We start from the raw sequence: 286,735 nt of genomic DNA, 5'->3' as shown, positions 1-286,735 counted from the left end.
TCATTCTGTCATCATTACAGTCCTATAGGGCAGATACTCCAGAGGTTGAGCAAGTGGTTCAGGTCACATGGCCAGCAAATGACAGAGACTATGATTGAAGTCTAAGCAGTCTGGCTCCCGAGGCTCCTGACTACTCTGCTATACTGCTTCCCATTTTCTCAAAGAGGGTTCTCCACATAATGTCACCAGCCCACAGATACCATTACAAATCAATGGGGTGTGAGCCAGATGAGGCCTGGCTCAGCCTCACAGGTTCCTGAGGCGCTGAAGGACAGACCACACTGATTGATTTCTCAGCTGGGTCTTTAAATGTCAGCGTGTGCGTGACCACCTCAGACCTTGGGCACAGAAATAAAATGCAGAAGGAAAGGGCATTCTAAAGCATGGATGAAAGGGAGGCAGGGCAGCAGAAGAGCAACAGCCCAGAGCACGTACGCATGCTTCCTGGGCAGCAGGGAGGGGCTCCCTGTTGGTAGTGGAGGATAGGAGTGGGTGAAAGTTGCACCCTTGACCTTGGGCTGCTGGGAAGCCATTTATGGCATGACACCAACCGGGGAGAGCTGGATCTTAACCTGATTTAGCTCCTCTATCAGTATTGATTGGTCACTGCTAGGAACTGCTCATTTAGGTCAGCCTGGCCACTTGAGCACAGCTCATCACCACATATGCAGTGTGGAAGAGCAAAGACAGCTCGCCCTTCCTCCCACCCCCAGGATTCACCAGGACCCACTCCGGTCACCAGGCCCTGCTGCATGACCCTCAGGACCTGCCCCATTCGGTCACTCATTGATCTGGGAACTCAGGGGACACACATACATGGCAGAGATGAACCTACCTGCTCCCATGCAGCCTAGAAGGGGAGACTGACAGGATAGGAAGGAAAGAGAAATAGACCTAAGATGAATTTCAAATATGTTCTGCGCGATAAAGAAAATAAAATGAGGGACTGCGAGAGAGAATAGTGGAGAGGGAAAGGAGGAGGAGGAAGGTGGCCCAGGAGGGCCTCTCCCAGGAAGTGGTGTTTGAGCTGAATTCTGAGCGATGGGGAAAAGGGAGCCATCTGAGATCTGAGAAAAGAGTTCTCAAGGCAGGGGGAACAGCAGAGACAAAGCCTTGGAGCAGGCGCAGACTTAGCCTTTGGGCCAAGAGAAGCTCATGCTGTGAGCAGCAGAGAGGTGGGTGGTGATGGGGGAGGCCACCAACCCCTGGCACTTTGTCCTTGTGGGATGGCTCTCCTTCAATAAGCTGCCCAGGTTCACCATCAGGACTTGACATCAGTGGACCTCTTTCTGCCCTTTCCACCCGTGTCCGGTGATATGACTTTGGGTTGGCCCCTTGCCTCACAGTCTGGGTAAAAGATTACAGAGAGGAGAAGATCCTTGCCCTGCCATGCCTTAAAAAGAGATCCATCGTGGGAGGCTAAGGAAGGACGTGGGAGACAAGGAACTTCCTGATCTCCAGGGGCCGGCTCAGCCTACCGTCCACCTCCTCTAGCCCTCAGCTCACGTCACATCCCCGCTGACCACTCACTCATCCAAATCTGCCCTGGACTCTGTCCCTGGGCCTCTGCTCTTGCTGGTCCAACATGGGCAATGACCTTGCCCCACATCTCCAGGCGGGAAATCCCTCTCACCTGGCATAACCAATTCCAACTCATGCAGCCGTTCCTCACTCCCCATTACATTTAGTCGCAGGGCTGGGTTGTTGGGGATTTTTGTTGTTGTTATTTCTTTGTGTTTTAAAATGTTCCCTAGCCTTTGTTTGAAGATCTATTTGACCTTTCATTTCTCTTTGTCTTCTATTATAGTTTTCTGAATACCTGTTCCTTCCATCGTACCACAAAGTCTATGGAGAACAGGACTTCACATGTTGGCTCTGCCGAGTCCTGGCTGTGGGGTTTTTGGCAAGATGCTTAATCTTTCCAGATCTCAGCTTCCTTTGATTCCCACAGAAGCAGACTCTAAAACCAGGAATCAATATCAAAATGTTTTGGGAGGTGACCCCAGAAAGTTTTGGGAGGCAAATGGGGAAGTGAGACAGGGAAAGGAAGGAACCCCGAGTAGGGGGCATTATCAAGCAAGTTACCACACCGGGTCACTAGAGTCCAATCCTTCTGGGAGGCTCTGGTCGTCGATGTAGACTGTAGGTTCACAACTTGGTTGAAAATTGCAATTACCTGAGAGCTTTAAGATTCAGATTTAATTGGCCTGGGATGTGCCTGGGTATAAAAAAAATTTTTTTATATTTCCCAGGTGACCTTATATGTAACAAAGTTTGAATCATTGGTGTAGCATACATCTCAGAGCTAACTAATCCCAGCCAAGAGGTGTGAAAACTGGGGTGCTTATCCACCAACTCTCCATCCATCATTGGTTGAAGATGTTTGCAGTTTATTCTGTGAGTGGTTGCCTCCTGCATGCGCCCTGGCCGGTGTGGTTCAGTTGGTTGGAGCATCACCCCATACACCAGAAGGTGACAGGTTCGATTCCCAGTCAGGGCATTTACACGGCACAGGCAGGAGGCAACCAACCCGATGCCTCTCTCTCTCTCTCTCTCTCTCTCTCTCTCTCTCTCTCTCTCTCCCTCCCTTTCATCAATTTAAAAAGAAAAAAAAAAGCTCAGGTCCCTTGACCAGAAAAAAATCCCAAACTCACAGATGTGTGTAATAAGCAGTCTTGGGCGTATGAGGGTGAAATGGAGCAGGGTGGTGATAGCATCGCTAATCCTTCATCTCTAAAATGGGGGCAAACAATTTGTGGATTTTTGTGAGGGTTAGCAAATGTCTGTTAAGTGCCAGACACACAATAGGCACGTCATAAATGTTGTTATTATGGTCTTTGCTGTGGGTTATTGGCATATTCCCTTCAACACCCAGCCAGGGGCTTTGTGGTAGAGGATACCCAGTAAACATCAGTAACTCCCTGCAACCCCCTCTAAGACAGCAATGCTGGAAACCTGGATTGATGGGCTACTGAGACACATCATTCAATCCTGCAGTTCCTGAGACTCTGAAACAGTGTCTTTCCTTAGCCGATCTGATATTTTTAACCTTGGTGACACACTGAGGATTTGACAAGAAAATATGTACGCCTGGGTCCATCCCCAGGGAGTTCAGATTTAATTGGTCTGGGATGAGGCCCGGGCATTCCATGTTTGTAACAGCTCCTCTGGAGATTTTAATGTTGCAGATTTGGTGATTAACTAAGGGTGGGGGATTGGGTGGAGGGTTGGAAGATGAGCAGGGACAGGGGGATAGTTGCATAATTTCCTTCTCTGTTCCATCCCAATTCTTTCCTCTGCATGTCCTAAGGATTTTGGGAGAATCTAGTGTCTCAGAAATAGGCAGGCCTGGGCCCTCAATGGCCATGAGCCCTGCTGCTCCCAGCTCATAGGGCAGCCATTCACCAACACAGGCACCTTCTCGCTCATCTGGACATATGTCCTCCCCCACATCCGGATAACATGGCCCTCGCGCCCACCCTGCAGACCCTCCCTGTGTGTCTCCCAAGGCCCAGGTGCTAGGAGAGGTGTGGAGACACAAGAATGCCTCCGTCCTCACAGTCCCCACTCGCGAGAAGAAAATAACCGCCAATGCTCACGAGTTCAAGTGTCGTATGGAAGTCTACATCCTTGTAGTGGTGCTCAAGGGGCAGTTCATTTCCTCCTGGGGTGGGGATGGGATACACATCAGAGTCTTCATGATGTTTGTTCCAAGCAGGGTGCTGGGCACTCTACACACATCACTAATAAAAGTGATCAGAGTTTACATGCGCTGTGCACCTCCTGTGTGCCAGCACTCTCCTCCTCCTCTTCCTCCTCCTCTTCCTCCTCCACCTCCCCCTCCTCCTTTTTCAGTTTATTGATTTTTTAGAGAGAGAGAAAGGGAGAGGGAGAGAGAGAGAGAAACATCGATCTGCCTCCTGAATGCCCCCTACTGAGGATCGGCCTGCAATCCCAACATGTGCCTTTTCCAGAAATCGGACCAGCAACCTCCCGGTGCACTGGACAACACCCAACCAACTGAGCCACACTGGCCAGGGCTCTTCTACTAGTAAGTGCTCATTTAATCCTCGCAACACTCCTATGAGGCAGATACTATAGTTACCCCCATGTCGCAACTGAGGACACTGAAGCTTGAACCGAGAGATGAAGTGACTTGCCCAAGGTGGCACAGGGGTGGAGCAAGGACTGTAACCCAGGCTGTCTGGTTCCATAATATTGGAGACCTCCTGACATCCCATTTTGTTCTCACAATCCAAAGAAGGAGGTATTGTTATCTTGCTCTTCACCAAAGACAATAAAGCTCAAGGAAGCCACAGTCACAGCAGGGATAAGGCATGGCTCTGAGTCCAGTCCCCGCTGTCCAATTCTGAAATTCTTCCTAGTCCTTTGCCCCGTGGCCCAGCACTCCTTCATGAGCGAACCCTATTTGGGCAGGTCCTGGCTCTCTTAAGCGTTTCTTCTCCACTGAAAACCAAGCTCTTTATAAAGTGGACCCCACCATCTGCCCTGCTGGGTCTTGGCCACAGCTAGAGCCTTCCTTTCCCCCAAGCCCCTGCAGGAACTCGCACAGTCATCAAGATGGGCCCACTTGCAGTGGCTGGTGTGGCTCAGTTGGTTGGGCATCATCATTCCATGCACCAAAAGGTTGCTGGTTCAATTCCCAGTCAGGGCACGTGCCCGGATTGTGGGCTTGATCTCCAGTAGGAGGCGTGCAGGAGGCGGCTGTTCAAATGTGTCTCTCTCACATAGATGTTTCTTTCTCTCTTTCTCTCTCTCTCCCTTCCTTCTACCCTCTCTAAAAATAAATGGAAAAAATATCCTTGGGTGAGGATTAACAACAACAACAACAAATCAATAAATAATAACAAAAAATGGGCCCACTGGGCACAGAACTGACATCGCTAGCCCCACAAGGACGGCGCCTATTGGTAGGCCCCGAGGGTGGCCCGATGTTCCTGCTGGGGTGTCTTGCCACGTCCCGTTGCCATCATATTTTTAACTAGGACTGTGGGGGCACCAGGAAAGATGGGTTTTGCTGGAGTGAGCACAGCCCAGCCTGTCTCAAGCACTCACCAGCTCCTTGGTACCCAACTGGGCAGATAAGCAGGATTCTGCCCTCTCTCCCCCCTTTACACTCAGAGCCTTGTCCCTTTGAGGAAATTCAGGAAGGCTGCTCTGCACTCCGAGAAAACCCTGTTCCAGTCTAAGGGCTTATAATGAACCAAATTATCCCGAATTAATTGGATGTCGTTAGCAGCATCAGGGAGGGGGTTGGGGAGCAGCAGCATCCACCAAGCCTGGGAAAGGGAAAGCGGAGGCAGGACAGCCCACAATACAAAATGCACAGCTTGTGCGAGAGAAGCAGTCCTTACTGTCAGCTCTCGCCGAAATAGCCAAGGCACCCACTCTCGCCTCTGAGAGCACCTCTAGCCTGAAACTCGACTCTCAGCCTTCAGCTTTGAACAGTGTGCCTCCAGGTGCATCTGCCCTGGTTCACAGAAGCGATAACACAGCCTTGATGATAAGAATGAGCCGGTAGCAGCCCCCCACTGCCCCACTGAGCTCCAGGGTCAAATTACAAAGGAATCGGGAGGCCCCATCTCTTGGCCGTACATCCTACTTCCTGTCCCGATGGGACAGGCGAGGGAGGAGTCTCCAAGCTGAGAATCACTTCTGGCTAAGTAATTGCAGGAAACAGAAGACTGAGGCTCAGAATAGTGTGTGTGGTCTTCAGCCAGCGCAGAACAGAGGTGGTGCCAGACAGGAGCACCTGCTAGCGGGATCTGAGCCCAGTGTCTTATCCTGGATGTTACAGACCGGCTCTCTGACCCTGGACAAGACACTCCCCTCTCTGAGCTTCAGTGTCTTCAACTGAAGGTGCTGGAATGAAGAGTTCATCTCAACGGTGGGTCACAGGCATTGGGAAGAGGCAGGGGTCTTGCAGGCATTGCTAAGGTTTAAGAATCTTTGAACGTACCGTAAGCAGTCTGTTTGTTGGGAAAAGAGTAGCTCTCATGCTCACATGAACCATATGTTTTCCAAATGAACATAGAATCTATTAATAAAATAAAACTTTACTCTAAAGCAGTCACTGACTTCACAGGAATTTTTGTTATTATTTTCTTTTTGTTAAGTGACACTTTATCTTTTTTCATTTTTGGTGGTAAATAGGCATAACATAAAATGTACCATGAAATTGACATCCACATTCACTTTTTCACCTTCCCAAACTGGAACCCTGTGCCCATTAAACACTAATTCCCCATTACTTCCCCCTCTACCCAGTCCTGGGAACCACTGGTCATTAATTCCTTAATCAAAAGACGCTAAGAAGGAGCAAGTCTTTTCTAGGGTCTGTGGAATAAATCGATGATGAAAAGAAGTCCTACCTCCTGAAAAGGAAGATCTAGATGGGCAAAACCCCAGCCTGAGCTGACATTTAGTGATTCTATGTTTTCTAAGGTTGGGAGGAATAAAATCAATCTGTTAAATTTTTCTTATGCTCTAGTTGGTTTGGCTCAGTGGATAGAGTATCAGCCTGCGGACTGAAGGTTCCCGGGTTCTATTCCGCTCAAGGGCACATGCCCAGGTTGCAGGCTCGATCCCCAGTAGGGTGTGCAGGAGGCACCCAATCAATGATTTTCTCTCATCATTGATGTTTCTCTCTCTCTCTCTCTCTCTCTTCCTCTCTGAAATCAATAAAAATATTTTTTACTAAAATAAAGATGAATTTACCTTTGAAAACTTTTCACACATATGGGAAGGTGGAGGTAGACTCTACAGACAGTGTTTGCAGAGCCATCAGAGCAGTGGTTTCCCCTGCAGGGCTGCAAAGGGCACGCGGAGGAGCCTGGCCTGGAGCAGGTAATGTTCTAGATCTTGACCTGCTGATGGTTACATGGGTGTGGACATATGGAAAAATTCACTGGGATGTTTGACTAAGATTTATGGACTTTGCTGCATGTATATTCTACCCTGAATAGCATTGTTTTAAAAAGGAAGTGAGCCATCAGTTCAAAAGGATACAAGTAACAGCATCAGACCGGGAAGGGCCATATCTTTCCCTGCACCAGGTTGTTAGGTGAGTGTGCGCCTTGCTTGTACAAACAGGGCAGGGTCCGTTCGATCCTGAAATAACGCCAGGCAATGGAGCATTTCTTTATTTGTTTGTTAAAGAAAACTATAGAGAGCACCTTCTTTGATTCAGGCCCCCTGCAAGGTCCTGGAGGTAACAGGGGAAGTCTCTGAGCTCAGGAGCTGCATCGACCATCGACCATCGCTGTCTCACTGGTCCACCTACAACATACATGGTCGGGTTCTGTTTTGTCTCACCTAAGTAGCTCTGGCTGCAACCTAAGCTTCTTTCCTCTTCTACTCTTTCAGCAGAGGTCATCTTAAAGACTCTCAGAGGACACATTGGCCAGATGATCTTTAGTGGGAGTAATCCTCTTTGTCAGGCAACACAATCTTTATTCCTTTATAAACCTGTTCCTCTACAAACCCTGTGATCACAGCACCTTGGTTTAGCACTAACAAGGTGGTATTGCAAGCTATCTGTTTATGTATCTTTGATCTGGAATTTCTTGAAAACAGGGAACTGCTATATTCATCTTTGTACTAATTATATCTAGTGAACACCAAATATGTGTGTAGCATAGTGTCTGGCACACAGTATCACAAAGTTAATTGAACGGATAGGTGAATTTATAAGTGGCTAGATGAATGGAAGAGCAGTAAGCCCATAGTGGTTAAATGAGAGAGTCACACAGGAATGGCTGGACTGCAAGTGACACTTGTCCCAGACTTAGACCCACCCTCTCCCCTTGGCAGATAACAGCCCACATCATCAAACTTCCTGTCTATCCCTTTGAAGAGATGGGTTTGATTTACATCTGGCATCAGGCAGCAAAAATAGGGGCCTTCAAACTTTTATTGCCTTTTTATTATTCCTGGTGACGCACAGAAATCTCATCCAAAACATTAGCAATTACTTTGAAGGTGCATGTTCCAAAGGTTTGGGAATGGGGTGTTTTCTAATTTGATAAGTCAGGTTGTTTCTGCCAGGCAGGCCCAGGGGCACGAGCAGGACTGGAGCTGATTTAAAAGCAGAATTGATCTTTCAAGCCTCATTTTCATTTCCATCAGCACACTATCAGACACCTTATGCCCGGGCCAGTTCCTGTCCATGTATAATTTATACATTTGACTTCAATAGATTAATCTCTGTCTCATTCACACGGGGTGGAACAGGAAGAACTCCCTCTTTTATTTTCCATGGGGAATGATTGTGTAGCGCTCCATATATTTTATTCTGTCTCTGCGCAGAGAATTCTTTTTTTAAATACTAATTCCAAACTCACTCTCATATTTATTAAGTCTTTAGGAACAGGTTGAGTGGTAGACATGTGTGGTGATTTCTGTTTATACCGGACATGGGCTTATCCCAGGCATATCAGAGAAGAGTCCAGCCTATCATCTCTTGATAGAAATGCCCATCCACTTTGGGGTGGAATTTGGATGTTGGGGAAAAGGCTGAAGCTACCCCACCTGATGCCAGTGTCAGTGCCACCAACCTCTGACCCCAGTGTAGCTCCCCATCCTTTGCGTTCCCAGGATCCTCCTCAAGGAGCGTAAGTAGGTCTCCTGCAAGAAGTGGAGAACACCAGACAAAGACTAGTTGCTCTTTCCTAAACCTAATAAATTCCCACAGCACTAGGCTATGTTGTTCTTCCCATTCTCCATGTTTCTGCCCTATTGCCTTCTGGGATAATCTGATCCAATTCTGGAATCCCAAAGTTTCAAGAACTATCTTGGCAGTGTCTGAATCCTTCCCCCACCCCCAACCTCACACCCAAAGCCTGTTATCAAGGAACCTAGTCTTCTCCGTGCATTAGCCATTTCAGCCCTGGGAGTCAAGCCACAAGCCTTCCTTTGGGAAGTTATTCCTAGCTGGGCGGTGGGGCAGATTGTATTTTCTAAGGTGGCTGCACAAGATCCCTCATCCCACGTGTTCTGAATGTGACACTGGTGATTTTCCCATTAAGAGATACAGTCTACATCTCCTCCACTTGAAACTAGGCAGACTTGTGACTATAGCAGAAGTAATATTTTTGCTTCCACCTGGCTCTCTGGGAACTCTCATTCTTGGAACAGCTGCCATGCTGTGAGGAATCCCAGACCACATGGAGAGGCAACATGTAGGTGCCTGGGTGACAGCCCCTGCAGGGATCCCAGACAAAGGCCAGCATCAATGCCAGTCCTGCAAGTGAGGAAGCCTTTGAAATGACTCTAACTCCAGCTACCATCTGACTGCAATTGCCCAAGGGATCCTTAGTGAGACCCACCTACCCATCCAATTAATCTGCAAAACCATCAGAGTTAACAATAAAATGATCATTGTTAGTTTTCAGCCACTATTTTGGGGAACAATTCATTATACAGCAATAGATAACCGAAACAGGCATGATTAGCAGAGCAAGTGAAGACAAAATTGGGCCTCTGGCAGCTTTTCACCTCCCCAGCTTAAAAGACACTCCACATTTACATAAAATCACATGCAAATGAGTGCTGGCAGCCTCCAATCCTCCTTCTCTCAGCAAACATTTGGAAAGGAGGACAAGGTAGGGAAGAAAGAGAAACAATATTCATTGAATGCCTGCTGTAGGCCAGGTAGGTAACTTCTTATCTATTATACAAGAAAATGATGTCCGGAGAAGTTAAGTGACTTGACTAGGGTCACACTGCTAGTAAGTGTGCTGTTTGTAAAACGAGACCTGGCTCTAGCCTGTTTGGCTCAGTGGATAGAGCATCAGCCTGTGGACCGAAGGGTCCTGGGTTTGATCCTGGTCAAGGGCACATACCTCAGTTGCAGGTTCCTCCCTGGCCCAGGCCCTCGTCGGGCTCATGCAGAAGGCAACCAATCCATGTGTTTCTCTTACATTGATATTTCTCTCTGTCTTTCCCTTTCTCTTCTACTCTCTCTAAAAATCAATGGAAAAAAATATCCTTAGATGAGAATTAAATAATAAATAAATAAATAAATAAATAAATAAATAAAGTGAGGCCTGCATAAGTAGCCTATGGCCTGGGAAACATGGAGGAAATACATGCTCAATAGAGATTAGTTGAATGAATGAATGAATGAATGCACTCCACTTGCCTTCTATCTCTAGCCATTTTCTTTTTTTTTTTTTTTTTTTTTTTTTTTTTTTTTATTTATTTATTTATTTATTTTAAATTAAATCTTTATTGTTCAGATTATTACATTTGTTCCTCTTTTTTCCCCCCATAACTCCCCTCCTTCCAGCTCCCACCCCACCCTCCACCCTCACTCCCCACCCACTGTGTTCATCCATAGGTGCATGATTTTTGTCCAGTCACTTCCCGCATCTCCCACACCCCTTTTTCCCCCAAGAATAGTCAGTCTATTCCCTTTCTATGTCCCTGATTCTATTATAATCACCAGTTCATTCTGTACATCAGGTTATTTATTCACTTGATTCTTAGATTCATTTGTTGATAGATGCATGTTTGTTGTTCATAATTTGTATCTTTACCTTTTTCTTCTTCTTCCTCTTCTTAAAGGATACCTTTCAGCATTTCATATAATACTGGTTTGGCGGTGATGAACTCCTTTAGCTTTTCCTTATCTGTGAAGCTCTTTATCTGACCTTCAATTCTGAATGATAGCTTTGCTGGATAAAGTAATCTTGGTTGTAGGTTCTTGGTATTCAGCACTTTGAATATTTCTTGCCATTCCCTTCTGGCCTGCAAAGTTTCTGTTGAGAAATCAGCTGACAGTCGTATGGGTATTCCCTTGTAGGTAATTGAGCCTCTTTCTCTTGCTGCTTTTAAGATTTTCTCTTTGTCTTTTGCTCTTGGCATTTTAATGATGATGTGTCTTGGTGTGGTCCTCTTTGGATTCCTTTTGTTTGGGGTTCTCTGCGCTTCTTGGACCTGTAAGTCCATTTCTTTCACCAGGTGGGGGAAGTTTTCTGCCATTATTTCTTGAAATAGGTTTTCAATATCTTGCTGTCTCTCATCTTCTGGCACTCCAATGACTCTGATATTAGACCGCTTAAAGCTGTCCCAGAGGCTCCTTACACTATCTTCACACTTTCGGATTCTTTTTTCATTTTGCTTTTCCAATTGGGTGTTTTTTGTCGAATCTTTGGTTTGATTATTGTACTCCTCTGGTCTGCTATTGGGTATAATATTCTTTATTTCAGTCCGTGTATGCTTACTTTCTAATTTCTTTATCGTAGCATCGAGGGTCTCATTAGTTTTCGTGAGGCTCTGCACAAATTTATGGCAAGCCCTCAAAATTGCGATTCTTAGCTCCATATCCTCCATTTCTGTCATGTTTTTTTGTCTCCGCATCTTTTATGCTTTCTTGGTGCACCCCCTTGTGGTCTCTGTGCGCAGTCTTGTTCTAGCCAAGCCTTAATTGTTGTAGTTAACACTAGAGGGGTTTGACCACCAGGCCGGCTGGCTGTGGAAATCAGCTGTGTGGAAAACGTCTGCTTTCTGGGGAGGCGCTAATCCAGCCTTTGCCTGAGGCGATCGGCAAATGGCTGTGCGCAGGTTTTGGGCGGGGCGGGATCAACAGGGCGGGCGGAGGGAGCAGTTATGGCCACGCTCGGTCCCGTTCCCAGAGGCTCTGCTTCTCAGAACCCCGGCAGCCGCTGCAAACCTCGGAGAGAAAGCTGCCCTCAGGTCCCAACTGATGCCGGATAATCCCGCTTCTCCCGTTTGAGTCTGGGTCCCTAGAGACTCGCCCGGATCTGGAGCCCAGAGTCTGAGACTCACTCCCGGCAGAAAACGACAACCGAGCCCTCAGCCACCAGCCCGCTTTGCGAGCGCACCTCGGTACCTTTGTATTTTCCACACTGCGCCGCCTCTGAGCCTCGATTTGCTGTTCTCTTTCCTTCTAGTTGTAGAGTCTCTCTTCAGCCAGCCTTCCTGTGGTTCTGGGTGATGTCCGTTCAGTCTTTTAGTTGTATTTTTGAAATGGTTGTTTGCGGCAGCGGTCTCCGGTGTTTACCTACGCCGCCATCTTGGTCTCTCCCTCTAGCCATTTTCTTTCCCGGTGGCTAAGAGGGCAGGTTGAACAGCCAATGGGGCAACTCACCTGGTTTGCTTTTCCCAGGAAGAGCAAGAGAAGGGAGAGAGTGTCTGTGAGCTGAACCTAGGATCCCACTGTGGTTGTCTCCTGAGATAGACTGGCCTTCCTGGCAGGTGGGAGTCACCATCCTACCCTCCCTCTCAGTCATGGCCTTAGGGCTACCTCCTCCTCTGGTCTCAAACCTCTCAAAGGTGCAGCTCCCAGCCCAGATTCCCAGATGTCCCTTCGAGCCCACCACAGCACCATCCTGTTTGTGTGTGCAGTCTCAGGTCAGAATCGGTGTAATGGTGATTATGACCCCTGAGAAGCAGCCAGGCAGGGCCACAGGGCTTCTCTTTGCACCCTTGTTGTCTCTAAGCACAACTAAAGGGTGTCCCAAAATTCACACAAGAAGTAATTTTGATAGAAAACACAGGTTTATAATTAAAAATTGTAAATTTTTTATTGATTCATAAAGTATAGAGTATAGAATTATGTATGGAATAGCACATCGGGTAAATGGCCTCCATGGCTTTGCTGGCACATACGCAAAGCCGTGGTCTTCATTGGTCTTCATTGTCCCTGCTCCTGGGCCATAATTTGTACTTGGTAATGCTTATCAAATTGAAGGGATTGAAATCAAAGGGCAACAGATATTAGAATCTGATTCAATAAACCAAGTAAAATTAGGCTTTTATTTTTTGTTGTTGTTGTTAATGCTCACGCAAAATTCAAATCTTGCGTGAATTTTGGGACACCCTTTAGAATCAGAAATAGCTTTCTCCTTTGCTACGGGCATTTGAGGAGGGCTGTGGGCCCTACAGCTGTATACCTTTCCCTTGCTCTTTTTTTATTCACTCTAGAAAATCATACATTCTTCCAGGAAAGAGGGAGACGAAGGCAAGCCTGCCAATGAACCTACACTGACCAGGCAGGCACCTACCATGCCCCAAGCACTGTATGATGTACAGTGATCATCTCATTGAATCCTCATAACAAGGCTATGGAGGTACATATTATTACCCCTATTTGACAGATCATGAAACAGAGGCTCAGAGAGGTTAAATAACTTCCCCAAAGTCACACGGTTACTGCGATTTGGGACTGGATTTCAAGCCCTGTCAAGCCTATAGAGCTCTAAAGCCTGTGTTCTTTTTCCTTCTTCCCAGGAATCAGAATCCTCTTGCCCCTGAAGCATGTGGGACCATCGCAGGACCAGGAGATAAGCCCACCTCCACCACCCGGATATCACACGTGGAGCTGGGGCAGTAAACCCTGCAAAGATCACAAGCAACTTGCTCAGTAAAACAGATCTGAGCTGCCACTGTGGTGCTTTGCTTTTGTCTGCAAAACATTTGTACTTCCGATATTTGATTCTGGTATGAACTTGTTCCTGAGCCAGCCACCTATCCAGCCCTGCCTCCCAGAGCTCAGAGGAGCTCATACTTCTTCCTATGTATCTCACCTAGCCCACGACTGAATCCATTTCTGCTAAATCCCGTGATGACACAGTAGTTCAGCACCTACATTCAGGGTTCAAATACTGCCTGGGTTCAAATGCTGGTTCTTACTACTAATAGGACCTCTAGCAAGCTATTCAACCTGTCCTTGGCTCAGTTTCCCCGTTTGCAAAATAGGGCTAATGAGAAAACTTACCACCTGATGAGGACACAGCGAGTTAGCATGTGGAAAGGCTCATAACATAGTAAGTTGGCTATTGGTGCTATTTCCATCCGGTGTGAGTTAAACACCACCCAAGTGCACATCCTCCACACCCAAAAAGAGCCCTATTCAGGGTCTGCAGCACAGGCCATTCTGAAGACCATACTAAACAGCCTGCCAGGATCCTCACCTCACCTACCACCCCTCTCAGAACCAGGCAGGGACTGGCCGGGAAGCCTTTGCTCATCAAGGAGGATGTTCTTTGAAACTGGCCAGGTGTAGCCTTAATAACTCACAAGCCAGCTGCACCCCATTTCCCTTCATGTGGTACAAACTACTTCACCACATTCAAGACTCACCTTAACCCTAAGATCATTTCCTCAAATTTCCTGTGCGTGGCCTGGAGGCAGCACCATATGCAGAGAGCAGGAGAAGCAGCTGCTCATTATTTTGGCTCCTCCTTCCCACTAGGATATGAATCACCTCTTGAGATGGGACTCCACAGCCAGAGGGTGAATTGGTGACCTCATTGCTTGGTTCACTGGGTTCCAGCCATCCCAAATGCCAGTGACCTTTTCTTTCCCTTTGATGAGCTGATGCCAGGCTTCCAGTGGCAGAGATCCCTTCCCCAGCCTGCACCTGCAGCCCCACTGAATGTCAAGGGATTCTAGACTCTAATTGGCACAGGTTAGAGCCTACTGTGCATGTCAGTGGTTCGCGCGCGCGCCCCCCGCGCCCCCCTCCCCCCCCACAGGTACACTGACTGCGGTTGAAGCCAAGTTGGTCCAAGTTGCAGAAAACTAATTCTATGTTATGCCTCTTTTCTTCTCTCAACTCAGCCATCCTGAAGGCACCAAGGTAACTCCATCCATCCATTCACGCCCCCTGCCCCTGTCTACCTGCCTTCTGTGTACATTCATTCCCTGGTCCCTTCTGTCAGCTGACATATATTTGTTCCTGCATCAGAATTTTTCAGAAAGACACTCATTGAGCTCCTGATTTTGGCAGGTCATGTGCTAAGTGATTGACAGGCATTGTCTCATGTATTCCTCACAAATACCCTGAGAGGTAGGTACTATTATTGACCCCATTTTACATATGTGAAAACTAAGGCTCAGAATGGTTAAGAAACTTGCCTGGGTTACACATCCAATGAATAGATGAGCCAGGATTTGAATGAGGTCTATCCAAATCTAGAACCCAATCTGTTACTACCACAGCGTATTGCTCCCTCTCGCTCAGCCCTGCGATGTTACCTCACACTCCTTGCAGATGATTCTTCTCACTGATCCTGCCCTCTCTGTTGTTCAAGTCTAAGGTCATTTACCATTGGCATTCCCCACTACTACAGGCAGCCATCTACCTCTTAGCTACTTCTCCTACTTCATTACCTTAAGTCATTTGCACAATTTTGAGTGAAGCAGCTTAAAATCCTTAGTCTAGTTTTAATATCAAGAGTTCTGTGTTCATTGACCAGTATTGTAAGAAGTACCATCAAGTAGCCCCACCAATAGCTGGATTCAAATCCATCATCCTGGAACCAGGATCCAAACACCCAGCCTGGTCACATAAACTCAGTATGCAAGGAAAGCATAGGCAGTGTTTCCCAAAGTATGTTCTATGGGGCCCTTACCCCAAGAGATGCTACACCCCAAAACAGTCCCATAGTCAAACAGGTTAGGGAAACATTATCTACTCTAATCCCTGCCTACAGGTTTACTACACTCCTTGGCAAATTGTAAGCTTGAGAAGTTTTTCAGTGAAGAGACCCATTTCTCTTTCTGTAACTCAGTGTTTCTTTAATTTATATAATCCCAGAACCCTATCATCCTTTTTAGGTTCCATGGAATCGAGGTTCAGTGGAACAAGACTTTGGGAAATGCTGTTCTGGTGTCTCCACCCTTGCCGGAATCAGACCAGGCTCGCCTGCAGCTCACCAGCCTGCCCGCAATCACCACCCACCCCACAGACAGTGTCAACAAGGCCAGCAGCACATGGTCGGGGCCCTGGAGCAGAGTTCACACTCTCACTCCTAGTGGGGCCTTCTGACCCACCTCTGTGATGACCCCTGGACTCTGGAGCCAGCTGCCAGCCCAGCCCACAGCTGACCAACCTTGACTCAATCCCTCACCTTCAGGCACCTCCTGCCTCCCCAGCTACTGGTGCCAGTCCCGTCAAAACAGCCCTTGCAATGTGCACACCTGCTCCCTGGCAGAGAGGGCATGCTGGAGGGAGTCTGGATGACGAGTCTGTCTGCAAAGGAAACATTCCCCAAGGCAGCACTTGAACAGAGCCTTGGGCTGGGGAATTGGCCTCTGTTTGCGCAGAGGCATCCAACAGCTTGCAAGGTGCAGACACAAACAGCTCCCAAGCACAAAACGCCTTCACAAATGTATGGCGTGTGAAAGAACCCACCTGTCTCTCCGCCACCCCACCCACCAGGTAACACCCACAGCAGCCACCACTGCCTCCACCCCCAGCTGCCAAAGTCATGTGAATGCTCCCAGCCTTTGTCTGTCAGCTCCTAAGAACGGGGCCAGCATAACTGGTACATTCTGTCCAGTCAAAGCCCAGGACAAGATTTCAAGAAACAGTAACAACAGCAAGACTCCCAGGGCAGGGTCGGGTGGGGATGTGGGGGATGTGAAATCAATATAGTCATCTATACTTTCTCATGAAATTTGTTTGTTCAAGCCAGGCATCATCTTTTTAAAGGACCTGGATTGCTAATGCAAATGACTATGAACCCTGCATCTAAATCAAAGACCAGCCCAAAGCTTTGTTGAATGGGTCCACACATGTGTCTGCTTTGATGATGGGTACACAGGGGAACATGTGACTGGGGGAAGGGAGTAGAAAACACAGGAAGAAGCCAAAATGATAGGGTTCTGTTAGACAGCACTGCCTAAAAGGATCTATATTTCCCATGATTGATAATTAACCTCAGCATCAATAACTGCTGGCCCACCTCCACCCCACCCCGCCATAGGTCCCCCCTGCCATGAAATGTATAGCCCCTCTCTTGGAATGCTACACACTACCATAAGCACAGGGCCAACGCAATACCTAGAGGGCAAAGCAATTAACCATTTCCCCGGGCGGAAGTTCCAGCCTCTTATTACCTTGATAATTTACTCTGTGAAGTGGCAGGCACCTTGGCTCAGAGACACTTTCCAAATCTATTTAAAAGTCCCCAAATTCTGCTGAGTCTGATATCACGTTATGAACAGGGATTTTAAAAAAAAAACACAATAAGATCTTCAACACCTCATTGTTTGGTGCTAAATATCACCCATGGTACTTATTTAAAAGCCTATCATTATAACACAAGTCGGTTTTCCCTTCAAGCTTCCATTTCCTGGTGTAAGGAGGCAGAATTAGTGCTTTTATTGTGTTAGTGAGTCTTTGGCGCAATGGACCAAAAATCGTATCACTTGGTGTCATCCTTCTCTACCATGTCTTCCTATTTCTGCAGAGATCTTGGAGCCCTCAGACCTAGCCTCATGGTTCTCATTGAAAAGTTGTGGAGGTTCCGAGCTTTCAGGGAAAATACAAGAAATGAGAATGCCAAGGCCAAAAGGAGCCAAAATTATATCACAGTCTATCCAATTATGAATCTATGATCTCATCGTCTTCTCTGACCTCTCCTCCTCCCTCTCACCCACACTTCCTCCTGTTTCCTATGCAGCGAATGGTTCCACCATCCTCCACCAGCTGAAGTCACAAGTATGGGGGTCACCCATTCTCTCACCACTACCCTCAAGCCTTATCCAACCAGTCCCCTAAGTTCTGTCAGGGCCATTCTTTCTTCTCCAGCCCCACCTCTGCCACCTTTCTTTAGAGCACCACCCCTCCTCTGGTTTAAAAACAGGCTCCTACAGATGCAGCTCAATGTCATTGTGGTATATTTATGCTGTTTGTGAAGTACTGTAGTATTAAGTGTACAAAAAGATTTAGGAAAAAATAAAAAAAATTTACATGCTAAAAAATTAAATTAAATTAAAACAGGCTCCTAAGTGGCCATGTCTTTCTTCCTTCTAGCTATACTCCAGACTACAGCCAGAATGATTTTTCAGAAAAACAAAATAGGATCATGTCACTGACCTGCTTAAAACCCCTCAGAAACTGTGTTCATCAGGATCGAATTCTAAGCCCAACCTTAGTATTTAATGCCCTTCATGTTGGCACCTCAGGCCAGTTTTCCAGCTTTTCTCACCACTCCCTCTCTTACCAAATATTAAACTACTTGTATCTGAACCCCCCCCCCCCCATCCCCCCGCTGCCCTTTTATGTCTCTAGCTTCTGCATGTCCACATCCTGGAATAATTTTCCGTCTTTCTCCTGGCTAAGACCTATTCATTGCCCAAGACTCGACTTATGTATACCTTCCTCTGGAAAATTTTCTGGAAAGGTAAGAAGCCCTCCCTACACTCCCCAAGTGTTCAGATAAAAACATGCTGTTCTCTTTATCTCAGCTTTATCCTTCTGGTATGTGACAGAAAGTGATACAGACCCTTGAGCAACTCCTGACCCAGAGCACCTGCCCAGCATCCATTCTCCCTTTTCTCCTTCCTAACAGAGTCCCAATTTGTTCTGATATCCACTCTGCTACAAGCAGCTCCACACCTCAGGGAAAGTTACCACAGCCCCTGACCAGGAATGCACCTGATTGGTTCAAGGATAATTCAACTTCCCTCCACAATGATTTGCTCAAGAAAGTCATGTGATCCTGTTCTGGCCAATGAGATATGATGTTTCTTAAGAGAAATACCAGAGAGATAGATGGTGGGAGGAGATGGCCTCACTTCTTCCACATCAGGAATTATAACTATTTATTTATTTATTTATTTATATGTGTGTGTGTGTGTGTGTGTGTGTGTGTGAGGATGTCTTTGGCAGTCAGGTGAATTCTATGGAAAACTTCTTAGAATAATATTTTTACATACATAAAATAAATTATATACAAATAATGATCATGTAACAGGTATTATAATATTAAAACATATTTATGCCCTAGCGAGTTTGGCTCAGCGGATAGAGTGTCTGCCTGCAGAATGAAGGGTCCCAGGTTCGACTCCAGTCAAGGGCATATGCCTGGGTTTCAGGTTTGGTCCCCAGTAGGGGGCGTGCAGGAGGCAGCCAATCAATGATTCTCTCATCATTGATGTTTCTATCTCTCTCTCCCTCTCTCTTCCTCTTTGAAATCAATAAAAAATATTTTTTAAAAAAACAAACACATTTATGCTATAATGTACGTAAAACTTTATTAACACATTCAGTATCAAGATCTAGTGGCAGTTCTAAAATGACTATAATTTAAAAGTGGGTTAAGCATCAATGGTATTTCACAATATAGTCACAATTATAATGTTATGTGAATATACTTGTGATATCCATTGGTGGCAAAACAGCACACTACTGCTTTAGTTTTTGCCTACATCCATAACTGGAGAAAATACCAAATTTCAGTGAGAGGTTAGTGATGTAATTATTTTTCCCATTCAGGTTCATGGCTCTGAATGTGTCCTTGGAACCAGTTAAGAACCCCTATGCTGGCTATGCTGTTTGGAGCAACTGCAGCCATCTTTGCTGTCAATGTAAGGGTTGGCATCACAAAGAAATGAAAAAGAAACCAGGAACCTTGATGCTGATGCTGAGCCTCAGTCTAAACCAACCAATCCCATCGCCCAGGGACTTTAGTTATGAAAAATAATAAAATCACTTATTGTTTGAGCCCATTTGACCCAGGATGTCTGTCACTTCAGCTAATTTACAGTGAAGGAAGAATGTTTAACTTTATGTCAGAGTCAACACTACAGGATAGCACAAATAGGGCATCTACATTGAGCCCCTCTCCTGACTAAAGGCAATTTAAACTGCCCCTGCTGGGCTCCCAGTGCAGGAGAATACTGATTCCATGAGCATGGATGCACTGAGCCCTGGGACAGAGAGGCCAGAGGAGCACCTGGCCCATAGCACTGTTTTGCAAAGCAAATTGGATGGAGGTGAAGCCTTGCCCAGGGACCAATGGATGAGAACTCTTTTCCTAACCACTATGCTTTGAGTGCACCTAGAAGAAACAAGGACTCTGAATTTCAAAGCTGACACTCCATCACCCACAGCATGCTCCATCTCCCACAGCATGCTCCATCTCCCACAGCACGCTCCATCGCCCACAGCACGCTCCATCGCCCACAGCGTGCTCCATTGCCCACAGAACGCTCCATCGCCCACAGCACGCTCCATCGCCCACAGCATGCTCCATCACCCACGCTCCATCGCCCACAGCACGCTCCATCGCCCACAGCACGCTCCATCACCCACAGCATGCTCCATCGCCCACAGCATGGGGAAAGACACCGGGGCACATCAAAGAGCAGTTCTACTCAGACTGTACTCCTCAGGAAAGAAATGAGACTTGAGGGTGCATCTGAAATACCTTGAACATGCATCCAAAACATTGGAAACAAACTGCAGAGCCCTATACCCTGAAGTTCTGATTCATTAGGTTGCCAATAGGCCCTAAAATTTGCATTTCTAAAACGTTTGGTATTATGCTGAGGCTGCTGATCGTGGGACCACACTTTGAGAAGCACTGGCCTAGAGGATCCACAGCAGCCTGGACTTACAGTGGAGCCTTGACTTACGAGTGTCCCGACTAACGAGTTTTTTGAGATACCAGCTGTTTCTCAGCTGATTTTTTGCATTGAGTTGATAGAGTAATTTGAGTTAACGAGCTCCTTAACAAGCTCCGTCTCAGAACGAAATAAACTCGTAAGTCAAGGCCCCACTGTACTCCCTCAGCCACATGACTATTGATATCACATGGGAAAGCAGAATCGGCCTAAAATTTTGTCAGGTATTAATTAGTATGCTGAGCAATTGATTTAGTTCTCTCTCTCTCTCTCTTTTTTTTAATCTTTACTGTTGAAAGTATTACATATGTTCCCCCCTTCCCCCCAATTGACCTTTTCTAGCCTGCCCCCACTCCCCTCCACAGGCCTTCACCACCCTATTGTCTGTGTCCATGGGTTATTCTCTTTACCTGATGTGGTTTGAGCTGGGAGTGTGGTTTGTCACTATCTCTGTCAGTAGAGTATTAGAGCCAGCTTGTACTGAGAGCAAATTGTTAAATTTTCAGGAATTTTGCAAGTTGGTTATTAAATACAGTCATTAATAAAAATTAAATTATATATACTTATCCTATATAATAAAAGGCTAATATGCAAATTGTCCCCTCCACTGGGAGTCCAACAGGGGGTTCAACCGGGAGTTCGACCAGGGGGCAGGGCTAGCTAAACAACTCCCCATGGCCCCTCTCCCCAGCCAGCCAGCCCCAATTGGCCCCAATTGGGGCTGGCCGGCCGGACCCCACCCATGCATGAATTCGTGCACTGGACCTCTAGTAGTGAAATCAATTACATTAAAAACAAAGGTAGTAAACACACAAAACTCATCACTTTCTAATTCTTTTACTACATTTTATCATCTCCTATGCTCTTGAAGTTATTTATGTCGATGTGTCTGCATGGCAGAAATACCATTTGCAATGTTGTATTATTATTCATCTCCTTCCAGTTCCACATTCAGTGACTTAACATTGGTAAACTAAAATCAGTCTTGGTGGAAGTATTTACACCAATATTTCCATGGAAAAATGTTAATTATGCAGATTCAATTTAAACCTATGTTGTGTTTACAACTATTACCAGCAAAAATTAAGGAAATATTCTTTCAGCAGTCAAACACTACTACCCGATTCAGCAAAGAAGTCACCACGTCACTGATGAACAGATAACGTTCGAATATATATCTTTGTTGTTTCACTTTGTCTTACTCCTTAATGTAAATAAAAATATCAACTGACATTCACATTTGGAATTATACTCATTCATTTAGTGACAAGAATGCCTTCTTTGATGAATGGGATAATCATCAAGCATTTATTCATAGTCTGATCCTGTCAAATCACGGTTGAATTGCAACTGTAGTTTGGCTATGGACATAAGAGTTCAACAAAGGTCAATGAGAGCATTGTGAGAATCAATTGGCTATATGAAATTTACAATGAAGCATTGTGTCTTTTATTATTTGTAAATTGTGTACTACATACTCTTTCTACAGATAAAATTTTATAATAAATATATAAATTACATTCAATTTATAATAAACACTTTTTTCTGGAGAGGTCATTTTTAAACATTTACCAACACCATCTTTATACCCTGAATGGGGTGATTATCAGTGTTATGATCCTATGACCCAGAGTGAGCAAAACAGGGCGAGCAGCTCCCTTGCAGAATTCTGTCCTACCAGGCTTATTTTCTCTGAATGTGCTGCCTATAACATGAGTATCTTTAACTCTTGCTGAAATTGTCCCTGGGTGGGGACACTGGCTCTTTTTTTTTTTTTTTTTTTAATATTTTATTGATTTCTTACAGAGAGGAAGGGAGAGAGATAGAGAGCTAGAAACATCGATGAGAGAGAAACATCGATCAGCTGCCTCCTGCACATCTCCTACTGGGGATGTGCCCACAACCCAGGTATATATGCCCTTGACCGGAATCGAACCTGGGACCTTTCAGTCCGCAGGCCGACGCTCTATCCACTGAGCCAAACCGGTTTTGGCGACACTGGCTCTTTCATCCTCCTATGTGTAGCCTAGGCAGGGAGATGCTGTGGGGAAGCACGGGACTTGTTTGGAATGTCTGTGAGGAGGATTCCCTGAAAGGTCGGGGCCTCTGAGGGGGCCTTGCCGAAGGCAGCAGCCCCTACCTTGACTCTTCCAAACAAGTCCGACCCCCCGGCCCCCCCCCCCCTCCTGGTGTTTTGCTAGAATCTCCATGTTTAGTCGTTAAAGACCTGACCTTGTAGAAGCATATACTTTCTCAAGGATACTTGCCCTGCTGATTATATCTAGAGGTTAATTTAAGTTCAAGCTGTTGTTACAATAAAAAGCCAAAGAGGCAGGCGAACAGGACTGCTTTTATCACTGAAGTAAAAGAGTCCCTCAGCCCTCTCTTTCACAGAAACCTGTGTGGGAGTCATCTGTCCATCCGTCGCTCAGGGTCTGCTGGTCAGCCCCGGCAAGATACCCTGAAAGTGGCAAAACTTGCCGAACCAGGGCCACACCCAGCCTCCCACTCTCTTTTCCTACAAGTTTACCATGACACAAAAGGCAGAAAGCTCCCTGGAGAGTTTCTCCATAAGAAGAGGACCAGGGAAGGGACCTCCCTTCCTCATCAGAGGCCCAGGGCAGTGGGGCAGCATGCTAAGGGGCAGTCCAGAGGCAGGCTGCAACACAGACAGAGGGCATTAGGGGCAGGGATGACTGTGTGGGCAACACAAAGCCTTGAGCTGCGGGGAGAGGGGGCAGAAGATCTTTCGAGAGCAGTGGAGACGATGTAAGACTGGACTTATTCACAGACACCCTCGAGGACTCCCAAATAGGAGAGGCCTGGGCCTGCAGTTCCTCAGGTGGGGCTACCCAGAAGCCACCTTTCGGTTTAACAGCTTACAACATCTCATTTGTACCTCATTTGTCAGGCTTCGTTCTGCAGATGAGAAAGCCCATCTCAGTTGGGAGATGACGCAACCAACGAGGTCACAGGATGAGTCGGAGTCCAGTGCTGTAAAAGTGACCCTGACTGTTTCCTCCAGCCTCTGCTCTAGCAAGATTGCTCCTTTAAATAGGCGGGGGGAGCATCAGCTCCTCACATGGAAACCACAGAGGCAGCTGGCATGTCTGTGAATCAGCATTTGAGCATCTCCCAGACCAGAGCCTGGGGAGGAGCGTACAGGGTGAGGGTGTTCCAGAAGCACTACGCCCCCAGCTTTTCCACAATGGTCAGGTGGTCCTCACTTTGGCTCATCATCCACCAGTTTTATTTGTCTCCATCTGACACCGCAACTACAGTTCAAGGTCAAGTTCAAAGCAGGGAACATGACATAATGGGCTTTAGGGCCAAAGCGGGTTCAAAAATTGATGCTGCCCCCTACTAGCCATGACAAAAATTTGTCGAGTGCCTTATATATATAAATTAGGATCTTTTTAAGAGTAAGTGACTGAAACCAACTCAAACAGAATTAGCCATAAAGAGAATTTATTGGCTCAGCAACTGAACTATCATGGAACAGATCTTGTTGGCTTCAGGTGTGACTTGACCCAGAAAAATGATGCACTCAGGACCCATGTTCACTCTTTCCATCTCTAGCCTCCACATTCTCTTGTTGGCTTCATTAGCAAATGGACTCTCTACTCGAAGGAAGAGGCTAGCTGCTCAAACTCCAGTCACCTGTGTGGTCAGCTCTGACTTAGCAGTCAAGAGAACAAGTCCCTTCTTCTTCTTCTTCTTCTTCTTCTTCTTCTTCTTCTTCTTCTTCTTCTTCTTCTTCTTCTCCTTCTTCTTCTTCTTCTAGTCTCTTCTTACTAGTAATTATACTCACACGAATCCTAGGATGCACTTTGGTTGGACAAATCGGGTCACATGGTGTACCTTTGAACCAATTCTTGTGGTTAGGCAAACACAGAGCACTGATTGGCCATGCTTGAGTCACATGCTCCTCCTCTAGAATGGGGGATGAAGCCTGGCCTGGAGCACATGAACCACACATTCTGTAGGGTGTAGAGGTTTCCAAGGAGAAATAAAGGGACAGTTCCTGAAAGGGCATTGAAATCGGTAGCCAAAAAGAAATCAAATGCCTGCTACACCTACTATCTGCTGGTCACTGGTTCATGATTTTCATCAAATTCTCACAACTTAACCTTTCAGAACGGCAGTTTCTTCCTTTTAAAATGAGAATAATGATCCTTAATAAGAAGAATAGCTACCACTTATTTAGTACTTATTGTGCCAGGCCCTGGGCTAAGTGCTTTATGTCTTCCAACTCATTTAATATTTATATCATAAGATTGTTGTTGGACATAAATTAAAATAAATGACATAAAAGGTCCTAGGCATAGTATCTGCTATATAATAGGTGATAAATGTTAAAGTATATTTTTTTGATCAGTCATTCATCTACTTCAGTATTAAGCATATAACAGGTACTTATTTTAAAAGTTGAATTAATGAATGAAAGTGTGAATTATTTCTGCATTTAGTATTTATACTCCACGTAATTTTACAAATGATTTGATATAACATACAGGATATACATTCAGGAATATAGTGCAATATACAGTAAATAAAAAACATAATCATTCCTGGTCAGGTGGCTCAGTTGGTTGGAGTGTTATCCCATACACCAAAAGGCACCATTCCTGGTCAAAGCACATACCTAGTTTCAGGTTGTTACCTGGTTGAGGCATGTACGGGAGGCAACCAATCGATGTTTCTCTCTCACATGGAAGTTTCTCTCCCTTTCTCTCTCCCTTTCTCTTTCTCTCTTTAAAAAGCAATAAACAATATTCCACTATCAAATGATATCCTATTAATAAAATGCTATCCTATTAATAAAAACCTATGTGGCCCTAACCGGTTTGGCTCAGTGGATAGAGTGTCAGCCTGCGGACTGAAAGGTCCCAGGTTCGATTCTGGTCAAGGACATGTACCTTGGTTGCGGGCACATCCCCAGTAGGAGGTGTGCAGGAGACAGCTGATTGATGTTTCTCTCTCATCGATGTTTCTAACGCTCTATCCCTCTCCCTTCCTCTCTGTAAAAAATCAATAAAATATATATTTTTTAAATTATTAAAAAATAAAAAGCAATAAACATATTCTCAGGTGAGGATAAAAATACTAACAATAATAAAATCAGAATATATAAATTAGAATAGAATAACAAGGTAGGTGAAAAAAATAAAATGCATTCATAGAGACCATGGAATTAGTTTGTGAATTTGGCTCTGAGCTTCCTGGCAACCAAAGAGAAAAGGGAAACCCCTTTCAATGCAATTCTACAGTTCAAGCGTGCAGGGGAAAAATATCATTCCTCAGGGAAAAGAATTTAACACATTGGCTTTTGAGAATTATCTGGGGGGCATGGAGCTGGTCACAGGGACAGCTACTGATAGGCCCTGTCTGGGGACAAACTGCAGCATCTCTAGCACCGAAGGTAATTGTCAAGACAGCACTTCGTCTTGGTGGGGAAAATACCTGAGGTACTTTTGATAACAGAAGGAGGTGCCACTTTCAGCCTCTGATCAGAACTCAACCCCCGGAAGCACAATGCCTCCCTTTGGAGGGACTTTCCTCTGACGGAGTCCCCATGCAAAAGAGGGTAAGAGCCTTCTCTCCAGCAAGAGGCCTGAGCTCCCTCCTCAAGAAGAGGCTCAAGAGATGCTCTCTCTGAGGCTCAAGGAGGAGAAACCAAGGGGTTCTCACCTAGTCTCTCCCCTAAGCAGGACACCTCTTCTTGGCGCCCAGGGTCCAGCCTGCAGCCGGGAAAGAGTTAATTGCAGTGACCCAAATCTGCCGTCCCGGTTTCAGCAGGCTGAAAATTACTTTTTAATCCTGGCTTTCGAGGCTTGCCTGGGGAACCATCTGCCGCACCCTCCCCCACCTCGGGCAATGGGATTACCCCCACCTGCCCCGCCTAACTTGCTTTTGTGGGGCCTAATTCTGTCCCTGTCCATCCAGATAATAATAATTTGGAGGATGACAATTTCATGTGTGTTGGGGGAGGGGGGGGGGGGGGGAGAAAGCCTCAATTTTAAAACGACAAAAAATCAAGGCCTTCCAGCCCAGATTAAATAGAAAGCAATTTGAAAGGCCAGAATCCACAAACCATTTGCAGGTCTAAGATAATCGGACCTCCCAGCCTCAGTGATGCGATGCCATCTGCTGCAGGCTTCTGGGGCTGAGCAATGTGGGGCTTGGGTTTTGTCTGGGCTCCAATACCTGGGTGCCAGGGGGTTACAAAAGTGGGTGATGCACCCAGGATTCTCAGTAGCCAATGGAGGACAGAGATGAATCAACAAAGAGGATCCAATATGAAGTATGATGTTTGCTGTGAAAAGGGTTCTCTGGGAGCATTGAGAGAGCACCAATCCTAAACCCAGGTTGGGTAGGGGGGTTGAGCTTAGCCTTAAAGAACAGGAGTCCAGCCCTAGCCAGCTTGGCTCAGTGGAGAGCGTCAGCCTGCGGACTGAAGGGTCCCAGGTTCGATTCCAGCCAAGGACACATGCCTGGGTTGCGGGCTCGTTCCCCAGTGGGGGGGTGTGCAGAAGGCAGCCAATCAATGATTCTCATCATTGATGTTTCTATCTCTCTCTCCTTCTCCCTTCCTCTCTGAAATCAATAAAGAAATATATTTTTTTAAAAAAAGAATAGGAGTCCACCAGAGGGACAAGGTGCTACAGGACATTCCCAAAAAAGGGAAATTTCACAGACAGAAGTCTGAGAGGGGATATTGCTTCTGAGGAGGGTACAGGGAAGGTGGTTCACACCCACCTGGCTGGTGGAAGTGCCAATGGCTTGGGTAGCACCTCTGAGAAGGACAATCTGCAATAATTTTTGAAATTACAAACACACATACCCTTTCATCCAGAAATTCCACTTCCAAGAATTTATCTTACAAATATACCCCCACGTGTGCAAAGAGGCGTACTTACAAAGTTATTCAACACAGCATGGTTTGTAATAGTAAAAGGTTCAGAATGGCCTATATGTCCACCAGCAGGAGCCTGGTTGAATGAACGATAGAACATCCATACGAAGAGTACTCTGCAGTGGAAACAGAATAAAGTCATTCTAGTTCTTTATGTTCTGGTATGAAATGATCTGCAAGAGTATTGTTAGGTGATAAAAAAGGATCAACCAAATTCAATGTGTGGACCCTGCTTGAATTTTGATTTGAACAAAGTAGCATCTGTTAAGAGAGAGACAGGCAGAGACCATACTATCAGGGAATATGAATGCAGATTAGACATTTTATTATTTTTTTTACATGTGATAGATATTGCGGTTATGTTTTTTAAAGCCATTTTTTTATAGAGATATTCTGAAGTACTTATAGAAGAAATTATATGATGTCTGGGTTTACTTTAAAATTATCAGGGGAAGGGGCAGGACTGGGGTGTAGAAAAAAATAAGACTGACCCTGTGTAGCTGATTGTTGAAGGGGGCTGATGGCTATATGAGAGTTCATACTACGTTCCCTCCTTTTGCATGTGTGTGAAATTTCTCCTATAATGAAAAGTTTTTAGAAAGCAAGAGGCAGAATAGTGTATTTCATACGCTGCCCCTTAAAGTAAAAAAGAGCAGAACCTCACCAAAAATATGTATTTGTTGAATGAATGCATGCCCTCCTGGGATTTATCGTGGTAATGTTGTGGAGTTAAGTGATAAAATGTATTAAGTAATATATTTTTTAATAAAATTTTAAATTAAAAGATGTAATAGATTAAGTTCCACACAAAGGGCATTCTTATGAACATGCGCTGACACTAATGGCAAAGCCAGGGCTCAACCCATGACTATTGGATCCACAGTCCATGTTCATTCCACTCTTAAAGTTAAATACCAAGTCAAGCTGAAGAGGGACTGGCCATAGAGGAAATGGTCCCCAGGTTGAATATAGGAATAAAGTCAGTGGGGTCTTTCTAAAGCTGAGAAGTTATGACCTCATGGGCCTTTATTCCGGGTGATCTGCTCTGCTAAGAAAAGCACGGATGCTGTTCACCAGTTCTCAGATATTTTCACTGGCCTTATCTCCCCCATGAAGGGTCACTGAAAGTCAAATGGATGAAAGATGTAGTCTTGTTTGTATGACCAGGACCAAGTCTTCCTCTCGGCAAGAAGAGATTCTTCCCAGAGCTGCTCACAGACATCTGGGTCAGCAAAGAACCTTGGCCTGGAAGTCAGGAGGTTTGAGACCCAGGGCTGGGAATCAAGAGGTCTTGGACACTATTAACAAATCATGGAGCCTAAATTATATATATATATATATATATATATATATATATATATATACCTTTACCTCACTGGGCCTCAGTTTCCTCATCTGTAAAATGGGAATAAAAACGCTTGCCCTACCCTAGCCAGTTTGGCTCAGTGGATAGAGCGTTGGCCTGTGGACCAAAGGGTCCCAGGTTTGATTCTGGTCAAGGGCACGTACGTACCTTAGTTGCAGGCTTCTCCCCGGCCAGGCTTGTGCGGGAGGCAACCAACCAATGCGTTTCTCTCTGTCTTTCCCTCTCCCTTCTACTCTCCCTAAAATTCAGTGGAAAAAATATCCTCTGGTGAGGATTAACAAACAAACAAAAAACAAAACAAAAAATTGCTTGCCCTAGCTGCCTCTCCAGGTTGATGTGAATAGTTAATGAAAAGCGATATATGAAATGACATCTTCTAACTCAGACTCTAGATATCAGGATCTTTTACAATCCACCTTTCTTCTATAGGAAATATATTTGGCTTAATTTTCTCCAACTATATGATGGCTTCCTAGACATGTATTTCCTATATAAGTTAAACACTGTGATCAAAGGGAAGTTGAAAATGCCAACCCTGCATTAGCAAGCCAGAGTTGTCACTTTGAAGTTTCCTCAACTGTCCTTTCCTCTGTCAAAGAGATCACAACACACCCACAGGTGGGGGGTAGGATCATACGCCCCATAAATACACGAAAGCAATATCCATCTATTTCAAAAGTTTGTCCTTGGCAAGAGCTGCAGCTGTCTTAATGTGGCTAAATGAAGTGGAGGAAAATCAGAAAAATGCAAATGAGATTCTTATTTTAGGCAAATCAATCTCGGCAATGCTCATATCTGATCAAGCTTATCTTTAGGAGGATAATTAGGATAATGGATTAATGCAAAGCTTATTTTTGCCTTGTCTGCTCTCAACCCTTGAGATCCTTCAAATAAAAAATTTAAAAAAAATCTTTCAAATCACATCTTGACTCTGCCAGACACCCCCAAGCCCCTTTAAAGTCCATTTGGGGACGGTACCCCCAGCATTAGCACCGAGAGGACCCTGGTAACCCAGCTCACCGCAAGGTCGCCAGCACCACACCTCTCATCACAGCACAGGAGCGGAGCCAGCGGCAGCCATCCTCACACTGCAGGGGGTTCCCTTAGGAAGCCCCAGAAAGGGTTGAGGAAGACTTTTGGGACTTCCTGAGAGATGATGCAGTGAGGAGGTTAAGAGCATGAGCTTCCAAGACAGGCAGTCCTGGTTGAATCCTCGCTCTCTTCCTTCCTTGCCATATCACCCTAACTTCCAAAAGCCTCATTTTCCCCATCTGTAACTTGGAGATAATGATAACATCTATTTCATAGGGTTGTTGTGTAAAGCACTCCGTGAAGTGTCTGACATGCAGCTCTTACCCTCAGCATCACCCCACATACTATGTGTGTATGAGTTAATTTAAAACCAGCAACAGACTTAGAACCCAGGTGTTATCAGCCCCTTCTTATTTAAAAAAAAAATGTTTAAAAGAGGAGGAAACTAAAGACCCTGAGAGGCTCAGCGACACAGCAAAGTGGCAGACCCCAAATTTGAACCCATCACTCTTAGAGCCCAAGCTCTTCCTCCTACACTTGACTGTTCACTGCCAGCTCACTCTCTGAACTGGCAAAGACAGAAAAGGGGCCTCCCTGCCTGGCACAGAAGCTGGACTTCTAGAATCTGTATAATGAGAAAAGGAGGCATCAGGTCTGCATGGAAGAGACAGGTAAAGGAGAGGACACAGGGGGCCGTGCTTTTGCAATGCAGTATGGAGAGAGGAGGGCAGTAGCGTTTCATCCGCAGGCCATCACCAGGCGGAGCCCCCGGTACCCCTGTCCTGAGCCTGAGGACTTAGCTAAGGCTCTCCCTCCTCTGAATGTTGGGGAGATTGCTGGAGAAATATCCCAGGCCTCTGTGGAGATGGAAGTCACAGCACATTCCCAGAGCTTTCCTCACTTCCAGCATTAGGTCACTGAACCAGAGCCACAGTGGCACTAGAAGGTGGGAGTTAGCTCAAAGATAATGGTATTTGGAAAAATTCTCCCTATGAGTCCAAAAATGTCTGGTTATGGAAAAGCCCAGGTTCCTAGAAAGCGCATAATGACTGAGACTAAAGACTCAGAATACCGCCCTATTTCAAGTTCCAGTTCTAAAACTTACTAGGTCCATGACCTGGGGAGTTGGGAGATTGTCTTAACCTGGGGGCCTCAGTTTTCTCATCTGTGAAATGGGGCTAATAATATCTAGGACTTTGAGAATTAAATAAAAGAATATGTACAGAACCTAATCTGGCATAGAGCAAGTGGTTAATCAGTAGTAACTAGTTATTATTATACATGGTAGTTCCAAATTTCTAAAAGACAAAAATAAACATTTAGTTGATTGTAAGTGAAGTTGGGGATGTGTGCATACATACATATAAACATGCATTTACACATTTCCCCAGACATGTCACTGAGAAACCAGCACATTCTTAAGTCAAAATTGGACGCATTCCACATACTCCTCAGTCCAGCAAAATGCCCAGGACAGTGATTATTATCTCCATTTTAGGAACTGAAGGGACTTAGCAACATCTAGCTTATTCAAGGATTCCAGCTAATCCAATGTCCAGCCTACCCTTATTTTTAGCCTTCCTGACAATGTGTGTCCATTCTCCCCGTCCTATACAAATTCTCTGTCAAGCTAAGGAATTATGGGTTCCCCTCCCCGTTCCCCACCTCCCATCCCCCAAACACAGCCTGATCATGGGAAGGAGATGCCTGAGAAGAGGTGAGAGGAAAAAGAAAGACGAAGAAGATGGAGGAGGGTGAGATAAAAAGGCCTGTGCTGTCTTCGTCACTGAGATGGAGTGTTCTCAAGGCCATGAGAGGGCACCCACCCACTCTGCCCCACCCCCCAGCCATGTGTCTGCCCATGCTCCCCTGCCCTGTTCTCCCAAGGGCTGCAGGGCCCCAAGCGTGCCCTCCACAGCGGGGTCCCTGTGCAGGCTCTGGGCTCTGAGGACCTTGAAGTGCCTGTGGGGCCTCTCTGCCACCCTAATGCTGGCTCCACGCATGGCCTGCCTGCCTCCGGGCTGTGACGAGGCATCAGTGCCCATGCAATTCCAGGAGGGAGCCAGCCTCCAGAGAGCTACCCTCGGCTGGCGCCTGCAGTATTTTCTCTTTGGGCACCTGCAGCGCCTTTGGATGGGTCGTATGTTCACCAAGGTGCCACTGATGGGGTTGGTTTTCTCCCTGAGGGAGTGCAGAAGCTGTCAATGAAAGCAAAAGGGAAGGTGCTGGAGAGGATGATCAGTATGAGAATTACATGCAACAGGGTGTGCAAAGCACCCATCACAGCCTGGCACACAGTAGGACTAAGCAAGCAGGAGGGCCATCCTCCCTCCCCGACAGGACCCCCGCCTGCCAAAGCTGCATTTCACTTCCTCTCGTACATTCAGGCTGCACTCCATCACACATGGAAATTTGGCTTCATTGATATGAAGGGGCTAATTACTACAAGAGACATAATTACAAGACAGGAAATGGATTTATAGATGCTGTCAGTGGGAGGGGAAGCCACCAGGGCTGCGCAGGCTGCTCTGCGCCCCTCGGAGAGAGCAGCCTGGGCTTCTTGCCCTGGGAGCTCTGGTTTTCCAGAGGAAAGTGCTCCTAGCGAGGTCCATGTACGGCAGATTACTGGAAAGCAAACCTGGTTTTCCCTCCGCATTTGTTCCACAATTGCTGATGTTCCCACAGGATTCCTCGACATAATAAAAACCATACTCTTAAAGGAAGCATTTAAAGAGGAAAATGACAGGAAATGATAGCACTTAAAGCTAACAAAAGGCAGAGATGCTGTGTAGCACAGGACACTGCTGCCTGCTTTCCTCTGGGGTGAGATGAACCCTGAGAAAGAGCTCTGTGTCCAGTGGGTTGCCTGATAAATATTTTGTTTTAGAGCCCCTTATTGTGTAGGTTTTTTCCAGTCTAAAATAATGTCTTAATTCACACACACACACTCACACACACACACACACACACACACATAACAGACAATAAGCGTTAATGGGAAGGTCCATCCTTGCTGATAATCAAAGATAGACAAACGAATTGTGACTAGTATTTATGTAGCACACTCTACGCTAAGCACTGCACTTTGCATATATTACTTGCTCTACTTCACAGCATCCCCATCCCTAACTTATAGCTAAGGAACTGAGCCTTAGAAAGGTCAACCAAGGCACCCAAATTCATACAGCTTAATGCCAGAGCAAGAGTTTGCATTCAGCCTGTTTGAGTCCAGAGCCTGAATTCTCAAGAACAGTGATAAATTCCCATAAATCAGCAATTTCCTCTGGGATCCAGCATTCAACTTCTGATATCCTATTTTTAGGAAAGAATCTCCAATATAGAATAATTTTAATGCACATACATCTTTGCAGAATTACTTGGTTATAAAAGGGAAAAATTGGAAACTAAATGAGCAACAATAGGGGAATGGTTAAATAAAGTATGGCACATCAATAGAATGGAGTATTATTCAACCACTAAAACTGATAGTCATAAAGACTTTATTATAACATAGAAAATGTCTATGTTTTGTGGAATAAAGAATAGCAAGATGCAAAACATTTATATGCATCACAATCGCTACGAAAAAGACATATGCAAAGAAAGACAACTGGAAGAAAACATACCAAGTCCTACCTGGTTGGGCTCAGTGGAAAGAGCATCAGCCTGTGGACTTAAGGGTCCTGGATTCGATTCCAGTCAAAGTACATGCCTGGGTTGCGGGCTCAGTCAGTGTGGGAGGAGGTTGATCGATGGTTCTCTCTCATCATTGATGTTTCTATCTCTTTCTCCCTCTCCCTTCCTCTCTGAAATCAATAAAAATATATTTTTTAAAAATTGCAACACTTAAAAATAAAGCATACCAAAATTTTAGTTTGTTTTTTTTAAGCATAAATGTGACTGTAAGAAATAATTTTCTGTCTTTTGTGACAATCCTTTATTGTTTGTATTCTTAAGAACCTTTCCCAGGCTATGCCCACAATTGTAAGATCTTTTTGGTGAGGTCTTGCTTATCTTTCCTCACAGATGTCTGTTTAAAAGAACCACCATCATCATAATTTATTATTCCCATAACTCTACATTTCCACACAATAGGCTTCCCTTAAGCAGAAGATATTGGTGCCAAAGCTGTCACCTTTGTCCTGGCTGATGACATCAGTTGCAGAGCAAGGGACCTTTTTAAGACCAGAGAGGGGGATACCTAAGTGGGCAGAGCTGCAGGTATCTATGAGTCTCCTCCAAACTCAAACGGATCATTGGTTTATCCATTCATGCAGTCAATACATTTTTGCTGGATGCCTGCTATGTGTCAGGCACCATGCTAGGATCTAGGAATGTGGAAATAAAAAAACATGTCAAATAGTTTAAGTTACACTGGCTCAGGGAGCACCTCTGCTGATCTCATAAGAAAATGGGAGGAAGCTGAGGCCAAAACAAGTAACTGAGACTGTAGCAAATCATTGGCTGGATGAACAACTAAAAACCAACTCACCCAGCCCTAGCTGGTTTGGCTCAGTGGATAGAGCATCATCCTTCGGACTGAAAGGTCCCAGGTTTGATTCTGGTCAAGGGCACATGCCCAGGTTGTGGGCTGGATCCCCAGTTGGGGGTGTGAAGGAGGCAGCTGATCAATAATTCTCATCATTGATGTTTATCTCTCTCTCTTCCTCACTGAAATCAATAAAAATATATATATATATAAAAACCTAAGTGACCGTTTGACCGTTAGACTGGTAGCTATGGTGCGCACTGACCACCAAGGGGCAGATGCTTGATGCACAGGCATGGAAACATGGAACAGACTGATGAATCTCAGAGGGAAGGGGGAAGAAGGGAGAGGGGAAGGGGGGAGAGGGGGGAGGGTGGGAAGAGATTAACCAAAGATCTTATATGTATACTAGAGGCCCGGTGCACAGATTCATGCACCAGGCCTCTGGTGTATATATAAAAAAAGTCACCCAGCACTTTATATTTACTCCTTTCTTGAGGAGAGCTGGGGAATATAAATTCTCCTTGATGATCTGGGATGGCAGGCTATTTGTAATAACAACCAGTTCTGTCAGTAGTTTCTGCTGCCTACAAGGACACTAGCATGAATGGTTTGTCTTCCATGGGCCAGGCTTGTGTCTAGGTACTCACAAACTGGGACAACTTATGCCCTGGTCTTCCTAAGACAGATGCCTATGGCCCACCCAAGGTGATTGATAGGCACGGTCTTTCTGGAAGCACCATGATGCTTCTGCATTTGTAATCCATATCCCTCACTTCATATGGGTTTTCTACCCCTACTCCACCACCTACTAGCCATGTTACCTTGGGCAAGTTGCCTTTTCTGTAATTCAGAGTCCTCAGGATTGGAGCTGTGGGATAATGAAGGAAAAGCCTGAAGCCACAGCTTCATTTGAGGAAAGCTTAATCTGCTTATGGGTCCCACAGCTTTTCCCCAGGCCTCTGAATAGGATCTCCAGGGAGGGGCTCACAATCTGTACATTTAATGAGCATCCCAAATGGTTCTTATGACCTCATGGTAAATGTTCAGTAAGTATTGAGTTATAACTTATATTATCAATATTTACAGTCAGTTTAACAATGATGTCACCATTTCTTTCAAGAACATGAGAACAATGTTTTACATCTGGATAATTAAAAAGCCATTCTGAGATTTTTTCATAAAGCAGCAGTCTTCCCCAAACATGAATTAAGGTTTCTAAATCAAGATGCAGAAAATGATGATCCATAAATTGTAAATGAGCACTTTTTATGCTTCAATCTACTAATATTTCAAAAACTTTAGGGCCTGGTCATATACAGGCAACCTTATCATGTCATTTACTCTGTAGGGACTTGTATATAATATTCTGTCTTCAGAATTATGTTAAATTCTCATATGCATCTTCAATACATGTTTAATTTTCTAAATGGAGCAGACTCAGAAACATGACCCTTGCAAACCTTGGGAAGTAGTCAGATATGTTCTTATTACTTGCTTATTCATACTTTTAAATCTTTACACCCAAATGTGATCAATCGCTTCTATCCTTTATAATTATATTTTCTGTAATCTTTTCTACAAATATGTTGGTATTATTTCTGAAGCATCACTTCTTTTCTATTATTACTATGGAATTTCATTGTTAGACTGATCCTTTCTTCTCAGTGTAAAATTACTGACATCAATCTCGGGTTTTGTTCCCATGTGAATTCTCTGGAGAACCATGAGTCATAACTTCTAGATAAGAACCTTTGCCCATTTTTGCTCATTTACTCCTTGGAATAAGTTATCTCTAAGAGTTTCTTTATGTCAAAGTTTTCAACTCTGTCTGAACACTTATCCCATATTCAGTAAAATACAGGGCTTTTTCATATGAATTCTCTGATGTGTCGACTTCCTTTTGAGGTGGCCTTTTATTCCTACTTTTATTTTTTAAATATATTTTTATTGATTTCAGAGAGGAAGAGAGAGATAGAAACATCAGTGATGAGAGGGAATCATTGATTGGCTGCACGTTGGACTGAGCCTGCAACCCAGGCACGTGCCCTTGACCGGAATCAAACCTGAGACGCTTCGGTCCGCAGGCCGATGCTCTATCCACTGAGCCAAACCAGTTAGGGCTTCCTACATTTATTTTTTAGGGAGAGGCTCACCTCACTGCCTCCACAACACTGCTTTAAGGCACTGCTTGTTCCTACCATCCATCCAGACCCCAGCCGACCTTCAACCTGGGCCCCTAACAGGAATAATAACAATATCAACTATTCGCCTGCATTCTGCTAAAAGCTTTCCCTGCAATATCCCATTTCCTCTTAAAAATAATCCTTCAAAGTGACTATTATTATAATATTATTTAAAATGTTTGGTTCAGAGATTTTAAATAACTTGTTCAAAGTCACACAGGTAGTAAGTAGCAGAGCCTAATCCTTGGGACTCTAATGACAGTTCTTCCGATCTTTATGCTGCTGCCCCAAATTCCTCTCACTTTTTACCCCATCCCTTGTGCCCTGCTGTGAGCCCCAACTTCGCCCTATGAGAATTCCATCACCTTTAACACTTTTAGCCCAAGCTTGGCACCAGGGCTGAGCTAGCCCAGCTGGATTTGCATCCACAGAGAAGCCTTGTTCTCCAGCCTCTATGTTCCTCCCCAACCGTTCTCTGAGAGATGAGATCATCATGGAATTACTTCCTGCTGCTCAGGGCACTCTCCTGCAATGCCAGTGCCCTCCACACATTCCAGTCTCCCATTTATAAACCATCACCAGGTTGAATGGGTCCCTGGAGAAGCCCCAAGGAAGAAGGAAACTAAATTAAAAGCCCAGATAGTAAAGATGTATTATCTTTCTATATAACGAATTGCCCCACAGTTTAGCAGTTTAAAACAAAAACACTTATTATCTCACAGTTTCTAGGGATCAGTAATCTGAATGTGGCTTCAGTGGGTGAGTCTGGTCCAAGTTCTCTCATGAGGTTTTTGTCACACTTTTGGCCGCGGATGTGGTCTCATCTGAAAGCTCAACTGGAGCTGAAGGATCCAATTTCAAGCTCATTCACATGGTTGTTGGTAGGCTTCAGTTCTTCATGAGCTGTTGGACTAAGAACCTTAGTTATATACCATGACACATGGGCCTCTCCATAGGGCTGCTCACATGGCAGCTTGCTTCCCCCAGCACAAGTGATCTGAGAGAGAGAGAGAGAGAGAGAGAGAGTACACTCAAGGTATAAGCCACAATGACTTTTTTTAAAATATATTTTTATTGATTTCAGAGAGGAAGAGAAAGGGAGAGAGAGATAGAAACATCATCAATGATGAGAGACAATCATCGATCAGCTGCCTCCTGCACACCCCACACTGGGGATTGAGCCTGAAACCTGGCATATGCCCTAACCAAGAATTGAACCATGATCTCCTGGTTCATAGGTCAATACTCAACCACTGAGCCACACTGGCTGGGCTGAGCCACAATGTCTTTACAACCTAATTTTAGAAGTGCTAGTCTACCATTTGTGCTGTATTCTATTTTTCATAAGTGAGTCACTAATCACTCAAAGAGCGGATTACACAAGGGCATGAATACCAGGAGATGGTGATCATTGAAGCCACCTTAGAGATATACTGGACAGACTTAGTGGGATTCATTCTTTCCCACCAGTAACCCCTGTAAAACCATACACATGTTGTTCCTCTCTTCATGAAGCTTAATTTTTTTCTCAGACAATAGCTTTTACCACCTCTCCGGCTTGACTTTTGGAGTCCTCTATCAACAAGATAGTATAATACTTGACATCTATCATTTGCTTAGCTCCTTCTAAATGCTGGGTCAGACACATCACAAAACCTGAAAGATACAGAAGCTGAGGCTTAGAGAGGTGAAGAAACTTGCCCAAGATCACATAGCTCATAAGAAGCAGAAGCATGATCCACTGCCAAAGCCATCTGACTCCAGAACAGGGGTCCTCAAACTACAGCCCGCAGGCCACATGCAAATACAAATATTGTATTTGTTCCCGTTTTGTTTTTTTACTTCAAAATAAGATATGTGCAGTGTGCATAGGAATTTGTTCATAGTTTTTTTTTTAAACTATAGTCAGGCCCTCCAACAGTCTGAGGGACAGTGAACTGTTTAAAAAGTTTGAGGACCCCTGCTCCAGAACCTTGCTCATGAAGCAGTGAAGCAGTGTGTCTGAATGCAGGATCCACAGACCACCAGCACCAGGTCAGCCCAGCCCTATGAACTAGAATCTTTGGGGATGAGGAGGGAATAAGAGTAGGAAAGCTGTGCAGTGCTCCATTGGTGGGAAGGTGGCAAAAGGGTCAGAAAAGACCTGTGCATGATCAGGCTCCAGCCAGGTAGGGTATTATCCGAAGCAGACTGACTGGAGATGCAGGCCTGCCCTTGAGACTACGAAAGGTCAAAGTAAAGATGCTGACGGCCATCTTTAAATTCCAACAAAAGAGCAGGGCTGAAAGCAAGAGACAAAACCAATGGGCCAGGAACTCAAAAGATTCTTCATTAGTCAAAAGCAGAACCAGGTAGGAGGCCTAGACGAACACTGATAGCAGAAAGGGCCTTCTTGTTTGCCATGCTGGTGTGGTCCACGAGTGGGTCAGCCTAGTCCAGTGGTCGGCAAACTCATTAGTCAACAGAGCCAAATATCAACAGTACAACGATTGACATTTCTTCTGAGAGCCAAATTTTTTAAACTTAAACTATATAGGTAGGTACATTGTTATTAACTTCATTAGGGTACTCCTAAGGCTTAGGAAGAGCCACACTCAAGGGGCCAAAGAGCCGCATGTGGCTCGCGAGCCGCAGTTTGCCGACCACGGGCCTAGCCTAAAGGTTTTTTGTTTGTTGTTGCACACCCAAGAGGAATGCTGTTCTGGCCATCATTTCCCCTCTGTCACCCTCCATGACTCTAACTCAGAGTTGCTGAGATTGACAGAGCGGCCAGAGGGGCTAGCCCAGCTGTCTGGTATGTGTAGTGAAAAATAATCTTTAGAGTGTTCTAAGCTGGCTTTTGAATATCTGTGGCTCTAACTGATGGGTTATCTTCATGCTTCAATACAACAGTGCATTGTTGCCCTGGCTGCTATCTGCCGTGTTTCACCATACTCTCCCTATCACCTGCTGGCCCCCGCCCAACCAACCTGTCACCTCCACTGGCTACAACCTGTGCTTTGAACTATTGGGTTCTGAGTCTTCACCTGTTTACCAAAAGATACCCTTAAAAATAGCTTGAAATTAGACAATAACAGGGGGACTCCATCACAGCTTCTTATTTTATATATTCTTTTTTTTTTCCTCAGGGATTCTCTGCTTCAGCTGCCTCAGGGGGCAGGTACAACAAAGTGACAGAAATGAAAACACTGAACCACATTAAAATGCTCTACCAGCAACTGCAAAATCCTGAGCCTGTGGAGAATGAGCTAATGGAAAGTACAGCTGTCCCTCTGCCAGTGACAGGGAGTGTAGGCTCCGACTGGTGGCTTTGGGCTTAAGCCCAAGAGTCTAATAATATGATAATGATAATGATGGTAACTATTATAATAATAACTAACTTTTATTGAGTGCTCTCTATGTGCCATACACAGTGCTATGCATTGTGTATATCTATATCTCTATGGATAAAACCTCATTTAATACTTACAACAGTCCTGTGAGGTAGGTAATACTATTACCCCCATTTTACAGAGGAGAAAACTGAGGCACAGAGTTTCAATAACTTGAACAGAAACCCAACTCAAACCAGCTCTTTGATTAGGTAGGAATTCTGCTCCTGGTTTGGCTCCTCCCCTTAACATCACCCACTTCACACAGACCACAATCAAGAGAGCCTACTCCATGGATTGAACCATGACCTTCAGGGTAACTTGTGGGTCTTCAGGGCCCTGCAATAGTGGGGAGAATGAGCAAGTGATGTGGCCAGGATAATAATTATAATAACCGTGATAAGGACCACCAAACCTGTGGTTCTGAATTCCCACAGTAAAATCCTGGGTTGCCCCCACCTTCTTCCTCCTGCTGAAGCCTTCCTCTTCCTTCCTTCCCCATCCTACTCCTGCCCCAGCCCCAGCCCCAGCCTAGGAGAGTTCCTAAAGGGCTCACTGGCTTCTTCACCTCAGAGATGTGAGGGCTTCTGCAGAGAACGCGCCTGAGAGGCCAGGGTCAGAGACTGAGCTTCAAGAGCAGGAACTGGGGCAAGCAGCTCAAGTCGGTCATTCTTTTTCTTTCACTGAATTGATCAGTATTTTGCGCACCATCTAATAATAATAATAATAATAATAATAATAATAATTTTTTGCATTTCCAAAGTGATTTTGCACTCATTATTCCAAGAGGTAGGTAGGATATGTCCATTTTACAGATGAAGAAGCTGTGTCTCAAGAGGGTAAAGGATTGCCTGAAGGCACCCAACCAATTGTGAAGAGTCCAGGATCAGAAGCTGGTCTCCCCCTCTTGGACCTGGCACCCCTGTCAGCTGCTATCACTGATGGCTCCCCAGTAAGACTGATCCCCAGTCTCTCCGTGGAAGGCAGGGAAGCTCAGATTCAGAATATAGAGAGTTTCCCAAATGTCAACATTTTAGCCTTAACAAATCTATTTGAAAACACATTTCTTCAAAATAATTTATTCCTAAACAGTTAAAGCAAGGGGGGGAAGGCAGTTGTCAAAAAAATGAATTGAACAGACTGGATAACAGACAGGTTAAAGGGAATAATTAGAGGCTTTTTTTTCTTTGTTATTCAACAGCTTCTTTTTCAGGCCTGTCAATCACTGTTTATCACACTTGAACCAAAACAATGATTTTTTTCCCCCTCTCTGAGGCCAGAAGGACCTGGTGGGGAGATAGTCACTAATACCAGCGTGACATGCAGCCTGAGCTAAGGCAGCTTAAAAGTGTTCACAGCAGCACAGAAACCAGGAGGCCTGTGCCAAGGAGAAGTCCCATGCCAGTTGCTAATAATACACCTGGCCCAGCCAGTGTGGCTCAGTGATTGAGCATCGACCTATGAATGAGGAGGTCAGTGTTTGATTCCCTGTCAGGGCATATGCCTGGGTTACGGGCTAGCTCCCCAGTGTGGGGCGTGAAAGAGGCAGCCAATCAATGATTGTCTCTCATCATTGATATTTCTATTTCTCTCTCTCTCTCTCTCCCTTCCTCTCTGAAATCAATAAAAGAAATATTTTAGCCCTAACCGGTTTGGCTCAGTGGATAGAGCATCGGTCTGCGGACTCAAGGGTCCCAGGTTCGATTCTGGTCAAGGGCATGCACCTTGGTTGAGAGCATATCCCCAGTAGGGAGTGTGCAGGAGGCAGCTGATTGATGTTTCTCTCGCATCAATGTTTCTAACTCTTTATCCCTCTCCCTTCCTCTCTTTAAAAATTCAATAAAATATATTTTTTTAAAAAGTTATTTTTAAAAAAAGAATACACTTGGCAGAAGGGAGAGTATTTTCCAAGCTCCTGCTATGGGCTGGCATTCTTTATTTAATCTTCTCAACAACCCTGCAGGTAGACACTCATCCCCATTTCACAGATGAGAATGCTGAGGCTCAGATATGTTAAACAGTATGCACAGAAAAATAAAATGCACAAGGCTAAAAGCAAGGCAATGCAATGCTAAATAGAACTGCATCCTGGCTCCAGAAGCAATGTTTGTTTACACCACTAAGATGAGTATCAAGATCCCAATAGCAGGCTATAGTTCGGGCAAGTCCTTGTCCTACTGGAACCCTGGGGACTAAGGCAAAACCTGGCTCTAGATAAAGGATGAGGCAGAGGAAGAGCAACTACTCAACTCAGGGACTAGAGGGCTATATAAGTAACTACACTGGTCAGTGGTACAGACACATTCCAAATCCCACCAAATGAAGTCCTGGGCCTTTGGATGGAGCTCAGTCATGACCCACCTTGGAAAAACTGGACCTGATAAATGAAGAGGATGGAGTTAACAGAGGGGACAATTTGACTCAGGAGGAACAAAGACTTCCTAGAGCAGGGGATATTGAGTTGAGTGGTGGCCATGTAAGTACAAGTGGAGGAGAGAAGAGAATTCCCTGCAGAGAAGATAAGCAAAGACACACGTGCTAGCAACGTCATAACGTGGAGAGAAAACACAGTCGAATGTAACTTGAGTGTTAAATTTGAAAGAAGAGGAGGTCATCAATAAGACAATAGATGATAATAGCTAGCTTTTATTGAATGCTTACCACATGCCAGATACTTCTAAGAGCTTTACATATAATATTCATTCCTTGCACAAGTATTTATTGAGCATTGCAAGGCTGGCTCCAGAACGTGCAGGGCTCAATACAGTGTGAAAATGGGAGAGCCCCTGTTCAAAAGCAAGAAAAAGCTTCTTATCTTTCTCTGCATTCTCTCTGTCCATCAGTTTTCATATGTTTTATTTGCTATTTAATGCTTCATTTCTGGAGCACAGAGATTCTAGCAGGCAAGTATAGTTAAAGGTGTCCAATGCCCCATCCCGCACCTTGGACTATGGGCATACATACCCTTGCTGTGACCCTCCCCATGCCTATGTGGAAGGCTCCTCTGGGGCATAGGTTGGCAGTGGCTGCTGGGTAGGGGAAGAGGAGCAGGTAGACAAGAAACCATCCCAGAGAGGTGGGGCATGGCAGAGGCAGAATCACATGTGAACTGGGGCTCCAAACCCCCAGAGAAAGCTCCATTGTTCCATTAGACTACACTTAGGAAACACAAATTCAAAAATAAAAGTATTAAGAATTTCAGGATGGTGACCACAGAGCATTAAACTCCAAGTAAGGGCCCCCCCTTCTAAGAGTGGGCCCTGTGCAACTACACTAGTTGCACACTCATGAAACCGTGAGTACCACCATGTTAAGTTCTATTTTTTTCCTAAGTATATTTTTATTGATTTCAGAAAGGAAGGAAGAGGGACAGATAAATAGAAACATCAATGATGAGAGAGAATAATTGATCGGCTGCCTCCTGCACACTCTACACTAGGACCAAGCCTGCAACCTGGGCATGTGTCCTGCCTAGGAATCAAACCATGACCTCATGGTTAATAGGTCAACACTCAACCACTGAGCCATGCCACCAGGGCATAGGTTCTATTCTTGACTATAGGATAAGGTAGTGAACAAAACAAAAGAGATAAAAATTCTGCTGTCTTCCAGCTTACATGCAAGTTGTGGGGGACTAAATACATGAGGTAAATATATGGTATGTTCAGTGGTGATAAGTACAATGGAGAAAAATGATTCAGGAAGAAGGCATAATGGTGGTAGGGAAGGTGCCATTTGTAAAAAAGAAGGTCAGGAATAAGCTCATTGAGAAGATGATTTTTGAGCAAAGATTTGAAGGATGTAAAAGAGTAAGCCAAAAGCATAGGAAGGAGAATACTGTTCCAAGCAGATAAAACAGCAAATTCAAAGGCCTTAAAGCAAGAGTGCTTTTGGCTTGTTCAAGGAGGTCAGTGTGGTTAGAATGGGGCAAGTGAGAGGAGGCTGGTAGAAAATGAGGTCAGAGAAGAAGCAAGGGGTGCAGACTAAGCAGGGCCTTGTAGAGCCTTGTAAGGACTTTGGCTTTGGCTCTGTGTATGATGGAAATCTTTGGAGGATTTTGAAGAAAGAAGTGATATGATCTGATATATTTTTAAAGGATCACTCAGTCTGCTGTGTGAAGAAGGATGACTGAGTTGAGTCTCAAATTCTGAGTGGTAGCAACGCAAGTGAAAGTGGAGGATAAGAACAGGGAAGACAGCATGAACTGGAGGCTATATAGTAATCCAGGTGTGTGATGGTGTCCTGGACCAGAATAGTAGCAGTAGAGGGTATAAGAAATGATCTGATTCTGTATATATTTTGAAAGGAGAATCAACACATTTCCTCACACACTAGATATGGAATATGAGAGAAAATGAGGACTCAAAATTACTCTAGGAATTTTGGCTAGAGCAATTGGAAAGATGTTGCCATTAATGAAAATGGGGAAATATGTGGGTGAAGCTGGTTTTAGGAGAAAATTGGGAGTTAGACTTTAGACAGGTTAAGTTAGAGATGTCTATTAAACTTCTAAGTAAAGTTATCAAGTAGACAGTTGTATGTGAGTCTGGAGTTTGAGAATGATGAATGGACTGGAGATATAAACATGGGATAAGTTAGCATATAAATGGCATTTTAAAATTATAAGATTAGATGAGATCTCTAAGGGACTTGAGTATATAAAGAGAGACAAGCTCAAAGGTATTCCAATATAAGAGTTTAGGGAGATAAGAATGAACCAGCAAAGGAGATTGAAAAAGGGCAGCCAATGGAATAAGAAGAAAACCAGGACAGTGCCATGTTCTCAAAGCCAAGTGAAAAAAAGTCTTTCCAGAAGGAGAGTTTGATCCTCAATGTTAAATGGAGGTGATCAGTTATGAGGAATGAGAACTGACCTTTGAACTTATCAACATAGAGTTAATTGGTGACCTCAACAATAGTAGATTCAATGGTGTAGTTGGGGAGTGGGTGTAAAATCCTGATTAGAGTGAGTTTAGAAGAAAATGGAAATTAACCAATTCCTTTTTTGAAAATCAGTAAATAAAAGAGAAAAATCATATATTTGTCCCCTAATTCCTTGCAGGGGTGGGGAACATCTGGCCTGTGGACCGTATAAGGCCTGTGAAATTATTTGACCTGGCCCTGCCAAGGCATTAAGGGTGAGTTAATTAAATGTTTGACCAAATATAGCAGTTAATTTTTTAAAATATATTTTATTGATTTTTTTACAGAGAGGAAGGGAGAGGGATAGAGAGCCAGAAACATCGATGAGAGAGAAACATCAACCAGCTGCCTCCTGCACACTCCCCACTGGGGATGTGCCTGCAACCAAGGCACATGCCCTTGACCAGAATCGAACCTGGGACCTTTCAGTCCGCAGGCCGACGCTCTATCCACTGAGCCAAACCGGTTAGGGCTAGCAGCTAATTTTTAAGATGATCATTTTGTATGGCCCTCAAATGATGTTATAAATATCCAAATGGCCCTTGGCAGAAAAAAGGTTCCCCACCTCTGTGGGCTTTCAGTAACCAAATAGTTAATGAGGAGCTAGTACATAAGAAAGAAATTATGGAATATTGTCATTTTACAGCCTTGATGAATGAATGAATCCTGATAATGTTCACCACTGGCATTACGAAAAGACATGTACTCCTGAATAAAAAAGCATCTGAATATGATTAAGCCTCTAGATATATCAATTTACAAGAACCACAGGAAGAGAGAAACCCACTTAGCAACACCACAAGGAGGCAATCAGGAAAATCTAGTCTATGGAAAACTGTATAAGAAAAATGGCTGGTTTCCTCAACAAAAACATTGCAAAAATTTTAAAAAGAGGTGAAGGGAACTAACTGGTGTGGCTCAGTGGTTGAGCATCAACTTATGAACTAGGTTCAATTCCTGGTCAGGGTACTTGCCTGGGTTTCGGTCCCCAATTGGGGCGAGGCAGTTGATCAATGATTCAGGTGCATCCACCCTGATCTAGGAATACCCTCACCCCACCCCCTTTTGGGGTGCATAAATTCACTAGGTAGGACTTTAAGATGGTCTCATACACTGCTCCTGCCTATAGCTTCTCGGTGTAAACTTGCTGGGGGTGTCAGCACCAAGTGCATGGACAGCTCCTTCCCCAACCCGACTCTCATCCCAGAACCTGGCTTTAGCCCATGGTTCCCATTAGGATTTTCCTGCTTTTCTTGCCACAACTTTAAGCACTCAAGTTAGAGTCCATAGGTTCGGTGTTCAGTAATACCAGAAATCGTGCTACTTCCAAAACAAACGAGATTAAATAACATTTTTTTAAAATCTCCTCAGATAAACTTTCCAAACCTGAATGATTGTCTTCACTTTTTAGGGAATGTTGCATTGTTATCTATTGAAGTTGATTCTGACATAAAGTTGATGTTTTGCAAACAGTATAACTTTTTAAAGTTTTTAAATGAGCTCCTACTGGGTTGAAATGGATGTCTTTTATAGCTGCGTTCTCTCTTGCTTTGTTTTCAATGTTTTGGGAGAATGCCTGTGTAGCTGCTTCAACTTCTCACAAATTATTGAGGGATTAAGGGCACATTTCAAGAGACTTCATCTTTTAAAATTATATTAAAAGTATATAGCTTAAATTATTTTTCCCTGTCTTCTTCTCCCAGAGACATTCAGGAGGAGAATAATAATTGTCGCCAAAGGGAATAGTTTTTGTTTGGTTTAAGGGAACTGAATCATACATACATTAACAAGGAGAGTAGGTTCTGAAGTTTTACTACATAAAGCCAAAATGTCAAAAGCTGCATATTCTCTTCAGATTTCCTTCAGTTGAGGTCTTTCACCTCTTCACTTGAGTCCTGGGCTGACATCAGCAGGCTGGTCTTAGGGTGTCCGGTGGAAGAGTCCTGATGAAAACTTCCTAAGAGTACTCAGCTGATCCCACTTCCGGAAAGTGAGCCAGTATTTACTACATAATGGCCATCCACCCACGTCTTAGTCAGATGCTTTACACATGCTCTCTCAACAAGTCCTTACAGCAACCCTAGGTATTAATATTCCCATTTCACAGATGTGGAAGCTAAGGCTTGAGGAGAGATCAAAATGTACTCAAGACCAATCAATACAAATGGCAGAGATAAGATTCAAACTCAGGTTAACATGAATACCAGACTGTGCTGACTACCTGTGACTTTGGGGACCCCAATAAGGGAAGAAGTATAATAGGGACTGACTGTTGAGTACAGGGTTGCTGGTTACAGGATGAATGCGAGAGATTCGGGGACATCCTCCATATCTGTGACCCAATGCCTTTCCAAAGTCCATCTTAGAAGCACTGGTGTGCTGACATAGCTGCATCAGAATTGCCTGGTGGGTATATTAACAATGTAAATAGTTGGACCCTATTCCCAAAGATTCTAATTCAGTAGGTGTGGAATATAGCTCAGGAACCTGATTTTTTAAAGATTTCTAGGGAATTTGGGCACACAAATTTGGGGAGCACAGCTCTTGGCAACTTTCATAAGCCTCAGGCTTCCTCCCTCTGCCTTTAGTCGTGAAACATTCCTCAGGGATTCAGAGATAAGGCACAGTTCTATAGGAAGAACAATAGTCCCCATGGGAGCGATCACATAGCTCACAGAGACTGGCTGGGATAGCGGTTTTCAACCAGAAGGCATGCGCCAACACCAGGGACACTTTCTCAGCCCCAACACACTCTCTTCAGTTGTGAGCTACTGCATAGCCAATGAGCCTAGAAATGAACTAATTGGGAGTAAGAGATAACTGTTTCCCTGGGATTAATGCTAACTTCTTCTGCATTATTACAGAGCAGCCACTACATTCTCCACCACCTGGTTTACCTTCCAGGAGGACTTCTAATTTATCTCCCAGGGACTCCCCCCATTGCAACTTGAGGGGGGTTGCACTTGAAAGTTCTCTTTGGACTTTTCTGGTGAGGGGTCTGATGTTTCCCCCTTTCGGTGCTGAGTGTTCTGGGACACGTTGGCTGCTGCCTGCACACTGAAGGAGGTGTGAGCTCAAATGACCTTGAATATAAAAGCACATCACGTGCTGTGTGAGTAGTGAAGACTATGACAAACTGTTTAAAGGAAGATGCTGCTTTTCAGTTCCAGCCACTCCTCGCCATATAGAAATGCAGGCTCAATATTACCAGAACTTCTGGCTTAAAAAAAAAAAAAAAAGGCCAGAAATCAGGTTTCCTAAATGTTGGTCCAGATTAAAATGTAGCCCTAGCTAGTTTTGCTCAATGAATAGAGCGTCGGCTTGTGGACTGAAGGGTCCCGAGTACGATTCCGGTCAAGGGCACATGCCTGGGTTGTGGGCTTGACCCCAAGTAGGGGATGTGCAGGAGGCAGCCAATCAATGATTCTCATCATTGATGTTTCTACCTCTCTCTCTCTCTCTCTCTCTCTCTCTCTCTCTCTCTTCCTTCCTCTCTGAAATCAATAAAAGATATATATATTTTTTAAAAATGTAAAAACACTATGTGGGTCAAACAATAAATTTCTGTGGGTCACCTCTAGCCAGTTTACAAACCAAACTCAGCGGAAAACAATGCCTTCTTTGGTTGGCTTGAGAACAAGCTGCCACACCTGGCCGTGTCTACCAAAGGAACTCGTTCCATTTGGAAGCTGCAATTCTAAAGCACTAGTCGCCCCCATGCTGTGTTGATGTGGTCACCTGTCAGGACAAAGCTCCTAGTGTGACCTTTGGTTTTAGGGAGATAAAATGAGGGAGAAGGCCTGGGACAGAGCCAGTTCTTACTATCACCAAACATGCTCTGGCAAAATGTTCTAATCTAAAGCATCTTACTGACATGCTGACAGACTTAAAATTCCACTGCTAAAAACCACTCATATCTTAACTGGTGTATGATATGGCCAACTCAATACTGCTAGAATCTCAACAGAAATACTGCTTCCTTTTCCTCTTGTATATATCCCAAACCTCCCACGGAAAAGCATCACCGCCATTGACAAGCACTAACTTATGCAATTGGAACAACTTGAAGTTGGCATCACTCTCTGCTTATCTTGCCAACCCATATTTCCAAGTAAGCATGGGGTATTTGACCATTTCTAAAGAGATTTAAACTACATCTTTACTCTCTACCACCACAAAAGTGATGGTAAAATCATTCACTTTCCTTCACTTTACAAAACCCATTAGTCATTTTTTCCTGTTACAACGTAGTGAATTGGGGGTGGGCTCAGTCGTTGCCTTGTGACTCCCACTTCCACCAGTGCTCTTCTTGCCCACTCTCTGGTGGGTGAGAACTCTGGCGGATAAATGCCTTTCCTGATAAAGAAAGCCTCAACTAGGTGGGTGGTTCTGAACAGAAATAGTGGCAAACACCTGGCTAAGGGAGAAGTATCCAAGGAAGTCTTGTGGAATCTTCCTGTCTTTTCAAATCAGCTAGACTCGGGATTCACAGAGGAAAGGCAGAGTTCCTTTGGTACAAGGGTCTGTGTGTCTCAAGTGCCCAGCCACAATCAGTGGCTCCCTTGAAGTATATGAGAGTTCTCACAAGAATGGGGGAGGAGGAAAAAGATTTTCAGAATGTAAATCTGAAACCTGTAAAGCTTATCCAAAACATTCATGCTTATCCTCGCCACCTACCCTAACCCTCTGGTCTATCAGAGTTGGCAGTGAGGTTGGGTGACAACCATGTTAAGTTCAGAAAACCTTCCCAGATTATTTTGATTTTTATTCATTGCCCTATGCACTTCCACAATATCCTTGCATCTGTCCTAACTGAGATCCATGAACTGAGAATTACCCAGCCACTTGAGTTACTTTGGGAGTATCGTGGCCACAAGGAGTCTATATATCAGATGCCCATTAAAACACACACATACAACTTGCACCTTAAATAAGATAATGGATGGGATTAGAAATACATACAATCACCTAAAGGAGATGGGGGTAGCTTCTCTGTATAATTAAAGATATTAACAGGCCTAAAGAATGTGTCAAATTGAATGGGAAGAAAATACAGATAAAAAAGAAAGTTGGTCAGTCAGGAAAACAGACAAAAGAAAGTTGCTGAAGCAAAGACGTGATAGTCCCCATCCCCAAGGGAGCCTCAACAATCAGATCTGGAATGTCATAGACCAGCGGTTCTCAACCTGTGGGTTGAGACCCTTTCACAAGAGTCGCCTAAGACCATGGGAAAACACATATATAATTACATATTGTTTTTGTGATTAATCACTATGCTTTAATTATGTTCAATTTGTAACAATGAAAATACATCCTGCATATCAGATATTTACATTATGATTCATAACAGTAGCAAAATTACAGTTATGAAGTAGCAATGAAAATAATTTTATGGTTGGGGGTCACCACAGCATGAGGAACTGTATTAAAGGGTCGCGGCATTAGGAAGGTTGAGAACCACTGTCATAGACCATTAATAAACCATCCCTATCAACAGAAGGATTAGTCAGGCCACCCGAGACTTTTTCAATATTGTGTTAGCTATTCAGAGCCCTTTTCAATTCCATCTGAATTTGAGGATTGGCTTTTCATTTCTGCATAAAAGGTCATTGGAATTATGATAAGAATTGCATTGAATGTGTAGATCACTTTGGGTAGTATTGCCATTTTAACAAAATTAAGGCTCTAATCTATGAACATAGGATATCTTTCCATTTATCTAAGTCTTCCTTAATTTTTTTTTCCAGCTGTGTTCTATAGTTTTCAGTGTGTAAGTCTTTCATCTCCTTGGCTACACTTATTCCTGGGTATTATATTTGGGGGGAGAGGCTAAAGTGACCACTTTAAGTCATAAGTAAGATGACTTTTCTTGCTGCTCTGTGTATAATAGACCTCATAGAAGAAAGGGTAGAAACAGGAAGATGTATTGGATAATCCTAATGAGAGATTATGGTGGCTTTGACAATGGGGTAGTCTTGGGAATGGCAAGAAGAGGTTGGATTCAGGATACATTTTGAAAGTAAAGCCAAAAGATGGGATTGGCTGGAGTATAAAAAAGAGCTGAGCTCTAGCTGGTTTGGCTCAGTGGATAGAGCATTGGCCTGTGGACTGAAGGGTCCCGAGTTCGATTCTGGCCAAGAGCACATGCCCAGGTTGTGGGTTTGATCTCCAGTGGGGGGCTGCAGGAGGCAGCCGATCAATGATTCTCTCTCATCATGAATGTTTCTATCTCTCTCTGTCCCTCTCCCTTCCTCTCTGAAATCAATAAAAATATATTTTTTAAAAAGAGCTGAGTCAAAGATCACTTCAAGATTTTTTTACCTAAGTAACTGGTGAATAGTGGTGCCATTTACAGAGATAAAGAATGCTGAACAGGGTACCAAGAAACACCAAAGAGTTCTATGTGGAAAAGTTGAGTTTGAGTTATCTATTAGACAGAAGTAACATTCAATACAAGTTGTAGTTACATATTCATTTGTTTACTTCTTTATTAACTGCTGTCACAGTTAACAGTAGATAGTAAACTATGTGAGGGCAAGAACCAAATCTTTCTCATTCACTGTTGCATCTCCAACAGCTAACACAATGCTTGGCACTTGGGAGGCTATCATTAAATATTTTACAATAAATAAATCCAAATACAATTTAGGTCTAGTTAGTCTTTCCTATACACTTGGCTTATAGCACTACTTTCAGATGCACATTCTTATACTTTACTCATTGCTGCATTTCTAGCACTCTTTCTATTTTTATAAGATGTGAGGTTCTTCTACTTATCATTTAATAAATCATGAAATGCCTATCACCCCATCTTTTTACTCTCTCTTTACCTTTCTATCCGTGCAATATCTGGCACAGTGGCATCGCTTTAATAAATGCTAAGAAAAAAAAAAAATAAAGATCTGGTACTTCTCAATAACAATGGCTAATATTTATTGAGTGCAAGCTATGTGCCAGGTACCATGTAAAATGCTTTATATCCTCTCATCTCATGCTCACAACAAATGTATCAGCATAAAGCCTGAATCACCTTTTTTTTTTCTTTTAGTATTAGGGTCACACGCTTTGGACTATGAGCTGGTCCACATAGCCAAGAGAACAGTTGTGATGGGTACATTAATTTACTTAAGTGAATGTATATCAATGTCATTAGAAAAAAAAGATGCTGACTTGTGCCGGCATAAATAAAGCCTTGGAGAATTGCAATTGGGCAAATGAGTACCTTCAGGTTTAAAAAAAATCTGTCAGTTAATAAATATTTACTGAGCCCTGCTATATATAGTTATTGGTGGGGGTGAAACACAAGAGAGCGGATATGGACTTGGCTGGGAGAGTTGGATGGCCCTCTACATCTGAGTATGATTTGTGAAGACTTTTAAATAGCACCCTCCTAAAAATTTCTAATAGCCAACCCGCAGAGCAGAGGCTCCAAAAGCGGTTGCTATTCTGAGGTGACGGTGCCTTGCTAAGGAATGCAGGAAGCTATGTCCAAAGGGCACAGACAATTCCCTTACACCCTGAGTGTGGGCTATGCTTGGTGACTTAGTCTCAAAAAGTACAGTTGGCAGGAAGGGGCGTGGGGAGTAACTTTACAGTGGAGAAGTCTGGCAAATGCTGCTTCACGTGACCAAAGTCAACGTCAATATTGATATGTCATCTTGATAGCATGTGCCCCTGATACGATATCATGAGAATGGAGCTTCACCTCTCTGGCCTTTTACCAAAAACCCATAGCCCCCGTCTAACTATGAGAAAAATGTCAGGCAAACATAAATTGAGGGACATTCTTAAAGTTCCTTACCAAAACCTCAAAACCTCAAGAACAAGAGAAGAGAAACTGTCATCAAGAGCAGGAGAAGTCTGAGAAACTGTCCAGAGGAGGCTAAGGGAACATGACACGTAAATATTTTCTTTCAGTGGTAATTCTTCTGTGGCTCAAGTGTTTAAACTCTTTCCTGAGAGGTGCTATAGTGTAGCATTTAAGAGTAAGAGGTATAGCCCTAGCTGGTTTGGCTCAGGGGATAGAGCGTTGGCCTGTGGACTGAAGGGTCCTGGGTTCAATTCCGGTCAAGGGCACATGCCAGGGTTGCAGGCTCGATCCCCAGTGAGGGGGGGGCATGCAGGAGGCAACCAGTCGATGTGTTTCTCTCTGTCTTTCCCTCTCTCTTCCACTCTCTCTAAAAATCAATGGAAAAATATCCTGTGATGAAGATTTAAAAAAAAAAAAAAGTAAAATAAAGCTAGAAGCAGCATACATACTACCATGATATATTTATGGTTGTTTTTTTTTGTTTGTTTGTTTTTAAATATATTTTATTGATTTTTTACAGAGAGGAAGGGAGAGAGATAGAGAGCCAGAAACATCGATGAGAGAGAAACATCGATCAGCTGCCTCCTGCACATCTCCCACTGGGGACGTGCCCGCAACCCAGGTACATGCCCTTGACCGGAATCGAACCTGGGACCCTTCGGTCCGCAGGCCGACGCTCTATCCACTGAGCCAAACCGGTTTCGGCATTTATGGTTGTTTTTATTCAAAATATGGAACAACTTCTATATGGATCATTTTATAAGTTTAGTAAAAGGGATACTGGAATTAGAAGACATGAGCCTCTGCAATGAAATGTGTGTGTATGTGTGTGTGTGTGTGTGTGTGTGTGTGTAAAGAAAGAAAGGATGACTGATTTTTCCATTAGACATTCAAAAATATTTCACGAGGCATTCAAAAACATTCTCATGCTAGGCATAGTGTTTCCTTCTGGAAATACAGGCTGAAGAAGACATGGACTTGGCTCTCAAGAGGCCTTCGACGTAGAGCCAGAAACAAGACCGTGATTCCATATGGAATAATTGTAGAGAATGCTATGGGTACAAGAAGTGGGTCATCTCAGTGAGGAAGTGACAACTGATATGAGTTTTGAAGGATAAAACTGAGGTGGTAAGGAACAAGAAAGGTGAGGGTAGGCGGGGCTCAGTGGGAAGGCCCTCTAGGAAAGAGAACAGAATGTGTGAAGGTATATCAATTTGAGGAAAAGGCCAACCTGCACAATATGGCTGAAGGGTATGAGGGAGGTAGGGGATGGACTGGATGGAATGTACATGAACATACACATAAAATAACTCCAGAACATTTTTTTAATATATTTTATTGAATTTTTACAGAGAGAAAGGGAGAGGGAGAGTTAGAAACATCGATGAGAGAGAAACATCCATCAGCTGCCTCCTGCACACCCCCCACTGGGGATGTGCCCACAACCAAGGTACATGCCCTTGACCAGAATCAAACCCGGGACCTTTCAGTCCGCAGGCCGACGCTCTATCCACTGAGCCAAACCGGTTAAGGCAAACTCCAGAATATTTAAAGGGCAACTTCACTGCCTAAGTTCTAGCTGATGTCCTTTCTTCTCCCTGAAGCTTTCAGCACACTCCAATCCACAAAGATCTTATCAGTCCAGTTTACTGAGGAAGAATCATGTGATATTTTGTGACATCTCTTGTTCATTTTCATCTCATTTCCATTCCTTTGCCTTGAAGGCAGCTTCTAAATATATTTACTTGCCCAGCTGGCATGGCTCAGTGGTTGAGCGTCGCCTTATGAACCAGGAGGTCACAATTTGATTCCCGGTCAGGGCACATTACTGGGTTTCAGGCTTGGTCCCCAATGTGGGGCCTGCAGGAGGCAGCTGATCAATGATTCTCTCTTATCATTGATGTTTCTATCTCTCTCTACCTCTCACTTCTTCTCTGAAATCAATAAAAATATATTTTAAAAATAAGTAATAAATAAATGTATTTACTTGCCAGGACCTCCTTTAGATACTGGGATATAAAATAGACAAAATGAAAATCCTACCCTCACAGAGTTTACTGTTTCAGTAGAGGGAGACAGATAGTAAATAAGTAAGTAAATGTGTAGTTTGTTAGATGGGACTAGGAATGCTTTGGAGGAAAATAAATCAAGGTGAGAGGATAAGTATGTCTATTGTAGTACTTACTAAGTTGTGTTATAATTACCTGTGCCTAGATTGCTTTGCTTTTTTTTTTTTTACAGAGCTTTTTAAAAAATATATATTTCTTTATTGATTTCAGAGAGGAAGGGAGAAGGAGAAAGAGACAGAAACATCAATGATGAGAGAGAATCATTGATTGGCTGCCTCCTGCACACCCCCTTCTGGGGATCGAGCTGCAACCCAGGCATGTGTCCTTGGCGGGAATTGAACGTGGGACCCTTCAGTCCACAGGCCGACGCTCTATCCACTGAGCCAAGCCAGCTAGGGCCCTAGATTGTTTTTCAAGGCCATAATTTGATTTTATTAATTCCTATAGCTTACTAGTCCTATGCCTAGAACTGAGTATATATATGTATATATATAACCTTTACAACCAAACGACCGGAACGACAGGTCGACCAGTCACTATGATGCACACTGACACTGCCAACCTCCCACAGCCCCTCCCCTTGGCAGCCAACCTCCTGCAGCCCCTCCCCCCAGCTGGCCAGCCCCCCAATAGGCCTCGATCGCGGGCCAGACCAAGGGACTTCACCTGTGCATGAATTCATGCACTGGGCCTCTAGTGTATTTAATAAATACAGAAGAGCAGTATTAGTTGACCCTGAGATGAGCTTCCTTGTTTAAATCCAATTTCTGCTATTTATCAGCATGACCTTGGATAAGGTACTTAGTTCTCTGTGTGTGGCTTTCCTCATCTTAAAAAAAAAAAAGACAAAGACGGTACCTTCCTCATAGGGTTGTTGGGATGATTAAATGAGATAACATACTAAAGCACTTAAAATAATACCCCTGCATAGGTAGCACTTAATAATTGATATTGTTATTATTAAAAAATTGTCTGTGATCTGAATATGTTCTAACAGTATGAACTTTAGGGCAATTAAAATAATGTATTGTCATTTGAAAAATCTGTTTATGCTAAGCAAGGTCTTCAGATGAACCATCCTCTAAATTTATACCAGCATATCAGTGCAGCACAAATGTAGTCTGAGAGGTTTACCCAGAATATGCAGACGTGAGCAGCTGACACAGGCCCCGGCTATCCTTTTGTGAACCTCAGACCCCACCTTGCATCCAGCACTCCCCAGAGCTGCCTAGTTGCTAGATTTGGGAACATGGTGTTAAAAATACAATTGTCCGGTTTATTTGATGATAATGTGTTCTGACAGTATTTAGCCTACAGGCCATGTACATTTCCATCATCTCTTCTCAGTAAAGAGATTGCCTGGAGCTATGTCAGTGTCTAGAAATATTGTCTTCTCAATTGTCAACAAAGTAAAAAAGAGTCATTTCTTAAATTTGTCTGGGATACTGTAGTTGGCAGAGCACTCTCCTATCCATTATCATTCAATCCACAAGCAAACACTCCATAGAGACAAGAAAGGGTGATCATTTCCACTTAGCAGCTATGGAAACAGAGGCTTATAAAGTTAAGCCTCAGCCAAGTTGGCTGAGCTTCTTCTAGCTCATGATTCTGTCTCTATGCCCTACCCCAGGCTTCCCACAAATCCTCGGATCCTCCCAAGCATTCAACATGTTGACATGGGCCCTTTCCCTTGGTGTTTACCCATAACTATATCTTTTTTTTTAATTTGTCCAATACCTACTCCTGTTTAGAGCCACAAAATTCACAACTATACTTTTTTCAGGTCAGGAGAGCCTCACCTCAGTCCACTAGAGCATCATAGGCCTTCTGCCTCCAGTCTCCTGTGGTTCTATCACTGGGGCCGACACTCCATGGTTGGAGGATGGAAGTTGAAATTCTGAAGTGACTCCAAAAAAGGTGCATAGTTGCCATAAATATAATAGTGATAGACAATCTGTTACCGTGGCACAGATCTAGGCAAACTGAGGTTCTCCTGGAAAATATACTCTCCTATTTCTCAGGCCAGTAACATTTTTTTAAAATTAGTAGTATGTGGTAGATTTAGATAATTTTGCTAACTTGTTTTACCAAATAAGAGTAATAAATAGTAATCATCATAAAATAATAATATAGGAACATTTTCACACCGAAAAGGTAGGAGAGGTAGAGTCTCAAAATAAGAAACAATACATTTAGCTTTATGAAGAACTCAGAAATCATTTTTTATTTTTTTTTTTAGAAATCATTCTTATGTTTCTTATTCTATAGAGGTCTGTGTAAAAAACTTCACAGGCACTTGCTCTGGAGCTGGCATTTGGAATCACTGCTCTGGGACCTATAACATTATTTTGCCCTAATATCATTGACTCCTGCTGTGTTCAGAACTAGAGAATTCCAGGCCTAAGAAAGCATGGGTGTGGACTAACAATAAAATTTGTCTGTACCTCTGAATTGGAGCCAAGACTTGTGAATTGTTCTTTCTGGATATACTATTAAAAGCAGTGAACATGATATAATTAGGCATCATTTGGAACAGTGCATTTGTTTTGTAGTGGTTAGGACAACATGTTAATCCTAGGAATAATTATGGAATCTGCAGTCAGCAGAGGGAAGCACCTGATTGGATGTCACATGTTACTGCAACATAATATGTTCAAGACCTGTACACTAAAAAGTACAAAACATTGCTCAGGGAAATTAATGAAAGCCTAAATAAATGGAGAGGTATATGTACTGTGTTCATGGGTTGAAGACTCAATGTTAGTAAGGTTGACCCTTGAATAACGTGGTTTGAACTGCACAGATACTTATGCCTGGATTTTTTTCAATAAATACAGTCAGCCCTTTCATATCACACGTTTCACAACCCCAGATCAACCAACCACAGATCAAAAATATTTTTTGCATTCTCAACTGCAGTTTCCCAACCATGAATCAAAAATGCTGTTTTCAATCTGTGGTTAGTTGAAACTGCTGATGCGAAGGGCCAACTGTAGTTAAGTTTTGGGGGAGTCAAAAGTTATAAGCAGATTTTCAATTGCATGGGTGTTGGCCCATTTAAGTCCAACGATGTTCATGAGTCAACTGTAGCTATCTACACAAAAACCTGTACACATATATTTATAGCAGCTTCATTTATAATTGCCAAAATCTGGAAATACCCCAATGTCCATCAACTGGTAAACAGATACATAAATTGTGATTCATCTCTACAATGAGATACTCAGCAGTAAAAAGAAAATATCTATTGATACATGAAACACCATGGGTGAATCTCAAACACATTTTGAGTGAAAGAAACCTTACATATGAGTACATACTGTATAACTCCATTGATATGAAATTTTAAAACGGGCAAAACTAATCTATAGTGATGGGAAGCAAATAAGTGGTGCCTTGCCTCGAGACTGGGAAGGATTGATTAGAAAGAGACAAAGATAGAAACATTCTCTATCTCAATTGGAGTAGTGATTACATGGGTGTAGATGTTTGTCAAAACTCAATAAACTTAAAATATTTGTTGGCTGTAAAGTACAGTTCAATCCAGATTATTTTGAAAGTAAAAATAAATTTTTGAATTGATTTTTTTTGAATTAAAATTTTTTATCAATTCCTAACTGTGTCCTTGTGCTAGCTACCATGCATATAAAGGATTGCACAGATGCAGTCTCAGGTTGTTGCAGATATGAGCTCTTCCTTTGGAAATAATGGCGTGCCTAGATAGGTATATAGAGGTGAAGTACCTAACCAAATAGAAGCAGGCCAATGCTCTAAAATGTGATTTTTTATTATTAGAGTACTACTTACAATGTGAATATATAAGCAGCAACAGGATTTGCAGGCAGAAGACAAAGGTAAAGTCATAGGGGTGGCTTGTGGAGAAAGAAAAAAGAAAAGGCTATGTGACTTCCTTACAGGCCAGTGGGAAAGTCATTAGATGCTCTCAGCTCTTCAATCTTGGAAGAAATTCCTGAATCAGTAATACTGAGGATTAAGGAAGAAAGGATGTCCACACTCCAGCGGCCTGGAGTTCTGAGTGGATCACAGTAGGCATCCCTCAGCCAAAGTGAAATGAGAGAGAAACATCGTGTAATGGATGGGCCCACTTATAGGCACATGTGCAGAAGGAGGCATGGATGGGAACACGTGGAAGCCTTATTTGTAAAAGCTAGAACATGTAAGCAACTTAAATGGGAAATGATTTAATAAATAAGACACATCAGGCCCTACCGGCGTGGCTCAGTGGTTGAGCATCAACCCATGAACCAGGAGGTCATGGTTCGATTCCTGGTCAGGGCTTCAACGTGTTCCCATCCATACCTCCTTCTGCACAGGTTTTATTTGAAGGGTCATGACATCCCCGGAGCAGTGTCCTGGAGCAGGAATTTATCAATGTTTCCAGAACCACCACGAATTTCCAGTCAGACAGTTACATGGACGCAATGATTCTGGCTCTTTAGATCTCCCACCAGCCTCTTCTCCACCCCACTCCCACAAGCCCCATGCCCTGAGACCATGCCCACCCAGCAACCTTCTGCTGATGATTTAGTTTCCCATGGAGGCTTGCCTAGTGGGAGAAAGTGTGCGGAGGGGAGGAGGCAAGTATAACAATGTAGGTGTTGGTTGTATTTGTCACTGAAAGGCAATCAAGTGGCCTGCTTCTTGCTTCCAGGCCTTTATTATGAGGCCCCTTATCCTAGTGTTCCAAGTTTTTTGTGTGCACGGGAAGCTTTTACAAATCCTAATGTCCAAGTCATACCTGCTACCAATCAAATGGTGTAGAGCACCAGGCAGTTGTCAGCTGCCACCGGCTTGTGAGACCCTATTGTGTCTCTCTTTCCAACTCCATCTTCAGTGAAATCATGCTTGAAATCAACAATGGTGGAAGTTTTTGTACCACTGAATTCCCGTGGTCGGCAAACTGCGGCTCGCAAGCCACATGCGGCTCTTTGGCCCCTTGAGTGTGGCTCTTCCACAAAATACCACAAAATACCATGTGCGGGCGTGCATGTACAGTGCGATTGAAACTTCGTGGCCCATGCGCAGAAGTCGGTATTTTGTGGAAGAGCCACACTCAAGGGGCCAAAGAGCCGCATGTGGCTCTGGAGCCGCAATTTGCCGAGCCGCAGTTTGCCGAGCCGCAGTTTGCCGACCACTGAATCAGACCATAAGTCAGGTGTGTGTGTGTTTTTCTTTCTAACGAGCCAATTATTAAGCACTTACCAGCACACCACTGAAGCCAGGAATATAGGGTTTTTAAAGATCCCCAGGTGATTCCCATGTACAGCAAGATGTGGGAACCAGTCTCCGTTTCCACCTACATAGTGTGCTCAGTGCGGTCTTGGAGAACTTGATGTCCCCTGCTAACTCTAGGAATGGGTATTTGAGCCTGCAGCTTTCTTTCTAACCTGGGGCCACTGTCTCTGAAAACTTTCCGAGAGGGCAACCTTCATTCTGTTCGGTTCGCTGAACTCTGTCCTTTGATGTGTTGGGGGTGGATCGCTGGAAGTTTTGTACGAGGCTTGTTATGGCCCTTTTAGTGAAGGGTGTCTTGTCACATTTGGAGGTCAAGCTGAAAATGGCTCCACAGGACATTTCCCATATGACATTATGAAATGTCCCTTATTTTATTGTACGTTCAATTGCATGTGTTATACTTCCATTTATTGACTTAAGAAGTCAAAGTAATAAAGGGCATCTGCAAATGTTAAGAATAATGCTTTTGTTATATTTTTAAAAACATTTTAAAAAATTAACTTTAAGATAAAATGTTTATCACTGATTCACCTGGGAAGAGGGAAAAGTGTTGGACATTGCCTGACTCTCATGGCCAAGGACGTGAGTCAGGGCTAAGATTTAACCCCGGGGTTTGGAGCTGAAAGGCAGAGAGGGGTTAGGCGAGGCCAAAGTCCTCAGATAGTACTGCAAAGGGAACACTCAGGCTGTGTTATTGAGTTGGATGGAGGCCCAGCTGTGAGGGGTAAAAGACCCAGGACCTCAGTGGAGGGCCTGGACAACATGTGAACTTGGATTCGCCTGGCCTTACCCAGTCCCCAGCTTTTTATCATATTCCATCTCTATCTTAGTTCTCTTGACTCCTGACATTGTATTGCCCCCAAACTGATTCTTCCACCGTCCTGTCTGACTTCCCTTATTATGCATCCCTGTAGCTGAGCACAGACATGTCCTTTGTCCCACAATACTGCCAAATGCTCAAAGGTTTGCAGCCTTACACTGCTTTGTTTTGTTTTTAATATATTTTTTATCGGTTTCAGAGAGGAAGGGAGAGGGAGAAAGAGATAGAAACATCAATGATGAGAGAGAGTCATTGATCGGCTGCCTCCTGCAAGCCCCCTATTAGAAATCGAGCCCACAACCTGGGCATGTGCCCTTAGCCAGAATCAAACCGGGAACCCTTCAGTCCACGCTCTATCCACTGAGCCAAACCGCCTAGGGCCTTACTCACACTGTTTGATCAAGCTTCCAGCTTTACTTTGGCACTGACTGCTATATTATGTCCTGTCACAAGGCTGATATAGGGCCTGAAGGGGCACTAGAAAATAAATGAGGAAAAATAGGAGAAGCAATTTACAATTTATTAAGATTTAAGTGTCACATTTCATTCCCCGCCCACCCCCCGCCCACCCCCAGCTCCCCACTCTCCAAACAGAAGGGCACTGGAAATGGAGACACCAGGAAAAAAATTGATCAGAGAACTACCAATAGAAGACACTATCTGTATTAACTGGCTACTCTGTATCAGGCACTATGCCCGGTATTTCATATATTAATCTGTGACCTTATTTAATCCTGTCAATATCCCTTCAATGTAGATATTACTTTCTACTTCAAAACAGGATTACTATCCCATTTCACAGATGGAGAAACTAAAGCTCAAAAGTGTTAAGTACACAAAATCATGTCTTAGAAAATTTTTCATAGCATCGCATTTCAGTTGAAGACATTGAATGTCTAAGTTCTTCAGGGGAGGGAGACAGCCAGAGGGCTAGTATCAGAGGAAGGCTTCATGAAAGAACTGAGGTTCTAGGAGCAGAGCCTTGAAAAGTGAGCAGAACTTGGGGAGAAGAAGAGGTAGAAGGAATTCCAGGTCTGCAGAAAGGAGGCAGAGGACGGAGGAAGCATGATTCAGAAGGGTGTCTGATGAAAGGCCGGAGGTGGTCCTACCTGCTTGGCACCGAGGATTTGGTTTAAAAATGTTGAAAAAGGGAGACTTATGTAATACTTTAAACAATTAAAATTTTAAATTAAAAAAAAAATGTTGAGAAGGTATCATAGACCCAGTGAGGGAGGCCCCTTGGCTGTGAAGATTGAAAGTGGGAGAATTTCCTGTCTACTCTCCCCTGTACTCCATAGCATCACTTCCTAGGCCATGCCCTGCAGCTGTGCGATGCCGTGGGAAGACCATACAGTCTGAAGCTGGCCGCTCCATAGCTAGGTGAGGTTCAAGTTACTTTGCCTTCCTGAGTCTGTTGCTTCACATGCAAAATGGAATGTAGTGATGATTTCTCACATAAGATAACATTCATTGAGTACCCAGCACCGTTGAGTAGGTTGCCCCTTTGGTTGTCCTTTAATGCTCATGGTCTGGCTCAAGTTTTACAAAGTCTCTACAGGCACCTCAAGATGGAGCCAGTTCTTGGAAAAAAGGCAAGATCACCCCCGCTTCCTGCACATTCTATTCCTGCTTATGCATTCTGATGTCCTGCTTGCTTTTTTAGACTCTAAGTGCTATCCTGCTGACTCACTTCCGACTTCTCCTTCATCATGCTCAGCTCCTGAAAATGGAACAGAGTGGAAAGGGCCGGATACTGTGCTGTCTGGCAATGTGGTTAAGAGGAATTGGGTGGCTATCAGGCCAGCCCAAGGGGATGGAATGCTGGGGACATGAACTGAGCAATGCCCAGAGTGTTTTTCTCATCTGACACAGAGGACACTCTGCCTGGCCTGTAATACTAATAATAACCACTCCACTCACTGCCACTGATGAGGAGCCAGGCAGGCCCTGGGTTGTGTGCTTTCCATGACTGTCTATTTGAATCATCACAATAACTGGAAACGTCAGGGATTCTCTCTATTTTATGGACAAGGAAATTCAGACTATGACAGGTGAAGGAACTTTCCCAAGATCACAGAGCTCAAAAGGGGCAGAGCAGGGATTCAAACCTATGATCTAGATCGACACTGTCTAATATGGTAGCCACGAGCCACATGAGGCTAATGAGCACTTGAAATATGACTAGTGCGACTGAGGAAATTGAATTTTTAACTCAATTGAGATGTGTTGTAAATGCAAATATATGTCAGATTTCAAAGACCTAGTATCAAAATATATATAATTTTTTTATATTGATTACATGTTTAAGATGACAATATTTTGGATATATTGAGTTATATAAAATATATTAAAATAACTATATATCTGTTTCTTTTCATTTTTAATGTGACTACTAGAATATTTAAAATTTCATAGTGGCTCTCATTATATTTCTATCACATAAAGAATGTCCCAAAAAATGTATACACACTTTAACAGCTGTAGATTCTATTACATTTTGAAAATGAAATGTATTTTCATAAACACTCCCTTCAAAGTGTGTATACATTTTTGGGGGACATCCTATATATATTTAGACAGAGCTGATCTGAACCATGAACATTAAGTGGTCATTGGGCCAGTGATTTATCAATTGATAATTTGATAAATTACATTTTGATAATTTGGGGGGGCATGAATCCCCAATTTATGTATTTTTTACTTATTTATAAATTATATACATGTACATTACTCTGCACATTATGTATATTATAAAACACTGACAAAATGGACATTTTAAAAAGATGAAATTAAAAATAAGCAGAATTAGTTGTATTCATTTCCTCTTAGAGCCTAATAGCTTACTTTGTCAACTTGGAGTATGTTCACACCATTTTGGAAACTCCTGCACTACACTTAGAGCTCTTAGAGGGCGGAGATTTTAATTCATGTATCCCCTCCCACATTATTGAACGTAGCACCAAACCTACATACACTTCATGCTCAAAAAACGTTTGTGTCAGGAATCAATAGCTCTTAATATGCAATAATTTTTTGGTGGATTGGATTATTTCTTTATTTCACATGTATTGAGCACTTTCTAGGTGCTAGGTACTATAACAGGTGCTGAAAAGTAAGTTTAAGAAGACCTGGCTGCCATGGCCGGTTTGGCTCAGTGGATAGAGCGTCGGCCTGCGGACTCAAGGGTCCCAGGTTCGATTCCGGTCAAGGGCATGTGCCTTGGTTGCGGGCACATCCCCAGTGGGGGGTGTGCAGGAGGCGGCTGATCGATGTTTCTCTCTCTCATCGATGTTTCTGACTCTCTATCTCTCTCCCTTCCTCTCTGTAAAAAATCAATAAAATATATTTGGAAAAAAAAAAGAAGACCTGGCTCATGTTGATCAATGGTTATAGCATCGGCCCACACACCAAAGGGTGTCAGGTTTGATTCCCAGTCAACGGCAGGTATCTGGGTTTCAGTTCTCGCCCCGCCCCTGGTTGAGGAGCATGCGGGAGGTAACTAGTCAATGTGTATCTCTCACATCGATGTTTCTCTCTCTCTCTCTCTCCTTCCTCCCATCCTTCCCTTCCACTCTCTCTGAAAAAGCAATAGAAAAAATATCCTCAGGTGAGGATTAACAAAACAAAAAAAACCAGATCAAACAAAAAGTTTAAGAAAATTCAGCCCCTTCTAGGCCAGTGCTTCTCAAACTTGAGCATGTGTAAGAATCACCTGGAGGGCTTGTCAGACAGATTCCTGCCCACACCCCCAAAAGATTCTGATTCAGAAGGCCTGGGATAGAACCTGAGACTGCATTTCTAAGAAGCTTCTAGGAAACTACCCTTTGGACGAGACTGATATGCACTGGGAAATTGGAAACGCATCCCAAATATTATGTGAGGATGGGGCTAGGGAAAGAGAATGAACATATATTAAACTTCCACTGTTTGCAAAGAACTTTCAAAATATATAACCTCATTTAACTCTCACCACAACTTGGTGAGGCATATATTATCTTCATGTTCAGTTGAGGCAACTGAGATGCAAGTTAGTTAAATTACCTAAGTCATAGAGCTAATAAACAGCAGAGCTTAGATTGGTACCTACTTCTCTTCACTGAAGAACTCATGCAAATATTTAGTGTGTCTTCATCTTTTAGACACTGCCCTGGGAACCTGAGTGGGACAGACAAGCTCTCTGTCTTGGTCAAACTCAGTGGGACAGACAAGCTCTCTGTCTTGCTCAAACTCAGTAAACAATTAAAATACAGAGTTTTCAGCGCTATGAGGGAGGCAGTGCAATGGAGCTTTATGACAGAGACACAACTCTGCAACAGGGTTGGGAAAGCTTTCCAGGAAAAAAAAAAAAAAGTAAAATTTACAGGAAGAATTGCATGATAAGTTAGAAAGTGGAGGGTGTGTGAGGAATGTTTTGAACTGAAGATATGCATGAAGGCTTGGAGAGACTGAAAGAAGTTTAGAATGTCTGAAGAGGGTGGATATGAGAGATAAGGCCCCGAGGAAGGCGGGAACCAGCTAGTGCTGGGTCATTTAGACTTCCTGATGTTAATCAAGGGTAGGAGCATGGTCAGACTTGAATTTTTAAAAGATTGCTATCCTCTCAGTGGAGGATGGATTAGAGAAGAGCTAGCTTGTAAGCAGGAAGATGCACTAAAGATGCCAGTAGTGAAAATTTTAGTAATACTGTGGCAACTGGGAATGGGAAGGAGGTTAGAAGTGTTCCAAAGTGTTGAAAACTTTATGCTTGATTGGAATGGAAGGAGTGGGTAGGCAAAAGAGAAATCAAAGATGATCTCCAGGGTTCTCAGTGCACATTTTTTGTAAAAGAAGGTTCTGTAAGCTTATTATTTCATTTTTTAAAAGTAATTCAGATAAGTGAAGTTATGTGAAAGTGAAAGAAAGATGATGCTTTAGTAAGATTTCAATGACTAGAATTTATTGGCTTAGAGAATATGGGAGAAAATTACGATCTTTATGGTTAACTTTATTATTTTATTGTTTTAATGTGCATTTGTATGATAGGCTTACTGTCCATTGAGAGTTGAGTTGTGAATGCTGGACGTAACGCCTCTTTTTGCCAAGATCAAGATTGGCCACGAAGGACCAGCCATAGATATGAACTGCCAGTATACTGAGTTTCTTCTGCGACAGTTTGTTGAGTAACCTTGAACCTTTAATTTCTGGAGCTCCACTTGCCTTTTTGCTCCCCCTAGCTTTTCACACCTTATGCCTTTAAAAGGGATAGTAGAGGGCTCCTATCAATGGACCAGGGAAGACTTGGACTCCGCCTTCTTCTTCTGGGCCCCGCCCCCTTTCCCTTAAACCACACCCCCTTCACTGATCCCGCCTCCTAAAAAAAAGTCGTCGCTGATATGACAGCGAATTCTCCACAATCCTGACCTATAGAAAATCTGAAAGGTGGGACCGAGATCAATCTTTTTGTCCATTTGTTAAACCAAGTGTCTATCTGGCACCAGTCCCAGCCCACTTCATCTTCAAACCAAGGATTGGTTGCTCTGTTCTTGGTCCCCGGCTCATGATTGGTTCTTTCATTCCACCCTCTCTTCCAGCTTTGCAGGCGGGATTAGCACGCAGCTTCCTGCTCCTGCCAAAAAAAATAAAAGAAGAAAAAGAAAAGAGGAGAGAGGCGAAAGAAAATGTCACAGAGATCTTTGGGTTTTAATTCGCTGCTAGCCTTGTCGGTCAGGCCAAACTCTGCCTTTTGATTGGTTTCTCTATCTGCCTATCTCAGATAGGGGCGGGATTTCCCCAGGAGACCCACATCTTGTTGCCACTGGCCGAACAGTGCGCCTGTCTGAAGCTCCGGTCCCAGGATTGGGAGCGGATGCGGACAGGTGGGCGTGGATTGGCTAGGGAAGCCGGTCAGTGTGAGACGGGGGCGGGGCCTCGGCGGCTGGTTGCGCGTGTCCGCCGCTGGCTCCGCTCTATCCGGCTTTGCTAGGGGAGGTGAGTCTGGCCGCGGCTGCACCGGCGGCTGAGGAGGCGGCGGCTGAGGAGAAGACGGCCGCAGCGACTGAGGAGGAGAAAGCGGCCGCGGGGACTGAAGCCGGGTGGGGGGGGAGGGGGGGAGACGGAGCAGCCTTGAGCCCTGCGGGGGCCGTCGTGCGGGGGGATCCACCCGCTCTCCCCCCCAACCCTCCTAGCAGCAGCAGCAGCCGGCGGCGGCGGGGGTAGGAATCTGCCCGCTTCCGACTGCACCCCGCCCGCCTCTCCCGGGGCTGCTATTCTTTGGCCCCGGGACCCTCACCTCCTCCCGGGGCGGTTCCCTCTGTCTGGGCGTCCGAGTGCTCCCCGCCTCTCTTTCATTCCTGCCCGCACCTCCTCGCCTTCACTTTGCCCTGCTCCTCTTTCTCCTCGCGGTCCTGCCCGTCGCCTCCTCGGCTCGCGCTCTCTCTCCTGCCTCCTTCCTGGCTCTTCTCTGTTCGGGAAAGTTTAGTACCACCCCCGCCCCCCGCAACCGGGTCAGCCTGCGGAAGAGTAGGGGGAGATGTAGGGAGGCCTGCGAGTGCGAGGGGGGGGAAGCCGGGCTCCCTGGAAATTGCCCCCCATCTTCTTCTTTCGGGGTGACTGGAACCTTTTTTAATCGTGTTTTCGAGGAGGCGGTAGGTGTTTAGAAAAGGATGTGGGGATGGAAGGGGTAGATGAGTCAACCCTCTTAGGAGATTCCCAGGGTGGTGCGCTGCCCGGTCCTTCTCGCGTGCGGAGTTCAGGGGGTCAGGAGGCTGGGCCTTTATTCCCACATTCGAAGTTGGAGCCTCCCCCGAAGTAAGGATGGCGTTTTAGTACCCACTTGTGGCAGGAAACCTGGGGGGCACGGGGGGGTTCCTTTTCCCTTTTTCTTTTCTTTTTCCTTTTTTATTTTTATTTTTGGCAATCCACACCCTTCCACACACACACACACACACACACCCCACAATCCAACACCAAGATCCTCCAACTCGTTCGGATTGACTGACGAAGACGGAAAGCCAGTTGCGCCCCATGGTTTTTGAGGTGGCGTGAGTGGTTTTTCTTCATTTTTTTTTTTTTTTAAATGGCCAAATGACAGCTTTGACCTAGTTTGCTTTCCAATCAGAGGGCATATTTTATTTTATTTTTTTGGATGTCTCTTTGTGGCGCGAGAGCCAACGCAAAAATGATGGCGGCTTACAATGGCGGTACATCTGCGGCAGCAGCAGGTCACCACCACCACCATCACCACCACCTCCCACACCTCCCTCCTCCTCACCTGCACCACCACCACCACCCTCAGCACCATCTCCACCCGGGGTCGGCGGCCGCCGTCCACCCCGTCCAGCAGCATACCTCTTCGGCCGCGGCCGCCGCCGCTGCAGCGGCTGCCGCTGCTGCCATGCTAAACCCCGGGCAACAGCAGCCATACTTCCCATCACCGGCCCCTGGCCAGGCCCCTGGACCAGCTGCAGCAGCCCCGGCTCAGGTACAGGCTGCCGCAGCTGCCACGGTGAAGGCGCACCATCATCAGCACTCGCATCACCCGCAACAGCAGCTGGACATTGAGCCGGATAGACCGATCGGATACGGAGCCTTCGGTGTTGTCTGGTGAGTGTCAAAGGGAAGACACAACTACTCAGGGTGTCTTCTTGTGATGGTGATGGGGCGAGTCACCGCCTACGGTGGTCTCCACGTGGACCACAGTGGAGCAGGACACACTCGCTGCACGTGGTAAAGAGGAAGACACCCTCTGTAGGAAGACACACCCTCACTTGCGTGGTCAAGAGGCCTAATGCATGGGCTGTCTAAGCTTATACCTTTTTTTTTTTTTAATTGTTAATCCCCACCTGAGGATATTTTCCAGTCGATCTTTTAGAGACAGTGGAAGAGAGAGGGAAAGACAGAAACATGGATGTGAGAGAAACACATCCATGGGTTGCCTCCTGCAAGCTCCCGACCAGGGCCTGGGCCGGGGAGGACCCTGCAGCCAAGGTACGTGCCCTTGACTGGAATCGAACCCGGGATCCTTTGGTCCACAGGCCAACGCTCTAGCCACTGAGCCACACCGGCTAGGGCTAAGCTTATGCTTTTGAGTCATGTCACATTTTCATGGAGAAACCTGTTTGCTGTCTTACCAAACTTTTTGTTTAGAACCTAACCAAGCCTGTAAGTGTGGGATCCATAGATGAATGTGTGAAACTGTTTTTCCTGCAAAAACCTTGGGCATCTCTCCTGTTTGATTTAGAGTGAACCAGTTGCCCGATTGCAGCAAATGTCACAACAGACCCAAACTTGATTCCTTTTCATCATTTTACCATTGGGATGTACCTTGCAAAACTACTTTGCTATCCCTCCCGTCTTTTCAGTCCTTAATTTGAGATCTTGATCCCCAGGAAGAAGATAGGGTTCATATTTGAACCAGTTAAGTCACTTCTTGCGTGGTTTATTTTAAACCGTAAGGCTACAGTTGGGAAGTATTTCACTTCAGCCTTTTGATAAGGATGCATTAAATATAGCATCACACATGAGTACCACAAATGAGGTCAGTAGATGGTAGCTATACAGTGGCCCACATTTGGTGTAATGTTTTAGTGTCATTTAGAGCCTCTTAATTTGCTCTTATCCCTTGGTTGGTTGCTGTAGTAGGAAGTATGCTTTTTAAACATACTTAAAACATACTTTAAAAGTATGCTCTACTTTTGCTGGTGCTAAGATATTTCTCAAAGTCCAAGGGTTTCTTAAACGCAACATTGTGTCTGTTCTTAGGAAGATTGGTAGTTTATAATAAAATGTACTTATCATTGTAGGGTTCTATTTGTGTCCAAACTAGAGTGAACCGAGTTTTTCCACCAAGGATTCAGTACGGTGGTGTGGATAGATGAATTGATGTCTTGAGTGCATTCAAAAATAGATTCTTGTTAATGTCTAGAAAAGCCCCCATCACCACAGGAAAATGAACAAACTCTTTGGAACTAGCCTCGTAAATGTCTCCTTTCGTCATTGTTTTTCAGGCTATACTTGATGAATATCATTTTTGCATTGTATCTGGCCATCTTTACATATATTTAAGATTTCATAATGTAGGCTACTAAGTGATGGGATCTGTTTGTGTGTTTTTTTGTTTGTTTGTTTTTGTTTTAAACTAGTAGTGTTTTCCCAGCTAAATCTCCCAGGAGATTGCTGCTGTAGTGCTCTCTTCTCTAAGGTGTGTGGGATTCCTGGTGGCAAAGAGTAATGGTGCCTCTTTGATCGTTCTGCTCAGGGACCTGCCTGTTCCTGCCTTCCTCTCTTCTCTTCCATATCCTATCCTCAGGGATTGCACTGTGAACTTCCTTCCATTTCTTGCCTGACCCTTGAGGATTTCAAAGCTTGATTGGGGGGGTGGGGGGGGCGGGCAGGAAAAAAGATGTTCCTTGCTTTAAATTTTGTCATTGATTTACTGAGAATTTATGTGGATTTTCTTAGCCATGGATACTCTTTCATTGTAGTGCTTTGCATACAGTGCTAAGAACTAGAGATACTGAAAGGGAAATGGGTTGTATTTCCTATACTATAAAGGTGTTACCTACATTTCTATCAAATGGTGATGTTACCTGTAGAAATTTTAACTTCAAATTGGTGCTAAGGGAAAAGTTTTTATTTTTAAAGGCGAGGGAGGTGAGGAATTGGGAGTGCTGAAACATCACCCACAGTGAACATTCTGATAATAGGTATTCTGAACTACTGATATATTAAAATCCCAATATGTTTGATTTGAATTCATTCTACATTCTTTCATTGATTGACTCCTTCTACCACTCTATGGAGTTTGTTCCATATACTTCAAGTGCCTCCTGTGTACCATCTTCTGTTGTAGTACATCGGTTGTTTTGTATTTGCCTGTCTCACTGACTACATTTGTAAGCCCCTTAGGGGTAAGGACTGTGGTCTACAAAAATACATTTTTTTGTCCTAGCCGGTTTGGCTCAGTGGTAAGAGCATAGGCCTGTGGACCGAAGGGTCACGGGTTCAATTCCAGGTCAAGGGCACGAACCTTGGCTGCAGGCTCAATGCCGAGGGCAGAGCATGTGTTGGAGGCAACCAGTAAATGTGTCTCTCTCATATCTATGTTCCTCTCTCCTCCCTCTCTCCCACTCTCTCTAAAATCAATAGAAAAATATCCTCTGGTGAGGATTTAAAAAAAAAAAAGATACACTTTTTCTCCCTAGCACTTAGCACAGTGCTGAGGCATCTTTGCTGCTTGGTTACTTGATCTGCTCAAGTCCCTTCTTTGTTCTTTAGCCAAGTTTTTCTAGTTATTGTATTGTATTGAGTGTTACAGGTGACATTTTTGGTATGAAAAAAAGAGTTCCAGGTGTGCGTTTTAGTATGCAAATAATTTTCTATTTTTATATTTCCATATTATTGACTTGCTGTCTGAATTGCTTATTATATTTGGAATTTAACTGCCATGTGACCTAAGATTGTTAAAACCAGAGATCTGAACACCAAACTAGAGTGAAGTGCACTCATATTTTGAAACCCAAGTTAAAGATATTGATAAGGTGTTATACTTTTCAACTAACTGAACCAGAATTTTTCTTTTTAATTTAGAAAGGACCCAATAGAAACAACTATTTTTTAGAAAGGACCCAATAGAAACAACTATTTTCTAAAATAATTGCAATGTAACATAAAAATATTCTCCTGCCCTAGCTGGTTTGGCTCAGTGGATAGAGCGTCAGCCTGCAGACTGAAGGGTCCCGGGTTCGATTCCAGTCAAGGACATGTACCTTGGTTGCGGGCACATCCCCAGTAGGGAGTGTGCAGGAGGCAGCTGATGGATGTTTCTCTCTCATCGATGTTTCTAACTCTCTATCCCTCTTCCTTCCTCTCTGTAAAAATCAATAAATATATTAAAAAAATATTCTCCCAATGATATGTCATTTGATTCAAAGCACCATATACCTACTTGGGTATTATAAGATTCATATATTTTAATGCATTTTTCAAGTATTTTTTTCTGGCATGGCGTAGGAAAGGAAACTATATCTGCTTTCATGTGTGTGTTTTTTCTGGACATGCACCCAGTGGTACTAACTGGTGGCTAAAAATGCTGCATGTAATTTTTTTTTCCAATTCTTAATCAAGGGCACATTCTTCATTGATTCTAGAGACAGAGAGGAAGGGGGAGAGAGGGGGAGAGAGAGAGAGAGAGAGAGAGAGAGAGAGATCAATGTGTGAGAGAGAAACATTGATCAGTTGCCTCCCGTATGTGCCCCAGCCAGGGGTTGAACTCCCAGCCTGGTTATGTGTCCTGACCAGTGATCGAACCTGTGACCCTTGGGTTCACGGGATGACGCTGAGCCACACCAGCCGGGGAAACTGCTGTATGTAATATTGAGGGATATTGTTGTTCCTCCATGTAGGCAAGGAGAGATTTTTACAGAAGTGATGTAGCATTTTACCATTCAGATTTATCACTGAACAGTTTAGTCTGCAGGCTTGATTTCTCTTTCTGCTGAATTTAACTAGTGGAATAACTTATCGGTATTGGACAGTTGTGTAAAGGTAGAGAATTACCTATTAGCTTGCTGGTTAAGATGGTGCTTTGACAGTTCAATTAAGGTTTCATTAACAACTGTCTGCTGTGTTTTATCTCTAAGTAGGGGTTCCAGTTTACCTGGCAATATGATCATGGGGTAGCATGAGGTACATTCATTGTCTATGATAGAATATTGCTCATGGGTCATCAAAGCATCATATATAATTTGACCTTTATCAGATGTCAAGGCTTCCATATATATGGTCATTTTCATAATGCAAAATCAAAACACAAAACAGTGCACAAAAAGAAACCTGAGCCATATGGTGAGGCTATCATAAATAGTTTTTTTGTCTGTAATTCATTGTTGCCAGGAGAAAGTATGTTGTGCTTAGAGATATGACAACTCTGGAACGAAGAGTATTGCATTATAGGTTTCAGGGTCTTAGGAGGTGTATACTTTTGACAGTTGGAGGAGGTTGACTACATGAGAGAGGTTTGAGGACTGCTAAACCCATGCAGTTTTGATCTTGGCCACCTGAACTATTACATTACAGATTGAACTTATGGCACAAATTGCCATTTTGATAAAAGTGAGTCTGGGAAAAGTTGTTGTTTTTGTTTGCTTGTTTTGTTTTTTTACTTATATGATTAATTGAAAGGTAAAGACCCTGGAATTTATTTGGTCTGGTGCCTTTGTATTCCAAGTAAAGTTGGAGAACTTTGAATTTTATTCTAATACCTTCTGCAGGTTACTATTATTTAAATCTTTCAAAACTTAAGCATCACTGTATTGATATTTAGTTATTAACTATGTGATATTGATAAATTATTTAACTTCTCTATGCCTCATCCACAGAGTGAGGGTAATAATTGCATCTATCTCATAGGATTGGTGTAAGGATTAAATGAAGTAATCCTTGTAAACCAATGAATACATTGTCTAGCATACAGTAAGCACTCAAAAAATATTAGCTTTTTAAAGTGATAGTTATTGTTGGTAGAAAAATCAAACTGTTATATTAATATGCATATAAGTGGTTTCATATATAGTCAGATTTACCAGGTGAAATCAACATGCAGGCTATTTTTGAAGGCATGACTTTAAATAACATAGAGTGTCCACTTAGTTGTGCTATATGCTAACAAACACATAAAAATGTACATACATGTTTGTATGGACTTGTTAGTGTTCTAGTCAGATTATCTCTACTGTTTTAGAAAGTATTATTGCTTACATCCTGGGAAGGAAATTAATTTTTCTTTTCAGAATGTAACATGAAGAACATTGTTATCGTCGTCAAAGTTCAGCTTTACTGGAAATTCATTTTACTTGTGTTTGGATGAAAAAGCGTGAATTGCTAAATAAAATCCCAGTGAGGTGGGGAAATATGTGTGATTTAATGAAAAATTATTCAGTGTAAATCCTTATGCAATGCAAAGATAGTCTAGCTTGCTCATCTTGTGAAAATTAGAGGCATCATTTTTTTTCTGATGTTTTCTCTGGTCCTCTTATTCCTCAAATAGCAAACTATAATTTGGAAAAATAGGAAATACTTTTGGGATATGTTTGAGGGAAAACCCTGGAGTTAGTTGCATCAGAAAGATGTATACTGAAGTATAGTAAAGTGTATTTTATTATTAACTGTGTTTTACAGGTTAAGAATCTGTAGTATTGAAGTTTCTCTATTAGCCAAGATTAACAGCCACAGCTGGATTCTTGGGGTGTGGGGACAGGGAAGGTCTGCTTTGTGAAAAGAGCTTTGAAGAAGCAGAGCTTGCACCATAAAAGGAAATGGTTGCTCTTCTAGACATAACAAAGCAGTTGTGTGAAACTAGAAATGTGGAAATCTATATTGTTAATTTTAACTACAAAGAATGTACTTTTAGAAATGCAGGTTCATGGTCATAAAGTAAAGAAAGCAAAGAGAGTGAGAGAATAAAAGTAACAAAATCTGATACTGAGTTGGTTTCTTGGTGATAGAAACTCCATAGCCTGTAACATTGGAAGTTGTTTTGTACTTAGGATGTACTTTTAGAAACTGTAGGTTCATGGCCATAAAGTAGAGAAAGCAGAGTTAGAGAATAAATAAAAGTAACACAATCTAATGATACTGAGCTGATTTCTTGGCGATGGAAACTCCATAGCCTGTAACATTGGAAGTCATTTTGTACTTAGGCTCTTGACAAGATTATCCAAATTATATTAGAAAAACAAAAGAAACTTGTTTTATTCTTGGGGAGAAATTTTATGTTATACTATTGAATATCATCTTAGGAGAAAAGAGATAAATATTTTTATTTTAAAAAGACATTTCAGAAAGAATTGCCTTTTCAGACAAGCTAAAGCAACAATAGCCCTCAATTACATGCAACTTTTTTTTTTAACATGCAACTCTTTAAGCCATCAATTAGTACCACTGGTGCATGTCCTGGGGGGGGGAGGGGGGAGGAATGAGGGCAGATAGAGTTCCCTTTCATATGCTATGCTAGAAGAAGAATATATGTAAAATGCATTAATATATGTTTAAATCTAAGTTTTGAGGTTTTATCCTGAAAATAGACAACTGTAGAAATGTTGTTCCTTGATATAAAAAGCCATTCTCTAATGGAGTACTGAAATATTTCATTATATTCATAATTTGAAGCATTATATTGTAGAATTGTGTGGCTATTCTTGGTTTTATTAGATTTGTTGATGTCCTAGCAGTTCAAGAATCTGCTGTTTATATACTGTATGTTTCCTTAATATGCTGATTTGACTTCTTTGATGGAAATTGCCAAGACCTAAGAAACCTTTCCATTTGTTATCCAACCAAACAGAAAGAAGCCATGGCGTAGAAGCTCTTTCATTTTAAGATTATATTTGAGTTTTACTTATAATTGCTTGTACATCCAGAGTACATCAGTGAATTATTTGTTGATTGGGTCTTCTCAGGTGGATCAACAATGATTTCCTAAATAATATAATATAGCTTGTCAGTTTGATACTGTTGTTGCTTGGGGGTAACACAGAGAATGCCTGAGGCAACAGTTGTAATACTGTCAATAAGCATGTGACAAGTCATCATAGACCTAGTCTGTGGTTCTAAGGTACCCTAGTCAAGAGACATTAGAAAAAATTCTGGCACTCTGGCATTATGAAAAGATGGCTTCTAAGGAAACTATATTGAGTTAAGCTTTAACAGTTCATTGTAATGGAGTGAGTAGAGGGATGTCTGCCATTGATCCTGATTGGTGCTCTTTACCTAAAGCCAGTTTCACATCTGGGCTCTGAATTAGTTTGGCTAATTGAATCGTATCTACTGTCAGACAAGGTCTGACATTGTTGGAACTCACTAATCAATGTATTTTTATTGTCAACCTGCTATGGGCCAGTACTATTGTAGGCACTAATGAGGATATTTAGTTCTGTAAAGAATTTTGCAAACCTCTAGCAAGCTTCTCTGTTGTCTGTGTTTTGGTACTGGGATATAGAGATGTTTAGGTCATGAAGTTGCCCTGAAGGAGCTAACAGTTAAGTAAACAGTATGAAAAATAATACATCCCTGCTTTCAGGGTGTCTTGGTGGAGAGTTGAAACTCAACTTGAAGCCATTAAATAAAAACTTAAAGATATATGTTATTTTCACTTGTTCTTACAATACTCATTTATTATGTGTTGACTTTCTCAGGCTGGATGATAGGGATTTAAAGGAGACTATACATTTGGGGAGAAAGATTTGTAAATGGAGAATTATATTTCATTGCCATTATTGCAGTAATAGATGGAGCTGAGGTGTGAGCCTTAGGGAATGTACTCAGTTGTAAATGGAAGAAATTATTGGAGGCAAAATTAAAGGACGGGCAGATAGGAAAATGTGTTCACGGTGATTGACAACATACGCTTGACAGAAGACAGTTATGAAGATGGGAGTGATCTTTGGTGCAAATAAGAAAGTCAGAAAATGAAGGTGGAGAAAAGGCCATTGAATTTAGCAAATGGATCATTGATGCCCAAATCCCAAGTTTTTTTTAAATATATTTTTATTGATTTCAGAGAGGGAGAGAGAGATAGAAACATCAATGTTGAGAGAGAATCATTGATTGGCTGCCTCCTGCATGCCCCACACTGGGGATCAAGTCTGCAACCCAGGCATGGAACTGTGACCTCCTGGTTCATAGGTGGATGCTCAACCACTGAGCCACGCCGGCCGGGCCAAATCCCAAGTTTTTATTTCTAGTTTAATAGACCAGAGAACTTGATGTTTATCATGTTCAAGTTGTCATTTCCTTGGAAATAATTATTTCTTTTTTAATGACAGGGCAATAAAGTACTAAACTAAACTTGTTAGGAGACATGGTTCTGGTCCCCACCTTGCTGCCAACAACCCCATGACCTTGATAAAGTTATTTAAATTTTCTGAGTCTTAGTTTCCTCATTTATAAAATCCTGTGTTTCCTAAGTTTCTATAATGAAAATGCATTAATATTTGTAAAGCATCGTGGCATTATTTGTGGGCAAATAGAGTCTGCTAGTGACCACAAGACAACTTCAAGACTACCGATGTTGAATACCTTCTGAAATTATTTAAAGGAACAAAGAGATAAATGTAACCATGTTCCCAGTGTGACCAGCACAGTTCTAGAGTCTCTTTGGCCTTTGTTGGGTTGTAGACTCATTTCTGAACCAGTTACTGTCACTGGAGATAAGATTACTTTTGGAGCAGTCAGGTTCACTCCTGGACCTGGAGATAGAGTACATTATAAGTGGGAGGGATGAAGTCCAGCAATGGATGTTGGGAAGACGGTCATTACTGACCAAGAACGCATTCATCTTCAGTGGTTCTCAACCTTCTGGCCCTTTAAATATAGCTCCTCATGTTGTGACCCAACCATAAAATTATTTTTGTTGCTACTTCATAACTGTAATGTTGCTACTGTTATGAATCGTAATGTAAATATTTGATATGCAGGATGGTCTTAGGTGACCCCTGTGAAAGGGTCGTTCCACCGCCAAAGGGGTGGCGAGCCACAGGTTGAGAACCGCTGATTCTAACTTATGTGAGACTTAGAAGAACCTGATCAGGTGCATTTACAAAGCAAAGTGTAAGGCATACAGTATTCTCCGTGGAGAATTTTGTCTTGTTTGTCCTGAATAATTTGGAGTATTTTCCTTTTCTAAAGACTCGTTTACCTAAAGTAATAGAGGGTAAAATTGGTACCTGATCCTTGCCATGTTTGCTTTCCTTCCCAGTTAGATCAGATATCCTCCATTGATTTATTTTCTTTCCTCTCTCAGTGTTGTGGTTTTGTTATCTAGATGAAGTTCTCAGTCTTGTTTTCAATTTAAGTAGTATAGAGCTCAGTAGTGTCAGACAGCAAACTCCTTACAGGAGAGTGGACAACACAGAAACTTTTTGTTTATCTGTTCCTTGACCTGAAATTCTTTCTCTGAGCCACAGAGAAAAGGTGAAGAGAGACATTTGAACAAAAAGATAAAATTAGTCATTTGACCCAGATTGCAGCTTTTTTCCTCCTGTCTGTTTGGATAAAAACCATCCTCAATTTACATAAGCAGGTGATTTTTCTTACATGCTAATTTTCTTAACGTACCATGGCAGAGAGCTGCAGATTTGCAAATTGTGTAAGTAAATTGAAATAAACCAGGTGACTTTATTTCACATTATTATCTTACCAGGACTGAAGTACCCAAAGGGTGCAATTATCGGGTGATCGTCTCATTGCACATTTAAGTTAACAGGCAGCCTAGTGCAAAGTTTTAACCCCCACCTTCTTCCTCACTTCCTTGTCTTTTAAATGTTTTAAAAAGGAAAATATTGATTTCTATATTTACTTCAATAGGCTAGAAATTTAGTAATGCAGATGTGGGGAAATTTGAGCTTTATTAAAAGTAATCCAGAAGCCATAAAAGTTGGCAAATAATGTGGGTACTGTGCAGAAAAAGGGAAATAATGCATACTTGGCTTGAGTTTGAATTGCCTAAGAATTCAGTGAGGACCTTCAGCTGTATTTAATTGGTTGGCGTCCTCTGCGTTCCTTTTCCCAGGTTCTGCATGTTATAGTAATTGGGGTATTATAAAGTTAACTGGTGTGTCCTAAAGCCAGTGTTCAAAATAAATATTGATGCATACTCTTTTAAATACCAAATGAGCCCAGCTGGTGTTGCTCAATGATTGAGCATTTACCTATGATCCTGGTCAGGGCACATGCCGGGGTGGGCTGGATCCCTGTGGTGGATGTGCAGGAGGCAGCCAATCAATGATTCTCTCTTATCATTGATGTTTTGATCTCTCCCTCGTTCTTCCTCTCTGAAATCAATAAAAATATATATTAAAAAAAGAAACTATCTTTTAAAATAAATAAATAAATAAATACCAAATAAATTAATTGCAACATAGCTTAAAATATCATTTCAATAAAATAGAAATTTTAGAAAGGTACAACAGTTGGTTTTTAGTGGCCTTTTCCCCAGATTCATGAATACAAATAATGTCAATCAGTAAAGTACGTCTTATTAAAACATTCCAATATTAAACAGTAATTAATGCTATTTAGTTTCTCATGTTATATTATTTACCTATTGGTATGTATGGAGATTAAATTATACCCCCTGTAGCTTTGAGGTAATGACTTAGAAATGAATCGTAAATTTTAAAGTTAAAAGTTTGGCCAGTCTTTTTATCCTAGTATTTATTTTTAGTTTCAAGAGAAGTAGTTTAGAAGATAGTTCAAAAATGACCCGAGGAAGATGATATTTTAAGTACAAAAGACAGTATGGTTTAGTAGATTAGAGCCTGTATTCTGATAACAGATTGCCTGGATTTAAATGTTGCCTCTGCCACTTATTAGCTATTGTAGGCTAATTATTTAATCTGTGTGTCTCATAGGGATAGTAACAGTGTATCTGTCTCCTAGGGTTGTTGTGAAGATTAAATGAATCAATACAGTCTATGTAAAGCCTTAGAACTATGTCTGGCACTATGTTAAAGTTAGCTTTCAAAATTATTATTACCAGTTTCAGTACAGGTAAAAAAAATATAGTGCCTCCTTAAAGCTTACTGATATAGGGCAAATAAACAACAGCTTTTGTATGACAGGTATCAGGTATGTGACTGTGTCCGAGCTTTTTTTTTTTTTTCGATTAACTCAACGTTTAAAAGTTCATTCAAATTCTAGAATGCTTTCCAAATGTAAAATTTCTTTTAGAACATCAAAGGAGATTTTTTTTCTTCTTTAACTCCCTCCTCCCATCTCATTATCAAACTAATAATATGTTTAGTGTAGGAAACTTGAAAAATACAGAAAAGCTGTTTGTTGTTTGTATCCTAAAACTCAGCCACTGGTAATATTTGCTTCCAGTATTTTCTTCCAATATTTTTTACCTGGAATCTGTGTGTTTATGTGTGTGTGTGTGTGTGTGTGTAATATTATTAGAGTTGTGATCATGATTACATTGTACATATACAGTTTAGTATCCTATGTGTTTCACTAAAATGACAAAGGTAGATTTTGGCCTCTCTTTTTTTTTTTTTTTTTTTTTTTTTTAGGGCTATTTTTTCATTTTCACAAGCCTAGATCTTTATCTGAAAGGAATTAGAGAGTTGGAAGATACTTTAGAATGCATCTAGTATAACTGCCTCTTTTTATAAATGGGAAAATTGAGACCCAGAGGAGCTAAGAGATTTGTTCAAGGTCACACAGCTGGTTAGAAGCTGAGCCAGAACCTTTGCTTGTTATGCTGCTTTACCAGTATTACCTGTCCAACTAATACCGTTGAAAATGCAGGAAGTATTTTTATAAAAGCAAAACAAAACAAAAACTCTATAAATGAAACCAGGAACAGTGCTAGAATATTTAAATAGAATATTTAAAATACTCTGTTGTTTGCTTTTTGTGTGACAGTGACTAAGGTTTCTGAGAAAAGTTTCATGTCATGAGTTACAAGGCTTTTGGTGGAAAACAACTCAAACTTGAACAACAAATACACACCTATCATCAGCAAGTGAATCTAAAAATCAAGTGAATAAAAAATCTGATGAACAGAATAAACTGGTGAATATAATAGAATCGGGCATAGAAAGGGAGTGGACTGACAATTCTCAGGTGGAAAGGGGTGTGGGGGGTGCGGGAAGAGACTGGACAAAAATCGTACACCTATGGATGAGGACAGTGGGAGGGGGGCGGGTAAGGGCAGAGGGTGGGGTGGGAACCGGGTGGAGCGGAGCTATGGGGGGGGGGGGGGGGGGAGAGGAACAACTGTAATAATCTGAACAATAAAGATTTTAAAAAACTAAAAAAAAAAAAAAAACACAACTCAATCTTTTAACATTACAAATAATTGTGCATCTGCTTTGAGGATGTTGTACCCTTTCCCCTTTTATTGTTTGAAAATTTTTAAAACCTCAGAAAATTTGAAAGGTACATGATATATGCATAAACCATTCTTTTAGATTAATAGTTTGTGACTTTTGCTTTATCTACTTTGAGGCTATTTCTACAGAACTTGCTGAAGTTACTTTCGATTAAATTTAGATTTACAGTGTTAAGAAATTATGGTCACTGCATCAACTCAGTGTTCCATGTAATAAGTTTTGTAAGCTCTCCAACTAGAGAAGGAACTGGAAGTTTTCAAGCTTGTGACTTTTGGAATGCTATTTATTCTCTTAATACTTAAAATAAAATTCAGTGTGAATCATGAGTGTAACTGAAACATATACGAGTCAAAACTAGGCTTTAAGCGTAACTGAAATATTTCATTCTGCAAATTTTTTTTTCTTGTATTTATTTTAGGTTGGGAGTTAAAGGGTCATTTTCAAAATAAGAACCTAAGATCTGTTTTCATAATTTTGTGATATTCATTGTTGAGGCTAAATTTTAAGTTACTTAGTGTGTTGTTGTTGTTTTAAATAAATTACCCTAATACAGCCACATGAGCTGATGATGCTGTATTTGTGTCACCCAATTCACTGCTCTGTATTTTTCAGTACCAAATAATTCCTTTGTTAAGCTCATTTTTAGTCAATGAACCATTGTTTCCCAAAGAGTAATGATTATTTCTATACATAGCACAAATCCCTAAGAAATAGATTTTAAAGTCTAAAATATCAGTGTTTGGAAGTGATTGAAATTGTCACTCTGTATATCAAGCCACAACTGTATGTGTGAAAAGGGCAGCTGCTGTATTTGCTCCCTAGTCTACAATATGAGATATTATGCTTATTACATACCAACCGACAGCAGGTCTTTAAATGTGAAGTCTTTTGGTTTACTTGAAAAAACTGATTGTTTTATTGAGTCCACTCAGCGATTACATTACATAGTTTCATAACCAAAACCTAGAATGGGTAACTGGAGTTCAAATTTCAATGGCTTGTGACAAGTAAGGAAATATTTAGGCAGCAGATATTGTTTACTTCATTCAGTTGGTAATAAGTATCTGCAAATAAATCACTGACTTCATAAAGTACCTCAGCAGGAAAGACATTAATATAGGGACACTGATATTTAACTGGTGTAGATGCTGGAAATCTAGTGACTAACACATAGCAGCTTATCTCTGTAGGTAGGCAAACTTTGAATAAAATTCTTTTATTCAATATATTTTTATTGATTTCAGAGAGGAAGGGGGAGAGAGAGAAATATCAATGAAAAGAGATTCATTGATCAGCTGCCTCCTGCACGCCCACAACCTGGGCATGTGCCCTTGACCAGAATTGAACCTGGGACCCTTCAGTCCCCAGGCCGATGCTCTATCCAATGAGCCAAACCAGCTAGAGCTAAATAACTAATTTTTATACTTTGATTTTTTTCCCTCTTAAAGTAGATCTGTTTTCCTCTCAATGCTAATAAAAGCAAATGCTTATAACCACTTATGACACATTCTCTACCCACTGAACCACTAAAAATGATGAGAGCTTTAAAGGTTGGGGTCATGTCTCATTTGTGTCTCCAGAGCCTAATATGGTCCTGGATAAGTAATTACTAAGTGTTTGTTGTTGAATTGAAAGTTGCTAATGCTAAGTTTGTACGTAATAGTGACACTGTCAAAGGAGAGTACTATCACTGGGTCTTGCCTTTATGTAGATCCCTATTTCTTCATGCAATGGAGTGATTTTTATGAGGGAACATTTAGAGTGATATTTAGGTAACTCCATGGTAGTGTTTTGTTTTCTTGTGTTTGGATTTTTTTTTTAAAGTAAAGAGCCCTAATCTAAATATAGTCTACAGTAACCAACTGTTCCCAAAAATAGTCTTTTATTTTGCTATTGCTTTCTATACTATACATTAAGTTAAGAATGCTATCAAACTGTTTAGGAAATAATATATTCTTGATTCAGTCAGTACTGTGATCTCATGTTAGAAAAATAGAAACTATGTCTAAAGTCTCATCAATACATCAAAACATACTAAAGCAGTCAGTGAGTCTGGCACAGAAAACAATTACATTGAATTCTAAGCTTATTCTGTTCTATAAACGTAATGAATAAATGCAGACTAATATGTGCTGGAGATCCTTTTTAAAATTAATGAGGAAAGAATGGTTTACTTCAGTGGTTTGCTGATATATGATTAACAGTAGCATCTCTGAAAAAGGCCAGTTTGTAGGGCTTGCCAATTTATGTGGTGTATATACTCTTGTAATGGCCAATTTCATGCTGCCAACATCAAGTCACTAAATTCTGAATTGGAAAAAGAAACACAGTTGCACACCTTTATAAAGTATTTTCACCATACAGGTAAAGTAGACATGAAATAACCCTGAGGGCATAAATCATAATAAAATAGTTAGGAAGTGGACAATTTTTAAAAATGTATCTTTATTATTGAAAGTACTAGAGGCCCAGTGCATGACATTTGTGCGGGGGGGGGCGAGCAGGGAGCTCCCTCAGCCCGGCCTGTGCCCTTGCCAGCCGTGAGCCCAGCTTCTGGCTGAGCGATGCTCCCCTTGTGGGAGCGCACTGACCACCAGGGGGCAGCTCCTGCATTGAGCGTCTGCCCCCTGGTGGTCAGTGTGCATCATAGCAACCAGCCATTCCGCCGTTTGGTCGATTTGCATATTAGCCTTTTATTATATAGGATTATAGATGTCCTTCCTTTTTTCCCCCCAGGGAAGTACTAATTTTTGAGTATTTATTATCTTTGTTTTAAATATTATTTATTTTATTGTAATATATAATTTAATTTTAAATAATGGCTGTATTTCACAGTCAGCTTGCAAAATTCCATAAAATGGAATAGTCTTGCCCAGCTGGTGTGGCTCAGTGGGTGATCATCGACGCATGCACCAAGAGGTCACCAGTTTAATTCCCAGTCAGGGCACATGCCTGGGTTCCCAGCTTGATCCCCAGTAGGAGGTGTGCAGGAGGCAGCTGATCGATGTTTCTCTCTCATCAATGTTTCTATCTATCCCTCTCCTTTTCTCTCCCTCTAAAAATAAATAAAAACATTTTTTTTTTTCAAAAGAAAAGAAAAAAATGTAACAGTCTCTCTGGAGCCAGTATGAACCAACTCCAGCAAACACACCAATGGGATATTTAGCTAATGGTAGGGAGAGATGAAGTTAGATCATGTTCATCATGTACAGAAATGAAGTCTAAAAGAAAATACAAAAAACTGGGGGGAAATATTGGCAATGTATATGAAAGACGTTTAAATGTGTATTTTCTACCAAACACACATCTTAAATTTCTATACAGACAAACCTGATGTTCTTATTTGAAGTCAGGACAATAAGCTTTCCCCCCAAGATGATAACAAATAGTTATCTATATGTTCTTCTTACTCTCTGGTTTTGTTTTTTACATTTAAATCTTTAAAACACTTGGACTTCATTTCTGTATGGTACATGTTGAATATGATCTAACTTTGTCTCTCCCCACCACTAGCTAAATATCCCAACAAAGATACAAAATAAACCAATAGTGTGTTTGCTGGAGTTGCCCATCTAAAAAAAAAATTATTGATGAGAGAGAGACACATTGATTTGTTGTTCCACTTATTGATGCATTCATTCTTTGATTCCTGTATGTGTCCTGACTGGCGATTGAACCCGCAGCCTGACAACCTTCACATGTCAGGATAGCACTCTAACCAACTTAGATACCTGACCAGGGCTTTTGCCCATTTTTAAATTGGGTTGTCCTTGTTGTTGGGTTGTTAAGTCTTTTATGTATTCTATATACCAGTCTCTTATCAGGTATATGATTTGCAAATATATTTTCCCATTCTCTGACTTGTTGTTTTTTTCACTTTCTTGTGGTGTCCTTTGAAGCATAAAAGATTTTTATTTTGATAAAGTTCAATTTATTTATTTGTTTTTCTGTTGCTTGTGCTTTCAGTATCATATCTGAAAAGGTTTTGCCTAATCCAGGATCATGAAGGTTAATATCAATATTTTATTCTAAGAGTTTTATCATTTTAGCTCCTACATTTAGGTCTATGATCCATTTTGAATTAATTTTTGTATGGTGTGAGTAGGAGTTCAACTTCATTTCTTTGCATGTGGATATTCAGTTGTCCCATCACAATTTGTTGAAAAAAACTATTATCATCTTCCACTTGAATGGCCTTGGCACTTGTTGAAAATCAATTGATTGTAAATGTAAAAGTTTATTTCTGGATTCTCAATTCTATTCCATTGATTTACATATCTCTCCTTATGTTCATACCACACTGTTGATTATCATAACTTTGTAGAAAGCTGTCAAACAGGAAAATGTGAGTCTTCTTTTTATTTATATATTTATTTTTAAATATATTTTTGTTGATTTCAGAGTGGAAGGGAGAGGGAGAGAGAGATAGAAATATCAGTGATGAGAAAGAATCATTGATTGGCTGCTCCTGCATCCCTCTACTGGGGATCGAGCCTGCAACCCAAGCATGTGCCCTGACCAGGAATCAAACCTCCTGGTTCATAGGTCCACGCTCAACCACTGAGCCACGCTGGTCAGGCCAAGGCATTCCCTTTAAATTTCTCTCTAGCTAACTTTTTATGGTGTTTATGATAGTTTCAAAGATATTTGTATAAGTTTCACCACTTTGTTTACCTTACCAAATAAAAGTAATTCTTTTCTATTAAAATACTAATTTTCTCTTACTTAAACTGTAATAAGTCTGTGGGATTTTTGTGGGGTTTTTTTAATCTAAGTTTTGGGGGATTTTGTTATAAGGAATACTCAATTTCAATACTTCACACCTCGTATCATTTAAAAGCTGCATCCTCACATAACTAAGTCTTAGCAAAATGCTATGGGACCATGGTCTATAAGAGATGGTGGTAGGAACAGTTAGTTTTACAGAGACTTCCCCAGTGATTCAAGTTGAGAGTTGAAGTTTAAAGTACTAGGTTTTCCAGGTGCAGTGTTTTACCATTCTGTGATTCTATGAAGTGTTTTTAAAAAGAGAACATAATGTTATAATTAGAAGAAAATTGAAAAAAGACATTTGTAAAAAATGATTTTGAATGATCCCAGAGATGATTTTTCTGTCGCCTGGGTTATGTTTCAACAGTGCTAGTGACGAAAGTAGCACCAGCTAATTTGTGTGATATTTCAGTATCACTGAGTTCCTAACTTGTATTTGAGAGTTATATAAGTTATCACATGGTCGGGGGAGGGGAAAACAGGACAGTGTCTCTGTACTTAATGGAAATGTCAAATAGGTTCATTCTTCCTCAAAACTAGAAATGAAGCTTATTTTCTTAGAAGCTTTAATTTGTGGTTGTAGAGGTAGAAGAGATGCAAAGATCATTTTATCCAGTACGTTGAGTTAGTGGTCTAATAATTAATGTTCTTTCAGTATTGTTATACAAGGAATATATTGTATTTCTCAAATTATTATAAAATGAATTTTGTAGAAAAATAATGCCTTATAATTTAGTGGGGAAGATTTGAGAAGTGATGCCTGTTGAAATTCATAAATAAGAATAGGTTATGAAGCATGTGCATAAAAGAGAGAAAGAGGAAGATATATTACAGATGGGGCAGGCTTTTGGCATTTTTTCTTACGATCCTGGAGTGCTGGCTCCATAGTCTTCATTTAGTGGCTTGCCCTTCAGGTCAAAAGAGTTCTGTATCTAATACTAACTTTTTGCCCATTTCATTACACTTAGTTATCTTTCACTGCATGTTAATACCATTATTAATCTTTCTATAACGTTTACAAAATCTCTGAGGATGACTGGGGATTCTAAAAGTGTATTGATAAATTTTTTTTTAAACTCCTGACTTATGCCGAGACCGGTTTGGCTCAGTGGATAGAGCGTCGGCCTGCGGACTGAAAGGTCCCGGGTTCGATTCCGGTCAAGGGCATGTACCTGGGTTGCGGGCACATCCCCAGTAGGAGATGTGCAGGAGGCAGCTGATCGATGTTTCTCTCTCATCGATGTTTCTGGCTCTCTGTCTCTCTCCCTTCCTCTCTGTAAAAAATCAATAAAATATATTTTAAAAAAAAAAAAAAAAAAAGAGGCATGTGATTAAAAAAAAAAAAAAAAAAAAAACTCCTGACTTATTAAAATCAAAACTTGGCACTTGACCGGTATGGCTCAGTGGTTGAATGTCGACTCAGGAACCTGGAGATTGAGGTTTGTTTCCCAGTCAGGGCACATGCCCCAGTTGCGGGCTTGATCCCCAGTAGGGGGCATGCAGGAGGCAGCTGATTAATGATGTTTCTCATCGATGTTTCTATCTCTCTAGCCCTCTCCCTTCCTCTCTCTCTAAAAATCAGTAAAAACATATTTTTAAAAATTATTGAATATTTTCTAAAAATCAAAACTTGGAATTGTACAATGTTTTAGGTAAGCATTTTAAAATTTACTAAAATTTTAGTAAAAGACACTGTAGTGTCTGGATAATGATGAGAAGTTTAATATTAAAGCCCATGTGTGTTGTATAATTAACACAATTAACTATGAGCTTGGTACTTTTCATAAAGATTATTAATTTATGACAGACTGACAACTGTTTTATCTTTAAGACAATAATCAAGTCACTCCTTATCTTTTTTTTTTCCTGTTTGTTGCATTTTCAGTTTGGTAACATAACTGAAACAATTTATTTCCAAATAAATATCATGTTGAGGAATAGTAATGTCTGATGATAGCATATTTCAATTATGAAACCTCCAAGAAGAAAAATAATTTAAATTGAAAATCATTTATATATCTGTACCATTCCCCCCCCTTCCCGCACCCCCGTCTATTCATTTTCTTATTTTATTTCTCAGGGTTTTGGTTTTAAAAACAAATCATTTTATTGTATCTTTCTCATTGAACTTTGTTCTTTAAAAAGTATTTGTTAAAATACTCTCCTGAAAGGAGAGATAATTTTATGGTTTGAAAGTCATTTTATGTTTTGTCTGTATTTGTCTATATAAAAAAAAAAGTTCTTATTTTCTCCAAAGATGTTGTTTGTAGAGTCAAATTTATGGAAGATTTATCCCCTCACTCTTATAAAAGTTCAATTAGAAATATGGAACAACTTATTCCCCTCTCTTCTGGAGCTTTAATAACAAATAGGGGATTCGCAGAAAGGAATCCTAACAAAATGAGAAACCCTGAGAAGTGCATTTAGATGCTAATACATAATTAAATTGGATGGAATGAGAAGAGAGTGTTTGTTTACCTGTTGAAAAACTGCAGGCCTTGAGAAAAGTTAAGGCCACTCCCACCCCTCAGCACATGCCGCACTCCCCTACTGTCTGTGTCCATTGGTTATGTTATATGCATGCATACAAGTCCTTTGGTTGACCTCTTACCTCCCACCCTCCCCTGCCTTTCCTCTTTGAGGGTTTGAGGGTTTTTGATGCTTCTGTGTCTCTGGATCTATTTTTGTTTTGTTTTATTTTAATCCTCACCCGAGGATATTTTTTCCATTGATTTTTAGAGAGAGTGGAAGAGAGAGGGAGAGATAGAGAGAAACACCAATGTGAGAGAGACACATCAGTTGGTTGCCTCCCACGTGCCCCCAACCAGGGCCAGGAGCCTGCAACCGAGGTACGTGCCCTTGACTGGAATCGAACCTGGGACCCTTCAGTCCGCAGGCGGACTCTATCCACTGAGCCAAACTGGCTAGGGCTCTGGATCTATTTTTGTTCGTCAGCTTATGTTGTTCATTATATTCCACAAATGAGTGAGATCATGCTGTAAAAAAATCAAGGGAACACTTTTTAACAGCATTACTGGTATATTGTGAAAGATAGCCCCTATAGTTATACAGTGTGTTTGTTTTAGTAAGTCAAATTAGGAGAGTGACATCTGAGTTAAATTTTTGTTGTGAAACGTCAAAGGATATGGGGGGAAGACAGCTGAGACAGAGGAAAGTTCATGTGTAAAGTCATGGGGACATGAAAGACCATGGTATGATTTAGAACTTAGAATTAGTTCATTATGACTAGAGCGAAAGATAAGATGAATGAGAGTGTGATTGCTGAGAGATGAGAATAAGAGGACCTTGTTTGCTATTTTAATTCCTTCAGATTTTATCTGAATCTAGGAAGCTATTGAATAAGTTAAACAGATGATTAAAATGATCAGGTTTATTTTTGTAAGATGCTCAGGCAGTGCTGAAGAGAATGGTTTGCAGGAAGAACAAATCTAAAAACTGGGAGAAGGCAACTATAGTCATTTAAGTTAATGCTACTGCTAATGTGGACCACAAATTTCATTATGGGCCAGCAGTGTGAAGGAAGTACCTTTCCCCTTACTTGCTTGAGGCTCATCCCTAGACATTGAAAAACCTTTATGGCAGTTTTACATAGTTCATGGTTTATAACCTTTGCTGGACTTCTGTGTTCTTCAGCAAGTCTGACATTTGTTTCAAGTCAGTTCTTTAATCCTCTGCCCACGACAGCTATTTCAAACCTCTATCACACTCCTCACTCAAGTTCCTACTCTACCTCTTTCTCACTTTCCACAGATGACTTCATCCTCTATTTCAGAGTGGGGAAAAAGCCAAACAATGCGGGAACTAGATAATTTCCTGTTTCACCCACAAAGATATTTGTCAACATTATGTATCTTTCCTTCACTTTTCTGTCTCTGGATCCTATTCTCTCTAGTTTTTCCTGGGTCTTTGTTCTATTATCTTCTCTCAGGTTTTCAACCTCTGTCTCCCTTTAGTTCCTTTCCCCATATCCTGTACACTTGTTCAAGGCTCACCCCCAAATTCAATCTTTATCATCATCTAGATTACCAGCCTAGCTTTTTTCCTTCTCTTCTTAGCCAAGCTCCTTGGAAGATTAGTCTTCAATTATTATCTCTATAACTTCACTTCTCATTTATTCCCAATCCACTGTAGTATGTATGCTCCTTCCTTACACATACCATACAGCTCAAACAGCTCTGACAAATACCAGTAAATGACCAGTGACCTGTTATTAACTAGCAGCTACCAAATCCAATGGGCATAATTTGGTCAGTACTTATGATTTATATTACATGTATCAATAATTTGGTCCTTTTTCTTGTTGAAAAGTATTTCATTGTATTTATATATCACAACTTTCTTATCCATTCACCTGTTGATGGACATTTGGGCTTCCAGTTTAAGTAAATAACCTAGGAGTAAATACTGTGTCAAATGATAAGTATATGTTTAACTTTATAAGAAATTGCCAAACTATTTTCCAAAGTGATTGCAACTTTGCATTTACAACCAGCAATATATGAGAGTTCCATTTGCTCCACATGCTCATGAGCACTTGCTATTGTCTCTGCCAACCTCCTACCCCTGAATTTTAGCCATTTATTTTAATATATTTTTATTGATTTCAGAGAGAAAGGGAGAGGGAGAGAGATAGAAACATCAATGATGAAAGAGAATTATTGATTGGTGGCCTTCTGCACGCACTCAACTGGGGATTGAGGCCGCAACCTGGGTATGGGCCCTTGATTGGAATCGAACCCAGGGCCCTTCAGTACACGGACCAATGCTCTATCCACTGAGCCAAACCAGCTTGGGCTAGCATTTAAATAGATATCTAGTTCGGTCTCATTGTGGTTTTGCATTTTCCTAATGGTTAATGAGATTGAGCATCTATCTTGTCATGTGCTTATTTGCCATCTCCTTATTCTTTTTGGTGAAGTAAACAAACAAAGCCCAAAGTGAGTGTAAGGAAGGGAATAAAGATCAAAGCAGAAATAAATGAAATGTAATCTAAAAAGACAATATAAAAGATCAGTGAAACCAACAGCTGATTCTTTGAAAAGATTAAACAAGGTTGATAAGCCTTTAACCACGCTCATCAGGAAAAAAAAAAAAAGAGGGGACCCAAATAAAATCAAATGAAAGAGAAGTATCAACTGACACCACAGAAATACAAAAGATTATTAAGACAATATTACAAACAACTCTATGCCAACAAATTGGGCAATCTGAAAGAAATGGATAAATTCCTGGAACCATACAATATTCCAAGAATGAATCTAGAAGAAACAGAAAATCTGAACAGACTGATCACAGCCAACAAAATAGAACTAGTAAAAAAAAAGACTCCCAACAAACAAAAGTTCTGGACCAGATGGCTTTACACGTGAATTTTACCAAACATTCAAAGAAAAACTAACACCTATCCTTTTTTTTTTTTTAATATATTTTGTTGGTTTTTTTACAGAGAAGAAGGGAGAGGGATAGAGAGTTAGAAACATCAATGAGAGAGAAACATCGATCAGCTGCCTCCTGCACACCCCCTACTAGGGATGTGCCCTCAACCAAGGTACATGCCCTTGACTGGAATCGAACCCTTCAGTCCGCAGGCCAACGCTCTATCCACTGAGCCAAACCGTTTAGGGCACACCTATCCTTCTTAAACTATTCCGAAAAATTCAAGAGGAGGGAAGACTCCCAGCCTATTTTACAAGGCCAGCATTATCCTAATTCTAAAATCAGATAAAGACACTACAAAGAAAAAATATTATAGGCCAGTATCCTCAATGAACATAGATGTAGAAATCCTTAACAAAATATTAGCTAACCAAATTCAGCAATATTAGTACATTAAAAAGATCATACACCATGATCAAGTGGGATTTATTTCTGGGATGCAAGGTTGGTACAATATCCACATATCAATTAACTGATACACCACATAAACAGAAGGAAGGATGAAAATCATATGATTCCATGAATAGTTGCAGAAAAAGCATTTGACAAAATCCAACACCCATTTTTGATAAAAACTCTCAGCAAAGTGGGAATAGAGGGATCATATCTCAACATAACAAAGGTCATATATGACAATCTTACAGCAAACATCATACTCAGTGGGCAAAAACTAAAACCATTTCCCATAAGAACAGGAACAAGACAGGGATGCCCACTTTTACCACTCTTATTCAACATAGTACTGGAAGTCCTAGCCACAGCGATCAGATAAGAAGAAGAAATAAAAGGCATCCAAATTGGAAAGGAGGAAGTAAAACTCATTATTCACAAATGACATGATATTGTACATAGAAAATCCTAAACACTCCACCAAAAAAACTACTGACTTAATAAATGAATTTGGCAGTGTAGCAGGATACAAAGTTAATACCCTGAAATCAGCGGCTTTTTCGTACACCAATAATGAATTATCAGAAGGAGAAACTAAACCAACAATCTCATTTACCATTGCAATAAAAAAATTAAGATACTTAGGAATAAACTTAACCAAGGAGGTAAAAGACTTGTACTCCGAAAATTACAGGATATTGGAAAAAAAGAGGGAGAGAGAGATAGGGGAAGATAAAAAAAAGTGGAAGAATATTCCAAGTTCATGGATTGGTAGAATTAACATCATTAAAATGTCCATATACCCAAAGCAATCTACAGATTCAGTGCAGTCCCTATAAAAATGCCAGCAGCATATTTCACAGATCTAGAACATCTAGTTGGAAAAGAGGAACAGTCTTATCTCTGACATCAAAGAGATGCTGAGAAGAATTTGAACAACAACAACAAAAGGACTTAGACTTAAGACTCAAAACCATAAAACTTCCTAGAAGAAAACATAGGCCAGTGATGGTGAACCTTTTGAGCTCGGCGTGTCAGCATTTTGAAAAACCCTAACTTAACTCTGGTGCCGTGTCGCATATAGAAATTTTTTGATATTTGCAACCATAGTAAAACAAAGACTTGTATTTTTGATATTTATTTTATATATTTAAATGCCATTTAACAAAGAAAAATCAACCAAAAAAATGAGTTCGAGTGTCACCTCTGACACATGTGTCATAGGTTCGCCATCACTGACATAGGCAATAAAATCTCTGACATTTCTCTTAGCAACATTTTTTCTGATCTGTCTCCTCAGGCAAGGAAAACAAAAGAAAATATAAAAAATGGGACTACATTAAACAAAAAAGTTTTTGCACAGCAAAGGAAACCCAACCAAAATAAAAAGGCAACTTACTGAATAGAAGATATTTGCCAGTGACATATTTGAAAAAGGGTTAATACTCCAAATTTATAAAGAGCCCATACAACTGAATACCCAAAACCAAACAATCCAGTTAAAAAATGGGCAGAGGACCTGAGTAGACATTTTTTCAAACAGGATATACAGATAGTCAATAGACATAAGAAAAGATGCTGAAATTCACTAATCAGAAAAGTGCAAATTAAAACCACAATGAGATATCACCTCATGCTTACCAGAATGTCTGTTGTCAATAAATCAACAAGGATATGCAGAAAAGGGAACCCTTGTGCACTGTTGGTGTGAATGCAGATTGGTGCAGCCACTGTGGAACACAGGATGAAGGGTCTTCACAAAATTAAAAATGGAACTACCTTATGACCCAGCAGTTTCATTTCTAGATATATATTCAGAGAAACTCAAAACACTAATTCGAAAGAAAATATGCACTTCTGTGTTCATTGAAGCATTATTTCGACCAACCAACAAACAAACAATGATATTATTGTTTATTCAACCTTTTTTTGTTAGGGAGAAGTATCTTGGTAATATCTACATCCTTATTGGAAATGGTTAAATGGCTTCCAGTTTTCTTTGTTCAGTATTTTGGTATGTCTTTCAGCTTCTCTTCCATTATCCTTTTACTGTCAACATTTCTGTGTGCTTATAGTTTATGTCTCTGGTAAACAACATGTACTTAAATTTTGTATCTAGTCTGGCAGTTGCTTACATCAATCATGAGTACTGCTCTTTTTGGATTTATTTATACTATCTTTTGTTGTATTTTCTAATATCTTGCCTTACATGTTTCTTGTCTTTACTTGCTTTTTAATTGCTTGAGATTTCTCACCCCTTACTCTAATTTGTATGTTTCATACCTGATTTTGGTTCTTTCAGTTTCCCTATGAATTTTAACATTCATATTTAAAGTCCATATGGTAACATATATTGTCTATTTTCAAATCTGCCAGGTCAATTTCAATAGTCTCCTATTTCTGCATTATACTTTTCTGTTTTTTTTCTTCAAGCATATAGAAAATACTTATTTTATACTGTGCATCTGATAATTCTGTTTTCTGCAGCTTTGTGGTTTATTCCTATAGTTTGCTAATCATTGACTCTACTCATAGGTATGTGTTTCTTGTGAGCTCATGGTCTTTGGAACCTTATTAGTTGTGGTGTGTGTGTGTGTGTGTGTGTGTGTGTGTGTGTGTGTGTGTTAATCCTTACCCGAAGGAGATGGAGGGAGGGAGGAGAAGAGAGAAACATCAATATGAGAGAGACACATCAACTGGTTGCTTCCTGCAAGGAGCAAACCTGCAAACCAGGTACATGCCCTTCACCAAGAATTGAACCTGCAACCCTTCAGTATGTGGGTTGATGCTCTAACTGCCGAGTGACACCGGCCAGGGCATTTGTTGTAATTTTTTGAGGCTATGAAATAGATTTTTTTCCCAAAGTAATTTGAGTGTCTAAGAGTACCACCAACTTTTAAGTACATTTTTGACCTTAGTTTTCCAGGCCACATACTAGTTTGAATTCTAGTCCTACAGGGGTGCAGACTTATGGTTAAGAATTTGCAGTGGAGACATGTTTCTGTTTAACTGTCTACCAGGAACCAAAGCCAATAAAGACCCTTCTTCCTATCATCTCCCTCTGCAGAATGATTTTTTTCCTATTTCACCTCTAAGAATGCAGCCATTTGGGGAGTTTTGTCATATTTGTATAGGTGTTGTTAATCCTATCTGTCTCCATGGTAGGGCCAGAGGTAGCCTCTTATTATTTCAGCAAGTAGCCCATTAAAGCCTAGACTTTTGTCCCCTAAGGATTGGCCAGCAACTACAAGGAAAACTCTGGCTGTAGTGTTCCTTATTCTTGTGAATTTATGCTTTTTTCTTGTTTCTGCCCTCAGGCATTTCTTTGCTTCTCCCATCAAGGTTAGTCCCTGCACCTCAGTCCTGCAACTGAGACCTAACTCTTCCTCCCAAAGCATCTAAGGCCCCCTGCAGATCCCAGAGAGGGGCAGAACTGAACATTTGGGCTGTACACAGTGTTGAAGGAACGATTTGTTGAAGGCTTTTCCCTTTATAGTATTATTGGAGAAGTAAAGGAATTCACTCATTGAAACATACTTTACCCATCATTTTTAAGTACATTCTTCAACCTAATTTCTTCTTTCCCTGTAACACTCAGTGTATCTTTTTGGGAGTTACATCTAGTTGTTTTTGAAGTGTGACAAGGTATAGTATAAGTGGAAAAATAAAGTCCATATTTAGTCCTATCTCCAGGCTTGGAATGTCCTTCCCTTACTTCCATACTACTCCACCCAGTTCAGATGTTCTTCGCTCTAGGTATTATCCCCTTCTGGTTCAACTTCCACCTCCATCTATCTCAGCCCCCAGAGAGAATGAACTAATTAATCTCTTACGTTTGTTTCCATACTGGTATATACATATATCTTTCTTAAAGGGGAGATATTCCTATAGACCTAAAGCTAAAGACTAGATTTTATTTATTTCTATGTCCCTAGTATGTAATAGGTATTCACTAAAGTTTATTGAATTGAGTTCTCAAAATATGTATAACAAATCTTGAACTTTTAAGCTTTTGGTTAGGACTGTTAAAATTTAATTTGCTCTTTATGTTTAGAAAATAACTTTTATAAAGCAGTTAAACTTTATTCAACAATTAAAGATAAAATAATTGTATTTGGTTTTTTGGTAAATTGCTTGGGCTGGTCATATTTAAGGAGAGATTAAAGTATGATTAAAATACCTGTCTTGCCCTGGCCAGTGTTTTTCAGTGAGTAGCGCATCCGCCCAAGCACTGAAGGGTCTCATGTTCGATTCCTGATCAAGGGCACATACCTGGGTTGCAGGTTCATTTCCTGGGTACCTGCAGGAGGCAACCAATCAGTGTGTCTCTCATATCAATGTCTCTCTCCTCCACCTCCTCCCTTCCACTCTATCTAAAAGCAATGGAAAAATATCCTCAGGTGAGGATTAAAAAATGTATATACATATAATCTGTCTTACCATCTCCAGAGTGGCTGGATGATAGGATTTTGGAACAAATGGAGCTTTAGATCCCAATTCTAAATTCTAGTTTACTTTAAAATGATGAAATATGTAGAATTTTCTGGAAGCAAAACTTTGTGTCTGAAATATCAAAGGGAAATTTTGCCTTTGGGGCATTAGTTTTAAAAATTTTTTTAAAGGAATTTTCCTAAATGACCTTGATTACTTTGGGATGAGGCAGCATGGATGGTGTTGTTTCCTGTTCCCTGAATTTGTCTCTCCTTCTGTGGTAAATTACATAATAATTGTGTGGCTATTATATATTTGTCCTGCACAAAGAAAAAAGAGTGGGTGTCCATTGGAGAAGCTAATTTTATAAATGCATATCCCTTCTGACTAGCCTTTTTTTCTCATATTTGAATATGTGCACATGAGGAGAAGACATAGGTAGTAGAATGAAAAAGACGTGGGAAGAATACCTTGTAGAGAGCAGAGACAGGTTGGTGAGAAGACCAACTAGAGCAGAGGTTGGGATGACAACGACGGAGAAGGCACAAGTCAGAGAAGTCAAGAGGAGGTGCCAATATCAAAAGTTCGGTCGATGGACAGCAAGCTGACTCATGTTGCTGAAAGGAGCATGTTTCACTTATAAACATTTTTCTGATATCCACTTTTTGTTTTAGCGTCTCTGTAATCAGGATGTTTCTTACAATCAGTCAACTCCCACTGTGTGTGTGTGTGTGTGTGTGTGTGTGTGTGTGTGTTGGTGGTGGTGTTTTTTCAGTGGTACATTAAATGGTGGCACATTTACCATTGGTGACATCTTACAGTTAATGAAGTATGGTATAACTTTAAATTGCTCTTAAGGAGGAGTATTGGCTATATTAAACTGTTTGTTTACATTATGTGATCTGGCAGACAAATCAATTTTTAAAACATTCAGAAACAAACTCTCAGCATTAAACTGTTCTGCACAACTGACTCTTGATGTTATTCCACTAGAAACCTCCTTTCTCTAAGATGATTTATGTGCAACTAGCAATTCACTTTTGTAAAAGGCCCACAACTAAACAGACTGTGTTTGCAGTTGCTGGAAATTCTTAATCAAATGCAAGTAATTACCTTTCCTCATTAATGTTAGTTGAGGGACTATTTCCCTGCTGCATCTATGTATTTATTAGGCAAGAACAACTTGCCTAATATGGCAGCTTCTTCACGTTGGTTAAGCAACAACATCTCTTTACAGTTTGTGCCTCAAATTTGTTTTATATTCTTGAATGTCTTTGGAATTTTGACATGACTATTGAGCCCACAGACTCATCTTATTTGATGAAATTGGGCATTTGAGTCAAAGTGCCTCAACTTAAAAACTATTCTTAATTTTCCTTTTTTGCTTTGGTAGAAAGCTCATGACCAGTGTACAGCTTCCTCGGTTAAGGGATGTAGAATATTTTAGTTTATGTTTTGTATGTGGAGCACCTTCTAGCACCACCCCCCTTCGCTTCATAACTTTCCTACCCATTTTTCTCCTTCCCCAGACTCTTTATTTCCTCTCTCTTAAAAATATATCTTAAAAAGTAGTAACAGGGAGGAGGTTTAAAGTATGTTGTATGGTCCCCAGATCTTTCCCCCCACCTGATTGCCAGCTTCCCTGAGAACTACTTTGCACAATGCCTAGCACAAAACAAATGAGGAAGGATGAATCATGTCATGATACAGTTGGTTAGGACTGTATAGAAGATTATTAGCCCAGTATTTGAGAAGACTAAGGCCTATTGGGCTTAAGTATAGTTTAAGTATAGTTGCTGGAATCAGGCAGCAACCTAACTTGTATCTAAGTTCTGCATTTAGTAGTTGTGTGACTATGAGCACCTTCTTAACACCTTAGTGAAAGTAACATAAGGGTAAATGAGATACTGTATGTAAACAAGTTTTAACAAATGGCAGGTAGTCAATAAATGTTGCAGCATGCCTTCACTAGGTTATAAGAATGAAATATGTTTCTTGAGTTAGAAAATACCGTTTTGTTAAGTGTCTAACCCAAAAGCTGGTGAGTGATAGAGCTAAGAATAGAAAGAACCCAGGTCCCTAACTGGGCATTGATAGGGTCCAAGTCTTTCAGGCTTCTGAATTGTCTGGGCTGTAACTTGTCAACAGAATTATATCTTCGGTATCATTGCTTGTGTGTGTGTGGGAGGGGGGGGGTGCTTTTTTGTGTGACATGCCGCACAAATCAATTTCAGTGCATTAAAGTTCAGTATATGACTAATCGGAAAAAAGTGTTTCTAGGAAAATTGCTTTATTTCAACTGCTCAAAATTGTTCATTTATCTTATTCAGTAAGAAGAATGACATATCTTTTATGCTTTCTTTTTTTTTCACTGACACTCTTCTGTTAGCAAGTTTTCTGACTGATATTCATGGAGTAATTAAAGTTTACCTCAAACTGCAAAAAGGGAGTTTCTAATCCCTCTTCATCTCCCCCCAAAGGAACATTTTTCATAGCATTATGCATAAATAAATACATTTAAACTCAAAGGGGCAAAGTATACAAGCTGGTGGGGGCAGTGTTATGGTTTGGGGCATGTTTTCCTGGCATGATTTGGGCCCTTTAATTCGTGTGGAACAACGTCTGAATAGCACAACATACCTAAGTATCGTTGCTGATCAGGTTCATCCTATCATGTTGATGGTGTACCCAATGGAGATGGCTTCTTCCAACAAGACAATGCGCCATGCCACGGTGCTCGTATTGTGCAGGAGTGGTTTCAAGAACATGAGGGAGACTTTACCTTGCTTGGGTGGCCCCCACAATCACCAGATCTCAATCCAATTGAGCATTTGTGGGACGAAGTGAAAAGAGCCATCAGGCAGCTGGTTCCACAACCATCAAATCTCACAGAACTGGACAGTGCTATTCATCAGGCATGGTGTCAGATTCCTTGCATCACCTTTCAACATCTCTTGGAGTCAATGCCAAGAAGAATCGCCGCAGTATTGAAGGCAAAAGGTGGCCCAACGAAGTACTGATGGGGTGGTCATAATAATCTGGCCACTCACATTCAAATATATCCCACATTCAAAGACTGTTAAATCGCGTTGTCTACCCATATCTTCAGGAAAAAAATCACTTCTGCTGTAGTGGTAAACACATGGCAGGTTTTATGGCATTTAATCCAAGTAAAACAGATCATACTGGGCAATGTCCCCTTCTTAGTCTTCCTTCTCCTCTCCCTCCCCCCGCCCCAAAGTAATGTGCTTATTAAATATCTTCCAAAATAAAAAGCCTTTGTCATACTGGTATCAGATTTTCTTTTTCTTTTGACAACTAGCCTATCTTTTATGTCCTGAATGCCATCTTATCGTCTTTTGAAATGCTGACAGGTAGGTGCCCCTTGTTGAACAAGAAAGACCTAGAAATCATTAAACTAACAATATACAAGTGTCTCTTATATGTGCTGCCAAAAGCAAAAGCTCTTTGGATTGATGATATGCAACACCTGCACAGTGGCTTTTCTTTCCCATTTTTAAAGTAAAATGTTCCTCTGTCAGGACCAACTTTTCTTTGGTCTCATGCTTCCAGTCGTAATGCATTAAGATTGATGTGTTGCCCAGCCAGCGTAGCTCAATGGTTGAGTGTCGACCTATGAACCAAGAGGTCACAGTTCATTTCAGGTCAAGGCACATGCCGGGGTTGCAGGCTTGACCCCCGGTTTGGGGAGTGCAAGAGGCAGCTCATCATTGATGTTTCCATCTCTCTCCCTCTCCCTTCTCTCTGAAATCAATAAAAATATATATTTTTTGAAAGATGGGTGTGTTGCTCATAGCTTTAAAAGGGTGGTTGGGGGAGAAGAGAGGGAGAGTGGAGGGTAAGGGAATAGGAAGGCTTGTCAGGATTTCTGTCTTAGGAAAAGAATTTAGATTATTGAAATGTAAAATTAGCAGTTTCAGAAAACTTGTAGATATACATATTTCTTTACAACAAATAAAAACAAATCTAGAACATTTACTGAGTATGTGGTAATTCTTCCATTTGGTGTTATTTATTTTTATCTTTAGAGGAAGCTATAGTTTGCATGGGAATTTTCTCATTCCCATTAACTATGTACACATTTTGGAACAATATTTTAGGATTTCTCTTTCCCTTATTAAGGGTATTTTATCCTCAAGTCAGTGAACAATCTATATTAGAAAAGGCCAGTGGTCGGAATGCTGGAACGACCAAACGACTGGTCACCACGAGGTACATGGAGCATCTCTCCGGCCCTCCCCACCCCCGGGCGCCAGGAGTGTGCGAGGCCTCTCGGGGCAACGGACATGGCCCTGATGGCAGGCTAGGCCTAGGGGACCCTACACGCCACAACTTAATCGTGCGCTGAGCCTCTAGTATTTTATAAAACTTCTTTTTTCTAACCAGACTTACATTAGTAGAGCCCTTCCTTTCAACAAATACCTACTGTGTAACAATTGACAGAGAAAAGTGAAACAAAACAGACTGCCCTGTCTTATATAGAAACAGCTAAGTAATGAAATGGTTTGGCTTTTGTTATATATTTTAAGTTTTCCTAAATCAGATTTCTGAGATGCTCTCTCTCAACTAACAAATAATAACTGGTCCCTAAGGCAGTTGAGGGGGTAGGGGAGAGGGGATAGGAGGGAACATATATTAATGAAACAAAGGGCTTTAGTTTGTTTGAAATATTCTTGTGACCAGATGCTGGGGAAATATACAATGGGTTTCTTAAATATAATTTTGGCTCTGAAATACATACATACTTAATGAAACCAAAATAGAGTGTTTCTGAAGTAGGCTGATCTATATATAATAGCATTCCCAAAAGTAGAGTTTTTGTGGACGGTCCCCATTAACTCTCCCTTCATGTCCCACCCTTAATTTACTCTAAGCATACCAAGAAGAGTGATTTATAGTAAAAAGGAGAATTCTGTGAAAGATAATTGTGGTCAAAAGGATCCTTAGAAAGGTATAGAGAGATAGAATTGTAATTGCTGCTTCATAGAACTTCAGAGTTCAGAGAGAGCAACCTGGCCAGGATGGCTCAGTTGGAGAGTCATCCCTGGCCACTGAAAGGTCGCAGGTTCTATTCCCGGTCAGGGCACATATACTCAGATTGTGGGTTGGGGGAGTGCATACAGGAGGCAGCCAATCATTGTTTCTCTCTCTCTCTTCCTCTCTCCCTTCCTCTCTCTATAAAATCAATATTTTTTAAAAAGAACACATACTGTAGTGTACAACAGACTTTAATCCAATCCCAGTTCTGCCTTTTATTTCCTGTGACCCAACACAAATTTGTTAACTTCTCTATGCATCAGTTTTCCTTTTTGAAAAATGAAGGTAACAATCATGCCCATGAAATTGCACATCAAAGGCTCTCACTATTCATTTATTTCATTTGTTCAGCTAATTTATTGATGTTGTACTAGACTCTTTAATGGTTTCTGCTAGTGTTAATAATTGATGAACATTGTGTCAGGCTTTATTCAGCTGTTAGACTGCCTAAGTCAGCATATGGTCTACATTACAATACATTAGAATTTCAACCTAACATCTCTAAAAAGAGAATGACAAGAAAGATTGCAAAACAAAAATGACTATTGTTCAGTAACAATGATAGCAGAAAGAAGCTAGTATTTTTACTAGAATATGATAGATTCATGAGTTTGCCAGTAGCAGTTATATTCTTATGAAATGATGTGAACAAGTAAAATGATTTGTTTTTGTTTATGTGAGGTGAAATTAAGCTCTTTGAAAAAGCTATAATTTTCACAACTTCCTAGGGTTTTCTATATAGGGAATGGTTAGAATCTTTCTTCAGATTTCTGAACAAAAACACCATCAAAACCAAAGTAGTTTCAAAACTAAGAGGTTTGAAAATTGATGTCCAATTGTTTCTGTCTATACTAGGAACCTAAAAGCAAGAACATATTTCAGTAATGCCACCTTTTTTGTTTTGCACCTTTGAAATGACCATGGATATATGTATTTGTAAATACCTAGTGCATTGTTAACCCAGCTATTATCACTTGTCCTTTGTTGACTGGGTCCAACACTTACATACCAGAAAGGAAGGGAGTTCATCCATCCCTGGTAGTGTAAAATATAAGGCCAGTAATGAAAAGATTAAGTATCTGAAAAGGATTATTTTAACACTGCCATCTCCTAGGAGCACATGACAGTGTTTGTGATCTGCGAGGGGAAGAGGAGAGACGAAAGCTAATATTTCTATACAGGTGAAAAATGAGAGTCTAGTCAAGGTTGGTATAAGAGTTGGATCTTACAGAAGTTCAACTCAAATTCTAGCAAGACTTGTTGGCTCATGTGACCAGACCTCAAGATGGATAGAAGTAAAACTAGTCTTAGGTATTTTTGAAATGTAAGACTTGGATATTATTAGAATTTTTGTCTCCTTTTTCTTTCTCTACAAATTGTGATTGCTTTCTCCACATGGCAAAGGCAGCTCTCAGTACACATCCTAATAGCTCTTTAACCAAGAACAGGGACTTCTCCCAGCTCCAATTTTTTAATTTCCTAAGAAGTCTTTTTGTATAGTGAGAGCCGTGATCTGCTTATCAGAATGAGATGAGAAAGAACATTGGGAATGCACAAATTATAGCCATTGGGAACCTCATGTGGAAAATTTTGCTGTGTGTGCTAGGAAAGAAGAGACTGAGTTTTACTTATGGTGCTGTTAAATGACACACCATATTACCTGCCTCCCTGTCCTAGTCCTCCTGTTTTATGTCCCTCTCTCTCTCTTAAGCAGTATAGTAACCCTCCAACTAGGAGGGTAGTCAACTTGGACAGTGCCCTGGACCCTAGGGAAGAGTGCTGACCATTGTTCATGGCATTATATCTGATTCATTCTATTAGATTAGTAGCTTCTACATGGGATGGAAATTATTTTACAACAACCCCCCACCCCCCCACCCCCCCCACCCCCCCCACCCCCCACACACACACACAGTTGTGAAAGAAATTAAGAGCTCTTTGGAAAAGAAGCATCTCTCATTTAGAGAGTCAAGGATCCTCCTCAGGATTGTAGTATAACTGTATCCTCCAATCTTTAGGGGTTTTATTATAAAGAAATCTGCCAGTAAAATTCACTTCTTGATCAGAATTTAAAGTATCACATGATTCCAAATTTTCTGTAGTTAGTGATTATTCCATTAAGCATTCCCTTTCCCACCTGCTTCCCTGGGTTACACCAATCCTTAAAGTTGCATTTAAAAATTACCTCAATAGTACAGCCAGATGGCATTCTGACACTCACTGTAAGTATTCCAGGATTTCCTGAAATAGCTGGCTCAAATAGAAAAGTCATCCTTCCCCAAGTATGTTCCTGTCCTTTTCTCTTGGTTGTGTGGTCTGTTGCAGTTATCTTAAGACCATAAAACTAAAATGGAGAATTTAACTTTTCCAAAATTTCCCATGTGTTTCTACAAGTCTCTCTCATGAATGAAGTATAATTGCACATTCATGTTGATGCCTTACTTGTTACATAATGATATTCAAGAAATTGTCAGAACAAGCATTCTTTTAGAGGTCAAGAATATACTTTTCAAAAAAACAAATGGAAAATGCATGGTAGTCACTTAACTGATTTTAGAAAAATCTAGTTTAATCAACATTCTGGACTTCATACTGACTCACTGAAAATAGGAATTAATTTTGAAGAGGATTACAGAATGCCTAAGTCCTTGATTCTACTATATAAAGTTTTAATTTCACACATGAAAAGAAAGTAGAACATAGTTTACTTCTAGCCTAGCTTAAATAATTAAGCCTAGAAAATGTAGTCTGACCACAACCTTGCAGAATTATTATTGTGACTCATTTGGTATATGCTTGAGTTTTTTAAATGAAATGTTCTTATATTATTTAAAATATTCCTACAGTATGGCCTCAGATCTCTAGACCTAAGGGGATATAAACGAAGAAGTATTGAAAAAAGAGAAAATGTCTGTCAAAAATTGCATTTGGGCTGAGAAGGTTGCCTGAACTTTAATATTGGAATCCTGACCTGTGGGCATCCAAAGAGGAACTTTCAATGGTTATTGATCTGAATTAGTAAAAGCCCATGTGGATCTTGAAAACATTTCTCTAGTTCCCCACTCTCACTTCAGTTTCTAAACAGCAGAGAGAAAAGGAAAAAGAACATTGAAATATCTTAACTTTCCTCAATAAAGAAATGAGGCCTTAATAAAAATTTACATTTACAGATCATTGGAGTCAGGGAAACAGTTTAAGAGATCCTTTACTATTGAAAAATAAAGACAAACAAATTGAAAGACAAAAATCACATGATCATATCAATAGATACAGAAAAAGCATTTGACAAAATCCAACACCCATTTTTGATAAAAACTCTAAGCAAAGTTGGAATAGAGGGAGCATATCTCAACATGATAAAGGCCATTATATATGACAAACCTACAGCCAACATCATACTCAATGGGCAAAAACTAAAACCATTTCCCCTAAGAATAGGAACAAGACAGGGATGCCCACTTCCACCACTCCTGTTCAACATAGTACTGGAGTGCTAGCCATAGCAATCAGACAAGAAGAAATAAAAGGTATCAACATTGGAAAAGAAGTAAAATTGTCATTATTCACAGATGACATGATATTGTACATAGAAAACCCCAAAGACTCCATTAAAAACTACTAGACTTAATAAATGAATTTGGCAATGTAGCAAGATACAAAATTATCATCCAGAAATCTGTGGCTTTGTTATACACCAATAATGAACTCACAGAAAGAGAAACTAAAAAAACAATCCCATTTACCATTGCACTGAAAAAATTAAGATACCTAGGAATAAACTTAACTAAGGAGGTAAAAGACCTATAATAGGAAAACTACAGGATTTGGAAGAAAGAGACAGAGGAAGACAAGCAAATGGAAGAATATACCGTGTTCATGGATTGGTGGAGTCAACATCATTAAAATGTCCATACTACCCAAAGCACTTTATAGATTCAATGCAATCCCCATTAAGATACCAACAGAATATATCACAGACCTAGAACAAACTCCAAAAATTCATCTGTAATTAAAAAAAGACCCCGAATAGCCACAGCAATCCTGAGAAAGAAGAACAAAATTGGAGGGATCACAATATCAGATATCAAGCTATATTACAAAGCTACTGTTCTCAAAACTGCCTGGTATTGGCACAAGAACAGACATATAGACCAATGGAACCGAACAGAGAACCCAGAAATCAACCCAAACCACTATGCTCAATTAATATTTGACAAAGGAGGCAAGAGCATACAATGGAGTCAAGACAGTCTCTTCAATAAATAGTGTTGGCAAAATTGGACAGATACATGCAAAAAAAATGAAACTAGTCCACCAACTTATACCATACACAAAAATAAACTCAAAATGGATAAAGGACTTAAACGTAAGATGGGAAACCATAAAAATCTAAGAGGAATCCGTAGGCAGCAAAATGGCAGACATATGTCCTAGCAATATCTTTACCAATACAGCTCCTAGGGCAATGGAGACTAAAGAGAAAATAAACAGATGGGACTACATCAAAATAAAAAGCTTCTGCACAGCAAAAGAAACCAACAAAACAACAAGAAAGCCCACTGCATGGAAGAACATATTTGCAATGTTATCTCTGATAAGGGTTTAATCTCCAACATTTACAGGGAACTCATACAACTTAACAACAGGAAGATAAACAATCCAATCAAAAAATGGGCAATAGCCGAAACCGGTTTGGCTCAGTGGATAGAGCGTCGGCCTGCGGACTGAAAGGTCCCAGGTTCGATTCCGGTCAAGGGCATGTACCTAGGTTGCGGGCACATCCCCAGTAGGGGGTGTGCAGGAGGCAGCTAATCGATGTTTCTCTCTCATCGATGTTTCTAACTCTCTATCTCTCTCCCTTCCTCTCTGTAAAAAATCAATAAAAAATGGGCAATGGACCTAAATAGATACTTTTCGAAAGAGGACATACAGAAGGCCAAGAGACATATGAAAACATGCTCAAAGTCACTAATCATCTGAGAGATGCAAATCAAAACAACAATGAAGTACCATCTCACACCTGTCAGAATGGCTATCATCAACAAACAACAAGTGCTGGTGAGGATGTGGAGAAAAAGGAACACTTGTGCACTGCTGGTGGGAGTGCAGACTGGTGCAACCACTGTGGAAACAGTATGGAGTTTCCTCACAAAATTAAAAATGGAACTTCCATTTGACCCAGTAATCCCACTTCTAGGAATATATCCCAAGGAATCAGAAACACCAATCAGAAAGGATATATGCACTGCTATGTTCATAGCAGCACAATTTACAATAGCTAAGATTTGGAAACAGCCTAAGTGCCCATCAGCAGATGAGTGGGTTAGAAAATTGTGGTGCATCTACTCAATGGAATACTATGCTGCAGTAAAAAAAAAAAAAAAAAAAAAAAAAAGGAACTCTTAGGATTTGCAACAGCATGGATGGACCTGGAGAGCATCATGCTAAGCGAAATAAGGCAGTCAGAGAAAGATAAATATATGATCTCACTCATTTGTGGAATATAATGAACAACATAAACTGATGAACAAAAATAGAGCCAGAGGGGGGAAAAATATTCTAGAATATAATAGAAGTAATCCTGTTATTTGCAGATTTTTAATATTTTCTACAAATTTTGTGATATGCCATGTTAGTACAGTTTTGGTGATATTATTATACTTAAAATCCTTTTATTCTTAAAATATTAATGTTTATTGCATGTAATATATTTAAGATCATTTTCTTGAAATATTAAGGTTTATTGCATGTAACATTATTATAATTTAAAATTGCTTTTCTTGAAATTAAAAAAAGAACTGAAAAAAAAAGAAAGATAAAGAATCATTTCCTTTTCAGTTAGAAACTAGAGTGTATTCCCTGCAGTTGCCTGCTGGAATACATGAGACACCGTGGGATCTAAACAATGATAGAATGGAGCCTTTGCCTTGTTTCACACTTTGTTTTGTCTGGTATGTTGCAACACCATATCCCATCACTACCATCTGCAGCCATATTAAATGATAATTTTATTCTTCCATCTAATGGAACTTTGCTTGAACCAATTGCTTGTATTTCAATTTGGTTTGAGATATAATTTAACTTAAAAATGAGGAACCAAGGTACAAGAGCCATACATACAGCAAGTTATTTTTCTTGTGTAACTTCTGAAGGCAACTGTACACAAAAATGGCAAAATAAGTACTTGATTACTTACAGAAAAATTTAAATTATATTAATGTTATGTATAATGGGCCATTTTTCTAAATGTGATCGTTTCCTTTATTAAGAAGATTTAATAAATGGGTTTCATTTCTTGTATATGAGTATTAAACTTGTGTTCTTTGATTTGGCATTAAAGAAGTAAAAATCAAATCTACAAACATTTTACATAGGTTAGTCACTCTCTTTGAATTAAGATATGCTGAATTGCAGGGCAAATTTCTTAGGCATGGTTCTGTTTGCTAAGTGGAAATCCAAGTTGTATTTCTTTATTATTATTATTATTATTGATTTCAGAGAGGAAGTGAGAGAGAAAAACATCAATGATGAGAGAGAATCATTGATCGGCCACCTCCTGCACACCCCACACTGGGGACTGAGCCCACTACCTGGGCCTGTGCCCTGACCAGGAATTGAATGGTGACCTCCTGGTTCATAGGTCACTGCTTAACCACTGAACCATGCCAGCTGGGTGTATCCATTTTATAAATGAATTATCCTTACTTGATTTGAAAACTGAACCTAGTTAGATTGGGAAACATTATTTTAAAGTAGACATTATTAATCTTGAATAACTAGTAGTATATTGCTCTTTCCTGTTTGAAATTACCTGTAGTTGTGGGAGTATCAGACATCGTATTACCTGATGCTAATGTGGTTATAATGACAGATGCTTGTCTTCAAGTAAGATAATTGACTTAAATTTTAGCAACTAGGAAATCATTGCAGATGTATCACTTTTCACTTGTGATTCTTTGTTGGTCTCTTCAATAGATTGAATTTCCATTTTATGATATAGTGAATATTTCCTAGGTTTAAATTTACCAGGATTTAATAAAGATCCTGTTCTTATTTCTTGGTATTTTGCATTTGCCAATTCTACAATTTTTGAAGATGTTGACTGATTTTTAATGGATTATTCTTCATTTAAACTAATTAGCTAATTCCACAACCTGCCATTTTCCTTTTATACATTGATGTTTCTCCCTCTCCCTTTCTCTCTAAAAAATCAATAAAAACACATTTTTTAAAAAATGTTTGATTTACTATGTTGATGATCATAATAATAGCCATTTAAAAATCCCTGTCTTTTTGTTTAAACATCTGGTTCATCTCAGAGTCAAAATTGAATAAATTTTATTTTCTTTGCTGCGTGTGCCCTGTTGTCTTGATTCTTCATATGTCAAGTAATTTGGGATTATACTGCACATTATGAATGTTGTGTTGTAGACACTGTATTTAGTTATTTTCCTCCAATCAGTATTGTGTGTTTTTTGTTGTTTTTTTTTTAAGTAGGTAATTTTCTCTTAAGTATTGGCCATATATATTTTTCTGTGAAATACCTATTTATGCCCTTTGCCCATCTTTTAAGTTTGGCTGTTTGTTTTTCTTTTTTTAACATTTTTTTATTGATTTGAGAGAGAGAAGAAGAGAGAGGGAGAGAAAGATAGGAACATGGCTGAAAGAGAAACAGACCGGCTGCCTCCTGCATGCCTTCTACTGGGGTTCAATCCCACAACCTGGGCATGTGCCCTGACTGGGAATTGAACCGGCAACCTCTTGGTGCAGGGGTCAACTCTCAAGCACTGCGCCACACTGGCCAGGCTGTTTTTCTTATTGATTAGTAAAATTATTTATATATAAAAGATAAATATTTATCATATTTTGAAATGTTTTTCAGGTTTCTTTTTTATAGTGCTTATAATTCTTATATAGTTAAATTTTAGATTTTTATGACTTTTGCTCCTTATCTTACTTGGAATTGTTCTGCCCATTTGAATAGTATATAAATATTCACCTCAGGAATTTTATTTTCTCTAGTGATTTTATGGCTTTATTTTCTATTTTCAAATGTTCAATCTATCTGTTTTGCTTGTTTGTTTTGGCATAAAATATAACATAAAGATACAACTCCCCCCTCCAATTAATTAGTTGTTCCCGCACCATTTATTGCATAATATATTCTTTCCCTATTGATTTGAAATGTACTTATCATTCTCTAAAATCTTATATCTAAAACTAGAGGCCCAATGCACAAAAATTCGTGCCAGAGTAGGTCGTGCTTCCCTCTGGGCACCAGCAGGCACCCGGGACTGGAGCTGGCTTCCCTCCGGCCCTGGCTTCATCAGGAAGGACATCCTGAATGACGTCCAGAAGGACGTCTGGTCTAATTAGCATATTACCCTTTTATTGTTATAGATTGAGTCTGTTTCAGAATTTTCTACTTTTTAATTGATAAGTATTCTAATACCATGCTATAATATTGTAACTTTTGTAGCTTTTTAACTCGTAGCATGCTACATTTTATATGTGGACATCAAAATATCTTCTTATTTGATCATTCTCTTCTCTATCAATATTATTCTTTCAGATAAATCTTAGAACCTGTTTCAACAAACTTAGTGGCTTAAAACACAATTATTTTATTTGTTCATAATCTATGTGTCAGGTATTCAGTCAGGCTTGACTGGGCTTGCTCCACATAATATTGACAGAGATCACTTGGTAGTATTCACCTGTGAGCTGGTCTAGTTTGAAGGGTCCAAAAAGGCTTCACTCACATGTCAGGCAATGTTAGAGGGGTCACTTGGAAGCTGGAGTCATCTGGGCATCTGCTTCTCCATATGGTCTTGGGGCCTCTCCGTGTGATCTTTAGAGCAGAGTAGTGGGACTTCTTCCATGGTGACTTGGAACTTTGTGAGCAGTTGTCCCAAGACAAGAAGTAGAAGCTGCAGTGTCTGAAGACCTGGGCGCCGAAACTGGTGCAGTGTTACTTTCGCCATATTCTGTTGGTCAGAGTCATAAAATCTCTAAGGAGGCATTGTGGAGAGGACCTAGACCCAACTCTCAATGGTAAGAGGGTATGGGTTAGTGTCCAAGAATGTATGGCCATCTTTAATCTGCCACAGAATTATTTTATCAGATTTTCTCCAAAATCTTGTTGGAGTGTTCATTGTAATTTTGTGACGTTTATAGATGAATCGGTAATTTGTATTCCAATTATATTTTCCCAATTAAGTATGGCTATATAATGCCACCTCAAAACTTCAGGCTAAAGAACGTAGTCATGAATCTGTACTCTGGTGAGGAGGGCTCAGTGGGATAGCTAGTTTCTGCTCCATTTGGTGTTAGCGTGGACAGCTCCAAGGCTGACGGCTAGAATCATCTGAATTATATTTTCCCAATTACCTTTCTGCTCTTACATAAATGGTACCTACGCTGAGATTCCAACAGCTGGAGCTCAGCAGCCATCTCTGTCAGTATGTGGTCACTTCAGCATGGTGGCTGCAGGATAGCCTCATTTCTTACAGGGTAGCTCAGTTCCAAAGGTCGAGAGAGAAATTTTTATTTGACTGGTTTATGTTTGGGAGAATTACAGCATTTGAATAACACTGTTAGTCACAGCCATCCCCCAGATTCAAGGGAAATAAAGAAAGTAGGGCCCATTTCTCCATGAGAGGAATGATGAGATTTTGAAGAGCATGTGGGACTGGTAATATTATTGTGGCCATTTTTGGAAAATAAAGTTTGCCACACTCTTCTCTTTCAGGAATGTGGTTTAGTTTGTTTCTTCAAGTTAATTTTTGTGTTTTTCAGTAAAATTTTACATTTTTATATATCTATATCTATCTATTACCTATCTATCCTCATCCTTTATTAGATTTATTCTTATTTATCTTAAATCATTGAGGATCTATTTTCCATATATTCTTTTTAATCTTTGGTATGATTTTGATATTTAAAAAGGCTTTGATTTTGCAAAGCAGAATAGTAAAGCATTTCTAATGGTATATAAATTTATTCTACCTTCATTATGCTAACTCTTTAGAGAACTTTTAAACTTTTAAGAATAGTCATTTGAGCCCTAGCTGGTTTGGCTCAGTCAATAGAGCATCAGCCTGAGGACTAAAAGGTCCCAGGTTTGATTCCATGCCCGGGTGGTGGGCTCGATCCCCAGTAGGAGGCATGAAGGAGGCAGCCGATCAATGAGTCTCATCACTAATATTTCTATCTTTCTCTCCCTCTCCCTTCCTCTGAAACAATAAAATATTTTTAAAAACAAACAAAAAGAATAGTCATTTGAAAAGGGAATAGCACTTCTAGTTTTTGGTCTTACATAGGGAGCTTAGAAGTCACCATTTTGTCCCTTAAGGTGAAGTGGAGGGAAGTTTTATGTGATTCCTACCCTGTTCCTTACAACACACACACACATACACTGTTTAAAGGTTGTGTGAGAGTGACATGAGTACTGTAGATTGCTCTCTGGAAGTACAGAAGTTTAATAAGCCAGCCACCATTGAGAGTATGCATTGCCTGCCTTTTTACTATGAGTTCAAATCTTTCTGCTCTTACTTTTCTGAACTTTGGAACTTTTGTAATGTGAACATTTTTGTGTGAAAGTTGTTTATATTCAGCCAAATATTTTTAAAAGTTCAAGAAGAACTGCTTCAGATAGTCGCTACATATTTAAAGTCCTATAGCTTAAGGGAATTTTTATGTGTGTTTACAAATGAGATAATAATGGATTTGGAAATATGCTTAGATTTTAAATTTTATCTGGTTATCACAGTGGTGGCAAATTAATATGTCTGGCAAACTTTTGAAACCAAATTCTGAATAAATACTTTTGAAAATAGGCAAAAATCTAATAATCTTGAATTTACCAAATTTGTAGGTCAACTAAAGTTCTGAGGGAAATCGTTTTAAGGTTGATAAGCTCTTTGAAGAATTTATTCTGACCATTTTACCTATTAATCTTTTTTTTTTTTTAAATCCTCACTCAAGGATATTTTTCCATTGCTTTTTTTAGGTAGGGAGAGAGGGAAGGAGGGAGTTAGGAAGGGGGCGGGGGGGTGAAGCGGGGAGAGAAAGAGACACATCAACTGGTTGCCTCCCACAAGTATCGGACCCTTGACCAGGAATCGAATCCACTCCCCTTCAGTGGTCCGTGTGATGCACTAATCACAGAGCAATACTAGTACTGGCCAGGGCTTACCTCTTAATCTTTTGATTCAGACATTTATCATGTTGTATACTCACATTCTATTTTTATTATTGGTTGTAGTTGCTACTTAATAAGGGAAACACTTCAGAATTCCTTTTCAACCCTTTGTCTAATGATGAATAGGTTTCCTGCCTGATGTTCCCTTTATTACATTGTTCACCAAAACTACTATATTCTCTAAGAGCAGGAGATGATTTTAAGATATGGTCTTGGAATAGAAGTATGTAAAGTTGCTTTTTCTAGCCTCTTTTCAATTAGACTTTGGGAGTTTCTTATTTCTCTGATTTGTGTCTTCTGTTGACTTGTGTGACACAGTAACAGGTTGCTATATATATAAATAATCATTTTTACGTTTTCAAAGTGGGGCCAGTCAGTGAAAGACAGGGGCTGTGTTTGAGTTATCTTTATTAGATGTTGCAAATGGTAGTTTTCAGATAGACTTTTTTGGGGGCAGACAGACTTGACATTTTTCATTCTAATGATTTTGATGGTTAGTTTCATCTTTCCTGAGGTGAAACTGACAACAAGCAGAACAAGGCTCTCAAGGAGAGATTCAGGATCCATGTAGGAGGAATTTGCTGTAGGAGGTAACAGTCTTGAAATCTTTTTACATGGAACCCTGTAGGTTCAGGGAAACCTTGCTTTTTCACTGGGATGGTATGTTGGATATAAGTAGCGAAAGAAAGAAACTATTTAAGAACAGACTGATGTCCTAGTTCTAAACACATTTTATGGTTTTCTTATGGCCATCTCCTCTGAACTCTTATTACAAACTAGAGGCCCGGTGCACAAAAATTTATGCACTAGCGGAGGGGTGGGGGGGTTGTCCCTCAGCCCGACCTGTGCCTTCTCACAGTCTGGGACCCCTCGGGAGATAACCACCTGCTGGCTTAGGCCCGCTCCCCGGGTGGCAGGCCCGGATCACACACTGGGTCGCAGATGGCAGGCCCTCTGCTGCACCTCCCCGCCCTGCTGCCCACCGCACACAGCAGGCCTGGCGGGTGGCAGGGCAGGGTGGGATGCTGGCCAACTGGCTGCGCACAGGGACGGCAGGCCTGGCAGGCGGTGGGGCGGGGCGGGGTGCGCACATGGACTGCAGGCCCCGCCGGCCGCAGGACCATGCACAGGGACGGCAGGCCTGGCGGGAGGCGGGGCGTGACAGATCGCGATCCGCCGCGTTGCGCCCCGCTGCCTGCCGGGCCGCTCACATGGATGGCAGGCCTGGTGGGCGGCAGGGCGGGTGGATCACACTGTGCCGCCCCACCTGCAGTATGCATATTTAACGGCTATCTTTGTTGGGTTAATTTGCATACTCTTCTGATTGGCTGATGGGTGTAGTGAAGGTATGGTCAATTAACATTTTTGTCTTTTATTAGTGTAGATTGTTGCACCATTAGATCCCGCTTTTTAAGATAAATATATTTTTATTGATTTCAGAGAGGGAGAGAGAAACATCAATGATGAGAATCATTGGCTGGCTGTCTCCTGCATGCCCCCTACTGGGGATCGAGCTCGCAACCAGGGCATGTGCCCTGACTGGGGATCGAACTATGATCTCATGGTTCATACATTGATGCTCAACCACTGAGCAACATCTGCTGGGCTGCATCCCACTTTAATTCCACCTGACTTGGTAGCCTTCCATTTTTCAGGTGGTTTTGTTAGATGCTCCTCTCCTCAGTAAAATGCCAGGCAGAAGACCATTTTTCTGTATTCAACCCTTTCTTATGATGCCTCTGATTGCTCCCATGAATCTTGGTTCAAGGTTTTCTGTCTTAGCTGAAGAGAAAGGAAATAGGGACCTCCTTTCACCCAACACTGTTTCAAATTTGTAGCTCAAAGGAGAATTGAAAATCCTCCTACCATGTAATACACACCTGAAATTCTAGCTGCGGTGTAACAGGTGGCTTCTCTAACATAGCTAATGAGCTGTGGCTGAAGCAAATGCATCCCTCTTTACCTAAGATTTTATAGTTTTTAACTTCATAATCTATATATCCTATATAATAAAAGGCTGATATGCAAAGTGTCCCCTCGGGAGTTCGATCACTCGCTATGATATGCGCTGACCACCAGGGGGCAGCGTGGAACATGACGGGCGACCAGTGGCGGTGCACTGAAGGAGCAAGTGAAGGAGGAGGCAGCGAGGCAGGGAACCTGATTGGCCCTGATGGCCGGCCAGGCCTAGGGGCTCAACCCATGCACAAATTTCGTGCACCAGACCTCTAGTTATATTAATATTTGCATATATTTAAAATGGCAATATAAACATTTCAAGTTGTTGTTTTATCCAAAATTGGTATGATTTAGATCTAAACCTGGGGTGGTGTTTTCATCTTCTTCCCTCCAGCTAACTGTTTTTCCAAGTGTGAGAAAATATGCATTACTCTTCAGAGGGTTGCAAGTGTCATTTGCTGGTGAAAAATGGATTTGGGAGAAAGTAAAGTCTCGATCATCAGATATACCCCTGCCAGGTGTTTGGGGAGCCAGATTCTCCCCTTATCCCTTGTTAAGTGAGCCATGAAGATCTGGTGATTTACCCATAGATCCACTGTAGAAGAAAGCCCTTATTATCTCCTACTAGCAACATTTGAGCCCATCCGCATTTCCCCAGGTGGGTGTAAGGTAGACATTGTTAGCTAATTGTGATCACCCTGCTCATTTAGAGCCATTTTGCTCCCTGCATCATGCCAGTAGGCTTCAGTGCCCAGAGCCAGGCTGCATGCAGCCCTGTGATAGAACACCAACATGGGAAAAAAATTATTGTTTGCAATGTTTGGTGTTCTTGTTTTGGGTAATTTATTTCATTTCCTTTATTGTTCTGTTCTATTTGCCACGATTTAAAAAATCAAGGGTAAATTACAATATTTGCCATTGCATTTTCCCCCCAAAACCTGTTTTCTAAAACTTACCCTGCATTTAAAGTGTGTGTATTGTGGTTTAAGGACCTATATGAAATACATAGAGTAATGATTTGTGTGCCTCACTGTACCTATTTTATTGAAAACATACTTCAAATAAGAATGATTTCTGAATTTTTTTTTTTAGTTTTTAGAATATTTTTGCATTCAGAACTTATTATCTGCAACTAAATTCTGTTATATAGTGTGCTTTATTTGTATGAACAAAGTGGTATTTTTTTATATATTACCATTTTTAAATCATTTCAGTTCATATAATGAAATACATAAAGTATTTCTCCCAAAAATTCCTTTTAAAGTTGGTATGTGTTATACGCCATGCTTCTTTACATGTCTTGTAATTTTTTGTTAAAAACTGGATATATTTGATAATATATTGCAGTGATTTTCAACCAGTGTTCTGCAAGAAGCACCCTGGTGTGCCACAAGATTCTTTTTAAAAAAATATTTTTATTGATTTCAGAGAGGAAGGGAGAGGGAGAGAGAGAGATAGAAACATCAATGAGGAGAGAGAATCACCGATCAGCCGCGCCCTGCACGACCCCACTGGGGACTGAGCCCACAACCCAGGCATGTGCCCTGACTGGGAATCGAACCGTGACCTCCTGGTTCATTGATGCTCAACCACTGAGCCACGCCGGCCGGGCATCCACAAGAATTTTTAAAACATGCAATACCTGACTAGTTAGTCAGGGTCAGTGACCTTTTTTCCCTTAGTTTGTCAAATAAAAAAAATGACAACAGCCAACACAACAATAGCTGTCTGGTATGAATGAATCAGAATTATACCTATATTTTTTTGTCAGATCAGAAAAATATATAATACAGTTTTTGGTGCTGCAGAATTTTAGTGATTAGTTTATGTGTGCCAAGAAGGAGGTTGAAAATCGCTGATATATTGTAACAACTCGATCTGATTTCCTTCCTAGCCCCTCTCCCACCCCTGAAGGTTGTCATTATTGTTATTATTTTGTATGTTTGCTTATATTTAATCAACTTGACTGGGCTTAATATTTAGAATCTTTCTCCCCTGTGAGGTGCAGCCACTGAAGTCTCTGCTCAGTTGTTTTGTTTTTTAATTATTTTTTTTTATTTTTAGCCTGGCCTTCTTGAGGTCCTCCTTGTGTCTATATAGCTTAGTGGTCAGCCAGTGATTGGTTAAAGGATGTTCTCAAATACCTTGAGCCAGAAAGGCTTCTCTCTACCCTTTGTTGATTCATCTGTGAGTGTGTTATGAAGCTCATCTAGTTTTCAAGTATGCCTCAGCTTTTATTTTCTGCTGAGCCTCTCTGTACTTTTTTTCACGTGTGGGAAGCCTCCCATTCAGCCTCGGTATGTGGAGCTTAGGCCCTCTTCTTTGGTCAGCTTTGAGCATATATGCAGCCTCCACTTAGCCAGGGATGTGTGTAATTTACCTAGCCCCCCATGGCTCTCATTTCCAGGATCTCCTTATTAAATATTTTAATTTCTATTCTACCCCTCTTCCCAGCTGGGACAGCAGCCTCAGGCTAGGAGAGCTGTAGGCTTTCTTTGTTCTTTTCCAGTCGAATTTAATACTTTTACTCTCATTGCCACTGGGTATGTAGTTTTTGCCCTTCACTTCAAATCACATCAGCAGCCCCTGACAATAAAGCTGGTTTTCCTGACCAGCCCAGCCCAGGTAAACTATTGCATTGTGCTTGGTTTGGGTCTGGAAGGTAGGTAAGGAGCAGCCCCAAGCAATAACACCGACTCCCACTGTTCTTACCCCAAATTCGACAATTTTTCATAAATAAACACTTTAAAATTTTTCATTTGACTTAGGTTGTTTTCAGGACGGAAATGGTTGTTTTTGACACTTTTGTCGAGTTTTGTAGTTGTTTTGGGAGGAGATTTGCTGACCTCTTCAGTTTACCACAGCTGGAAGTCTTGCCTCCGGTTTTGTATTTGCAGTATTTTTGGTTTTGGTTACTTTTAAAAGGCTAACTAATTAAAAACCTGAAGCACATATATATATTGTAGCTGCTTCAGCATTTTGCTTCACAATGGAAGAAGCTAGGAGATTGTGATTAGATTAGGAGTGGGACTGTAATTCTGCTGACAGCACTCTCCTGTGGAATGCTTCTTAATAACATATTCTTGTGTAATGATGAAGAAAACATTTATTTTTTTTTCTAAGCAAGCAAATTCCTTTGGAATTCTACCAAAACATAAGAAAAATATTATGTATACTCTCTTTACAGAATGAACCAGTGGCACAAGAGAAGATATGGCAAAATCCATTGGACTGGAATAGATGTATATCATTATTGGGGATAAAAAAGAATCTTCCTCATTAAATATTAGTCATTATACAGACTGTTATCTAAAATGCTTTTTTATGCTCAACTTTAACTGGGAAGTTTGTCTTTACCTTTTTAGTTATATAATAACACACATACAGTAATGTACAGTGATTTAGCATCACAAAGTTTATATTTGTGAGATTCATCTATGGTATTTCTTGTAGTGATAGTTCATTTTAATTGCTGTAAAATATCCCATTATATGAATATATAACAACTTGTTTATCCATTCTACTATTTATGGATATTTGAGTTGTGTCTGGTTTTAAGGCTATTACAAATATTGCTACCTTGAACACTCCTGTTTGTGTTTTAATGTATAGGTGTGCACATTCTTTTTGAGGTATATATCTAGGAGTCAAATTGCTAGGTCACAGTGTTTACATTCTTCATTTTAATATATAAAACCAACCTGTTTTCCAAAGATTGTACCAATTTACATTCCTACTAGCAGTCTATAAGAACTTCCATTGCATTACATTTTCACCAAACAATCAAACATTTGGTATGGTCAGACTTTTAAATATTAGTCACTTTGGTGGTTGTATAATATGTTCTTATTGTGATTTTAATTTTGATTTCCCAAATGACTAATGAGGTTAAGATCCTTTTCATATGTTTGGTGGCCATTTGGATTAGCCTATTCAAGCCCTTTTTAAAAATTGATTTGTGGGAGTTCTGTATGATTCTGGATAAAAGCCCTTTGTTCCTTATGTGTGTGCTACAAGCATTTTCTATGTGACTTGCATTTTTACTCTTTTTAAAAAAAAACACACATTTTTATTGAGCTCAGAAAGGAAGGTAGAGGGAGAGAGAGATAGAAACGTCAAAGATGAGAGAGAATCGTTGATTGGCTGCCTCCTGCCAGCGCACTACTGGGGATCGAGCCTGCAACCCAGGTGTGTGCCCTGACCAGGAATCGAACTGTGACCTCTTGGTTCATAGGTCAATATTCAACCACTGAGCAACACTAGCCAGGCTGCATTTTTCTTAACAATGTAGAGATAAAAAAATTTTCATTATGATTAACACTTTTTGTGTCCTATTGAAGATTCTTTCCCTGCCCCAATATCATAAAAATATTCTTCTGTATGTTATCATCTCAGTGCTGTGTGATTTTGATTTTCACATTTATATCTACAATTCATCTAAATTTATTTTTGTGTGTGAATTAGGAATGAAGGTTCATTCTGTTTTTTTCATATGGCTATCCAGTTGTTCCAGCACCATATATTGAAAAGAATGTTGTATTTGTCAAGGTCCAATCAGAAAAGAAATTATATCAGTTATTTAAACACAGTTTAATATGGAGGGGGGGAGTTGTTAATTAATTTTAAAGTTGATTGTAATTAAAATGTAAAGTAAAGTTGTAGGCGTGTAAAAAGACAGAGAACAATAGGTAACACAGAGGTAACAGGTACCATCCCTACAACCGGAGAAATAAAGGGAAGAGCTTGGAATTTTTAAGACTTAGGAACCCCATGGAGCAGAAATTTAGACATCTAAGAAAAGGATACTAACTCCCTAGTGCTGGTATCTGGGGTGGAGGATGCAGTGAGGCTGGTTCTGCAAGTGTTGGTAAAACTAACTGGGTTCAACTGTTGTTAGAGGAAGGCACTATCACTTCAGGGAATGAAGTATTGTTAGAGTGACATAGAACAGGAGACAGACAGGAAGCCTGCAGGAAAGAGCAAGTCCCTTTTTTCCTTCTACAGCCTTGCAGTCACCTCTGAAGCCCTCTATGGGCAGAGCTTAACATGGAGCTAGTTGGCAAAATCAAACTGGTTTTCACTCTTAGCCCCAGTATTACAGAGCACTGTTTAGACAGATGGGTTTGAAGCTGAGAAACAATCTAAGGCACAGTGTTCCCAACTGCAGAGACACTTTTATGGTAAGCCAAGTGCCTTTCTATGTGAGAATATCTCTGGGTCATATTTCTCTTTCATTGGTGTATTGCACCAAAATTATAGTCTAAATTAGCTTTATAATAAACTAGAGGCCCAGTGCATGAAATTCGCACACTTGGGGGGGGGGGTGTCCCTCAGCCCAGCCTGCACCCTCTCACAGGCCAGGCCAAGGGACCCCACCAGTGCACGATGAGGGATGCAGGAGGTTGGCCAAACAGGGAGGGACTGCAAGAGGGCTCCAGGGCATGTCCGGCCCGTCTCACTTAGCCCCAATCAGCTGGACCCCAACAGCAAGCTAACCTACCGGTCGGAGCGTCTGCTCCCTGGTGGTCAGTGCACATCATAGCGACTGGTCAACCATTGACTGTCTACCCCCTGGTGATCAGTGCACTTCATAGCAAGTGGTTAGCAGCCTTAGCATATCATTAGCATATTACACTTTGATTGGTTGAACAGATGACCGAACACTTAGCATATTAGGCTTTTATTATATAGGATGTTTATATCTGAAGAGCAATGTTTCCCACCTTATTTTTTTAAAGAGTATCTTTGCTGTCTTTGGCATATTTGCATTTTTATAAAAAACTTTCAAACTAATTTGTGTAGTTTCACAAAAAGAAACCTGTTGGGATTTTGATTAGAATTTCATTGAATCTATAAATTAGTTTGGGGATAATGAAAATGTTTACAGTATTGAGTTTTCTAATCCATGAATATGGCATGTCTCTCCATTTATTTATGTCTTTAATTTCTCACTATTTTTTTTTTTTTTTTTTTTAGTCTTTGTGTGTGAGAAGTCATGCATAGCTTTTGTTAGTTTTACTGTACAATGTTGGGTATTATTGACATTGTAAGTAGTATTTTTTGTATTTTTAAAGTTTTTTATTTTGAAAAATTTCAAACCTGCAATTCCTTTACTTTTGAATAGTTAGATCCCATTATACCCACTAATGTATATATATATAAAAGCCCAGCAACCAGAATGGCAAACAACCAGAACGACCAGTGGCTATGATGTGCACTGCGGCAGCCAACCAGCCTGATCTGGGCCCCGATCGGCCCCTCCCCCCAGCCAGCCCTGCCCCCAAACGGCCTCCAACACCCCAATCAGGGGCCGGCCAGCCCAGCCCGATGGGCCCCCATTGGGGCAGGCCAGCTGGACCCCACCCATGCACAGATTCGTGCACCGGGCCTCTAGTAATTTAATAATTACCAAGATTTGCTTTATTTGTGTCAATAATACTTACTGAAGTATTTTAAAACAAATCTTAGATCTGATGTCTTTTCATCTACACTAATAAAAGAGAAACATGGTAATTAGCGTACGACCGCTACCCTTCCCATTGGCTAATCAGCATATCCTTATGCAAATTAACTGTCAGCCAAGATGGCGGCCGGCAGCCAGGCAGCTGGAAGCAAACATGAGGCTTGCTTGCTCCAGTGACTGCAGACTCCAACGTTCCCCGCCTGACTTGCCGGCCTCTGAGCTGCAACTCTAAGAAACTTCGTAACAAATATAGAAGCTAAACAAAACCCCAGAAACCAGCTTTCAGCCAGCCGGGATCTCAGAGCTGGAGTTATACATTGTTTCGATTATAGAACGCAATCAGCAGCGGAAGCCTCAGAGCTAGAGCCAGAGCTAAAGCTGGCCCAGAATAAAAAAGAAAAAAAGAAAAGAAAAAAAGGAGCGGTTGGGAGCTTCAGTCAACAACCGCCAGCCTGAAAGCAGCCCTCAGCCCCCCACCCAGACTGGCCAGGCACCCCAGTGGGGACCCCCACCCTGAAGGGTGTGTGACCAGCTGCAAACAGCCATCATCCCCTCATCCAGGCTGGCCAGGCACCCCAGTGGGGACCCCCACCCTGATCCAGGACACCCTTCAGGGCAAACCAGCCGGCCCCCAGGCCTCTATCCTATATAGTAAAAGGGTAATATGCCTCCCAGCACCGGGATCAGTGGAGCTGCAAGGCCTCCTGGCACCGGATCAGCGTGACGGGGCAGCGCCCAAACCCCCTGATCGCCCTGCGGCTCTGTGTGTGACAGGGTGCGGCGCCCCCCGTCCCCACAGGTCCTGCTCTGTGTGTGACAGGGTAGAGCCATAACCTCCCCATCGGCCCTACCCTGAGTGTGACAGTGGCGGCGCCCCAACCCCCTGATCCGCCCTGCTCTGTGTGTGACAGGGGGCGGTGCCCTAACTCCCCTATCAGCCCTACTCTGTGCGTGACAGGGGGGAGCTCCCCAACCCCCTGATGGGCCCTGCTCTGTGCATGACAGGGGGCGGTGCCCCAACCCCCCAATCAGCCCTACCCTGAGCGTGACTGAGGGTGGCATCACAACCTCCCAATCCGCCCTGCTCTGTGCATGACAGGGGGCGGCACCCCAACTCCCCAATCAGCCCTGCTCTGAGCCCGACCAGGGGCTGCACCTAGGGATTGGGCCTGCCCTCTGCCACCCGGGAGCAGGCCTAAGCCAGCAGGTCGTTATCTCCTGAGGGGTCCCAGACTGTGAGAGGGCACAGGCCGGGCTGAGGGCCCCCCCCCCCCACACACACACACACACTGCACAAATTTTTGTGCACCGGGCCTCTAGTCTATATATAATTAAGTATACATCTAGAATATGTGGCCATTTAATTTATAACCATAACTAGAGGCCCGGTGCACAAAAATTTGTGCACTCGGGGGGGAAGGGGGGGCCCCTCAGCCCGGCCTGTGCCCTCTCGAAGTCTGGGACCCCTCGGGAGATAACGACCTGCTGGCTTAGGCCTGCTCCCGGGTGGCAGAGGGCAGGCCCAATCCCTAAGTGCAGCCCCTGGTCAGGCTCAGAGCAGGGCTGATTGGGGAGTTGGGGCACCGCCCCGTCATGCACAGAGCAGGGCGGATTGGGAGGTTGTGATGCCACCCTCAGTCACACTCAGGGTAGGGCTGATTGGGGGGTTGGGGCACCGCCCCCTGTCACACTTAAGGCAGGGTCGATGGGGAGGTTGTGGTGCCACCCCCTGTCACGCACAGAGCAGGGCCAATCAGGAGGTTGGGGCGCTGCCCCCTGTCACTCACAGAGCAGGGCCAATCAGGGGGTTGGGGCACTGCCCCCCCCCTCTCCCCCCCCTCGTCACGCACAGAGCAGGGCCCATCAGGGGGTTGGGGAACTCCCCCCTGTCACGCACAGAGCAGGGCCCATCAGGGGGTTGGGGAGCTCCTCCCTGTCACGCACAGAGTAGGGCCAATAGGGGAGTTGGGGCACCGCCCCCTGTCACACACAGAGCAGGGCGGATCAGGGGGTTTGGGCGCCACCACTGTCACACTCAGGGCAGGGCCGATGGGGAGGTTATGGCTCTACCCTGTCACACACAGAGCAGGGCCCGTGGAGGGAGGGGGCGGGTTTGGGCGCCGCACCCTGTCACACACAGAGCGGGGCCGATCAGGAGGTTGGGGCTCCACCCCCTGTCACACACAGAGCCGCAGGGCGATCAGGGGGTTTGGGCGCTGCCCCCTGTCACGCTGATCTGGTGCCAGGAGGCCTCACTGCTCCGCTGATCCCGGTGCTGGGAGGCATATTACCCTTTTACTATATAGGATAGAGGCCTGGGGGCCGGCTGGTTTTCCCTGAAGGGTGTCCTGGATCAGGGTGGGGGTCTCCACTGGGGTGCCTGGCCAGCCTGGATGAGGGGCTGAGGGCTGTTTGCATCTGGTCACACACCCTTCAGGGTGGGGGTCCCCACTGGGGTGCCTGGTCAGTCTGGGTGAGGGGCTGAGGGCTGCTTTCAGGCTGGCGGTTTTGACTGCTTTCAGGCTGGCGGGAAGCTCCCAACCGCTCCTTTTTTTCTTTTTTTTTTTTCCTTCTGGGCAAGCTTTAGCTCTGGCTCTAGCTCTGAGGCTTCCGCTGCTGGTTTGTTTGCCGTTCTATAATCGAAACAATGTATAACTTCAGCTCTGAGATCCCAGCCGGCTATATTTGTTAGAATGTTTCAAACTGCCAGCTCAGAGGCCTGAAAGTCAGGCGGGGGACGTTGGAGTCTGCAGTCACTGGAGCAAGGAAGCCTCCCTGCTCACATCAGTGCATGGCTGCCGGCCGCCATCTTGGCTGACAGTTAATTTGCATAAGGATACGCTGATTAGCCAATCAGAAGGGTAGCGGTCGTACGCCAATTACCATGTTTCTCTTTTATTAGTGTAGATTCCAAGCCATATCCAGATTTCACTGTTTCAAAAATGAATTTTTACTGGTATTTTGGTTGGTATGTTCAGACAGTTTGCTTTTAATAGAATTTTGGGACTTACATTTTGTTAAGTAATTTAATAATTTCAACTTACCTTAATAAGCATTCAAGTTATACTAACAGTATTTACTTCCTAAGTAAATCTTTACTTCCTAAATATTTTAATAAATATTAGCTTAGCTATTAAAATACTAAATGATAAAAAACATTTCCTATGGTAATTAAAAATAACTTTTTCTTATTATATGAACTTCTCATTTCTAAATTCTTTACAATTTTTGACATTGGCCTTATTGTTATAAACCATGTGAATAAAACTGTTCTTTCATTTGATGTCTTCAATATTTATAAACCTCTAATGTACAACAAAGACTGCTATTTTTAATTTTTTAACTATCAGGAAATCATCAGTGGGATTAAAAGCAAGCACATTGTGTCACATTGTTTCAGTTTTGGTTACCCTTTAACCTCTTATTGCCAAAAGTGTTAAAATTCAAGGAGATACAGATGAATTGTTTTCTTCTGTGGTAGAAACCTGTTCTTCATTGCAACTGGTTTTCCTACCCCTACAGTATTCATAGTTCTGTTTCTAGGAGAGGGCTGTGGCTAGTGGACATAAAAACTTCCTAAACTTGGCAGAGTAGGCTGTGTCATGTTCACTGTCTAACATGAGAATATCCCCGCTGAAAAGAATAGTGTGGCAACTTTCTGCAGGCAGGTCAGACTCCTCACAGAGATATTTGACAATGACGGAGGAGAAAGAGTCTCTATAACTTCTATGGCTTCCCAGTGTCCGCAGTAAGAATGGAACTAATTAATTTGTGGTCTAAAGAACAATAAAATATTCACAAGACCATAGTAGTTAGTGTAAAATGGTTTTCACCTGTGTTTTAAGTTAAACAATGATTATTGGTGGGGAGTTGAGGAGGTCTTAAAAGTTAGATCTTATTCACTAGTAATAAGTATTTGAAAATAAATATGACAGCCTGATATTGGATGCATGCCTGTATCTTACTCCGCCTCTTTTTAAAAATATATTTTCATTGATTTCAGAGAGGAAAGGAGAGGGAGAGAGAGATGGGAACATCAATGATGAGAGAGAATCATTGATCGGCTGCCTCCTGCAGACCCTACCGAGGATCAAGCCCATAACCCAGGCATGTGCCCTTGACTGGAATCAAACCCAGGAACCTTCAGTCCGCAGGCCAATGCTCTATCCACTGAGTCAAACCAGCTAGGGGCCTTACTCTTTCTTTATTAGCACCTCTAGGTGTCTCAGTACAGATCAGAATGGCCCAGTACTATGTCACCTGCTGGGATCATTGCTATTTCTACTTATTTAAATACATCATTAGAGAATGTTTAAGTTCATATTTAACTCTTTCAGTTAAATATAGATCTTTTTCTTATCAGTAGTGTGAGGCTATGAGGAAAAGAATGAACTATTTCACTGCTTTGGTTTAGCTATTGTATAAGGTCTTTTTTTTCTTATAATTTCAGATTAACAAATTTGGGGATCATTTTATAAGTATCTTTTTTAAAAAGGGAAAAGAATCTTTTGCCTGACTAGCATGGGTCAGTGGTTGAGCGTCAGTCTATGAACCAGGAGGTCATGGTTTGATTCCTGGTCAGGGCACATGCCTGAGTCGCCGGCTAGATCCCCAATGGGGAGCATGCAGGAGGCAGCCGATCAATGATTGATTCTCTCTCATTAATGTTTCTACCTTCCTCTCCCTTTCTCTCTGCAATCAATAAAAAATATTTTTTAAAAGAATTTCTTATGTATAGAGCTAATTCAGCAAATACCAAATTTACATAAACATTAAAAAATTAGAAAACCCTAACTGATAGAAGAAATTAAATATAAAAGATGAGAATTTTTTTATGTATTTTTGGGTGGAGACAGGGATGCTTAGAAGATTTGTTCTCCTAACTAATATGCAGCTCTGTAAATTATATCAAGAGTGTACACAAACGAAAGCCTGTTAAAATTCTGATTAGAAAGAGACATAAAAATAAATTACTTATTCCCTAATCTATAGTATCCTTAAACATATAACAAACATTAAGTTACAAATAAAATACATTTTTTAGACTTTGTTGTCAGAAATTTTGCCTTATAGTTTGCTATTTTCTCAAGCAGATTTAATCTAAATACAAGTAAATATAACTTTTAAGGAAATGAATTTTAAAATGAACATGAAAGCAATAATCTAAATATTTAGAGTCTAGTTAGGTTCTATTATTGAGATATGTACTGTATTAGTACAGTTGACATAATAATTGTATGTTTAGCGAAAAATAGAAGATTACTGATTACAAGTTTATGTGACTAGAATTATAAGAACCTGATTTCTTAATCCAAGTGGAAGCATTTGCATTATAAGTTATTTATTTGCAATATAAGTTATTTATTTGCTTTGACTATAGTTAAAAACCTTATCAGACACATGAATTTTGAAGCTTTTAAAACATGTGGAAAAAAGATTCTTCACAGAAAATGAATGAGGAACATATAATTTATTGGAGATTCTTACTGAATAGTTATATAAATTTAGCATTCTAGTTTGGCAATTTCCAACCTTTTTTTTTATCTCATGGCACACATAAATTAATTGCTAAAATTCTGAGGCACATTGAAAAATATAACTTTTGCCAGTCTAACAAGAATTGGTATAATTTTGATTCCTTCACACTAGATGGCTATTGTTGTGTTGTCTGTTGACATTTTTTTATTTGACAATCTAAGGGAAAGGAGGTCATTGCTCCTGACCAAATAGTCATGTATTGCATATTTAAAAAATTCTTGCGGCTCAGCAGTTAAAAATCACGGATCTAGTGTCTGAGAAAGTATCCCCATAATAAGTTTCACTTTGTTTCATTCCAGCCCTTCTGCTTGTCAGTAATTTAAGCAGATTTGTGGCAATGGTCACAGTTTCCTGGAAATGACAATAAAAATGACCACACCAGATCTAAAAAGCTTCCTGGTCTCAGTATTGTACTTTATTATTATTATTATTATTATTGATTTCAGAGAGCAAGAGAGAGAAACATCAATGATGAGAGAGAATTATTGATCGGCTGCCTCCTGCACTCCCCACACTAGATCGAGCCCGCAATCCAGGCATTAATATAGTGTTTGTAGAATCAAACATTAATTTAAAACTTAGAAAGTAAATATTGTTAGTATAACTTGAATGCCCATGAAGGTAATCAGATGAAAGGACAGATGCACTGTTTTATTTAGGGCATCTAGTATTTAGTAGAGAAAATAAGTTACTGGTAAGTGAGTTGTTTGAAGGCTCTTTTTTTTTCCTGAAATGAAGAAATTGGCCCTAAATGTTGTTCCTTTTCTCTAAAGCTGGAACTTCTAACAAGTGCAGCTGGAATAACCAGGGTATTCCAGCAGCAGAGAAACTAAGCATAGGAAGCCTTTCAGTAACAAAGAAAATAAAAGAATTCCTGTGTAACAGGCTTCCACACTTATCTGAGTTCTGTGGTACTATTTGTGCTGAATTAAAGCATCTGCTACCTCAAGTTAAGAGAGAACAAACTCAACATGGCGTGAAATTACTGCACAGCCACTCACATTCATTAGGGTTATGTTGTTACCAGCCACAGGCATGACTGACTTTTGCATGAATAATAAAATAAAAGGCTGCTTTGTGAATTTAACCTTAAAACAACAAGGCACAGTACTAACCTTGTAAGAACAAATATTTATTGTGTGGGTATTAAAATTATTAAAGTACCAATTAGCAGTCATAGTAATAATTGATTTTGGCAAAAATCACCAATGGATACTAAAGGCAGTAGGTCAAATTGGATCAGAAAAAGAATATTTACACAGTTAAAAGGGGAAAAAATAGTAACTTTGGAGTAGAGAAACCTGACAGACACCTCATCCAAGTAATCAAAGTTAATCAACAGTAATGGGGAAAATTGGTATCGTGTGTCTGTCTCCTAATGTGAATGCACTGAGGAGACACACCTTCTGTGTTATTCCGGTTAAAAATGCATAACCTGTACTAATCATGAGAAAACACCAGACAGATCCAAGTTAAGGAACAGTTTACAAAATACTGGCCTATACTCTTCAAAAATGGCAATATCATGAAAGACAAAGAAGTGCTAAGTAATCAGTCTTAGACTAAAGAAGATTCAAGAGACATTGGCAATTAAATGCAATGCGTGATCCAAAATTTTCCTTTCTTGCCATTTCATTGACATTTTTTCCTCTTCTAGCTTTTACCTACAGAGTGATATATTTAAACAGAAAAAAATATTTTTAATAGCCTGAATTAAATAGATTCAGTTTCCTTCCTATTTTACTTTTGTAGTTTATATGGATTTTAAGCAATGTTGTGGATCTTGGTTTTCTTTTTTTTTTTTTTTAATTTAAATTTTTTATTGTTGACACTATTGCAGATGTCCCCCATTCCCTCACCCCTTTGCCCACCTCCACCAAGTCCTCCCCTTTCCCCCACAATCTTGGCCCTCACCACACTATTGTCTGTGTCCACAAGCTATGCATATATGTTCTTAAGCTAATCCTTTATTCAGTCCCCTCAGCCCCCTTCCTCTGACATTTATCAGTTTAACGTTTCCATATATCCAGGCCTCTGGTTCTATTTTGTTAGTCATTTTATGTGGTTCATTAGATTCCAAGTGAGATCATTTGGTATTTGTCTTTCTCTGATGGGCTTATTTCACTTAGCATGGAGATTATTACTCCAGGTCTATTCATGCTGTCGCAGAGGGTAAGAGTTCCTTCTCTTTTACATACTCATAGTATTCCATTTTGTAAATAAAATTTTTTTAAATTCTCACCCAAGGATATTTTTTCCATTGATTTTTAAAGAGAGTGGGAGGGAGGGTGGGGAAGAGAGAGAGAGAGACCGAGAGAGAAAGAGAAACATCTATGTGAAAGAGACATGGCAATTGGTTGCCTCCTGCACATGCCCCATCCAGGCCCGGGATCAAACCTGCATGCCTTTGGCTGGGAATTGAACCCTCAACCTTTCACTGGGCTGACACTCTAACCATTGAGGGCTGTACCTCAGCTTTTTTATCCACTCATCTACTGATGGGCACTTGGGCTGTTTCCAGATTTTGGTTAGCCTATCTAATAAAGCGGTAATATGCAAATTGACCATCACTCCAACACACAAGATGGCCAGCAGGGAAGGGCAGTTGGGAGGGACCACGCCTGCAAGAGAGGGCAGTTAGGGGCAACCGGGCCGGCAGGGGAGGGCAGTTGGGGGTGACTGGGCCAGCAGGGGAGGACAGTTGGGGGCAATCGGGCCAGCAGGGGAGCAGTTAGGCATCGATCAGGCTGGCAGGGGAGTGGTTAGGGGGTGATCAGGCTGGCAGGCAGAAGCAGTTAGGGGCAATCAGGCAGACAGGCAAGCGAGTGGTTGGGAGCCAGCAGTCCTGGATTGTGAGAGGGATGACCCAGATTGAATAGGGTGCAGTTCATCCTGACCCCCCCCCCCCCCCCGTGCACGAATTTCGTGCACCAGGCCTCTAGTTATAAATAGCACTGCTATGAACATAGGGGTACATATATTCTTTCTGATTGGTGTTTTGGGATTCTTAGTATATATACCCAGAAGTGGGATTGCTGGGTCAAAAGGCAGTTCCATATTTATTTTTTTGAGGAAGCTCCATACTGTTTTCCACAGTAACTGCACCAGTCTGCATTCCCACCAACAGTGCACTAAGGTTCCCTCTTCTCCATATCCTCGCCAGCACTTGTTTGTTGTTTTATTGATGATAGCCATTCTGGCAGTCATGAGGTGATACCTCATTGTGGTTTTAATTTGCATCTCCCTGATGATTAGTGATGTGAGCATCTCTTCATATGTCTGTTGGTCATCTGTATGTCTTTGGAGAAGTGTCTATTTAAGTTTTTTGCCCATTTTTAATTGGGTTGTTTGTCTTCCTGGTGCCGGGTTGTATAAGTTCTTTATATATTTTGGAGATGAACCCCTTATCAGACTGGCGAATATGTTCTCCCAAACATTGGGTTCCATTTCATTTTGTTTGGTTAGTATTTTTTAAGAAACTGTCAAGAATATTAGGTCTTCTGGGGGGCGGGGTGGGGGGGGGCGCTGGAGGGGGTCAATGGGGGAAAAACAGGGACATATGTAATACTTCCAACTATAAAAAATTATTTAAAAAAAAAACAAAAACGCTTCATTGGTGACTCAAAAAAAAAAAAAGAATATTCAGTTTCTTAGCGTAGTGCCGTGGTCAGCAAACCGTGGCTCGCAAGCCACATGCGGCTCTTTGGCCCCTTGAGTGTGGCTCTTCCACAAAATACCACGTGCGGACGCGCACATACAGTGCAATTGAAACTTCGTGGCCCATGCGCAAAAGTCGGTATTTTGTGAAAGAGCCAGTATTTTGTGGAAGAGCCACACTGACAGGGCCAAAGAGCCGCAGTTTGCCGACCACTGGCCTAGTGGAATTACTTTTCAAGCTATTAAAGAGTTAAAAATAATAAGACTTAATGGTTTTACCAAATTTTCAATTAATAGAAGAAAGAAGAGTCTTCATGCTATTTAAAAATACTAGAGTGCATCATTTAAGAGTTTTGTGAGCATTTGAGAAAGGAAGTAGTGCTCACTAAGATACTATGGTATTCATAAAGAAGTTTGGTATGGTTTTTAGATAGGTAGGTTTTTAGATAGGATTCCTTTATTTTCAGGAAAGCAATTTGATGAATGTCTGATTTCCTTGTGTGCAAGGAAAATAGAGAAATAAATAGTGACTGTAGTTAATTAAGTAATTCAATAACCATACCCAAGATTAATGACTAGATGTAAATCTCATGGTTTCTAGTGTTGTATCTGTTGCACAGATCTATTCTCAGTTCTATCCTAAATTTTAATAGCTTAGGTAAAGGCATTGTTGACATACAGGTCCAATTTTTTTTTTTACTTTCATTTATTGATTTAAGAGAGAGACATCGATTTGTTGTTCCACTTATTTATGCGTTCATTGGTTGATTCTTTTTTCTTTCCTTTTTTAAAATATATTTTTATTGAAGGGAAAGGAGAGAGAGATAGAAACATCAATGATGAGAGAGAATCATTGATTGGCTGCCTCCTGCACGCCCCCCACTGGGGATCGAGACACAACCCAGGCATGTGCCCTTGGCCAAATCAAACCCAGGACCCTTCATTCACAGGCCGACGCTCTATCCACTGAGCCAAACCAGCAACGGCCATTGGTTGATTCTTATATGTGCTCTGACTGGGGATTGAACCCACAATCTTGGTGTAATCAGCACAATGCTCTAACCAACTAAGCTACCTGACCAGGGCTACAGGTCAGATTTTTAAATGACACAAATCTGGGAGTGACACCCAAAGCATTGGATGACTGAAACGGGAACTGAAAGATAACGGTAGCTGGAAATGGTAGCAAAATAAACCTGACAAGAATCTATAATAATAAAAGCGTAATGTGCTAATTAGACTGGACGTCCTTCCAGATGAAGCCAGGCTTGTGAGGGAAGCCCGGGTGCCTGCTGGCGGCCGGAGGGACGCCTGGGTCCTGGGTGCCAGAGGGAAGCCGGTGCCACCTGCCGGGGGAAGGAAGGCCTACTCTTACATGAATTTTGTGCATCAGGCCTCTAGTAAATTATTCGTAGATGATGGGTGGAAGGGAAGTAAAAGCTTTATGTTAATTTATGGAAAATCAATTTGCCAAATGGCCAATTGGCCATATTTACCAAATTTATTATTTTTTAAAAAACTATTTGTATCAATTATGTCCAGTCAGAAAAATGGAAACGACACTAGTATTTTAAACATAGGGAAGGAAATACAGGGAATTGGTTTTACAGGTGTTAGAAGGCTAAATGAGTGAAAAGGGGGACTCTGAGCTATTAAAGAGATAGTAATTATAGGAGGCAGCTCTCACAGCAAGAGCTGAGAAACAATAGAAAAGTTATCATAACCTAGAAGCTACGGCTGGGAGCTGACAGATGGTCTTCTGATGAGGAGACACTGTCCAACTACTGGTGGGACTGAAATTTTGAAATCCTTATTACTAAAAGCTGTTCGTTTATATAAGAAACTAAAAGATATGTTGAACTAAATGTGATAACATCTGAATGCACATCTCTTCCATATTGAATTTGGTTCTGAAAATAAAGCATATAAAACGAATTTGACCTCAATTATGTTAATGTTCTATACCTTTTTCCTCCCATCTTTAAAATGGCTTTGCCACTAATAGTCCTCCCATCGCAAATGTATTGCTAAGTAACATCTCAGAAAAAGTAACTGTTTATAAAAATTTGGACAGGGATTAAAAATAAAGGAACAAGTGGCACTCTCCCTCCAGGGAAGCACGCCCATGCCATTTCCTTTCCCTTCTCCTTCCCTCACAAGCACATATCTCCTAAACTTCAGGGGCCCCGCAAGACTTGCAACCAGGGGAGCAGTGGACAGTGGCAGCTCATCCCCGGCTAATCTGCTGATCCTGTCTCCAAGGGCCCCTTTTCTCTGACTTCCCAGTGAGCCAAAGCAGCCCAGCCTAGGCTCAGCTGCTTCTGCTATGCCCTTCCTGTTCCACTGTCCTAAGTGTGTTTTTGCTGCTCTCAATAAATCCTTGCTTGTTTTTCTAAAAATAAATAAAGGAAAAAGCATGACAAATGAATTGTGTAGGCTAAACTTCCTTTGCTTATAGGTATGTACTTCTTTTTAATCTTATTTCTCACTGGCACCTTAAGCATTATTAGGTGGATTTAATGTTGAGTTTTTAAGATGAAGATATTTGTCATACTCTGAAACATTAAAGAACAAGGTTTGGAACTGATTTCTTGTCTTTTTTCCCTCTCCTCCAAATATTGCTTCTTTAGGTCAGTAACAGATCCAAGAGATGGAAAGAGAGTAGCACTCAAAAAGATGCCCAACGTCTTCCAGAATCTGGTCTCTTGCAAAAGGGTCTTCCGGGAATTGAAGATGTTGTGTTTTTTTAAACATGATAATGTAAGTGAAATTGGTGTTTGGGATAAACTATTTCCTAAGCATGCTTAATTGTATTAGTAAAGAGCAAAAGAGAGTTAAAAAAGAAACATGCAAGTTATTAAATGGGTTTGGAAACCTGAGACAACTTAGATCTTTTTTGTGAACAATTAACTTATTTAAATAAATTCTAAGACTCATTGATTGACAGATAGATATTAATTGTTGTAAAGCAATGTTATTAGCTGAGGGACGATATTAATAAGTAGAGTATAATATGTAGTCTGGGTGATTTAAATGAAAATAATTGGTCCCTGGTTTTAAATGTTTTATATTTCTAATCAGAGATTAAGTTAAAGATGTAGGGAAGCAGAGTCATCTCTTAAAGTAACATAGGTTAGATTTTTTGTGGCTGTGTTTAAATTTGTTAAGATTCATGGGCAAATAGAATCATTGTGGTTTGAAAGATAGCTTCACCTCATCTAATACTGAATTAAAAGTTTGATATGTGTAAAATTTACCTGGAGGATATTAGCATTGGACTCTTAGTTTTCAGTTTCATGTGAAAAGAAAAACTGCCTCATATTCTGCATTTGGTACTCAACCTGTAGTATTTTAATTGCTGAAGTAAAAACTTTGTCAGAAAAATAGAAATAATTTCTTGTTGGCACAGGAACTTTTAGAACTTTGGCCAAAGTATGGTTCTCTCTTTAAGAGAGAAATTTGTGTAAGTTTGAAGTATTTGGTCAAACTTACTTGAAGCTCCTTGGTTTGACATATTTTATTGATTGATTACTCCCCTTGAAATCTTCCTTGATCTTTTTTTTTTTTTTTTTTTTTTTTTTTAGTTATTGCTATCTTTTAGTCAATTGGAACTGCTTAGCAATGTGTTTGTTTCAGTAACTTTAAAAATATCACTCATTTCTGTTTTATGACTGGTTCCTCAAATTTTGAAAGTGATTTAGAATGATATCTGATGCTTGCTTAATTTTTGCCTGAGTACCACCCTAGCATCAAAGAGTACAAACCTTATGTACATTATCAGACACTCAAGTAAAGCTATTCATAGTGAAGAAATATTTTGAAGGTGGCATCAGAAATTCGCTTATTTAGGGGTTTCAGTGGTTTATTATATTCAGGTCTAGCTTTTTTAAAGGAGGGACGAAAAGAAAAAGAAAAAATATATACATGTAAAGGAGGGATGGTGTAATAGACTACAGCTGGTATTTTTTTCTCATGACTTATTCCTATGGAGTAACTAATTAAGTCACATAGATGTCAGAATGAGTTGTGTAAGAAAAGAAACAAACAGAATTCTTGAAAACACAACAATCACTTTCTCAAGCTCCTAATAAGCTCTATCATAAGAGAGTGCTTGTGACTTCTGTGGGAATATTCAAAAGTGAGGCAGATGGTTGGAAATGAAGATGGCAGGGCACCACTGTTTTATACATAATGAATTTATGTTATGCTCTGTGATCTATCTCCAGAAGCATCTCAGGGCCCACATACCTGGTATGTGTGGAATGTCTAAGAGGCAACTGGTTTTCGATATAGTTAAGGTAACAGATATTTATTAATTGTGTTCTGTTTATAGAGTGCAGTGCTAGGTCATGTGGAGGGTACAAAAAAAATTTTGTTAATGGTTTTTTGTTGTGTTGTTTTTTTTAAGGGAGTGGACCAGGTGTTTAACACTTGTTACCATGTCTCAGAGAGTATGTATGTTTTACATACATTAATTCATTTAATCCTTAAAAATTTTTGTCACCTAAGGCTTGTTATCTCTACTTTACAGAGAAGTAAACCAAAGCTTAGAATTAAGTAACTTGTCTAAGGTGAAGGTAACAGGATTGCAGTGTAAATCTGTCCTGCTTCAGAGCCCTTGTTCACTAATTTGGTAAACTTTTATTGTACACATGCTATATTCCTAAACTACATTAGCTTCTAGGGCAGTGATGGCAAACCTTTTGAGCTCGGCGTGTCAGCATTTTGAAAAACCCTAACTTAACTCTGGTGCCATGTCACATACAGAAATTTTTTGATATTTGCAACCATAGTAAAACAAAGATTTATATTTTTGATATTTATTTTATATATTTAAATGCCATTTAACAAAGAAAAATCAACCAAAAAAATGAGTTGACACACGTGTCATGGGTTCGCCATTACTGTTCTAGGGGTTTCTACCTTCAAGGAGTTTAGTAATGTGATAAGTACTGTGAGAATGGTGCTATGGTAGGGCTGCCTGCATGGTTAAACATTAATACAGGACAGTTTGTGTCCTATTCATACCACAAATCTGGAAAACCAAATCTACAAGTATTTTAGAATCACCAGTGAACCTTAAAAATGCAGAGATTCATGGGTCTCATCCACACCACCTAAATTGGAATCTCTGGGGTTGAAGCCCAGGTAGTACCTAAGCTTCTCAGGTGAATATTAAGGAGAAGGGACAAATTGTTGTGTGGACTTAGAGGCTTAAAGATAGTTTAAATATGGAGAAGGTAAACCTTAAGATGAGTCTTTTGAGATTAAGATTTGATTAATAGAAGGAGAAGAAAGGAATGTCATGATGAAAATGACATTTAAAAAGATTAATCTGGCTGTCATAGGAAGGTTGGATTTTAATTTGGATGTTTTTTTGTGTCAGAGAATAGCTACAAAGCCCTAGGAGGCTTTATATTTCCTTTTGAATAGAGCCTAAAAGTCACTATATCAAATTCATTGATTTCAGTTGATCTGACTGAGATATACACACATGCACACACACACATATGCACACAATCTTTTATTTGTCCTTAAAGTACAGGTTGTTTTTCATCTTAAAGGATAGGTTTAACTTGATATAGTAACTTAGGGAAACAGAAATGGGTTTAACTTTGTAAAGATTGATGGTGTTAAGGCTTATCACTAGTGTCTAGTCAGAATCTGAGCTATTATAAAATCTGACAAAATATTCTTCACTTTAGCCCGGCTGGCATGGCTTAGTGGTTGAGCATCAACCTATGAACCAGGAGGTCATGGTTCAGTTCCTGGTCAGGGCACATGCCCAGTTGCAGGCTCAATCCCCAGTACTGGGGGCATGTAGGAAGCAATGATTGTCTCTCATCATTGATGTTTCTATTTCTCTCTCCCTCTCGCTTCCTCTCTGAAGTCAATAAAAATATTTTTAAAATATATATATTCTTCACTTTATCCACCCATGCTCTTGTGCATGCTTGTACACACTCAGTTGTCATATCATCATGGAAAAAATATTTTCCTTTTTTTTTTTTTTTTCTTCAATCTTACACTCCTTTGAGAATCTGATGAAAGCTATGAATCCTTTCTTGGAAAAATGCACACACACACGATTTTGTGTCATTTTAGGCTTTTACTAGTTCTCGAAAGCCCATTCAGAGCCCCCCTTAGATCCATTGATTCCTGCGAAGAATCCCTATAATACAAGTCTTGGGCTTTTTTTTTTTTTTTTTTTTCGTCCTTGGGTAATAACACCAAACACACAGTAGGCAGTCTATTTGAAGAGTAAGTGAATGAATAAAAGTGATAGAAAAAGATAAATCTCTGGTCTAGAATGATAACCTCAGTGATTTCTCTCTTGGAGATAACTTTTTCCCAATCTTTTCGTACCCTTGAGAAAACTAAGGATGCAAAGAGGAGACAGTGGAGACAAAGAAAGATCATTCCTTTTCCTTTGTTTAGTCTGACCTAACTCAAACAAGGCCTCTTTGGGTTCATAAGTAGGATGCCTTCCTATGTGTCATTATTTGTTGTGCTGTAGGTGGAGATGTACGACCTTCAGTTCCAGAAAATTTCCTCCATTTTCTCTGTTCTCTCTTGAATTCTGATTAAGCCCAGCATCTGTTAAATCCAGAGAGAACAGGATTTATCCTCTGATTTTCTTCTCTCTTCTCTCTTACTGTCTTTTTCTATTTTTTGAGAGATTTTTATCTTCCAGCTCTTCTCTGAAATTGTTTTTAAAATGCTATTATTTTAATTCTCAACTCTTATTGTTGTTTGTTCAATCTTTCATTGTGGTGTTTTTTCAAGGATAGTTGAGCTCAACAACACCATCAATCAACTGGATATAACTGACACCTACAGACTGCCTCCACAGCTGCAGAATACACATTTTCCTGAAGCTCACATGGAACATTTACCAAGATAGACCACATTCTGAGCCATAGAAAATACCTTAACAAACTTAATAGAATAGAAATTATACAATGTCTGCTGTCAGACCAAAATGGAATTTTGGTCTATAGATTCAGTGGGTTCCATTCACAATCTCAAAGGGGTTTTTACTGGTGGAACTTGACAAGCTAATTCTAAAATCTGTATGGAAGCACAAGGACCAAGAATAGCTCATAGGGGATCAGACACAGGGGTAGATAAAATGACCAGTGGGGCAAAATAGAAAAATAAATTGTGTTATATTCAAAGGATCACTATACAGCAAGGAGAAAGAATGCCCTACAGCTGCACACATTAATTTGGACAAATCTCAGAAACATTGAGTGAAAAAGCAAGTCACAAAAGAATAAACACGGTACGATTCCATTTATATAAAATTCAGAAACATGCAAAACCAATACAAATGTAATAAAATTACAAAACAAAGCCAGAGAGTGATTAAGACAGCAGTGTGTCCTCTACCAGAGTGGGGCACACCTACCCAATGACCCAGCAGTTGTACTCCTTGGTATACACAAGACAAATGATTACATATACCCACCAAATGACCTGTACATGAATGTTCATAGCCGTTTTATTCATAATACCTAGAAATTGGGAAACAACACAAATGTTTGTCAGCAGTATCCTGGATAAGTACATTGTGTTGTATTCCATTCATATAATGATGTACTCTACATTAATAAAAAGGATGAACCACCAATCCACATCAACATGGATGTGTGGTTAATGGGCATGCTCTCCCCAAAATGAGCTGGATATTCAATATCATCCAAACCATGAATCTCACAGGTATACCAGTAAGTGAAAGAAGCTATACACAATAGACTCTGTGATTCAATTTATGTAAAGTTCAGGGACAGACAAAACGAATCTGTGGTGGTAGAAATGAGAATAGTGGTAACCTCTGAGCAGGAATGGTTTTGACAGGAAAGAGGCAAAGGGGCCTTCTGGGTTGTTGAAATGCTTAAATTCTTGATCTGGATTTTAACCATGGAATAAAAATGTGTCCTATTATACATTCTGTGTGGGTAAAAAGAAATTGAATTACTGTTCACTTAGGATGTGTGTACTTTACTATATCTTACAACTCTATAAAAATAATAGTAATAATATAGTCTCTACCTTAAAGAACTTAAAATGTAATGGGATGGGAGGGATGGAGAGAATGAGGAAAGAGTAGCTCCTTTGCTAAACATGGGATTTAACTCAGTTGTATGAACAGCTAAATGTGTAGTCTTTTTTGTTAATCCTCACCTGAGGATATTTTTTCCATTGCTTTTCAGAGATTGGGGGGAGGGGGAGAGAAACTTTGACGTGAGACACATCGATTGGTTGCCTGCTGCACGTGCCCAACTGGGGGCAGCGTGCGAACCCACAACCCAGGTACATGCCCTTGACCAGGAATCGAACCTGAAACCCTTCTGTGCACTGGCCGCTGCTCTAACCAGGGAGCAACACCAGCCAGAGCAAAATTTCTAGTCTTTATATTTAGGATTGAGATTATTCACAACAATTGTTTTATTGATAAAGGACTGACTAAAAAGAAAAAAGAAAAAAAACTAAGTCGTTCACTCATTAAGTAACCAATTTATATGACTCTCCTAACATCATCACAAAGGTTAAAATTCTAAACAGTGGCTATCATTAAGGAGCTTTTGTCCAGTTCATAAGCGACTTGAGAAATGCTGAAACACTGTTGGTAATGACCATTATTTAAGCTTTAGTTTGTTTTTTAATTAGAAAAGTATGCCTACTTTTTTTGTATTTGAGATCCTTTGAAGGGTTGTCGGTGTTTTGGGGTACTTTAACTCTTTACAAGCATCCTCCTCTATTTACAAGAGAAGGTTAATCTCACATGGCTATTTAAATAAGGAGTCAGGCATGAATTCTGGAGTTTGGAACTCTGCTACTGTTCTTTCTAATTTACTTCTCACTTCTGAGATTCCTGGATCATTTCTCCCGGCCTTAGCTCTGTGCCACCTTGAAACACTGTGGAATGCCATTCTCTGATAACATTTTTAGGTAAAAAGAACAGGAATAAAAAACAACAGGCAGTTAAAAAATTCCATACAGAGTTTAAAAATATTATACCTTTGAAGCTAACAATCACAGCTAAATGCTTGAGTGCAAATGTCTAACCCTGTCTTATATGGCTTTTCTACAAAAAGCCTCATCAAATTTGGAGTAAAAAAGCTTCATTCTTCTCTATCAAGGTTTAAATGTATGGTTGTCACTTTCTTCTAGATAACCTCTAATTATAGCAGATAGATTTGAAGTGTGAAATAGCCTTGTCTAATGGACGCCGTCACTCATTGCATTCTGTTTTCCCGAAAGACAGGATGTATGTTGTTCAGATACAGAGTTTAGAGTCCAAAAGATGTCAAGTAAAACACTAATTTCTAACTGCCTTCCTCAGGCATCAGATATTCATGTTAAAAATTGTTCTATCACATAATGAGACATGAATTTACATGTATTTTTGACACAGTAATTATAGATTTTTTAAATATAGAAATGAAATCTTTTATATGACAAAAAATTATTCTGTACAGAAACTGGAAAATCTGTTATTTTTCCTAAGTATAAACATTTTAATTCAGAAAGGAAAGATAGATATTCTTTATAATAAACATCTAAACTATTTTAAAACATTTATGTTTAACTGGTTTTAAAGTAGGTGAAGGCTTTTTCATTACAGAAGGTTTTAGTTTAATTTAAAATTTTAAAGTGACAAATGCTTGACTGAAAAAAGAATAACCTTTAAAGTGAACAAGGTTTTTTCCACATGTAAATTGCAAGGGGAAAAGAAAGGGAGATGAAGGAGAAATTTGTAGATTAAAACTTAAAAGACATAAATCAACCATAACATGTAAATCTTATTTAGCTCCTGATTTAGACTAACAAACTTTTAAAAAAAGAAAATTGGGAAATTGAGCACTGCATATTTGGTGGTATTAAGAAACATGCATGTATATATAGTAGATTGGTCATTTGTTTTTATTCTTAATAAACTGGTATTAATTCAGTTCAAAATATAAAATATTAAATTTTTATATTTGATAATTTTGCTTTTTATCTTTTAGAGATAGTGACCAATGTATGGCTGAAATAAAGCTAGTATTTATATATTCAAAATTATATAGGGAGAGTGGAGGATATAGATGAAACAAGAATGGTCATGTATAGATCACATGAGTATTTACATAATTACATGAGTATTCTTTATACTATTCTGCCCATTTTATGTACTTAAAATTATCCATAATTTAAAAAAAAAATTTTCTTAATAAGCTAAGCTCAAGATCAGAAAATTTGAATTTGTACTGCCACACAATTTACTTCCTGTTAAATAACTTCCTCCCTATCCTTTGAGCCTGGTATTTTTCATTAGCAAGGTAGGTTTAGATTCTTAAATGTGACATCGTAATTGGGACTTACTAGTAAAAGAGTAGCTAGACAGCTGGTAGGGGAAGTAAGCCTGTTTGTTATGTTTCAATGGCATACTACATTGATAGTATGCTGCTTTTATAAAGGACTTGAATTTCAGATGCCATAAAGTATTTTTTTTCCCCACCTGAGTGACTTTTTGGAGGACTTGGAATAAAATTTAAAATGCTTAACATAATTTAAATAAATTTTATGTGATTATCCCCTACCTTTCTCTTCTGTTTTATCCCAGCCTGTTTTCCTCCCACCCACTGTATTCCATAAGCACTGGCATTTCTGCCTCTAGAATCTTCCTGGTTCTTCCTTGCCTCAATGACTTACATTTGCCTGACCAACTTCTATTCAGCCTTCCACTCAGAGTAGTATTACCACAAAGAAGCTTTTTCTCCACACTCCTCTTTACTTTTTCCCTGCATAATAATAAATGTCATAATTATATATTTGTGTAACTGTTTATTTGTTTAATGCCTTCCTCTTCCCTAGTCATGAGAGTAGGAATATCAGTTTTGTTCTTAATAACCCAAGAGCCCACCATAGTGCCTGCCAGGTAGAATACACTTATTGAAATATTTTTTTAACAGAAGAATAAAGGAATGAATGGTAGGTATGGCTCCTTATGCTCTTAGATAAATACTAATTATTAAAAATAGAGCATTTCTTTCTAACACCATCCTATTCAGGGGTTCTGGTAGCATTTAGTATAATCCAGTTGCCTCTCTCATTTGGTTTAGATAGAATTATCTTTTAGGTAGTAAATCTACAAACCCATCTTAATGTTTAGGACTGTGTTTCTTGACTGATAAATTTAGTTAATCTCAGTGGGCAATTGTAACTAAACCTTAAATCACTAAAGTGTTAACAGTATTTAGTTGTACTTATGTCATATGTTACTTCCTTTTTAGTTCTCTAAATTTTACTTTTTTTTCCCTTTTCTCAGGTACTCTCTGCCCTTGACATACTCCAACCTCCACACATTGACTATTTTGAAGAAATGTATCCTAACCAGGGAATGTGAAAGAAGGGGACACATTTTTTTATTAATTTGTTCTTCTAGTACCTTTTTGGGGTTCTTGCCTTGAAGTGTATTAAATCTCATCCTTGCAGAAGTGGTTGAGTACCTGGAACCAGGTAATTTTGAAATCCCAAGTATCTGACAGAGCTTAGTATTATCAATATATCCTGAGTGATGATACCACAAAACAGGACTTCTGAGCAGAAATTTTACCTAATGTGCACACATCCTTTACTAGTAGATGGGTTATTACCATCCCATACTGCAGATGAAACCAGTGAGACGACTATGTTGCAGTGGAACTCAGTAAAGTGCTCTTGTGACTGACTATACAATAACTGCCTGTCAGCCAAGAGGATAATATTGCCCTTTTTTCTACCACTTGGAGTAAGGTGAAAATTAAAGAGCTAGTAATGTAATTTAAATGTCCCAAGTTCCTTGGAATAATGGCAGTGGTGATGATAATAGCCATCACTTACGTGAGTTTTTATCATATGCAAGGCACAATTCTAAGTTCTTTACACATATGAGTTTATTTAATCCCTATAACAGCCATCTGAGGAAGGTATTGTGAATATTCCCATTTAACAGAAGAGGAAATTGAGGCGCAAAAGATTAAAAAAAAAAAACTTGACCAATTTCACAGAGTAAGTAAATGTTGGGGATGGGGTTCAATTCCAAGCAGTCAGACTATATAGTTCAGTCCATACATACATGATTCTCTCAGGATAGAGGCTTTAACATTCTCGTATCACTACTATAGTTAATGTGTAAAGATAGTATATTAGGTATCATGGATAATAATAAACTGTAAAATAATGCCTGGTAATAGTTCCTGGGACTATGCATGGAAAATATTAAGACTTAAGTTAGGCCATCTGACATTCCTAGGCAAAACATCACCATTTACCATTCTGTACTTGGTAAAGCTTTAAGTAAAAGACAGGAAATCCTAAATCATTAATTTAGTGAGCTCATGATAGTACTGTCTATTCACTCAAGGCTTTTTATTAGCACTAGGCCTGTGACTCAGAATGGAAATCAATATAATAGCAAGATGCTTTTTCTGATTGAGCAGTGAGCTAAATTAAAATCTCATTCTTACTCAAGAGGTAGATAATTCCATACTAGACAATTATCTTTGATATTTTTTCTTAATAATTTGGAACAATTAAGAGCCTCCCAAGGGGAAAGAAAGCAGTTAAAGTACTAGGGAATTGGGAAACCATGTGAGGTGATAGACTTGTCATTGATCAACATTGGGATGTTTTGATCTAATAAACCAAAAGCTCTTGAATGCTGTAATCCTGGATGATATTTTAACCCATGAATCTCTTATGGAATTAATCCCTTTGCAAAGGGTTAATTCAGTGCACTTGGGGTACTCCAACCCTGCACATTCCAAAGAAGGGACTGGCCCTTGACTGACTCCTGGCTGGTAAGAGTGTCTTTGAATACCTGAGGTCTTGGGCCATGCCAGGTGGTTCTGACACGCCCTTTTTTTTAAGTTCAAAATTAACTTAAAGATAGAAGAACTGAGAAAGTTCTTCTCTCCTCAGTGCTGTATATTTCAGTAGTAACCACTGAGGAAAAAGCATTAATAATTCCTTTTCGTTGATGGGAAGGAAATCTACATACTAGAAGACACTCCTATGAGTGTGTACTACTATCTCTGCCTCTTTGGAAATAAAGTTGCTGATACCAAACCTTGAAATAAGTAGAAATCCTCTTTAGTAAATAAGAGTTTTACTCTATTATAGGCTGTGTCAGGGGTCGGCAAGATCACCCTCAGGTTCAATGAAAGGACTCGGGGGACCCAGGAAGGCTGTTTCACTCGTGGTTAGAGATTAAAATCAGCAAAGGAAAAAGGTTTATAAGGCAAAGTTCAGGAGAAACCAGGCACAAAGTTCTAGTTGTTCTCTCTTGTTGGAATTGCACAAATAGTGCTTAATTCTCCCAGCAACAATGTATGACAACACAGGCAATGTTGTCAACTAGGGAGGCTCACATGAGCCTTGGCATCCAGGGTTCTAATTGGACATCAGTAAGTAAGCATAGAGCATCCAAGAAACTGATCTTAGCTACTCAGTCTCCAGCCCACCACTCTTCTCCCTACCCAGAGTTTAAACTAATACAACTGAACCAAGGCCCCAAACAAACAAAAACAGGCGTATCCCATGAATCACATTGTTAGCCTAAACCGTGTGGTGTGGCCAAAGCCCCAGGTATACTGAGATACTCTTAGGAGGCGGATTTGCAGGGGCAAAGGTTACTTCCCAGGAGCCAGTCCTAAAAACTTTGGGAACATATAGGATTTCGGTAGCCCAGATCTGCTGTGTTAACCCTTTATTGAATATGGACCTTCAATGGGGAAAGAATGTTTTCATATAAGATAATTGGTGAATGTGGGTATATTTAATCAATGCCAAATATATTTAGAGTCTCTTCACTGAACACTCAGCTATTCATTATATATATATTTCCTGTCTTATAGTTTAAGCATGAATTGTTTATATTAGGTTTTAGTTTTATGTACTTGGGTTTGTCATTTCTTTAAAAACCCCATGTATGTTTCTATAAGCTAGGAGTTCTCAACCACTTATTATTATTGACAATATTTTAATTAAATCTGGGAGAGACTTGATTCATTATTATTTTAAACTAGAGGCCTGGTGCACCAATTCATGCACAGGTGGGGTCTGGCCAACCTGTATGATTATTTTAAATCCATGAGTGGCATAGGTGGTATAGTAGCTGTTGGTAGCTGATTTCAGTCCATTTCATTAGTCGGCAAGATGTTTCTATAAAATTTCTCTCCCCAAAATTGTTCATGAATGTTTAAATAAAAGACTTTGCCATTATATATTTACTAGAGGTTGGGTGCACAAAATCCTAGTGGGAGCACCGCTCAGCCAGAAGCCGGGCTCGCTACTCCTTAGCCGCTAAGCACTTCCACAGAGGCGGGAGAGGCTCCCTCCACCACCGCTGCGCTCCCCAGCCGTGAGCCCAGCTTCTGGCTGAGCAGCACTCCCCCGTGGGAGTGCACTGACCATGGAGTGGGGCGGGAGGGGGGGGGAGGGGGCAGCTCCTGCGTTGAGCATCTGACCCCGGTCAGTGCACATCATAGTGACCTCTGGTCATTCCGCTGTTCAGTCAATTTGCATATTAGAGTTTTATTATATAGATGGAACCCTCTTGTACACCATTTACTTAAATGTTTTACTTTTTTATTTTTTACCTTCAGGTTTAAAAATTGACACTTGTTTTCACAGTAATTAGCTGGCTACAGATGGAAAAATCTTTCAAACCTAAACTTCAGTATTCTTGTTTTCTCTTGTATAAGTTTTTGCTATATGTAGAATGATACACAGAAAAAAAGTGTTTTCCAGTAGTGGTGCCATTTGGAAAACACCAAATCCTTTAACATAAAAAGGAATTAAACCTATAGCTGACATGGGATTATAAAGACTTTTTAGAAAGGCATGATTTAGCTTAGAGTACGGGGTACTAAAAACAGGTTTTTAAATGGAAACTTAAGAAATGCCTTAGTTATATATATGCTCTGTCTTTGCTGATTCTTTTAATATCCTAAATAGGAATTTTCTGTGTCCTGTGCTTTTTAGTATAAATATGCTGTAGCCAAAGAAAACAAAATTTTCTGTGATTTCCATCTGAAAAATATGACAACATAATGCATCAAGTACGAAAATATTGAAGATTTAAAAGTATCTCACGTTACTATTTTATTTCAACTTCATATATTATTTATCTGTGTTAGCAGCTCCCTCTGTAGTATCTCAGAAATATGACATGCATTACATGTGGTTTTAGTTGATGGCATGTGTTTTTTAATTGGACGATTATTGTGTCTTTGCAGATTTAAGAATGGGTAATGTTTTGTTTTCTTCTAAAATATATTTTTATTGATTTCAGAGAGGAAGGGAGAGAGAGAGAGATAGAAACATCAATGATGAGAGAGAATCATTGATTGGCTGCTTCCTGCACACCCCACAGTGGGGAGGGTGAGAATCAAGCCCACAACCTGGGCATGTGCCCTGACTGGGCATTGAACTGTGACCTCCTGGTTCATAGGTCAATGCTCAACCACTGAGCCATGGCATCCAGGCAAAATAGGTAATGTTTTGAGTTTTAAATATATATTCATGGAATTGTTCTTTGAGAAAACTTTTGAGATCTGTTTAAGGCTCTGTCATTTTAGGTAAATTCTAAGTATATTGCTTTGCATCTAATGGATGTTGTAATACTTAGTTGATAAAGGAATCAGTTCGTAGAGTCAAAAATATATATTTGTCATATTATTTAAGCTGTAAAGGGAAAGAAATAATCTTTTTGTTTGTTTTTCGTATTTTATGTGTTTTTTAAATTTGATTTCATAGAGGGAAAGGAGAGGGAGAGAAAGATAGAAACATCAATGATGAGAGAGAACCATCAGTTGGCTGCCTCCTGTATGACCCTATACTGGGGATTGAGCCTGAAACCTGGGCATGTGCCTTGACCAGGAATCAAATCATGACCTCCTGGTTCATGGGTTGACCCTCGATCACTGAGCGACACTGGCCAGGCAAAAGAAATAATATTCCACTGAATATACGTACCATATAATTACACTTTTTTCTAAGATGAGAAAATTGGGATGTTATATTACATATGCAGCTTTTAGTAGGCAATTATTTTAAACCAGAAGATGTCTTTAAAACTAATTGAATAGTTAATATTTTAGAAATATCTGAAGTCTGTGGACATTTTGATATCATTGTGTACAATAAAAGTATCAGCATATAGTATCATGCAGTTAATCATAGGTCTTTTTCTAAAACTAATAAAGTGATTACATTTTGCCCACAAAAATCTAGCTTGGGTTTTTAAAGACTCTGCATCTTTAAATAATTCCTTAAGCAACTTTTAAAAAGACTGTCTGGATTATAACTGCTTACAAATCTACCTATAAGGCACAACAGATTTAGCAGAAGTCAGGTATGGAAGGAGTAATACATTCTACCACAACCTCTGTATCATATAGCTTTTGTTTTTTTCATATTTTTTAAATCTAATATATCAACCTAGAAAGTATATTCTTTAATAATTAAGAAAGATTGCCCTAACCGGTTTGGCTCAGTGGATAGAGCATCAGCCTGTGGACTGAGGGGTCCCGGGTTCGATTCCAGTCAAGGGCATGTACCTTGGTTGCAGACACATCCCCAGTAGGAGGTATGCAGGAGGCAGCTGATCGATGTTTCTCTCTCATCGATGTTTCTAACTCTATCCTTCTCTCTTCCTCTCAGTAAAAAATCAATAAAATGTTTTTTAAAAATAAGAAAGATTATGTATTTTTTCTGAGCTGAACTGTTGTTAACTTGCTAAAGGATTGCGTTATTCATTTTACACTTTGAGTTTCTGTTTGGAAGTCTGTATGAAAACAGTTTGGCACTTAATTACTTTGAAACTACTGAAATTTAATCCAAGAGAAACCAGTGCTAATTGTTGATTGGGAAACATTATTTGTCCTGCTTCAGTCAGGATTCTGGACTCTATACAAAAACAAGCTCCTTCCCAGAAAGTACTGGATGCCGACTGGATTAGAAATAAAAAATCTGGCTTGCTTTTGGAAAAGCTTTTTTTAAAAAAAAAAAAAAAAAAATGTTTTAATTGATTTCAGAGAGGAAGAGAGAGGGAGAGAGAGAAATATCAGTGATGAGAGGGAATCATTGATTGGCTGCCTCCTGCATACCCCTGACTGGAAATCGAGCCCACAACCCAGGCATGTGCCCTTGACCAGAATCCAACCCAGGACCCTTCAGTCTGCAGGCCAATGCTCTATCCACTGTGCCAAACCAGCTAGGGCGGGAAAAACTTATTTTTAACTTGAAACATAATCTTAGTATTTTATGGAGGCGAATATAGGTGGTCCAGGTCTTCTGTGCTAGAAGCACTTACAACCTAAAACCAATGGAAATGAGAAATCTAATAGAGTGACCATGTGTCCCAGATTGCCAAGACTCATGGATTTTACCTGGTGTCCTGATATAATAAATTCTTCCTTTCACTATGGCAGATCTTATATCTTTTTTCAGCTTTATTGAGATATAATTGACATATAACAACGTAATATCTGGACGGAGAAAGCAGATCCCTTAAAATGGACCACCATTTTGTTTTGTCTCTTCCTAACTGCCATAAAAAGTACTCAGAAACAGACCTAGCCTGTTTGACCCAAACAGACTGAAGGATCCTGGGTTCGATTCCAGTCAAGGGCACATACTGGTTGCAGGCTTGATTCCCCAGCCCTGATCAGGGCCCATGCAGGGGGCAACCAATCGGTGTGTCTCTCTCACATCAATGTTTCTCTCTATCTTTCCTGCTCCTTTTCATTCTCTCTTTAAAAATATCAATGGGAAAATATCAGGTGAGAATTAACAAAAAAAGTACTCAGAAACAGAATTCTGATATTCCTCTTCTAGATTCATGCTTCTTCTAGGTTTTTGTTCTCTGTATATTTTGAATCCTCTCTGCCCTTCATAACTGTTCCTTTAATAACTTTGTCTTTAAAAATCTTCAACAAAAATTAATTTCACTGGTGATGGCTAGGCAAGGTAAGGAAGTATCGATAGCTTGGCATATTGAGAGGTTTGTCCTTCCTTCAGACTGCTGTTTGTGGTTGTTTATACCACTGATAGTAATCTACTCTTGGTTTTAATGGCACCATTCTTGCAGCTTTACAATAGAACAGACTGGAGTAAATTGCTCTCAAATTCTGTTGGGCAGAAGGACATTTGAAACCAGATTGTCTGGACACAGAATTAAGTTTTTCACCGATAAGAAAGGGTGAGTAGGTCTAATTTGAGGGCTCATTGTCTTTTGGAGAAAGTGTTAAGATTTGTTGTATTGGCAAAAAGAAGCATGATGCAGTTTATATGACTTGTACATTCTTTATCCTTAGAATGGATTAAGAGGTGGTTGGAGAATTTGCCTCTTCTTTTTATGAATTAAAAAAAATTAGAGAAGTAAAATGTTTCTAAACTAGGTAGAGGCTCTTCTTTCAAATAGCTTTTTTTTTTTTTAAATGTTCAGAAAAAAACTAGTGACTATTCCAATCATTTCATTTGATTTATCTTCCTCCCTTGGGTTTGTGTATATGTGCATTTACTTTGGATGGTTATGATGGTGGGAGATTAGTAGTCACCAAGCTCTCCCATCTACATTTGACAGACACAGAGCTTGCCTTTGCTTTCTCCAGGTTACTTGGAGAAGAAGAGGTGAGGTTTGAAATAACATCATTTTCTCTAGAATGCTCTTTCTATTTTTTACATGTGTGTTTATAGCCTTAGTGACAAGGACTCAGCCAACAGAACCTCCTGGGCTATGTCATATGGAATGGTAGCTTTCCAGTTTTTTTCTGGTGTAGAATTGATTTTTTTTTTTAGTCAGTTTTAAATTTCAAATTAAAGGTAGTTTTAATTTTTTACCTTGAAAAGAAAAGGGAATTTGCCTTTGCCTGGGAAAGAAATTGTTGTATTCAAACATTTTAACAATGTGACCTTTCATTGCATTGATTTCTATAGAAAAGCACAGGCATGCTTCAGAAAAGGTCAGTGATTCTAATTGAAGCACACATGGATTTTTTTCTAGCTGCAAAGGCGCCCATGGTTTTTGTTGCAAAGAAGATGATGAGATTTAGGGCTAACCATTTGTTACAAGAGAAAGCAATTCTCTCTGATGCATTGCTGTTTTTCTTTCACATGGAAAGCATTGTTTAAAATCAACAATATCCATAAACCAGATTTTCATTATCCATGCTATTTAATGCCCTCATTTTTATTTCAAAGGCAGTTACATATCTGAGATCGAGGTTGAAATTTCCCTTCTCAGTGGACCAGATTTTTGGAACAACAACAAAAATGTGAGGAAAGAGATACTATTAAATCTCAAATATTTATAGTTGTGAGATTTTCTTCTTTCAAACAGGAATGGCAGGATTTCAGAATTAATGCTTTTTCGGAGGTGAAGCACGTTTTAACTGCCATTCTTGGACTTTTCATGTAAGAGAATCTATAGCTTGGGGAGCCAGACTTAAGGATCTGCTTACTACAATTCACTGTCCTTTTGGAAAAATCACCTAACTCATATTTATTCAAACATGTATCACACGAAGATGAAGACTTTAAAAAAAAAAAAAAAAGATTGTAAAACTGCTGACCTATATGGGCACCTACTTAATAAATACTTAATATTGCAAAATTTCTTTTTCATAATCTGGCTTAGTGTTGGTTTCTGTCCAATATTAAATGAAAGAAAGAATGAATCAGTTTTCATTATCTGAAGTCAGTAAAAACTATTTAGGGATTAAAATAGTGTTTTCAAAACTTCCCATAATTATTCTGTAGGAAATAATTCAAATACAACAGGCTCTTCATTTTCTTCTAAGCTAAATCAGTTAAATACCCTATTTTGCTATATGGAAGTTTTAACACATTAATAGTTTTTCATACAACATCAGTCGTTCATTGCACATAGAACATTAAATGTGTTGAGACTTCAGTTTCATTGAGCAGGCAGAGCAGCCTGCTATAGTTCTAAACTCCAGATGGTGAGCTTTTGAACCTGATAGGTAGCTTTTTTACATAAGACCCTATCACAAATTGTCACACGAATATTGTTATTAAAGTACTTATTTAGCAGTGCTTTCTTATTATAAAGCACCTTATCAATAGTAAGCATTTATTCCTAATCCTATATAATAAAAGCCCAGTGACCATAACGGCAGAACGACCACTCGACCAGTCACTATGAGGTGCACTGACCACCTCTCAGTCCCTTCCCCGGTGGGGGGCAGGGCTGGCAAGTGGACAGAACGGCCAACCTCTTGGTTTCTCCCCCCAGCCCACAGGCTCTGATCGCCAGATGGCAAACTGGGAACCTGGGTGGTGGCGGTGGTGGTTGGGGGGCGCGGGGTGGCTTGTGGGGCTGGCAGCCGGGGAAGATGGCCCTGGTCACAGGCTAGGCCTAGGGACCATACCTGTGCACAAATTTCATGTGTCAGGCCTCTAGTAGTTTATAAATTCCTCCAGTTCTTATTAACTAGCTGTAATGTATCAGTTTTATTCTTTCCCTTTTGTCTGAGGATGGGAACAATCTAAGTCATAGACTGGTTTGCAAGCTTAAACATGGGAATGTGGAAAATTGACCTTCATTGCATATTCTTAGTGCAGCAATTTTCAACCTTTTTCATCTCATGGCACACTAAAATTCTGTGGCACACCAAAAAATATTTTTTTGCCAATCTGTCAAAAAATAGGTATAATTTTGATTCATTCACACTAGACAGTTATTATTGTGTTGGCTGTTGTCATTATTTTTTATTTGAAAATCTAAGGGAAATACATAGTCAGGTATTGCATGTTTTAAAAATTCTTATGGAACCCCCATGTGCCTCTTGCAGCACACTGGTTGAAAATCACTGTCTTAGAGTGTTGTTCCGTTAGGTAACTGACAAGCATCTCCCTTTTTTCTCCTTACAAAGCCTTGGTGGCTCCTCCAATACATGTTCTTGATATCATACATTAGCAGTCTAAAATCAGTCTCCTTCTTCATTCCTTCTGCCTGCCATACTCTCACTATCCCTTATTTTTGCTGCTTGACAGTAGTATTGAGTTTAGTGATTTACTATCACATCATGAGACAGGAACTAAATCCTCATCCTCTTTATTTCAAAATCCTTATGATTGGTTCAGGGCCTACCTAGCCAGCATATTCTTCTAGCTTGAGGTAATGGAAACAAAATCTGTTACAGTGGAACCTAGAACCAGACTGCCTAGATTTGAATCCCAACTTTGTCTCTTACTACCTGTGTGATCTTGGTTCAGTTTCCTGGTAAATAAAATGAGAATAATAATTGTACTTACTAATAGACTTACTAGTATTTTGAGGCTTGAACTGGAATGGAAAGATGATAGATAGATAGATGATTGATAGATAGATAGATAGAGAGATAGAGAGATGATTGATAGATAGATAGATACATAGATACATAGATAGATAGATAGATAGACAGACAGAAACTGATCGATGTAGAGCTTAGTGAAGCATAGACAATAGGAATTCCTATGAACTTTCTGATACAGAGCATGTCAAACTCACCAACAGATGTCATTAGAAAGACTTCATCATAAACAAATGGATTTTCATAAAGGCCTATCAGTAACAAGCCTAGCCTGTTTATAGAGAGGATTTAAAAAACACACACACACAGCCCTCACCACTTTGGCTCAGTGGATAGAGAGGGTTGGCCTGCAGACTGAAGGGTCCCAGGTTTGATTCCTGATCAAGGGCACATGCCCAGGTTGCAGGCTCGATCCCCAAGTGGGGGCTGTGCAGGAGGCAGCCGATCAATGATTTTTTCTCTCTTATCGATGTTTCTCTCTCTCTCCCTCTCCCTTCCTCTCTGAAATCAATAAAAATATATTAAAACACACAACATAAGATATGAACTCTTAATGAGGAATGGGTTATTATATAGAGAGGATTTTAAAAAAACAAAACGAGAAAATACCAAAATGTAAACTGCTAATGAGGAATGGGTTGTTAACCTCAGCATTTCATATTCCCTTACCTGGTCTCCTCTTCCCAGAAAATATATGTAATATACAACTGGTTAGCACCTCCAAGCTTTTCATTACCTTTACCAAGCCTTTCTTATTAAAAGGATATACATAATTTCCTCCTTCAGCCTGCCATCCCAAGAACCACTCCCCTTCCAAGCCCCATAGTAGCAGTCACATCCCCTAGTAGTGGTCCCTTCCTGGTTGCATAAAGATTACTTAGGGTTTAGTGTATTAGCAAATCCTGAGGTTGTTTTAAAGTCCGACTCACGGTTGGAATTCTTTTCACTGTGCTTTGAAGAGAGTCACTATACATAGCTGGAACAACTTATTCACGCCAGCTCTTTGAAACACCTGTGTTCCAGGTGAGGCCAAAAAATTCTAATACTTGAATCTAATCTTTTCACCTCTCCATTGAAAATAAATATCTTTCTAAAACTTCCCAGCTGGTGGGAATGAAATGCTGTCAGGCCTCCCAACTATTAGAGGGTAATATTGAATAACAACAAAGCCTCACCTAACTTGAGCTGCTGAAAAGACTCATAACCCCATTATCATTCTCCTGAACTGCTTAACCTTCTGGTTAACCTTCCGATTATTAGCCTCTTGACATACTTAATTCAGGTGTGAGAGTTTAAGAACACTCCTAGGAGTATTTATTTGATCTTTTTGTTATATCCCACTGTTCTGACTTTATTTTTTGAGATTGGTAGACACCAGGAAGCATGTGTTACGTGGAGACCCAGAGGTTTCAGAAGCCACTAAATATATTAGACCTGCCTTAATTGGAGGATATGTGGAAACAGTGGGGCTTTTAGCCACTTCATAGATCAGCTGAGTCTCCTGCTACCAACTCAATTTATTTGAGAGCAGTACTTTAGGGAACTTAATAGACCTACAGCGCACTAACACAAACCTGTATTTTAGCGAGAGTACAGTTTATTTATGCAGTACTTATTATGTCAGTTTGTTCTCTGAATACTGTATGAATGTTATTATTAAATATTAAGAACACTGAATTATACAGTTGGTGATGGGTTTAATAATTATATGTTTAATTGATAGTCTTTTCCTATCATTGTTACATCCATTATAGTTGGCAAGTGAGCCAGATGGTAGAAAATAGGATTGGGTCAAAGTGGCATTTTTCCAAAGGAAGTATGTCATTCATACATGAGCCAAGTGAAGTTTTGTTTTGCATATGTGTATTTTTGTTTTGAAAATATAAAATACTAATCAGTTATGGAATACCAATCTGATAGCTAATTTTTACCACCCTGGGCTCAAGACTTAAGATTACTAGTAGCCCTTTACCAAAACCAGGGGACCCCTGTGTGGAGGTTTACAGAGATCCCATAGAGATGAGCACTTTTATTTGCTCCCTTGCGTTTCCAGTCTGTCCAAGACCAACTCTAGGTCTCTCTCAAAAATCATATGCACTCATCTAAGAAAAGATTTCTTTGTCCTCATGAAGGAATGTGACTATCATGGACATACTGCTGGTTGGTGCCAATAAACCACATGAGATCCCATTAGTAAGTGAATAAAATTGTCCTCTTCAGCAGTGATATCCTTTTGAGATTGCCTGATCTTTCCTTTTAAGATCAGGAACTTAAAAGAGCTTATTAAATTAGTTACCTGTTTTGTGTTTCTTTTTACTTACATTATTTTAGCTTTTTCCTGGGAGGAAGGAGGAAGTGTTGGGAAGAAATAAGAATGGTCAGTTTCAAAATATATATTAAAAAAATAAAAGATTAGTATGTGTAAGGCATGGACTTGGATATTGGGCAGTCCTGAGTTCAACTGTGAATCCCCTCTCACCACCCCCAACTTACTAGTTTTTTTTACCTTGAAAAAGTTATTTGAGCCGAAACCGGTTTGGCTCAGTGGATAGAGCGTCGGCCTGCGGACTAAAAGGTCCCAGGTTCGATTCCGGTCAAGGGCATGTACCTTGGTTGCGGGCACATCCCCAGTAGGAGATGTGCAGGAGGCAGCTGATCGATGTTTCTCTCTCATCGATGTTTCTCTCTATCTCTCTCCCTTCCTCTCTGTAAAAAATCAATAAAATATATTAAAAAAAAAAAAGTTATTTGATACTCTTCCCTGAGCCTCAGTTTTCTCAGTGATAATATTTTTCCTCAAAGAACTGTTACAAGGAATATATTAATTAATGTATGTAGGACATTTGGCACAGTGCCTAGCATTTTGATGTTTTATAAACTCACTATCCTTCCTCCCTCCCATAACAATGATGATAGCAGCTACCATGGAAGCCCCGTTCACCATATATGCGTGACATTTGTATGTGATTCACATACAACATCTAAACCCTGGCATTAACCTGATAATGTTATCAAGCTAGTAAGTGGCAGAGTCAAGATTCTAACCTCGTGTGTGATTCCAAAACCTACACTCCCCTGCCTTTCACTGCCTAAATCCATTTAACTCCTCATTGTAAAATCAGCTTCCTGGCCTTGTCTCTTCTGAAGTAGAATTCTTTCGTTCACCTTTTTCTGAGGTTTAATTAGTCTTTTGAAAGACAGAGCATGGATTAAGAACAGAGCCTGGGTCTGCCGCCGTTTCTGCAGAATCCTAGCTGTGATCTTCGGCTAGTTCCTTCGCCTCTCCAAACCTCTTCACTAGTTTGCATAGTGGCGATCATAATAGGATTTACTTCTTAGAGTAATTAGAAGTAGATGAGGCTAAATACATTTAAAGCTGGATTGCCTAACAGAAAATTCAGTAAATACCAGCTATTTTTCTTCTTGGTCAAACTTCTGTGGCTATGTACATTGAAATCTTTTTGCTTATTTTCTGTATTTGATTCTTACATATCAATCTCAGTCTTTTCTAACCTTTTGAATGTTGCCTTGCATTCATCCATCTTTTTCCTGTGTTGTCACTGAGTTAGCATGCTCTCTACACCCACTTGGTGCCCAGTCAGTATTTATTGATGCTAATGATGATGATTAAACAAAGATGCAGTTGGCACCAGTCCTACAGCCTCTGAGACTGCTTGAGTAATCATGACTTTCTAAAAATAGAAAAGGACTCAATCATCTTACTCATAATTGAAGGTCAGAATTTGGTGTCAGCGTTTGTTTCTCTGGTGATGGTGTAGCTTTTGTGCAGAATTACCTTTGACAGCTGGAGTAGTCAGGCTTTGCAGCAGAGGTTGATGATCATGCATTCTTAGATTACTTCCTAAAATAGATGCATCATCATAGAGGTGGGCTGAACAGATATTGATCACAGTACAGATTGGTTTAAATTGGAGAAAGAGGTCAGGGGAAGCTTACCATTAAGTTATAGTTTGCTGTCAGGCTCTAGGTTAGTTTCCTACTTGCATTTCTAGCCCATAATTCTTTTTTGCATCAAAGAAAATTGTACAAAACTGTACAGTTACACTAAATACCCCTCGGGTTTCTCTGCCTTTCTGGTCTATCTAATATATTCCCACCTCATCTTTCCTCAGAAGAGTCCTTATTTTTGCTTTTTCCTGTTTCAAACTGTCCGTGAACACATTTTCTTCCTCAGCAACCTTTGTAGGAGTCTAGCAGGGTGTCCTGCATATTGTATTTGGGCACTATGCACCAACTCTGGTGAGCATTATTTTACAGTGAATATTGGTGCCTTATTTTAAAGAATGTAATGTCATCGAGGTTGGATTTATAACTCATTAATGGTAATGTGCTTCTATAATTTTAGTATCCAGGTTCTCAAAATAAAAGAAGGAAAGAAATAGAAAAAAAAATTAATAAAAGAGAAAAACTTTGTGCAAAGAAAAAGATTATAATCAAAAGTAAAATTAATACTCTGTGGCAGATTTCCTTTAGTAGAAAGTAGAAATTGCTGTTTCTTACCATATATAATGATTCCCAGATTTATATTTTCAATTTAGACATCCCACCAAAGGCTTGTCCTATTTCAGCAATCTCTAATTAAGACTTTCTTTTGTTTTTGTTTTTCATGTCAAGAGCTACTAGCCCAACCCTATACCCCACACAAAAAGTTAGCTGAGGGGGTCCCTGTGATATATTATACACACACATAAACTAATTTTTAAAGTTCTCATCCATTTAAAAAAGTAGAGGATATGAACCTATTCAAGTAAGTATATATGATTCATAGTTACAGGGAAATGTTTATTGAATTTATTTTAGCTTTGTAATTTGACTAAAGGGTAAAAGGAATAAGACTTAACGGAAGTAAATGCTCAGGAGGTGGAAAGAGACAGGTAGGTAAAGTGAGTGTGAGGTAGAAAAACTTGTCTCTGATTTTCTTAATCTTTGTATTATTTTTTAGTTGATGGAAAAGAAGTATCATTATTTGGGCTGTCTTCCTGACGTTCCTTCACCCCCAAACTAGATCTGTTAACATGGGAATAGTCCCAAGTTGTTATGAGGATTAAATGAGGTAATGAGGTGATCTAGCCCTGGCCAGTGTGGCTCACTTGGTTGGGTGTCGTCCTCTGCACCAAAAGGTTAGATTCCTGGTCAGGATGGATGCAGGAGGCAATCAATGTGTTTTCTCTCTCTCTCTCTCTCTCTCTCTCTCTCTCTCTCTCTCTCTCTCCCCCTCTTCCTCCCTTCTACATTCTCTGAAAATCAATGGAAAAAATATGATCAGGTGAGGATTAAATAAATAAATAAAACTCAAAATGAGGACAATTAGTTCCTTCAAATAACCTGCCACTTCTGAGAATTCATTGAGATAATTTATATAAAGTGCTTGGAAAGTGCCTAGCACATAGTGAGATCTCAGTAAATGTTAATTGCCTTTTTTATTATTTCTCGTGTATGTTTTTTTAAATTTAAGGTGAACCATTTTAGAAAACCAAATGTAAGTATGTATGTGTTTTTATAGATATAAGTAAATTGCTCATTAGAACATACATATAATTTAGAAATTCAGTAAGAGTTGAAGAAATCATGATTGTTTCTTAAGATGTTTTACTAAAGGGTTAAATCTCTATTTACTGGAATTTAGCAATTCTAATAACTTAGAGATTTGTCTCTTTAAAGTAATATGTCTTGGTTGTGCTTCTTTTTTAATTTTATTTCTGGTGGCAAGTCTTACATATTCAATTCCAAAGCAATACCTAAGGGGCTATATGAGGTTAACCATAACGTTGTAATCTTTTTTAAAAAATTTTTTTATTTATTGCTTTGAGAGAGAAAACAACACATCTATTTGTTGTTCCACTTATTTATTCCTTGATTGGTTGGTTCTTGTATGTGCCCTGACGGGATCAAACCCGCAACCTGTTGTATTGGGACAATGCTCTAACCAACTGAGCTAACCAGCCAGGGCACATAGTTGTAGTCTTTGAATGGCTGTATTGTAATTGCTTGTTTAATTGTTCATCTCCCTTGTTAGGCTATAAACTCATTGCGGGCAGTGATGCTCTTGTACACCACTGCATTTCCAGTGCCTAGAACAGTGTCTGCTATTCAGAGTATTTGTTGAAGAATGAACAGAGTGACTTCCCATTTGAAAACACATGACAAAGGTGAAATGCTGAAAGCTGCCTCATGTAATGAAATATTGAACTTCTGATTTTTTTCCTTGAAACCTGGTTTTTGTAACAGGAAATAATGTCAGCCTCATGAATTTCATTTTCTCCTTTAATAGTAAACAAAGTGAGGCAAAATTTCATGGAAAGGGTCAAACCTCAGAATCTTTACAACCTAAGTTTAAGTTCAAGATCTGTGTCAGCAGCTTAACCTCTACCAACAGTGGAGAGTTACAAATTAGGTATTATGTGAGGATTAGTCACGTAGTAGCTTCAACAAAAAGTTAGCTTCCTTTTTCCTTTTCTTCTCATATTACATAATTAAAAGTAATTCAGCTTCTCTTCATTTCAAAGTAATCTCCATACTGTTATGTTATTTGGTTAAAAAAGAAAATGGGACTAGTAGGCCAGCTTCTATGGGAAACAACTAGAGTAGCAGTCAGGAAACCTAAGGTAGTCCTGGCTTTTATTTATTTGTTTGTTTGTTTGCTTAAATTTTTTTTAATTTCAGAGAGGGAGGGAGGAAGAGAGAGAGAGAGAGAGACTTATTCTCTTTCAGTGATGAAAGAGAATTATTGATCAGCTGCCTCCTACACGCCCCCCACTGGGGACCCAGCCTGAAACCCAGGCATGTGCCCTGACTGGGAATCCATCCTTGACCTCCTGGTTCGTAGGTCGATGCTCAACCACTGAGCCACACTAGCCAGGCATTCCTGGCTTTTTACAGACTGGGAATGTGACCTTGGGTAAATCACCCAACTCTACCCTAAGTTTGTGTTTTTCATTAAGTGATATTCCCTAGTAATTAATAATATTTGAGAAAGCAGCAAAAGGACTATTTTCTACCCTCTTATAAAGAAGCTTCTAAAATGTCAGTATTACCCAGAAAAATTAACTATAAAACAACACAGAAACACTGTTTTTCTTAGGCACCTGAGGTATCAGAGCTGCCATGCCCCCACCCATACATCATAATTGTTCATTTGCATCATTCATTTGCATCATTCACTTTCCTGAAGCAAATTAGTACATTTTGAAATTCATATTTCATGGAGCTACTTAACTAATTGCTGCAATCAGCAGCAATTTATTATAGTAGGGCTGTTAAATCGCTCTGAGGTTGGCATACCATGTATAGTGTGTTTTTTATGGTCATTTTTTAATGATGAGTTTTAATAGGGAAAAATGGTTAATTTGTTAATATTCTCCTGAAAGCCTAACTTAGGCCCTATGTTTTTTCTTTGCCCAATGGTAACTTAAAAGGCCATGGCAAAGTCATTGACCCAGCCGGTGCACCAGCTGCCAGAGAGGCTGTCCCATTTAGAGGGACAGGAAGAGAGAAAGAGCACCCTGTTTCTCCTCTTGTTTGGAGACCCTCATTAAATTACTCAGAAACAATAATCAGATAGCTGCTGTTCAAGTTAATGGCACCTCTGAGTCCCTGTCAAGAGAGCTTTATTTAATGTGCAACAGACCTGGAGTGATGCAGGTGCCTTTTCAGGCCCTCATTTAATTTAAGCTGCTTTTGTTGGCATGGCAACTAGTTGAGACATCTGGGAGACATTATGCTGGGGATTGAGACTTCAGAGGATTTCTGCTAGAGCAAAGCAGAAACCTTATTATAAAGTGATATGTGTGGCTTCTAAATTTCTGCACCTACATTGTTAAGTCTTCACATTCAGGAATTGTATTTTCCAGAGAAATAAATTTGTAAAAGGTCAGCCTGGTTGTTGACTTGTTTTCTATGAAGAAAAAACTGCTTTACTTGAGGAGTGAAAAATATATTTCCAACTAAAACTTGACAAAATATAACTCTGCTGAGTGGCTATTTTAATCAGTTTGTAAAAATTATATATTTAAAATATTTCAGTCTGTTATATTTGAAAGATACTAGTGGAGGGGAAAGAATATCTGCACAAAGGTAAACCACATGATAAGTGTAGCCTGGCCTGTTTGGCTCATAGGTTGAGCGTCAACCTATGAACCAGGAGGTCACGGTTCAATGCCCTGGTTGTGGGCTCAATCCCCAGTAGAGGGAGTGCAGGAGGCAGCCAATCAGTGATTCTCATTGTTGATGTTTCTATCTCTTCCTTTCCCTTCCTCTCTGAAATTAATAAAAATATAACTTAAAGACAATTATTTTTAAAATGATAAAGATAGGCAGGGGCTCTTTGTGATTTTGCCATAGACTTTCTGGTTAAAATAAGAGTTTATTAACTGACCCCCATTCTTTTCTCACCTAGTCTATCATCTCAAAAAGCAGAGATATGAAAGTAGCACTCTTAAACTCTCCTTTCTTAAATATTATAACAGGAAGTTGAATGAAAGGTTTTTCAAGTTCACTGATCCTGAGGACAGAGACATGGCGATCTAGTCATTTGTGTTTAGCAGAGGGAATACCTGCTGGTTTATATTTTGGGAAATAAAATAAGTTATTTTGTGAGAGAAATTACGCACATATGTATGTGGTCTTAATGTAGAAGAATTGACTTATCATGCTCTATATTCATTTTGAACACTTTGCTTTTCAATTTTTTGCTATCTGGTAATACTTTGTTAGGTTGAACCATATGAAATTATTATTTTTGTTGGTCAAAAGTGGTCCCATATTGTCCATTCAAATCCAGTAGGTCAATAACACCCTGATCTGGAAATAATGTTTTGTAAAAAATGGCAAATGAAATGTAAGCATTTTTTTCTGAAATGATTAATTATTTTTAAAATATCTGGTTAAAACCAGGACCATGCCAGCCAGACAATGTTTTCTTTTTTCCCTTTTTTTGAGAATGTAGTCACTGTCAGAAGAAAGCATATGACATTATTTTATACTTATTCTCTGTTTTTGGTTCTTGTATCAGTTTGTTTCTTTTATAAATCAAAACAAGATTTTTCCAGTACCAGCACTATGAATGCAACTTGATAACTTGAAAATTAAGGTGTTTTCTCTCTGCCGCTTGCATGCATACCAAGTGTGTGTACTGACAGTAAAGATTCTGGCATCATAAGTTGGCTGCCAGTTTTGTAGATATGGGAGACAGAATAGAATAGAACCTGCTCTTCACTTCAATGCAAGAACTTTTCAATCCTGGCAGTAACAAAAAATTGTCAATTAACCCAGCAGACATGACTGACATCCCACAGTGCTTCATACTCTATTTAGGATTTTTTTCCCCTGAATAAAACCTCAAGTACAACACAATACAGTGATGGCAGTTGTGAAGTGTTTCTGGTTTTGTTTTGTTGCTTTGTTTTTTCCTTGTGTAATGTTTCTTTGTCTTTGTCCCTTAAGATTCCTGGAACCAACTCAAGAATATTGATACTTCTGATTAAGGCTTAATGGTACAAATAGAAGTTTTTCCTGGCTCTATCCTATGATTAAGATTCTAATAGGAAATTTTTTTCATTACAGGGTTAGTATCCTTAATTTGTAAAGCACTCTTACAAATAAAAATTATCACCCCAGTAGAAAATTGAGCAAAGGACAAGAACAATTCTCTCTCTCTCTCTCTCTCTCTCTCTCTCTCTCTCTCTCTCACATACACACAGACACACACACACACATACTCTCTCTTTTCCTTTTTTTCTCTCATACTCATACATACTAGTATGTGGCCAATAAACATTTAATCAGTTTTTAACATGAAAACACAGATGATAAAACACAAATTCTTATTGCCAGTCTTATTGCAGGGTCCATAAAATGTCAGTAAAGGATTAAAAACTGCAAGAGGCAGAAGCCTATGCTGGCAGTAGCGAGAACCCAAAAACAGGTCGGTTCTTGCTGTAGAATATCAGAACAGCTCAGAAATTGGAAACATCTGGTACCTCAGAAAGTAGGGATGCAGGTAGGCCTAAATTCAGGATTGGTTGCAAGCCTCTGTAAAAAGTAATAAGATGTTTAAATCTTAGTAGAGTGGCTAGAACCTAGTAGGTAATCAATAGTGCATTCACTCAACAGATGTTTATAGGGACTTCTTTTATGCAGGCATTGTTTCTCAGAGTTGGGGATAGATATGAATGAAACAGACAAAAGCCCTTGCATGGAGCAGGGTTGGGCAGACAATCAATAAACAGAGTAAGTAAATCATGTAGGTAAGTGCTAAGCGGGGGAGGGAGTAGAGCTGTGTGAAGGGTGGCAGTTGGACAAGACATGCATGATGCAGTATTAGAGTGATCAAGGTAGGCCTCACTCGAAAGATAAGAGTCAAGCAAAAACAAACAGGGTGAAATAGCCTAGTACAGTGGTCGGCAAACTCATTAGTCAACAGAGCCAAATATCAACAGTACAACAACTGAAATTTCTTTTGAGAGCCAAGTTTTTTAAACTTAAACTATATAGGTAGGTACATTGTTATTAACTTAATTAGGGTACTCCTAAGGCTTAGGAAGAGCCACACTCAAGGGGCCAAAGAGCCGCATGTGGCTCACGAGCCGCAGTTTGCCGACCACGGGCCTACTAGATGTCTGGAGAAGCACAGTCCAGGCAAAGGGAACAGCTAGTGCAAAGGCGCAAGGCCAGAGGTTGTCTAGCATGTGTAGAGAATAGCAAGGAAAAAAGTGATCAGAGAGAAGGTCAGAAGGCCAGATCATTTATGGCCCTGGAAGGACATTTTTAGGACTTTGACTTTTACTCAAAATGAAATGGGAAGCTTTTGCAGAATAGTGACATAATCTGACTTTCATTCTAAAAGATTGCTCTGTGAAATGCATACAGAAGATGAATTGATGAAGGGAAGGAGCCATGGATAAATGTGTGCTAAAACAAATGGCAAAATAGTGCAGAATCTAGGTGATGGGTATGTCACTGTTTAATTCTTTCAAATCTTATGTGTGTTTGAAATTTTTTATAAGAAAAAGTTTTAAACTGTTAAAAATTAAATCTAACCCTGATGATCTATAATAATAAAAGCATAATATGCTAATTAGACCAGACAACCTTCCAGACAAAGCCAGGGTGGCGGGGGCCGAGCCCCTTTCATGAATTTTGTGCATCAGGCCTCTAGTAATATTATAAATTAGCTAATGTGTATCATTTTATAGGATGATTCTAACATTCTGTACTGAACTATAAGGAAATTCTGCATGCCAAATCTCCTTTCCTCACTAACCTTCATTATGAATAGAATGTATTTCTTTGAAAAGAATCTGGTTGCCCTGGCCAGTTTGGCTCAACGGATAGAGCGTTGGCCTGCAGACCAAGTGTCCCTGGTTCGATTCCGGTCAAGGGCATGTACCTCAATTGCAGACTCTTCCCTGACCCAGGCCCAGGCCTATGCAGAAGGAAACCAATTGATGTGTTTCTCTCACATCCATAGTTCTCTCTGTCTTTCCCTCTCTCTTCTACTCTCTCTAAAAATCAATGGAAAAATATCCTCAGGTGAGGATTAAAAATATAAATCAATAAAGGGGAAATTTGATTCTTTAAAAAAATAAAAGAATCTGGTTAATAAAATCTAAGATAAAAATCTTACCTACAAGTGTAAAAGCCATAAAAATTATATTTTCTAAATAATAAAGTGACTGTTAATTTATAAACAAAACAAAAATGTAACAGTAAAAAAATGTATTCTAGCTGTTATATTTTAGAAATCCAGGGGTCATGGGCCAGTGTGGTAACAGTGATCATGGTAAGAAGTGGTCTAATTCTGTGGCTAGATTTTCAAAAGACCAACAGAATTTTCTGTTAAGCAGTCATGTGCCACATAACATGTTTCCTTCAACAATGTACCACATATATGATGGTGGTCCCATAAGACTATATTGGAGCTGAAAAACTATTGCCAAGTGATGTCATAGCCATCATAATTTCCTAGTGCAACACATTACTCATGTGTTTGTAGTGAAGTGATGTAGACCAACCTACTGCACTGCCAGTCGTTTAAAAGTATAGCATATGCAATTATTTATAGTACGTAATACTTGATAATAAACACACTGCCAGTCGTATAAAAGTATAGCATGTGCAATTATTTATAGTACATAATACTTGATAATAAACACACGGCCAGTCATATAAAAATATAGCATGTGCAATTATTTATAGTACATAATACTTGATAATAAACAATTGTGTTACTGGTTTATGTTTTCACTATATTTTTATCATTATTTTAGAGTGTATTCTTTCTACTTATAAAAACATAATTTTGAAAAGTTGGCCCTATTATGCCAGCAGCCTCATACATCTCATGTTTACCATGTCTTTTGATAGCACCATTTTCTCTTGTGCTTGATTTAATATTGTGTTGTTTTATTCATCATGGCCCCTAAACATACAAAATCTGCTAATGTTGCTAGTAACAGACTATGTTGAATTATTAACCTGGATATGAAATAAAAGTGATTCAGGACTACAAAGGTGGAAAATGAGGAAGGTTATTATTGATCAGTCAAGCATGCCCCATTCCACCATAGGTACGATCTTGAAGAACAAAGTGATGGAAGCTTTTGAAGGATCTGCTTCATTGAAGGCATTGAGACTAACAAAAAGTTGAGAGGAGCCTATATCAAACATGGAGAAACTTCTAATGACCTAGATTGATGACCAAACACAGAAGCATATCCCTATAAGCCCCATAACAATCAAGGCCAAAGCAAAAAGTTTGTTTTCGATGTTGAAAGAAAAGGCTGAACTTGACTACAATGTTGAATTTACTGCTAACTCTGGGTGGTTTAAATGATTGAAGAATTGTTATTCATTACATCATGTGAAAGTGATTGGTGAGTCTGCAAATGCTGATATGAAGACAGGTGAAGAATTTTTGAAAATTCTAGATAAGTGATTGAGGAGGAAAATTACTTGCCAGAAGAAATACAGCTTATAAGCAAATCTATGATGGAAAAAAGCAATCAAGCAAAGCACCATGGACATAGTTCTGAACCAAGTGACACTTTCTCAAGAAGAGCCCTCAGGCAGTCCTTCAGTAGGTATTTTAGAAGACAATGTTATCACAGGAGATGACAGCTTCATGCATGTTACTGCCCCTGAAGAGTTTTCAATGAGATACGGTGTGGAGTGGAAAATAGTGATATCAATTATCCGGATCAATATAGGTCTAGGCCAGTGGTCGGCAAACTGCAGCTTGCGAGCCACATGCGGCTCTTTGGCCCCTTGAGTGTGGCTCTTCCACAAAATACCACGTGTGGGCGCGCATGTACAGTGCGATTGAAACTTTGTGGCCCATGCACAGAAGTCGGTATTTTGTGGAAGAGCCACACTCAAGGGGCCAAAGAGCCGCATGTGGCTTGCGAGCCGCAGTTTGCCAACCACTGGTCTAGGCTAATGTGTGTTCATGTCTTTGTTTTTAAAAAAATAAAAAATTTTAAATAGAAAAGCTCATTCTATATAATATAACCCTAATATGCAAATCGATCAAATGGCAGATCTACCGGTCGCTATTATGCACACTGACCACCAGGGGCAGACGCTCAACGCAGCAGCTGCCCCCTAGTGGTCAGTGCCCTCCCAGTAAGAAGCAGCAAGCAGGCAGACAGTGAGGAGCAAGGGGTCCCAGACTGCAAGAGGGCACAGGCCGGGCTGAGGGACCCCTTCCTCCCCCAATGCACGAATGTTGTGCACTGGGCCTCTAGTCTAATATAAAGAAAAATATTTTGGTGCAGCTGTACAATGTGTTTGTGTTTTAAGCTAAGTGTTGTTACAATAGAGGTGAAAAGCTTAAAAAAATTTAAGTTTATAAAGTAAAAAAGTTATAGTAGGCTAAGGTTAATTTATTATTGAAAAAAGAAAAATATTTTTTGGTAAATTTAGTGTAGCCTTAGTGTCCATGATGTCCTAGGCCTTCCCATTGACTCATCACTGACTCACCCAGGGCAGTCCTGCAGCCTCCATGCATGTCCTATGCAGGTGTACCATTTTTTTTATCTTTTATACCAGTGATGGTGAACCTATGACACGCATGTCAGAGGTGACACGCGAACTCATTTTTTTGGTTGATTTTTCTTTGTTAAATGGCATTTAAATATATAAAATAAATATCAAAAATATAAGTCTTTGTTTTACTATGGTTGCAAATATCAAAAAATTTCTATATGTGACACGGCACCAGAGTTAAGTTAGGGTTTTTCAAAATGCTGACACGCCGAGCTCAAAACGTTCGCTATCACTGTTTTATACCATATTTTTACTGTACCCTTTCTCTGTTTAAATACACAAATACTTACCATTGTGTGACAGTTGCCAACAGTATTCGGTACATGCTGTAAAGGTTTGTAGCCTAGGAGCAGTAGGCTATCCCATTTAGTCTAGGTATGTAGGAGGCTATTCCATCTAAGTTTGTGTAAGTACACTCTATGATGCTCACACAAGGACGAAATCACTTAATAATGCCTTTCTTAGAACGTATCCCCATCAATAAGTGATGCATGATTTTACTTAAATCAAAAAACTCTAAATGAGTTCTCAACTGCAGGCAGGCTAAGACATGAATCTGTTCTGTTCTAGATATACCAAAAGACCTTACCTTTGCAAGAGCTCTGAATTCCACATTTCCATTGCCCCACAGGCCCCACCTTGGATCATCTGCTGTGTGTTCATTGAGCAAAACCCTGAGAATATAACAGAATATAAAGCATGGGAAGCTTAAAATTTAATAAGGAAGATATAAATATAAAAATTAAATGAGAGAATTTGTTAAGATTACATGACAACTTCAGTTTGAACTAACGATTTTACACATTTTTAGGAGTACTATACTTAACAATAACAGTTGATAAGTAGGTCATCATCTTTTCCATTGGTGCCATGGTGAGACCACCAACTCTCTCGTTTGAAATAGACTCCAAGTCTGGTCTTCACACTCTTCCTGGCCTGGCTATCATTTAAAATGTTTACTCTTATTTTTCTCTTTTATAATGCTGATTATAGGGAAATCACTTGGTGGTTCTGCTAACTTTTAAACAGTAAATTCTTAAAATTTTGCAATGTCTTCTGAGGGCTGGGTTCTCACCTCTATTATGCTGTCTAGAAGCTTTCTTTTCCTATGCCTTTACTAGCCTTAAAAATAGAAGTTCTTCTTTTGACCTGGAGCCCACTTTGAGGGCATTGGGGGCTGAATTCTCTGAACTCTCCTTAACTTAATGCCTCAAGATATGTTGTCACAGAATTGATGCAGAGTGACCTACATAAAATTATCGTGTCTCCTCAACCACTCAGCTCAGATCATGTCAAAGTTTTTCTTTATCAGATTTTGCGAGGTAAGATTTTCTTCATGAAGAAAAAGATAGTGTCACTGTAAATGAAATGTTTTACTTTTCATTTGAACTTTAACTAATCTGACTTTCCAAGGCTTTCTTTTTTCCTACTTTTTTTCTTTTGACCAAGGTATATTTAATAATCTTTATACTTGATATTAAATAAGAGGCTTTTAAGGATAGCCAAATGGTTTTTATTTTTAGTGATGGAATAGAGTGTCCTAATTTATTAGGCAGTTGAGTAGGTCAATCTATACAGGTGAATAAGCAGGATGGTTTGTTAAGCAGCAGTGGTTTAGTAGGAGATGACTACTAATAAATTGAAAAGTCACTGTGTGTTCCCTATGGATGTCCTTTCTTCAAGCCAGTATTAGGTGGTCCTGATCAGAGTGTTGGCTGAGTCCAACTCTAGGAAAACAGAATGATTATTAAAGTGAAAGCATGGAGGAGACCGATAGAAACAGCCAGCTAAATAATTCTCCATTCTGGCTTATTAAAGAGCAAGGACTTGATAGAGAAGCGATTTGGGCTGACAGTGTTGGAATTTTCTCTGGCCATCAGGTGTGTCCTTCAGAATTTTTGCTATTACAAATTGAGAATTGTTTAAAGCTGACACAGCTTTCTGACCTAGAAAAATACTCCCCCACCTCCTACTGTCAAGATTCATAGAATTAAGACATTCTTTATAAAGATTGAAAAGCATCAGCCAAAAGGATGAAAACATATGCACAATATTAAAACTAGAAAGCCCACCTTCTGTAGTTGTGTGTTGCTATTCAGCAGTGGGGAGTGAGGGGAGATAATGGATCTTTTTTATAATTGTAAAAAAAATGTGATTTGCTGTATTTTACTCAAAGGACAGCCTTAAAGCTATGACCTTTGTCTGTCAGTGCTAAAGCTCCCTGTCTTTTAAAGTGTAGTTAATTACCCTCTGGATTCTCCGAGGTAGAAAATACTGCCAACAAACATGGGCAAGTTTCTGAATTTTGTTGCATCTGTCCTGGGAAAGACTCCCTATTGGCTGATGGGAAGTATTTTGTTGGAGCATGCTCAGAATCACAGGTTGGGGGTCATTAATAGCAGAGCTCCAGTAGCCACACTTATGAGTAACTTAAGGATATTGGTCAGCATTAAGGCCAGAAAAGCTTATCTATCCACAAACCTAAATAATCTTTTGAATTATCTCTAGATTATGTAAACCTTTGATGACACTTTATTTACTGTAGCAAAATTATATTTTTTTTTTGAGCTAAGACTAAGTCAAGCTTTTTAATCATGATCACTAAGCATTTAGTTAGGGAACCATTTAAAATCCTGTATTCTCTGTTTCTATGGTTTTCCCCAGATCAGTGGTTGAGTAAAAGGAATTAAATATCTGCAATTAAATCTGCTTGTTATTTCAGGTTTGAAATATCTTCATTCAGCTGGCATTTTACATCGAGACATTAAGCCAGGGAATCTCCTTGTGAACAGCAACTGTGTTCTAAAGGTAGCTTTTCCATTTATTTAAATATCTGAGAAAAAATCAGAATGTCAAGGCAGGTTTAAGAAAAACACATTTTTCTGAAAGAAATCCTTATTTTTATTTTCATCACTTAACCAAGAATTAAAGAACCCAGTTTTCTCTAGTGATATCACTAGTCATGGCCATAGTAACTAATTTATAGTATAGCCTCATGGTTTCTTCATGATATTTTGCATATGTTTTGGAAAACCTGAAATTGGAATTACAGTGGGACTAAAAAACAATAATAGAGGTGATTTCTTTTCAGATTATTCCATTATTAAAGGAAGTATATAACGGAGGAAATATCGAAATACCAGCAAGGTTCTATTTATATGAAAATGAAGTATGACTTTTTTAAGAAGACTGTGTTTTTACACAGCTAACATTTTTACATACTGTTAGAGGTAGCAAAGTAGGAAAGTGGAAACATTTAAAAGCGAAAATACTAAGCTAGAAAGGGGTCAAGTATTTATCAATATACAGTATTCTCTTCTGAAGGAGAATTGCTTATGGGACTAATTATAGTTAGTAGCACCAAATTTTCATATTTTAATTTCAATTTTACTAATCACCCCTCCCCCTTGTCTTTTGTTAGAACGACTCACAAAACCCACATATGTGCATTTCCCCACCACTAATAGAGAGATATATTAGCAAAACTCCTAAAAAGCGAGAGATCCACCATATTTTTCCCCATGATAGGAATTACAGATAAGGGCTTTCCTGGAACTGTGTCATCTCTGTGTGAGAAAATTAAAATTCCATTTATTTTATGAGTAACTACAGTATTTATGGTGCTTCACCTACAGTAAATGTAAAATCTTAACATTTTAGCTGATATATATGAAAAAGAAAATTTTTAAAAATGTTTTCTACTTTAATCAACAGAGGGGAGATGGGTGAAAAAGGTGAAGGGTATTAAGAGGTACAGATTCCCAAGTTAAAAATAAAAGTAATCCAGACTATCATTATTGTTTAGCTTGTTGGTAAATAAACTAAATATTAAAACCAAATATATAAATGAATTTCACTTTTTATTTAAGTGCCATCTTTCAACTGTAGGCCAGTTTTCTTTAAAAGCTGGTGTGTTATGCTGCTTTTGAATAAAAATTTTCCCTTCATACAGTTTCCAGAACTTTGTTCCTGTTTTGACCCTAGAAAGCTTAAAAACGTATTTTTCATATTTTCTCTGAAACCAGCTAATGTAGTTTAGTCCTTTGTTTCCACAAAGAAATTAATTATCCCCAAAATCCCTTGAAGTAAATATTCCATCATAGGTCATTGGGTTCATTCCCCTGCCACCTATCCCCATAACCCATATAATTTAAAACCTTATAGTCAGGAATTCTTTGTTCTATTCAGACCAAATCAGTTTTATGACAACTTAGCCAGTTTCTTATTTCAGTTTCTGTTGGGAGAACTTCACAAAGCATTTTGTGTTGAGTCTGTCATGCTTGATGCCATTAACTGCTTGAGGTTCATTTTCTAAATTGTTATGGTGTTGTAACCTCTGGCTACATGAATAAGTAACTAAAGGAAAATGTCATTTATGAATAAACAACACAAATTAAAATTTTTCTCTGCTCCCTTGACTTGTCTCAGTGGCCTACTTTTAAAAGCCAGAGTAGAATGCAGGCTCTCTCTTCTCAAATGTACAAATTCATCAATAATATTATGGTAAAATGTTTCTTTTATTTTTTAAAAGATTTTTTTATTGATTTTTAGAGAGAGAGGAAGGGAGAGGAAGAAAAGAGAGAGAACGATGTGAGAGTGAAACGTGAGAGCAAAATATTGATTGACTGCCTCTTGCACACCCTCTACTGGGGAGCGAGTCTGAAACCCGGACATGTGCCCTGACCAGGAATCGAACTGGCCATCTCTCAGTGCAACTGAGCCACACTGGCTAGGGCTCCAGACTGATGTTTTTAACAAAAGACTTGCTTTATAACAGAAAACAGTTTTGGGTGGGTGGGTGGGGTGTTTGTTTTTTAAATATAAATACAAGAAAGATATAGGAAAGTGGAGATAGGTGTTTCGTTTTGCTTTTTAAAATATGCTAAAAATTCATGGCCAAGTAATAGAGTTTTAAAAATTAGTGTCACTAGCCTGTGGTAGTATTTGAATATCCCCATATACAAACACGAATTCATTTGATGGGACCAGACATAATAAATTGAAGACAGAAAGAGAGGATTGTCAAAAATTAGGTGTAAAATTTGTTTCCTTTGAAGTAGTGGTATTTTATTTTTTCAAATAAAATCATATGCAAGGACCTCAATGTAGAAAACAGACAAAAAGTGTTATTTTGTCATTTGTAATATTGACTCATAAAGTTAATCAGTGAGAACACTGTCGCTTAGATGGCCATTACTCTCTTATCCTCAGTGCTCCCAGTGGTTTTTTTGGTTGCCCGGTATCAAGAAAATCTTCATTTCTAAAAGTAAGCAGAAGTTGCCGGCACTGCAACTGTTTACTAACAGCTCACCTTGCAATCTCTTTTTAGTTAAAAAAGAAAAACCAAAAAAAGATTTATCTTTAGGTCTATATATTTATTAACCAGTCTTTCTCATTTAATGTTGTGTCTCCAGGTTCTAGCATACTGCCTAAAACATACAGGCACTCAACTAAATATTTATGGCATGAAGCAACGAATGAATCTAGTAGCACGGGTATTACACAGTTTACTACATTTTGACATTTTCACACATCTGAGTGTGAATTAGTCTTTTAAATAAAGATACACGTGAAGTTTAGGTACAGTGGTTATGGAACTCCTGAAATACCTCCTGCGAACTATATTTAGCAGGATTCAATTGGAAACCTATAGCTTTAAAGAAATTTTACTATATGTATTTCCATAAAGATAGTGAACATAGCTCAGGAAGTCTTCAGGTTATACTTTTTTAAAATAATATCTTTCTTGCTAAGCCAGCCTTGAAAATAGATAGTAACTTAGTTTCTATATTAAACCTAGAAAAACGCACTCAGCTGTTTTTTGTTTTTTGTTTTGGTTGGTAGCAACTGAAAATATTAAAGGTGAGAAGCATATTTTTAAGAGACATCATTTTATATACAAATATGGAAGTTTGAGAATTTTCCCTTTTCCAAATACAGGGTAAGGTCAAATTATATATTGACACATATATTCTCTACCTATATCTTTGAAAACTTTTCAAAGTTCAAAGATCTATCAGGATTTTGGTTTTTTGTTGTTTTGTTGCACTTTACCATTTGTCTGTGACAATATTTTGAAAATCTTTTCTATTTAGATTTGTGATTTTGGATTGGCCAGAGTGGAAGAATTAGATGAATCTCGTCATATGACTCAGGAAGTTGTTACTCAGTATTATCGGGCTCCGGAAATCCTGATGGGCAGCCGTCATTACAGCAATGCTATTGACATCTGGTCTGTCGGATGTATCTTTGCAGAACTACTAGGACGAAGAATACTGTTTCAGGCACAGAGTCCCATTCAGCAGGTATGATATTTTAGGCTTTAGAAACTTCAATTCTATTAACAGACTTAAAGGAAAAACTATCTTGCATATATGTCTTTGGGCTTGTTCATTGTACTGTCTAAATTGCTTTTAGCAAATTCAGGTTCACTCACAATTCAGAAAGTTATGAAGTTGCAGATTACAGAGAGACTCATTTTATAACTTACGGGCCTATTAGAGGGAGGGTTCACTTTATTGCATGCACTGGTGCATAGCAGCAGCCTGTATAACAATTTGCACAGGTGTAATCTTCAGTTGTCGGAGGGCCTCTGTTCTTTTTGGCTGACTAGGTCTGACTTGAAAATGTATTTGGTGGTTTAATGTACTTACACTTTATGCTTAGAACATAAATTTTGAGTGCTGGTTTCTTTAAATCTAAACATTTAGACACATTTCTAACCTTTATTATTGGGCTTAAATATTTCTGTATGGCAGAGAACATCAGGAGCTGATTAAAATGTAGCTTTGGGACACCATAATGCTTTCATTGTCTGCCTTTATAGCTAATTCATTACTACACATATTTTCTTGGGATAATTTCTAATTATTTTTTATTCATAAATTTTAACGGTATTATTTGCTTGAGAATAATGTAACAATGATGAGCTTAGGCTGTGGAATCAAATCGGTAGGTTCAGATATTAGCTCTGTCACCTAACTATCTATTAAATATTGGCCAGGTTAAACTGTTCTGAGGATCATTATACAGATTAAATGAAATAGTAAAGCTGAAAATAAGGCCTGGCATACAGTAAGCACTCAAGAAATATAGCCTAACCAGTTTGGCTCAGTGGATAGAGCTTCGGCCTGTGGACTCAAAGGTCCCAAGTTCGATTCCGGTCAAGGGCATGTACCTTGGTTTCGGGCACATCCCCAGTAGGGAGTGTGCAGGAGGCAGCTGATCGATGTTTCTCTCTCATCAATGTTTCTAACTCTCTATCCCTCTTCCATCCTCTCTGTAAAAAATCAATAAAATATATTTTTTTTAAAAAAGGAAAAGAAAAAGAAAAAAGAAATATAATGGTGGCGGTATGCCAGGATGCTAGGATTGTAGCAGTAAATAAGACAGTTCCTGTCTTTGTGAAACTTTCACATGATACAGAAATTAAATAAGTATACAAATAAATATAATCCCAAGTAATGATAAATTCTATGAAGAAAAATTAAACCAGCCCTAGCCGGTTTGGCTCAGTGGATAGAGCATTGGCCTACGGACCAAAGGGTCCCAGGTTCGATTCTGGTCAAGGGCATATACCTTGGTTGCAGGCTCCTCCTCGCTCCTCAGCCCTGGCCCTGATCAGGTGTGTGCAGGAGGCAACCAATCAATGTGTTTCTCTCAAATCCATGTTTCTCTCTGTCTTTCTCTCTCTCCTACACTCTCTCTAAAAGATCAGTGGAGCCCTGGCCGGTTTGGCTCAGTGAATAGAGCGTCGGCCTGTGGACTAAAAGGTCCCAGGTTCGATTCTGGTCAAGGGCACATGCCTGGGTTGCGAGCTCGTTCCCCAGTGGAGGGCGTGCAGGAGGCAGCCAGTCAGTGGTTCTCTCTCATCATTGATGTTTCCATCTCTCTCGCCCTCTCCCTTCCTCTCTGAAACCAATAATATATATATATATATATATATATATATATATATATATATATATAAATAAAAATAAAATCAATGGGAAAATATCCTCAGGTGAGGACTGACAAAAAATTAAACCAGGTCGAGATAGGAAATGCTGATGGAGCAGAGCAGTACTAAGGAATTCTCTGAGGGAATAGCATTGAGGAGTCACCCAAGTGAAATGAGGAGCAAGGTCCTGGGAAAGAGTGTTCCAGGAAAAGGGACACCAGCATAATAAAGCTTCTGAGGCAGGAGCAGGTGTGGCATGTGGGAGGCATGCTCAAGGAAGAGCACATAGGAGCAGAGGTCAGAGAGAGAAGGAGCCTGGCCATGGCAACCTGATGAGGCTTTGGATTTTTATTCTATGCAAAGTGTGATGGGAAACGATGTGAAGATTTTGAGCAAGGGTGTGTTAAAATTTGATTGATTACCCTGACTACTGTGTATCTTTGTAAATAATTCATGTACTTGACCAAAAATGGAATACAAAGAGTTGTTAACTGATACATTAGAAACTACATATGCTATGATCAACATTTAAATTTATTTCTCTGCTACGTATTCCAAGTCCATTTTTTAAGCGTTACATCTTAAAAATTGATCCTAGTAACAAAAAACTTCTATCTAACTTAATGTTGCGTACTATTGACAGTATCCATTTAATATTTTTGGAAAATAGAGTTTAATAGACTTCCCTGTAAGATTATCATTATATTTGGACATGAGGAGCTGCCATACAGAAAAGCTTAAGTAATATGTTAAACAAGGATCTTGCCAGGTCGTGGGTTGCTTCTGAAAAGAGTATTTAAAGGGCCCTAACCAGTTTGGCTCAGTGTATAGAGCGTCGGCCTGCGGACTGAAAGGTCCCAGGTTCGATTCCGATCAAGGGCATGTACCTGGGTTGCGGGCGCATCCCCAGTAGGGGAGGTGCAGGAGGCAGCTGGTCAATGTTTCTCTCTCATCGATGTTTCTAACTCTCTATCCCTCTCCCTTCCTCTCTGTACAAAATCAATAAAATATATTTTTTTTAAAAAAGAATATTTAAAGGAACGTGTGAAGCAGCTGGGATGGGATGCAGATTATCTCATTTTCTAGAGAAATACATAGGTCTTGAGTTTGCCAGTGTGACATAGCCACTGAAGGAGAACTCACATCTATCTATCATCAGTGTATTTTGGAGTGAAATATTCAGGCCTAAAGTGGGAAAAGAGTCTAATTTCTAAATGGAAGTAGTTATTTTCTGTAGCATTTTCTTTGCATTTTTTGAGAAATAACTAGCCTAGGTTTTGCAATACCAGCAGACTTCATAAAAATGTTTCTCATCCATGGATCTGACCCATTTTAGACAATTTTCTGAATGGATCCATTTGTTTTCATGAGCCAGTCATTTCCTTCTGCCTTTAAGGGTAGTTGTCTGAGGTCCCAAAGTACCACCAACACACTTTTCCCAAAAAGCTTTGCAAAGAGATCTTTACTTGTGTGGAAAACAAGCTACGCAGATGTCTCCGTTATCCTGGAGGGCAGTGATACTGATGGTACCCCACGGTTCAGATAAGTGCAGAAGGAAATAGTGCTTTCCATTTTGAAGGAATTCAAATGAAATGTTATTGCTAATTAGGCTGTGAGATTAGAACAGTTGTAGCACTACAGAAAATGATGAAAGTGCTTTGGTATGTACAAAGGCTTGTTTGTGAGAAGACAGTTTTTATTGGTCTCTTTTATTGTGCCCAGTTAACTAAATGAGGCCTTATTCCACGTCATAGTTAGATTCTAAGTACCACAGATTCCTGTCAGTGTAAGAGATTTCTAGCATAATAAGAATATAAAGGGGTGTGTAACTGGCTCAAACATTGATGGCTTAGCTTTAATTTCAGGTGTGAATGTTCTAAGTATTTACTAAATCTCAGCTGCCTGATCTGTGGATTAGCTTCTTGATAAGCCTGAGTCCATGTGAAACATCAGAATCTATTCATTAACGTTTGAAAATAATAGTCATTAGCCATCAGCCAAAGAGCAGTTCACCTGTGCAAGGATCAGTTGTGGTATCAAGACAGGGCAGGTAGAAGCAGACTCCTAAATTACTATAGCTGCAGAAGGCTATGTTTGCCAAAACATGTTTTCTATAAACCTATCATATAGGTCCCTAATGAACATTTTTCTGGGGTTTTTTTTTAATAGTCCAAAAAGTGAAAATAGGAGCTCCTATTAGTTAATCTGGAATTGGTCTTAGGTTTATTTCCCCCAAATTTCCTCCTCATCACTAATAAAAAGTTGTTTTCATGAGCTTACTATCCATGTATTTCGTGTTTCCTTGTAGTTGGATTTGATCACGGATCTCTTGGGCACACCATCACTGGAAGCAATGAGGACGGCTTGTGAAGGCGCTAAGGCACACATACTCAGGGGTCCTCATAAACAGGTAAAGGAGAAGGAAGGGATCTGTATTGGGTAACCCTCTCTTTGGGCAGGATTTTCCTCCCAACAGAATAATGAAGTGAGATTTTTATTTTTTTTTTAATCCTCACCCAAGGATATTTTTTTCCATTGACTTTTTTAAAGAGAGGAGTCAGGAGGGAGAGGAGGGGGAGAGTGCAAGAGAGAGAAACATTGACATCAATAGGTTGCCTCCCACACATGCCCCAAGAAGAGCCAGGGTGGAACCGAACCTATAACCGAGGTACATGCCCTTGGCTGGGAATCGAAATCGGGACATTTCCGTCCACAGGCTGATGTTCTCTAGCCACTGAGCCAAAGCAGTCAGGGCAGAAGTGAGAATTTTTAAACAAAAACATTACGTGTAGCCCTGCCCGGTGTGGTTCAGTTGGTTAGGCGTCATACCATGCACTGAAAGTTTGGTGGTTCAATTCCAGGTCAGGGCACATCCCCAGGTTTCGGGCTAGGTCTCCGGTAGGGGGCATGCAGGAGGCAGCTGATCAGTGTTCCACTCACATCAGTTTTTCTCTCTCCTCCTCTCCCTTTCTCTCTCTAAAATCAATTTTTAAAAAAACCACCATATCACTTGTAAGTTTTATTTATCCTGTATGTCATTTGTCTGTAAGAAAGAGAATGTTAGATCCAATAAAATACAGTAATTCCTAATGCTGTAGGAGAAAGGAAATATGTTTGTAGTGCCCTTGCTAATAAATGACCCCTGGTATTTTTGTGTTTTGGTCTTTTGATATGTCTGGTAAAAGTTCCTAGGGGTGGATCTTTAACCTCAGTGCCGTAACCTAATACATATATATCAGGATGTCCTTTCCAAATACTGAACCAGAATACCTAGTATCTCTTAATGCAGCTGTGAATGTGAAGCTGTTTCTATTGCACTCTTGCCACTGACACACAAGCAGATGCGAGTGTTGTTAGAAACGAAGTATGAAGAGAGAGTGCCAGATTTACACTGATTGATATTACTTGCACCCAGCCAAGTCCTTGCTGAGAAAGACTAGATGTTTTTTTATCTCCATCCTATTGATTTAGAAGCATTTTTTAGAAGCATTTTTCCTAATCTTCTTTGGACAAACAGCTTAATGATATGAAGAGTGAATAAATGGAATACTTTTCCTAGGGACAACAAACTGAAACAGAAGAGAGAAGGCTTAAACAGGAAGACTCAGCAACTAATTTTCCTGGGCTTTGCCTTGGTTTCTTTTAAATTGAGCATTTGGAAGAGCTGATTGATCTAAGTGACCAAATGACAGACCGAGTTTGACACTCCTTCTCTCATTAGCCAGACCTTTGATCAAGGCCTTACCTTTTCCTTGCAGTTCCCTCTCTGTCGGTCTAGTGTGACTCCAGAGCATCCATTTGCACAGGCACAAAGACAATGAGTAAAGTGTGTTACGTCCTAAAACCAGCCCGAACCAGTAAATAGGGTTGTAGATGCCGGTATTTTGAATAGCCCCTGCCTGGTGCGTTCTCCCTCACCTGTCCCTCTGGGAGCACAAGAGCACACCTGCTCCTTCCCCCTCCCCTGTTCCTTCCCCCAGGTGCATTACCTTTCCCTCTCCCTCTCCTAAGCTCCAAGTGCCCCTTTTGCCTCTGAAGCCCTGTTTCTGAGCCTACACAGCCCAGCTGGCTCACTTCTCCGACCTCTGTAATTCTCTAAGTAAACTATAACATAATTTGAGGCCCTAATTTCTTTAGAAGCGGACCGTAAGTCTTAACCTACAGGAAGGTTCCATGTTAATAGAAAGAACTAAAAAGATCTATTATGTTTTATATATTGGCCAATATCAGGAATATTAAACTATTTTATCAGTACCTCATGGTAAATGTGTCCTTGGAAATAGCAAAATAATTTTCCTGTTTTACTGACCTCTTTAGGTCAGATTTTAACTATTGCTAGTGGTTGCCAGTTAATTCATCCTGTATGTCAAAGAGTTACTAAACAGCAACCAAGAGAGCCAGACTTCCTAAGGAGTTTCCTGCCTGCTACCTGCAACAGCTCGAAAATGTAACTTACTGCACCAAAAGTCACTTTGCACTCCTTTGAGAATTCCTGACAAATGAGTCCTTTTTGTACTACTGATTTTAAAAATCTGTTAGTTGTAAAAACCTGGAACTTTAAATTAAATAAAAAATAGTAAATGTCATTATTATTTAAAACAGAGGGTGGAAGAAAGGAAAATGTAACTTAACTAGTTAAATGGGTTAAGATGTTTAGCAGAATTCTTATACATTTTTACATGAATTGGCTTCATAACAGTAATGCCTCTTAGAGTTTGACATTTTGCTTATCACTAAGTTTTAGTGATGGCCTTAAGAGAGCACCATGGTAAAAGTTGGGGTGGCTCTGGCTAGTCTTGAGATGAAAATGTTTTCATTTTGAAGAGAAGACTGGTGGAGTAAAAACTAATTAGGAGACCATTTCTGCTCAAAAGTTAGATATGCTTTTCACAGATCTTTAGAGGACTTTTAACCAGTGCTGGAAAGAGCCTCTTTAGGCAGGTGTTCATGATCTTTGAACATTAACACAGGTAGATTTGAATAGAGTAAGTTATACCTACCATATATATAATTGAATGTAAATTAACTTAGCGTAGTACTTGGTACCATTTTTCCCCCAGTATGGAAATTCAGTTTATCTACATTTCCTAGTTGATCTTTATATTACCGCTGCTCTCAAGAGAAGTTAACCAACCCTTGAAGCTCTCTAGTTAAGCCATTAGTCAAATTCTGCCCCTTCCCTTCCCATTCCCTACTCTTTCCCTTACACCATGATGCATGTCTTATATGCCTATTGTTAGCCCAATAGCAGTTGCTTGAAGGTATCTCCATTCATGTTATAGCTATTTAGAGCTGACATTGGAAGACACATACACACCCACACACAAATAAATTTGTTATGTAGTTACTTGGATTTTTTTAAATTAATTTGGTCCCCAATCCAATATATGCAATATAGCTTGTGTTCTTCTGTACATCATGATGATTCTGCAAAGGGCATTGTGCATATCTCAGTGCTCTGTTTGTTTCTCTAGACTGTAGTGACTAGGAGTGCAGGCTGTGATGTCAGTGTCAGGCTTACCACATCACACAGGATGTTGAATGATGTCCCAGGAGTTGTACACTACAGTTTTCAGACAGATTGTATATGACTCCCGACTCTACCAGTAACTCACTTTGTGACATTAGGCAAACTACTTAACCTTCATGTGCCTCGGTTCATTCATCTGTAAAATGTGAACAAAAATGTTTCCTACCTCATTAAATTGTTATAATGATAAAGAAATAGTGGATGCAAGGAGAACATATAATAGTGTCTGGCATTCTAAACACTTAATATATATTAAAAATTAAAGTTTTGATAGTATAAAGATCAACTAGGAAAATAATAGCTATAGCTTGTGATATTTTTTTTAAATAATATGATCACATGGAGCTTATCCCAGGAATGCAAAGATGTTCACCTTAATTAATACCTTAAGTCCTCAAAACACTATAATGTGACATTTATTATTCCTTTTTGCAGATGGGAAATGGAGGATTATAGAGGTTAAATAATATGCTTAAGTTCATAAATCAAATCTCAAAAATAGATTCCTCTAATTTTATTTTTTTATTTTTTAATATATTTTATCGATTTTAGAGAGGAAAGGAGCAGGGGAGAGAGAAACATCAGTGATGAGAGAGAATCATCGATTGGCTGCCTCCTGCACGCTCCCCACTGAGGATCGAGCCCGAAACCCAGGCATGTGCCCTTGGCCGGAATCGAACCCGGGATCCCTCAGTCCGCAGGCTGACACTCTATCCATTGAGCCAAACCAGCCAGGGCAGATTCCTCTAATTTTAAAACCTATGTTCTTAGCCAGTCACGGCCTGGCACATATATCTTCACAGCAGATTCTTTTAAAATCTCACTTGTTTATATGCAAGTAATATGTGAGTACATGTAAAATACAAATTTTACAGAGAGTTAGTCATCCTTAGCTACCCCCCACACCATCCCAGTCTCCTTTGGATTAATTTGAAAATAGCTTTCCAGACATATTTTTCTATGCGTTTATTTACATATATTTGTACAAACAGAAATATGTACTATTGTTCATTGGGACTTTTTGAAAAATATATACAGGAGAACCTAATTATCTTTTTAAAGTCACAAATTACTGCCTCAAGTTCATTTACTTGTGTTGATTGATTAATATGTATATTTCCATGTTGTGTAACAGTCAGGTCTCTTTCCAGTGAAACTCAGTTAAAACCGGCTTAAGCAATAAAAGGAACTTACTGGCTCATATAACTGAAAAGTCTTGGGCTACAGCTGACTTCAGGCCCTGCTGGATTCAGATAGTCAAGTGACGTTCCATATCAGGAATCTGACTCTCTTTTCTTCTGTTTTTCTGTGTGTTGGCTTCATTTTCAGACAATCTTACCCTCATATATTTGTAAAAATGGACCCAGTAGTCCCAGCCTATGTTCTACTAGCATATCAGTCATTTGGGAAAGAGCTTTCCCAAATAGATCCAGAAATAATATTTGGAAATTCTCTGATTTAGTTAGGAATGTGTTTGGTTATAAGTAATAGAAAATCTTATTTACAGTGGTTCAAAAAAATAGTTCATTTTTTTCCTCATCAAGTCCAGAGGTAGATAGTCTAAAACTGATATAGCAGCTCAATTATGTCATCAAGGATCTAGTTTTTTTCTTTCTTTGTCCTCTGGCATCTTTAGAATGTTGACTTCGTACTGTCTCACTTATCGCCTCAGGGTCACAAAATAGCTGTAGCGTATCCAGAAATCATATCCTCTTTTATTTTTTTTTTAATATATTTTATTGATTTTTTACAGAGAGGAAGGAAGAGGGATAGAGAGTTAGAAACATCAATGAGAGAGAAACATCGATCAGCTGCCTCCTGCACACCCCCTACTGGGGATGTGCCCGCAACCAAGGTACATGCCCTTGACTGGAATCGAACCTGGGACCCTTGAGTCCGCAGGCCGACGCTCTATCCACTGAGCCAAACCAGTTACGGCTATATCCTCTTTTAAAACAATAAAAACGAAAGAGGGAGCACTAGCAGTCTCTGTCCCTTTTGTCAGGAAAGCAAAGTTTCCAAGAAGCCTGCCTAACAAACTTTTGCTTATATGTCATTTTCCAGAACTGTGTGATATGTGCCCTCCCAGATGCAAGACAGGCTTAAAAAATGAGAATTTTCTCTCTCATAAAATGAAGGTAAATAAGGGAGAAGAGGATTGGGGTATGTGTTGGATTAGCCATTCCATGTCCCTGGCATTTTTTATTTTTTAGACCATGTGCCCATCCTGGAGCCAGTCGTGATGTTCAGGGAAATATGTCATTTGATTGTCCAGGCTTGGGTCACGTGCCATCCTTGGAGTTGGGAGATTGAAATCCAGGCCAGTCAAACCACTTGAGTGAGAAAAGAATGGTTCCCTGAAGGTCAGGGAATGCTGAGTAGACAAAAACACTGCACAGTGTTGTGTGTTTTGTTTTTGTTTTTTAAATTGATTTCAGAGAGGAAGGGAGAGGGAGATAGAAACATCAATGATGAGAGAATCATTGATCGGCTGCCTCATGCACGCCCCCTACTGAGGATCGAGCCTGGAACTGAGGTTTGTGCCCTTGACCGAAATCAAACCCGGGACCCTTCAGTCCCAAGCCCCCCCTCTATCCTCTGAGCCAGACCAGTAGGGCTGTACAGTGTTTTTTATTTATTGTCACTTTTATACAGCTTAGAATCTTAGGTGAAGAGAATCTTAGCTGCCACGGCCTACATCAGTATCTATTAAGGTAGATCGTTGTTGAGGCACTGACCTGTGGATAGAATTGAAAAGTCTAATTTAGTCCTTTTGTTCGTCTCTAATAAGGTTTTCATTTTTCCTCAGATTGTTCCCAGCTAATTGTGTCAGGTATAGATATATTTTCACTGAAGTTAAAATAATCCTGTCTTATCTTACATTTGATAGAATCAGAGTATGTTAGAAAGTTCATTCAGTTCAAACTTACTGTTTTTCAGGTGGGAGTTTCTTTTATATAACCCCCAAGTGCTTACTGCCATGCACTTCACATTGTGCATCCTCAGTTAACATTGCTGACTGACGATGACAGCTTCTTTGCTGCCAGGTGAAAACTAACAGGGACATCTAACAGACTCACACAGCCGTGCTGACCTCACTCCGGGGACCAGCTCTCTGCAGTTGGCTCATGATGACTATGGTATATCCATTTAGGGCCTCTCACCCAGTTCCAGAAGCTCATCCTTGCTTCATTTCACTGACAATTAATCATAGTCATTAATAGAGCACTTTTTATAACCCTTCCTGTCCCCACTCGCTGGCACCCACTCACTCCTGCATTGCTAAGTGACTTATAAACTTGCAAAACAAACAGAAAATGGACTGGTATATTTTAAAAGGGGAGGAAAGTGATAAGTATAAATGTTAGGGGAATTAGCAGAAACTTTTTTCCCAATGAGATATTTAGGGTATATTTTTAAGCATTCTATTTGTTCTCTTATTCAAGTAATTCCAGTACTTGATGAGAAATACAAACTTGTTCTGGTTCTATAACATGGGCCAAATTGGTTTCAACCATAATGGCTGGTGAACTGGAGGGAGGGAAATTGAATTAGAAATGCAGCATCTCGCCCTGCTTGTGTGGCTCAATTGGTTGAGCAAGGTGACTGGTTCGATTCCTGGTCAGGGCACACGCCCAGGTTGCAGGTTCAATCCCTGATTGGGGTGCATAAAGAAGGCAACTGATCAATGTTTCTCACATCGATGTTTTTCTCTCTCTTTCCTCCTCCCTTCCTCTCTCTCTAAAATCAATAAAAACATATTCTTTAAGAAAAAAAAATGCAGCATCTCTAACATATTTTTTCTGTGGAGCCAGTGCTGAGAGCTAAATTATTAGTGTTTTTCTTACTGGAGAAGTGTTGGAATGACTGAACTGACTCTTCTTTCTCTCTGTGCCTCTTTTTTTAGTGATCAGAGTGGATCTGTCTTTTTTTTTTTTTTTTTAATATATTTTATTGACTTCAGGAAGGGAGAGAGAGAGAGAAAGAAACATCAATGATGAGAGAGAACCATTGATCAGCTGCCTCCTGCATGCCACACACTAGAGATCGAGTCCGCAACCTAGGCATGTGACCTGGCCAGGAATCGAACCATGACCTCCTGGTTCATAGGTCGACACTCAACCACTGAACCACGCTGGCCGGGCTCAGTTCCTCTTTTCAACATGCATATAAACCCAGAAAAGTAGAAGGTAGCATAATATGACTGTTCTAGGTTAAAATTAAACTTAGCCTTATTTTTAGTGTATTTGTTGGGATGTAGTTTTATGAAGAAAGGTACAATTTGGGGTGTGAGGGTTGTTTAAATTTCAGGTAAACTTAACATCTTCTCATTAGCTGTTCATAAACTCCCCGTCTCATATCCAGGCATCCTCAAGTCTTATAAATTTTGCCTTCTAATTTCTTCTCTATCCTCCATTCAGTGGCTTCTGGAACTAATTGGTTATGTTTTCCTTGCCCACCAGAGAGATGTTACTCATCTTAGTTGCCCTAACACCTAGCCCAGGACCTGGGATTTGGTGAACGTTAGATGATTAGCAATGATGGGTAGGTAGGCAGGTCTGTGCTGGTGCAGTCTAATAGATGAGAAAGCCAAGGTCCAGGGACTTAACCCACGTCTAGTGATAGCAGAGTTAGAATTAGAACCCAGTATTCCCTTCCCTGAGCTATGACATACCTCCTCCACAAAACTAGCATGAGGTGCAGATGCACTTGGGGAGTGGAGAGGAAAGAGTTGCTCATGGTGAGATAGCAGAGTCAGTAAGCATTGGCTGGAATCTGGCTGCCAACTTGCACAAGCCAGTGAGGGAGAGGACAGCTTTTCACTGTCAAAACCAAGAATCCACATCTTTTAAGGATATCAATTTACTTAATTTCACACAATAAAAAAAATTATTAGGGAAAAATACATATAAATTAAGTTGTAAGTTAAAGCTCTTCCTTAACACTCTCCACACTACCCCCCTTATCTTGACTAATACAAATAATTTCAGAGCTACATAGACCTACATAATTTTTAACAAAAAATACTTCTCTACCTGCAAACATGGAAATGCACCAAGGGATAATAAATTGGTCTGCAAATATGTGAATATCAACTATCTCTAGGTTCTGTGTACTTAATACTTGTTAATCTGTGGTAGTCCTGTCAAGTCTCACACGAAAGTAAATTGAAGAGATTTTTTAGTCCAACCTTCTCGTTTAATACTTAAGAATACTGAGATTCAGACATGTTGATTTATCTAATTGGTTAGTGAACTAGAACCCCAATCTCATCTTATTGCTATGACTCCTTGATCCTGAAGAAAACTTCTGTAAGTTGAATAACTACCTCCTGATGGTTCCAGGGTGTCTTGTTCTTGTTGGATTTTCCTGTGTGGCTTTGTTGGAAGGAGATAGATATGGAAGTCTTGTAACAAGACTCTGAAGCTGTGATTGAGATCCGACGAGACCTTTTAATGTTATTTGTGTGACAGAAAGAGCAGAGATGCTCTGTCCCCAGCTCTCCAAGCTGTGAAATAGCTTTATGAGCTCTGTGGCTTTTCAGGTCCTAAAAGCCAGCTCCCTGCATCAATACAAGAAGGCTAGATCTTGACAACAGGACATGCATGCCACTTACAAAAGACAATTATTGAATGAGAAATCAGGTGGTAAAGGCAAAATAGTAGGTGGACCCAGTGCAAACAATGTCATACGTTCTGAGAAAATTCTTTTTACATCTCCTTTAGGACTAGTGTTTTAGCAGCTTTGTGGTAATGTTGCCATAAGACATAGTTCACATGCTTCCTTTTTGCACAGTTTACATGCTTAAGTTTGCATGTGGCCAAGGTATTAAACCCTTTTTCTCTCACTTCTAGGCATGTTTGTTCTTCTCTTCCTGCTACAGCATTTACAGTATAAGGCTAATACTAAAGCATTTACAGTGTAAGGCTAACAGGAGCTCCATAGTTACAGGGTTAGCTTTCATTTTCCTAGGCTCCTTTGTGCTCTAACCTCCAATGGGTAATCATGCAATATAAAATATGCTACTGGGAGTCAATGATAGTTGTTTTTGAGACTAGTTATGGGAGAATACTCCTTCTCTTTGAGTTATTACTTATGTGCACACATTTTTTGAGCTGGGTACTTACCTTGCCATAAATGAGCTATACTGCGTATCTACTTACACTCCTTTACATATTTGAATTCTTTATTTTTTCACAGCCATCTCTTCCTGTACTTTATACCCTGTCTAGTCAGGCTACACATGAAGCTGTTCATCTCCTTTGCAGGATGTTGGTCTTTGATCCAGTAAGTAGTTTTTGTTTTTATACTTTGTAATGAATTAAAAATACATGTGTTCTAAGAAAAACATCAAGAGCTGGACAATGTAAATAATGACTTTGCAAAAGATAAACTTCAGTCCTCAGTTTCATGTGTATCATGCTCACTCATCATACAGAAGTTTGATTATTAACCCCTAAGAGCTGAGGGGGAAGCGAGATGAAGAACTGTACCAGCTTTATTTCTCTCAATTTGTAAAAGAAGTTTGGCACCAACTTAAATCAGAAGGAAAAAGATTTTAACATAGTTTGAAAAAAATCTGTCCGTTATATTGTATAAGGAGTTGTTGGGATGGTAGCTTTTCCAGATGCCTTTTTTTTTTTAAATATATTCTATTGATTTTTTTACAGAGAGGAAGGGAAAGGGATAGAGAGTTAGAAACATCGATGAGAGAGAAACATCAATCAGCCGCCTCCTGCACATGCCCCCCTGGGGATGTGCCCGCAACCAAGGTACATGCCCTTGACCGGAACCGAACCTGGGACCCTTGAGTCCACAGGCCGATGCTTTATCCACTGAGCCAAACCAGTTAGGGCCAGATGCCATTTTTGGACTTGACTCTTTTGGAACAAAATTTAGCTCTTCATTTATTCATTCATCCAGAGAATATTATTCATATCTGTACCAATAACTGTTGTTAAAGAAGACTCAAAAATGGAAGCATTTAGAAAAGAAAATTTTACTTCCTAAGAGTACAAGAAAGTCACCAAATACAAAAAAACAGCAGGTATTTAAAGGGGGGATGCCCACAGAATTAACAGTTTCTACGTTTACATTAGTCTGCTTGTGATGAGAAAACAGCAGCTGTCTCACATGAGGATCAAATCCACAAAGGCCGGAGCTATCTTGAGACATCAGCATAACAAAGATTAGGGATAAAAATGTTTTGTTAGAGTCCAGGTTTGTGAGAAACAGTCAAGGTTTTATTATTGGGACCAGAACCAATCAGTGACCAAGTTATTTTTGTTACATCTCAGGGTGCATAGTGGATTTCTATTTGTTTGGTGTTTGTTTGTTTGTTAGTTTTCCTTTTGTTTGTTTACTTTATTACTTTGTGAGGTACTTAGTAATACGGAAGCAGGACAAAGTGGCCGTTCTCAATTCCACAGTCCCTCCTTGTGGTCAAGTTCCTGCCATTAAGGACCATTCCAACCACAGAACTTGCTCAGTGACCTAGTGATTTAGTGTCATTAGTTTGGTATTTTGTTTTATTTGGCAAGTCTATCTATATAGCTAACAGGAGATGTTGATTAATACATAAAGACCCTTTGTATGGTTAACAAAACTAGAGCCACATTAACTTCTAGCTTCAGAGGTAATTTCTGTCTGCCCATAGAAGATTATAAAGGCCCCGAGGTTAAAATTTCCTTTTATGTGTCAGAAATATCTTGTGTTCTTTATTAGTTCTATTTAGATTAGGAACCAAAAACCATGTGATTCACCTGTACTAGATTTTCCCTGCAGTACTTATATCTGTAAGGTATCCTCTTTCTCAGGGAGCCCATGTTTATTAAGGCTCCTGACCTGCCCGAACTCACAGACTTTACAACCTTAAGGCTGGAGGGTCCTAAGCTGTAGAGCAGATACCACACATATTATCCTGGGAGGCCTGTTAGACATCAGTTCTATGTGAAAGGTAGTCCTTATTCCTCAATAGTGGGATTGTCACACCTAAATAAATGAAACTTTATATATATATATATATATTTTTTTTATTGATTTCAGAAAGGAAGAGAGCGAGAGATAGAAGCATCAATGATGAGAGAGAATCATTATCAGCTGCCTCCTGCACAGCCCCGACTGGGGATCGAGCCTGCGACCTGAGCATGTGCCCTTGACTGGAATCGAACCTGGGACCCTTCAGTCCACAGGCCAACATTTTATCCACTGAGCCAAACCAGCTAGGGCAGTAAATGAAACTTTTGATATCATATTTACAATTAATTATCTTTATAAGAGGGAGGTAAGATTTATCTGGTAAAGAGAACAGATTCTTATTGAACCGAAGTAAATTACTACACAGTCATTAAAAAATAAAGGAATTTATTTGGCAAGTTAAGGATCACTGCATAATATTTAACCATTTTTTATCATTTCTTGTAGAACAAGTCCAACCAATAAATGTGTTGTTGTTTTTTTTACAGAATTCTTATTTTTAAATTGGCCTGATGCTTTATTAATTTATAATCGACATTAAAAGTAGATATCATTTTTAAAGAATGTTTTATTCTGTTTTTAACCTGTTGAATTTAGGTTTGGCCGTACATTAAAAAGAAAGAAATGAGGGTTTTTTAAATATCCATTAAAAATAGAACACTAACCATAATTAAATCAGTTTATTTAGCCTATTTAGTTGCAGTAATTAATTACTTATTGTTGCTATTGGGCTAAGCCAGTGGTTCTCAACCTTGGCTGCACATTAGAATCACCTGGGAATCTTTTTAAAATCCTGATTTCTGGGCCTCATCCTCCGGAAATTCTGTTTCTTTGTTACAAATGTTGTGGCCTCACCCCATAACAAAAAAGATTTTAAAAAGATTCCCAGGTGATTCTAATGTGCAGCCAAGGTTGAGAACCACTGGGCTACGCAGTCTGTTGCCATATGTCTGCTCCTGGACTGAAACGTTCCTGGAAATCCTGGCTCAGTTACCTGGTTCGGTCTCAGCAGTGGTGTCTGTGGGGATGATGTCAGTTACACCCATGAATTCATACCATGAAGACAGTGGTCAGAGTACCATCTGATAGCATCCTTTACTGAGGTCCTTGTGATATTTCTTAAGGAATACTCAATTCCTGATCTTTAGTTTGTAGCAGGAGCCTTTAGGCAAATATAAGAAAAAAGGAGCCCTGGTCAGTGTTGCTCAGTTGGTTGGAGTTTAATCGTATGTACCCTATGGTCTCAGGTTCCATTCCCGGTCAGGACACACACCCAGGTTGTGAGTGCGATCCCCAGTTGAGGCATGTACAGGAAGTAGCCGATCGATGTTTCCCTCTCCCTTTCTCTCTTTCTAAAATCAATAAAAACCTATTTAAAAAAAACAAAAACAAAAAACACAAAGACCAGTAGGGAAGCCAGACTCCAGCTACTGGTGGCAGCTCATAGGAACCCAATTTCTGACATCTGCCACCTGACAGAAGTGATTTAATGGTCAGATGGTAAAATTAAAACCCAGATTCAATCATAGCGGTCACCAGTGTGGACATAATCACTCGTTTCAATCAGAAACAGAAATAGACTCGGCCAACAACCAAATTTAGTCAGCAAAAGCCGAAGAGCTCAATCCCTATGTGAGACTGGCCAGAGACACGGGTTGAAGGGCCCTGTCTCGGGAAAGGTGCACTGTCGGCCAGCTAGTTTCTTTTGATTCTGACAGTAGGCTTTCTTTTTTAAAATATATTTTTATTGCTTTTAGAGAGAAAGGGAGAGAGAGAGAAACATCAGTGATGAGAGAGAATCATTAATTGGCTGCCTCCTGCACGCTCCACATTGGGGATTAAGCCTGAAACCCGGGCATGTCCCCTGACTGGGAATCAAACCAGCGACGTCCCGGTTCATAGGTTGACACTCAACCACTGAGCCATGCCAGCCGGGCCTGACAGTGGACCTTTATTCCAGTGCAACCTCCAGGAATAGCTGGATTTATTTACAAAGAGAAAAGGTTTACTTGCTAAAAGTACCGGTGAATCAGTTCAGCTGGGTCACCAAGTACAAAACAACAGGAGCAAAGCCAAGGTTGTTACGTTTACATTTGTCTGCTCGTGGTGGAGAGAGCAGCTTTCATTTGCGATGATCATCTCCTGGAAGGGCATGGCATGCCTTTTAGCATCAGCACAGCAAAAAAGCAGAGATTAAAATGTTTTGGGGGAATCTGGGTTTATGGGAAATAGTTAACGTTTCATTATCTGGGGGACCAGAACCAGTCAAGATGATCTGGTGTTTTTTGTTTGTTTTTTATTGTTGTTGTTTGGTTTAAGTGCAAAATGTTTTTTTTTTGGCAGGGGCCGGGGGTGGTTAACCATGTTATGTGAAGTGCTTGATCATATTGCAAGTAGGGCAGAGTGTCAGTTTTTATTCTATTCTCTGCTCCTGAGCCTATCCTTAAATCCTTTAAAATCCACTTTCTCTCACACAGTAGTACTTATATGTCCACTGAGCTCAAAGGAAGGACTTTTTTTTAATGGAGAAATGAGTTTAAAAGTGTATGGTTTATCAACCTGAAACTAGTATATTACGTATTCTGATCTGAAGTGTCAGGAAACAACAGGCTGCTGATATTCAGAGTGAGCTGGTTGTTAAAACATGGCATTCAGGCTGTTACCTGCTGCCTAACTCCAGCAGCTTCAGATATCCTATATTGACTTGGCATTCTAAGAGAATTAAAGTTTCAAGCAGCTTTGTAAAATTGCCACCGTGATCACATCTCTTCTAGATGCTGAGACATGTTTAGAAACTATAACTGCTATTTAAAATGTAAACTTCTGCCCTAGCTGGTTTGGCTCAGTGGATAGAGCATCCACCTGTGGACTGAAGGGTCCCAGGTTCGATTCTGGTCAAGGGCACATGCCAGGGTTGCAGGCTCGGTCCCTAGTGTGGGGCGTGCAGGAGGCAGACAATCGATGATTCTCTCTCATCATTGATTTTTCTCTCTCTCTCTCCCTCTCCCTTCCTCTCTGAAATCAATAAAATTTTATTTAAAAAAATAAAAATAAAATGTAAATTCCCCTCCAAAGCATTACATATTTTAATGTCATGATATTTATAACTGTGGGCGCGGCATACATTTATTTTGAGGTAGGAATTCTTTGGGATCTTAGCAGAAAGTCACTTCATACTCCCTCAACTGCTGCATTACCCACCCTGACTTCAGTTATCCCTCTTTACACAGGATGTACCATAAAGTATAAGCAGTTACTGTGCCTTGAGAAAGACCCTGTGTGGACAGTCGTGTTTATCTGTAGTGTTGATGTGCTGGTCTCTAAATTTGATTTCAGTCCAAAAGAATATCCGCTAAGGATGCCTTAGCCCACCCCTACCTAGATGAAGGGCGACTACGATATCACACGTGTATGTGTAAATGTTGCTTTTCCACCTCTACTGGAAGAGTTTATACCAGTGACTTTGAGCCTGTCACCAACCCCAAATTTGATGACACTTTTGAGAAGAACCTCAGTTCTGTTCGACAGGTTAAAGGTGAGTACCTTTTTTGGCCTTCGGCCTGGCAGGATCACTAGTAACGTTTTTCATTGCGTGGCCCGGAAGAGCTGAGATCTCATAGGTTTATTTTACAGCCTCGCGTACAACTCTATTCAAGTCATGTACCATGAATGCTATGTATGTTACAAAAACGCTCAGTTAGTTCTACATCCAGGAGAAGGACAGGCAGAGGAATAAATATTTTGTTCTTGTTTTCAAAGCTAACTTACTTGATGAGTGTGACTCAATATATTTAATATGTATTCATTGAGTGTAATTAATTGAATGGAACATATTGGATGTATAACATGCAAAGTTTTAAAAAAGATAAACATCCACTGAGGGATCATTCCATGGATGATGACAAGAGAAGGAAATTTCTGCTAGTCGACTCGTAAAATTTCCTGACACCACCTTTTGGGATGGGGTAGGGGGTTATGACATCCAAAATTCTGAATGATTTGAGTGTCTGCTATAGGGCATTTTAGAGGAATCAATAAAATTTTATTTATTGAGAGAGCAGTTCCCAAAGAAACCAGCCCCAAACTGTATCTAATCATCAAGGTATTTTAAGTGATTTTCAATAAGATGGTAATTACCAGCAATTTAGAAGAGTTCACTCATATTGCCAAACCCTGTGGTGTCATCTCTCAAATTTATAGACCATTTTACTCCTCCCAGGGATGGGATTTTCGCCCTGAGTGAGGCGCTTTGGGGGGTTTTGCCTGTGTTTAGCAGCACCTGTCATTTGGTTTCAGGAAAGTTCTGCTGGAGTCTGCCTGACAGATGATGTGTATCTGATTTAACTAAACCAGCAGGAAATGCTCTTCTGACACTGGCTAGCGTTAGCTGAGAACCCGCCGCTCCCAGACCTGCAAATTGGCATGCCTTGTGTGTTTGTTTTCTCCACAGAAATTATTCACCAGTTCATTCTGGAACAGCAGAAAGGAAACAGAGTGCCTCTCTGCATCAACCCTCAGTCTGCTGCTTTTAAGAGCTTTATTAGGTAACTATGTGAACGTAATTCTAACTTTCTTGTTAGTATTAGGAGGCCGTTGTGATTTTGTTATTCAGCATATTTCTGTTTTTATTTTGATTCAGTAACATAGATAAAAGGTCCAACAGAAAGTTTCTGTTTAAACTTTGGCTTTAGTCAAAAGCATATTAAAATGTTAGCATTAGTTTTTACACTGATGCCAATTCACTGTGGTTGCTTTGGTAGTTTTTCCCCCAAATGACCATTGTGCTGCCTGGTCATGTACATGGGGATCTCCTGCAGCAACAGTATGGTGGCCATTGTCCTGGAGTTAGACATGGTCACCGGGGTTCCCACTGCCATCCCCAGCACCTTCGGAATAAGTGCAGCAAGAACATTTATTTTTATAGATGCACTGCAGGTGTGTCCAGTAGGCTTGTTGGTTCAAGAGCTAGAAATCTACTTTGGAACCTAGAAGCCTCATTCTCTTTGTCCTTGCCTTCTCAGTCTCCCTTTCCCTGACTGACTGTACCATTCAAGGCCCAGACATGAGAAAGAAACCACACCCATAAAATTTAATAACAGAAGCATTAACTAGGGAAAGAGTGAACAAGGAAGAAATTAAGACCTTAGAGGAGGTCCCTTCACCCAAAGCTAATAAGATTTGGAGGTGATATGGCTGCCACAGAGACACACCCAGGAGGGTGGTGAAGAAACTTTCCAAACGTGGGGGCAGAACTCATCCATCAAAGAGGCCTGTTGGGCTGCAGAGCAACTTGCCGGAATGTTCGGGTAGACCACAGCTGGGCCTTTCATATTAAAATAAAGAAGTAAAACAAAATAAAAAGGCACACGGAACCGGGAAGGGCAGCTGCTTCCTAATGCTGTGGCCGGGCGGTGCCTCTCCAGCACCCTCTGTCGACAAAGGCTAGCATCAAGCAGGTGGCCGAGGAGAAATGTGAACGGCATCTGGCTCCCGTATCACAAAGGAGCACAAAGAAGGGGGGGCGGTTTGGATCTGAGAGGCCACACTCTATCTCCTATCTTCCCCACCTGCCTTTCTCCCTCTTCTCTCTGATTCTCTTTCCCTTCCCCTCATTTCTGTTTTAATTGGTCTTAACATGGTATTGAAGTTGGTTTAATTTATTGAATCAAAGTCAAGATTTTTTTGTTTAGAATTATTCCATGTATATGTTGTTAGAAAGAAAGAATTAAGTTGCATTTTTACTTCTCTGTTGTTTAAAATTACTTTGTTTTAGTTTTTTCCCCCTAACAGTCAGTGACCCAGTACCTTTCCAGGTGCAACTTATTCATTATTCTGGGCCCCAGAGAAGCAAAGTGCTGACACACAATCCCTAGATTATGTTTATAATCTGGTTGGCAACATTAGACAGACATATGAAATAACTGATAAAACAAATCAATGGATAACAAATGCTAAATGATCATCCATTACTACTCAGTTAATACTTGATAAAGAAAGCTTATGAGGCTCATTCAAAGTAGGTCCCCACTTCGATGGATGTGTCTCTCTCACTTACATGTTTCTCTCTCTGTTTTTCCCCCTCCCTCTCACTCCCTTTAAAAAATCAATGGGGAAAAAATATCCTCAGGTGAGGATTAAGAACAACAACAAAAAAAGCCCTATCCAGTTGCTAAGTGGTTAGAGCGTCGGCCCATGGACTGAAGGGTCACGGGTTTGATTCTGGTCAAGGGCATGTGCCTCAGTTGCAGCCTCCATCCAATTCAGGGTGTGTCCCAGAGGCAACCAATCAATGTGCCTCTCTCACATTGATGTTTCTCTCTCTGTTTCTTCCCCTCCCTTCCACTCTCCAAAAATCAAAGTTAATACTCGGGTGAGGATTAACAACAACAACAAAAAACCGGTTCCCACTTAAAGTCACTGTATTTTGAGAGGTTACTTTCAAATGGATAATTCTGCATCGTTTAAGGTTATTTTTCTAATTGATTATAAGCATTACTATTTATAATAACTACCATTTACTTCATATTATGAAGTAGGCACTGTGGAAAGCACTTTACATACATTATCTCATTTATTCATCACAATAGCATTCCCTGCCCTAGCTGGTTTGGCTCAGTGGATAGAGCTTCGGCCCACAGACTGAAGGGTCCCGGGTTTGATTCTGGTCAAGGTGTTTACCTTGGTTGCAGGCTCAATCCCCGGCTCTGGTTGGGGTAAATGCAGGAAGCAACCAACTGATGTGTCTCTCTCACGCTGATGTTTCTCTCTGTGTGTCTCTTCCCCCTCCCTTCATCTAAATGATCCTCGGGTGAGGATTAACAATAAAAAAAAAAAAAGCATTTTCCCTCTCCAAGAGGAAAGATGAAGGAATCTGCTCTGTGTCACACAACTAGTAAATGACATTGTTTCCAAGGCGGTGTATTAGCCACTGTACCATATTGCCTCACTAAACATAGATCCTTAAGCCAACAATGTGGAACAGATGCAATTTACAGAAGTTAAAAGAAACCAATCAAATTCCACAACTGGACTTTACAGGGTTTTTTTAAAGGCAGAGAAGAAAACAGGCAACAGTGAATTGCCCTTTGCCCTTTGTGGTGTTACAAGTGTTTTCACCGTGTCTCCTTTTTTTTCTAGTTCCACTGTTGCCCAGCCATCTGAGATGCCCCCATCTCCTCTGGTGTGGGAGTGACGGTGGAAGATAATGTACTACTGAAGATGTAATGTAGCTTTCCACTGGAGTCTGGGATTTGCAATTCTGGAGGTTAATCATGCTTGTACTGTAATTTTACTAATGAAGTTTTAAATTAACAACCACTACTTGTATGATATGAATAATATTTAGAAATGTTACTAGACTTTTAATCTTGTAAAGTGGTTGTGCTTTTAGAAGAAAAATATTTTACCCAGAGTTGCACATGTTTTATGAATTTAGTGCAGCTGTTATGGCTCACCTCAGAACAAATGAGAATTGAACCAAATTTGGAAGTTTGGGGTTTTGTGTTTTTGTTTTGTTTTGTTTTTCTTTTTTTAAAATGAAGTGGGATTGTTCACACACACACACACACACACACACACAGGAGAGTCATACATTTTGATATTTGAGCCATTCCTGAAAATTAAGGGTTTTCTAAAATGAAAGAATCTAGAAACCTTGCCTGTGACCAATCATGGAGCCACGTGAGCTGATCGTGGCCGCACCTGGGGGGAGGGGGGTGGGGCATGCCACCTAATGATCAAGCCCTATAATTAGCTTCTCATTAGAGCCGTGACGGTGATGTGTGCTGTCTAAAATCCAATGTTGTGGGTAGAAAGAATGAGTTTGTGACTAGGAGAGACTAAACTTCTGTTTTCCTTACCCAGTATAAATATATATATATATATTTAATCTATTTTTATTAGAAGTTTTTCTGCTCTTTCTTACATAAAAGAACCCCCAAGCATGCATCTTTCATGTGTGTAAATAATTCATTTCTGGGCTAATTTCAAAAGAATTCCAACATTGCTGTATAGAGAGAGAACTAGCTTGCACATTTTAGGTCTGTGAAATTTTGTGAGACTTTTCCTGCACTGGACAATAAAAAAAGATAAAAATAAAAGTCAAAAACAAATTTTAAAGAAATTTAAAGCCACAAAAAAAAAAAAAAAAAGGCACATAGGGAATTATGTCAAATGTGTTTGTGTCCTTAGGCAAAGCTGTGGGAGTCTTGAAATGTCACAGTAGTAAATAACTTATTACTTTTTGACAAATTCTTTTTTCTGTTGGAACACTGAATTCTTCTGTGCATATGTATATATGAATACAAATTGAAGGCCTCTACCTCCTGGAGTTATACAACTTGGCTTGTTTACCTCCACATGCTGATGATGACTATTTTTTTTTTTTTTAAGTTCAATGTGGAGACTTGAAACTTGAATGTCCCTTCCAACTTTTATATTAAAAATAAAAAGAGAAGAAAACTGAAGATCATTTTTCACCTGTACAAGGAATATTAATGGATCGTCTTAAAATTGGTCTAGGAAAAAACCTTGGTGTGTGTTATGGACAATTAACTGTTAAAGTTATTGTAAGTTATCTGTATTTAGCAGAGTATTTTCATCCTGAGTGATCTGAGCTGAATTTGAAGACTATTAATAAGTTATGTTTGGAAGTTTTAACTTCAATGAAGTAATTATTTGCTGTGAAAGAAACAAACATTGAATTACTAAACAAAGATGGTGCAATATCTTTGTTTCTTTTTTTTATGAGGCTCCTGAGAATCAACCCAACTGAAGCATTTCAATTCACTTGAATGAGAAACGTGTTTAGTATCAAAAGAGCCCAAGAAGACACTGGTGTGAAAGGTACAATCTCAGAGGTTGGTCAATTACCGTGGCACACTTATTGGTTACTTTGTACAATGTAGATTTGGAGTACAGTGGTGAAAACATTAAATGTGACATTTGAAAAAAATGTGTCATCTGTTTATTTCAGTTCCTCTTTTTTGTTTTCTCTTCAGTACAGCTTACTTATTGAATTTGCAAAGTTTTGAGACATTTCCTACTTATATTTCCACTTAGATCTTTGAGGAAATTAGATGTGCTTTTTAAAAACCTTCCCAGAAGCATTAGCTTGCCAAAACCATATTGAAAATTTAACCAATATCAATGACATTGTGATTTAAATATATAACTTGAGCCTGGCTGGTGTGGCTCAGGGTTTGAGCATCAACCTTGTACAGTGACTCATTTCAAAGCATTATGAATTGCATATATAATACTTTGAGGTCACGGTTCGATACCCGATCAGGGCACATGCCCAGGTTATGGGCTCGATCCCCAGTGTGGGATGTGCAGGAGGCAGCCAATCAATTATTCTCTCTCGTCATTGATATTTCTATCTCTCTATCCCCCTCCGATCCCCTCTGAAATCAATAAAAATATACTTTAAATATAAATAAATATACAACTTTAAAATCTTTCCACACCTTTAGAGTATAATCCAGTGGATTTTAAACTAAACAAGGAATCCTATTTTCATGTGAAACCAAACTCCAGTATCTATATATATAAAAGCCTAATATGCAAATTGTCCCCTTGGGAGTTCATTCACTCACCATGACATGCACTGACCACCAGGGGGCGGCGCAGAGGGAAGGGAGGCCCCTGTCAGCAGCCGGAAGGCCCGATCAGCCCTGATCACTGGCCAGGCCTAGGGGACCTTACCCATGCACAAATTTTGTGCACCAGGCCTCTAGTATTAAATAAAAGGGGAGTGCTCAGAATGAAGGGGACTGCTGAGGGAATTTGATTTCCTCCCTCTTGCTTCCTGCTTCCTGCTCCTGGCAGCCCAAAGATACTTCCAGCTTAGGAAGAGGTCCCACCTGGGTGGTGGTGTAATTAAAACCTGACACCAGACCTCCTAACTTCAGAATACTTTCCTGCGGCTAGATGAAGCAACATCACTTGTAGGTTTGTAGATAGCAAGTACTTCTGTCTTTTCTTGGTTCAGCAAAATGAATGGATTTTTTTTTTGGTCATAAAATGAGTCAATTGTTCTAACTCATCTAAATACAAGTACATGTTTTTATTCATTCAACAAACTTTTGAATACCTACTAAGTGCTTCCAGAAAACTAGTTTTCATCACTTACAAGAAAGCATTATAAATTGCATGTATAACACTTTGAAACTAAAGTTATTCAGAGATAAAAGAGAAGATATACTGATCTGTTTCCACTGGAACCTGCTCAACTAACCAAAGAATCTGTGCCTTATTTAATTAAAATTGTTGATAATTGCAAAAATGTGGAATTTCTACAGCCAGTGGAGTCAGTGTGGACAGATAAATTAGGACTCTACCAGCTGCACTTGCTGAGCAGTTTAATAATCCAAAAGATGAAGATAATCTCTTGTGATGGCTCATAAAGTTTAGAATTTTCATTTTGTTTTTCCTATGATATCTCATTTAAATATTTTATATTAAAATAAAAATCAAGGAATAAAATGCAAGGCCCTGGCCAAGTAGCTTAATAAGCGTCATCTCAATACACCACGGTTTCAAGTTCAATCCCTAATCAGGACACATACAAGAATCAACCAAAGAATGTATAAATGAGACAACAAATTGATGTTTCTCTCTCCCCCCACACCCTGAAATCAGTAAGTTAAAAAAAAAAAAAAAATAGAGCCCTGGCTGGGTGGTTCAGTTGGTTGGAGCATCTTCTTGTTCACCAAAAGGTTTTGGGTTCAGTTCCTGGTCAGGGTGTGTACGGGAGGCAGCCCATTGGTATTTCTTTCTTTCTCTCTCTCTCTCTCTCTCTCTCTCTCTCTGAAATTTGCATGAATTTTTAAGTTAAGGTAGCTGCTTCCTACTGTGCTCTAGTAACATCCAGACATGTTAGTAGATGGATACTTTTAGAGTCTTCTCTGCAGTATTTGACTCTCTACCTTTCTTTTTTATTTCTTTAATCCTCAGCTGAGGATATTTTTTACATTGACTTTTAGAAAGAGTGGAAGAGGGAGGGAGGGGGAGAGAGAGAGAGAGACATCGATGTGAGAGACACATCAATTGGATGCCTCCCGCAAGCGCCCCAACTGGGGCCTGGGATGGAACCTGCAACCCAGGTACATGCTCTTGACCTGGAAAAGAACCCAAAAACCCTTGGGTGCACAGGCGACGCTCTAACCACTAAGCACACTGGCCAGGGCTCCACCTTTCTTAAGCAGTCTTTCCTTGGCTTCTGTAACACAGTTTTTCTCCTCTTGGGGGCCACAACGCTCCCTTACAGGCTTCTGCTTAATCGTCACATGTCTTCCCTGGGCTAGGATCAACCCTGGGTTCTCTTCCTACTCCAAAGCCAAGGGTTCTTGACTTTGCTACTCCGTAGAATCACCTGGAGAAGTTTCAGAAATCCAGTGCCTGGGCTGCACCCCGAACCAAATTAGGTCAGACTCGAGGCAGGGTCAGGCATCAGTCTGTGTTGTCAGTTTTGTTTTGTGCAGCCAGGCTTGAGATCCACTTCGTCCCCATCCCCATTCCTCATGGTGTCCTTTTCCGCCTCCCGTCAATCATCATCCTGCTTCACAAAAGGACATGCTTCTCACACATCTTACATGTTACTGTTGTGCAACGTCCCTGCCTGCAAAAACTTTCTGGTTGCCAAGTAAACGGACAATTGGAAATGGTTTTTGTTAATGAAGACCTCACCTCTTTCATCTCAGTGTCAAATAATGCATTGATCCCGAGAGAGAACCCTTTGAACGTAAAGCAAGGAGCATTAGGAGGATATATTGAGACTGGCAGTATTTTATTTCACTCAGGAAACAAATTCATGGCACAGCTCTGACTGTATTAAGATTCAAAAGATGTGTGTGGGTTTTTTTTTTTTTTTTAATGGAAACGTGTAAGAATGAAGACTTTTTTCAACAGAAGATAAATCAGTTTGACTGCTTGATTTGCCAATGAAGATTTCCTGATTAGTTTATATGCTAGTCATTTTTCCATAATTAGAATTAGGTGGAATCTGCAGCTACATAGTTCTGATAAAAGCATGTTTAAAGGGAAATATTTTTAAATTATCAAAAAGTTATTGGTGAAAATGAGAAATTGGGACCTTTGTGCATTGCTAATGGCATGTAAAATGGTGCTTCACTGTGGAAAAGTACGGTGGTTCCTCAAAAAGATTAGAATTACCTTTGACGCAGTAATTTCATTTCCGGATCTATACATAAAAGAATTGAAAGCAAGGACTCAAAACAGATGTTTGTGCACCAGTGTTCATGGCAGCATTATTCACAGGAACCGAAAGATGGAAACAGCCCAAATGTTCGTTGATGGGTGAATAGATAAACAAAATGTATATACATACAATGGATCGTTATTCTGGCTTAAAGAGGAAGGAAATGCTGGTAAATGATACATGGATGGAACTTAAAATAAGGCAGACACAAAAAGCAAATCTTGTATGATTCTACTTATATGAGGTACCTAAAATAGCCAAATTCATAGGTAGAAAGTAATGAATAGTATAATAGTGGTTTCCAGGGGTGGGGACTGGGGTGGAGTGTTTATGAATACAGAATTTCAGTTGGGAAAGATGAAAATTTTTTGGAGATGGATGGTGGTAATGGGGCCCAACAATGTAAATGTACTTAATGCCCCTAAACTATACACTTAAAATGGTAAATATATATATATAAAATCTCCACAATTTAAATATATAAAGCTGTACTGTCCCAGAACTGGAAAGATGTATCAATACATAATTTATGTTCAGTCTCCCTTTTCTAAGTAGTAAAAACATTTAAGGACATAAAATGAATTGATTGTAAATATAAGGGTTTATTTCTGGACTCTTTTCCACTGATCTATGCCACTTACTACACTGTCTTGATTACTGTCATTTTGCAGTAAGTTTTGAAATCAGGAAGTGTAAGTACTCCAACTTTGTTCTTTTTCAAGGTTATTTTAGCTCTTCTTAGTGCCTTGCACTTCCACATGAATTTTAGAGACTTTCCGCAAAAAGGCCAGCTGAGATTTTGATAGGGACTGCATTGACTCTGTCAATAAATTTGGGGAATATTGCCATTTTAACAATATTAAATCTTTTGATCTGTGAACATGGGATGTCTCCATTTATTTATCTCTTCTTTCATTTAATGTTTTGTTTTGTTTTTAATATATTTTATTGATTTTTTACAGAGAGAAAGGGAGAGAGAGATAGAGAGTTAGAAACATCGATGAGAGAGAAACATCAATCAGCTGCCTCTTGCACATCTCCCACTGGGGATGTGCCCGCAACCCAGGTACGTGCCCTTGACCGGAATCGAACCTGGGACCCTTCAGTCCGCAGGCCGACGCTCTATCCACTGAGCCAAACCGGTTTTGGCTCATTTAATGTTTTGTAGTTTTCCGGTACAAGTCTTGTACTTTCTTAAATGTATTCCCAAGTAATTATTTTTTATGGAATTGTTTTCTTAATTTCAGTTTCAGATTTTTCATTGCTAACATATAAAAAATACAATCAATTTTTGCATATTGATATTTATTCCACAACCTGGCTGAACTCTTTGATTAGTTCTAATAGTTTTTTAATATATTCCCCTTAGGATTTTGTAATAAAGTTTAACATCCTCTGGAAAACATTGTAATCTAAAAATTATATATAAAGCTTATCTGTTTTTTTTCCTGAGTGTAAAAGGAATAACGAAAATTTTCCAGTTTCATTAAAAAACAAAAACATTAATGATGGCATTTATTAAGAAAATCATATTTTGTTTATTGAGGGCAGTTAAGCTTGGTCAAAAACTCTTTATTGTAAAAGACATCAAACCTGTTGAAAAGTAGAAAGAAATAGTATAATGAAAATCCATATACCCTTCCCCTAGATTCACCATTTAAACATTTGCCAAATTGCTTTATTTGTCTATATACAAATATGTATATATACTTATGTATATAAACGTGTACTTTTTAATTTTTGCTGAAACATTATGAAACTTTACCCCCAAAGTATCTGCTAAAAACAAGGGCATTATCCTACATATCTACAGCCCCATTATCATACCTAAGAAATTTAACAATGGATATGTTACCTAATATACAGGACATACTCAAATTTCTCCAATTGACAAAATTACATTTATAGCTGTTTATTTTCAATTCAGGATATAGCCATAATTGTGTCTTGCATTTGGCTATCATGCCTTATTAGCGTCCTTTAATCTAGAAGTATCTGCCTTTTTTTTTTTTTTTACTCCTCACCCGAATATATGTTGCTTTAGGGAGAGGAAGGGAAAGAGAGAAACATAGGTGTCAGGGAGATACATCGATCAGTTGTCTCCTGTAAGTGCCCCAAATGGGGATCAAACCTGCAACCTGGATACGTGCCCTGACCCAGAATCAAACCCATAACCTTTTGGTGCATGGGACAATGCTCCAACCAACTGAGCCACCGGCCAGGGCTGCCTTTTCATTCATGGCATTTGGCACTTGTGAACGTGCAAGGCCAACTGTCATGTAGGATGTCCTACGACGATTTGGATTTTTCTGATTGTTTCCTCGTGGTTTGATTCAGGTTGAAAAGACTGTGACAGAGGTGATGTGGTTACTTCCCAGCCCATCAGTTCAGGGGTGTAAATGTTTGTCCCACTTTTGGTCATACTAAGTTTGGTCATCTGATCAAGGCTGTGATTGCCAGATCTTTCCATTGTCAAGGTGCCTTTTTCTTTTGTTAATACGTAATCTATGGAGAGAGATTTTGAGACCACCTCTTACTCCTCAACAAACTTTTATCCAGTGCCATCCATTGATGATCTTTGCCCCAATTATTTATTACATTAGTGGTTGGAAAATAGTGATTTCCTAATTCTATCATTCCTTCTACACTCGGCATTTTCTCTTCCACCCTAAACAGATTCACCCATATTGAAGGATTCATCAAACTTTTTTGAGTATGTGAACATACCTTCCATGAAGGTTCTGAAACTGCCCCTAGAGGAATCTATGGGAAAGCCTGCTCATGGACCACTGAAATCTTCCCTGGCACAAGGCTAGACTGCGTTCCCAGACCCCCTAGTGGTAAGATGTGGGCACATGTCTAACTTGTCTCCTTGGGAATGTGATTGGAAGGGATGTGTGCCTTAGGATGTTGAATGCACTCCCTCTGTGCTTTCTTTTCACTTACTAATTAAACTCTTGGCCTTGACCATGAAGATGACAATGCCGTAAAGCAGGGGCCAGTAAACTACAACCACCACAGGTCAAATCAGACCTGATGCCTGTTTTTTAAATAAAGTTTTATTGCAACATGGCCATGTTCACTCATATACATATTATCTATAGCTGCTTTCACACAACAAATAGCAGCATTGAGTAGTTGGGACAAAGATTGGCCCACAAAGCCTAAAATACTTATTGTCTGGCCATTTTTAGTAAAGGTTTGCCAACCCCTGCTCTAGCATACAGTAGGCACTCCTTAAGTGAGTGAGAGCTGTTAACTCTTCCATTAAGCGGGTCCCTTCACTTCCACCACCAAATGTATTTGAGGCATATCTATCTTGAAAAAAAGTCTGACCTTAATACCTCCAGTTCTTTCCCTTTTTAGCTGCTAAGCTGGAAAAACATGATCCTAGTATACAAATTCCAATATCTCCCTTCCACTCCCCTCCCTACCAGTCCACCTGGCACATTGGGGCCAGATGACTATTCCTAAAACACTATTGTAATCCCGAATGGCCTTGCTCAAGATCTCCCGCTGTCTCCCTACTGCCCTGATATCAAATCACCTCTTAGCTTTCCAGACCCAGTAACTAGACTCCTCCTCCCCACTCCTCCCTGACAACCAGGGTTGGAACTATGGGGAGGTGACTGATACTTAGGTGTGCATCAAAATAACTCAGTAATCAGGATAAATACTATTTTTAAAAAAATATTTTTATTGATTTCAGAGAGGAAGGGAGAGAGATCGAAACATCAATGATGAGAGAATCATTGATGGGCCGCCTCCTGCATGCCCCCTACTGGGGACCTAGCCCGCAACCTGGGCATGTGCCCTTGGCCAGAATCGAACCTGGGACCCTTCAGTCCGCAGGCTGACATTCTATCCACTGAGCCAAACCGGCTAGGGCAGGATCAATACTATTTTAATGCAATATTTTTAAAAATAATTATTCAGAAATATGTATGAACAACAAAATATCCAAATTTTAAACTAAATCTTTCCAGGATTAACCCCCACCTGCTCTGTCCCTCCACCCAAGTTCACAGGTTCTCTGGCATGAAAAAGAGGTAATCACTCGAGACAGCTGGGCAGCTGCCCTCTGCCTCCGTGAAACCACAGATCTCAGGAGAGTTTGCTCTGACTCTCCACACACAGCGGGGCCTGACAGAATCTTAGCTTTTGCTAATGAATATACCATGTTTTGGCTTTGAGGTGTGAAGCCATCTGCTGATTCTAGAGTCTCGGCAGCTTTCCAGGTCTTATCATTTTCCATTAGTAGCAGAGCCTCCTGAAATGTGATCCACCTCCATCTCGCCATTGGTTGCTGTTCTTGCACCCAGTGTTCTCGTCAGTTTCTCTGAGTGGCAGTCTTCATATGGCCAAGGATTCTCTTTCATATTTAGTTCATTCAACAATGGCCTCCGTTTTGTGTTAGTCAAATAAAGATGCCAAAAACTCAGTCTTTGCTGTCAAGGAACCTAGTCTAACAGGAAAGGGACTTAGATCAACGTCGCTCAGAGTGAAAGGAATAAACGTGTCAGAAAAGAAGTTCAGAGATGACAGCCGTGCCACCAAATCAGGGCAACCCTGGGAGGCGGCCATCAGCTGAGGCCTTAGAGTCATTTAAGGGTTTGCGGGGAGGTGAGAAGGGTGGGTGCATTTTAAAGAGAAAAGTGAGCCGTAACTGGTTTGGCTCAGTGACTAGAGCATCAGCCCTTGTCCTGGTCTCGGAGCGAAGGCATGCCACCACCCCGTCAAGTGGAGGCAACCAACTGATGTGTCTCTCTCACATCCATGTTTCTCTCTGTGTCTCTGCCCCTCCCTTCCACTCTCTCTAAAAATCAATGGAAAAATATCCTCAGGTGAGCATTAACAACAACAAAAAAGAGAGCAGTGAAACAAAAGGCAAAGGAAGAGGAGAAGTCTTTGTACAGCTGCTGCCAAAGAGGAAAGCAGTTGGACTAGCACAGGCCTGCTGTTGGGCTTATGGTATTTGTCTCGTCGCAGTACAAACAACTTTCAAAAGGTGCCGAGTGTTGCCTCTTCTCCCTCATTCTTTCACTCAGCACTTGCTTTGGGTGAGGAATCTGCTGATTAGCCATGTCCTCCACTCCGGGGCCCTTTGCCTTCTACCGTTTATCTGAACTCGTGAAATTAAGAGCTGCGGTTTCCCCACTAGAGGAATTTCAAGCATAAGACAGCAGCTGGACAGGGATTTTTTTGGATGGAGGGACCTTTCCGTGAAAGGGCTTGGCCTTGAAAATCTTTATCTGCAGATAACAAACTTGGCTGGGTAAGGTTGCTTTTGGAGGAACAGTCGCACTAACAGCTGCACATTTACCACGCTCTCTGGGCAAACCCCATCCCCTCCCCGCAGCAAGCAGTCCAGCTTGAAAGGTGCTGCCATGTCCTGAAAGCCACTCTTGAGGGAAGTGGGAGCATACCTGCACCAGGCCCCCCTGATACAGCTGTGAGCAAGGGCTCCAGTCTGCCCCTGAGGCCCCAGGAACTTTGTGTTCTGACCATGTGAGCCACCCACTCATTCCTGCTCTGCACCCCAGAAGGGACCTCCACCTCCCTCTCCTGCTGGGCTCTGATTGTCCTCAGGAGTAACCCCCCTCCTCTCCAGAGCCTGTGCTCCTCTACTATTGAGCTAACAAACCCCTCCACACCCTGAGCTCTCACCTGCTCTAACTGACGCCTGGCTCCCCCGCTCCCCAAGGTCTCAGCTCCCGCCCAGCTCTCTCCAGGTCAGGCTGTTCATTTTCTCACACTCCACAAACTCAGGGTCGGGAGGTGGGGTCACCAGCCTCCCCGCTGATCACATCCACCCATTTCCCTTCCATACCTCAGCCCATGCCCACCTTCCTCCTGGTTACTCCCCTTGTATCCCCAAGACTTTGACAATGGGCTCACAGTCTTCCCTCCACCTAACTGCTACCACCACCCTCGGTGGCCTTTGCAGCCGATCAATCCCATACTCCAGGCTCTCTATCCCTTGATCTCATCTCCAAAGACCTTCCCTTCCCCTCTGTTTAGGTCAGACATTCCCATGGACAGAACCTCTTCCTGACCCCAGGAACTGAGGCATTGCACCTTCTTATCACCATCTCTCAACCTCCTGGCCCATTCATCCAGTTACTCCCATCACACTACCACTGCTTCCTCAGCCTCACATCCATTCACTCTTCCACTTTCTCTCTACCAGCCCTTCTGGCCTCATGCCGCTCACTCCCTATCCAGCTTGAACTGCATCTTGTGGGAGCACAGGACCTCGGACGCTGGGTAGTAGACGGGGACGTGAGAAGCTGTAGGCATTTATAGGAGAGACTTTATTGGAGATTAAGTAGCCATTGCTACTACAGGAACCATGAGACAAAGTCGTTCTTGAAAGTAGTCCCACAGAAGCAGCCCCACAAGGCAGCCTAGCCCCTGGCTGGTCAGTGGCAACATATATACACGCTCACACAGAGGAGGCCTCATGCCAATTCATGACGCTCATGCTATGTTAACATAAGCAGGTTACATCCTCTCCTGCACGCATGCGTATGGCAAAGTGGCCTTGATCACCCAGCATACCCCGATTAGGGTTCCCACAATGCTCCATCTCTTCAGTCACTCTTTCAACTCCTCACAATCACCATTTCTTTCTGAACTCCAACCTGCATGAGTCTAACAGCCTTTTTCTGAGCAGACCTCACAGTGGAGTAAAGCACACGGCTTAAGAGATTGAGGCCTCCAGATCAATGGCCACCCACCTCAGCTGGGCCCTCTACTCTGCCAACAATTTCTCTGTCCTAGTCCTTATGGGGCCCACCCTGGGAGCACAGAGCTCCTCTAGCCTAACCCTAGCCCTTCCATTTTCTCCCGATCCTCAGGGGCCTAGAGCCACATTTCCTGCTCTCTTCCTCCTGTATGAGCAACATCCCCCCACTCACCACCCTCCACCCCCAGAAACTTCCAAAAACAACTAAACAAGAAAAATTGCTCTAGTCCCCTTCATCTGAAAATAAATAAGCCCTCTTTCTTAAGCACATGTCCCTCCAGCTACTGCCCCATCTCCCTTCCCTTCATAACCAGATACCGACACTCCCTGCCTCCATTTCCCTACTTCCTTACTCCTGGCCCTGCTGTCATCTAGCTCCTGCCTCCACCCTGCCACACCTGCTCTCACAGGGCCACCAGGGGGTACCATTCAGTGTTGCTCTGACACAGTTGATCCTACCTCCGCCCCCCCTGTTTCTGTAACATCACACTCCTGTTGTCCACCTGTATCTCAGCTCCCTCCTCCCATAAATCCTGAGTTTGGTGCTCCTCTAAGTTCTCTTACAGGCCCTCTGATCTCAGAACTTCAACTCCGAGCAAACGATAATGCTCATAAATCTACATCTCCAGACAGGCTCACAGGATGCACTCAGGTATTGCAGAGACTGCAGAACGTCATCATGGCCAGAACCAAATTACCTTCTCTTCAACTCACTTCTCCTCTGTGTCCCTCCTCTCCACGAAAGGCAGCCCCATCCATTCTGTCTCAGAGCAGACCTGAGCCCAGCATATAAACATCAATATTTGTTGAATGAATCAATGAATCCTTGAACCTCCCTCATTCTTCACCGCCAATCACCAAGGCTTATCAACTTCACCTCTTTCTATAACCCTCTGCTTATTTTTATTTTATTTTTTAAAATATATTTTTATTGATTTCAGAGAGAAAGGGAAAGGGAGAGCGAGAGATATAGGGTGTCCCAAAATTCACGTAAGATTTGAATTTTGCATGAGCATTAACAACAACAACAAAAAATAAAAGCCTAATTTTACTTGGTTTATTGAATCAGATTCTAATATCTGTTGCTCTTTGATTTCAATCCCTTCAATTTGATAAGCATTACCAAGTACCAATTATGGCCCCGGAGCAGGGACAATGAAGACCAATGAAGACCACGGCTTTGCGTATTTGTCAGCAAAGCCATGGAGGCCATTTACCCGATGTGCTATTCCATACATAACCCTATACTGTATACTTTATGAATCAATACAAAATTTACAATTTTTAATTATAAACCTGTGTTTTCTATCAAAATTACTTCTTGCGTGAAGTTTGGGACACCCTATAGAAACATCAATGATGAGAGAGAATCATTGCTCGGCAGCCTCCTGCATGTACCCCACTGGGGATCGAGCCCACAACCCGGGCATGTGCCCTTGACCAGAATCAAACCTGGGACCCTTCAGTCCGCAGGCCAACGCTCCATCCACTGAGCCAAACCAGCTAGGGCATCTCTACGTATTTTTAGTTGAGACTGGCTGCCTCCTAGCATCCCTTGGAAGGCTTCCAGGACCCCTCAACTTGGGCAGGACAGGGATCTTGCCCGGCCGGCCCGTGGATCACAGCGCACGGTCCTTTCGGCCCCGTCTGGGACAGTCCCACGCACTGGGGCTCCATCTCCACAAGCGCCCACGGCCCAGCACCCTGGAGGCGCTCTGTAAGCGCTGAACGGAGGGCATGGATGAAGGGACTAACGAGCGACAGGGGACCACAGTGGGCCGCCGCCAGGGAGCCCTGCCGGACACGCGGTGGGCGCCCGCCCTCCCCACCCCGCACGCCCCTCGGTCCACCCTCCGCGTGGCGGCCGGGAGCCCCGCCCCTGCCTGACTTCCCGACACGCTACATTCAGACGAGCCAATAGACGCGCGCTCCTGCTCAGCAGCCAATGGCAGCGTCCTGCGTAGCCCTCGGGAGGGGCGGGGCGAGCGGCCGGGCGCGGGTCCCGGGAGGGCGCGGGCTCGGCGCTCTTCCCACGTCGGCGGTCCTGGCGGCGAGCGCAGTCTCTGCTCCTCCGCGGCCCAACCAACGGATGATGGGGACCCCGAGTGCGCGGCGCGGTCTGGAGTGGCTGCTGGGGCTCTACTTCCTCTCCCACATCCCCATCACCCTGCTCTTCGACCTGCAGGCGGTGCTGCCGCGCGAACTCTACCCCGTCGAGGTGAGGCGCCGGGTCCCGGCCGCGGGTCGCCGAATGCGGGGCCTCCCTCCGCGCGCGGCGGCGGTGCCCGGGTTCCCACGGCTCCTGCCCCCCTCCCGCGGCCCCTGTGGCCCCCGCGGCGGGGTTTCCGTTCTGTCTCCCCGGCCCTCCTGCCAGCGCTGCGGCCTGAACTTACTTTTCAGCTCGACATCCCCCTCGGGGTTCTCTTTGTCTCCCCCAGACCCTCCCACAGGCGCGGGGGGCAAACACCGTTCCTGCAAAAACAGTTCTTCCCGGGCGTGTTTAAAGGCTCGCACCACCCGGGTCACTTGTCAGTGTTTGAGGGAAGCAGCGTGGATGAATCAGTGTGTAAATCGCGCGTTGGGTTTGTTTTAAAGTTGTGTTTCTTGGAAGAGCTTTAAAATACCGTCTTATCCCAAAGAAATAATCCAAGTAGAATTCGATTCGTCAAAAGGGCATTTGCAGGTGGTCATTCAAGATCAGAATTCAGCAACTTCCAAGGCTCAGCAATAGTGACGCCTTTTCAAATCGACCCTCTCCATTGGGATCACCTGAGTGGAAACAGGCGCAAAGCCTCATGTTCCTGGTTGGTGGGGAGTTTTCTTTACCCCAAACTTTGCTTCAATGCTTGTTATTTCTCCAGACTTTCATTTTTCCAGTTCTTTTCACGCCTGGACCTTGTGTAACTTTCTTCTATGAAATCCCTGTCCTCGGTTCTGTGTGTCAGCAGTCTGTCTGTAGAACTGTGGGCAAGCCTGACTGGTAAACCTGTGGATATGATTTTCCCTCTGTTTCTTCTTAAATGCTTGTTCTGTGCAGAGCAGCTTCTTAACCTGAAGTCCGTGAACTCCTGGTGGTGTTTGCAACATGTGTGCGCCTTGCGTTTTCTGAAAGGAGAATCTATAGCTTCCATCAACTTTTCCTGGGAGGAAGGGGGTGTCTGACCCTCCTCAGAAGGTCAGGAGCCATTACTCAGCAGTGTACCCCCATTCCATAATATTTCTTTGTTTACTTCTAGATCCAAGCGTAACCGGGAAGTCCTCTGACCTATGTTTTCTTGGGAAAACCTTAGGGCAGTGATGGCGAACCTATGACACGCGAACTCATCCTTTTGGTTGATTTTTCTTTGTTAAATGGCATTTAAATATATAAAATAAATATCAAAAATATAAATTTTTGTTTTACTATGGTTGCAGATATCAAAAAATTTCTGTATGTGACACGGCACCAGAGTTAAGTTAGGGTTTTTCAAAATGCTGACACGCCGAGCTCAAAAGGTTCGCCATCACTGCCTTAGGGGGTGTGTGACAGGCACAGGCAATGGACTCAGACTGGGGACGGTTATTCCAAGAAATGCTGGAGTGTCTGGGGCAAGTCCGGGCTCTGTGGCCTCAGTAGTCAAGTAGGAGAGTTGGGTTAAATTACAAGCTTAAGTATGCACAGGGTATATTAGTTTAACTTGTTGCTGCCATAACAAATTAACAAAATCAGTGGCTTAAAACAACCCAGATTTATTCTCTTGTATCTGGAGTCAGCATTCCAAACGAATCTTGCAGAGCTGGATCCTTCGGAAGGTCTGGGAATCTGTTCCTTGCCTCTTCCAGTTTCTGGTGGCTGCCAGTGTTCCTTGGCTTGTGGCCACACACTCCAGCCTCGGCTCTGTCATCACTCCGCCTCCTTTTCTTCTAGTCCAATGTCCCTCTGCCCTGCATGTGGATTACCTTTAGGGCCCACCAGATAATCCAGGGTAATCTTCCTATCTCAAGATCTTTAATTTAATCATGTCTACAAACTCTGTTTTGCCAAGTAAGGGTACATTCACAGGGATCAGGATGTGGATATTTTGGGGGGCCGTTCAGCCTACCACACAGACCTAGACAGCACAGACTCTTTCCAAACAGGCTGTCCACGCTCTGCATTAGCCTTAGTTGCCTTGAAAAAAGGAGAGCCATGTCTGTGGTTTTCAAAGTTTGTGGCCCACAAAATTCAGGCAGGCTGCCTATTTGAAATCTGTAATGGTATGAGTCCTCTTAATATTGGACAAATATGTTACTCCAGGTTATTCCAGACTTAACAGCTGTTAGTTTCTGTATCCTTTCTGAATGTGCCATTCCACAAGTCCTTGCTCACCACTCACAAAATACAATTAAAATATGTCTAGCATAGCCCCATTTAAATTTATATATTTGATTGGGTAAAGTTTTCTCAGCTTTATTTAATGTTGACTTAATATAAAAGGTCAAGGGCCAATGTAGGCAGGATCTGGCCAGAAACCCTGTGTGTGTGTGTGTGTGTGTGTGTGTGTGTGTGTGAGAGAGAGAGAGAGAGAGAGAGAGAGAGAGAGAGAGAGAGAGAGACTGACTGAGTGTGTGATGCTGTTTTGAAGGCATTAGGAACGGGCATCCTGGCTTGGAAGGCCTGTATCTCTAGTCATTTTTGTTGCTCTGGGGTGGGGAATGATAGTTTTGTTGCTTCTCTTTGTGGAAAATAATAATAGAAGCTTTGAGTTATTCTCAAATTCTCTTTGGAAATATGCCAAAATTTAACATTTGTTGCTTTTCCTCAAGTAGAAGAATTTTTTCCCTAGAACTTAAAAGCCCACATAATGTTTGGGCTAAAAAATCTTCCTTGGTTTGAACCAGCCCAACGCTTAGAAAAACTATTATGAAACAGTAAGAATTTACTTTGGATTAGAACAGCAATTTTCAACCGGTGTGCCACAAGAATTTTTAAAATATGCAATTCTTGACTTTTTAGTCAGGGACACGGGCCTCTTTTCCCTTGGATTGTCAGATTAAAGAAATGACAACAGCCAACACAACAATAGCTCTCCAGTGTGAGTGAATCAAAATTAGACTTTTTTTTTTGTCAGATTGACAAACGATACCTTTTTTTGGTGTGCCTTGGAATTTCAGTCATTAGTTTGTGTGCCATGAGATGAAAAAGATTGAAAATCACTAGATTAGAACATGGAGAGGATGGGAAGCATCTTATAGTATCATTTGCAGCTGGGTAGCATTGCGGCTGTTAAAATAAGGAAAAACAGGTGAGCATCTAGGTTTGCAGTCGGTCTGTGACCTCATTCTAAGTTAGAGAAGTACAAATTGTTCAGCAGCTCCTGGTTGAGAATCCCATGTGCACAGGTCAGGTAAATGTTTTTCATGGATAACAATGTTCAGTTGAGTGAAATGTGACTGAGATATATAAATGGAAACAGTTTTATTATTACCTTTTGGGGGGGGGTCTTACTACCTAATAAGATTAGTTCTTATTAATGACCATTTGCATGCTGAGATGTTAACAGGATTAAACTTGAATATCTCCAGATATGTATTAATTACAATCAAATAATCTTTCTGTGCTAGCCATTGTTCTAAAGACTGTATGTACTAACTCACTTTATTTTACCAGCAGTGAGGTCGGTACTGTAGCTGGGAAACAAACGTAGTGGGATTAAGTGCTTGGTCCAGAGCCAGCACTCAGGTCCCATGCTCTTCACCCTGCTGGAGGCCTGTGCCTGGCCTTCCACCTGCCCTCCTCCTGGCGTCACGTGCTGTTAGGTGACTTTGGGGCAGGTGGTTGTGTTCTAATTGGTTCCGAGAGCTGAGTGATTATTTTAAATTTTGCTAATCCCATCCTGCAGCCCTTAGAAATTACAGTACTGTACAAATCTGCCTGGATTTATGAAATAGGTAAATCTGAGAGATTGTATACAAATGGAATGGAAAATGAAGTTCAAATGAACCAGAATGCCTTTTAAATTCTGCAGTAAGTCTTTTAAAGGTTTTTTCTAAGTAAATCTGGAAAGCAAAGAAAATCTTCAAAAACTTAATCCAACTTGCTTATTTTATTTATTTTTAAAGCATAGGGTTTTTTAAAAATACACTTTTGATTTCAGAGAGGAAGAAGACAGGGAGAGAGAGAGAAACATCAATGATGAGAGAGAATCATTGATTTGCTGCCTCCTGCACGCCCCTACTAGGGATTTAGCCAAAACCTGGGCATGTGCCCTTGACCAGAATCGAACCTGGGACCCTTCAGTCGCAGGCTGACGCTCTATCCACTGAGCAAAACCAGCCAGGACCCAAGTTGCTTGTTTTACAGGCCAGGAAATAGAGCCCAGGAGAGGTGCAGGGACCTAACCTGTTTGTGAACGTTTTCTACTGCATTACTATCCCGAAAAGTGCTCAGGAGGAGCCAAGGGTATTGCTGCGAATTTAAATTTCAATCAAGTACACATTGAGAGATCACTTGGTCAATAGATTGGTCATCTAGACAGAGCCTGTCTTGTTTTTTAAATATATTTTTTAATTGATTTCAGAGAGAGGAAGGGAGACGGGGAGAGAGAAACATCAATGGGCTGCCTCCTGCATGCCTCCTACTGGGGATGGAGCCTGAAATCCAGGCATGTGCCCTTACCTGGAATGCAGCCGGCAGCCTGGTGCGTGGGACTACGCTCCACCAGCTGAGCCACACAGCCCGGTTAATGTGCTAACAGAACATTTGTCTCTGGATATTTGCTTAAAGCTCACTCACAGCAATGAGACCTCGATTTAACAATAGTGAGCTTTATCTTCTGACTAAAAATTAACAGGAATATCTTTAGATTTTCCATTGTAAGCTAAATTCTTACTTGGGAAGTTGCCTTTATTTATTAATATAAATACATATTTGGCTTTGATGGCAGGTGTGTTGAAACCATGCCATTTCCAGGAGGTTAAATGCAACACACTTATGTGGAGAGCCCGAGGCCTTGCGGGGGCTCTTTAAAAAGCACAGAATGGGCAGCTCCAGCCCTCTTTTCTCTGCCAGTAGCCAAGTCAGCATGGATCTGTATCTTCTTATTTGACAGCATAATTATGAGGGTGGGGCCCGAGCTAGAACGAAGACTGCTACTCAGGCTTTGACGTAGCCTAGAAGCTATATAGTTTGTGGTTTGGAGCAGAGTTTGTTCTTCTACAAACATCCTACTGGTTTCCTAAAAGAAAAAACTAGGGAGTCAGTGACAGTTTGGCTTGACCTACGTGGCTCAGTGGTTGAGCGTCGACCTATGAACCAGGAGGTCTGGGTTCGATTCCGGTCAGGGCAAGTGCCCTGGTTGTGGGCCTGATCCCCAGTAGGGGGGCATGCAGGAGGCAGCCGATCAGTGATTTTCATCATTGATGTTTCTATCTCTCCCTCTCCCCTTCCTCTCTGAAATCAATAAAAATATATTTTAGGGGGTGGGGGGGAGAACGACAATTTTAAATTGCCTAAAGTTGCGTCCTCGCAGAGGTTCGATTTACCGCCTTTCCATCACTGCCCCCTCCCCAGTCATATTCAGTTCATTTCTGTATTTGAGGGTATCTGGCCCTCAGAGCTCGGCATGCAATTGCTATTGTGAAAGGGCACATGTCAGGATGGTTTTTGTCGTTCCTTTATACAGAACGATGCTGTTGGCAGGTATGTCACGTTTGTGTGTTCATTCAGCAAACTCAGTGCCAGGTACTGCTTTTGAAAAGGGCAGCACAGCTCGGTAAGTGTTGCCATGGAGTCACACACATGCTGGGTGGCACCAAGGGCTGCAGGAGCGGAGGGAAACTTCCTGGAGAAGCTAACATTTGGGTTAGAGCTAGTGAGCTTTTTATTAAATGACCCCTAGGCTGTATCAGTCAGCTGGTCGTGCCATCTGCTGCCAAGGGGGTTGGAGCTGCTGCGCCTACCCCGCCAGGTGGTGGTATTCATTGTGATCTTGATCTTTTGCAGTTGAGGAACCTGCTGACGTGGTACGCTAAGGAATTCAAAGACCCTCTGCTGCAGGACCCCCCAGTGTGGTTTAAATCCTTCCTGTTTTGCGAGCTTGTGTTTCAGCTGCCTTTCTTTCCCATTGCAACATATGCCTTCTTCAAAGGTTGGTGACTGGTGGGGAAATCCCATTCCTGCTCAAATCAGGTCCCAGGAATCTTGGGGAAAGTATCTTCAAAGGGGAGAGGAGGGGCCCTGTGCTTGGTGAGGGGGTGGAGGATGTGGTGGGACGGCCAGGATGGCTCCTACAAAGGGACCTCATGTGGCTCAGGCTAATGTCTGTGGTCGGCTGGGCTGCATAACTGCTCAGCCAACTGGACATCTCTCACACGGGACACTTGAGGCTCCTTAAAGCTTGAACTTGTTGCTTTTTCTTTCTTTTATCATTGGGTTTCATTTTTCTGTTTTAGGTAGTATCATGCTGGCTTGTAAGTAGTAGCATCAAGCTAATTCCGAGGGTTAACTTCTTTATAAAAAATGATTCTTACAGCGTCCCCATATGTCTGATGCTGTTATGAAGAAAGTAGTCATACCGACATATGTGGTAACTAAGCTTGTAGAGCTTATCTCCCACTGCAGCTCCCAATCCATCTCTGGGCAGAATCTACTGATCCTCTCACCTACATATACTACAATTACTTAACAGACATGTTGCTGTCAGCCGCCCTCCCGCCGCCGCCCCCCCCCCTCCGCCCCCCGCCCACACACACACACCAGACAAAACAGGTTTAACTTTTACTGCCCTAGAGTTTTCCTGAATTAAATTCCAATTCCCACCCTGGCTCTCTGGAAAACTTGCACATTTAGGCAGCATTATAACACATCTGGTTTTCCATTTGTTTCCACTTGGTAAAGGAGATAGAATGGTTCAGCTGAAAGGAGCAGTCAGAGGTGTCCTGGGGCGTGTCATGGGCATCCCTGGAGTCATGGGCAGACCTAACGCTTATCTCTCTTCCCGACACCTGCAGGAGGCTGCAAGTGGATTCGCACCGCCGCCATCGTCTACTCAGCCCACACCATGACAACCCTGATTCCAATTCTCTGCACATTTCTGTTGGAGGATTTCTCGAAAGCCAGTGGTTTCAAAGGACAAGGGCCTAAGACTTTACGTGAACGCTTAACCCTCGTATCTGTCTATGCCCCTTACTTCCTCATCCCTCTTATGCTTCTCCTTTTCATGTTGCGGAGCCCCTACTACAGATATGAGGAGAAAAGAAAGAAAAAATGAGAACTACACAAGGAAAACTGCTCGGAACCCATGTCTTCCGTAGCATTTGAAACACCAGCAGCAGGAGCCATAAACTCTCACCTTCCACGGGCACTGGCACAGACCCCTCACTGAGGACGGGCCACCTTCACCATGTGCCCACGTTCCATTGCAGAATTACCAAAAACAGGGCCAGACCAGAAATGGATAAACTTCTAAGAAACATATCCTGCTTGGCATTTTCATGAGTTATTTGATCCACAACATGCATGTGACTAAACCCCTTGACTCAAGATTCTCTACAGCAAATCCCTATTCAGCAAAATGAGTAGTATGATGTTTCAGGCCATTTTTAAGTCTCAAATTATGCCTCTTCAATATTCATTAAAAACTATGTTGTTTTCTTGCCTGTACCCCCGGTGGGGAGAGGAGAGAGAAAATAGTCTGCAAGAGGTTCAAGGTTCAGCCCTGGCTGACCTTTCGGTCAGATAGGGGTTAAACCAGAAGGTGCTTTGTTTCTGTTTTAAACGGCTCGTCCCAGAAGGAGAGATTTTTTTAAAAGTCTCCTTGTTTATCTTCTTTCCAAACTTTAGTCCTGTCTTTTTACAGACCAGCGGACAGGAGTCCCTCTACTCTGAGGTCCGGTGTCTCAAACCTGACCTGGAAGTGTGCTGCCTTCTGGATAACTACGTTCTTCCTAATAGTTTAATCATTCCTCCCCTTGTTTGTCTCAGTCAAATGGGGGGACAGCTGGGCATAACATGTCCACTGTGTGCATATAAGGTCTCTTCACGTTAGTACCTGGTATTCCATTAGCTTTCTCTAAGTTCATACTCAAAGCTAACTTAAAAAAAAAGATTTATGAACACATGGACAACAGAAGAAATTGGTTCCAGTCAATTCCCTCTTGCCTGTTCTGCTCACAAGCCATATTACTCTAATTATTGGGAGTGTCCTCTGACTCGTGTCCAGTCCAAATAAAGGCAGCTGCTGGCCATTGCCTGGTTTGTTTTGTGGACAAGGGGCTGGAGAGTCCAAGGTTCTCTTACAAGTGATTAAGTGTACACTTCAAGGGCACCAGGAAAAGAGGTAGATAAGCCATTTGAAAACAATAATTTATTGCATTTTTTCTCCAAAGCTTTGAATTTACAAAAAAAAAAAAAAATCAAAGTTTACAGACTGCTTATTTCAGAATAAGAATGCAAGAGGTGAGAACCTGGGCCACCGCGGTCGCAGGGCGTCTACCAGATGTGCACTGGCATCTGAAACAAGCCCCCGCCCCAGATGTGTTTTATTGCCTTCAGAGACGATGCATCCTTCACACACCATCTCACATGATATACTTGGGTCATCAGTCAAAGTCACTGGAATGGTACAGAGGTTTTTGTTTTTCTACCCTCCTGCTATACAATGAAATTTTCAGTTCATTTCTGAAAAATAAATTGGTCAATAAATTCATTTTGTTCTGCTTCTACTTTACACAAAGCTTCATATTCAACCCGATACCTGAAAAACAAAATTGTTAGAAGCCCTAAAAATGGATGAAATAAACCATGGACTAATTCTTCTAGAGAAGAATATAGATGACTTAAATGATTCCAAGAAACGGTGTTAAATGAAGTTAGGGCAAGAGAGAGAAGACTAGATGTGCAGAGCCCTGCACGGGGCCACCATGAGAAATCCTCGCCCTTAGAGGGTCCTCCGCCAGCCACTTTGCCCACTAGCTACCTGAGTCTTCACGCTCTCAAACTACTACAGGTGATTTGATATTAATGAGTTTTCCACCAAATTTTATTTTTAAAACTTTCAAATAGGATGACAAGTGAGACACTTTCTAGGAGAAAAATGAAGAATAAGGATAAGAGGTGACTGTTAAGAAGGAAAAATAGAACTGCAGTGGGTTAAAGACCTTGCTTTACATAATGTTTTACCTTTCGAGCTGCATTTTCTTTTCCGCTATTAGTGCTTGGAGTTGCTGCTGTTGGGCTTCTCTTTGCTTTGCTATAGATTTGAGCAAATTGCGAGCACCAATGGCCTAGAAGAACAGTGTTGCCAAAGAAAGTCATGGCTTCATTCAAACCATCTTCAGTGTTAAGTCCTCAACTGGGTAAGCACCACTTTGGGGCTACCTACTGCCCAGAAGGGAAAAGAAGGTTGAACCCCAGAGCTTTGGGAAAAAGAAAGGATTAACCTCAGGATTCCGAAGTTAGAATTGGCCTAGAGCTCTGAGGCAGATCTAGGAGTATCCCCAGGGTCTGGAACATTTAGTGCTCTTTGCCAAGTCATCTATACTTTGTACATTTTCATTTATAAGATGATAAAACCATCTATTTCAGTGATGTGACGATTAAAGGAAATAATGACAAAGTGTACCGGCATATGAGAATTCAAAGTAGGTTAATTGGACCAGGAATTGTTTTAAAAAACAGGTATAATTGACATGTAATATTTCAGGTGTACAACATGAGTTGATACTTGTATAGGAAATGTTATTTAAAATCTTGTTTTATTAAAAGAACATCCTCCTCAACCTCCCCCCCCGCGCCCCCCCCCCCCCCCCCCCCCCAACACACACACACACAAAGTCAAGAAGGCAGAAGATGACAGGCTAGTGAACTAGGATCCCAGGCCAAGATTGAGATAAAATGCATGCTGATCTTACCTTCATCTTCTCATTTTCTGCTTCTTTTGCAAGTTGGTCAACAAGCTCAAGTAAACCACCAACTATTTTCTGAAATTGGCCAATTTCTTTGGGGGGAAGAAGAAAATGTTTTTATTTCCTCAGTGTCATCACTCTCCCTCAGTGCTCCCTTTCAGCGAGGGAAGGACTGACTGCCCCTGCTAATTTGCATCCAAACAATTTGGTGCCTGCTGGTCTGACTTCTGCCCCCCTTGGTCTGGAGCTAGAGATGACCGGCCATGTCCAGAGCTAGACTGGGGAGTATCTGGACTTTGAGCCCCCACGACCACCTAGCTGCTGTTACCTCAGGCTATGAAGGCCCTGGTGGACCTATTCTATGGGTGGACCCCATCCTGCCATCCCCCCCACCTCCCCCAGGAGGTACAAAGGGCCACATTCATGAAAGGACTGCCTCAGGACAGGAAGCTGCCTCTTGTAGCCACAGATACACTAGATTTCAATTGATGGTGGGGCTATCCACTGTGACCACAGCTAATAAAGAACTCAAAGCATGTAAGTGCTTAATCTCCCATTCCCTTTTTTTCAATATCCTTGGGTGTGGAGGAACCCCCACTCCTGAGGAGTAAGCTAAGGCCCAAGAAGATGGGACAGCATTCCCAGCAACCAGAAGGCTGGCAATAGAATTCATGCTACCTTCACCGGGTGAGCTCTCCACAGCCTACAGTCCCCAGAAGGCTCGGAGATCCCTGCTCTAGCTAGACCTGCTCTTTATTCGAGCCACTGGTCTTGCTTGGCTGCTAGGACAGGAGGTGTCCTGGGTATCTCCTGTTAAAAGATGTTTTCAAGGGGTCTGTTGAGCTGCTTCCAGGGACTCCAGTTAATCAACTTTTACTCCCAATGCAGACAAGCCCACTACTGAGAATACTATTTCTCCCAAGAAATCAAGTCACCAGTACATAACTCTATTTCCCACTCCCAAGCCATAGTTCTGCTCCCATGAAGTTTAAGGTTTCTGAGAGCAAAAAAATCAATGATGGCATATCTCAAAACACACCCTCCTCTCAGCATTTCAGCGTCTGCTTTGACGGGTGTTCCCTGTGGGACTACATGAGAGCATAAGAAGAGGGCAGGTAGATAAGGTGGGTGGCACATGGGAATTCATAAAGGTCAGGGTCAACCTTCAGGGAGCCAGCAGCTCCATTCTGGCTGGGCCAAGAGCAACAGCTGGGAGGCAGGGATGGGGCACAGTTGGAATAATTCAAAGCTGAGTCTCCCCAAATGACACTCACTGTCCACGAAGTCCTTGCACTCTTCCTTGAGCTCTGTGGTCTGCTGGCTGACCTCTGGGTCCAACACCCGCAGCTTGTTCAGTTCATCAAAGTGCAACCCAGCTTCCCCCAGGATGTCCTTGGCCATAGCTGTAAAGAAAGCAACCCCAATCCATGATCACTTCCCAGCCATCCAAAGAAAGGCCTGCTTCCAGCCCAGCCCACTCCTGCCCCCAGATACCAATGCCAAAACCCCAGCTGTTCCGAAGACTCCCCCGTCCCTCTGCCTCCACCTCTCTAAGCCTCACCTGTTTCCCTTCCAGGTTCTCTAGAGAAGATCTGCTCTGAAGGAGTGACAGTAGCAGCCAGGAGGAGATGTGTCATAGGATCAAGGGTCAGGAAAGAATAAAGTCCAGTTGCTTGTCACAGGCATCGTCATTCAACACATATTTCTTGAGTGCCTACTACATGCCAACATCGCTAGATGCTGGGGGTACAAAGATGAGTGCAACATGGTACCCGCCCTGGAGGAGCACAGTTTAGCTGGAGGAAGACAGACACGTAAACTGAAAAATTATACTGTGTTAAGTGCTTTTACAGAAATATCACTAAAGCACTAGAGAACAGTTAACTTGGCCTGAGGAAGTTCACATTTGAATTAAGTTGTTAGCCATAAGCATATTTATTTATCCCCAATTATATACCCAAAAGGACACGAAAAAGCTTTTCAAATGCAGAACTGCAACAACACAAAAAGCAAGTGAAGAGAAAGTCTGGGTGAATTAAAAATCAGGGTTAAAAAATAAGCCAGGAGTAAGCATATTGCCCACAATGTATGCCAGGGGGTACTGTGCGCTTGCCTGAACCGGGACCCAAAGTTGGGTCAGTCTCTTTCAAGCAGAAAACACACAGTAAGGAAGTCAGGGCAGGCATTCCAAGCAGAGAACAGCATGAACAACAGCCTGACGTCACTGGAAGGGCCTAGAAGATGAAAGGACAGAGGGTGGAGCTGGAAAGGTCAGGAGGAGCCAGATCAGAGAGACCCTGTGTGCCAAGCTGAGTTTGGGGTTCTTCTGTCGGCAAGAGAACCAGCACAGACATCTCCTCCCTTCCCAGGCCACCTTGCATTCCTGGTCTAAAGGATGCCTCAGTTCTTGGAAAGAAACACTGAAAACTCACCCTCATGCTGGCTTTAAAATAACACACACACACACACAAAAAAAAAACACATGCCCTGTCTAGAAAGGAAGTCGATGCTCTTCAGGACTAGCCACTGGCCGCTAAACCAATTCCAAACCCCAGGGGTTCCAAAGGCTACGCTACCACCACCTGGCCCCGCACCAGCCCTCCCGCACCAGCCCTCCCGCTGCTCCCACCTCCTCCAGCCCAACCCTCCCCTCCCAGCTTCCTTAGAGAAGTTCTGTTCTGAATGGGGTGATTCTGGGACTGACTGCCCAGACCACGTGTACCATCAGAAGATCAATGGTTTAAAAAGCTGGTGTGGCCAAGTTGGTTGGGCATCGCCCATGGACCTGGGGGTGGCCAGTTGGATTCCCAGTCAGGGCACATGCCCGGGTGGCATGCTCCATCCCGAGTAGAGGGTGTGTAGGAGGCAGTCGATCAATGTTTCGTCTCACAAGGTTTCTCTCTTCCCCTCCCTTCAAAAAGTCAATAAAATCTTTAAAAAAGGGGGGGCGGGCTAAGTCCCACCATTGCCAGAACTGATTTTCAAGAGGACCAGAAATCCAGATTTACATATGGAATCTGATTTTTAAAGGAAAGTATCTAATTCAAAAATTCAAAGTAAGGAACAGAACACATCCACAGCTGTGTGGGCCAACTAATGCACGTCCACAGGTTGTCTGTGTATGACTGGGGCCCAGGCTTGTGGCCTCCCTGGAATCCACTCAAGTAAGCTGGCGAGCATCTTCCTTTTGAAACATTTTAATCATCCAGAGCTTCCTTATGATCAGGTTTTTTTAAAAATGTTTTTATTGATTTCAGAGAGGAAGGGACAGGGACAGACAGACAGAAACATCAACGATGAGAGAATCATTGATTGGCTGCCTCCTGCACTCCCCGCACTGGGGATGGAGCCCGCAACCCCGGCATGTGTCCTGACCTGGCATGTGTCCTGACCCGAATCGAACCGTGACCTCCTGGTTCAGGGGTCAACGTTCAACCACTGAGCCACACCAACTCTGCTGATCAGGTTTTTAAAAAATATTTGTTCATATTTTTTTAATATCCTACTTGTTACATTTACACATATACTCTGAGTCCTTAACACCTACCGGGGGATTAACCAGATCAACTACTCTAGAAAGTTCCAAGTAACCTGTGGAAGCAAACATCTGCGTCAACTTTTGCTCCCTTCCCTGAGAGCACGAATTTATTCAGAGACACCTACTGAGCCCCTGCTCTGGAGACGGAAGAGTGAAGAAAATGCTTTCATGCTCTAGCTCCTGAGCTCTGGACGAAGAGTAGACAGATCATCACAAATGATGGTAACAGTATGAGGAGAGGCCCAGGGTGCCAGGGGATGCGGCAGCAGCAGCACATGCTTCTTATGGGGGTGGGGGTGTCACAAAAGCCTTCTGTAAAGGGACACTGAAGCTGAGACCTAACAGATGCCCAAAAGTTTGTCAAGTGAAGGGGGGAGGCGGCATTCCCGGCAGAGGGGAAAGCATGTGTGAAGATCCTGAAGCTGTGACAAATTAAACACATCCCAACAACTGAACGAGAGGGGGCGCGGGACAGGACGCCGCTAGGGAAGGGAGCTGGAGCTGGAGCGGGAAGGGCTCTGAAAGCTGCAGTAATGGCCTTGGGTTTTATCAGAGGCTTCATGAGCAGCCAGTGGGTTCTCAACAGAGTGACATGGTCAGATCTGCCTTTAGAGAGGCCACCGTGGCCCAGGACGGAGACTGGGCTGGAGGACACGAGGGTGGGAGTTCATCACGGTAACCCCAGCATCCAGCGTGGGGCCTGCACATAACCGGCACTCAGCAACTGTGGAATGAAAGGCTGTGAGAACAGAGCAGGTGACTACAGTCCCCAAGGCGGGGAGCTGCAGAAAAGTGTTCCGATTTGAGCTGTCTTGTAAGTCGAGTTGTTAGGACCGAGTAAAGGATTAACTGAATGTAGTAGCAGGGGCTTCGGGGATGAGGGAAGGAAAGAGTCAGACAAGATCCCCGTGTTTCTGGCTGGAGACAACGGTAGGGCTGAATGCGATGGGTAAGACCAGAGACGGGGTGAAGGGAGAGGGTGCACAGCTGACTATCCGGTCTCTCCCAACTCCCACCACTCGCGCGTCTGAGCCTCTGAGCAACACCGGGCGCAAGAGCCGGGCTGAGCTCCCCGGGAGGAGGGCGGCGACACGCTTTCCGCCCCGGGCTCCCCCAGGTCCATGCCAGGCGCCGCGAGGAAGCTCACCATGGGGCACAGGGAAAGGGCACCGGGCAGAAAGTCAGAAAGGTCTGGGTGGTGGAACTGGCTGTCTTCACTATGTAAACTCCTTGGACTTATCTGAGCCCGTTTTCTCACAAGGTTGTTGTGAGCACCCGCGCGTAAAGCTGCAGGCCCACGCGGCGTGTAATACCGCTCCCGAAGAGTTGGGCGGAATTCCCACGTTTCTTTCCGCCTGGGACGGTCTTTCCTCGAGGCGCGGGCCTGTCGGATTTATCTCGCCCCGGGTCCGCCCACGTCTCCCGACCGGAGTCACGGCCTACCTTCCGACCCTGCGGCGGCGGCGGCGCGCGGCAGCCCAGGCTGAGGTTGGCAGAGAGCTTCTCTCTCGATCCGCGGCAGCGGTACCTGGCCCGCCAGCCTCAGCCGCTGCCACGGCTACAGGACCTGTGTACGCATAACGTCACTACTTGACACCGGAAGCATTTACCCCGCCTGACCCGAAGAGCCTGCTGGGAAACAGAGGCCCGAGAAGTGGGACTGCTGCCTACAAGATCCAGAGGCCTTTGCGCCAGAAAGTCTTCCGGAAGTAGTTGTGGGCTCTCCAGAGAATATTCTCGCAGTGGTTCTCAACCTTCCTAATGCCCTGACCCTTTAATACAGTTCCTCGTGTTGTGGTGACCCCCCCAACCATAAAATTATTTTCGTTGCTACTTCATAACTGTAATGTTGCTGCTGTTATGAGTCGTAATGTAAATATCTGATATGCTATATGTGTTTTCTGATGGTCGCGACCCACAGGTTGAGAACCGCTGCTAGGGACTTTTCCCTCTCCCCTGGTTGGATGCTGGGCATGCCGGGACTTATAGTCTCAGGCTCCTGGGCCCGCCCCACTGGGCGGCAGCTCGGGAGGGAGTGTGCAGTTGGAGGATGTGATTTCACAGCCCGGGATTGCTGTTTGAAGGGCGGCCACATCCTAGGGGCCGTACGGTGTCGGCCTGCAACCCACCTGACAGGAGAGGCGCCGCTGGGGACGGTAAGAATCGGGTCTGCCGATATAGGCGACGGGAAGGGATGGACGGGCCTCGCGCTGGAGCAAAGAGCCCCACCTGGTCCTGGGGAAAAGGCGTGGGACAGCGTAGGGGAGATGTGTGGGGTGGGGTGGGGTGGGTGTCTGTCTGTGTCTCTGTGTCCGGGTCTCGGTTTCTCGGTAGTAAGCGGGGGTACGAGCTGGGAAAGACTACACTGGCCACAGAGAGTTTGGGTCTTGTTTAATTTCTCCAGACCCTTTGGATGAAGCCTACGATTTTTACACTTAGGATTTCTGCTAGACCCGCCGTCTCTCCGCACGTCCCACTTCCCCGTGTGTAACTAATTGCTGAGTGTTCTTCCTTTAGGACCCCTCCCTCCTCCCACCGCCGAGGTGGTTTGCCCTTGATTCTGCTCGGGCTCCCCTTAGCTTCGCTGAGTGTGACACGGATGCGCCCCCAGCCTCAGGCACCCCCAGATACCGCACACAAAGTCCGGAAGGAAGAGCACTGAGGCTTCCAGTGGAAACTTCATTCTCACAGGAATTACTTTCTGGGCGTTACCTGCCAGAGAATTCCTGGAACCCATTGGTATGGACAGAATCTGAGCTGACGTCACCCAGGGGCTCCTAGCAATTGCTTTGTAGGAAAAGAATAGATTAACTTTGGGTTTGTCTTTCTCTGTTGGCAACAACCTAGTCTTTGAGTTGCTTTGCTTTGGCGGAATAAGTGTGTGTTTTCTTTGATCCTGGGGAAATGGATGCTAGACACAAAACACACAAGAACTGGTTGAAACCTGTTAAGGGGTGGTTTTGTTCCTTTGGGGTGGGCTGAGGAAGGTAAGGTGATCCCATACTAGTGTTACTTATTGATCGGGCAGTCTTCAGGTGAGGGTTCTTTGTGTCCTTGAAGCAAATGAGAGTCACCTGGACAAGCCATCAGAGGAATTCAGTACCTCACAGCACCTGCTCCGCCCCTTCCTGGGCAATCCTTTCCAGGGACCTACCTAAATTATCAGGGACGATTTCAGTGTGACAGACCAACATATATTCAGTGCTTTAAAATGTGAATGGCATTTGCTAAGTTTGGAGAATGGAGCAGTAAACTTGGGAAAACCAGTGCGCTGTTTCTGGGTTGCACTTACAAGAGATGATGCGCAACTGTAAACTTTTGAATGTTGTGATGATTAAATGAAGTTAATTCCACTTTTTCCTGTTTTCATTTTCACCACTATAGTCCAAGCCTTCACCATTCTTCTCTTGCCCAGACTACTGCTTCCTCTGGTCTTCCCCCTGGATCACTTGAACCCTTACAATATATTCTCTGCACAGCAGCCAGAGCCTGGATCCTTTATAAAGGAAGTGTATCCTGTCCCTAGACTCCTGGGAAACTTCTAGGCTGGCTGGACTCACAGTAGGTTTGTCTGGAAGTCTTTACATTCCCAAATGTAAATAGATCATATCGGAGTCCCCTGCTTAAAACTATCCAATTGATTCCCATTGCAATTCGTAAAGAATCAGAACTCTTTAATATGGTCTGGTCTTCCTTTCTTTCTATGCACCAGCCATTGTGGCCTTAACTCTGTTCCTAAAACGTGTGTCTACCTGACATTTTGGCATTTACATTTCCGTTCGTCTGGAATATCCTCTCAGACCTCAGCTGGAATGTCACCTTCCCAAACAGGCTTTCCCTGGTCCCCTATCTAGATTAGTGCATCTCCCTAGTCACTTTCTTTTTTTTTTTTTAATATATTTTATTGATTTTTTACAGAGAGGAAGGGAGAGAGATAGACAGTTAGAAACATCGATGAGAGAGAAACATCGACCAGCTGCCTTCTGCACATCTCCCACGGGGGATGTGCCCGCAACCCACGTACATGCCCTTGACCGGAATCAAACCCGGGACCCTTCAGTCCGCAGGTCGATGCTCCATCCACTGAGCCAAACCGGCTTTGGCCCTAGTCACTTTCTTAATACTGTTTTAGCCCTAGCTGGTTTAGCTCAGTGGATAGAGCGTCGGCCTGCGAACCGAAGGGTCCTAGGTTCGATTCCAGTCAAGGGCACATGCCAGGTTGTGGACTTGATCCCCTTTAGGGGCCTGCAGGAGGCAGCCAATCAATGATTCTTTCTCATCATTGATGTTTCTATCTCTCTCCCCTCTCCCTTTCTCTCTGAAATCAATAAAAAATATGTATTGAAAAAATACTGTTTTATCTTTATTGCATTTCTCACTTTTGGAATTACCTGCTTATTTGTTTTCTTGTTTTCTGTATCCACCAACTAGAATGCAGGCTCCATGAGGCCATGCCTTGTTCTCTTCTGTATCTCCAGTGCCTGGCACGTAGCAGGGGGAAGTACTAGTAAATGCTAACTCTTATCATATTTATTCTTGTTAACATTATGATGCTTTGAACTCCTTGAAGACAGGGATGATATTTTCTCACCTCTCTATCCCTACTGCTTAACCTAATAGGAACTCAATATTGTTTTATTGCTGAATGAATTCAGTGAGTTAATAAATATTAAATGCCTGGAACACTTAATGCAATGAATGTTTTCTATTATTTTTTTCTTCAGTGTATGGATTCTTTAGAAAACCAAGACATATAACAAAATCTAAATAAAAAAAAGTGACCTAGCTTTACTTTCAATTTCCAAATCACTTAATTGATTTTAGATTTATCATCTGGTCTTTTCTAGCCCTTTCTTCCCATTCTTGTTGGAAAGGAACTGAGGAAGAGATAGGGCTGGGCCCCTTCTCAGGAAAAGAAGCAAAAATAGCCATCCTGTAGTTGTTCAATCCTGAAAAATGGTGACAATTTCAGGAACTTAGGATAGGGCTGGTGCCAAGAAACGGGAAGGTCAGGAAGCGCCTGCTGGAGCCAGGGTCACCTCTGCCAGGAACAGTGGCTGGACCCTCCAGCCCGACTCGCTTCATGCTCTCCTGGGCTGCTTCTACTCGCCTTCCTGAAGCCAGACTCCGGTGTTACTCAAAATAAGCACTGGCACAGGCTGCTCCTGGGTCTGGAATCTTTAAAAGGAAGCATACCCTGTCCCTCAGGCTCCTGGAAACTCCTGAGCAGGCTGAATTCCCAGTGGGTTTGACTGGAAGTCTTGAATCCTGGGAATCTTGAGAAGAAAATAACTGGACTCTGATTGGCAGATCCCCAGGGTAAGGACTTCTGCCCTGCCCAGTCTGTTCCTCTGACTGGCTCCAAGGGCTTGCTTGTCCTCCTTGCCGCCCAGAGCTGAGTCTCAGGGAGGCTGGTGACGTGACCAGCTCTGGGCTCTGGGATGTGCTCCCACAAGTGGTTCCTGGTACCATAAAGAACAGCAGGAGCATCTTTCTTACTATTGCTTAGGGCAGTGGTTCTCAACCTTCTGGCCCTTTAAGTACAGTTCCTCAAGTTGTGACCCAACCATAAAATTATTTTCGTTGCTACTTCATAATTGTGATGTTGCTACTGTTATGAATCATAATGTAAATATCTGATATGCAGGATGGTCTTAGGCGACCCCTGTGAAAGGGTCATTCGACCGCCAAAGGGGTCGCGACCCACAGGTTGAGAACCGCTGGCTTAGGGCCTTCATCTCTGCCAGGGAATCTTGACTTGTCAAGGACAGAATGACTGGATGGTCAGTGTTTCTCCTTTTGTCCCCTGCTGACTCTTATCTTCTCTCCCACCTCCTGCTCACAGCCTCGAGAGTATGAGGCTCTCACCTCCACTGGCCACTCACTCGTGACCCTTCACCACGGCGGAACCTTCCAAGCCCACCTGTTGCCGTGTGGTGATCTACCTGAAGCGGGAGATGTCAGGGGACACCTGCTTGTGCCCAGCCTCAGGGGCCAAGCCCAAGCTAAGCGGCTTCAAGGGAGGAAGCCTGGGCAACAAATACGTCCAGCTCAACGTGGGCGGTTCGCTGTACTACACCACGGTGCGGGCACTAACGCGGCATGACACCATGCTCAAGGCCATGTTCAGCGGGCGCATGGAGGTGCTGACTGACAAGGAAGGTGAGGTATCGGGGCTGTTGGGCTAGGTGGGAAGGGAAGGAGGCGTTCCTGGGGGTGTGACTTCAGGGCAGGGCTTAAGCCTGGCATATATAGACTCTAGGTTTACTTTTCCAGTTCACCTAGTACAGGACTCCACCTGGCATCCTTAATCAAGCTTCAGAATTCTATTTGGCACTGCACATAGATTATTGTATGGCTACGCACCCATTTCCCAGAGAGGCTATCCATACTTTGTTTTTCTCTTCACATAGGACTAGATTCTCATAAGAAGCATCACCATAGTGGCGGGGCAGTGGGCAGAGGCAAACAGGGCTGGTGGTTTCTGTGTTGTCAGGAGGTGGGCTGAGCATTCCTGTGCTTCGACCTCTGCAGGCCTCCACAGAGCCTGGGGGCCTGTCTCTCCTACGTATGTGCCAGTTCTTGGTTTCAGGGGGAGGAGTGAGAGCAACAATGGACTTAAGAGCTTGAGGTTGTTTTCTGTTACCCTATGCTGTGGGCTCTATGCTCGTGTGCTCTCTGCCACCTGTCACCAGGCTGTCAGGTGGCCTTTGCTACTGCCTGCTTCTGAGGTACCTGGAGGCAAACAGTCACCCTCTGGGGCCCATTTGAATCCCTAGGCTGGATCCTCATAGACCGATGTGGAAAGCACTTCGGCACCATTTTGAATTACCTCCGTGATGACACCATCATCCTCCCTCAGAACCGTCAAGAGATCAAGGAATTGATGGCTGAAGCGAAATATTACCTCATTCAGGGCCTGGTGAACATGTGCCAGAGTGCCCTGCAGGTATGGCGCAGAGTTGGGGCTGCTTGACATGGTTGGGAGTTGGCCCCCTCCTTCAGGGACATGAGTCCAGTTCCTGGAAGGCTGTGTGGCAGGCATGGTTGACGAGTCCAACCTAGTTAAATATACCAGGCGTTGCCCTGACCAGTTTGGCTCAGTGGACAGAGCGTCGGCCTGCGGACTGAAAGGTCCCGGGTTCGATTCCAGTCAAGGGCATGTACCTGGGTTGCGGGCACATCCCTAGTTGGGGGCTGATCGATGTTTCTCTCTCATCGATGTTTCTAACTCTATCCCTCTCCCTTCCTCTCTGTAAAAATTCAATAAAATATTAAAAAATACACACACACACACACACACACACACACACACACACACCAGGTGTTGCCCAGGCCAAGCAAGTGGGCAGCCAGTCAGTTCTGTAAGGTGGTGCGCTCAGGCCCTATGACTAGGCCCCGCTGCTAGTTTATAGCCTGGATACCTGCATTTTAGCTTTTCCAGAAATGGGAGTCTGCTTGCCAGCTGGCAGTTTCTCTTACCAGGGGCTCCTAATCTGTCTGATGCCTCAGCAAGCAGGGCTGGCCATGGCAGAGGGGCTTTGACAGTTCCTGGGGAAAGCCTGGCTAAGCCTGGCAAACAGACCTCAAAGAGGCTTCTCGCTGTGTCACCCAGGACAAGAAGGACTCCTACCAGCCTGTGTGCAACATCCCCATCATCACCTCCCTGAAGGAGGAGGAGAGGCTCATCGAATCTTCCACCAAGGTACTGGGATCTCGGAGGGACACTTGAGGGCTCGGGCAGGGGATTCCGGGACTTGGCCCAGCCCTCACACTCTCCTCCCTCACAGCCTGTGGTGAAGCTGCTGTACAACAGAAGCAACAACAAGTACTCCTACACCAGGTAAGGTGGGCATCAGTGGCGGGTGGCGTTGGTGGGGTTGAGGGGAGGGCCTTGAGGAAGGGCTGCAGAAGCAGCTAAAAGAGACAAGCAGTCAGAGTGGAAGTTTGGCAGCAGACCAAGGGAAGCCACCTGCACTCCTGGCATGGTTGGCCAGGTCTGGGTCTAAGGAGGGAAGGACAGAGAGTAGAAGGGAGATCAGGGCAGAGGCATTTGGAACTTGGTGCAGAGCCCTGGCTGGAATGGACGAGACTGAACATGCAACACCCTTTTAACATCTGTCATGTCAGGCTGCATGCCAGGTGTTTTCCCAGCATTATCCTATGTCGGGTGGAGGAGGGACACTGGGAAACCAGTGGGCTGGGACTCCTCCTAAGCCAACCTTTGTCCTAGGCCACTTTCCCCCTTACCCCTCCCCACGCTGCGCCCCCCCCCCCCCCCCCCCCCCCCCCCCCCCCGTCTTCTCAACAGGTCAGTTAGGCTGTAGGAGGCTGCAGGCTCAGAGTCAGTCCCAAATCTTCCCAGTGACTCTTTGTTGCCAGCATCACCCTCACAGCAAGGGAAGAATCCTGCTAAGATAGCAGCAAGCCTCCTCCTTTCCAGGCCTAATGAGAGGAGACCTCCCTCCCTCAGTTCTCTCTGCTTTAACTTAAAACCAACTCGACTGCTTTTCTGCGCAGGCCCCCAAACCCAGAAGGTGCCCAGTGACGCTTCTCTTCCTGTGCCCTCTGGCATCTTGACTTTTCCTCCTTTCAGCGTGCTGGGGGAGGGGCGGGAGAGCCCAGCTAGTGTCCTCCCTGTGCGGAACCTCATTTCCAGGCCTGCTGGCCCCCCTGGGTTTTTCAGCAACTCCGACGACCACCTACTGAAAAACATTGAGCTGTTTGACAAGCTCTCCCTGCGCTTCAACGGTCGTGTGCTCTTCATCAAGGACGTCATCGGTGATGAGATCTGCTGCTGGTCATTCTACGGCCAGGGTCGCAAGCTGGCAGAGGTGTGCTGTACCTCCATTGTGTATGCGACGGAGAAGAAGCAGACCAAGGTAGGGGGCTTCCCTCTGCATGGGTGGGGCAGGACACACACCAGGGAGTGAAAGGGGCATCCATTTTGCTCTCTGTGATGGTGATAGGCAAGGATAAAAAACAATATAAGAGGGCTTTGGAATGGCATGAAACTATTTGTTCTGGTCATTTGGGAAGGACCGGGTCTTTGGAGTTGGCCCAGTTCAGGTTGAATTCTGGCGCCACAATTTACCAGTTTTCTGACTTTAGATAAGCCATCTAAACCATTTGAGCCTCAGTTTCCTCATTTGCAAACAGGGGAATGATAGTGCAAATTTAAGAGCTATTATGAAAATGAGACCATTCTTAAGAGAAGCAGTGCAGTATAGTGGAAATAACTGTTGAGATCTCTTCTCTGGCCCCTGCTACTTGGGTTTCCTGCTCAGTCAGCTTAGCCTCTGCAGTAACAACAGAGTGCCAGGCATGCGTGAAGGATGTGTTTGGTGACCGTTATAAGCTCAGCTAACCCCGCTCTCCCACACTGTGAGGGTCGGTGTCCTCCCCGGAGAGTAGCTGCCCACCAGAGTGTATGTTCCGGAGACGGCCAGGCCTTGCTGGTGTGGAAGGGCAGCTCCTCTGGGGCAGTCATGGGCATGTGAAGGGCTCAAAGCAGCCACGCTCATGTATTACCTTCTGACCCCCAGGCTACTAAAATGCCTACAGCTGGGCGGTTAGAGGGTCAGAGAAGGACAGCTCAAGGAGGTGGCCCTGCTTCCTCCTGTCATTTTTTTGGGCTGGGAGCTCCCATGTGCAGATAGCAATGGAGTGAGGATTCAGGGGGCAGTCTCTGGGAGGGTTGGTTACATTGTGGGAGTGGCAACAGCACCTGTTACTTTCCTGAGTGCTTTCTCTTCCATGAACTTTTTGACTCACATACCACATCTGTGAGAGGCAAGACTAGAGTCATTCTCCCCATTTGGCAGATGAGGGAACAGAAGCTCAAGATGACACAAGTTAGTCTAGAATTCAGGAGCCTTGAATGCATGCCTATCCATCTTTCAATTAATGTTCACAGCTCTCCGAGGTAGATATTAACCATGATTTTATACAGGTGGAAATTCAGGCGTAGCAAGGTGAAGCCCAAGGCCCCACAGCTATTAAGTACTTGAGCTGTATTTGTACCTAGGCTAACCTCAAAGCCAAGGCCCGAACCTCTGCACATACTAGTCCATTGGTCTGGGACCCGGTAGGACATGGATGGTGCTAGTCTTCTGCATCCTTATGTGCATCTCACACCGCCTTCCGAGGGAGACCTGCCTCGGCCTCAGGAAACAGAAAGCCAGCTGTCTCCTGAGAGAGGTCAGGAGGCCTTAGGAGCCAGCACAGGGTCAGGGGCCCTGACATGCTGCTCCCTCTTTGGGATGAGATCTTGTTCAGTCAGTCCTCTTGTCACCCTCACCCCAGGTGGAATTTCCAGAGGCCCGAATCTATGAGGAGACACTCAACGTCTTGCTCTACGAGACCCCGCGAGTCCCTGACAACTCCTTGTTGGAGGCTACAAGCCGTAGCCATAGCCAGGCTTCCCCCAGTGAAGATGAGGAGACCTTTGAACTACGGGACCGGGTCCGTCGCATCCATGTCAAACGCTACAGCACTTATGATGACCGCCAGCTCGGCCACCAGTCTGCCCATCGCGACTGACAAAACCCTCAGGGAGTCAGGGCATGGGACACCCTGTCTCCCCTCCTGTGGAACCCTGCCCCATTGGCCACCCCACGCTGCTGCTGGCTGGGCTTCTGCTCCAGCACCCGGAGGCATGATAGGCCCTGCCTGCGAGGTCAGAGGGCCTGAGTAGGAGAGGGACCACACTCCTTTGCCCTGCTCCCTGAGCACTTCCAGATGACTGAGTCCTGGCCCCTTTGCTCAGCATCTCCCTTCCGGTCTGACGGAGCTGCTTCTGCCCCTGGGGTGAATGGACTAATGTGCCCACATCCTGCTAAGAGCATCCCCTTGGCCCTTGCTGAACGCCCCTTTGCTTAGCTGAGGCCCACGGGAAGTGGGGTCATTCTGTGGAGAAGGTGCTGCTGGTGCTGTGGAGGCCCAGTTTCTTGGAAGGTGGGGCTCCTTTTCTCTTAAGATGTTTAAGCACAGGCTTGATGAGGTGTTTTTTTAAAATAATCTAGGAAATGAATAGTTATAGGTCTAATAATGAGGGACTGGGTATTCTTGCTACCCCTCCAGGATGCTAAGACCCTGGACCTGTCTCGATGCCTTTGGGATCTATTTCTTTAAAGCACTTTGTTCTTTTGTTCAGGAGATTTGTATTCTTTCCTGACCTATGTTGTCTTTTTCTGACCCTAATCCCCTCTTCCCGCAGAATCAATCTGAGGGAGGAAATAGAAGCAGCAAAACACTGACCAGTTTTGGCTTTGCCAGGCTGGCCAAACAGCCTGCCCAGACAGTGCTGAGAAAGGATGTGTAAGATGGGACCTGTGGTCCTAGTAACGCCCCTGTGAGAAAGGACACTTTGCCCCAACATCTTAGAGTCACAGAACTGACTCCTCGGGGCTAACATGATTGCTCTTTCTGATTCTCTTGCTGTCAGCTCCAAGGAATGATGTCCTTACTATAAAGCCAAAACCGTTTTAGGGGCTAGGAGCATGAGCTACAGCAGGAAGGCTGTGGGGCCCATGACCACTGGACAGTCCTGCATTCTCTGCAGCCCTGTGCAGAAATGGCGTGTGCTTGGCTGTACACCGCCCCCCTCCCCCCCCCAATTAATGCTATTGGTTTTGTGTCCTGGTTGGGGATGGGGGTTCTTCCCAGCGTGAGTCTCTAACACAGGATAATGTGAGCAGCCTAAGCCCCTTAAAAGGTTTCTTCCTTTCTTTCTTGTTGGGTAACTTAGCCATGGAGATGCCACGCACCAGCTCTTAGGCAAGGATGCAAGTTCCTCTTCAGGGCTTTGGTTTTCATTCTGTTTGGCTTGGCCCCTGGGAGGCTCTTATCTGAATTCTTTTCCAAAGGAATGCCACCAGGAAGGAATGTTCAGCCAGCCTAACAAGTAACAAAGCAGCATAGCCACTTAGCAGTACCCACTCATTCAGAAAGGGACATAAGTTATCAAGTTCAGCTCTCAAATACTCTTACAATAAGCCCTTAAGTGGCTGTTCATGGCTGATTCCACAGAGTCTCTGGGCAAATGCCAGGCCAGGGTTAATAGACACTCAACAAGGACCTGAAATGACATGATGGGGCAGGGAAATGTGATTCTAATCAGGTATTTTACACTTGTCACAATGTATAAAGACTTTCAGGTGAGGCACCCTCGTGATCAGCTATAAATAGTTCTTCCAGCCCTCAGTGAAGTAATAAGATGAAGACAAATCCACTTCTTTGGCCAGATTCTGGCTTTGGCTTTTTCAGAGCCTACTGGCCTGAAAATAATTCTGAGGCCACTGGCCTACTTCCTCAACTGTCCTCCTGATGCCCTTTAATACTCAAAGTCCCAGGTCCCCACTGAAGTATTTTAATGATTGTCCTTTGACCTTCACAGCTCCTGTAACCTCTTTACTGCTTTGACATTCAGATTCTCTGCTCAGTGACTAGTCTTTCTTCCTGGGACTCTAGACACTTTTCCCTGATTGAAAATATTTCCTTGTTAAGAAAAACTAAGCTCAATTAAGTAATCTTAGCTTTTTAAATCAGACTGTGTGCTATAAGGACTTGGAGAATTCTGCATTTCCTAGCCCCATTCAGAAAACACTATTTGTATGAATTTTTCAACTCTGAGCAGTCCAGGGGAAAGGTAAACAAAAAGTGTGGATGAAGGTCAAACCTTCTCATCAGTTTCTCCAAAAACTGGAAGCCTGCTGTTAAGGACATGAATGAATATTGGGTTTTATTCAGTTTGTTATCTGACCGGGTCTGCCTAATGGATGGCACAGGTCCTGGCATGAGGGAACGTCTTCTGTATCATACAACTACAAGTCTTTGTTGTTCTGCACAGGTGATGGAAACAAACACTAATTTCTAATAAAATTGTTACACTGCAGTGGTACAGAGCCATGCTTACAGTGAGTACAGCTCAGTCAGCTCGCTGCTGTGGATGTTGTATTTGTGTTCACCACCTGACCTCGTGGTCTCCCTCAAGTTCGATTGCACTCAGTTGTCCTGCAAAACAGACTCCCCCTGGTGGAGGATTAAGGACAACACTAATAAGGGCCAGAACTGAGATTTAATATTAATTCAAGAATAAAACGACTGCTTTAGCAATCACTATGGTAGTGAGGAAGCAGGAACTCTAAGAATCGGGGCAAAATGCAGCACGTTTCATCTCTGGCTCTTGGAGATGTGTGAAAAGCTCACAAAGTAGCTTGGCTTAGTCACCAACCGTACCTACAGCTCCTCGGCTGACTTTCTGCATCTGTAGTCTGGAAGCTTGACAGATCTGTGCTCAAGGCTGGCAGGCCCACTGCTCCAGGAAACCTGGTTGGCTTGCCTCGTTTCTCTCCCAGGCCCAATGAGGCCAGAGATGCCAATGGTTGGCCAGCACTATGAGCCAGGCCCTCCTCTGACCCTGATATTGGCCTCCTACTCTGCACTTGGCAGAAGGTAAAGAACAGAACTAGTCCAGCCCAGCCCCCACCCCACTGACTGAGAGGCATAGTGATCCTGGGAGATGTCTAGCCAACCCCAAGCCTCAAGAGGGAAACATACATACCCTAGTAGAAAGGGAAGCAATCAAGGGCTGTCACTGGGTCAAAAAGGGAGCCTGAGACCTTGGGGGCAGAAATGGCGAGGATGGCCAAGCGTGCACTGGTTTATTGACCAAACCTCACATTCCAAACAACTTGTGTGACCGACTAGGAAACTCCTCCGAGCCTGTGGCAGCTGGACAGAGTTCCTGGTGGAAAGGGCTACTGGAACACAGTGTAGGCGGGGCTTACAGGGAGGCCAGCCTTGGAGGAGTCCTACATGGGTCTTCGGGAGAAAAGTTACAGCCCACCCACCAAAGAAAGAGTCCCACATTCAAATGGTGCAACCAATTAAGAGACCCACTGTGGCCCACTGATGGAGAGAGTTCTGCAGCAATTGTGGGAGGAGAGCTGTTCAAGGACTGAGCCTGCCCATTCAGGGCCTCAGCTGGCCTACCAGTGAAGGCCTGAGGGTGGTGTCTTCTCATCTTTATTGCTTTCCAGGGAGAAGGGAGGGATCCGGACATCAAAGTGGGAGCCATCCGGCCTCTCGAAGCGGAATGTCCCCCTGTGGGTCAGAGAAGCTGATTTAGAGGGAGTGAGGGCTGAAGCCCTCTTGAGGATCTGGATAGCCCTATGTCAGTGATGGCGAACCTATGACACGCGTGTCAGAGGTGACATGCGAACTCATTCTTTTGGTTAATTTTTCTTTGTTAAATGGCATTTAAATATATAAAATAAATACCAAAAATATAAATCTTTGTTTTACTATGGTTGCAAATATCAAAAAATTTCTACATGTGACACGGCACCAGAGTTAAGTTAGGGTTTTTCAAAATGCTGACACACCGAGCTCAGAAGGTTCGCCATCACTGCCCTATGTCCTCAGCTCCAGAAGCACGGCAGAGGACAGGCTGGGCTCTCCTCTGCCTGGCTCATGCCAGCCCAACACTGGTCCAGAGAACCAGAGTCCTTCCTGCCCCTACATGAAAAGAAGAAATACAGCTGTCTTGATTCTGGCCCTTAGATGCACACTGCATAAAAAACCCAATTACAGCCCTAGCTGGTTTGGCTCGGTGGATAGAGCGTCGGCCTGTGGACTGAACGGTCCCAGGTTCAATTCTGGTCAAGGGCACATGCCTAGGTTGTGGGCCTTATCCCCAGTAGGGGGCATGCAGGAGATAACCGATCAGTGATTCTCTCTCATTGTTGATGTTTCTATATCTCTCTGTCCCCCTCGCCTTCCCCTCTGAAATCAATAAAAATATGTATTTTTAAAAACCCAATTACACTTTCAGGTTAAGGAGTAAAATACCGAGGGGGGGGAGGGGGGAATCAACTATGTAGCAACACTGCACCATCAAATCACCAGACCTCTTTGGCTGAAGTCCTTACTCTACAAAGCCACAGGGAACTGGAAAACAGTCATAAACAATCAGACAAGTCCCACAACAATGAACAGCAGGTAAGGCTCCATCTCAGAACTTAACTTGGCCCAGAATTAATTGCAAAGCTATGAGCCCCCACTTTTCTGACCTGCAGCTTGTGTCTGTGGAGTTAAACTGCCCCTGCCCCAGCCCCAGCCCCAGCACACCCTCACTTACCACATATGCCCACTGGAAGCTTGCAGGGAGACGTGGCTGCTGTACTGGAATGCAGGCTGCTCCTTGGATAACACCGGTTCCTGTTAGGGTTCAGGCAGAATAGGTCAGGCCAGACAAGTTCCCTGTACCCTGGGGCCAGATGCTACTGACAGTTCGTCAGATCTGGATGCCTCCTCATGCCTCCCACAATGACTGCCTGCCAGTGCTTCCTCCACTGCACAGCCATGGACCTGGGCCTCTTATTCTGCCTCTGGGAAAGATCATCGTAGACTAAATGTCTGAGGGCACCGGACAAAGATGCTAGGCACAGGGCCTACTCTGTAAATACCCTTCCAGCGTCCCTCTGCTGAGAGCCTAAGTGCAAGGCACCATGGCAGTGCTCTGCAGACCTTTGCTGACTCAAGTCTCCAAGTACTTGTAAGGTAAAGGTGTAATCCCCATTTCAGAGTAAGAAACTGAGATTTTGGTTAAATAACTTACCCAAGTTATGCGGTGAGTAAAGAACATAGCTGGCGCTGAAACCAGACTAACTCCAAAGCCCTATTCTTACTCTATCCCACCCTGCTTCCCCAAGTCCCTGCTAACTTGGATAAATGCTTGTTCAATGTGACCCCTGCCACTTCTCGTGACTTTATTTCTCAGGAAATGGTGGGGTAGTACAGGAATTGCAAAATCAGATCTCCTCAAGGATCAGCAGAAGATGCAAGCATGTAAAAGGTAGAGGAAGGACAACAACAGGAGTAGTGGGAGCATGCCCCATCCAAGGGCATTCAAATTCAGATTTTTAAAAAGGCACTGTGCTAGCTACAAAAAACTCTACACCAGCTTTTCTCTTTAACCCTCACTCAAGGATATGATTTTCAATGATTCTAGAAAGACGAAGGGAGAGAAAGACATCGATGTGAGAGAGAAACATCAACCGGTTGCCTCCCGTATATGCCCCAACTGGGGATCAAACCCACAACTAGATATGTGCCCTGACCAGGAACCGAACATGTGACTCTGGTGCACAGGACGATGCTCAACTAAGCCACACCAGCCATGGCTACATCAGCTTTGATGTTAGATCACGTGGATTCCAACCAGGCCCTACACCGCTAGCTATGGGACCATGGGCTAGTTATTAAAATTCACAGTCTAATTCTCTTCACCTGTGAAATGGGTTGTAAGGAACCTATCTCACAAGGTTGTTGTAAGATTTCTCACCAATGCATTCACACCCAGAGCCTCTGTCCCTAACCACACACTAAGGCCCCAAGCCTGCTGTGCAGGACCAGGAAGTGGGCATTACTGGCCCAATTAATGATGATGCTCACCCTGCCCACCACCCCTCGGCCTCGCACTGTCTCCAAGGTGCCAGATAGACTGAATATCCTCCAGTGTCGCTCCCGGAGCTGTACCACGTCACTGTCAAGGTTCTCCAAGCGAATACAGTAGCGCCACTGTGGGAGTGAGAGAGAGTTCACATCTGAGAAAGTAAACTTTGGGCTAGTGTGCCCAGAATTCTAAAAGACCAAAAGGCAAAAAAGGCTAACACCTGCATTGCACAGGCCCCCGCTCCCCAGAGGTAAACTCCCCCACCTCCCAACCTGCCCCACCATGCACCCCTCCTGAGCTCCTCCTCCTCGAGGGAGACACTCACCCAGTAGACGTGGGAATTCTGGGCTTCCTGGGGAAAAAAACACAAAGGATTTAAGTCCCAGAACAGAGGGCAGGACCAAGTCTGTTCCACTCAACATTTCTCCAATGGAATAGATGTATTCTAGGAAGGTTGCAGAGACAGATAACACTGGGAATATCTGTGGATGATGATGACTGAACTATGGCCAACAAGCCCACTGTGGGGGGCCGCCTTCCCTTGGCCCATCCCTAGCCTTCCTCCTTTTTAAAAAAAAAATGTTTTTATTGATTTCAGGGAGAGGAAGAAAGAGGGAGAGATAGAAACATCAATGAGAGAGAATCACTGATCAGTTGCCTCCTGCACACCTCCTACTGGGGATCGAGCTCAAAACCCAAGCACATGCCCTTACCAGAAATCAAACTGTGACCTCCTGGGGCATAGGTCGATGCTCAACCACTGAGCACTGGCTTGGCGCTGGCCTTCCTCCTTCTTATCCTATCGGCCACAGGACTCGTCCCTTTTTCTGGACCACCCTCCCTGACAATTGCTGCTCCCTACCCCTCACTGCTGGCCCAGGCCACTGCCCGCCTCTTCGGCCCTACCATAGCCCAACCTTATTACAATACTTGGTGTGGTGTATATTGACATCCCTCACTATCACAAGCTCTGGAAGGCAGGGACAATGTTTCATTTTTATCTGTATCCCCAGGACCTAGCTTACAGCCAGGCAAGAAATAGCTCAATAAATGTCTGACTAATGCATAAGAAGTATGAAGATCAGCCTACAATTTAGACAAGTATGTGTATGTTCTTCATAAACACAGCTCCCTTTGAGTCAGAAGAGAGGAGTCAGCCTAGAGGACTCTCCTGGGACCCAAAGGTTTCCCTGCTCTCGGTCTTGGTGTCAGCCCTTGTCAAGAGGCTGCTCAACCCCACGCAATGGAGGACTAGGAAGCACAAACACCAGCACATGGTTGAAATTTGGAACCTGCTCCAGCAGTCACATTGGGAAGACCATACAGAATCTGGGGACCTAGCCCTCAGGGAAGGGGCCCACGCCGGGCACATACCCTCATGCCCATGTAGAAGGGGATGACAGTGACACGGATGTTCTCAGTTGTTTCCCGATGGACATCGGAGAGCTCCAGCCAGGGGTGATTCTTCTCTTGCCAGGCCCTTAGTGTCTCCCGAGCCACAAAAGGGGGTGCTGGGGCAAGAGAATGACTGGTTAGTCCAGGCAAGAATCCAGGGCATTATACCCACTTTCCAACTCTCCCTCCTAGAAACCCCTTCCTGGTGGTGGCTCAGATAAACAAGATACCCAAACTGAAGCAAAGCATGGGCTGGAAGAAAGCACAGAGCTGCTTCCAAGAAGCCCCCGAGGAGGTATGTAGCATCGTGGGAAGAGAACTGGACTGGGAATTAAGAGCCCTGGTTTTCAGACTTCGCTCTGCCACTAGCTAGCAATCCTTTAAATAAATAAATACATATACATATACATATGTATTTATTTATTTAAAGGATTGCTACACACACACACACACACACACACACACTGAGTGGCCAGATTATTATGACCACCTGACATTTGTAGGCAAATTAGCTATAATTTCGTGCTGAAGTTGCTAGAGGGCCAGACCATTATAAATAAGGAAGCAAGTTGTTTACCACGACAGAAGTGATTTTTTTCGGAAGATATGGGTAGACAACACGATTTAACAGCCTTTGAACGTGGGATATATTTGAACGTGAGTGGCCAGATTATTATGACCACCCCATCAGTACTTCGTTGGGCCACCTTTTGCCTTCAATACTGTGGCAATTCTTCTTGGCATTGACTCCACAAGATGTTGAAAGGTGATGCGAGGAATCTGACACCATGCCTGATGAATAGCACTGTCCAGTTCTGTGAGATCTGATGGTTGTGGAACCAGCTGCCTGATGGCTCTTTTCACTTCGTCCCACAAATGCTCAATTGGATTGAGATCTGGTGATTGTGGGGGCCACCTAAGCAAGGTAAAGTCTCCCTCATGTTCTTGAAACCACTCCTGCACAATACGAGCACTGTGGCATGGCGCATTGTCTTGTTGGAAGAAGCCATCTCCATTGGGATACACCATCAACATGATAGGATGAACTTGATCAGCAACGATACTTATGTATGTTGTGCTATTCAGATGTTGTTCCACACGAATTAAAGGGCCCAAATTGTGCCAGGAAAACATGCCCCAAACCATAACACTGCCCCCACCAGCTTGAAGGGTTGTACTCATGCATGTGGGGTGCATGCTTTCATGCTGTTTCTGCCAAATTCTCACTCTGCCATCTGCATGATGCAACTGGAAACGATCCATCAGACCGCATGACTTTTTTCCAATGCTCGACTGTCCAATCCTTGTGTTCCTGTGCGAATTGAAGACGTTTTATCTTGGTAACTGCAGACAGCAAAGGTGTTCCAACAGGCCTTCAGCTTCCATATCCCATACGATGCAGTGTACAGCTAATTTGCCTACGTCAGGTGGTCATAATAATCTGGCCATTCAGTGTGTGTGTGTGTGTGTGTGTGTGTGTGTATACACACACACACACACACACACACATATATCCCATGTTCAAAGGCTATTAAATCGCGTTGTTTACCCTATCTTCAGAAAAAAAATCACTTCTGTCGTGGTAAACAATCTGCTTCCCTATTTATAATGGTCTGGCCCTCTAGCAACTTCAGCACGAAATTATAGCTAATTTGCCTACAAACGTCTGGCCACTCAGTGTATATATTATTAATATTATTATTATTTATTTCAGAGAGGCAGGGAGAGGGAGAGAGAGAAACATCAATGATGAGATGCACACCCCATACTGGGGATTGAGCATACAACCCAGGCATGTGCCCTGACCAGGAATCGAACCATGACCTCCTGGTTCATAGGTCGACACTCAACCACTGAGCCATGCCAGCTGGACCTAACTAGCAATCTTGAGTCCCTTCTCATCACCTGAGTTTCCATATCTCGAGGAGATGATAGCCATCCACCTGACAGGTCTAATGGGAGGGTGAATAAGGTTGTGGAAACAGAGCTCTGAAATTACTTCTATGATACTGTTTTTGAAGAAAGGGCCCTCCCTTTCCAGCTTCTCTTCTTGAGAGAGATTACCTTTTGTCTGGTCATAGAGAAGAAATCTTTCAAAGAGCTCGTGCTGGATGGGAACTTGATCAGTGGAGGTATAGGGGAGGATGTCTTCATGGCTGACATAGTCCAGGCCTGGCACAGAGAGGCAAAGAGACAGTGAAACTCATGTAGGTGAGGGCAGGAACAGGGCTGAGAAGAAATACAATTCCTGGCCTTGTCCCAGGGTAGGATAACCCTGGTCCCATTGTTCTCAGCATCTGTAATCCCTCCCAGCAGATTAAAGGACATCAGAAAGGCATCTGAATCCTCTCCTGAGACACACTAGACCCCTCACTGACAGGCACCATTCAAATGCTCTACTCACCTGGGATGGCATAGAGGGCCCGGCTGTCATCATGGTTAGCCAAGAAAGTCACAGCTTCTGTCTGAGATCTCTGAGACTAGGCAAGAAGCGAATCAGACTTTCTTAATCACTATCCAGTCCTGAGGACTTGGGACCCAGTGCTGATCTGGGCTGTGTGAGTCCTCTCCCTCCCTTTGTGCCCTATGGGATTCAGGCCTTTCCCATGGAGAAGAACCCCAGGTCCAGCCTTCTTGCTTACTTACTATATGTGGACAGTCTCGGGCATCAATCAGCACCTGATAGTAAGTGTGAGTTTTGCCTTTCACCTCCTTAGAGCCGTGGCCCGCAGGATTCTCTGCTCTACAGGGTAGGAGAAGCCGAAGAGCATCCAGAGAGAAACAGAATCAGTGCCTGCCCCAGGTCCCTACCCCAGCCCCTCCTCATCTAAACTGTCTGGTGCCTGCGGGACAATGTTCAACCAGTTGAGCCACACCGGCCAGGGCTCGGTGCTAGATTTTGTTTTCTGCATCTATTGACATGATCATGTGATTTTTATCCTTCATTTTGTTTATGTGATGTATCACATTAGTTGATTTGTGAATATTGTATCAAGTTTGTATCCCTGGAGTAAATCCCACTTGGTTATGTTGTAAAAAATCAAAGATAAATAAAATAAAAATCCCCTCAAATAAATAAATTAATTAATTAATTAAACTGACTGGTACCTGATCTGAAGGTTTTAGCTAAACCCAGCCCGCCACTCCCCAGTCAGGGGCAAACAATGGAATGTGGTGGACCGTGGCATGGAGTATCATTTGCCCTACTCTCTGGCTGCCTCTTAGAAGGAGATGTTGAGAAAATCAAATTGCTGCTTCAGTCCCTAGAGCCCAGAGTACCCCACTCTTCTTACATCCCAGGGCTGTGATCACGGAATGAAGTTGGGCCTTTTATTTTTTGTTTTTTTGATGGGCCTTTTCTTTTTTTCTTTTAAATATATTTTTATTGATTTTAGAGAGGAAGGGAGAGGGAAAGAAACATCAATGATGAGAGAGAATCACTGATCTGCAGCCTCCTGCATGCCCCCTACTGGGAATCAAGCCTGTATACCCTGCCGGGGATCTCCTGGTTCATAGGTCAAGGCTCAACCACTGAGCAACACTGGCCGGGCAGGCCTTTTCTTTATTAATGTATTCTAATGGTGATAAGAGATTAACGGAAAGATTCTAACTGCCCGTCAAGAAATCAAGAAGTCTAGTCTCCCAATGCCTTCTGTGGTAATTATAAGGCAAACTGAGAATGAGTATCCTGGGGAGGTCTAAAGGGACCCTCTGGCTTAAGACTGTCCCTGGCACTCAGCATTTTTTCTTCTTTTTTTAAATCTTTATTGTTGAAAGTATTACAGATGTCCCCGCACTCAGCACTTTTGTCTCCATGGGTATTAATATTGTGGGGCTGCTTCCAAGGGCCAGGAGGATGCTATCTTCACTCCTAGGATCCTAATTATGTCTGCCATGAGTCAGGCCCCCTCCTGAGAACACTGTGAGGCACAATGCAGGGCAACTTACTTTTCCGGAGCTGCAGAAGCCACATCCCGGTCATATAGTCTGGCCTGCCAGGGAAATAGGACAACACCACGGTAGCCAAAAACACTATGAAGGAAAAGCTGGGAGGAAAGAGAAGCCTCAGTGAGTCTGTAATCCAGCAAGGCCATCCAGGTGGGACCCAGACCACAAAGCAACACAGGTGTGCCAACTCCTGCACAAGGTCTGGCCACTCCTGTTCCTTGAACTCTGTGATCTACCCAACTAGGGAACATTCTTACCCCATCTTCACCTGGCGGACTTCTACTCATCCTTTAGGCCACAATGCTGGCCTCTAGAAAGTGTTCCCTGACTTCCCCCTCCCCCCTCCACTTAGCACAGTGCACAGCCATTGACCATTTGCATATCATAATTCCTTTCTAAACTGTCAATGCCATAAAGACATTGTTTCCTGATTTAATGCCAATGCACAATGCCCGGTCCATTGTAGGCACAGAAAACAAATGTTCAATAAAAAAAAAGTCATCCTTACCTACAAGAAGTCTAAATCCACCTCAGTGGATCTAGCACAAAGCTGATATAGAAAAAGAACCTCACACCCAGAGCTTATTGCACTGCGAAGAGCTCAATTATGACAAATCGCCAAAGGTATGCTTTCTTTTTTGGTTTTTTAAATCCTCACCAGAGGACATGCTTAGAGAGAGGAAGGGAGGGAGAGGGAGAGGGAGAGGGGGAGAGGGGGAGAGGGGGAGAGGAGGAGAGAGAGGGGGAGGGGGGGAGAGCGAGAGAGGGGGAGAGCGAGAGAGAGAAACATCGATGTGAGAAACCTCAAAAGGTTGCCCTCCATATGCATCCCAACCGGGGATAAAACCTGCAACCCAGACACATGCCCTGACCGGGAATTGAACCTCGTGGTGCACAGGACGACGCTCAACCACCTGAGCCACTCCACCCAGGCAGGTTTGCTTTTCTGAAAGCTCCCTCCACTGGTTTCCCACCACCCACTATGTTAGAGGACTATTCAGTAATTCGGCTCTCTCCTCACTACAGTCCAAACCATCTCTGTCCACACTCACTTGGAGAGAGAACCCACTGATACATGAAATGCATTCAAATCCAGGAAAACAAGAAACCCACCTTTAAACACTTGTGATTCTTGTCTGGTACCAAACACCAGGGCAGCAAACCGTAACATGCAGCCCTACGGCCCGCTCTGACCCTTTCAGAAGCAGAGCACACCATGAAAATGGAAGATGACCCAGCCCAGCACTCACCTGCCCAGTCTCATATTTTCCATTCTGTTTTGGCACCTCAAACACACCAACTGTCTCCAAAACTTTGCCCTCTGGTCGGTTTCTGATTAGGAAGGAACAGAACAAGCCACTGAGCAGCTGAGGAGGTAACAGGACTTATCCATCAGAAGAGGGAAAAAAAAGCTACTGGGACACCGAGGGGCCACGGCAACGACAGCAGAGAAGGGTCAGGTCAGTGGGGCCAGCTGAAACAGGTAAGGGTCCTGCCAAATCACCGCTCCACGGAGCTGCCTGTCCTCCTCGCAGGTCCAGCCACAGCCCCTCCTTGGTGTCCAGGTTAGGCCTGAGCTCCCAGGTCACTTGCGTCTCTTCATTCTCGGCATTCTTCACATCTTGCCTTCATACCCTGCTCAGCTGTGCTCCTCGCCTCCCTTTCTTCCCTGAGCTACCCTCAGGACCTCCCTCAGCACATTAACTGTCCTTCCCACCTTGCATTTCAGTTATTTGTATCCATGTCTTATCTCCATTAGAAACTACGTTCCCTGAGAGCCTGATTAGCTTGTGTTGCCCCTCAAAGCCTCATGAATACCAGGAGCTCGAACAACGTTTGTTCTCCGTCCATGTGCATCTCCCCCCTCTAAACTGCAGTCTTCGCCCTACCCTGGAAGGGCTTACTCATCCTCTCTAGATTTCCTGCTGTACTCCCTACGCTGCACCTAGTGGTCTTCAAATCTGGTTTTCGTTCCGATTTACATCAATTTGCACCGGGGTCTGAAAATGCAAACAGTTATCATCTCTCCCCAATGTAAGTGTCTCAGCTCAGCCACTAAAAGGTCAGTTCTCCCCGAGACCTCTCTGGACAGGTGCTTCTTCTAGGGGGCTCTTTAAAGCACTGTTATTCTTACCATTGTTGACATGCGAACATGATGTTTCCTCCCAACTTGATTCACTGGCCCGAATTTAAGCTGCTTATGACAACGTTCACACCATGCCCACCCATGACCTCAAGCCCCCTTCCCCAGATCACACAGAGACCCGGTCTCCCCAAGGTCACACTGCAACCGGGGACCCGTGCGGGGCTCAGACTCAAGAGTCCTGTTTTCAACTTCGAGCATCTTTCCGCGGGAGTTCGAAGTCAAAAGCCCGAGGGCTTCGTGAAAAGGCTGCCTGCTCACAGCGGCTCGCGAAGATCCCCACTCGGGGAGGCAGGACCCACTCTGGGTTACGAGTTCCCCCCCGGGGCCAGCCCCGCACAACCCCAGGCTCTGGACCGCGTCCCCTTCTCTGCTCCTGGCACACATCCCACGTGGCGCAGGTCGGCCCCCGGCCGGGACCCTCTCCCGGGTCCAACTCCAAACACCCTCGGGGGGCAGGACCTCCGGGCCTCCTTCCCGGCCGGGAACACGCTCCCTCGGCGCCGGGCCCCTGCCCCGCGGCCGGTCCCTCACCGGGAGGAGAGGTGCCTCCGCGTCGTGGTCGCCGCTGGTAGGAAGGCCCCAGGTCCACCCGCCGCACACAGCGGCCTTGGCCCCCGGGCCCCGGTCAGCGACCGGGACCACCAGCGGCTGCCCACGGCCAGGACCCGCCGGGCCACACAGCCCGCCATGTCCCCCTTAGCGTCTGCTGTGTTGCTGACACAGGGCCCGACCCGCGGCCGGGCGGCGTCCCGCCCCCGCCCCACACTGCCCCGCGCCGCGCCGCGCCCCGCCCCTTTGGCCCTAGGCCCGCCCCGCTCCGCCCCGCCCCGCCAGCGCCGAGCTCCTTCCGGCGCACGGCTGGCGGAAGTCCCGGCTGGGGGGTCACGTGACCATAGAGCGGACCAGAAATGGCGTCTTCCTTGATTGCCGGCGAGCGGCTGGTGCGCGCCTTGGCCCCCGGCGGGGAGCTGGAGCCCGAGCAGCTTCCACGCAAGCTGCGGGCGGAGCTGGAGGCCGCCGTGGAGAAGAAGCACAAGGGCGGTGACCGCCCCCGGGGTCCCGCACGCCTGGTTCCCTTCCGCCTGGTCCGGGACCTGCACCAGCACCTGAGAGAACGGGGTGAGGCCCACTCTCCAGTCCGGAGTCGCCTCCTTTCCCCCAGAGCCTGTTCCCTCTTGAGGCCTTGATCGCACCTCAAGCATCTTTACCCATCACGCTCCTTCGCCCGCGGAGCGGTCACCGAGCCAAGCCAGGACTCACCTTATAATTAAATCCCAGGCCACCTACTCCCTTCACAACTTCCGTGGGAGTTCCTACTGGATGGCAACATGTACCTGTGCGGTTTCTGCTTTCTGCAGTCTCCACTTCACTTCCGTGCCCAAGGAGGCCCACCTGACCTTGGAAAAAGTCCCAAGTCCCGACCCAGTACCATGTCACAGGTTCAGTTCCTTTTAAGCCATAATGAGCTTGTCCTGTGTGCGAGCCTGGATTTCTTTCCATCTCAGAAGTAAAAGTCGTCAAATCGGACTCTTTTGTTGTTGTTAATCCTCATCCGAAGATATTTTTCCCATTGATTTTTAGAGAGAGTGGAAGGGAGGAAAAGAGAAACATCGATGTGAGGGAGAAACATCAATTGGTTGGTTGCCTTCTCCCAGGCGCCCCAACTGGGACCCACCTACGTGCCCTTGACCAGAAATCCAACCCCAGACCCTCCAGGCTGCAGGCTGGTGCTCTAACCACTGAGCCCACCGGCCAGGCACATCTGACTTTACATAGGATGATAGACAGCTGTGTGGGAAGGTCTGAACTGGGAGTGGCACCTGAGCCCTAGTCCGAGCTCTGCCACTGACTCCCATGGGAGGAGACGTTTCTCTTCCTTGGACCTCAGTTTCCTTAACTGTAAAGGGAGGAAATAGGACACACTGGCCTGTAAGGTCTTTTGCTAAAATGAACATTGCCTACCCAGAAGTACAAAGGATAGACTGCTTGACTGTTGGAACTAAAAGGACCTTAGAGATCCTCTAGTACAGTGTTCTCTGAGTAGTCCACACCTCTGTGACTTGAACTTCATTAGGGCAGTTCTGTGGTGGCCACAGAAATGACTTCACCTACAGGCAAATGTAAATGGCTTACGGGTTAGTGGTGACATCGCTGGGGTAACTGAGAGCTGACAGTTAAACGCAGCTGTGCAGCAGGAGGAGATGATTTTGTGGAATTGTCTTATATTCTTCCCAATTGAAAATGATCTTGGAGGTGAATTGGTATAGGAATGGCCATGCTTTATTTTGGGGGAAAGACTAGATCCTTCTCTGATCTTAATCCTTCCACCTCAGCTCTATGGATCATTATGTTTGTGGAAATCTTTTTCTTCCCAGATTCCACACTGTACCTTCATGAGCTCCTAGAAGGCAGTGAAATCTATCTCCCAGAGGTGGTGAAGCCTCCTAGGGTATGTAAGGGGTATATTTGTGACAGTGGATATTGGCTGAGTTGAGCTTATCTGTGATACATCCAGGTTCATAGGTCAACTTTTGAGTTCAAAATCTTGTCTTTTAAATCCTTGGGAGCTGGGGTGGGGGAACCAGATATTGGTCCTCCACATTTGACATAAAAGTTTCCAAAGCGGTGGAGGCGGAACTGGTACGTGGGTCTCCTAGTACCCTTAGCAGTGCTTTGCCCCCTGAAACCAATGACTGTGACATGTTTTCTAGCAAGCTGGGAATGTCATTCTTCTCATTTGATTTTCCTGCCTTAGAACCCAGAGCTAGTTGCCCGTCTGGAGAAAATTAAGATACAGCTGGCCAATGACGAATATAAGCGGATCACCCGCAATGTCACCTGTCAGGTAAGGGCCTGCTCTTCAATACATGGACTTGAGTAGCCCCAGAAAGCAGGGCCCTGCACTGGAAGGCACAGAGGAAAGAAACAACATAGTCTGTATACTCTTCAGGGACCAAAGCAGCTCTGTGTTACAGAAAAACCAAATATAATTCCCAACTTATTCACTGAGACTCTGGGCTTAGATGGTGACCGATTCTTCAAGGTTGTAGAGATGGGAATGAACATTGGAGCCTTTCTTCCAACAGGTCATGCTCCTGCCCCAGAACAGTCGAGGGGTAGATGAGTACTGGGAGCCTGTGTCCTTTCTTTGAAATGCTTGATCTGTGGTCCAGAAAAGAATCTAACTGGTCACAGACAAAAGAATCCATGGATAAGAAAGAGTTACAATGCTTCGGGGAATAAAAAGGGCTGAGCCCAGACTAACAAATGGATACTCTCTGGGCCGCCCCTGATCTGCTTCCATTCTGAAATCATTTGTTTTTTCTTTTTCCCAGGATTCAAGGCATGGTGGGATTCTAAGTGACCTGGGCAAGGAAGGTGAGAGACTGAGATATTAGGTGCTGAAGTCTCTCCCTACGAGGGCTCAGTCATGATACTCCTTCCCATCCCATTACTCTGGGGTTAAGCCTGAGCTATTCAGGTTTGCTGGTTAAGGGAGACCCAGTAGATGGGGGAGGCAGCTGTAGAGATAAGAGGACCTCCTGGAGGATGCTGAGCTAAAAGTTTCTTCCCTGGGTTCCTCCCCAAAGTGAGGTCAGTGAAGGCTGTGGTCATCACCATCTTCAACTTCATTGTCACGGTGGCAGCCGCCTTTGTCTGCACTTACCTTGGAAGCCAGTATATCTTCACAGAAATGGCCTCGGTGAGTAAGCACTGGCAGGGTAGGGTGCTCCAGGTGCGGGTGTTAGTGGGAAAGGGAGGATGTATGTGAAAGTGCCTTGCATAAGTTAGGCAATGAATAAATATTTGTGCAGTAAACAAGAGGAGTGTTTGCTAAGTCAGTCAGAGAAAGATAAATATCACATGATCTCACTCATTTGTGGAATATAATGAACAACATAAACTTGATGAACAAAAACAGATCCAGAGACAGAGAAGCATCGATCAGACCATCAAACCTCAGATGGAAGGTAGGGGAGGGTGGGGGTGAGGGGGAAAGATCAACCAAAGGACTTGTATGCAAGCATATAGGCCTAACCAATGGACACAGACACCAGGGGGGTGAGGGCATGAGCGGGATGGGCGTGGGGAGACAATGGGGGGATAACAACACATGTGTAATACCTTAATCCAGTGGTTCTCAACCTTCTGGCCCTTTAAAAACAGTTCCTCATGTTGTGACCCAACCATAAAATTATTTTCGTTGCTACTTCATAACTGTAATGTTGTTACTGTTATGAATCGTAATGTAAATATCTGATATGCAGGATGGTCTTAGGCGACCCCTGTGAAAGGGTCGTTCGACCGCCAAAGGGGTCGCGACCCACAGGTTGAGAACCGCCGCCTTAATCAATACAGAAGAAAAAAGAAGAGGAGCATTTGAGCTTAATAGTCTTGGAGGTGGTTAATAACCTCTGGAGAATTCAGATCCTCATTTCTTCCTTTCCCCCCAACTTATGGGCTGGGTTGGGGTTCTCTTCATCCTTAGTAGAGGTGTTGGAGGCTGCAGGGCTGGTGGCTGGCCTTCATCCCCTGAGCCTGGTCCTTTCCCTCCCCAGCGGATACTGGCTGCAGTGATCGTCGCCTCTGTGGTGGGTCTGGCTGAGCTGTATGTCATGGTGCGGGTGATGGAAGGCGAGTTGGGAGAGCTATAACTGGTGCTTCATCATCAAAGTCTGGAGACGGTTTGGAGGGGCTCCAGGCTCCCAGTTGCCAAACACTGACTCTCAGTCAATCCATCAGGTTCTTTGTACTCAGCTCTAGTCAGTCAGGGCCACGCTGCTGCTACCTGCTATTTCCGTGGGCAGCCTCATCTGTCAGTTGCCAGAGCGGGCAGTAGAGGAGATTCCGACAACTGAACAGAACTGGTCTGTCGGTACCTGATCCTGATCCTGATCCTGATGCCTGTCTGCCTTCTCCAGTCCAGTCCAGGCACTGCTGGGCTGGGGTTTTCCATCGAGAGTAAATAGAATCCAGGCCTTCCCGGAAGTGGGCCATGCTGCTTGAACTTGCCCAAGTGTACAAATAGGTTGTCATCTTTGTTCCACACATCCTGGATGCTGGCCTGTAACTTAGTTCTGAAGCCTCCAAAAAGCAGAAAGGATTCCCTTTCTCCAGGTTATGGGGAAGAACTGATCGGAGGTCGTAAAACAAGAAGAGGAGGAAGATGGGTCTGTACAGAATGGCGGAACTGGATGTAAGGCAGCTATCTTTTTGGAATCTTAGTTTCTATCTACATTTTCTTCCTTCTGCTTGTCTTTTTTAGGGTTTCTATATGCTTCTGCCTGTCTCTACCACCCACCAGCCCTTCTTAAACTTCCTATCTTCTCATCACCTTTTGCTCTGTCTCCAAAAATGAAAACAATTCAGGTCGCAACACAGTGTTTCTGCTTTTAATTGCAAAATTCCTTGAACTTGTTTGTGTTTGTGGGGAGAGTATGCCTACTGTGAGATTGCCTCAACTAGTAAAGGGAGGGACAAGGATGATTTTCAGATTTAACTATGAGTAAACATACACGTGAATATGTATACATAATACATTATGAATATGTATACATATTTTTGTATGTGAGCCTAATACAGGATGTTTTCTGTGGGGTTCTTAAACATGTTTGGGTGAGTGTGAAAAATAATATGTAAATGCTCACAGTTGACTAATTGTTTTACATAGTTGTTTTTGGTCTTTACAATAGTCCTGGAGGTTAGAAAAGGAAATGGTCTTAGGCCCCTTTTCCAGATGACAAAACTGAGGCCGAGAGAGATCAAATGATCTACTGTGTTCCTTCCTCTGATAAATGGAGCCAAAGACTCCTAGATGGTCCTGAAGTCTCTGTGTAATGTTAAACTTCTGGAACTTAGATTAGTGGTGCGATGATAGAATCTGTATAAAGCATAATAAATATTTATTGTATTCAGTGTACTTTTATTTCAAATCTGTGAAAACACAAAAGCCCAACGACTTTTATAGTTCTGAAAATTGTGCAGAGTCTGCTCCTAATGGTAGAGTCCATGTTTCCATTTGTTCACTGCATAAGCTCCAGCGGTCTCCCCCCACCCCGTCCCCGAGCACTCCTCTATTCTTAGAAATTATATACTCATTGGCTGAGTAGACATTCCCTCAACAATGTTTACCAGTTATAACAAGTCTGAGCCTGTCATGGCAGTATTCTGCATGAGAGAGGAGGAGGTTTTAGGCCCTTCTGTTCACCATAGATCACATTGAAAAATCCTAGGATTTCTGTTTTCGGTTGGCAGGAATGAAAACAGGAGAAAAATGTAGGTGGCATTTTACAGTGTTTCTAGCAACCTAAACTGTTTTTTGTTTTTTAATATTTGTATTGATTACAGAGAGGAAGGGAGAGTGGGGGGGAGAGATAGAAACATTAATGATGAATCATTGATTAGCTGCCTCCTGCACGCCCCACACTGGGGATTGAACCCAAAACCCCGGGCATTTGCCCTGACTAGGAATCGAACCTCAGCTTCCTGATTCATAGGTTGGTGCTCAACCACTAAGCCATGCCAGCCGGGCAACCTAAACTGTTTTAAAATTAAGTTTTAAAAGCTTTTTGGAGATTCCTGGCTCTCATTTCCAAAACAGAAAGGAGACAAGTATTATCCCCATTTTCAGGCTCATAGACTGAGAGAGTTGCAAGGTTACTTAGCAATGCCAGGATTGCAGAGCAGCTCCAGAACAGGAGGCAGCCAGATTGTCCTGGAACCAGTAGGGTCAGGGCAGGAGTTGCCAGCAGAGGTTCCCACCTCCCCAGGGCCTGTCAGTGAAAGCACTAAGCCCTTCAGTTAACTGTCCCTCTTAACTAATCCCAGCAGAAACCTGGGTAATACCTCCCCCACCAGAATCTGTGGAACTTGGCCCATTTAGAGATTAGGTGATGGAGATAAATTTCAAAAGCAAAGGGCCTTCTCATCCCCATTTGTTTGTATCACACAACAATCCAGATTAAGGTACAGAGTTTGGGTTTTATTTGGAGATTAGTTGGTATTACAGATGACAGTGATAGCAAAACTCAACGCTGCCATGCACACACCACCCTACCCTGTTCAAATCCGTCAGGTTCTCTCCACACCCCCAGATCAGAGGGCAACCGATCTGATCTTTATGAAAATTAAATCAGTGTAAGCTACAAGCTCCTGTTTCTACTTTATTACTTTAATATCGCTTCTTCAGATCCATGGTTCTGATTAATTTATCCAGGTGGTAGGAGGTCAGGAGAGACCTTCAACTATGAAAGGGTTGGTTCCTTGCAGTCTAGAATTAGGACCAGCACACCCTCCTCCCCTCGCTCACTTAGCAGTGAGGTGCTGGCCTGAAGGTGAGAGGCAGCTTCCTGTCCATTTTCCTTTAGAGGGAGGCCGTGTCTTTTGCTTGGGTGAGAAGAGTTGGGGGCCAGGCCTGGCAGGACAGGGGGAAAACATGGCCCCATACCTCATCCCTTTGAAGGTCTCTCCTGCCAAGACAATGGGCATATGCCTCAGGAGGTGCAGGGTGCTGGGAAGCAGGAGCTAGGTCCCATTTACTCCATAGGTCGCGCATCTAGGCTGGCCTGGAGGACAGTGGAAGGGAGGGATCCCTGAACTAAACTTTCTCCCCATAAGAGAATGCCCTTGTGTAAAAGAAGAGGGTGATGTGTTTCAGCTCAAGGGGCAGGTGGGCTACAGGAGCTAGAGGTGGGGGTTTGCAAGTTCTGACCTAGATTAGGAGTGGTCCAGGTTGGTGACAATGGCCGAGGCATAGATGAGTTCAGACAGGCTGCCCAGTGAGGTCTGGGGAGTAGTTTGCTCTGAAGAAAGATGGACCCCTGAAGCCCCAGCTGGCCCCCAAGGAGCTACAGCTTTAGCCCCCACCCAGCCCTGCCCTGGACCCAAGCCAGGAGCCGGACAGGAGGCATGTCGACACCCTGAGATGCACTGAGCCGTGCTGTTGGAGAGTGGAAGCTGGCCTAGTGTTTGGGGCTCCTGAGACTGCTGGAGGGCATCTGAAAGAGAACGGGGTCTCTGGGGGGGCTCAGGCCTGGAGTTTAGGCCTCCTGGCTTCCTGTTCTTGATTCTCTTGGCCCGCCGGTTCTGGAACCACACCTGGGAAGGGAAGAAGAAGGGGTCTCTTCTGGCTCCAGTATCCCCTCCCCCCAAGCACAGGGAAGGCAGAACTTGGAGGCAGGATACTCAGAAGGAGCTGTGGGTCAAGCCCAGAAGCTGGCTGTGTGAGAGTATCCCACCCTGAGGGGGCGGGGCCACAGCTCACCTGTATCTTGGCCTCAGGAAGGCAGGTGACCTGGGCCAGATGCTCACGGGTGCCAATGTCAGGGTAGGGCCGTGCTGCAAACACCCGCTCCAACTCCAGCAGCTGTCCTCTGCTGAAGGTGGTCCGCTTTCTCCGGTGGGGACCCAACCCACTGGCATGGCCTGTGGGCCGAGGTGGAGATCAAGCCAGGACTCGCTTCAAGAGCCTCCACCCCAACCTCAAAGCCCCCAAGAGACCCTGAAGCAGCTGCTGCCTGCCCAAATTTCCCCCATCATACCCTCCCTACATCCTTCCCTGCCAGCCCTTTTCCCATCAGATCACCTGTTGGCAATGCATCCACAGGGTTGGCCATGGAGCTGGCAGAGAGTGAGGAGCCAGAGGGCCATTCCCAGGCTGTGCCCACACCAGACTCCTCTGATTGGGGTTTTATCCTGCTCAGAGGGCTGGCTCCACCTCCAGGAGCATAGAGGTTTATCATCCAGCTTGAGTAGACACAGGTGGCCAGGGGCAGTGTTGGAGCTTGGCTGGGTATAGGTGGGGCAAAAGTTTTGGGGCCCCTGCTCCTCCAGGGCTCCACAAAGGAAGCTGGTCCCAGCCCCACTCCTTGAACTGCACACTCTGGCAGTCTGTGTCTGAAATCCTGGTACTTCATAGAAATTCTCCCAGGGCTTCTTCCAGGAAGCCAAAGAAATCCCTCTCTCCAGTGTTCCCAGGGCTTCAGCCTGGTGCTGGCTGCCTTCAGGGGGGAGTGGGTGCAGTCCTGTCCCACAGCTGAGGACTGGGCTCCATAGGAGTCCTCTGTCAATTGCCAGAGGGGGCAGTAGAGGAGACTCCGACAACTGAACCGAACTGGTCTGTCGGTACCTGATCCTAATCCTGATGCCTGTCTGCCTTCTCCAGTCCAGTCCAGGCACTGCTGGGCTGGGGTTTTCCATTGAGAGTAAATAGAATCCAGGCCTTCCCGGAAGTGGGCCATGCTGCCTGAACTTGCCCAAGTGTACAAATCAGCCGTCATCCTTGTTCCACACATCCTGGATGCTGGCCTGTAACTTAGTTCTGAAGCCTCCAAAAAGCAGAAAGGATTCCCTTTCTCCAGGATATGGGAGAAGTACCTGCTGAGGCTGGGCAGGGTGCAGAGGATGACAGGACAGCAGCAGGGCTGGGAAGCAGCTGTCACCACCAGATCTCCCTCAGGTCTGCTTTAAAGCTTTGTTTTCATCTAACCCTTTCTCTCTGGCCCCTCGAAAGCCCAGGTGGGCTTCCTAGAGTCCAGGAACCTGAAACCAGAGGAGGTTCCACAGGTACAACTGAGGGGTTTTAAGGAAGATGTTTGTATTTACAGCGCACTGGTCCTTGGAAATCTTCTGGGCCACTTACTAAGAGATGTAGGAATATTTGAATTTCCTTTGGGTCCCTGCCTTTCCTATCTCTCCTAACCTCAGTGCCCTGCACCCAGACCCCAGACAGAGTCCTCACAGATGGGGGTCACTAGGGGAGCACAGTGACAAGTTCCCTAGGGACTCAGGTGTCTGAGATAACCACATTTCAGGCTCAAGATGACCAGAAAACTGAACCAGAAGCCCATCCCCTTCACCCCTTCTCTGTCCTCTAAGACCCTAGAGCCGTGGTTGGCAAACTTCGGCTCGCGAGCCACGTGCGGCTTTTGGGCCCCTTGAGTGTGGCTCTTCCTAAGCCTTAGGAGTACCCTAATTAAGTTAATAACAATGTACCTACCTATATAGTTTAAGTTTAAAAAACTTGGCTCTCAAAAGAAATTTCAATCGTTGTACTGTTGATATTTGGCTCTGTTGACTAATGAGTTTGCCGACAACTGCCCTAGAGGTCAACTCCAAGAGGTAAAGCAAGCCCAGGGCTGAGAGGGGGCGCCTGGTGACTCCTGTCATCATCAGAGGGGTTCAAGCTCCTGCTTAGTTACTGGTGGGTTGTTGGGGGCTGCTTAGCTCAGGAGGAGGGCTAGCACCCACAAGGCCTTCTCCAGCCCACAGCTTTGTGGTTCATTAGGAGGCCCTGAGCCAAACATGGACTGGACACAGGAAGGCTCTCCAAGCCACCCTAACAGCCCAGCTTCGCCTCCCTTACCCAGGCAGAGCCTTGCCTCCTTCCTGTCTACCCCAGTCAGGACAGTAATCTTAAACTCAGCGCCAAGGGATCTTTATTGAGCTGGGAGGAGGAGGTTAGAGGAGGAAGCAGCAGAGGGCCCAGATATATGGGCTCCGACTCCTACTGGTGATCAGGGGCTGGGCAGCCCAGCCAGTACTGGGCGATGTTCCGTGGGTAGGGAGGGCTTACAGTGTCCACTCGCTGTGTGCGAAGGTTGACTCGGTAGTACTTGTCTGGAAGAGAGGTTGGGGGAGAGTGAGTGAGACCCAGCCTGGCCCTGCCCACGCCTGCCCTAAAACCCGGTCTCCCCTCAAAGGGTAAGTGAACATCACAACGCAGGCCAGGACTCCTGACCTGGCTTTCCCGAGTCACTGCTCAAGGGCTGAGTTCAGCTCATGGGAGCTAGAGAGAGCAGGGCGGGCCACTGCTGAACCCGCTACAGGGTTGGCAGGGGCTCCTACCTCCTGAGAAGAAGTAGACGCTCTGGATGGGCTCACATTTGGGAGGCACAAGCCAGTCCATGTCGTAATCATAGTTGTAGGTTCCCAGGCCACTCTCCTCACTGGAGAACAAGGACAGCCAGATTGAACGGGATTTCCGGTGGGAGTTGGGGCTGTGGCCACCGGCGCGGCCACGGCGTGATCTGTAGCGTTTACGGTTGCGACGCTTAGACTTAGTGCTCTTGGTCAAGGAGGAGCGGGGAGCTGAGCCTGAGATGTAGATCCGGCCAGCCATGGCTGCATCCACTTTCCCGGGCACACCAGGCCAGTCCTCGCTGATGGACTGGGGCGGTCTGGTACCACCTGTAGCAGGGAAGGGGTTAATGGGGAACCTTGAGAGCCTGGACCCTCCCCCCCCCCCCCCCCGCCCCCTGCCTCGCCCCCCACAGGGTAGTTCATCAGGTGCCCAAGGGCACAGCAAGCTAGCAGCAGAGGTCAGCACCCTGGCTTTCTGACTCTGTTTAATGCCCTTTCCCCTGGCCTCCCTCCACCATGTCCCTCCCCATTTACCTCAGCCACAGCCCCTCCTTTTGCTGGCTGTGCCCTTGGGCATGCTAGGCAAAGTCCAAGGTGTGGGGTCCAGGTGGAGGCAAGCCTTCCCCCCAAAGGTCAAAACAGATGCAAAGTCTGGCCTGAGCAAACAGCTTTTGATGGATAGCTCTACAATCACTTCCCCCTCTGGCCAGCCCAGCCCCTCCCTCTGTCTCCGGGATCCCAGCCCTCTTGAAGGGGAAACAAGACCTGCCCTCCCTCCATACCAGAGGGTCTGTTCCAGAAAAGAAGCTCAAAGATATCCTCCCAGCCGGACCGCTGCATCATGGCAAAGTGTTCAAACACGGTTGACAGGGAGCTATCTTCACACTCCTCCCGACTGGGCTGCTGCTGGAACTCGTACTCCCAGTACTGTTGTCCTGGGGAGGGGTGGGCATGAGCAAGGCTGGAAAGCCCAGAGGCTGTTAGGAGCTCCAGGCCGGGGCAGGGTGGAAGGAGGATGGACATAGGCATCATCTAGGCCAGTCCCCCAAAACTGAGACTGCTCCACTGCCTGCTCATTCTCCCCTCTACCCCCTGAGTACCCTTGAAGAAGTAGACCCGCTCCCGTCCATTGTAGCTGTGAGCGGGGAGGGCGAAGGCTGCATCCACATTGTCTGGAACGCCCGTGAAGCCTTCAGAGATGCTGCGGGGGTAATCAGGGTCCAAGACACCATCCTCGAAGCGCCAGTACTGACTTCCCTAAGGGGGTAGGGAAGGAGGAGGGAGGTGAGGAGGTGGCTGGCTGGGCACGGAGGCAGAGTCCCCCATCCAAGGCAGCAGTCTCAGTTTTAGACTTGTCACCCAGGACCTGGAACCTTGAGCTTCCTTGACCTCACAGAGCTTCAGCCAGACACCAGAGGCTGGGATTCAGCCTTCTTGCCCACCCTGGTCGTCGGCACAACAGCTCTCAACTCCTGCCTGGATACCCTTGACCCTGACCCACAGCCCCGGGCTTGGCACCTTGAAGAGGTAGGTCTTCCCCTGACAGTTGATGCGGGTGAAGGCAGCATCAATGGGGCCCTCGATACCCCAGACATCTTGGATGAGCTTGGGGTACCCAGGCCTCACTGCATATTCATCCAGCTCATAGCAGTACTTCCCTAGAGTGGAGGAGGCTGTGTGAGGGAGGGAATGTTCCTGGGGCAGACCCCCGCCCCAGAGACCTGCCCCTGGAGTCACCTCGGAAGGCAAAGAGGGAACCATTCTTGAGGTCAGTGAAGGCATCAAAGGGCTTCCCACTGCACAGCTCCTCTGTTGAGGATTCGGAGGTTTCTTGATGGGTGCTCTCAGGCCTTAGGGTCTCCATGTCAGGCCCTGGTCCTGGGACCTCTTCCTCAGGATTCAGATCAAGTCCCTGCTCAGGAATGCTTTCAGCGGGCTGTGGGCTACTGTTAATGAGGGTGCTCTCTGTCTGTGTGTGGACACTGGGATTTTCTGTCTCCAAATCGATGCCATCAACCCCGTACTCATCTTCTGCCATAGTGAACACATCCCCGCGAGTCACTGCAGGCAGAGTGGGTGGTGTGAGTCTCCAGCTGCAGAGGGGACCCCAGACCCACCCAGCCATTCTGAACGCACCTTGGGGCTTGCACTCAGCCACGAAGTCGTAACAGCAGCTCTGGTAGTAAGAGCAGAGCTCATCACACTGACACTTCTTTTCCGGGTTGAAGCCCTCGGTGCAGCGATCCTTGCATGACTCTGTGGGGAGGGAGTTTCAGTTGGCACAGCCAAGACCGGCCCACTCTTGCCCACCCTACATTAGCCCAACTGGCCACCAACACCCTCCTGCACCTTGGTCAGCCAGAACAGCCCAGGCCAGCAGGGCCAGCATTAGAAGGGGCCTAAGGGGTGCCATGGCAGGGCCTCTAGCCGCGAGCCTGGCTTACTGGGTTCTGTGCTCTATGCTCTGATGCCTGAGAAAGGGAGGGAGAGGTGGGAGAGAAAGGGAGGGAACCTGAGAAGAGGAGCTGCCTTTCCTGCTTCTCTATTTGTTCAACCTCTGGCCCAGCCCCCAGTGCCTTGACCCTGAGAGGTTGCTGTTGCACAGGGTCACATTCCTGACACTCTGGGCCTGGGAGAGCTGCAAACAGGATCCTTGCCAAGTTTGGGGTTATTTCAGGAGGGAAATAGTACAGTGTGTCTGGAAGGCAGAAAGAAGGCCTACCCCACCACTTACTGGCCGTGTGACCCTGGGCAATCTGCTTTACCTGCCTTAGTTCTCTTTTTGGTAAAATGAGACTAATCATACTTGGGAGATTATATGATTTAAGCAGACAAAATGCCCAATGCCTGGAGTAGCCCCGACTTCAATCTCCATACATGGTATTGATCTATGATCTGTTTGATCAGGCACACCCACTCATTGTGTATTTAGGGCAGTGAAGTGGGGAGGGGAGGAGGAATGCTGGTAAGCACCCTGGGGAAATCTTTTTATCAGGAAAGAACAAAGTTTCATTTCTGGGTTCATCCCTTGGGTGCATTGATTTTCCCAAGCTGGTCTTCACAACACAGGAAATTGAGTGACTATTAACCCTTTGGACTGCATTTGATTCCTGAGTCTTCCACTAATTTACTGCTCCTGAGCAGGCCACTGCCTGTCCCCACCCTCAAGAGTGATCTGGTTCTCCCCCATTTCCTCCCACTTTAAGGCTCTACCCACAAAATGCCCACGAGCACAGAATGCCCGATTCTGTGCCTACTTCCAGGGGTCCACAGAACTCCTGAAGTCCTCCCGCCACCTTCGGGAAGTGATCCTGAGAGTTTCCAGCTGATTTTTTTTCTGTTCTCTGATCAGAGGGGAGTGTGACTTGGGGCAATCTCTTTTCCTTAGGCCTAAGTCGGTTCGCCTATTAAATGGGAACACTAATTCCTCCCTCAGAGGCAGGTTGTAAGGCTGAATTGAGAAACAGGCATAAACCGCCTCTAGAGTTGTACAGAATCGTTATTACGATCACTTTAACTACTAGTAGGGGAGGGGACACACAAGGGTGCTGCTTGCCTTCACATGACCAGTGTCACGGTTAAAACCGAGGCAGTCTTCTCGCTCTCCACCCGCTGCCCCTGCACCCGGCGGAGGGGTGGGGGGCGGAGGGGAAAGGGGCGGGGATGCGACGAGAGGGGAGAGGCCTGGTGAGGGCGTGGGCGGGGCGGGGCAGGACTTGAGGGTGGAGCTACGCAGGAGGCAGGGGCGGAGCCCCGCGAGACCCAGAGGCGGGGCGTCAGCTCGGGTCCGGCTTCTCAGGGGCGGGGCTGCTGAGAGCACCTCTGCCAGCCAAACCAGAGCTGGAGCCGCGCTTTGTTCTGGTGGCTGCTGACTGCACCCTCCAGTGTCTGGGTCCACCCCCGCTTCCCAGCTCCCTCCTCCCGTCCATCCCCAGTATCTGGGCCTGCATTCCCTCTCGCAACAGCTTCGTCCTAGATCCTGTCCTTCCCTCTCCCCAAACTACTGGCCAGCGCCCTTGCCTGGTACCCTGCTCTCCATCCCTCCCTCCTGCATCTTCTTCCCCCTGACCTCCTCTTGGGTCCCCTTTTTCCCAAGGTCCGGGTCGCTCCCCTCCGCTTGGTCCCGCCCCTCCAGGCCAGGGATGCCCTCTGCAGCCCCGCGCCCATGGTCCTGACGCTGCTCCTCTCCGCCTACAAGCTGTGCCGATTCTTCGCCATGTCAGGCCCACAGTCGGGCGCCGACCGGCTGGTGGTGCCGGGGCAGGACGGGAGCGGCAGCGCGGGGCCATGGTGGGTCGCGGGCGGCCGCGGGCCCCGCGAGGTGTCGCCTGGGGTGGACACCGAGGTGCAGGGCGCCCTGGAGCGTGCGCTGCCCGAGCTGCAGCAGGCGCTGACGGCGCTGAAGCTGGCGGGTAGCGCGCGGGCTGTCGGCGTCGGCTTGGCGGAGGTCTTCCATCTGGTAGAGGAGGCCTGGCTGCTGCCGGCCGTGGGCCGCGAGGTAGCCCAGGGTCTGTGCGACGCCATCCGCCTGGACGGCGGCCTCGACCTGCTGCTGCGGCTGCTGCAGGCGACGGAGCTGGAGACGCGCGTGCAGGCCGCACGCCTGCTGGAGCAGATCCTGGTGGCTGAGAATCGGTGAGGGTGCCTGGCTGGGGAGAGCGCCGCGTGGTGTGGGGCAGCAAGGGCTGTGGGGTGCCTGGGTCGCCCGTGTGCCTTGCACTATGTCTTCCTTCCCTGCCTCACCTCACTACATCCCTGGTGGGGATCAACGTATCCATTTTATGAATGAGAAAACTGATGGGAAAGTTTAGTGACTCGCCCAGCGTCATGCAGTGAAATAATGGTGCAGCCAGGATTCACTCCTGGCTGGTGAGGTGAGGAATGAGACAGGGAGAGGAGGAATGGCAGAGTAGAACAGGAATTTGTCACTGATTCTGAGGGTGGAGATAGGATCCTATTGCCAATGCTCCCCTAAACCAGTAGCCCTCCTCCCCACAAGCCGGAATACCTTTTTATTCTACCTTCTCTCTCCTATATCATCTCCCTCCTCCTGAGAGAGGGAGAGAGCACAATGCTCAGAAAATGGGTGCCAATCTAAGGGTTATTTACCCTCTTCAGGCCAACCCAAATCCACCTCCTGCTTCCTCCTTCATTTTGGTCCATGTAACAAGCCAGGCATGATCTCATCCTGCAGCTGCTGATAGGAATCAGAAGGTTTTCTGCTGAGACACTGAGGGTGCTGGTATCTCAGCGGAGTTCCTCTCTGTTTCAAACAGCCCATAACCCTACCTGACCAGCAAGCAAAGAGACACGGATTCCCAATGAAGGCAACAGGGAATGGTCTCACCACAGGCTGGGCTGGAAGAAGGAGGGGGGGAAAGGTTTTCTGCTAGATGCATGGGTGGGGGAAGAGGAAAGTGAGGTGCAGGGCTAGGCAAGGGCCAGACAGAGTATATGTTCTCTCCCCTTTCCCACGCTGTGTCAAGGTGAGTAGGTGGGGTCCAATTGAGGCCCGGCTGCCACTCTCTTGGCTGCCTCTTGGGGTCTCCCCTAAAATATGAAAACCCCTGAGCACTCTCGTTCTCTCTCCTTTGATGCTAGAGCAGATCCGGATGTCACACTTCAGGCTCAACCTGAATTCTCAGGCCCCTCAGGTTTTGAAGGGTTTGGAAGGGTCACTTTCAGTTCATGCAGCTCTCACAAGTGTGATGGTCATAGGGTATCAGTGCTTTCCTTGCCATCTTCAAAAAGTGAAAATAACTTTGTGGGGGATGGAAATTGTGCAACTCTCAAAAATGCATGAATGAAGACATGTAAATGGGGAAACCAAGTTTTGGTTCTGCTTGTTCAGCAAGTCATTGACCTCTCATCTAACATCACATGCCCTAAATTTATGGGAATGGACCACACATTTAGAGGGCTAGCAAACAGAGTGGGTGCTCACTGGATGTGTGGGCCCATGTTGGTGGGTGTGCCCTGTAGGCCTGGTATGCGGGATGGGGCAGCTATAACTAGAACTCCTGGAGAGTGGGTGCAGCGAGCACCCTAGGAAGAGGAAGGCTACAAGATGCAAATAGCGCTGATATTTTTTAAGGCTGGAAATAACATTTCTCACGTGGTTCAGAACTACTGAGAGAGGCATCACACTAACCAGTGTCCTTGGTCCCAAGAAACCACGTACTGGTTGAGGCATTGGTTCAGGTATCACTTCAGGACCAAGGACAGATCCCAGCGCGCCTGTTGGGGATCAGAGTCCTTCCAAAGAAAGGTAGAATCTACTCACTCCTCTGGACTGTGCCTGGAGGAGACTGGAAGGGAAAAAACAGGGAGTGACACACAGATAATGTGTGTTTATGAAATATTGTTCTTCCTCTGCCAACCAACTTTCTCTTAAAGAGGGTTCTTCCATCAGTTTCCCACGCCTTTTGCCATTCTCAGTTCTGCAGCTCTCTCCTTCCCAAGATGCTGCCACACCCACTTCCCAGGAGCCCAGGTGTCAGCTTCCCTCAGCTCAAATATCAGGATAAGTGCAACCTTGGTGTTTTGGGACTACGCTCTAACTAATCGAACTCCCTGACCAGGACCAGGGCTTCTTGCTGTCTTTAACCTTTTGCATTTTAATTATGATGTGTCCTGGTGTGGGCCTCTTTGAATTCATCTTGGACTTGTAATGTCTATTTCCTTCAGGTTAGAGATGTTTTCTGTCATTATTTTTTCAAATAGGTTTTCCATTACTTGTTCTCTCTGTTCTCCTTCTGGCACCCCCATGATGCAAATGTTGGTGTTCTTGATGTTGTCCCACAGGCTCCTTAAACTATCCTTGTTTGTTTTTTTTTTTTTAAATTTTTTCTCTTTTTTCTGTTCTGATTGAGTGTTTTTTGTTTCCTTATATTCCCATCGCTGATTTGATTCTTGGCTTCATCTACTCTACTGTTGATTCCCTGTAAATTATTCTTCATTTCAGTTAGTGTGTCCTTAATTTCTTATTGGTCCTTTATTTATGCTGTTGAGGTGCTCACTAAGTTCATTGAGCATCCTTACAACAAGTGCTTTGAACTCTGTGTCTAGTAGATTGCTTGTCTCCATTTTTGTTTAGTTCTTTTTCTGGAGTGTAGGTCTGCTCTTTCATTTGGGACATGTTTCTTTGTCTCCTCATTTTGGAAGCCTCTCTGTGTTTGTTTCTATGTGTTAGGTAGAGCTGCTACGTCTCCCAGGCTAGATTGAGTAGCCTAATGTTGCAGTGCCCTGTAGGGTCCGGTGGCACAGCCTCCCCAATCACCCAAGCTGGACACTCAAGGTGTGCCCTCTGTGTGGGCTGCATACAGCTTCCTCTTGTGGTTGAGCCTTGATTGCTGTTGGCATGTCAATGGGAGGGATTTACCCCCAGGCCGATCAGCTGCAAGGACTGGCTGTAACCTTCAACCACCATGGAGGATCAGCTGTACAGGGCCCACCCCACAGAACAGGACTTACTTAAGCAGGGCTCTGGTGCCCTCTGAGTCTACCCTGTGAGTATGTTGCTTGTGAAGGTGGTTGGAGGATGGTGCTTCAACATGGTATGAAACTGTCCACCGGGTGTGATGGCTCTAGGGCCTCCTGGGAAGTACAGGCCAAAGTCAGCTGCCACCTGTATTCTGCCCTGGGCCACCTGGCATGAGCTACAAAGCAATCTGCATATGGCTTCTCCTTATGATGGGCTTGGAGGTACCCCAGCGAAGTCAAGCTCTGAACCAAGGTTGGCTGCTGCTAGTGCTGGGCCTAGGGCCACTTAGTGAGAGGTATGGGGCTCGCTGAGGCCAGATGCTGCTTGTTTCAAAGATTTGAGCAAAGTCTGAAGCATGAACCAGGTCAGGCCAATCATATGGAAAAGCCACCAGAAACAACTTGGGTGGGCCTGAAAATTGGGTGGGGCAGAGCCTTAGGGAATCAGGTTAATGGGGTCTTAGATATGGCTCTGTGGAGAGAGGGCTCATCAAAGGAACAATGACGTCTGCCTGGGAGAAAGCTGCACCCCCAGCCCTGATGTTGGTCAATTCAGTTCTTCCCCATTTGTCTCTGGTGCCTTTCAAGCTGCTGCCCCCCAACCCCCATGTTGGAGCTCACAAGAAGTGAGTTCAAGTTAGTTTGTGCACTTAAAGAGGAACTGCTTGGGACTCCAACAGCCTCTGTCCCCCTCAACCTCAATGTCCACTGGTTTTTACAGCCAGAAACTATAGGGTCTTCTCTTCCCAGCACTGGAGCCCTGAGCTGGGGAGTCTAGTGTGGAGCTGGGACACCTCACTCCTCATGGAGTACCTCCACAGCCAAGATATTCCTCCCTATTTTTACCTGATACACATGGGTGTGGGACCAGCTCATACTTGTCTCCACTCTACCTACCAGTCTCGATGTGTCACCTTCTTTAATTCCCTAGCTGTAGGACTTTAATTCAGCTTGATTTCAGGTGGTTCTGAATGATGGTTGTTCTGTAGTTTAGTTGTACATAATTTTGATGTGGTTTTGAGATGAGGGGAGTACCACCATGTTTTCCTATGCTGCCATCTTTTATTTTCCTTCAGTCTATTATGTTAGTTTTTTAAAAATTCTTTATTGTTTAAAGTATTACATGAGTCTCCTTTTTTTCCCCCATGGACCTCTCCCCTGCCACCCTCTCCCCCAAGCACAAGCCCTCACCCCCCTACAGTCTGTGTCCATTTGTTTTGCTCATATGCATGCACATAAGTCCTTTGGTTGATCCTATGCTGCCATCTTGACCAGAAGTTCCCCTTGTCTTGACTAATGTCCCCACCATCTTTCTGACTTAATCCCATAGGCAACCATTCAAGATATAATACATATCTTCCTATCTGTATTCTGGTAAAATCTTTGTTCTTGTTTTGTGCATACATTTTTAATTTTCACAAATTGTGCTGAATTATATTCCATTTCTTACTTTCCCCCACTCAGTGTTATGTCAAAATCCTTTATGTTGCTATGTTATCATCTGCTCAGTTACTTGTAACTGCTCCACAGTCCTCCAGACTGGGTACCTGTCCATATTATCTCTCCACTCTCCCAGGCTTGATACTGGACTATCCCCAGTTCCCCCCACCACAGATAACACTGCAGAGAATGAACTTGGCTATGTCCTTTTGTGGATCTGTGTTACAATCTCTTTGAAATAGAAATCTAAGAGCCCCAATTTCTGGCCCATTCAGTGTGTATCACCTTAATTTCATCCACTCATCCCAGCCTGCTCCCCAAATGGACTGTCCTAGCCTGTACGTACACCCACAGGGCTTCAGGGTGTTCGTGGCCCCACACTTCACTAATCTTTCGTGTTGCCCAGCTTCTGCTTTTTGCCTGTCTAATAGGTGTAAAGTCATTGCTGTTTTCATTTTCACTTCTCTGATTAATAATGAGTTAGAGCGTCGCTTTGTTAGCATTTTGGATTTCCTCTTTTGTACGTTGCCTGTTTGTGTCGTTTGCCCGTTTTCTATTGGATTTATCGCCTTTTTCTTGTGGATTTGAATATTTACTTATATTTACTTACATAGAGTATATATGAATCCCCTGTTGGTTTTATATTTTTCCTTGTTGGTTTTAGACACTGCAAATATCTCTGGCTTTCTATTCTTCAAATATGTCAGGCTCATCAGCCCTCAGGGCTTTTGTCCTGGCTGTCCTCTCTGCGTATTATGTTCTCCCAGATACTTGCAGACAGGGCTTTCTGGACATTTAACCCTCAGATGGCATCTCCTCAGACATATCCAAGCACTCTCCATTATGTCACCTGGTTTTGCTATCATTCTGGCCATATCACTATTATCCTGTTCATTCCCTGTTTACTTGCTTATTGTTTGTCTCCATATTAGCTGAGTCACTCTTAGTCACTGTTTAACTTCAGCCACTAGCTCAGTGCTTGTCACGCAGTAGGTTCTCAATACATGTCTGTTGAATGAATGAATAAATACACTCAGTCGTGCAGCATGGAGTGAAGAGAAGTTTGAAGGCAAGGCCAGGAGTGGTGTGCTTCAAGTGACACTCAAATGATGATAAGAAGTTAACATTGAGTCTTTCCTATGTGCCAGGCACTGTGGCAAGCACTTTACACGGATTATCACATTCATTCTCACCGTAAACCTATAGAGCAGGTATTTATAATCCTATTTATGAGATGAAGACACTAAGGTAGAAAGGTAAAGGGAGGTATCCAGGGTCTCGCAACTAGAAAATGGCAAAGAATTTGAAACCAGGATCCAGAGGATCTGCTCCAGGTTTCTTAACCAGGACCCATATAGCTTCTCCAAGGGAGGGTATAGGAAAGGAAGTGGGTGTGGCCAGGAGAAAGCACCCTTATAATCAGAGAAGTCTGGTCCTCCCAGGCAGGAGGGGGCGGGGGGGGGGGGGGGGGAGGCAGGGAGAATAATGCTCTCCCTCATGTCTTATATGAGGTCCACAGAGTATCCTAGTGACCAGGGGACAAGCCAGACGCCGCAGGCCCGGCAACTCCACCGTCCCCTCCACTTTCTTCCGGCAGGGACCGCGTGGCGCGCATCGGGCTGGGCGTCATTCTGAACCTGGCAAAGGAACGCGAGCCGGTGGAGCTGGCTCGGAGTGTGGCCGGCATCTTGGAGCACATGTTCAAGCACTCGGAGGAGACGTGCCAGCGGCTGGTGGCGGCCGGCGGCCTGGATGCGGTGCTGTACTGGTGCCGCCGCACGGACCCGGCGCTACTGCGCCACTGCGCGCTGGCGCTGGGCAACTGCGCCCTGCACGGCGGCCAGGCGGCGCAGCGCCGCATGGTGGAGAAGCGCGCCGCCGAGTGGCTCTTCCCTCTCGCCTTCTCCAAAGAGGACGAGCTGCTGCGGCTGCACGCCTGCCTCGCGGTGGCGGTGCTCGCTACCAACAAGGAGGTGGAGCGCGAGGTGGAGCGCTCGGGCACGCTGGAGCTCGTGGAGCCGCTCGTGGCCTCCCTGGACCCCGGCCGCTTCGCCCGCTGCCTGGTGGACGCCAGCGACACCAGCCAGGGCCGCGGGCCCGACGACCTGCAGCGCCTCGTGCCGCTGCTCGACTCCTCGCGTTTGGAGGCCCAGTGCATCGGGGCGTTCTATCTGTGCGCTGAAGCTGCCATCAAGAGTCTGCAGGGCAAGACCAAGGTGCGGGTGCGGGTGCGGGTGCGGAGTGAGGATCGGGGGTTAGACAGCACTTGGGAAGGCTTCCCAAAGCAAGGAGAAGGATGAGGAACCAGTTATTCTGGTCTTGAAGGCAAGACCAAGGTTTTAAAGCAGAGGGACACGTGTTTTATAAAGATTACCCAGGTGCTGCCTGGAGATGGGATTGGCAAGGGTGAGGTTGGAGGAAAGGGGGCCAGATAGGAGGCCATGGCAGGGGTGCAGTTGGGATGGTGGGGGTCAGGACTAGTCCAGAGAGAGGCAGAGAGAAGTAGGCAGATTCCAGAGGTGCTGAAGAGCTAGAATTAGGACTTGGTGGGTGGCCGGGTGAAGGAGAGGGAGGAGCTGAGGGTGACTCCTGACTTTGGACATAGGCGACCCAGTGGATGGTGGCACCAGGTACTGAAATAAGGTGATCTGTGTGAGAGGCAGGCTGGAGTCCCGGAGGGGAAGAGAGTGAGTTCACTGGGACAGATCGAATTTGAGGTGCATGAGAGATGAGCAGGTAGAGAGCTCCCGTGGGCCATTTGTCATTTGGGTCTGGAGTCCAGGAAGGAAGGGAGTGTAGAGACAGAGGAGCAGGTTGTTAGTGTATCCGCCAGAGAACTCCCACCAGAGTCCCCATAGGCCCCCGTGCCCAGGACCTGATCTGAAACCTTTGCCCTCTTCTCTAACTTGCTGTGTGACCGTGGATATCTGGCTTCCCTTCTCGGGACCTCTCTGTGTCTCATTTTTATCCTCTGGAAAATTGAAGGAGTGGACGGACCACAGCAGTAGTTCTTACCCTGGATATGGGACTAGTAATAGTTAAAGTATCAAAAGTCTGAAATTTTATTTTTTAAAATATTACAGAATCAAGATTATCCCTATAGTGTCACCCTCCCTACTTTCTGTTCCTTTGGGAATTTGGGGGGTTGGTGACAGCTGGTGCACAGGGAGCGGAACACACCACATGAACCACCCTGTCTGCACCACAACTGTCACCTGGGGCTGCTCAGAGGAGTGTGTCTCTCAGATGATTGTCATGCATCGTGTGTGTCCTCACAGATCAAGGAGATGCTTGGTGTTAGGGGGTCTCTGAGGCCTCCTCCAAGGTCCAGTGTTCTAGGAGTTTCTGATTCTCCTTTCTGTGCCTGCTCCAGAGGTGGGCCATGGGAGGACTGGCTTTATAGAGCGGGTCACTTTGCTTTGGGAGAAGAGCCTTGAGGGGAGTTGGAGTAGGGAAGTATTGGGCAGCAGCTATGACCACCCTTTCCTAGCCAAGCTAGTGAGCGCAGTTCAGTAAAGACAGAGTAAGCCCCCACTCTGTGGCCTGCAGTGTGCCAGGCACAGGATTCCTGGGGTGACTAAGACATGACCTCAGCTTATCACCTTGGGCCAAGGCCAGAGGTGGGAGAACCTTTGTGGGGGGTATCAGACAAGTGTGGGTTGGTGAAAGGGGAGGTGAGCTGGAGTTGTGGACAGAGGCTGCACTGTGCCAGGCCTGGCCGCCATATTGAGAGCTCAGACTTTATCCGCAGGACAGACAGAAGCTGTGGAGGGGAGACATGAAGAGTTAAGAGCTTTGAGAGAGCTTCAGGAGGAATTCAGACTCCATGATTATTGGATGAAGGCAGGGCTAGGGCAGACGGTGGGACTTTCAACAGTGAGAAGAAGCTGGGCACATTTCGGGGTGGCTGACTGGAAAGTTGGTGGGTACAAGGCACCCTCTCCTCACCTCTCCCTAGGTATTCAGTGACATCGGTGCCATCCAGAGCCTGAAACGCCTGGTTTCCTACTCCACCAATGGCACCACCTCAGCGCTGGCCAAGCGCGCGCTGCGCCTGCTGGGCGAGGAGGTGCCGAGGCCCATCCTGCCCTGCGTGCCCAGCTGGAAGGAGGCCGAGGTCCAGACGTGGCTGCAGCAGATCGGCTTCTCCCAGTACTGCGAACGCTTCCGGGTATAGCGGCGCGTAGGGCTGCCTCCCGGAGTCAGAGCCTGCGCATCCCCAAGGACGCGTGGCCCCTGGGGCGCCATGCACACAGGCGACCTTGCCCCCTCCTGTCCCGCAGGCCCGAGGCGCCAGCGTGGCCTTTTTGGGGTGGAGAGCCTGTACTCAGCAATTTTCAGGGTCACTTGGCTCTGATCAGGGTCTTATCCTCTTCCCCTACCCCCGTCTCCAGTTCCCTCCCCTTGCATCTTGTGCTTGGGGGTCCAGGGCTGAGATGGGGAGTCCTTCCTTCTTTCTTACCTCCGACTCCACCCCAGGAGCAGCAGGTAGATGGCGACTTGCTTCTGCGGCTCACGGAAGAGGAACTGCAGACGGACCTGGGCATGATATCCAGCATCACCCGCAAGAGGTATGGAGCCTCCTGCCTGCCTCCCGCCCCACCCGCCACCCCCACCCCCGCCCACTCTCAACACCCCCTCGGCCACTAGCCGGTCTGAGTCAGGACTTCAGTGACCTCTCCTCCTTGGGGTGCAGATTTTTTAGGGAACTCAGGGAGCTCAAGACCTTCGCCAACTACGCTACGTGCGACCGCAGCAACCTGGCTGACTGGCTGGGCAGCCTGGACCCGCGCTTCCGCCAGTACACGTACGGCCTGGTCAGCTGCGGCCTGGACCGCTCCCTGCTGCACCGCGTGTCCGAGCAGCAGCTGCTAGAGGACTGCGGCATCCGCCTGGGCGTGCACCGCATGCGCATCCTCATGGCCGCCAGAGGTCAGCCTGCCCGCGTGAGACCCGCCCCTGTCCCATCTCCATCCCTGGAGGGGCGAGGGGAGACATGTGGTGGGCCCCGGAGCCAGCGCTGTGCCAGACTGGATTCTGAAGATTTGAGGATGAATGTGTTGCACTTTGCCCTCAAGAAGTTCCCAGTCTGCTGTGGGTAGGAGGAAGGCAGGCATATAAAAGGGGGGTGACCACAACAGGAGGGATGCCCTGTCCACCCAGGTCTAGGCATTTAGAGGATGTCTGACCAGGTCTTGAAGGATATCCTGGGTGGGTGGGGGTCGGGGTAGCAGCAGCAGGACAGAGGAAGCCGCATGTGCAGGTGAGACAGAGCATGGGGAGTCCATATGCGAGATACGGGTGGGAAGACAGGTGGCTTATTCTATTAGACAACAACTTGCACAGTATGGATTCTAGAGATACTTTAGGGAGGTCATGAGGGCTCTAGCAACCCTCTTTATTTACTATTTAATTTACTAATTTACTATTTAGCTAATCTTTATTGTCAATTATTATATGCCAGGTCCTGTATTAAGTTAAAAAATTTTTTTTTATTGATTTCAGAGAGGAAGGGAGAGGGAGAGAAAGATAGAAACATCAGTGATGAGAGACAATCATTGATTGTACTGGGCATCGAGCCTGCAATCCAGGCATGTGCCCTGACCAGAAATTGAACCGTGACCTCCAGGTTCATAGGTCGACCCAACCACTGAGCCAAGCCAGCCGGGCTTAAGTTTTGAACAGTTATTGTCTCATTAATCTCTACATCCATTTGATGAAGTGGGTATTAATTTTTTTTAATCAACTTTTAAAACTGTTTAAACGATGAAAGAAGTATAATTTAACTTAAAAGTGTCCAGTTTGAAGAGCTTGGAAACATGCCTACTCCTGTGTAAATACCATCATAATCAGAGATAAAGAATATTTCCATCAAGGGTGTTAATTTTAAAGATGATAAAACTAAGATTTGCCCTGACTGGTTTGGCTCATTGGATAGAGCGTCGGCCTGCGGACTGAAAGGTCCCAGGTTCGATTCCGGTCAAGGGCATGTATCTTGGTTGCGGGCACATCCCTAGTAGGAGGTGTGCAGGAGGCAGCTGATCGATGTTTCTCTCTCATTGATATTTCTAACTCTCTATCTCTCTCCCTGCCTCTCTGTAAAAAATGAATAAAATATATTTTTTAAATAACAAAAAAACTAAGATTTAAAGAATTTAAAAATATTTTCCAATGTTTAAAAGCCATTAAATAACAGAATTAGGATTTGAAACCCTTCCTTCCTGCTTCATAAACAGGTAAATGTTGTCTGTGGATGTTAAGTGTGAATATTATGAGAAGACTAGAGGCCCGGTGTATGACATTCCTGCACTGGGGAAGAGGGGCTCTCTCAGCCTAGCCTTCACCCTTTAGCAGTTCGGGAGCCCTCAGGGAGCGGGCCTAAGTCGCCACTCAGACATCCTTAGCGCTGCCGCAGAGGCAGGAGAGGCTCCCACCACCACCACTGCACCAGCAGTCAGCCAGGCTTGTCCCCCTGTGGGAGCGCACTGACCACCAGCGGACAGCTCCTGCATTGAGCGTCTACCCCCTGGTGGTCAGTGGGCGTCATAGGGACTGGTTGTTCTGCTGTTTTGTTGATTTGCATATTACCCTTTTATTATATAGGATGGATTCTTTTCATTCATGTATTCATTCAGCAAGTACTTACTGAGCTTTGTCCCATGCTTTTGCTTCAACCAAAGCAGGTCAAATTTGGTCATTTTTACTTTGCAGCTCTCAGGAAAGCCTTAAGAATCTTTTTTTTTTTTTTTTTAAAGGATCCTACAGGGGAAAAATAGTTTACAAATCTCTCTTCTACAGGGAGTAGGAAGCAATGACATGCTCGGACTTGGATTTTAGAAAGATCCCTTTGGTAGCTGTGCAACAGATTAGCCTGGGCGAGTGTGGATTTGGGGAGACCACTGAGAGGGCTAGAGTTGGGGACATAAGGAGGGCCCTGAGACTGGAGTCTAGTTGTTTAGTAGGAAGAAGCCACAGAGCATGGTGCCTGGCGCTGGGCACTGAACATCAGCTCCATGAGGGCAGGGTTTGTTTGTCCTGTTCACTGCTGTATCCCAAGCACTAAGACTGGGGCCTGGCACACAGTAAGCGCTTAGTAAACATGGTTGAGTGAATGGATGAGAGGCAGGAGTTGAGGCTGACACCCAGGTCTCTGACTGGTGGGAAACTAGGAGGAAGGATTTAGGATGTGTTGGGTTTGGAGTGCCTGTGGGCAGCTGGCTGTGCAGGTCTGGAGCTCCAGAGAGCGGGCAGGGATGCAGGTGCATTTCAATGTCCCTAAAACACCACGCCTGCCTCCTGAGAGGGACTCACCAAGAGTTAGCGGCCTTCCTTCCTGTAGACCCCAAGGGACAATATACCTCATTATGAGTAATGGTGAGGGGCCACCCTCACCAGGCTGTCTCCTGTCCCCCTCAGAAATGCTACACTCCCCTCTGCCCTGCACTGGCTGCAAGCCGAGTGGGGACATTCCGGATGTCTTCATCAGCTACCGCCGGAGCTCAGGCTCCCAGCTGGCCAGGTGAGGAGGAGGGGACAGGCAGGCAGCCTCAGGCCTTTGGGTGAGGCCAGCGCAGTGACAAACGGCCTCTTCACAGCCTCCTGAAGGTGCACCTGCAGCTGCATGGCTTCAATGTCTTCATTGACGTGGAGAAACTGGAAGCCGGCAAGTTTGAGGACAAGCTCATCCAGAGTGTCATGGGTGCCCGCAACTTTGTGCTGGTGCTGTCAGCCGGGGCCCTGGACAAGTGCATGCAGGACCATGACTGCAAGGACTGGGTGCACAAGGTAGGTGCTGGTCTCTGTGGTCCCAGCATTGGCCTGTGGCCCAGGGACAAGGGTCTCCTGTTCCTTCTCTTCTGCACACCCCAGCAACCTCCATGGCCCAGCTGGAAGTCAGGAGTCACAGCTCTGACTGTAGTAGAACTCCAGCAAGTCAATAAGGCTCTGTGGACCCATGTCTCTCATCTACAAAATGGGGGTAACTTACCTGTCCTATTCACACTCTGGTGTCGGGTGAATTTCCCGCCACAATATAAGCTGGCGCGGGCAATTATTTAGGTTTCCCGCGCAAAATCAGAGTTAGTTTAAAATGCCTATATCTTTTGAAGTATGGGTTCGATTGAAATGGGTATGAAACGGTTCGCATACGCAGGTAGGTATCTTTGAAACAAATATTTGGTAATACGCAGTTACAATCGGCCTGAATTTACACGTTTCCCGCACTCCACCGCAAATCTATATGAACCGAGTTAAGACGGCTCCCGCCGAGTACGCGCAATTCACGCGAGCCGACTTAACTCGTTTCCCGCAACCCAAGTGTTCACTTTGTAGGATTGTTGTGAGGGTCAGAGAGAGATGAACATACTTTGAAATATAACCTCCAGGAGGGAAGAGGGGCAGGGGAGCAGAGTGAGAGGCACAAAGGAATTAAGAACACAAACCTTCTTCTCATTTGTGCAATGGCGAGGTTCCCCAGGAGTCAATCAGGGTTGAAGTTATGCAGGGACTTTCGCAGGAAGGCTGTGCTCAAGGGTCTTGGCACCCAGCAGACTGCAAGGAGGGAGGAGGCAGGCCGGTGGTGGGAGCCTTTGCCTTGGACCAGTAACAAAGGCTCCATCATCACTCCTCGGTAGTTTTTAGAGCTTAATTGCCTTTGGTTTTAAAACTCCTTTCCCCGAAGCCACATTTGGTGGGTAATCAATATGGAAAACCACAAGTGAACTGCACTCAGGGAAATCCAATCCCTGTGGTTCCCCTTTCAAAGGGAAAGAACCCATTGAATAAGCACTTACCAGAGCACCCATGAATAGTAAGTAATATTCTCAGAGCAACCTTGTGAAGTAGGTTTATTAGCCCCTTTACAGAGGAGGAAATAATAGCACTTATTATTTATTAAGCGCACTACATGCTGGGAGCTGTTCTAACCACTTGCCATGGGGTATCGTAGTTATTCCTTCCAGTGATCCTACAAGATAGGGACTGTCATTAACCCTTTTGTTGTTGTTAATCCTCACCTGCGGATATTTTTCCATTGATTTTTAGAGAGTGGAAGGGAGGGGGAGTGAGAGAGAGACATCGATGTGAGAGAAACACACCGATGGGTTGCCTTCCGCACAAGCTCTGAGTGTGGAACTAGGGATCCTGCAACCCAGGTACGTACCCTTGACCAGGAATTGAACCCGCAATCCTTTGGTGTGTGGGCTGACACTCTAACCACTGACCACACTGGTCAGGGCAACCCTATTTTATATATGAGAAAACAGAGGTTTTGAGAGCCAGCTGTTTTTGCCTCAGGTCACAAAGTCTGTGTGGTAGACTCAATGTGAACCTAGATCTGATGATTCCAGAGTACGCTCCCTAACTGCTATGCTATGTTGTATCATTCATCCAGCCATCCATTAAGTATTAAGTAAGGGTTGACTATGGGCATGGCTTTGCGGGAGATACTGAGATATAACCTCATCCCTGCCCTTTTATCTGCTAGGGAAGACAGATATTAAGTAAATCACTCATTAATTAACTTAAATTTGCAACTCTAGCATGTGCTGCAGAAGCTATGAGAGCCTATAATAGGGGAATCTGACCTGGTCAGGAGAGTGAGGGAAGACTTCCCTGGGAAAGTGTTGATTGGCTGCAGATCAGAAAAATGAGTCGGCATTAATACAGTGAAGAGGCAGGGAAGAGCATTCCAGACAGAGGAAACAGCATGTGCAAAGGCCCTGTGCAGGGAGGGAGGAGGGCAAATCTAAGGGGCTGCAGGGTCTGTGTGGCCGGGAGGACAGTGCAGACATGGAGTTTGAGAAGTGAGCTGTGGCCAGCCATGCAGGACCTGCAGGCATTAAGGAGTTTGAACTTTTTTTTCTGAGCCACGTAAAGTCCTGGGGAGTTTTAAGTAAGGAGTGACATGCTCAAATTTGCATTTTGCAGAGTAGCTGGGTGAAGGGGCCATGTAGAGAACAAATCAGAAGGGAGCAAGAAATGGATGCGAACAGACCTGGAGGAGGATGAAGATAAGCGAGGAGGATGGAGCAGGAGAGTGGTGGGGTACAGGGAGAGAAAAACGGGTGGATTTGAAAAGTAAGAAAGAAAAATAAGGAGTACACTTTGCAGGGCTTGTGATGGATCAATTTGGATGCAGGGGGGTGTGATGTTTTTCTCTGACACCAAATCGTGTGGGTTTATTCCCACACCAATAACCAGTTCTCCAACTCACCACCAATTGGGTGTCCCACAATTCAATTCAATTCTGATACTAACTACCCACAGGGAGTGTCAGACTCCACAGGTAGCAGGGCTCTGTCCCACAAGTCTGCCCTCACTTCAGATGCCAGTCGAAAGTCCCAGGTTCCCAGGCTACCCACACTTCTGACTTGGCTACAATTCAGGGGTTCCCATGACTCTCCACACCAGGTTCAGTAATTTGCTGAAATGATGTGAAGAGCTCAGGAAAGCACTTTACTTACTGGATTTTTATAAAGGATATGAGGGCAAGGTAGGGGGTGGGGACGCAGGCAGGCGAGCCCCAGAGCTCCCGTGTCCTCTCCAGGACACTCTCCCAGCACCTAGATGTGCTCAACTCATGTTTAGGGGCTCTGATGGAGGTGTTATTATGTGGCTATGATTAAGTCATTGGCTGTTGGTGAATGAACTCAATTTCCATCCCCCCTCCCCTCCCTGGGGGTGTGTGTTGGGGCGAGGGAGATGTAAGTTCCAACCCTCTAATCAGACCTTGATCTCCCCCCGCACCAGTCCCCATCCTGAAGCTATCTAGGTACCCTCACCCAGATATCTGGAGGTTAGAAGGGTTAGAAGAGCTCTGTGCTAAGAACCGAGGACAAAGACCAAATATTGTTTATTCTACCACAAAGGGTGAGCGAGAAGTCGAGGTGGACTTTAGGGGACCCTGATCTCTTCCTCCTCCCTCCTTTCTCCAGGAGATCGTGACTGCTTTGAGCTGTGGCAAGAACATTGTGCCCGTCATTGATGGCTTCGAGTGGCCAGAACCGCAGGCCCTGCCTGAGGACATGCAGGCCGTGCTCAGCTTCAACGGCATCAAGTGAGGAGGGGGTGGTGGGTACACAGGCCCCCAGCCAGCAGTTCCCTCTTCCCAGCCCTCTGACCTGCGGCCTCTGTGCCCACAGGTGGTCCCACGAGTACCAGGAGGCCACCATTGAGAAGATCATCCGCTTCCTGCAGGGCCGCTCCTCCCGGGACTCGTCTGCAGGCTCTGACACCAGTTTGGAGGGTGTTACACCCATGGGCCCGACTTAACCAGTCCCCAGTCCCCACGTCCTGCTGTGACCCCCATTTCCATGGTCTCCCTGGAAGGAGCAGCTCCGCACACCGGCCTCCCTGGGCTGAGACCGCCTGGGCCCTTCTCAGGAAATGGCTCTCCCTCTCCCAGACCCCCATGGGCCACCTCAAACCCAGCTTCCTCAGTATCCAGAAAGGGAAGCGAGGCATTGGGGGTGGTAAGGGTTAGACCACCCTTAAGCCCTGCCACCAGGTTCTCTGTCTCAGGTGTGGGAGGGTCACGGATCAGTTCTGGAGACACTGAAGAGCAAGGGTTCGCTGCGCACAACCCCCTCCCCTGCCCTGACATCAGCCAGCTTGAGTAGGGGACGTCAGGCAGCCTCTGACAGGAATTAAGGCAATGCCCAGAACCTCCCAGCCCAGCGGCCTGGGCCTGGGAACCAGCAGGGATAAAAGTCCACTGGTGGCTCTCCACCTACACTGCGCTGGTCCCCAGGTTCACCTCTTCCTGCCGCCCTGTGGCCTTGCCCTGGAATCACTCAGTGTCCTTAGCCGACCTGGTCTGGTCCCAAGTCCCTTCCTAGCCTCCCTGAGGCACAGCCTCTCTTGCCACATCCTGGGTCGGGATTGGGCTGAGCCAGCCCCTCCTCTGGCTGCTTTGCAGCTGCGGCTGGGTTGGAAGCACTCACAGGTACATGGCACTCCCTGCTCGGGCCTGGGCAGCGGCAGCCATGTCTCAAAGGGCTGCCAGCCACCCTCCCATGCCTTGGTGCTGTGCCTCAGGCTCCTGCCCCCCTGGCTCAGCTGGCCTCCCCAGCCCCTCCCAGCAGTAGCCTGGGCAGAGCCTGCAGTTCCTTGGGAGGAGGCAGTGTCCTGAGGAAGGGCAGGGGGTACATTCAAACCGCCTGGGAATTTTGTTACAATTCCATTCAGGCGACCTGGGGTGGGGCCTGGATTTCTGCTTTTTTGATTTCCAGGTGAGCCCATGATGGTGGTCAAGAAATGACACTTTAAGTAGCCAGGCTCTGAAATAAAAACCCCTTTACCAGCTCCCCAGCACCCTGCTCCATGGTCTCCACAATCATCAGAGCCATTTTACGTTATCCGGTGTGATCTCCGTTTTACCGAGGAGTCAAATGATGTGCCATTTTCTAAGCCATGAGTGGCAGCCCAGGATGCAGACCTGGCCTCCTGGTGCTCAGCCCACTGCTGGTGGCACTGCCCTCCTGAGAATCATTCTGGAGGCTGAGACCCGGCTGGGCTGCCGCTCCACAGATAGCTGGCTTCTTCCTCGCCCCAAAGAATCTAGAAGTGGGGATAGGTTTTTGACCGAGGGGCTCTACGCACATAAATGAGCAGGAACACCCCTCTGCCCCTTCCTCCAGGAGGGTAGGAAGGCTCCAGCTAACCAGGCCTGCCTCCTCCCCCTTGAGTAGCGTGTTCACACCTCAAGGCTGGCTCAGCTCCCAGAGTGCCTCCTGCAGGTGCTGGCCAGGTCACTCTTAGCTCTTGAACCACATGGTCAGGAAGTCAAAGGTCTCACTCCCCCCTCGGTACTTCTTCCACTCCCCTCCCTGCCAAAGACACCGTTTAGCTGGCCCTAGCCCCAGCTCTGGCTTTGACTGCACTTCCTCGTTCATGCCAACAGGGGGCCCACCGCTGCCGGGCCCTGGCTCTGATGGTGACTAAGGCAGACTAGACATTGCCCTCACAGAGCAGAGGCAGTAACAATACAGTGTGGCGAATACCCTCCAGGAGCTTTCTGTCTTTTTGTCCCCAATCCCACTCCCTCCTGAGGTCCCCCATGGACAGTGCTCAGAGAGGTTTGCAGCCCTGTTTTTTCTGTTTGGCACACCCTCCAGTGCTGCCCCTCCTGTCTCTCTGGGGAATCAGAGCTCAGCCTCCCCACCCCCAAACCCCCCAGCAGCTGAAGTGATGACCCTCCCCGCAGCCAAGCCTGTGTGTTCTCGGGACTGCCTCCCTGCCGCGACAGGGCAGGCACCTTGGCCACCTTCCACCCAGGCCTGGCCTCACAGGGCTGGCCCTGAAGCAGAGAGCTGAGAATTAGCCTTTCCCCCAAAGCCTGCTCTGACGCAGGTCTGCAGGGCCAGGGTTTTCTGCTTGGCTGGATTGTAGCTGCTGTTCCCATGTTGGAGCTGAGTCAACTAGGTCTCTACCCTACGCCTCCCCAGGGACCAAGAACTGCTCAGGGACACTCAAAGATCAAAAGTCCAGCTCCAACTCATTTATTCTTCCCCCAGGTCCACAAAGAGAGGCATCTCATTCTAGAACATATGAGGCGGAAAGGATCTCAGAATATTACCTCTAACCCAGTGTTTCCTAACCTGTCCAACCATGATCAGATCTAGCCTTTCGTAGACGGGCTTGCTCAAGGTCACCCGTGGACCAGGCAGTGGCTGGAGTAGAGCCCAGGTCTGAGCCCAGCCCAGCGCCTTCCTCCCCCCGTCCCCCTCCTGCCTCATGCTGGGACAATCAATGGATTGTCCTCTTCTTGCTCCAGTCTTCCAATAACAGAGGGGACAGTGAGGTGGGAATCTAGAAACAGGCCTGGGCTGTAAAGGACACATTGGCCTTGGTTTGCCCTAGGCCACACCCATTTTACTTGAGTGATTTCCAGCCAGGAGACTGACTGGCAGGGCTGGTAAGAGAGAATGGGGTAGAAATGGCATTAGGGGGCTGGACCCTGTGGCCAAGCCTGGTTTGAAGAGTCAAGTACCACCTGATCTGGGTCTGCTTGGAGGCTTATGGTACCTTAATATCAAATCCAATTTTGCCTTTTCAACTTCAGATCCAGGCTGAGGCATGGTCTCAGCACAAGGCCCGGCTGAAATACCTGGCGATGGGAGGTGTTGCAGGGCTGAGTGATAAAAACTAATTCTGTTTGGGCTGTTGTTGCCAGGGGGACCAGTACTGGAGCCTTCAGGGAGCGGATCTAACCCTCAGAATGAGCGGCCAGGGCTCTGCTCCAAGCCTCCCTGCTTGGCTTGATGCAAGTCTGGCAGCCCTTCATCTCCCAGCAGCTCAGGAGAAGAGAATGGGCAGTCAGATGAGGTCTGGGCTGGCCACGCCCAGGACCAATCCCATGGCAGCTCAGGGGCTTCTGCCCAGCCCAGCAGCTGCTGTCTGACCCATGGGGGCAAACGGGACAGAAAATAAAGGGCCCACAGCCCAATGCCTTGGGTACCAGACGATTCATGTCAGTGTGCTTATACTGATTTATTATGATGGTTGGCACTGCTAAGCCCAGGGGCTTGATTCCACTGAGTCCGTAGCACTCTCTCTCCATCCCCACAACCCTTCCTCCCCTCGAAATATTCTTCATTAAGGCGTGGCTGGTGGCTGCTCACGATGAACTGTGAGCTGTGCGGTTTGGGTTGGAAGCAGAGATGCCAGCCCTCATGCTTCGACTGGTCCCTGAGGCATCACCTCCATCAGGACCTCCTCTCTCCCCTGGAGGGTTTTATGTAATTGCATAGAGGATGAACAGAGACCCCTGTTCCAAATGTCCCTCCCGCCACTGCCTGCCCTGGAGTCAGACTGTCTGGGTTACAATTCCAGATCCTCGAGTCATAGGCTGGCAAGCTTTGGATGAGGTGGGGGCCCTGGCCTAGCCTGACCACCTTATCCAGGGTGAACACTGCCTTTGAGGGGAGCTGCTGCTGCTGCTGCTGCTGCTGCTGTGGGTGGGGTCCCAGGGGCATCCTTCCAGCTGGTGAGTGCCCACTTCGCCCCTCTTGCCCTCTGTTCTCACGTCTGGGCAGATCAGGGGCTCTGGGGAAACTGCTGGAATTCAGAGCGAGGCTCAGTCTTTCCAAGAATCCTGCGAGAGACCAGAGAGAGGGTTCAGATTTGACATATGGGGGAACCCTCTTCAACTCCTGAAGAAGCGACATGGGCTTTGTTGGGTGGGCCGGTACGGGTATCCCCTCTCCCAACATAGAGGTGAAAGGCAATGTCCTGAGGAGAGGGCTCTGGAAAGGGAGTCGGAAGGCTATGGGGGCAGAAGTCAGTGGGCAGGCTAGCCTGTGGCCCAGCCACAACCAGCCAAGGAGGCTCTTCGACTTCCCTTTGGCAGATTTGTCGCCATAGTTCCATCCGTAAAATGGGGATGGAGGGGGATGAAGGGGAGAGACCAACCTTGCCAAGAAGCAATGTTTGCCTGACCCTTCCCCTACTGCCCCCCTGTCCTGCCCTCGGAAAGTGGCTCCAGAGGATTAGGCAGCCATCTGCAGGGGGAGAGTCAGGCTGGGCCTGGAACACCCACAGGAAGGGGTCCAGGCAGCCATTTCTGGTGGGCAGGAGGAGGAAGAGGGAACCTTTGGGATAAAGAGCACATGAGCCGGGGACAGAGTCCTAAGTTACCCAATCAGAATGGCAGGGATGAAGAGGAGGCCAGCTCCCAGGAGGAAGGGAAACCCCTTCATGAAGTTCAGGGTGGCTGGGTAGAGCGAGTTGAAGATGCTGGAGGCCATCAGCATGGCCAGGCCATTCACACAGGCCACAGCAGAAAAGAGAGCACCTGTGAAGAAAGAAATATCACACTGGAGTCTGGAAGACGTAGGTTCAAATCCTGGCACCACTGCCTCGCAGCTGTGCGAACTGGGGCGCGTCACTGAATCTCTCAGAGTCTCACCCTCCTCACCTGTAAAGCCTACGTCATGTGTTGTGATAAGGTTTCAGTGAGGCCATTCATGGAAAGCACCTGGCACACAGGTGGCTGTTGTTAAATCCACGCAGCCAAAGTACATGTGATTATCTTCGAGCAAAAGCCTGAGGAAAATGGTTGTTGGTTTAACCCCTTCAGAATCATATCCTGCTTGAAGTTCCTCGTGGGGTTAATTCCCAGTTCCAACACTTACTAGCTGTGTGGTCACTGAACAAGTGCTTAACCTTCTGGGTTCTTGCACCCCTTTTGTTACATAAGGATACTACCTACTTCATAGATTGGTGGCAACATTGAATTCCCACGTAAAGCTCCTATCACAGGGCCTGGCCCCTGGAGGGAGCCAGTTAGTAAGGGCTGTTCTTTTTTCTTGTTCCCCTGGCACCTCCGGGCAGAGTCAAAGTGCTGGATAAAAAGCTTATTGAGTGAATGAGGGAAAGCACCTGGTCGGCTCCACGTCCTCCTTCCAGGGCAGATGGGGAGAAGTGGATGAGCCAGATGTTTCTAGATTGGGGTCTGAAGACCCAGAGGCCAGAGAAAAGCTCTTCTTTATAGTTATGCCAGCAGAACTCAAATTTTGTGAAATGAGCAATAATCCAACGGAAGTTGAGATTAAACTGTCAGACCATCAGAGCTGGAAGGGCCTGTAGATGTCATCAAGAACAAACCACTTTTGCCCTGGCCAGTGTGGCTCAGTTGGCTGAGCATCATCCCGTGCACAGGTCAGGGCACATGCCCAGGTTGCAGGCTTGGTCCCCAGTAGGACGCGTGTAGGAGGCAGCCTGATCAGATTCTCTCATCATTGTTTCTATCTCTCCCTCTCCCTTCCTTTCTAAAATCAATAAAAACATTAAAAAAACAACAACACTCTTATATAAATGAGGAAACAGTCCCAGAGAGGGAAAAGGGACCTGCCTAAGATCACACAGCCGGTGGGTAACAGAGCCAGGACTAAAACCCAGATCCAAGACCTGCTGCTCTTAAAAACAGACCTGGCGCCACCACTTACTGAGTGACCCTGAGTAAGTCAATTTAATCCTCTGGGCCTCGGCTTCCTCATCTTAGGGACAATGAAACCTACACCACAAAGTTGCTCACGCCCTCTGAGCTTGTACGCTCTGACCCCAGTGAAGCAGACATGCTGGCATCACCGCATCCATTTTACAGATGGAAAAGCTGAGGTCTGGAGAGGGCAAATCCTCTGTTTGGGTTACCCAAAGACCAAAATGGTGCTCTGCTGACTGCAAATTCCAACTCTGTGGTCTGAAAAACCCCAGGCACTGTGGTCCTCTGCCTGCCCTGGGCAATTTGTTCCGAGAACATTGGGCACAAGGAACCAGATGCTGGTTGACCATGACACTTACCCTGCTCTGATGTGCTCACCAGCTTAGAGAGCTTGGCCCGGACAATGGGTGTAATGACTAAAGACAGGAAGAGGAGCCCGTACCCTGTGGAGAAACAAACACCAGGAAGATGGGGTTAGGGAGGGGGGTGCCCAAGCAAGATGTAAGCAGAGCTCCTAGACCCCCCCAGATGGGACTCAGGTTAGACACAGGAAGAACTTCCTTGATGGAGAAGGACACAATGACTAAGGAGGAATGGAGACTCCCCTTCTCAAGCTTTGGCCTACCTGCTACCTCTTTTATGAATAAACGCTGATTCCCACCCAATGGCGTTTTTGTCAGAACACCTCTTGTGGCCCCACATAGTAGGAGCACATAAAACAAGCCCGGACTTTGGAGGCAGTCCTGAGTTCAAAACCTGATGCTATCACTGTGTGGGCTTGGGCCTGACTCCCATCTGTAAAAGGATAACAAGGCCTTCCCCACAGGATGATTCTGGGGTGTTAGGAGGCTGAAAAATGGCCCGAGATATGAGGTCCTAATCCCTGGAAGCTATAAACGTTGCCTTATTTAGAAAACGAGATAAAGTTAATAATCTTGAGATGAGGAGATGATCCTGGATGATGACAACCTGATAAGTTGGGCCCTAAATAATTTGACACGGACAGAATGGAAAAGGCACACAAAAGAGGCAATGTAATCACAGAGGCAGAGATCACAGTGATGCAGCCAGGAGCCAAGGAATGCTGGCAGCCCCCTGCAGTCAGAAGGGATGAGGGACGGAGTCCCTCCTAGAACCTATGAAAGGAATGTGGCTCTCCTGACACTCTGATTTTGGTCCAGTGATATGGATTCTTGCCTCCAGAACTGTGAGAGAATAGATTTCTGTGTTTTAAGCCTCCAAACTTATGGTAATTCGTTAAAGCAGAAAACATCCATGAAGAGCATGGCATAGGAAGCACATAGTGAGTGGAAGTCCCTTTTCACTTTGCGTTTTGTTACTCACAGGCGTACGCTATTCCCTTTACAACCATTTCTTTCCCTTGTGTGACTATTGCCTCCTCAGTAAAACTGCAAGCCCCTAGAGCAGCAAGACTACGTAGTCAGGGGCATGACCTATTTTCCCTTAGACTGTCAAATAAAAAAAATGACAACAGCCATCCAGTATGAATGAATCAAAATTATACCTTTTTTTTTTTTGTCAGATCGGCAAAAAATAGAATACATTTTTTGGTGTGCCGCAGAATTTTAGTAATTAGCTTATGTGTGCCATGAGATGAAAAGGGTTGAAAATGGCTGCCCGATTGGATAGTAGATCCTTCAAAGTGGGCATATGATGAGGCACCACAGGGCCCCTTCGGGTGTCAGGCTCCCAAATCCCACTCTGCTGAGGCTCCCCAGAGCAATGACAGCATCTTCATCATCTCTGAGCCCAGCACCGAATCGATGGGAGATGCTGTGGGCAGGAGAGAAAGGTACCTGGTCCCCTTCAGCCTCACTGTCCAGGCAAGCAGCCAAGTTCATACATCTGTGATTACTGAATGGCTCACTTTGTACACTACATAGTTTAGACTCTAAACTTTAGAATTTATCAAAATAAATCTGTCCCTTTAAGAAAGTTAACTTCCTCATTCCCAGCTGCCCCTCTCCCACCAACATAAGAACTAACGCAAGCAAGAACTTGATAACTGTGGTATGAAAGGCTGGCTCTTTTAAAAACACCCAAAGAAGCTGACTAAGGATATTTGAGGTAGGTCCCATGATTATCAGAGAAGTGAGTATTAAGACAGTAATAGCATGGACTTTGTCTAAGAATATCATGAATATTGGCTATGGGAGGCCAAGGAATGAAGCAATTAGTGCATGAGCCATACTTTTGTCCGTTGCTCTGTCTTACTAACAATATTTATGATTGATAATGTGGACTAATTACTTGGGCTAATGAAGTTCAATATTTTATGTATAACAAAGATGCCAGCCCAGCTGGCATGGCTCAGTGGTTGAGCGACGACCGATGAACCAGGAGGTCACAGTTCGATTCCCAGTCAGGGCATATGCCCAAGTTGTGGGCTTGATCCCCAGTGCGGGGGGTGTAGGAGGCAGCTGATCAACGATTCTCTCTCATCATTGATGTTTCTCTCTCTCTCCCTTCCTCTCTGAAATCAATAAAAATAAATATTTTTTTAAAAGATGCCATTTTTATGAGGTTTCTTAGTTGTCTGTCTTCCAGTGCAAGCTGGGAACATAACGATGTTTCCAAAGGCATAAACCAGCAAGTGGCTCTCCCCCAATCTTCACCCATCACCTCTGGGACAAACTGTGCCTGAGCCCACACACATTACCTGTGAACATAAGGGGTGTGCTGGTAGCAAACGCAAAGACCACCATCCCCAGGATGTTAAAGGCCAAACCAATCTCAGCCACCCAGGTGTCCGTCAGGCAGAATCGCATCAGCCACAGGCCCAGCAGGCTGGTGAAATACGGGAGGTGTCTAGCTGCAGAACCGTAGCCAATCAGCTTGGAGTCCCAGCAGAGGGGTCTGCTCAGCTCATAGATGGTCAGGATGTCCTGGGCCCCAAAGTGCACAGTGATCACCACAAAGATGACCAGTGAGTACAGGGCCAAGTGCTTCCTGGACTTGTCCGGGGCCGGAGCCGTGTAGAGCTGGACAATGGATCGGTGGTGACGGAACGTGAAGAGCCGGGCAGGTGTTGGCTCCATCACAGTCTCGCCAAAGCAGAAAGCAGCATAGAAAGTCATGAATATCAGCAAGGCCAAGGCCAGCCAGAAGGGGTTGGCATAACCCTGGGCCTGGAGCCAGTGGCCCCCAATGAGGCTCGCCACCATCCCTGCCACCCCGATGCATGCTTCCAGCAGGGCCATTCGGATGGTTCGATTGCGGTGAGAGCTGACATCTGCCACGGAGGCAAAGCCAGCAGCCAGGAGGCCACTGAAGTCGCCGAGGAAGGCACAAAGGATGCGGCCCAGCACGAAGTAGCCGACGTGTAGCTGCAGCTGCACCACAAGGATGGATACCAGCGCCTGGAGCAGCAGGCCCAGCGAGGCAAGCACCAGCAGGGGACGACGGCCCACACAGTCACTCCAAGCACCCAGCAAGGTGGACGAGAAGAGCCCCACCAGGAAGCCGCCCACGTTCATGTAGAGGGTCCAGTGAGAGGTGAGGGTCTCCACTTCCTGTGGGGGCACGAGTCTCACCAGGGCGTTCTTCCTCACTCTGAGCTCCCTCCACCCCCACTTCCCGCGAAACTACCACCATCCTGGGAGAGGCGGGGATGCGGACTTTCTTTGGAGCCCTAAACTCCAGAGAATTTCAGTGCAGCTCTCAAAAATTGGCACTAGAAGGAGGGTTATAGAAAACGGGCCTAGGTCCTTTTCCCTTCCTTTTTTTTTGCCCTCTTTTGTTAACTCTTCAGGCTAGAGGAACTTTACGCATCCTTCATACTGCAGTGATCGGGCAGGCCCACCACGCAATATCCATGACCGCCTGGGAGGCCCCACCTTCCCGCCCGCCCCGCCCCCTCGTCTGTCCCCTCGCGCTAGCTCAGGGCCCGCTCGGTGCCACCTCCCCGCTTCTACCTGCATGATGGGGTTCGCGCTGTGGTTGCTGCAGCCGCCTCTATCGTGGGTGCCATTGTAGCCGAGGTCGGCACTGAAGCGGTGCCACAGGTACTGCGTGGTGAGCGGGCCCTGCAGGACCAAGGAGAAGTTGGCAAGGAAGAGGATCGGCCCCACGGGGCCGCGGAACAGCACCTTCGCCGCGGGGTGGCTGCGGGGTGCGCCCGCGGAGCTCGCGGGCCGCTGCCGCTCGGAGCGCTCCATGCGCGGCGTGCAGCTCCTGCCGAGCCTTCTGCGCCTGCGCCGCCGGCGCCCCCAGCTCAAAGTCTGACCCGGCTGGCCCCGCCCTGTCTGGGCTGACGAGGGCGGGCTCCCAGCTCCCGGGTGGCCTCACCTGCAAACTGTACAAGGATACTGCCCTGCAGCCCTCCTCTCCAGTCCCCGGTGAGCAATACGGAAAACATCAGCATTTAACATTTATTGATCGTTCACTGGGTGCCGGGCACTGTACTAAACTGTGTGCTTTCACCTCCCAATAACCATATAGACTAGCCACTATTAAAGACCCCCATCTGCAGAAGAGGGAACGGGGACGTGGGGCCCTCGAGGCCCAAGTGATGAAACACAGGACTTCTGCTGCCCATGCAGATGTTCTGCGCTGTAACTCCGAGTGGGTTAGGGTGCAGCCTGGAGCTTTATTTATTGTCTCCCTTCTGTTACATAAGCTCCGCTACTATCTTGGACAAACCCGGACCTCCCTGTGCCCCAGTTTCTTCACCTTTAAAATGGTGAGGAGCCTGCCTCCAAGCGTTGCTGTGGAAGAAGGGTGTCTGGTACATTGTAGGTGCTATTATTGTTACTAGTAGGCTGTCACTTGCTCCACTCCTGCCCTAGGATCTTTTCCTGGGAAATGAGTCTTGTTTGGGGGCCGGAAGCTGGCTCTGAGGTGTCGTTGGAGAGACAGCGGAGGAGGAGGAGATGGTGGAGGGCCTTGGAGGCTATGGGGTGTGGCTCTGTATTTGCTAGGAATTGGGCCAGAAGGCCTGTTTTATGGCCTGTGAAAGAGAACAGCATTCTCTGCCTTCCTCCCTTCTTCACTCATTCAGTGCATTTATTGAGTACCCTGTATGGGTCAGGGACCACGCTGGGGAACCTCTGGAAACACAGCAGTGAAGGAAACAGGCCCCGTAGTTTCTAGAATGGCGAGGGAGAGACGTCAAAGAATCCTACTAATACATCTATGATTTCAACTGTGGCAAGTGCTGTAAGGAAAGGAGTTGTGGGACTCCAAGGGTGCTAATTCAGGAGGCTGGGCCTGGTTTGAGGGGAGCAGAGCCAGGAATGATGGTGGCAACGTGGCAGCTGATTGGATTTCTGGAGGCAGGCCCTGATTGTTGGGGGCGGGTGGGCGGGGCTCCATTTCTGGCCACCACAACTGCGAGTGGCCTGTTGCTGGCTTTTTGACAATCCTCCACTTCCC

The 286,735-nt window shown here is 43.3% G+C and overlaps 10 protein-coding genes across 13 annotated transcripts; 5 read left to right on the top strand and 5 right to left on the bottom strand.

Moving 5' to 3' along the window:
* The first annotated feature begins 66,595 nt into the window (after positions 1-66,595).
* Positions 66,596-201,606, top strand: NLK (nemo like kinase). 2 transcript variants are annotated; one of them, XR_011468382.1, is made up of 12 exons: positions 66,596-68,222; positions 132,069-132,198; positions 140,756-140,811; positions 166,068-166,174; positions 167,575-167,660; positions 170,948-171,157; positions 175,100-175,201; positions 184,523-184,609; positions 189,635-189,833; positions 190,749-190,842; positions 193,436-193,562; positions 201,195-201,606. XR_011468382.1 is itself a non-coding variant. In XM_070393701.1 (11 exons), the coding sequence occupies exons 1-11, from the start codon at positions 67,765-67,767 to the stop codon at positions 193,488-193,490; spliced, it is 1,584 nt and encodes a 527-aa protein (XP_070249802.1). In that variant the 5' UTR covers positions 66,596-67,764; the 3' UTR covers positions 193,491-195,270. The 2 variants fall into 2 exon arrangements, 1 of the variants encoding a protein (XP_070249802.1); XM_070393701.1 differs by lacking the exon at positions 201,195-201,606 and having other exon boundaries at positions 193,436-195,270.
* A 5,674-nt stretch (positions 201,607-207,280) lies between these two features.
* TMEM97 (transmembrane protein 97) lies at positions 207,281-215,933 on the top strand. Its single transcript, XM_070393191.1, has 3 exons — positions 207,281-207,484; positions 213,230-213,374; positions 214,237-215,933. Exons 1-3 carry the CDS (start codon positions 207,356-207,358, stop codon positions 214,494-214,496), a joined length of 534 nt encoding a protein of 177 aa, XP_070249292.1. The 5' UTR covers positions 207,281-207,355; the 3' UTR covers positions 214,497-215,933.
* IFT20 (intraflagellar transport 20) lies at positions 215,573-222,251 on the bottom strand. Of its 3 annotated transcripts, none has more exons than XM_070393193.1 (6): positions 222,113-222,251; positions 218,693-218,927; positions 218,406-218,534; positions 217,138-217,223; positions 216,407-216,510; positions 215,573-215,905 (listed from the first exon to the last, which is right to left on the bottom strand). In XM_070393193.1, exons 2-6 carry the CDS (start codon positions 218,766-218,768, stop codon positions 215,827-215,829), a joined length of 474 nt encoding a protein of 157 aa, XP_070249294.1. In that variant the 5' UTR covers positions 218,769-218,927; positions 222,113-222,251; the 3' UTR covers positions 215,573-215,826. The 3 variants fall into 3 exon arrangements, with proteins under 3 accessions (XP_070249294.1, XP_070249293.1, XP_070249295.1); XM_070393192.1 differs by having other exon boundaries at positions 215,573-215,981; positions 222,113-222,249; XM_070393194.1 differs by lacking the exon at positions 218,693-218,927 and having other exon boundaries at positions 215,573-215,981; positions 222,113-222,247.
* Positions 222,252-222,685: 434 nt separating this feature from the next.
* On the top strand, positions 222,686-233,564 carry TNFAIP1 (TNF alpha induced protein 1). The gene is made up of 7 exons (XM_070395031.1): positions 222,686-222,825; positions 226,515-226,831; positions 227,449-227,618; positions 228,285-228,374; positions 228,460-228,512; positions 229,356-229,551; positions 230,975-233,564. The coding sequence occupies exons 2-7, from the start codon at positions 226,627-226,629 to the stop codon at positions 231,209-231,211; spliced, it is 951 nt and encodes a 316-aa protein (XP_070251132.1). The 5' UTR covers positions 222,686-222,825; positions 226,515-226,626; the 3' UTR covers positions 231,212-233,564.
* A 752-nt stretch (positions 233,565-234,316) lies between these two features.
* On the bottom strand, positions 234,317-245,374 carry POLDIP2 (DNA polymerase delta interacting protein 2). The gene is made up of 11 exons (XM_070395030.1): positions 245,149-245,374; positions 243,722-243,803; positions 242,472-242,569; positions 241,170-241,266; positions 240,928-241,003; positions 240,588-240,695; positions 238,503-238,639; positions 237,454-237,480; positions 237,128-237,253; positions 235,812-235,891; positions 234,317-234,775 (listed from the first exon to the last, which is right to left on the bottom strand). Exons 1-11 carry the CDS (start codon positions 245,304-245,306, stop codon positions 234,661-234,663), a joined length of 1,104 nt encoding a protein of 367 aa, XP_070251131.1. The 5' UTR covers positions 245,307-245,374; the 3' UTR covers positions 234,317-234,660.
* A 129-nt stretch (positions 245,375-245,503) lies between these two features.
* TMEM199 (transmembrane protein 199) lies at positions 245,504-250,537 on the top strand. The gene is made up of 6 exons (XM_070394180.1): positions 245,504-245,736; positions 246,993-247,066; positions 247,373-247,462; positions 247,953-247,995; positions 248,208-248,320; positions 249,177-250,537. The coding sequence occupies exons 1-6, from the start codon at positions 245,526-245,528 to the stop codon at positions 249,270-249,272; spliced, it is 627 nt and encodes a 208-aa protein (XP_070250281.1). The 5' UTR covers positions 245,504-245,525; the 3' UTR covers positions 249,273-250,537.
* Positions 250,538-252,333: 1,796 nt separating this feature from the next.
* SEBOX (SEBOX homeobox) lies at positions 252,334-253,232 on the bottom strand. The gene is made up of 3 exons (XM_070395324.1): positions 253,202-253,232; positions 252,881-253,041; positions 252,334-252,714 (listed from the first exon to the last, which is right to left on the bottom strand). Exons 1-3 carry the CDS (start codon positions 253,230-253,232, stop codon positions 252,334-252,336), a joined length of 573 nt encoding a protein of 190 aa, XP_070251425.1.
* A 1,804-nt stretch (positions 253,233-255,036) lies between these two features.
* Positions 255,037-257,975, bottom strand: VTN (vitronectin). The gene is made up of 8 exons (XM_070394189.1): positions 257,827-257,975; positions 257,614-257,733; positions 257,215-257,538; positions 256,996-257,135; positions 256,578-256,734; positions 256,260-256,412; positions 255,463-255,804; positions 255,037-255,234 (listed from the first exon to the last, which is right to left on the bottom strand). The coding sequence occupies exons 1-8, from the start codon at positions 257,888-257,890 to the stop codon at positions 255,122-255,124; spliced, it is 1,413 nt and encodes a 470-aa protein (XP_070250290.1). The 5' UTR covers positions 257,891-257,975; the 3' UTR covers positions 255,037-255,121.
* Positions 257,976-259,357: 1,382 nt separating this feature from the next.
* Positions 259,358-283,778, top strand: SARM1 (sterile alpha and TIR motif containing 1). The gene is made up of 9 exons (XM_070393082.1): positions 259,358-260,112; positions 265,997-266,615; positions 268,358-268,570; positions 268,879-268,970; positions 269,096-269,331; positions 271,816-271,918; positions 271,995-272,184; positions 275,334-275,455; positions 275,541-283,778. The coding sequence occupies exons 1-9, from the start codon at positions 259,643-259,645 to the stop codon at positions 275,668-275,670; spliced, it is 2,175 nt and encodes a 724-aa protein (XP_070249183.1). The 5' UTR covers positions 259,358-259,642; the 3' UTR covers positions 275,671-283,778.
* SLC46A1 (solute carrier family 46 member 1) lies at positions 279,350-285,519 on the bottom strand. Its single transcript, XM_070393083.1, has 5 exons — positions 285,277-285,519; positions 284,022-284,874; positions 281,701-281,784; positions 280,036-280,192; positions 279,350-279,493 (listed from the first exon to the last, which is right to left on the bottom strand). The coding sequence occupies exons 1-5, from the start codon at positions 285,517-285,519 to the stop codon at positions 279,436-279,438; spliced, it is 1,395 nt and encodes a 464-aa protein (XP_070249184.1). The 3' UTR covers positions 279,350-279,435.
* Positions 285,520-286,735: the final 1,216 nt, after the last annotated feature.

The sequence above is a fragment of the Myotis yumanensis genome, unplaced genomic scaffold (genome assembly GCF_028538775.1).
Source record: "Myotis yumanensis isolate MYYU_CA2020_CCGP unplaced genomic scaffold, mMyoYum1.0.hap1 SCAF_16, whole genome shotgun sequence".
NCBI classification, from domain to species: domain Eukaryota; kingdom Metazoa; phylum Chordata; class Mammalia; order Chiroptera; family Vespertilionidae; genus Myotis; species Myotis yumanensis.
This window is presented reverse-complemented; position numbering and strand designations above follow the sequence as displayed.

What these genes read in the sequence shown, in the direction of transcription:
- IFT20 (XM_070393192.1), bottom strand. Translation starts at nt 218,768, where the DNA reads ATGACACATCTCCTCCTGGCTGCTACTGTCACTCCTTCAGAGCAGATC. An exon ending in AGAACCTGGAAGGGAAACAG is followed by an intron (nt 218,535 to 218,692) that starts GTGAGGCTTAGA and finishes CTTTCTTTACAG; the next exon opens with CTATGGCCAAGGACATCCTG. An exon ending in GTGCAAGGACTTCGTGGACA is followed by an intron (nt 217,224 to 218,405) that starts GTGAGTGTCATT and finishes TTCCCCCCAAAG; the next exon opens with AAATTGGCCAATTTCAGAAA.
- TMEM97 (XM_070393191.1), top strand. Translation starts at nt 207,356, where the DNA reads ATGATGGGGACCCCGAGTGCGCGGCGCGGTCTGGAGTGGCTGCTGGGG. An exon ending in GCGAACTCTACCCCGTCGAG is followed by an intron (nt 207,485 to 213,229) that starts GTGAGGCGCCGG and finishes GATCTTTTGCAG; the next exon opens with TTGAGGAACCTGCTGACGTG. An exon ending in AACATATGCCTTCTTCAAAG is followed by an intron (nt 213,375 to 214,236) that starts GTTGGTGACTGG and finishes CGACACCTGCAG; the next exon opens with GAGGCTGCAAGTGGATTCGC.
- SEBOX (XM_070395324.1), bottom strand. Translation starts at nt 253,232, where the DNA reads ATGGCCAACCCTGTGGATGCATTGCCAACAG. An exon ending in TGTGGATGCATTGCCAACAG is followed by an intron (nt 253,042 to 253,201) that starts GTGATCTGATGG and finishes CTCGGCCCACAG; the next exon opens with GCCATGCCAGTGGGTTGGGT. An exon ending in TTCCTGAGGCCAAGATACAG is followed by an intron (nt 252,715 to 252,880) that starts GTGAGCTGTGGC and finishes TTCCCTTCCCAG; the next exon opens with GTGTGGTTCCAGAACCGGCG.
- TMEM199 (XM_070394180.1), top strand. Translation starts at nt 245,526, where the DNA reads ATGGCGTCTTCCTTGATTGCCGGCGAGCGGCTGGTGCGCGCCTTGGCC. An exon ending in AGGTGGTGAAGCCTCCTAGG is followed by an intron (nt 247,067 to 247,372) that starts GTATGTAAGGGG and finishes TTCCTGCCTTAG; the next exon opens with AACCCAGAGCTAGTTGCCCG. An exon ending in TCTTCACAGAAATGGCCTCG is followed by an intron (nt 248,321 to 249,176) that starts GTGAGTAAGCAC and finishes TTCCCTCCCCAG; the next exon opens with CGGATACTGGCTGCAGTGAT.
- NLK (XM_070393701.1), top strand. Translation starts at nt 67,765, where the DNA reads ATGTCTCTTTGTGGCGCGAGAGCCAACGCAAAAATGATGGCGGCTTAC. An exon ending in CACAGAGTCCCATTCAGCAG is followed by an intron (nt 171,158 to 175,099) that starts GTATGATATTTT and finishes GTTTCCTTGTAG; the next exon opens with TTGGATTTGATCACGGATCT. An exon ending in GGATGTTGGTCTTTGATCCA is followed by an intron (nt 184,610 to 189,634) that starts GTAAGTAGTTTT and finishes ATTTGATTTCAG; the next exon opens with TCCAAAAGAATATCCGCTAA.
- TNFAIP1 (XM_070395031.1), top strand. Translation starts at nt 226,627, where the DNA reads ATGTCAGGGGACACCTGCTTGTGCCCAGCCTCAGGGGCCAAGCCCAAG. An exon ending in GGTGCTGACTGACAAGGAAG is followed by an intron (nt 226,832 to 227,448) that starts GTGAGGTATCGG and finishes TTGAATCCCTAG; the next exon opens with GCTGGATCCTCATAGACCGA. An exon ending in TGTGCCAGAGTGCCCTGCAG is followed by an intron (nt 227,619 to 228,284) that starts GTATGGCGCAGA and finishes TGTGTCACCCAG; the next exon opens with GACAAGAAGGACTCCTACCA.
- SARM1 (XM_070393082.1), top strand. Translation starts at nt 259,643, where the DNA reads ATGGTCCTGACGCTGCTCCTCTCCGCCTACAAGCTGTGCCGATTCTTC. An exon ending in TCCAGCATCACCCGCAAGAG is followed by an intron (nt 268,971 to 269,095) that starts GTATGGAGCCTC and finishes CTTGGGGTGCAG; the next exon opens with ATTTTTTAGGGAACTCAGGG. An exon ending in TCAGGCTCCCAGCTGGCCAG is followed by an intron (nt 271,919 to 271,994) that starts GTGAGGAGGAGG and finishes GCCTCTTCACAG; the next exon opens with CCTCCTGAAGGTGCACCTGC.
- POLDIP2 (XM_070395030.1), bottom strand. Translation starts at nt 245,306, where the DNA reads ATGGCGGGCTGTGTGGCCCGGCGGGTCCTGGCCGTGGGCAGCCGCTGG. An exon ending in GCTTCTGCAGCTCCGGAAAA is followed by an intron (nt 241,267 to 242,471) that starts GTAAGTTGCCCT and finishes CCTACCCTGTAG; the next exon opens with AGCAGAGAATCCTGCGGGCC. An exon ending in GGCCCTCTATGCCATCCCAG is followed by an intron (nt 240,696 to 240,927) that starts GTGAGTAGAGCA and finishes TCTCTGTGCCAG; the next exon opens with GCCTGGACTATGTCAGCCAT.
- VTN (XM_070394189.1), bottom strand. Translation starts at nt 257,890, where the DNA reads ATGGCACCCCTTAGGCCCCTTCTAATGCTGGCCCTGCTGGCCTGGGCT. An exon ending in GCGGGTCTACTTCTTCAAGG is followed by an intron (nt 256,413 to 256,577) that starts GTACTCAGGGGG and finishes ACCCCTCCCCAG; the next exon opens with GACAACAGTACTGGGAGTAC. An exon ending in CGTCTACTTCTTCTCAGGAG is followed by an intron (nt 255,235 to 255,462) that starts GTAGGAGCCCCT and finishes CCTCTCTTCCAG; the next exon opens with ACAAGTACTACCGAGTCAAC.
- SLC46A1 (XM_070393083.1), bottom strand. Translation starts at nt 285,519, where the DNA reads ATGGAGCGCTCCGAGCGGCAGCGGCCCGCGAGCTCCGCGGGCGCACCC. An exon ending in GCGCGAACCCCATCATGCAG is followed by an intron (nt 284,875 to 285,276) that starts GTAGAAGCGGGG and finishes GTGCCCCCACAG; the next exon opens with GAAGTGGAGACCCTCACCTC. An exon ending in ATCCCTGCCATTCTGATTGG is followed by an intron (nt 279,494 to 280,035) that starts GTAACTTAGGAC and finishes GGTCTCTCGCAG; the next exon opens with GATTCTTGGAAAGACTGAGC.